The 284,899-nt window shown below is 52.7% G+C and overlaps 1 protein-coding gene and 1 long non-coding RNA gene across 2 annotated transcripts; both read left to right on the forward strand.

The window, feature by feature from the left end:
* The first annotated feature begins 6,552 nt into the window (after positions 1 to 6,552).
* Positions 6,553 to 204,547, forward strand: LOC139277449 (transcription factor HIVEP3-like). The gene is made up of 6 exons (XM_070895920.1): positions 6,553 to 6,725; positions 135,458 to 135,588; positions 137,564 to 137,733; positions 176,509 to 176,607; positions 193,677 to 194,344; positions 204,332 to 204,547. Exons 2-6 carry the CDS (start codon positions 135,473 to 135,475, stop codon positions 204,449 to 204,451), a joined length of 1,173 nt encoding a protein of 390 aa, XP_070752021.1. The 5' UTR covers positions 6,553 to 6,725; positions 135,458 to 135,472; the 3' UTR covers positions 204,452 to 204,547.
* Positions 148,070 to 158,390, forward strand: LOC139276991 (uncharacterized). Its single transcript, XR_011596007.1, has 4 exons — positions 148,070 to 148,268; positions 156,645 to 156,921; positions 157,756 to 157,914; positions 158,134 to 158,390. It is a non-coding gene; the product is annotated as an uncharacterized lncRNA (long non-coding RNA).
* Positions 204,548 to 284,899: the final 80,352 nt, after the last annotated feature.

Consider the following 284,899-nt stretch of genomic DNA (forward strand, 5'->3'; position numbering starts at 1 on the left):
TTTAGACTTTCAAAAGGCCTTTGACAAGCTCCCACATAAGAGATTGGTGTGCAAAATCAAAGCACATGGTATTGGTGGTAATGTACTGGCGTGGATAGAGAATTGGTTGGCAGACAGGAAGCAGAGAGTCAGGATAAATGGGTCCTTTTTGGAATGGGAGCCAGTGACTAGTGGGGTGCCGTAGGGCTCAGTGCTGGGACCCCAGCTCTCTACAATATCCATTCATGATTTGGATGAAGGAATTGAGTGTAATAACTCCAAGTTTGCAGATGACACTAAACTGGGTGGCGGTGAGAGCTGTGAGGAGGACGCTAAGATGCTGCAGAGTGATTTGGACAGGTTAGATGACTGGGCAAATGCAGTATAATATGGATAAATGTGAGGTTGTCCACTTTGGGGGCAAAAACACGAAGGCAGAATATTATCTGAATGGCGGCAGATTTGGAAAAGGGGAGTGCAACGAGACCTGCGTGTCATGGTTCATCAGTCACTGAAAGTTGGCATGCAGCTACAGCAGGTGGTGAAGAAGGCAAATGGCATGTTGGCCTTCATAGCGAGGGGATTTGAGTATAGGAGGAGCAGGGAGGTCTTACTGCAGTTGTACAGGGCCTTGGTGAGGCCTCACCTGGAATATTGTGTTCAGTTTTGGTCTCCTAATCTGAGGAAGGACGTTCTTGGTATTGAGGGAGTGCAGCGAAGGTTCACCAGACTGATTCCAGGGATGGCTGGACTGACATATGAGGAGAGACTGGATCAACTGGGCCTTTATTCACTGGAGTTTAGAAGGATGAGAGGGGATCTTATAGAAACGTATAAGATTCTAATGAGACGGGACAGGTTAGATGCAGGAAGAATGTTCCCGATGTTGGGGAAGTCCAGAACTAGGGGACAGTCTTAGGATAAGAGGTAGGCCATTTAGGACTGAGATGAGGAGAAACTTTTCACTCAGAGAGTTGTTAACCTGTGGAATTCCCTGCCGCAGAGAGTTGTTGATGCCAATTCATTGGATATATTCAAGAGGGAGTTAGATATGGCCCTTACGGCTAAAGGGATCAAGGAATATGGAGAGAAAGCAGGAAAGGGGTACTGAGGGAATGATCAGCCATGATCTTATTGAATGATGGTGCAGGCTCGAAGGGCTGAATGGCCTACTCCTGCACCTATTTTCTATGTTTCTATGTTTCTATATCCCTCCAATCCGTCTCCTTCAGGTATTTATCCAATTCCCTTGTGAAGGCTGCTATTGGCTCTATATCCAGCAGCCTATCAGGCCGTGAATTCCAGACCCTAACCACTCGTTGTGTAGAAGGTTTTACCTCCTGCCGCCTCTGGCTCATTTGCTAATCCCCTTAAATCTGTGCCCTCTGGTTACCCACCCTTCAGCTGTTGGAAACAGTATCTCCATATTTACTCGATCTAAACCCTTCATGATTTTAAACACTTCCATTAAATCTCCTCTTGGCCTTCTCTGCTGCATAACCTGTTTCTCCAGTCTGACCATGTAACTATAATCTCTCATCCCTGGAACCATTCTGGTAAATCTATTCTGTACCCTCTCCAAAGCCTTCACGTCTTTCCTAAAGTGTGGTGCTGTAGGACGATGTTTTTTTTCCCGGATTCATTTGTCGCGGGCAAGAACAATTAGTTAACACCACCGGCTATTCCTCATCATCGACTCTGAAAAATAATGACAAAACACCAATAATTATAATTCCCACTGTGCGAGGCAGTATTTACTGAGTCTGATCAACCTGTTATCAACATTAACCTATCAGTCTGTACCTGGAGCTACTATGCGACGTTATAGTTACCAGTTACTCAGTTCCTTGCGTGCTCACGATCATCCCAGTGGTCCGCTGATGTGCCGTAATGTGCGTCTTCTGATGACTGACCGGGCTACCCTTCCTCGACGGGAGCCATGTTCCCACTGGTCTTTGCTGAGTGGCTACCTCATTTTCCCTGTGCACTCACCATCAACCCCATGATCTGATGGGCTTATGGAGCACAACATCTGATGACTGACTGTGTCACCTTGCTCTCACAACTGTAGTTCCTCGTCAGCCGTGTGTTTTAACCCCGCCTTATCTCAGGCTTTGTTTCTATGGTTACCTGTCACGCATTAAAATCCTTCCTTTGATCCATCGATGATTTATCTACTTTGTGAGCATGCATTTAGCACCTCACAGCCTGGCCTATTGTCAAGTCTAGCTCTATCATGGATCTCACTGTGTTCAGTATCGCTGATTACAATTCGACAAAGGTTTAGTCAATATTGGTGTTTACATTTCTACAAATGGTTAGTATCGTTTCCATTGTGTTTGGGTTTCTCTACAGATTAACATTATGCATATTAAACAGGAGTCTCCCAGGTTCTCACATCTTACAGGAAGTCAATATTTACAGCTTTCGTGTTTAACCATTTTACTGTGGCCATAATATGGTAAAATTCTTCATTAAGATGGAGAGCGACATAGTTAATTCAGAGACTAGGGTCCTGAACTTAAAGAAAAGAAACTTTGATGGTGTGAGATGTGATTTGGCTGGGATAGACTGGCAAATGATACTTAAAGGATTGACGGCAGACATTTAAAGATCACATTGATGAATTACAACTATTGTACATCCCTGTCTGGCATAAAATAAAACAGGAAAAGTGGTTCAACCGTGGTTAACAAGGGAAATTAGGGATAGTGTTAAATCCAAGGAAGAGGCTTTTATAAATTGGCCAGAAAAAACAGCAAATCTGAGGACTGGGAGAAATTTAGAATTCAGCAGAGGAGGACAAAGGGTTTAATTAGGAGGGGGAAAATAGAGTATGAGAGTAAGCTTGCAGGGAACATAAAAACTGACTGCAAAAGCTCCTAAAGATATGTGAAGAGAAAAAGATTAGTGAAGACAAATGTAGGTCCCTTGCAGTCAGAATCAAGTGAATTCATAATGGGGAACAAGGAAATAGCAGACCAATTGAACAAATACTTTGATTCTGTCTTCACTAAGGAAGACACGAATAACCTCCCGAAAATACTAGGGGACCGAGGATCTAGCGAGAAGGAGGAACTGAAGGAAATCCTTATTAGTCAGGAAATGGTGTTAGGGAAACTGATGGAACTGAAGGCCGATAAATCCCCAGGCCTGATAGTCTGCATCCCAGAGTACTTAAGGAAGTTGCCCTAAAAATAGTAGATGCATTGGTGGTCATTTTCCAACATTCTATAGACTCTGGTTCAGTTCCTATGGATTGGAGGGTAGCTAATGTAACCCCACTTTTTAAAAAAGGAGGGAGAGAGAAAACAGAGAATTATAGACTGGTTAGCCTGACATCGGTGGTGGGGGAAATGCTGGAATCAATTATTAAAGATGTAATAGCAGCACATTTGGAAAGCAGTGACAGGATTGGTCCAAGTCAGCATGGACTTATGAAAGGGAAATCATGCTTGACAAATTTTCCAGAGTTTTTTGAGGATGTAACGAGCAGAGTGGACAAGTGGATGTGGTATATTTGGACATTCAAAAGGCTTTTGACAAGGTCCCACACAATAGATTAGTATGCAAAATTAAGGCACATGGTATTGGGGGTAATGTACTGACATGGATAGAGAACTGGTTGGCAGACAGGAAGCAAAGAGCGGGAATAAACGGGTCCGTTTCTGAATGGCAGGCAATGACTAGTGGGGTACCGTAAGGTTCACTGCTGGACCCCCAGCTATTTACAATATACATTAATGATTTGGATGAAGGAATTAAATGTAATATCTTCAAGTTTGCAGATAACACTAAGCTGGGTGGCAGTGTGAGCTGTGAGGAGGATGCTAAGAGGCTGCAGGGTGACTTGGACAGGTTAGATTAGTGGGCAAATGCATGGCAGATGCAGTATAATGTGGATAAATGTGAGGTTATCCACTTTAGTGACAAAAACAGGAAGGCAGCATATTATCTGAATGGTGACATATTAGGAAAAGGGGAGGTGCAACAGGACCTGGGTGTCATGGTTCATCAGTCATTGAAAGTTGGCATGCAGGTACAGCAGGCGGTGAAGAAGGCAAATGGCATGTTGGCCTTCATAGCTAGGGGATTTGAGTACAGGAGCAGGAGGTCTTACTGCAGTTGTACAGGGCCTTGGTGAGGCCTCAACTGGAATATTGTGTTCAGTTTTGGTCTCCTAATCTGAGGAAGGACGTGCTTGCTATTGAGGGAGTGCAGCGAAGGTTCACCAGACTGATTCCCGGGATGGCAGGACAGATATATGAAGAAAGACTGGATCGGCTAGGCTTATACTCACTGGAGTTTAGAAGAATGAGAGGGGATCTCATAGAAACATATAAAATTATGATGGAACTGGACAGGTTAGATGCTGGAAGAATATTTCCAATGTTGGGGAAGTTCAGAACCAGGGGTCATAGTCTAAGGATAAGGGGTAAGCCATATAGGACTGAGATGAGGAGAAACTTCTTCACGCAGAAAATTGTGAACCTGTGGAATTCTCTACCACAGAAAGTTGTCGAGGCCAGTTCGTTGGATATATACAAGAGGGAGTTAGATATGGCCCTCACGGCTAAAGGGATCGAGGGTTATGGAGAGAAAGCAGGAAAGGGATACTGAGGGAATGATCAGCCATGATCTTATTGAATGGTGGTGCAGGATCGAAGGGCCGAATGGCCTACTCCTGCACATTGTTTCTATGTTTCTAGGTTTCGATACAGAATGATTAAAAAGGTTAATCACAGAGTTTGGTTTCCTGGGCCTTACACTGGGTTCCTAAGCCCCACAGTGCCTTGGTTTGGACACAATACTCCAGTATTTATTTAATGCCTTCATTCTCCATAATTAGATTCCTCTGTAGTGGAACTACTCTAACTTCAAAAAAATGTTGACATGGTTATAAAAGACCCTGGGGGCTGAAATTGATCAAATTACTGCCCACTCCGGCCACTGCCCCCACTGCCCCCCACTGCCGCCCACTGCCCCCCACTGCCCACTGCCATTCACTGCCCACTGCCCCCTACTGCCCACTACCCACTGCCCCCACTGTCCCCCACTGCCCACTGCCCCCAACTGCCCACTGCCACCCACTGCCCCCCACTGCCCCCCACTACCCACTGCCCCCACTGTCCCCCACTGCCCCCCACTGTCCACTGCCCCCCACTGCCCACTGCCCCCCACTGTCCCCCACTACCCATTGCCCCCACTGTCCCCCACTGCCCCCCACTGTCCACTGCCCCCCACTGCCCACTGCCCCCCACTGTCCCCCACTACCCACTGCCCCCACTGTCCCCCAGGGTCCACTGCCACCCACTGCCCCCCACTGCCCACTGCCATCCACTGCCCACTGCCACCCACTGCCCCCCACTGCCCACTGCCCACTGCCCCCACTGCCCCCCACTGCCCACTGCCACCACTGCCCACTGCCATCCACTGCCCCCACTGCCACCCACTGCCCCCCACTGCCCACTGCCATCTACTTCCCCCACTGCCACCCACTGCCCCCCACTGCCCACTGCCCCCCACTGCCCACTGCCCCCCACTGTCCCCCACTACCCACTGCCCCCACTGTCCCCCACTGTCCACTGCCACCCACTGCCCCCCATTGCCCACTGCCATCCACTGCCCACTGCCACCCACTGCCCCCCACTGCCCACTGCCCCCACTGCCCCCCACTGCCCACTGCCCCCACTGCCCACTGCCATCCACTGCCATCCACTGCCGCCCACTGCCATCCACTCCCCCCACTGCCACCCACTGCCCCCACTGCCCACTGCCCCCACTGCCCACTGCCATCCACTGCCCACTGCCATCCACTGCCCACTGCGTCCCACTGCCCCCCACTGCCACCCACTGCCCCTCACTGCCCCCCACTGCCCACTGCCCCCCACTGCCCACTGCTCCCCACTGCTGCCCACTGCCCCCACTGCCCCCCACTGCCCACTGCCATCCACTGCCCACTGTCCCCCACTGCCCCCACTGCCCCCTGCCATCCACTGCCCACTGCTCCCCACTGCCCACTCCCACCCACTGCACCACACTGCCCCCCACTGCCCACTGCCCCCAATGCCCACTGCCACCCACTGCTCCCCACTGCCCACTGCCATCCACTGCCCACTGCCCCCCACTGCCCACTGCCCCCCACTGCCCCCCACTGCCCACTGCCTCACAATGCCCACTGCCCACTGCCTCACTATGCCCACTGCCCCCCACTGCCCACTGCCATCCACTGCCCACTGTCCCCCACTGCCCCCACTGCCCCCTGCCATCCACTGCCCACTGCTCCCCACTGCCCACTCCCACCCACTGCACCACACTGCCCCCCACTGCCCACTGCCCCCAATGCCCACTGCCACCCACTGCCCCCCACTGCCCACTGCCATCCACTGCCCACTGCCCCCCACTGCCCACTGCCCCCAATGCCCACTGCCACCCACTGCCCCCACTGCCCACTGCCATCCACTGCCCACTGCCCCCCACTGCCCACTGCCACCCACTGCCACCCACTGCCCACTGCCTCACAATGCCCACTGCCCCCACTGCCCCCCACTGCCACCCACTGCTGCCAACATTCCTCTGCTCGATGCGCCCAGTGCCACTTTCGACGTGGCCTGGAATGGGCGGGGGGGGGAGAGCCGACTCCAGCACGCCGAGATAGCGGATTGCTGCGGGCGGGAGTCGGCGGTGAGCCGCTGCGTGGGGGCTGCTCTGTCCTGAATGGTGAGTGTCAAGATCCAGTACAAAAGGTCAGTGGAATGTTTTAAACTTATTTTTGTACAGTTACTTACCTGGATGGGGGTCCCCCGAAGGTCCTCAGATGTTTGGTTTTTTGTTGATGATGATTTTAGTTCCACATCTTCGACCCTCCCTGGGCCCGACATCATCCTCGGCGGCACATGGGCGGCAAGCGCCTCTGCCGCCGAGAATGCGACCTCCCGCCCGCTGCCACCCAGATTGGTGGCGTACGCCGTCCATTTGCCACCAACCGAGCTTCGAGCGACCTCGACGATGAATATTCCGCCAAAAGTACCATCCGGTACCTTGGTAACCATGGGCAGAAGCCTTGGTCAATAATTTCCGTGAACAGCATGTCCTCATACTTTCCATATTACTTTGTAGTCCTTCCACACTTAATTCCAATCACCTCACAACTCCACTTCCAAAACTTCTCGTCATTTTCTTTAGAATTTGAGACTAACTTGGAAATAGGCCGCACTTTACGCAGACTTTTAAATCTCACAATTTACCAGAAAGTTAATTCTGCTGGATGTAGTGCCACTCCCGCCAGGAGACAGAACAATATGTGCCCCTGCGTACCCCAGTGAGAGTCAGTGTGTGTGGGACCCGCACCCGAGTGAGAGTCAGTGTTTGTGGAACTGTACCACAGTGAGAGTCAGTGTGTGTGAGACTGTACCCAAGTGAGAGTCAGTGTGTGTGGGACCCGTACCCCAGTGAGAGTCAGTGAGTGTGGAACTGTACCCCAGTGAGAGTAAGTGTGTGTGGGACCTGTACCCCAGTGAGAGTCAGTGTGTGTGGGACCCGCACCCGAGTGAGAGTCAGTGTTTGTGAGACTGTACCCCACTGAGAGTCAGTGTTTGTGGGACTGTACCCCAGTGAGAGTAAGTGAATGTGGGACCTGTACCACAGTGAGATTCAGTGTGTGTGTGTCCCGTACCCCAATGAGAGTAACTGTGTGTGGGCGTGCATCCCAGTGAGAGTCAGTGTGTGTGCGACCTGTACCCCAGTGAGAGTTAGTTTGTCTGGGACCCGTACCCCAGTGAGAGTCAGTGTGTGTGGAACTGTACCACAGTGAGAGTCAGTGTGTGTGAGACTGTACCCAAGTGAGAGTCAGTGTGTGTGGGACCCGTACCCCAGTGAGAGTCAGTGAGTGTGGAACTGTACCCCAGTGAGAGTAAGTGTGTGTGGGACCTGTACCCCAGTGAGAGTCAGTGTGTGTGGGACACGTATCCCAGTGATAGTCAGTGTGTGTGGGACTATACCCCAGTGAGAGTAACTGTGTGGGACCTGTACCCCAGTATGAGTCAGTGTGTGTTGGACCTGTACCCAAGTGAGAGTAAGTGTGTGTGTGATTATGCCCCAGTGACAGTCAGTGTGTGTGGGACCCGTGGCCCAGTGAGAGTCAGTGTGAATGGGACCAGTACCCCAGTGAGAGTCAGTGTGTGTGGGACTGTACCACAGTGAGAGTCATTGTGTGTGGGACCCATACCCCAGTGAGAGTGAGTGTGTGTTGGACTGTACCACAGTGATAGTCAGTGTGTGTGGGACCTGTACCCCAGCGAGAGTCAGTGTGTGTTGGACCTGTACCCCTTGTGAGAGACAGTGTGTGTGTGATTATGCCCCAGTGAGAGTCAGTGTGTGTGGGACCCGTACCCCAGTGAGAGTCAGTGTGTGTGGGACCCGTACCCCAGTGAGAGTCAGTGTGTGTGGGACACGTACCCCAGAGAGTATTAGTGTGTGTGCGACTCGTACCCCAGTGAGAGTCATTGTGTGTGGGACGTGTACCACAGTGAGAGTCAGTGTGTGTGTGTCCCGTACCCCAGTGACAGTTGCTGTATGTGGGAGCCGTGCCCCAGTGAGATTCAGTGTGTGTGAGACTGTACCCCAGTGAGATTCAGTATGTGTGGGACTGTACCCCAGTGAGATTCAGTGTGTGTGTGTCCCATACCCCAATGAGAGTAACTGTGTGTGGGAGTGCACCCCAGTGAGAGTCAGTGTGTGTTGGACTGTACCCCAGTGAGAGTCAGTGTGTGTATGACTGTACCCCAGTGAGAGTCAGTGTGTGAGGGACCCGTACTCCAGTGAGAGTCAGTGTGTGTGAAACTGTACCCTTGTGAGAGTCAGTGTGATTGGGACCCATACCCGAGTGAGAGTCAGTGTGTGTGAGAATGTATCCTAGTGAGAGTCAGTGTGTGTGTGACTGTATCCCAGTGAGAGTCAGTGAGTGTGGGACCTGTACCCCAGTGAGAGTCCGTGTGTGTGGGACCTGTAACCCAGTGAGAGTCAGTGTGTGTGAGACCTGTACCCCAGTGAGAGTCAGTGTGTGAGGGACCTGTAACCCAGTGAGAGTCAGTGTTTGTGGAACTGTACCCCATTGACAGTAAGTGAATGTGGGACCTGTACCACATTGAGAGTCAGTGTGTGTGTGACTGTACCCCAGTGAGATTCAGTGTGTGCGTGTCCTGTACCCCAATGAGAGGAACTGTGTGTGGGCGTGTAACTGCAGTGAGAGTCAGTGCGAGTGGGACCCATACCCCAGTGAGAGTCAGTGTGTGTGGAACTCTACCCCAGTGAGAGTAAGTGTGTGTGGGACCTGTACCCCAGTGAGAGTCAGTGTGTGTGCCACTGTACCCTAGTGAGAGTCAGTTTGTGTGAGACCCGTACCCCAATGAGAGTCAGTGTGTGTGGGACCTGTACCCCAGTGAGAGTCAGTGTGTGTGGGACCTGTACCCCAGTATGAGTCAGTGTGTGTTGGACCTGTACCCAAGTGAGAGTAATTGTGTGTGTGATTATGCCCCAGTGAGAGTCGGTGTGTGTGGGACCCGTGGCCCAGTGAGAGTCAGTGTGAATGGGACCAGTACCCCAGTGAGAATCAGAGTGTGTGGGACTGTACCACAGTGAGAGTCATTGTGTGTGGGACCCATACCCCAGTGAGAGTGAGTGTGTGTTGGACTGTACCGCAGTGATAGTCAGTGTGTGTGGGACCTGTACCCCAGCGAGAGTCAGTGTGTGTTGGACCTGTACCCCAGTGAGAGTCAGTGTGTGTGTGATTATGCCCCAGTGAGAGTCAGTGTGTGTGGGACCCGTACCCCAGTGAGAGTCAGTGTGTGTGGGACCCGTACCCCAGTGAGAGTCAGTGTGTGTGGGACACGTACCCAGAGAGTATTAGTGTGTGTGCGACTCGTACCACAGTGAGAGTCATTGTGTGTGGGACCTGTACCCCAGTGAGAGTCAGTGTGTGTGGGAACCGTACTCCAGTGACAGGCAGTGTGTGTGGAACCCGTACCCCAGTAGAAGTCAGTGTGTGTGGGATCTGCACCCCAGTAGTAGTCAGTGTGTGTGTGATTGTGCCCCAGTGAGAGTCAGTGTGTGTGAGACTGTACCCCAGTGAGAGTCAGTGTGTGTGGGATTGTACCCCAGTGTGATTCAGTGTGTGTGTGTCCCGTACCCCAGTGACAGTTGCTGTATGTGGGAGCCGTGCCCCAGTGAGATTCAGTGTGTGTGAGACTGTACCCCAGTGAGATTCAGTATGTGTGGGACTGTACCCCAGTGAGATTCAGTGTGTGTGTGTCCCGTACCCCAATGAGAGTAACTGTGTGTGGGAGTGCACACCAGTGAGAGTCAGTGTGTGTTGGACTGTACCCCAGTGAGAGTCAGTGTGTGTGGGACTGTACCCCAGTGAGAGTCGGTGTGTGAGGGACCCATACTCCAGTGAGAGTCAGTGTGTGTGAAACTGTACCCTTGTGAGAGTCAGTGTGATTGGGACACATACCCGAGTGAGAGTCAGTGTGTGTGAGACTGTATCCCAGTGAGAGTCAGTGTGTGTGTGACTGTATCCCAGTGAGAGTCAGTGAGTGTGGGACCTGTACCCCAGTGAGAGTCCGTGTGTGTGGGACCTGTAACCCAGTGAGAGTCAGTGTGTGTGGGACCTGTACCCCAGTGAGAGTCAGTGTGTGTGGGATCTGTACTCCACTGAGAGTCAGTGTTTGTGGGACTGTACCCCATTGAGAGTAAGTGAATGTGGGACCTGTACCACATTGAGAGTCAGTGTGTGTGTGACTGTACCCCAGTGAGATTCAGTGTGTGTGTGTCCTGTACCCCAATGAGAGGAACTGTGTGTGGGCGTGTAATTCCAGTGAGAGTCAGTGCGAGTGGGACCCATACCCCAGTAACAGTTGGTGTGTGTGGGACCCATGGCCCAGTGAGAGTCAGTGTGAATGGGACCCGTACCCCAGTGAGAGTCAGTGTGTATGGGACTGTACCACAGTGAGAGTCAGTGTGTGTGGGAGCTGTACCCCAGCGAGAGTCAGTGTGTGTTGGACCTGTACCCCAGTAAGAGTCAGTGTGTGTGGGACCCGTACCCCAGTGAGAGTCAGTGTGTGTGGGACACGTACCCCAGAGAGTATTAGTGTGTGTGCGACTCTACCCCAATGAGAGTCAGTGACTGTGGGACCTGTACCCCAGTGAGAGTCAGTGTGTGTGAGACTGTACCCCAGTGAGAGTCAGTGTGTGTGGGATTGTATCCCAGTGAGATTCAGTGTGTGTTTGTCCCGTACCCCAGTGATAGTTGATGTATGTGGGAGCTGTGCACCAGTGAGATTCATTGTGTGTGAGACTGTACCCCAGTGAGATTCAGTGTGTGTGGGACTGTACCCCAATGAGAGTAACTGTATGTGGGAGTGCACCCCAGTGAGAGACAGTGTGTGTTGGACTGTACCCCAGTGAGAGTCAGTTTGTGTGCGACTGTACCCCAGTGAGAGTCAGTGTGTGAGGGACCCGTACCCCAGTGAGAGTCAGTGTGTGTCGACCTGTACGCCAGTGAGAGTCAGTGTGTGTGGGCCTCGTACCCTTGTGAGAGTCATTGTGTGTGGGATTGTACCCAAGTGAGAATCAGTGTGTGTGGGACTGTACCCCAGTGAGAGTCACTGTGTGTGGAACTGTACCACAGTGAGAGCCAGTGTGTCTGAGACTGTACCCCAGTGAGAGTCAGTGTGTGTGGGACCCATACCCCAGTGAGAATCAGTGGGTGTGGAACTCTACCCCAGTGAGAGTCAGTGTGTGAGACTGTACCCCTGTGAGATTCAGTGTGTGTGGTCCCTTATCCTAGTGAGAGTCAGTGTGTGTGCGACCTATACCCGAGTAATAGCCAGTGTGTGTGTGATTGTGCCCCAGTGAGAGTCAGTGTCTGTGGGACCTGTACCCCAGTAAGAGTCAGTGTGTGTGTGACGCGTACGCCAGCGAGAGTCAGTGTGTGTCGGACACGTACCCCAGAGAGAGTCAGTGTGTCTGGGACCCGTACCCAGTGAGAGTCAATGTGTGTGGTCCCTTATCCTAGTGAGAGTCAGTGTGTGTGTGATTGTGCCCCAGTGAGAGTCAGTGTGTGTGTCCCGTACCCCACTGAGAATAACTGTGTGTGGGAGTGCACCCCAGTGAGAGTCAGTGTGTGTTGGACTGTACCCCAGTGAGAGTAAGTGTGTGTGGAACTGTACCCCAGTGAGAGTCAGTGTGTATGGGTCCTGTACCCCAGTGAGAGTCAGTGTGTGTGGGACACACACCCCAGTGAGAGTCAGTGTGTATGGGTACTGTACTCCAGTGAGAGTCAGTGTGTGTGGGACACATACCCCAGTGAGAGTCAGTGTGCGTGGGACCCGTACCCCAATGAGAATCAGTGTCTGTGGAACTGTACACCAGTGAGAGTCAGTGTGTGTGTGATTGTGCCCCAGTGAGAGTCAGTGTGTGTGGGACCTGTACCCCAGTAAGAGTCAGTGTGTGTGCGACCTGTACCCCAGTGAGAGTTAGTTTGTCTGGGACCCGTACCCCAGTGAGAGTCAGTGTGTGTGGAACTGTACCACAGTGAGAGTCAGTGTGTGTGAGACTGTACCCCAGTGAGAGTCAGTGTGTGTGGGACCCGTACCCCAGTGAGAGTCAGTGAGTGTGGAACTGTACCCCAGTGAGAGTAAGTGTGTGTGGGACCTGTACCCCAGTGAGAGTCAGTGTGTGTGGGACACGTATCCCAGTGATAGTCAGTGTGTGTGGGACTATACCCCAGTGAGAGTAACTGTGTGGGACCTGTACCCCAGTATGAGTCAGTGTGTGTTGGACCTGTACCCAAGTGAGAGTAAGTGTGTGTGTGATTATGCCCCAGTGACAGTCAGTGTGTGTGGGACCCGTGGCCCAGTGAGAGTCAGTGTGAATGGGACCAGTACCCCAGTGAGAGTCAGTGTGTGTGGGACTGTACCACAGTGAGAGTCATTGTGTGTGGGACCCATACCCCAGTGAGAGTGAGTGTGTGTTGGACTGTACCACAGTGATAGTCAGTGTGTGTGGGACCTGTACCCCAGCGAGAGTCAGTGTGTGTTGGACCTGTACCCCTTGTGAGAGACAGTGTGTGTGTGATTATGCCCCAGTGAGAGTCAGTGTGTGTGGGACCCGTACCCCAGTGAGAGTCAGTGTGTGTGGGACCCGTACCCCAGTGAGAGTCAGTGTGTGTGGGACACGTACCCCAGAGAGTATTAGTGTGTGTGCGACTCGTACCCCAGTGAGAGTCATTGTGTGTGGGACGTGTACCACAGTGAGAGTCAGTGTGTGTGTGTCCCGTACCCCAGTGACAGTTGCTGTATGTGGGAGCCGTGCCCCAGTGAGATTCAGTGTGTGTGAGACTGTACCCCAGTGAGATTCAGTATGTGTGGGACTGTACCCCAGTGAGATTCAGTGTGTGTGTGTCCCATACCCCAATGAGAGTAACTGTGTGTGGGAGTGCACCCCAGTGAGAGTCAGTGTGTGTTGGACTGTACCCCAGTGAGAGTCAGTATGTGTATGACTGTACCCCAGTGAGAGTCAGTGTGTGAGGGACCCGTACTCCAGTGAGAGTCAGTGTGTGTGAAACTGTACCCTTGTGAGAGTCAGTGTGATTGGGACCCATACCCGAGTGAGAGTCAGTGTGTGTGAGAATGTATCCTAGTGAGAGTCAGTGTGTGTGTGACTGTATCCCAGTGAGAGTCAGTGAGTGTGGGACCTGTACCCCAGTGAGAGTCCGTGTGTGTGGGACCTGTAACCCAGTGAGAGTCAGTGTGTGTGAGACCTGTACCCCAGTGAGAGTCAGTGTGTGAGGGACCTGTAACCCAGTGAGAGTCAGTGTTTGTGGAACTGTACCCCATTGACAGTAAGTGAATGTGGGACCTGTACCACATTGAGAGTCAGTGTGTGTGTGACTGTACCCCAGTGAGATTCAGTGTGTGCGTGTCCTGTACCCCAATGAGAGGAACTGTGTGTGGGCGTGTAACTGCAGTGAGAGTCAGTGCGAGTGGGACCCATACCCCAGTGAGAGTCAGTGTGTGTGGAACTCTACCCCAGTGAGAGTAAGTGTGTGTGGGACCTGTACCCCAGTGAGAGTCAGTGTGTGTGCCACTGTACCCTAGTGAGAGTCAGTTTGTGTGAGACCCGTACTCCAATGAGAGTCAGTGTGTGTGGGACCTGTACCCCAGTGTGAGTCAGTGTGTGTGGGACCTGTACCCCAGTATGAGTCAGTGTGTGTTGGACCTGTACCCAAGTGAGAGTAATTGTGTGTGTGATTATGCCCCAGTGAGAGTCAGTGTGTGTGGAACCCGTACCCCAGTGACAGTCGGTGTGTGTGGGACCCGTGGCCCAGTGAGAGTCAGTGTGAATGGGACCAGTACCCCAGTGAGAATCAGAGTGTGTGGGACTGTACCACAGTGAGAGTCATTGTGTGTGGGACCCATACCCCAGTGAGAGTGAGTGTGTGTTGGACTGTACCACAGTGATAGTCAGTGTGTGTGGGACCTGTACCCCAGCGAGAGTCAGTGTGTGTTGGACCTGTACCCCAGTGAGAGTCAGTGTGTGTGTGATTATGCCCCAGTGAGAGTCAGTGTGTGTGGGACCCGTACCCCAGTGAGAGTCAGTGTGTGTGGGACCCGTACCCCAGTGAGAGTCAGTGTGTGTGGGACACGTACCCAGAGAGTATTAGTGTGTGTGCGACTCGTACCCCAGTGAGAGTCATTGTGTGTGGGACCTGTACCCCAGTGAGAGTCAGTGTGTGTGGGAACCGTACTCCAGTGACAGGCAGTGTGTGTGGAACCCGTACCCCAGTAGAAGTCAGTGTGTGTGGGATCTGCACCCCAGTAGTAGTCAGTGTGTGTGTGATTGTGCCCCAGTGAGAGTCAGTGTGTGTGAGACTGTACCCCAGTGAGAGTCAGTGTGTGTGGGATTGTACCCCAGTGTGATTCAGTGTGTGTGTGTCCCGTACCCCAGTGACAGTTGCTGTATGTGGGAGCCGTGCCCCAGTGAGATTCAGTGTGTGTGAGACTGTACCCCAGTGAGATTCAGTATGTGTGGGACTGTACCCCAGTGAGATTCAGTGTGTGTGTGTCCCGTACCCCAATGAGAGTAACTGTGTGTGGGAGTGCACACCAGTGAGAGTCAGTGTGTGTTGGACTGTACCCCAGTGAGAGTCAGTGTGTGTGGGACTGTACCCCAGTGAGAGTCGGTGTGTGAGGGACCCATACTCCAGTGAGAGTCAGTGTGTGTGAAACTGTACCCTTGTGAGAGTCAGTGTGATTGGGACACATACCCGAGTGAGAGTCAGTGTGTGTGAGACTGTATCCCAGTGAGAGTCAGTGTGTGTGTGACTGTATCCCAGTGAGAGTCAGTGAGTGTGGGACCTGTACCCCAGTGAGAGTCCGTGTGTGTGGGACCTGTAACCCAGTGAGAGTCAGTGTGTGTGGGACCTGTACCCCAGTGAGAGTCAGTGTGTGTGGGATCTGTACCACAGTGAGAGTCAGTGTGTGTGGGACCTGTACCCCACTGAGAGTCAGTGTGTGTGTGACTGTACCCCAGTGAGAGTCAGTGTGTGTGAGACCTGTACCCCAGTGAGAGTCAGTGTGTGAGGGACCTGTACTCCACTGAGAGTCAGTGTTTGTGGGACTGTACCCCATTGAGAGTAAGTGAATGTGGGACCTGTACCACATTGAGAGTCAGTGTGTGTGTGACTGTACCCCAGTGAGATTCAGTGTGTGTGTGTCCTGTACCCCAATGAGAGGAACTGTGTGTGGGCGTGTAATTCCAGTGAGAGTCAGTGCGAGTGGGACCCATACCCCAGTAACAGTTGGTGTGTGTGGGACCCATGGCCCAGTGAGAGTCAGTGTGAATGGGACCCGTACCCCAGTGAGAGTCAGTGTGTATGGGACTGTACCACAGTGAGAGTCAGTGTGTGTGGGAGCTGTACCCCAGCGAGAGTCAGTGTGTGTTGGACCTGTACCCCAGTAAGAGTCAGTGTGTGTGGGACCCGTACCCCAGTGAGAGTCAGTGTGTGTGGGACACGTACCCCAGAGAGTATTAGTGTGTGTGCGACTCTACCCCAATGAGAGTCAGTGACTGTGGGACCTGTACCCCAGTGAGAGTCAGTGTGTGTGAGACTGTACCCCAGTGAGAGTCAGTGTGTGTGGGATTGTATCCCAGTGAGATTCAGTGTGTGTTTGTCCCGTACCCCAGTGATAGTTGATGTATGTGGGAGCTGTGCACCAGTGAGATTCATTGTGTGTGAGACTGTACCCCAGTGAGATTCAGTGTGTGTGGGACTGTACCCCAATGAGAGTAACTGTATGTGGGAGTGCACCCCAGTGAGAGACAGTGTGTGTTGGACTGTACCCCAGTGAGAGTCAGTTTGTGTGCGACTGTACCCCAGTGAGAGTCAGTGTGTGAGGGACCCGTACCCCAGTGAGAGTCAGTGTGTGTCGACCTGTACGCCAGTGAGAGTCAGTGTGTGTGGGCCTCGTACCCTTGTGAGAGTCATTGTGTGTGGGATTGTACCCAAGTGAGAATCAGTGTGTGTGGGACTGTACCCCAGTGAGAGTCACTGTGTGTGGAACTGTACCACAGTGAGAGCCAGTGTGTCTGAGACTGTACCCCAGTGAGAGTCAGTGTGTGTGGGACCCATACCCCAGTGAGAATCAGTGGGTGTGGAACTCTACCCCAGTGAGAGTCAGTGTGTGAGACTGTACCCCTGTGAGATTCAGTGTGTGTGGTCCCTTATCCTAGTGAGAGTCAGTGTGTGTGCGACCTATACCCGAGTAATAGCCAGTGTGTGTGTGATTGTGCCCCAGTGAGAGTCAGTGTCTGTGGGACCTGTACCCCAGTAAGAGTCAGTGTGTGTGTGACGCGTACGCCAGCGAGAGTCAGTGTGTGTCGGACACGTACCCCAGAGAGAATCAGTGTGTCTGGGACCCGTACCCAGTGAGAGTCAATGTGTGTGGTCCCTTATCCTAGTGAGAGTCAGTGTGTGTGTGATTGTGCCCCAGTGAGAGTCAGTGTGTGTGTCCCGTACCCCACTGAGAATAACTGTGTGTGGGAGTGCACCCCAGTGAGAGTCAGTGTGTGTTGGACTGTACCCCAGTGAGAGTAAGTGTGTGTGGAACTGTACCCCAGTGAGAGTCAGTGTGTATGGGTCCTGTACCCCAGTGAGAGTCAGTGTGTGTGGGACACACACCCCAGTGAGAGTCAGTGTGTATGGGTACTGTACTCCAGTGAGAGTCAGTGTGTGTGGGACACATACCCCAGTGAGAGTCAGTGTGCGTGGGACCCGTACCCCAATGAGAATCAGTGTCTGTGGAACTGTACACCAGTGAGAGTCAGTGTGTGTGTGATTGTGCCCCAGTGAGAGTAAGTGTCTGTGGGACCTGTACCCCAGTAAGAGTCAGTGTGTATGTGACGCGTACGCCAGCGAAAGTCAGTGTGTGTGGGACACCTACCCCAGTGAGAGTCAGTGTGTGTGGTCCCGTACCCGAGTGAGAGTTAGTGTGTGTGAGACTGTACCCCAGTGAGAGTCAGTGTGTGTGGGACCTGTACCCCAGTGAGAGTCAGTGTGTGTGAGACTGTACCCCAGTGAGAGTCAGTGTGTGTGGGACTGTACCCCAGTGAGATTCTGTGTGTGTGTGTCCCGTACCCCACTGAGAGTAACTGTGTGTGGGAGTGCACCCCAGTGAGAGTCAGTGTGTGTTGGACTGTACCCCAGTGAGAGTCAGTGTGTGTGGAACTGTACCCCAGTGAGAGTCATTGTGTGTGGAACCTGTACCCCAGTGAGAGTCAGTGTGTGAGGGACCCATACTCCAGTGAGAGTCAATGGGTGTGAAACTTTACCCAAGTGAGAGTCAGTGTGTGTTGGACTGTACCCCAGTGAGAGTCAGTGTGTGTGGAACTGTACCCCAGTGAGAGTCATTGTGTGTGGAACTGTACCACAGTGAGAGTTAGTGTGTGTGAGAATGTAACCCAGTGAGAGTCAGTGTGTATGGGACCCGTACCCCAGTGAGAGTCAGTGTGTGTGGAACTGTACCCCAGTGAGAGTAAGTGTGTGTGGGACCTGTACCCCAGTGAGAGTCAGTGTGTGTGGGAACTGTACTCCAGTGAGAGTCATTGTGTGTGGAACCCGTACCCCAGTAGAAGTCAGTGTGTGTGGGATCTGTACCCCAGTAGTAGTCAGTGTGTGTGTGATTGTGCCCCAGTGAGAGTCAGTGTGTGTAAGACTGTAACCCAGTGAGAGTCAGTGTGTGTGGGACTGTACCCTAGTGAGATTCAGTGTGTATGTGTCCCATACCCCAATGAGAGTAACTGTTTGTGGGAGTGCACACCAGTGAGAGTCAGTGTGTGTGTGACTGTACCCTTGTGAGAGTCAGTGTGATTGGGACCCGTACCCCAGTGAGTGTCAATGTGTGTGGGACTGTATCCCAGTGAGAGTCACTGTGTGTGTGACTGTGCCCCAGTGAGAGTCAGTGTGTGTGGGACCTGTACCCAACTGAGAGTCAGTGTTTGTGGGACTGTACCCCAGTGAGAGTAAGTGAATGTGGGACCGGTACCACAGTGAGAGTCAGTGTGTGTGTGACTGTACCCCAGTGAGATTCAGTGTGTGTGTGTCCTGTACCCCAATGAGAGTAACTGTGTGTGGGCGTGTAATCCCAGTGAGAGTCAGTGTGTGTGGGACCTGTACCCCAGTGAGAGTCAGTGTGTGTGGGACGTGTACCACAGTGAGAATCAGTGTGTGTGGGACCTGTACTCCAGTGAGAGTCAGTGTGTATGGGACCCGTACCCCAGTGAGAGTCAGTGTGTGTGGAACTGTACCCCAGTGAGAGTAACTGTGTGGGACACGTACCCCAGTATGAGTCAGTGTGTGTTGGACCTGTACCCAAGTGAGAGTAAGTGTGCGTGTGATTATGCCCCAGTGAGAGTCAGTGTGTGTGGTACCCATACCCCAGTGAGAGTGAGTGTGTGTGGGACCTGTACCCAAGCGAGAGTCAGTGCGTGTTGGACCTGTACCCCAGTAAGAGTCAGTGTGTGTTGGATCCGTACACCACTGAGAGTAAGTGTGTGTGTGATTATGCCCCAGTGAGAGTCAGTGTGTGTGGGACCCGTAACCCAGTGAGAGTCAGTGTGTGTGGGATCCGTAACCCAGTGAGAGTCAGTGTGTGTGGGACACGTATCCCAGAGAGTATTAGTGTGTGTGCGACTCGTACCCCAGTGAGATTCATTGTCTGTGGGAACTGTACCCCAGTGAGAGTCAGTGTGTGTGGGAACCGTACTCCAATGAGAGTCATTGTGTGTGGAACCCGTACCCCAGTAGAAGTCAGTGTGTGTGGGATCTGTACCCCAGTAGTAGTCAGTGTGTGTGTGATTGTGCCCCAGTGAGAGTCAGTGTGTGTAAGACTGTAACCCAGTGAGAGTCAGTGTGTGTGGGACTGCACCCTAGTGAGATTCAGTGTGTATGTGTCCCATACCACAATGAGAGTAACTGTTTGTGGGAGTGCACACCAGTGAGATTCAGTGTGTGTGTGACTGTACCCTTGTGAGAGTCAGTGTGATTGGGACCCGTACCCCAGTGAGTGTCAGTGTGTGTGGGACTGTACCCCAGTGAGAGTCAGTGTGTGTGTGACTGTGCCCCAGTGAGAGTCAGTGTGTGTGGGACCTGTACCCAACTGAGAGTCAGTGTTTGTGGGACTGTACCCCAGTGAGAGTAAGTGAATGTGGGACCTGTACCACAGTGAGAGTCAGTGTGTGTGTGACTGTACCCCAGTGAGATTCAGTGTGTGTATGTCCTGTACCCCAATGAGAGTAACTGTGTGTGGGCGTGTAATCCCAGTGAGAGTCAGTGTGTGTGGGACCTGTACCCCAGTGAGAGTCAGTGTGTGTGGGACGTGTACCACAGTGAGAATCAGTGTGTGTGGGACCTGTACCCCAGTGAGAGTCAGTGTGTGTGGGACACGTAAGCCAGTGATAGTCAGTGTGTGTGGGACTATACCCCAGTGAGAGGAACTGTGTGGGAACTGTACACCAGTAAGAGTCAGTGTGTGTTGGACCTGTACCCAAGTGAGAGTAAGTTTGTGTGTGATTATGCCCCAGTGAGAGTCAGTGTGTGTGGAACCCGTACCCCAGTGACAGTCGGTGTGTGTGGGACCAGTGGCCCAGTGAGAGTCAGTGTGAATGGAACCCGAACCCCAGTGAGAGTCAGTGTGAATGGAACCCGAACCCCAGTGAGAGTCAGTGTGTGTGGGATTGCACCACAGTGAGAGTCAGTGTGTGTGGGACCTGTACTCCAGCGAGAGTCAGTGTGTGTTGGACATGTACCCCAGTGAGAGTCAGTGTGTGTGGGACACGTACCCCAGAGAGTATTAGTGTGCGTGCGACTCGTACCCCAATAAGAGTCAGTGTCTGTGGGACCTGTACCCCAGTGAGAGTCAGTGTGTATGGGTCCTGTACCCCAGTGAGAGTCAGTGTGTGTGGGACACAAACCCCAGTGAGAGTCAGTTTGTATGGGTCCTGTGCCCCAGTGAGAGTCAGTGTGTGTGGGACACATACCCCAGTGATAGTCATTGTGTGTTGATTGTGCCCCAGAGAGAGTCAGTGTCTGTGGGACCTGTACCCCATGAAGAGTCAGTGTGTGTGTGACTGTACCACAGTGAGAGTCAGTGTGTGTGCGACTGTACCCCAGTGAGATTCTGTGTGTGTGTGTCCCGTACCCCACTGAGAGTAACTGTGTGTGGGAGTGCACCCCAGTGAGAGTCAGTGTGTGTTGGACTGTACCCCAGTGAGAGTCAGTGTGTGTGGGACTGTACCACAGTGAGAGTCAGTGTGTGTGCGACCTGTACACCAGCGAGAGTCAGTGTTTGTTGGACCTGGACCCCAGTAAGAGTCAGTGTGTGTTGGATCCGTACCCCAGTGAGAGTAAGTGTGTGTGTGATTATGCCCCAGTGAGAGTCAGTGTGTGTGGGACCCGTACCCCAGTGAGAGTCAGTGTGAGTGCGACTCGTACCCCAGTGAGAGTCATTGTGTGTGGGACCTGTACCCCAGTGAGAGTCAGTGTGTGTGGGAACCGTACTCCAGTGAGAGTCAGTGTGTGTGGAACCCGTACCCCAGTAGAAGTCAGTGTGTGTGGGACCTGTACCACAGTAGTAGTCAGTGTGTGTGGGATTGTACCCCAGTGAGATTCAGTGTGTGTGTGTCCCGTACTCCAGTGACAGTTGGTGCATGTTGGATCCGTGCCCAGGTGAGAGTCAGTGTGTGTTGGACTGTACCCTTGTGAGAGTCAGTGTGTGTGTGACTGTACCCCAGTGAGAGTCAGTGTGTATGTGTCACATACCCCAATGAGAGTAACTGTGTGTGGGAGTGCACCCCAGTGAGAGTCAGTGTGTGTTGGACTGTACCCTTGTGAGAGTCAGTGTGTGTGTGACTGTACCCCAGTGAGAGTCAGTGCGTGTGGGACCTGTACCCCAGTGCGAGTCAGTGTGTGTGGAACTGTACCCCAATGAGAGTAAGTGTGTGTGGGACCTGTACCCCAGTGAGAGTCAGTGTGTGTGACACTGTACCCCAGTGAGAGTCAGTTTGTGTGGGACCAGTACCCCAATGAGAGTCAGTGTGTGTGGGACCTGTACCCCAGTGAGAGTCAGTGTGTGTGGGACCTGTACCACAGTAAGAGTCAGTGTGTGTTGGACCTATACACCAGTAAGAGTCAGTGTGTGTTGGACCTGTACCCAAGTGAGAGTAAGTGTGTGTGTGATTATGCCCCAGTGAGAGTCAGTGTGTGTGGAACCCGTACCCCAGTGACAGTCGGTGTGTGTGGGACCCGTGGCCTAGTGAGAGTCAGTGTGAATGGGAACCATACCCCAGTGAGAGTCAGTGTGTGTGGGACGGTACCACAGTGAGAGTCAGTGTGTGTGGGACCTGTACCCCAGCGAGAGTCAGTGTGTGTTGGATCCGTACCACAGTAAGAGTCAGTCAGTGTTGGATCCGTACCCCAGTGAGAGTAAGTGTGTGTGTGATTATGCCCCAGTGAGAGTCAGTGTGTGTGGGACCCGTACCCCAGTGAGAGTCAGTGTGTGTGGGATACGTACCCCAGAGAGTATTAGTGTGTGTGCGACTCGTACCCCAATAAGAGTCAGTATCTGTGGGACCTGTACTCCAGTGAGAGTCAGTGTGTATGGGTCCTGTACCCCAGTGAGAGTCAGTGTGTGTGGGACACATACCCCAGTGAGAGCCAGTGTGTATGGGCCCTGTACCCCAGTGAGAGTCAGTGTGTGTGTGATTGTGCCCCAGTGAGAGTCAGTGTGTGTGGGACTGTACCACAGTGAGAGTCAGTGTGTGTGCGACCTGTACCCCAGCGAGAGTCAGTGTTTGTTGGACCTGTACCCCAGTAAGAGTCAGTGTGTGTTGGATCCGTACCCCAGTGAGAGTAAGTGTGTGTGTGATTATGCCCCAGTGAGAGTCAGTGTGTGTGGGACCCGTACCCCAGTGAGAGTCAGTGTGTGTGGGACCCGTACCCCAGTGAGAGTCAGTGTGCGTGGGACACGTATCCCAGAGAATATTAGTGTGTGTGCGACTCGTACCCCAGTGAGAGTCATTGTGTGTGGGACCTGTACCCCAGTGCGAGTCAGTGTGTGTGGAACTGTACCCCAGTGAGGGTAAGTGTGTGTGGGACCTGTACCCCAGTGAGAGTCAGTGTGTGTGACACTGTACCCCAGTGAGAGTCAGTTTGTGTGGGACCAGTACCCCAATGAGAGTCAGTGTGTGTGGGACCTGTACCCCAGTGAGAGTCAGTGTGTGTGGGACCTGTACTCCAGTGAGAGTCAGTGTGTGTGGGACGTGTACCACAGTGAGAGTCAGTGTGTGTGGGACCTGTACCCCAGTAAGAGTCAGTGTGTGTGGGACTATACCCCAGTGAGAGGAACTGTGTGGGAACTGTACACCAGTAAGAGTCAGTGTGTGTTGGACCTGTACACCAGTAAGAGTCAGTGTGTGTTGGACCTGTACTCAAGTGAGAGTAAGTGTGTGTGTGATTATGCATCAGTGAGAGTCAGTGTGTGTGGAACACATACCTCAGTGACAGTCGGTGTGTGTGGGACCCGTACCCCAGTGAGAGTCAGTGTGTGTGGAACTCTACCACGATAAGAGTCAGTGTGTGTTGGATCCGTACCACAGTGAGAGTCAGTGTGTGTGGGACCTGTACCCCAGCGAGAGTCAGTGTGTGTTGGACCTGTACCCCAGTAAGAGTCAGTGTGAGTTGGATCCGTACCCCAGTGAGAGTAAGTGTGTGTGTGATTATGCCCCAGTGAGGGTCAGTGTGTGTGGGACCCGTAACCCAGTGAGAGTAAGTGTGTGTGTGATTATGCCCCAGTGAGAGTCAGTGTGTGTGGGACCCGTACCTCAGTGAGAGTCAGTGTGTGTGGGACCCGTACCCCAGTGAGATTCAGTGTGTGTGGGACACGTACCCCAGAGAGTATTAGTGTGTGTGCGACTCGTACCCCAGTGAGATTCATTGTGTGTGGGACCTGTACCCCAGTGAGAGTCAGCGTGTGTGGGAACCGTACTCCAGTGAGAGTCAGTGTGTGTGGAACCCATACCCCAGTAGAAGTCAGTGTGGGTGGGACCTGTACCCCAGTAGTAGTCAGTGTGTGTGAGATTGTGCCACAGTGAGAGTCAATGTCTGTGGGACCTGTACCCCAGTAAGAGTCAGTGTGTGTGTGACGCGTACGCCAGCGAGAGTCATTGTGTGTGGGACACGTACCCCAGTGAGAGTCAGTGTGTGTGGTCCCATACCCCAGTGATATTCAGTGTGTGTGTGTCCCGTACCCCTCTGAGAGTAACTGTGTGTGGGACTGCACCCCAGTGAGAGTCAGTGTGTGTTGGACTGTGACCCAGTGAGAGTCAGTGTGTGTGGACCTGTACCCCAGTGAGAGGCAGTGTGTGTGGGACCCGTACCCCAGTGAGAGTCAGTGTGTATGTGACTGTATCCTAGTGAGAGTCAGTGTGTGTGAGACCTGTACCCCAGTGAAAGTCAGTGTGTGTGGGACCTGTACCCCACTGAGAGTCAGTGTTTGTGGGACACATACCCCATGAGAGTCAGTGTGCCTTGGTCCTGTACCCCAGTGAGAGTCAGTGTCTGTGGGACACATACCCCAGTGAGAGTCAGTGTGCGTGGGACCGATACCCCAATGAGAGTCAGTGTGTGTGGGACTGTACCCCAGTGAGATTCAGTGTGTGTGTGTCCCGTACCCCACTGAGAGTAACTGTGTGTGGGAGTGCACCTCAGTGAGAGTCAGTGTGTGTTGGACTGTACCCCAGTGAGAGTCAGTGTGTGTGGAACTGTACCCCAGTGAGAGTCAGTGTGTATGGGTCCTGTACCCCAGTGAGAGTCTGTGTGTGTGGGACACATACCCCAGTGAGAGTCAGTGTGCCTGGGTCCTGTACCACAGTGAGAGTCAGTGTGTGTGGGACACATACCCCAGTGAGAGTCAGTGTGCGCGGGACCCATACTCCAATGAGAGTCAGTGTGTGTGGAAGTGTACCCCAGTGAGAGTCAGTGTGTTTGGAACTGTACCCCAGTGAGAGTCAGTGTGTATGGGTCCTGTACCCCAGTGAGAGTCAGTGTGTGTGGGACACATACCCCAGTGAGAGTCAGTGTGCCTGGGTCCTGCACCCCAGTGAGAGTCAGTGTGTGTGGGACCCATACCCCAGTGAGAGTCAGTGTGTGTGGAACCCGTACCCCAGTAGAAGTCAGTGTGTGTGGGACCTGTACCACAGTAGTAGTCAGTGTGTGTGGGATTGTACCCCAGTGAGATTCAGTGTGTGTGTGTCCCGTACCCCAGTGACAGTTGGTGCATGTGGGACCAGTACCCCAATGAGAGTCAGTGTGTGTGGGACCTGTACCCCAGTGAGAGTCAGTGTGTGTGGGACCTGTACTCCAGTGAGAGTCAGTGTGTGTGGGACGTGTACCACAGTGAGAGTCAGTGTGTGTGGGACCTGTACCCCAGTAAGAGTCAGTGTGTGTGGGACTATACCCCAGTGAGAGGAACTGTGTGGGAACTGTACACCAGTAAGAGTCAGTGTGTGTTGGACCTGTACACCAGTAAGAGTCAGTGTGTGTTGGACCTGTACTCAAGTGAGAGTAAGTGTGTGTGTGATTATGCATCAGTGAGAGTCAGTGTGTGTGGAACACATACCTCATTGACAGTCGGTGTGTGTGGGACCCGTGACCCAGTGAGAGTCAGTGTGAATGGGACCCGTACCCCAGTGAGAGTCAGTGTGTGTTGGACCTGTACCACAGTGAGAGTCAGTGTGTATGGGACCTGTACCCCAGCGAGAGTCAGTGTGTGTTGGACCTGTACCCCAGTAAGAGTCAGTGTGAGTTGGATCCGTACCCCAGTGAGAGTAAGTGTGTGTGTGATTATGCCCCAGTGAGGGTCAGTGTGTGTGGGACCCGTACCCCAGTGAGAGTCAGTGTGTGTGTGACACGTACCCCAATGAGAGTCAGTGTCTGTGGGACCTGTACCCCAGTGAGAGTCAGTGTGTATGGGTCCTGTACCCCAGTGAGAGTCAGTGTGTGTGGGACACATACCCCAGTGTGAGTCAGTGTGTATGTGTCCTGTACCCCAGTGAGAGTCAGTGTGTGTGGGACACATACCCCAGTGATAGTCAGTGTGCCTGGGACTCGTCCCTCAATGAGAGTCAGTGTGTGTGGAACTGTACCCCAGTGAGAGTCAGTGTGTATGTGATTGTGCCCCAGTGAGAGTCAGTGTTTGTGGGACACATACCCCAGTGATAGTCAGTGTGCCTGGGTCCTGTACCCCAGTGAGAGTCAGTGTGTGTGGGACACATACCCCAGTGAGAGTCATTGTGCGTGGGACCGATACCCCAATGAGAGTCAGTGTGTGTGGAACTGTATCCCAGTGAGAGTCAGTGTGTGTGGGACTGTACCCCAGTGAGATTCAGTGTGTGTGTGTCCCGTACCCCACTGAGAGTAACTGTGTGTGGGAGTGCACCCCAGTGAGAGTCAGTGTGTGTTGGACTGTACCCCAGTGAGAGTCAGTGTGTGTGGTCCCGTACCCCAGTGAGAGTCAATGTGTGTGGGACCTGTACCCCAGTGAGAATCAATGTGTGTGTGGGACCTGTACCCCACTGAGAGTCAGTGTTTGTGGGACTGTACCCCAGTGAGAGTAAGTGAATGTGGGACCTGTACCACAGTGAGAGTCAGTGTATGTGTGACTGTACCCCAGTGAGATTCAGTGTGTGTGTGCCCCGTACCCCAATGAGAGTAACTGTGTGTGGGCGTGCATCCCAGTGAGAGTCAGTGCATGTGGGACCTGTACCCCAGTTTGAGTCAGTGTGAATAGGATCCGTACCCCAGTGAGAGTAAGTGTGTGTGGGACTGTACCACAGTGAGAGTCATTGTGTGTGGGACCCATACCCCAGAGAGAGTGAGTGTGTGTTGGACTGTACCACAGTGAGAGTCAGTGTGTTTTGGACCTGTACCCCATCGCGAGTTAGTGTGTGTTGGACCTGTACCCCAGTAAGAGTCAGTGTGTGTTGGATCCGTAACCCAGTGAGAGTAAGTGTGTGTGTGATTATGCCCCAGTGAGAGTCAGTGTGTGTGGGACCCGTACCCCAGTGGGAGTCAGTGTGTGTGGGACCCGTACCCCAGTGAGAGTCAGTGTGTGTGGGACACGTATCCCAGAGATGTATTTGTGTGTGCGACTCGTACCCTAGTGAGAGTCATTGTGTGTGGGACCTGTACCGCAGTGAGAGTCAGTGTTTGTGGGAACCGTACTCCAGTGAGAGTCAGTGTGTGTGGAACCCAGACCCCAGTAGAAGTCAGTGTGTGTGGGAACTGTACCCCAGTAGTCATCAGTGTGTGTGGGATTGTACCCCAGTGAGATTCAGTGTGTGTGTGTGTCCCGTACCCCAGTGACAGTTGGTGCATGTAGGAGCCGTGCCCCAGTGAGAGTCAGTGTGTGTTGGACTGTACCCGTGTGAGAGTCAGTGTGTGTGTGACTGTACTCCAGTGAGAGTCAGTGTGTGTGTGTCCCACATCCCAATGAGAGTAACTGTGTGTGGGACCTGTACCCCAGTGAGAGTCAGTGTGTGTTGTACTGTACCCTTGTGAGAGTCAGTGTGTGTGTGACTGTACCCCAGTGAGAGTCAGTGCGTGTGGGACCTGTACCCCAGTGAGAGTCAGTGTGTGTGACACTGTACCCCGGTGAGAGTCAGTTTGTGTGGGACCCGTACCACAAGGAGAGTCAGTGTGTGTGGGACCTGTACCCCAATGAGAGTCAGTGTGTGTGGGACTTGCACTCCAGTGAGAGTCAGTGTGTGTGGGACGTGTACCACAGTGAGAGTCAGTGTGTGTGGGACCTGTACCCCAGTGAAAGTAAGTGTGTGTGTGATTATGCCCCAGTGAGAGTCAGTGTGTGTGGGACCCGTACCCCAGTGAGAGTCAGTGTGTGTGGGACCCATACCCCAGTGAGAATCAGTGTGTGTGGGACACGTACCCCATTGAATATTAGTGTGTGTGCGACTCGTACCGCAGTGAGAGTCATTGTGTGTGGGAACTCTACCCCAGTAAGAGTCAGTGTGTGTGGGAACCGTACTCCAGTGAGAGTCAGTGTGTGTGGAACCCGTACCCCAGTAGAAGTCAGTGTGTGTGGGACCTGTACCCCAGTAGTAGTCAGTGTGTGTGTGATTGTGCCCCAGTGAGAGTCAGTGTGTGTGAGACTGTACCCCAGGGAGAGTCAGTGTGTGTGGGATTGTACCCCAGTGAGAGTCAGTGTGTGAGGGACCCGTACTCCAGTGAGAGTCAGTGTGTGTAAAACTGTACCCTTGTGAGAGTCAGTGTGTGTGGGACCTGTACCCCAGTGAAAGTAAGTGTGTGTGTGATTATGCCCCACTGAGAGTCAGTGTGTGTGGGACCCGTACCCCAGTGATAGTCAGTGTGTGTGGGACTATACCCCAGTGAGAGTAACTGTGTGGGAACTGTACACCAGTAAGAGTCAATGTGTGTTGGACCTGTACACCAGTAAGAGTCAGTATGTGTTGGACCTGTACCCAAGTGAGAGTAAGTGTGTGTGTGATTATGCCCCAGTGAGAGTCAGTGTGTGTGGGACTGTACCACAGTGAGAGTCAGTGTGTGTGGGATCTGTACCCCAGCGAGAGTCAGTGTTTGTTGGATCTGTACCCCAGTAAGAGTCAGTATGTGTTGGATCCATACCCCAGTGTGAGTAAGTGTGTGTGTGATTATGCCCCAGTGGGAGTCAGTGTGTGTGGGACACATACCCCAGAGAGTATTAGTGTGTGTGCGACTCGTACCCCAATGAGAGTCAGTGTCTGTGGGATTTGTACCCCAGTGAGAGTCAGTGTGTATGGATCCTGTACCCCAGTGAGAGTCAGTGTGTGTGGGACACATACCCCAGTGAGAGCCAGTGTGTATGGTTCCTGTCCCCCAGTGAGAGTCAGTGTGTGTGGGACACATACCCCAGTGATAGTCAGTGTGTGTGTGATTGTGCCCCAGTGTGAGTCAGTGTGTGTGGGACCTGTACCCCAGTAAGAGTCAGTGTGTGTGTGACGCGTACGCCAGCGAGAGTCATTGTGTGTGGGACACGTACCCCAGTGAGAGTCAATGTGTGTGGTCCCTTATACAAGTGAGAGTCAGTGTGTGTGTGATTGTGCCCCAGTGAGAGTCAGTGTGTGTGGGACCTGTACCCCAATGAGAGTCAGTGTGTGTGAGACTGTACGCCAGTGAGAGTCAGTGTGTGTGTGTCCCGTACCCCACTGAGAGTAACTATGTGTGGGAGTGCACCCCAGTGAGAGTCAGTGTGTGAGGGACCCGTACTCCGGTGAGAGTCAATTCGTGTGGAACTGTACCCAAGTGAGAGTCAGCGTGTGTGGGACCTGTACCCCAGTGAGAGGCAGTGTGTGTGGGACCCGTACCCCAGTGAGAGTCAGTGTGTATGTGACTGTATCCCAGTGAGAGTCAGTGTGTGTGGGATCTGTACCCCAGTGAGAGTCAGTGTGTGTTGGACCTGTACACCAGTAAGAGTCAGTGTGTGTTGGACCTGTACCCAAGTGAGAGTAAGTGTGTGTGTGATTATGCCCCAGTGAGAGTCAGTGTGTGTGGAACCCGTACCCCAGTGATAGTCGGTGTGTATGGGACCCGTGGCCCAGTGAGAGTCAGTGTGAATGGGACCCGTACCCCAGTGAGAGTCAGTTTGTGTGGAACTCTACCACAGTGAGAGTCAGTGTGTGTGGGACCTGTACCCCAGCGAGAGTCAGTGTGTGTTGGACCTGTAACCCAGTAAGAGTCAGTGTGTGTTGGATCCGTACCCCAGTGAGAGTCAGTGTGTGTGGGACACGTACCCCAGAGAGTATTAGTGTGTCTGCGACTCGTACCCCAGTGAGAGTCAATGTGTGTGGTCCCTTATCCTAGTGAGAGTCAGTGTGTGTGTGATTCTGCCCCAGTGAGAGTCAGTGTGTGAGGGACCTGTTCCCCAATGAGAGTCAATGTGTGTGAGACAGTACCCCAGTGAGAGTCAGTTTGTGTATGTCCCGTACCCCACTGAGAATAACTGTGTGTGGGAGTTCATCCCAGTGAGAGACAGTGTGTGTTGGACTGTACCCCAGTGAGAGTCAGTGTGTGTGGAACTGTACCCCAGTGAGAGTCAGTGGATATGGGTCCTGTACCCCAGTGAGAGTCAGTGTGTGTGGGACACATACCCCAGTGAGAGTCAGTGTGTGTTGGACTGTACCCCAGTGAGAGTCAGTGTGTGTTGGATCCGTACCCCAGTGAGAGTCAGTGTGTGTGGGACACAAACCCCAGTGAGAGTCAATGTGTGTGGTCCCTTATCCTAGTGAGAGTCAGTGTGTGTGTGATTGTGCCCCAGTGAGAGTCAGTGTGTGTGGGACCTGTACCACAATGAGAGTCAATGTGTGTGAGACAGCACCCCAGTGAGAGTCAGTGTGTGTGCGTCCCATACCCCACTGAGAATAACTGTGTGTGGGAGTGCACCCCAGTGAGACTCAGTGTGTGTTGGACTGTATCCCAGTGAGAGTCAGTGTGTGTGGAACTGTACCCCAGTGAGAGTCAGTGTGTATGGGTCCTGTACCACAGTGAGAGTCAGTGTGTGTGGGACACATACCCCAGTGAGAGTCAGTGTGCCTGGGTCCGGTACCCCAGTGAGAGTCAGTGTGTGTGGGACACATACACCAGTGAGAGTCAGTGTGTGTTGGATCCGTACCCCAGTGAGAGTCAGTGTGTGTGGGACACAAACCCCAGTGAGAGTCAATGTGTGTGGGACCTGTACCCCAATGAGAGTCAGTGTGTGTGGAACTGTACCCCAGTGAGAGTCAGTGTGTGTGGAACTGTACCCAAGTGAGAGTCAGTGTGTATGGTTCCTGTACCCCAGTGAGAGTCAGTGTGCGCGGGACCCATACCCCAATGAGAGTCAGTGTGTGTGGAACTGTACCCCAGTGAGAGTCAGTGTGTGTGTGATTTTACCCCAGTGAGAGTAAGTGTCTGTGGGACCTGTACCTCAGTGAGAGTCAGTGTATGTGGGACCTGTCCCCAAGTGAGAGTCAGTGTGTGTGGGATCTGTACCCCAGTGAGAGTCAGTTTGTGAGGGACCCATACTCCAGTGAGAGTCAATGGGTGTGGAACTGTACCCAAGTGAGAGTCAGAGTGTGTGGGACCTGTACCCCAGTGAGAGGCAGTGTGTGTGGGACCCGTACCCCAGTGAGAGTCAGTGTGTATGTGACTGTATCCCAGTGAGAGTCAGTGTGTGTGAGACCTGTACCCCAGTGAGTGTCAGTGTGTGTGGGACCTGTACCCCACTGAGAGTCAGTGTTTGTGGGACTGTACCCCAGTGAGAGTAAGTGAATGTGGGACCTGTACCACAGTGAGAGTCAGTGTATGTGTGACTGTACCCCAGTGAGATTCAGTGTGTGTGTGTCCCGTACCCCATTGAGAGTAACTGTGTGTGGGCGTGCATCCCAGTGAGAGTCAGTGTGTGTGGGACCCGTACCCTAGTGAGTGTCAGTGTGTGTTGGACTTCACCCCAGTGAGAGTCAGTGTGTGTGGGCCTAGTACCCCAGTGAGAGTCATTGTGTGTGGAACCCATACCCCAGTGAGAGTCAGTGTGTGGGACTGTACCCGAGTGAGACTCAATATGTGAGGGACCCGTACCCCAGTGAGAGTCAGTTTTTGTGGGTCCCGTACACCAGTGAGAGTCAGTGTGTTTGGAACTGTACTACAATGAGAGTCAGTGTGTGTGGGACCCGTACCTCAGTGAAAGTCAGTGTGCGTTGGACTGCAATCCAGTTGAGAGTCAGTGTGTTTGGGACTGTACCACAGTGAGAGTCAGTGTGTGTGGGACCCGTACGTCAGTGAGAGTCAGTGTGTGTGGGACAGTATCCCAGTGAGAGTCTGTGTGTGTTGGACCCGAACCCCAGTGAGAGTCAGTGTGCGTGTGATCTGTACCCCAGTGAGACTCAGTGTATTTGGGATTGTACCCCAGAGAGAATCAGTGTGTGTGGGACCTGTACCCCAGTGAGAGTCAGTGTGTGTGGGACCCGTACCCCACTGAGAGTCCGTGTGTGTGGGGCCCGTACCCCAGTGAGAGACAGTGTGTGTTGGACTGTACCCCAGTGAGAGTCAGTGTGTGTGGAACTGTACCCCAGTGAGAGTCAGTGGATATGGGTCCTGTACCCCAGTGAGAGTCAGTGTGTGTGGGACACATACCCCAGTGAGAGTCAGTGTGTGTTGGACTGTACCCCAGTGAGAGTGAGTGTGTGTTGGATCCGTACCCCAGTGAGAGTCAGTGTGTGTGGGACACAAACCCCAGTGAGAGTCAATGTGTGTGGTCCCTTATCCTAGTGAGAGTCAGTGTGTGTGTGATTGTGCCCCAGTGAGAGTCAGTGTGTGTGGGACCTGTACCACAATGAGAGTCAATGTGTGTGAGACAGCACCCCAGTGAGAGTCAGTGTGTGTGTGTCCCATACCCCACTGAGAATAACTGTGTGTGGGAGTGCACCCCAGTGAGACTCAGTGTGTGTTGGACTGTATCCCAGTGAGAGTCAGTGTGTGTGGAACTGTACCCCAGTGAGAGTCAGTGTGTATGGGTCCTGTACCACAGTGAGAGTCAGTGTGTGTGGGACACATACCCCAGTGAGCGTCAGTGTGCCTGGGTCCGGTACCCCAGTGAGAGTCAGTGTGTGTGGGACACATACACCAGTGAGAGTCAGTGTGTGCGGGACACATACCCCAATGAGAGTCAGTGTGTGTGGAACTGTACCCCAGTGAGAGTCAGTGTGTGTGGAACTGTACCCAAGTGAGAGTCAGTGTGTATGGTTCCTGTACCCCAGTGAGAGTCAGTGTGCGCGGGACCCATACCCCAATGAGAGTCAGTGTGTGTGGAACTGTACCCCAGTGAGAGTCAGTGTGTGTGTGATTTTACCCCAGTGAGAGTAAGTGTCTGTGGGACCTGTACCTCAGTGAGAGTCAGTGTATGTGGGACCTGTCCCCAAGTGAGAGTCAGTGTGTGTGGGATCTGTACCCCAGTGAGAGTCAGTTTGTGAGGGACCCATACTCCAGTGAGAGTCAATGGGTGTGGAACTGTACCCAAGTGAGAGTCAGAGTGTGTGGGACCTGTACCCCAGTGAGAGGCAGTGTGTGTGGGACCCGTACCCCAGTGAGAGTCAGTGTGTATGTGACTGTATCCCAGTGAGAGTCAGTGTGTGTGAGACCTGTACCCCAGTGAGTGTCAGTGTGTGTGGGACCTGTACCCCACTGAGAGTCAGTGTTTGTGGGACTGTACCCCAGTGAGAGTAAGTGAATGTGGGACCTGTACCACAGTGAGAGTCAGTGTATGTGTGACTGTACCCCAGTGAGATTCAGTGTGTGTGTGTCCCGTACCCCATTGAGAGTAACTGTGTGTGGGCGTGCATCCCAGTGAGAGTCAGTGTGTGTGGGACCCGTACCCTAGTGAGTGTCAGTGTGTGTTGGACTTCACCCCAGTGAGAGTCAGTGTGTGTGGGCCTAGTACCCCAGTGAGAGTCATTGTGTGTGGAACCCATACCCCAGTGAGAGTCAGTGTGTGGGACTGTACCCGAGTGAGACTCAATATGTGAGGGACCCGTACCCCAGTGAGAGTCAGTTTTTGTGGGTCCCGTACACCAGTGAGAGTCAGTGTGTTTGGAACTGTACTACAATGAGAGTCAGTGTGTGTGGGACCCGTACCTCAGTGAAAGTCAGTGTGCGTTGGACTGCAATCCAGTTGAGAGTCAGTGTGTTTGGGACTGTACCACAGTGAGAGTCAGTGTGTGTGGGACCCGTACGTCAGTGAGAGTCAGTGTGTGTGGGACAGTATCCCAGTGAGAGTCTGTGTGTGTTGGACCCGAACCCCAGTGAGAGTCAGTGTGCGTGTGATCTGTACCCCAGTGAGACTCAGTGTATTTGGGATTGTACCCCAGAGAGAATCAGTGTGTGTGGGACCTGTACCCCAGTGAGAGTCAGTGTGTGTGGAACTGTACCCCAGTGAGAGTCAGTGGATATGGGTCCTGTACCCCAGTGAGAGTCAGTGTGTGTGGAACTGTACCCCAGTGAGAGTCAGTGGATATGGGTCCTGTACCCCAGTGAGAGTCAGTGTGTGTGGGACACATACCCCAGTGAGAGTCAGTGTGTGTTGGACTGTACCCCAGTGAGAGTGAGTGTGTGTGGGACTCGTATCCCAGTGAGAGTCAGTGTGTGTTGGACTGCACCCCAGTGAGAGTCAGTGTGTGTGGGACCCGTACCCCACTGAGAGTCCGTGTGTGTGGGGCCCGTACCCCAGTGAGAGTCAGTGTGTGTGGGACTGTACCCCAGTGAGAGTCTGTGTGTGTGGAACCCGTACCACAGTGAGAGTCAGTGTGTGTGGGACCCGAACTCAAGTTTGAGCTAGTGTTTTTGGGACCCGTACCCCACTGAGAGTCCGTGTGTGTGGGGCCCGTACCCCAGTGAAAGTCAGTGTGTGTGCAACTGTACCCCAGTGAGAGTCAGGTTTTTTTTGGTACCCGTACCCCAGTGAGAGTCTGTGTGTGTGGATCCCTGACCCCAGTGAGAGTCAGAGATTGGGGAACTGTACCCCAGTGAGAGTCAGTGTGTGTGGGACCTGTACCCCACTGAGAGTCAGTGTTTGTGGGACTGTACCCCAGTGAGAGTAAGTGAATGTGGGACCTGTACCACAGTGAGAGTCAGTGTATGTGTGGCTGTACCCCAGTGAGATTCAGTGTGTGTGTGTCCCGTACCCCATTGAGAGTAACTGTGTGTGGGCGTGCATCCCAGTGAGAGTCAGTGTGTGTGGGACCCGTACCCTAGTGAGTGTCAGTGTGTGTTGGACTTCACCCCAGTGAGAGTCAGTGTGTGTGGGCCTAGTACCCCAGTGAGAGTCATTGTGTGTGGAACCCATACCCCAGTGAGAGTCAGTGTGTGGGACTGTACCCGAGTGAGACTCAATATGTGAGGGACCCGTACCCCAGTGAGAGTCAGTTTTTGTGGGTCCCGTACACCAGTGAGAGTCAGTGTGTTTGGAACTGTACTACAATGAGAGTCAGTGTGTGTGGGACCCGTACCTCAGTGAAAGTCAGTGTGCGTTGGACTGCAATCCAGTTGAGAGTCAGTGTGTTTGGGACTGTACCACAGTGAGAGTCAGTGTGTGTGGGACCCGTACGTCAGTGAGAGTCAGTGTGTGTGGGACAGTATCCCAGTGAGAGTCTGTGTGTGTTGGACCCGAACCCCAGTGAGAGTCAGTGTGCGTGTGATCTGTACCCCAGTGAGACTCAGTGTATTTGGGATTGTACCCCAGAGAGAATCAGTGTGTGTGGGACCTGTACCCCAGTGAGAGTCAGTGTGTGTGGGACCCGTACCCCACTGAGAGTCCGTGTGTGTGGGGCCCGTACCCCAGTGAGAGACAGTGTGTGTTGGACTGTACCCCAGTGAGAGTCAGTGTGTGTGGAACTGTACCCCAGTGAGAGTCAGTGGATATGGGTCCTGTACCCCAGTGAGAGTCAGTGTGTGTGGGACACATACCCCAGTGAGAGTCAGTGTGTGTTGGACTGTACCCCAGTGAGAGTGAGTGTGTGTTGGATCCGTACCCCAGTGAGAGTCAGTGTGTGTGGGACACAAACCCCAGTGAGAGTCAATGTGTGTGGTCCCTTATCCTAGTGAGAGTCAGTGTGTGTGTGATTGTGCCCCAGTGAGAGTCAGTGTGTGTGGGACCTGTACCACAATGAGAGTCAATGTGTGTGAGACAGCACCCCAGTGAGAGTCAGTGTGTGTGTGTCCCATACCCCACTGAGAATAACTGTGTGTGGGAGTGCACCCCAGTGAGACTCAGTGTGTGTTGGACTGTATCCCAGTGAGAGTCAGTGTGTGTGGAACTGTACCCCAGTGAGAGTCAGTGTGTATGGGTCCTGTACCACAGTGAGAGTCAGTGTGTGTGGGACACATACCCCAGTGAGCGTCAGTGTGCCTGGGTCCGGTACCCCAGTGAGAGTCAGTGTATGTGGGACACATACACCAGTGAGAGTCAGTGTGTGCGGGACACATACCCCAATGAGAGTCAGTGTGTGTGGAACTGTACCCCAGTGAGAGTCAGTGTGTGTGGAACTGTACCCAAGTGAGAGTCAGTGTGTATGGTTCCTGTACCCCAGTGAGAGTCAGTGTGCGCGGGACCCATACCCCAATGAGAGTCAGTGTGTGTGGAACTGTACCCCAGTGAGAGTCAGTGTGTGTGTGATTTTACCCCAGTGAGAGTAAGTGTCTGTGGGACCTGTACCTCAGTGAGAGTCAGTGTATGTGGGACCTGTCCCCAAGTGAGAGTCAGTGTGTGTGGGATCTGTACCCCAGTGAGAGTCAGTTTGTGAGGGACCCATACTCCAGTGAGAGTCAATGGGTGTGGAACTGTACCCAAGTGAGAGTCAGAGTGTGTGGGACCTGTACCCCAGTGAGAGGCAGTGTGTGTGGGACCCGTACCCCAGTGAGAGTCAGTGTGTATGTGACTGTATCCCAGTGAGAGTCAGTGTGTGTGAGACCTGTACCCCAGTGAGTGTCAGTGTGTGTGGGACCTGTACCCCACTGAGAGTCAGTGTTTGTGGGACTGTACCCCAGTGAGAGTAAGTGAATGTGGGACCTGTACCACAGTGAGAGTCAGTGTATGTGTGACTGTACCCCAGTGAGATTCAGTGTGTGTGTGTCCCGTACCCCATTGAGAGTAACTGTGTGTGGGCGTGCATCCCAGTGAGAGTCAGTGTGTGTGGGACCCGTACCCTAGTGAGTGTCAGTGTGTGTTGGACTTCACCCCAGTGAGAGTCAGTGTGTGTGGGCCTAGTACCCCAGTGAGAGTCATTGTGTGTGGAACCCATACCCCAGTGAGAGTCAGTGTGTGGGACTGTACCCGAGTGAGACTCAATATGTGAGGGACCCGTACCCCAGTGAGAGTCAGTTTTTGTGGGTCCCGTACACCAGTGAGAGTCAGTGTGTTTGGAACTGTACTACAATGAGAGTCAGTGTGTGTGGGACCCGTACCTCAGTGAAAGTCAGTGTGCGTTGGACTGCAATCCAGTTGAGAGTCAGTGTGTTTGGGACTGTACCACAGTGAGAGTCAGTGTGTGTGGGACCCGTACGTCAGTGAGAGTCAGTGTGTGTGGGACAGTATCCCAGTGAGAGTCTGTGTGTGTTGGACCCGAACCCCAGTGAGAGTCAGTGTGCGTGTGATCTGTACCCCAGTGAGACTCAGTGTATTTGGGATTGTACCCCAGAGAGAATCAGTGTGTGTGGGACCTGTACCCCAGTGAGAGTCAGTGTGTGTGGAACTGTACCCCAGTGAGAGTCAGTGGATATGGGTCCTGTACCCCAGTGAGAGTCAGTGTGTGTGGAACTGTACCCCAGTGAGAGTCAGTGGATATGGGTCCTGTACCCCAGTGAGAGTCAGTGTGTGTGGGACACATACCCCAGTGAGAGTCAGTGTGTGTTGGACTGTACCCCAGTGAGAGTGAGTGTGTGTGGGACTCGTATCCCAGTGAGAGTCAGTGTGTGTTGGACTGCACCCCAGTGAGAGTCAGTGTGTGTGGGACCCGTACCCCACTGAGAGTCCGTGTGTGTGGGGCCCGTACCCCAGTGAGAGTCAGTGTGTGTGGGACTGTACCCCAGTGAGAGTCTGTGTGTGTGGAACCCGTACCACAGTGAGAGTCAGTGTGTGTGGGACCCGAACTCAAGTTTGAGCTAGTGTTTTTGGGACCCGTACCCCACTGAGAGTCCGTGTGTGTGGGGCCCGTACCCCAGTGAAAGTCAGTGTGTGTGCAACTGTACCCCAGTGAGAGTCAGGTTTTTTTTGGTACCCGTACCCCAGTGAGAGTCTGTGTGTGTGGATCCCTGACCCCAGTGAGAGTCAGAGATTGGGGAACTGTACCCCAGTGAGAGTCAGTGTGTGTGGGACCCGTACCACAGTGAGGGTCACTGTGTGTGGGACCTGTACCCCAGTGAGAGTCAGTGTGTGTGGGACTGTACCCGAGTGAGAATTAGTTTGTGTGGGAACCGTACCCCAGTGAGAGTCAGTGTGTTTGGGAATGTACCCCAGTGAAAGTGAGTGTGTTTGGGACTGTACCCCAGTGAGAGTCAGTTTGTGTGGGACCCGTACCCCAGTGAGAGTCAGTGTGTGTGGGACCTGTACCCCAGTGAGAGTCAGTGTGTGTGGGACCTGTACCCCAAAGAGATTCAGTGAGTGTGGGACCCATACCCCAGAGAGAGTCAGTGTGTTTGGGACCTGTACGCAAATGAAAGTCAGCATGTATTGGACTGCACTCCAGTTGAGAATCAGTGTGTGTGGGACCCGTACCCGAGTGTGAGGCCGTAAATGTGGAAACCGTACCTCAGTGAGAGTCAGTGTGTGTGGGACTGTACCCCAGTGAGTGTCATTGTATGTGGGACCCGTACCACAGTGAGAGTCCATGTATGTGGGACCCGTACCACATGGAAAGTCAGTGTTTTTTGGGACTGTACCCCAGTGAGTGTCAGTGAGTTTGGGACTGTACCCCAGTGAGAGTCAGTGTGAGTGGGACCTGTACCCCAGTGAGAGTCAGTGTGTGTGGGACCCGTACCCCAGTGAAAGTCAGAGTGCGTTGGACTGCACCCCAGTTGAGAGTCAGTGTATTTGGGACTGTACCACAGTGAGAGTCAGTGTGTGTGGGACCCTTAACCCAATGAGAGTCAGTGTGTGTGGGACCCGTAACCCAATGAGAGTCTGTGTGTGTGGGACCCGTACCTCAGTGAGAGTCAGAGTGCGTTGGACTGCAACCCAGTTGAGAGTCAGTGTGTTTGGGACTGTACCACAGTGAGAGTCAGTGTGTGTGGGACCCGTACATCAGTGAGAGTCAGTGTGTGTGGGACCCGTAACCCAATGAGAGTCTGTGTGTGTGGTACCTGTACCTCAGTGAGAGTCAGTGTATGTGCGACCCGTACCCCAGTGAGAGTCAGTGTGTGTGGGACAGTATCCCAGTGAGAGTCTGTGTGTGTTGGACCCGTACCCCAGTGAGATTCAGTGTGTGTGTGACCTGTACCCCAGTGAGACTCAGTGTATTTGGGACTGTAACCCAGAGAGAATCAGTGTGTGTGGGACCGGTACCCCAGTGAAAGTCAGTGCGCGTTGGACTGCAACCCAGTTGAGAGTCGGTGTGTGTGGGACCCGAACCCCAGTGAGAGTCAGTGTGCGTGTGACCTGTACTCCAGTGAGACTCAGTGTATTTGGGACTGTACCCCAGAGAGAATCAGTGTGTGTGGGACCTGTACCCCAGTGAGAGTCAGTGTGTGTGGGACCCGTACCCCAGTGAGAGTCCGTGTGTGTGGGACCCGTACCCCAGTGAGAGTCAGTGTGTGTGGGACTGTACCCCAGTGAGAGTCTGTGTGTGTGGAACCCGTACCACAGTGAGAGTCAGTGTGTGTGGGACCCGAACCCCAGTTTGAGTCAGTGTTTTTGGGACCCGTACCCCAGTGAGATTCTGTGTGTGTGGGACCCATACCCAAATGAGAGTCAGTGTGTGTGGGACCTGTACCCCAGTGAGTGTCAGTCTGCGTGGGACCTGTACCCCAGTGAGACTCAATGTGTTTGTGACTGTACCCCAGTGAGAGTCAGTGTGTTTGTGACTGTACCCCAGTGAGAGCCAGTGTGTGTGGGCCTAGCACCCCAGTGAGAGTCATTGTGTGTGGAACCCGTACCCCAGTGAGAGTCAGTGTGTGGGACTGTACCCGAGTGAGACTCAATATGTGAGGACCCTTACCCCAGTGAGAGTCAGTTTATGTGTGTCCCGTACACCAGTGAGAGTCAGTGTGTCTGGGACGTGTACTCCAATGAGAGTCAGTGTGTCTGGGACGCGTACCCCAATGAGAGTCAGTGTGTCTGGGACGCGTACCCCAGTGAGAGTCAGTGTGTGTGGGCCTGTACCCCAGTGAGAGTCAAAACGTAAGGGACCCATACCCCAGTGAGAGGCAGTGTGTGTGGGTCCCGTACCCCAGTGAGAGTCAGTATGATTGTGACTGTACCCCAATGAGAGTCTGCATTTGTGGGTCCCGTAGCCCACTGAGACTCAGTGTGTTTGGAATGTACCCCAGAGAGAATCAGTGTGTGTGGGACCTGTACCCCAGTGAGAGTCAGTGTGTGTGGGACTCGTACCCCAGTGAGAGTCAGTGTGTGTTGGACTGCACCCCAGTTGAGAGTCAGTGTGTGTGGGACTCGTACCCCAGTGAGAGTCAGTGTGTTTGGGACTGTACCCCAGTGAGAGTCAGTTTGTTTGGGACCTGTACCCCAGTGAGAGTCAGTGTGTGTTGGAACCGGACCCCAGTGAGAGTCATTGTTTGTGGGACCCGTACCCCAGTGAGAGTCAGAGAGTGTGGGACTCGTACCCCAGTGAGTGCCAGTGTGTTTGGGACTGTACCCCAGTGAGAGTCAAAACGTAAGGGACCCGTACCCCAGTGAGAGTCAGTGTGTGTGAGTCCCGTACCCCAGTGAGAGTAAGTGTGTGTGGGAACCATACCCCAGTGAGAGTCAGTGTATGGGGGACTCGTACCTCAGTGAGATTCAATCTGTTTGGGACTGTACCCCAGTGAGAGTCAGTGTGCGTGCGTCCCATACCCCAGTGAGAGTAAGAGTGTCTAGGACCCGTATTCCTGTGAGAGTCAGTGTGTGTGGGACCCGAACCTCAGTGAGAGTCAGTGTATGTTGTACGGCACCCCAATGAGAGTCAGTGTGTGTGGGACCCCTACCCCAGTGAGAGTCAGTGTGTGTGTGACCCGAACCCCAGTGAGAGTCAGTGTGTGTGGGACCTGTACTCCAGTGAGAGTCAGTGTGTGTGGGACCCGTACCCCAGTGAGAGTCAGTGTGCGTGGGACCTGTACCCCAGTAAGAGTCAGTGTGTGTGGGACCCGTACCCCAGTGAGAGTCAGTGTGTGTGGGACCCGTACCCTAGTGAGTGTCAGTGTGTGTTGGACTGCACCCCAGTGAGAGTCAGTGTGTGTGGGCCTCGTACCCCAGTGAGAGTCATTGTGTGTGGAACCCGTACGCCAGTGAGAGTCAGTATGTAGGACTGTACCCGAGTGAGACTCAATATGTGAGGGACCCGTACCCCAGTGAGAGTCAGTTTTTGTGGGTCCCGTACACCAGTGAGAGTCAGTGTATTTGGAACTGTACTACAATGAGAGTCAGTGTGTATGGGACCCGTACCCCAGTGAGAGTCAGTCTGTGTGGGACCCGTATCCCAGTAAAAGTCACTGTGTGTTGGACTGCACCCCAGTTGAGAGTCAGTGTGTGTGGGATCCGTCCCCGAGTCAGAGTCCGTGAATGTGGGACCCGTACCTCAGAGAAACTCAGTGTGTTTGGGACTGTACCCCAGTGAGAGTCAGTGTGTGTGGGACCCGTACCACAGTGAGAGTCAGTGTGTGTGGGGCCTGTACCCCAGTGAGAGTAAGTGTGTGTGGGACATGTACCCCAGTGAGAGTCAGTGTGTGTGGGCCTGTACCCCAGTGAGAGTCAAAACGTAAGGGACCCATACCCCAGTGAGAGGCAGCGTGTGTGGGTCCCGTACCCCAGTGAGAGTCAGTATGATTGTGACTGTATCCCAATGAGAGTCTGCATGTGTGGGTCCCGTAGCCCACTGAGTTGTAGTTGAGAGTCGGTGTGTGTGGGACCCGAACCCCAGTGAGAATCAGTGTGTGTGTGACCTGTACCCCAGTGAGACTCAGTGTGTTTGGGACTGTACCCCAGAGAGAGTCAGTGTGTGTGGGACCTGTACCCCAGTGAGAGTCAGTGTGTGTTGGACTGCACCCCAGTTGAGTGTCAGTGTCTGTGGGACCCGTACCCCAGTGAGAGCCCGTGAATGTGGGACCCGTACCCCTGTGAGAATCCGTGTGTATGGGACCCATCCTCCCGTGAGATTCATTGTTGTCGGACCCGTACCACAGTGAGAGTCAGTTTGTGTTCCTCCCATACACCAGTGAGAGTCAGTGTGTTTAGGACTGTACCCCAATGAGAGTCAGTGTGTGTGGGACCCGTACCGCAGTGAGAGTCAGTGTGTGTGGGACCCGTACCCCAGTGAGAGTCAGTGTGTGTGGGACCTGTACCCCAGTGAGAGTCAGTGTGTGTGGGAACTGTACCCCAGTGAAAGTCAGTGTGTGTGGGACCTGTACCCTAGTGAGTGTCAGTGTGTGTTGAACTGTACCGCAGTGAGAGTCAGTGTGTGTGGGCCTAGTACCCCAGTGAGAGTCAGTGTGTGTGGGACTGTACCCGAGTGACACTCACTATGTGAGGGACCCGTACCCCAGTGAGAGTCAGTGTGTTTGGGACTGTACCCCAGTGAGAGTCAGTGTGTGTGGGACCTGTACCCCAGTGAGAGTCAGTGTGTTTGGGACTGTACCCCAGTGAGAGTCAGTGTGTGTTGGAACCGTACCCCAGTGAGAGTCATTGTTTGTGGGACCCGTACCCCAGTGAGAGTCAGAGAGTGTGGGACTCGTGTCCCAGTGAGTGCCAGTGTGTTTGGGACTGTACCCAGTGAGAGTCAAAACGTAAGGGACCCGTACCCCAGTGAGAGTCAGTGTGTGTGAGTCCCACACCCCAGTGAGAGTAAGTATGTGTGGGAACCGTACCCCAGTGAGAGTCATTGTTTGTGGGACTGTACCACAGTGAGAGTCAGTATGATTGGGAATGTACCCCAATGAGAGTCAGTGTGTGGGGGACTCGTACCTCAGTGAGATTCAATCTGTTTGGGACTGTAACCCAGTGAGAGTCAGTGTGTGTGGGACCCGAACCTCAGTGAGAGTCAGTGTATGTTGGACGGCACCCCAATGAGAGTCAGTGTGTGTGGGACCCCTACCCCAGTGAGAGTCAGTGTGTGTGTGACCCAAACCCCAGTGAGAGTCAGTGTGTGTGGGACCCGTACTCCAGTGAGAGTCAGTGTGTGTGGGACCCGTACCCTAGTGAGTGTCAGTGTGTGTTGGACTGCACCCCAGTGAGAGTCAGTGTGTGTGGGCCTAGTACCCCAGTGAGAGTCATTGTGTGTGGAACCCGTACGCCAGTGAGAGTCAGTGTGTAGGACTGTACCCGAGTGAGACTCAATATGTGAGGGACCCGTACCCCAGTGAGAGTCAGTTTTTGTGGGTCCCGTACACCAGTGAGAGTCAGTGTATTTGGAACTGTACTACAATGAGAGTCAGTGTGTATGGGACCCGTACCCCAGTGAGAGTCAGTCTGTGTGGGACCCGTATCCCAGTAAAAGTCACTGTGTGTTGGACTGCACCCCAGTTGAGAGTCAGTGTGTGTGGGATCCGTCCCCGAGTCAGAGTCCGTGAATGTGGGACCCGTACCTCAGTGAGACTCAGTGTGTTTGGGACTGTACCCCAGTGAGAGTCAGTGTGTGTGGGACCCGTACCACAGTGAGAGTCAGTGTGTGTGGGGCCTGTACCCCAGTGGGAGTAAGTGTGTGTGGGACATGTACCCCAGTGAGAGTCAATGTGTGTGGGCCTGTACCCCAGTGAGAGTCAAAACGTAAGGGACCCATACCCAGTGAGAGGCAGTGTGTGTGCGTCCCGTACCCCAGTGAGAGTCAGTATGATTGTGACTGTACCCCAATGAGAGTCTGCATGTGTGGGTCCCGTAGCCCACTGAGACTCAGTGTGTTTGGGACTGTACCCCAGAGAGAATCAGTGTGTGTGGGACCTGTACCCCAGTGAGAGTCAGTGTGTGTTGGACTGCACCCCAGTTGAGAGTCAGTGTGTGTGGGACTCGTACCCCAGTGAGAGTCAGTGTGTTTGGGACTGTACCCCAGTGAGAGTCAGTTTGTTTGGGACCTGTACCCCAGTGAGAGTCAGTGTGTGTTGGAACCGGACCCCATTGAGAGTCATTGTTTGTGGGACCCGTACCCCAGTGAGACTCAGAGAGTGTGGGACTCGTACCCGAGTGAGTGCCAGTGTGTTTGGGACTGTACCCCAGTGAGAGTCAAAACGTAAGGGACCCGTACCCCAGTGAGAGTCAGTGTGTGTGGGACCCGAACCTCAGTGAGAGTCAGTGTATGTTGGACGGCACCCCAATGAGAGTCAGTGTGTGTGGGACCCCTACCCCAGTGAGAATCAGTGTGTGTGTGACTGTACCCCAATGAGAGTCTGCATGTGTGGGTCCCGTAGCCCACTGAGGTGTGTGTTGGACTGCACCCCAGTTGAGAGTCGGTGTGTGTGGGACCCGAACCCCAGTGAGAATCAGTGTGTGTGTGACCTGTACCCCAGTGAGACTCAGTGTGTTTGGGACTGTACCCCAGAGAGAATCAGTGTGTGTGGGACCTGTACCCCAGTGAGAGTCAGTGTGTGTTGGACTGCACCCCAGTTGAGTGTCAGTGTCTGTGGGACCCGTACCCCAGTGAGAGCCCGTGAATGTGGGACCCGTACCCCTGTGAGAGTCCGTGTGTATGGGACCCAATCCCCCGTGGGATTCACTGTTGTCGGACCCGTACCACAGTGAGAGTCAGTGTGTGTGGGACCCGTACCCCAGTGAGAGTCAGTTTGTGTGGGTCACGTACCCCAGTGAGAGTCAGTGTGTGTGGGCCTAGTACCCCAGTGAGAGTCATTGTGTGTGGGACCCGTACCTCAGTAAGAGTCAGTTTGTGTTCCTCCCATACACCAGTGAGAGTCAGTGTGTTTAGGACTGTACCCCAATGAGAGTCAGTGTGTGTGGGACCTGTACCCCAGTCAGAGTCAGTGTGTGTGGGACCTGTACTCCAGTGAGAGTCAGTGTGTGTGGGACCCATACCCCAGTGAGAGTCAGTGTGCGTGGGACCTGTACCCCAGTAAGAGTCAGTGTGTGTGGGACCCGTACCCCAGTGAGAGTCAGTGTGTGTGGGACCCGTACCCTAGTGAGTGTCAGTGTTTGTTGGACTGCACCCCAGTGAGAGTCAGTGTGTGTGGGCCTAGTACCCCAGTGAGAGTCATTGTGTGTGGAACCCGTACGCCAGTGAGAGTCAGTGTGTAGGACTGTACCCGAGTGAGACTCAATATGTGAGGGACCCGTACCCCGTGAGAGTCAGTTTTTGTGGGGCCTGTACCCCAGTGAGAGTAAGTGTGCGTGGGACATGTACCCCAGTGAGAGTCAGTGTGTGTGGGCCTGTACCCCAGTGAGAGTCAAAACGTAAGGGACCCATACCCCAGTGAGAGGCAGTGTGTGTGGGTCCCGTACCCCAGTGAGAGTCAGTGTGTGTGGGGCCTGTACCCCAGTGAGAGTAAGTGTGTTTGGGACATTTGCCCCAGTGAGAGTCAGTGTGTGTGGGCCTGTACCCCAGTGAGAGTCAAAACGTAAGGGACCCATACCCCAGTTGAGAGTCGGTGTGTATGGGACCCGAACCCCAGTGAGAGTCAGCGTGTGTGTGTGACCTGTACCCCAGTGAGAGTCAGTGTGTGTGGGACTGTACCCTAGTGAGAGTCCGTGAATGTGGGACCTGTACCTCAGTGAGACTCAGTGTGTTTGGGACTGTACCCCAGTGAGAGTCATTGTATGTGGGACCCGTACCACAGTGAGAGTCCGTGTATGTGGGACCCGTACTACATGGAGAGTCAGTGTGTTTGGGACTGTACCCCAATGATAGTCAGTGTGTGTCTGTGGCCTGTACCAAAGTGAGAGTCAGTGTGTGTGGGACCTGTACCCCAGTGAGAGTCAGTGAGTTTGGGACTATACCCCAGTGAGAGTCAGTGTGGGTGGGACCTGTACCCCAGTGAGAGTCAGTGTGTGTGTGACCCGTACCCCAGTGAGAGACAGTGTGTGTGGGACCCGTACCCCAATGAGAGTCTGTGTGTGTGGGACCCGCACCTCAGTGAGAGTCAGTGTATGTGGGACCCGTACCCCAGTGAGAGTCAGTGTGTGTGGGACCCGTACCCCAGTGAGAGTCAGTGTGTGTGGGACTGTACCCCAGGGATAGTCAGTGTGTGTGGGACCCATACCCCAGTGTGAGTCAGTGTGTGTGGGACTGTACCCCAGTGAGAGTACGTGTGTGTGGGACCCGTACCCCAGTGAGAGTCAGTGTGTGTGGGACTGTATGCCAGTTAGAGTCTGTGTGTGTGGAACCCGTACCCCAGTGAGTGTCATTGTGTGTGGGACCCGTACCCCAGTTTGAGTCAGTGTTTTTGGGACCCGTACCCCAGTGAGAGTCTGTGTGTGTGGGACCCGTACCCCAATGAGAGTCAGTGTGTGTGGGCCTCGTACCCCAGTGAGAGTCATTGTGTGGGGGACTGTACCCGACTGAGACTCAATATGTGAGGACCCTTACCCCAGTGAGAGTCAGTTTATGTGCGACCCGTACACAGTGAGAGTCAGTGTATTTGGGAGTGTACCCCAATGAGAGTCAGTGTGTCTGGGACGCGTACCCCAGTGAGAGTCAGTGTGTGTGGGACACGTACTACAGTGAGAGTCAGTTTGTGTGGGACCCGTACACCAGTGACAGTCTGTGTGCATGGGACCCGTACCCCAGTGAGAGTCATTGTGTGTGGGACCTGTAGCCCAGTGAGAGTCAGTGTGTGTGGGACTGTACCTCAGTGAGAGACAATATGTGAGGGACCAGTACCGCAGTGAAAGTCAGTGTGTTTGTGACTGTAACCCAATGAGAGTCAGTGTATGAGGGATTGTACACCAGTGAGAGTCAGTGTGTGTGGGCCCCGTACCCCAGTGAGAGTCAGTGTGTGGGATCCGTACCGCAGTGAGAGTCAGTGTGTGTGGGACCCGCACCCCAGTGAGAGTCAGTGTCAATGGGACTGTACCCCAGTGAAAGTCAGTGTGTGTGGGACCCGTATCACAGTGAGGGTCACTGTGTGTGGGAGCTGTACCCCAGTGAGAGTCAGTGTGTTGGGACAGTACCCCAATGAGAGTCAGTGTGTGTGACTGTACCCCAATGAGAGTCACTATGTGAGGGACCCGTACCCCAGTGAGAGTCAGTGTGTGTGGGCCCCGTACCCCAGTGAGAGTCAGTGTGTGGGATCCGTACCGCAGTGAGAGTCAGTGTGTGTGGGACCCGCACACCAGTGAGAGTCAGTGTCAATGGGACTGTACCCCAGTGAAAGTCAGTGTGTGTGGGACCCGTACCACAGTGAGGGTCACTGTGTGTGGGAGCTGTACCCCAGTGAGAGTCAGTGTGTTTGGGACAGTACCCCAATGAGAGTCAGTGTGTGTGGGACTGTACCCCAATGAGAGTCAGTGTGTGTGGGACCCGTAACCCAGTGAGAGTCAGTGTGTGTGGGACCCGTACCCCAGTGAGAGTCAGTGTTTGTTGGAACCGTACCCCATTGAGAGTCAGTGTGTGTGGAACCTGAGACAATATGTGAGGGACCAGTACCGCAGTGAAAGTCAGTGTGTGTGGGTTCCGGACCCCAGTGAGCGTCAGCGTGTTTGGGACTGTACCCAAGTGCAAGTCTGCGTATGTGAGTCCCTTACCCCACTGAGAGTCAGTGTGTGTGGGACCTGTACCCCAGTGAGAGTCAGTGTGTGTGGTACCCGTACCCCAGTGAGAGTCACTGTGTGTGGGACCCGTACCCCAGTGAGAGTCAGTATGCGTGGGACCTGTACCCCAGTGAGAGTCAGTGTGTGTGGGACCTGTACCCCAGTGAGAGTCAGTGTGTGTGGGACCCGTACCCTAGTGAGAGTCATTGTGTGTGGAACCCGTACGCCAGTGAGAGTCTGTGTGTGGGACCGTACCCGAGTGAGACTCAATATGTGAGGGACCCGTACCCCAGTGAGAGTCAGTTTTTGTGGGTCCCGTACACCAGTGAGAGTCAGTGTGTTTGGAACTGTACTACAATGAGAGTCAGTGTGCGTGGGACCCGTACCCCAGTGAGAGTCAGTCTGTGTGGGACCCGTATCCCAGTAAAAGTCAGTGTGTGTTGGACTGCACCCCAGTTGAGAGTCAGTGTGCGTGGGATCCGTCCCCGAGTGAGAGTCCGTGAATGTGGGACCCGTACCTCAGTGAGACTCAGTGTGTTTGGGACTGTACCACAGTGAGAGTCAGTGTGTGTGGGACCCGTACCACAGTAAGAGTCTGTGTGTGTGGGCGACCCGTACCCTAGTGAGAGTCAGTGTGTGTGTGTGACCTGTACCCCAGTGAGAGTCAGTGTGTGTGGGACCTGTACCCCAGTGAGAGTCAATGTGTGTGGGGCCTGTACCCCAGTGAGAGTAAGTGTGTGTGGGACATGTACCCCAGTGAGAGTCAATGTGTGTGGGCCTGTACCCCAGTGAGAGTCAAAACGTAAGGGACCCATACCCCAGTGAGAGGCAGTGTGTGTGGGTCCCGTACCCCAGTGAGAGTCAGTATGATTGTGACTGTACCCCAATGAGAGTCTGCATGTGTGGGTCCCGTAGCCCACTGAGACTCAGTGTGTTTGGGACTGTACCCCAGAGAGAATCAGTGTGTGTGGGACCTGTACCCCAGTGAGAGTCAGTGTGTGTGGGACTCGTACCCCAGTGAGAGTCAGTGTGTGTTGGACTGCACCCCAGTTGAGAGTCAGTGTGTGTGGGACTCGTACCCCAGTGAGAGTCAGTGTGTTTGGGACTGTACCCCAGTGAGAGTCAGTTTGTTTGGGACCTGTACCCCAGTGAGAGTCAGTGTGTGTTGGAACCGGACCCCAGTGAGAGTCATTGTTTGTGGGACCCGTACCCCAGTGAGAGTCAGAGAGTGTGGGACTCGTACCCCAGTGAGTGCCAGTGTGTTTGGGACTGTACCCCAGTGAGAGTCAAAACGTAAGGGACCCGTACCCCAGTGAGAGTCAGTGTGTGTGAGTCCCGTACCCCAGTGAGAGTAAGTGTGTGTGGGAACCATACCCCAGTGAGAGTCAGTGTGTGGGGGACTCGTACTTCAGTGAGATTCAATCTGTTTGGGACTGTACCCCAGTGAGAGTCAGTGTGCGTGCGTCCCATACCCCAGTGAGATTCAGTGTGTGTGGGTCCCGTACCCCAGTGAGAGTCAGTGTGTGTGGGACTGTAACCCAGTGAGAGTCAGTGTGTGTGGGACTGTACCCCAGTGAGAGTCACTGTGTGTGGGACTGTACCCCAGTGAGAGTCAGTGTGTGAGGGACCCGTACCCCAGTGAGAATCAGTGTGTTTGGGACTGTAACCCAGTGAGAGTCAGGGTGTGAGGGACCCGTACCCCAGTGAGAGTCAGTGTGTTTGGGACTGTAACCCAGTGAGAGTCAGTGTGTGGGACCCGAACCCCAATGAGCGTAAGAGTGTCTAGGACCCGTATTCCTGTGAGAGTCAGTGTGTGTGGGACCCGAACCTCAGTGAGAGTCAGTGTATGTTGGACGGCACCCCAATGAGAGTCAGTGTGTGTGGGACCCCTACCCCAGTGAGAGTCAGTGTGTGTGTGACCCGAACCCCAGTGAGAGTCAGTGTGTGTGGGACCTGTACTCCAGTGAGAGTCAGTGTGTGTGGGACCCGTACCCCAGTGAGAGTCAGTGTGCGTGGGACCTGTACCCCAGTAAAAGTCAGTGTGTGTGGGACCCGTACCCCAGTGAGAGTCAGTGTGTGTGGGACCCGTACCCTAGTGAGTGTCAGTGTGTGTTGGACTGCACCCCAGTGAGAGTCAGTGTGTGTGGGCCTAGTACCCCAGTGAGAGTCATTGTGTGTGGAACCCGTACGCCAGTGAGAGTCAGTGTGTAGGACTGTACCCGAGTGAGACTCAATATGTGAGGGACCCGTACCCCAATGAGAGTCAGTTTTTGTGGGTCCCGTACACCAGTGAGAGTCAGTGTATTTGGAACTGTACTACAATGAGAGTCAGTGTGTATGGGACCCGTACCCCAGTGAGAGTCAGTCTGTGTGGGACCCGTATCCCAGTAAAAGTCACTGTTTGTTGGACTGCACCCCAGTTGAGAGTCAGTGTGTGTGGGATCCGTACCCGAGTCAGAGTCCGTGAATGTGGGACCCGTACCTCAGTGAGACTCAGTGTGTTTCGGACTGTACCCCAATGAGAGTCAGTGTGTGTGGGACCCGTACCACAGTGAGAGTCAGTGTGTGTGGGGCCTGTACCCCAGTGAGAGTAAGTGTGTGTGGGACATGTACCCCAGTGAGAGTCAGTGTGTGTGGGCCTGTACCCCAGTGAGAGTCAAAACGTAAGGGACCCATACCCCAGTGAGAGGCAGTGTGTGTGGGTCCCGTACCCCAGTGAGAGTCAGTATGATTGTGACTGTATCCCAATGAGAGTCTGCATGTGTGGGTCCCGTAGCCCACTGAGATTCAGTGTGTGTTGGACTGCACCCCAGTTGAGAGTCTGTGTGTGTGGGACCCGAACCCCAGTGAGAATCAGTGTGTGTGTGACCTGTACCCCAGTGAGACTCAGTGTGTTTGGGACTGTACCCCAGAGAGAATCAGTGTGTGTGGGAGCTGTACCCCAGTGAGAGTCAGTGTGTGTTGGACTGCACCCCAGTTGAGTGTCAGTGTCTGTGGGACCCGTACCCCAGTGAGAGCCCGTGAATGTGGGACCCGTACCCCTGTGAGAATCCGTGTATATGGGACCCATCCTCCCGTGAGATTCATTGTTGTCGGACCCGTACCACAGTGAGAGTCAGTGTGTGTGGGACCCGTACCCCAGTGAGAGTCAGTTTGTGTGGGTCACGTACCCCAGTGAGAGTCAGTGTGTGTGGGCCTAGTACCCCAGTGAGAGTCATTGTGTGTGGGACCCGTACCTCAGTGAGAGTCAGTTTGTGTTCCTCCCATACACCAGTGAGAGTCAGTGTGTTTAGGACTGTACCCCAATGAGAGTCAGTGTGTGTGGGACCCGTACCGCAGTAAGAGTCAGTGTGTGTGGGACCCGTACCCCAGTGAGAGTCAGTGTGTGTGGGACCTGTACCCCAGTGAGAGTCAGTGTGTGTGGGACCTGTACCCCAGTGAAAGTCAGTGTGTGTGGGACCTGTACCCTAGTGAGTGTCAGTGTGTGTTGAACTGTACCGCAGTGAGAGTCAGTGTGTGTGGGCCTAGTACCCCAGTGAGAGTCAGTGTGTGTGGGACTGTACCCGAGTGACACTCACTATGTGAGGGACCCGTACCCCAGTGAGAGTCAGTGTGTTTGGGACTGTACCCCAGTGAGAGTCAGTGTGTGTGGGACCTGTACCCCAGTGAGAGTCAGTGTGTTTGGGACTGTACCCCAGTGAGAGTCAGTGTGTGTTGGAACCGTACCCCAGTGAGAGTCATTGTTTGTGGGACCCGTACCCCAGTGAGAGTCCAGAGAGTGTGGGACTCGTGTCCCAGTGAGTGCCAGTGTGTTTGGGACTGTACCCCAGTGAGAGTCAAAACGTAAGGGACCCGTACCCCAGTGAGAGTCAGTGTGTGTGAGTCCCGTACCCCAGTGAGAGTAAGTATGTGTGGGAACCATACCCCAGTGAGAGTCATTGTTTGTGGGACTGTACCACAGTGAGAGTCAGTATGATTGGGAATGTACCCCAATGAGAGTCAGTGTGTGGGGGATTCGTACCTCAGTGAGATTCAATCTGTTTGGGACTGTACCCCAGTGAGAGTCAGTGTGTGTGTGTCCCATACCCCAGTGAGAGTCAGTGTGTGTGGGACCCGAACCTCAGTGAGAGTCAGTGTATGTTGGACGGCACCCCAATGAGAGTCAGTGTGTGTGGGACCCCTACCCCAGTGAGAGTCAGTGTGTGTGTGACCCGAACCACAGTGAGAGTCAGTGTGTGTGGGACCCGTACCCCAGTGAGAGTCAGTGTGTGTGGGACCCGTACCCTAGTGAGTGTCAGTGTGTGTTGGACTGCACCCCAGTGAGAGTCAGTGTGTGTGGGCCTAGTACCCCAGTGAGAGTCATTGTGTGTGGAACTGTACTACAATGAGAGTCAGTGTGTATGGGACCCGTACCCCAGTGAGAGTCAGTCTGTGTGGGACCCGTATCCCAGTAAAAGTCACTGTGTGTTGGACTGCACCCCAGTTGCGAGTCAGTGTGTGTGGGATCCGTCCCCGAGTCAGAGTCCGTGAATGTGGGACCCGTACCTCAGTGAGACTCAGTGTGTTTGGGACTGTACCCCAGTGAGAGTCAGTGTGTGTGGGACCCGTACCACAGTGAGAGTCAGTGTGTGTGGGGCCTGTACCCAAGTGAGAGTAAGTGTGTGTGGGACATGTACCCCAGTGAGAGTCAGTGTGTGTGGGCCTGTACCCCAGTGAGAGTCAAAACGTAAGGGACCCATACCCCAGTGAGAGGCAGTGTGTGTGGGTCCCGTACCCCAGTGAGAGTCAGTATGATTGTGACTGTACCCCAATGAGAGTCTGCATGTGTGGGTCCCGTAGCCCACTGAGATTCAGTGTGTGTTGGACTGCACCCCAGTTGAGAGTCGGTGTGTGTGGGACCCGAACCCCAGTGAGAATCAGTGTGTGTGTGACCTGTACCCCAGTGAGACTCAGTTTGTTTGGGACTGTACCCCAGAGAGAATCAGTGTGTGTGGGACCTGTACCCCAGTGAGAGTCAGTGTGTGTTGGACTGCACTCCAGTTGAATGTCAGTGTCTGTGGGACCCGTACCCCAGTGAGAGCCCGTGAATGTGGGACCCGTACCCCTGTGAGAGTCCATGTGTATGGGACCCAATCTCCCGTGGGATTCACTGTTGTCGGACCCGTACCACAGTGAGAGTCAGTGTGTGTGGGACCCGTACCCCAGTGAGAGTCAGTTTGTGTGGGTCACGTACCCCAGTGACAGTCAGTGTGTGTGGGCCTAGTACCCCAGTGAGAGTCATTGTGTGTGGGACCCGTACCTCAGTGAGAGTCAGTTTGTGTTCCTCCCATACACCAGTGAGAGTCAGTGTGTTTAGGACTGTACCCCAATGAGAGTCAGTGTGTGTGGGACCTGTACCCCAGTGAGAGTCAGTGTGTGTGGGACCTGTACTCCAGTGAGAGTCAGTGTGTGTGGGACCCATACCCCAGTGAGAGTCAGTGTGCGTGGGACCTGTACCCCAGTAAGAGTCAGTGTGTGTGGGACCCGTACCCCAGTGAGAGTCAGTGTGTGTGGGACCCGTACCGTAGTGAGTGTCAGTGTTTGTTGGACTGCACCCCAGTGAGAGTCAGTGTGTGTGGGTCAAGTACCCCAGTGAGAGTCATTGTGTGTGGAACCCGTACGCCAGTGAGAGTCAGTGTGTAGGACTGTACCCGAGTGAGACTCAATATGTGAGGGACCCGTACCCCAGTGAGAGTCAGTTTTTGTGGGGCCTGTACCCCAGTGAGAGTAAGTGTGTGTGGGACATGTACCCCAGTGAGAGTCAGTGTGTGGGGGCCTGTACCCCAGTGAGAGTCAAAACGTAAGGGACCCATACCCCAGTGAGAGGCAGTGTGTGTGGGTCCCGTACCCCAGTGAGAGTCAGTGTGTGTGGGGCCTGTACCCCAGTGAGAGTCATTGTGTGTGGGACCCGTACCTCAGTGAGAGTCAGTTTGTGTTCCTCCCATACACCAGTGAGAGTCAGTGTGTTTAGGACTGTACCCCAATGAGAGTCAGTGTGTGTGGGACCCGTACCGCAGTGAGAGTCAGTGTGTGTGGGACCCGTACCCCAGTGAGAGTCAGTGTGTGTGGGACCTGTACCCCAGTGAGAGTCAGTGTGTGTGGGACCTGTACTCCAGTGAGAGTCAGTGTGTGTGGGACCCATACCCCAGTGAGAGTCAGTGTGCGTGGGACCTGTACCCCAGTAAGAGTCAGTGTGTGTGGGTCCCGTACCCCAGTGAGAGTCAGTGTGTGTGGGACCCGTACCCTAGTGAGTGTCAGTGTGTGTTGGACTGCACCCCAGTGAGAGTCAGTGTGTGTGGGTCTAGTACCCCAGTGAGAGTCATTGTGTGTGGAACCCGTACGCCAGTGAGAGTCAGTGTGTAGGACTCTACCCGAGTGAGACTCAATATGTGAGGGACCCGTACCCCAGTGAGAGTCAGTTTTTGTGGGGCCTGTACCCCAGTGAGAGTAAGTGTGTGTGGGACATGTACCCCAGTGAGAGTCAGTGTGTATGGGCCTGTACCCCAGTGAGAGTCAAAACGTAAGGGACCCATACCCCAGTGAGAGGCAGTGTGTGTGGGTCCCGTACCCCAGTGAGAGTCAGTGTGTGTGGGGCCTGTACCCCAGTGAGAGTAAGTGTGTTTGGGACATTTGCCCCAGTGAGAGTCAGTGTGTGTGGGCCTGTACCCCAGTGAGAGTCAAAACGTAAGGGACCCATACCCCAGTTGAGAGTCGGTGTGTATGGGACCCGAACCCCAGTGAGAGTCAGCGTGTGTGTGTGACCTGTACCCCAGTGAGAGTCAGTGTGTGTGGGACTGTACCCTAGTGAGAGTCCGTGAATGTGGGACCTGTACCTCAGTGAGACTCAGTGTGTTTGGGACTGTACCCCAGTGAGAGTCATTGTATGTGGGACCCGTACCCCTGTGAGAGTCCATGTGTATGGGACCCAATCTCCCGTGGGATTCACTGTTGTCGGACCCGTACCACAGTGAGAGTCAGTGTGTGTGGGACCCGTACCCCAGTGAGAGTCAGTTTGTGTGGGTCACGTACCCCAGTGACAGTCAGTGTGTGTGGGCCTAGTACCCCAGTGAGAGTCATTGTGTGTGGGACCCGTACCTCAGTGAGAGTCAGTTTGTGTTCCTCCCATACACCAGTGAGAGTCAGTGTGTTTAGGACTGTACCCCAATGAGAGTCAGTGTGTGTGGGACCTGTACCCCAGTGAGAGTCAGTGTGTGTGGGACCTGTACTCCAGTGAGAGTCAGTGTGTGTGGGACCCATACCCCAGTGAGAGTCAGTGTGCGTGGGACCTGTACCCCAGTAAGAGTCAGTGTGTGTGGGACCCGTACCCCAGTGAGAGTCAGTGTGTGTGGGACCCGTACCGTAGTGAGTGTCAGTGTTTGTTGGACTGCACCCCAGTGAGAGTCAGTGTGTGTGGGTCAAGTACCCCAGTGAGAGTCATTGTGTGTGGAACCCGTACGCCAGTGAGAGTCAGTGTGTAGGACTGTACCCGAGTGAGACTCAATATGTGAGGGACCCGTACCCCAGTGAGAGTCAGTTTTTGTGGGGCCTGTACCCCAGTGAGAGTAAGTGTGTGTGGGACATGTACCCCAGTGAGAGTCAGTGTGTGGGGGCCTGTACCCCAGTGAGAGTCAAAACGTAAGGGACCCATACCCCAGTGAGAGGCAGTGTGTGTGGGTCCCGTACCCCAGTGAGAGTCAGTGTGTGTGGGGCCTGTACCCCAGTGAGAGTCATTGTGTGTGGGACCCGTACCTCAGTGAGAGTCAGTTTGTGTTCCTCCCATACACCAGTGAGAGTCAGTGTGTTTAGGACTGTACCCCAATGAGAGTCAGTGTGTGTGGGACCCGTACCGCAGTGAGAGTCAGTGTGTGTGGGACCCGTACCCCAGTGAGAGTCAGTGTGTGTGGGACCTGTACCCCAGTGAGAGTCAGTGTGTGTGGGACCTGTACTCCAGTGAGAGTCAGTGTGTGTGGGACCCATACCCCAGTGAGAGTCAGTGTGCGTGGGACCTGTACCCCAGTAAGAGTCAGTGTGTGTGGGTCCCGTACCCCAGTGAGAGTCAGTGTGTGTGGGACCCGTACCCTAGTGAGTGTCAGTGTGTGTTGGACTGCACCCCAGTGAGAGTCAGTGTGTGTGGGTCTAGTACCCCAGTGAGAGTCATTGTGTGTGGAACCCGTACGCCAGTGAGAGTCAGTGTGTAGGACTCTACCCGAGTGAGACTCAATATGTGAGGGACCCGTACCCCAGTGAGAGTCAGTTTTTGTGGGGCCTGTACCCCAGTGAGAGTAAGTGTGTGTGGGACATGTACCCCAGTGAGAGTCAGTGTGTATGGGCCTGTACCCCAGTGAGAGTCAAAACGTAAGGGACCCATACCCCAGTGAGAGGCAGTGTGTGTGGGTCCCGTACCCCAGTGAGAGTCAGTGTGTGTGGGGCCTGTACCCCAGTGAGAGTAAGTGTGTTTGGGACATTTGCCCCAGTGAGAGTCAGTGTGTGTGGGCCTGTACCCCAGTGAGAGTCAAAACGTAAGGGACCCATACCCCAGTTGAGAGTCGGTGTGTATGGGACCCGAACCCCAGTGAGAGTCAGCGTGTGTGTGTGACCTGTACCCCAGTGAGAGTCAGTGTGTGTGGGACTGTACCCTAGTGAGAGTCCGTGAATGTGGGACCTGTACCTCAGTGAGACTCAGTGTGTTTGGGACTGTACCCCAGTGAGAGTCATTGTATGTGGGACCCGTACCACAGTGAGAGTCCGTGTATGTGGGACCCGTACTACATGGAGAGTCAGTGTGTTTGGGACTGTACCCCAGTGAGAGTCAGTGTGGGTGGGACCTGTACCCCAGTGAGAGTCAGTGTGTGTGTGACCCGTACCCCAGTGAGAGTCAGTGTGTGTGGGACCCGTACCCCAATGAGAGTCTGTGTGTGTGGGACCCGTACCTCAGTGAGAGTCAGTGTATGTGGGACCCGTACCCCAGTGAGAGTCAGTGTGTGTGGGACCCGTACCCCAGTGAGAGTCAGTGTGTGTGGGACTGTACCCCAGGGATAGTCAGTGTGTGTGGGACCCATACCCCAGTGTGAGTCAGTGTGTGTGGGACCCGTACCCTAGTGAGTGTCAGTGTGTGTTGGACTGCACCCCAGTGAGAGTCAGTGTGTGTGGGCCTAGTACCCCAGTGAGAGTCATTGTGTGTGGAACCCGTACGCCAGTGAGAGTCAGTGTGTAGGACTGTACCCGAGTGAGACTCAATATGTGAGGGACCCGTACCCCAGTGAGAGTCAGTTTTTGTGGGTCCCGTACACCAGTGAGAGTCAGTGTATTTGGAACTGTACTACAATGAGAGTCAGTGTGTATGGGACCCGTACCCCAGTGAGAGTCAGTCTGTGTGGGACCCGTATCCCAGTAAAAGTCACTGTGTGTTGGACTGCACCCCAGTTGAGAGTCAGTGTGTGTGGGACCCGTACCGTAGTGAGTGTCAGTGTTTGTTGGACTGCACCCCAGTGAGAGTCAGTGTGTGTGGGTCAAGTACCCCAGTGAGAGTCATTGTGTGTGGAACCCGTACGCCAGTGAGAGTCAGTGTGTAGGACTGTACCCGAGTGAGACTCAATATGTGAGGGACCCGTACCCCAGTGAGAGTCAGTTTTTGTGGGGCCTGTACCCCAGTGAGAGTAAGTGTGTGTGGGACATGTACCCCAGTGAGAGTCAGTGTGTGGGGGCCTGTACCCCAGTGAGAGTCAAAACGTAAGGGACCCATACCCCAGTGAGAGGCAGTGTGTGTGGGTCCCGTACCCCAGTGAGAGTCAGTGTGTGTGGGGCCTGTACCCCAGTGAGAGTCATTGTGTGTGGGACCCGTACCTCAGTGAGAGTCAGTTTGTGTTCCTCCCATACACCAGTGAGAGTCAGTGTGTTTAGGACTGTACCCCAATGAGAGTCAGTGTGTGTGGGACCCGTACCGCAGTGAGAGTCAGTGTGTGTGGGACCCGTACCCCAGTGAGAGTCAGTGTGTGTGGGACCTGTACCCCAGTGAGAGTCAGTGTGTGTGGGACCTGTACTCCAGTGAGAGTCAGTGTGTGTGGGACCCATACCCCAGTGAGAGTCAGTGTGCGTGGGACCTGTACCCCAGTAAGAGTCAGTGTGTGTGGGTCCCGTACCCCAGTGAGAGTCAGTGTGTGTGGGACCCGTACCCTAGTGAGTGTCAGTGTGTGTTGGACTGCACCCCAGTGAGAGTCAGTGTGTGTGGGTCTAGTACCCCAGTGAGAGTCATTGTGTGTGGAACCCGTACGCCAGTGAGAGTCAGTGTGTAGGACTCTACCCGAGTGAGACTCAATATGTGAGGGACCCGTACCCCAGTGAGAGTCAGTTTTTGTGGGGCCTGTACCCCAGTGAGAGTAAGTGTGTGTGGGACATGTACCCCAGTGAGAGTCAGTGTGTATGGGCCTGTACCCCAGTGAGAGTCAAAACGTAAGGGACCCATACCCCAGTGAGAGGCAGTGTGTGTGGGTCCCGTACCCCAGTGAGAGTCAGTGTGTGTGGGGCCTGTACCCCAGTGAGAGTAAGTGTGTTTGGGACATTTGCCCCAGTGAGAGTCAGTGTGTGTGGGCCTGTACCCCAGTGAGAGTCAAAACGTAAGGGACCCATACCCCAGTTGAGAGTCGGTGTGTATGGGACCCGAACCCCAGTGAGAGTCAGCGTGTGTGTGTGACCTGTACCCCAGTGAGAGTCAGTGTGTGTGGGACTGTACCCTAGTGAGAGTCCGTGAATGTGGGACCTGTACCTCAGTGAGACTCAGTGTGTTTGGGACTGTACCCCAGTGAGAGTCATTGTATGTGGGACCCGTACCCCTGTGAGAGTCCATGTGTATGGGACCCAATCTCCCGTGGGATTCACTGTTGTCGGACCCGTACCACAGTGAGAGTCAGTGTGTGTGGGACCCGTACCCCAGTGAGAGTCAGTTTGTGTGGGTCACGTACCCCAGTGACAGTCAGTGTGTGTGGGCCTAGTACCCCAGTGAGAGTCATTGTGTGTGGGACCCGTACCTCAGTGAGAGTCAGTTTGTGTTCCTCCCATACACCAGTGAGAGTCAGTGTGTTTAGGACTGTACCCCAATGAGAGTCAGTGTGTGTGGGACCTGTACCCCAGTGAGAGTCAGTGTGTGTGGGACCTGTACTCCAGTGAGAGTCAGTGTGTGTGGGACCCATACCCCAGTGAGAGTCAGTGTGCGTGGGACCTGTACCCCAGTAAGAGTCAGTGTGTGTGGGACCCGTACCCCAGTGAGAGTCAGTGTGTGTGGGACCCGTACCGTAGTGAGTGTCAGTGTTTGTTGGACTGCACCCCAGTGAGAGTCAGTGTGTGTGGGTCAAGTACCCCAGTGAGAGTCATTGTGTGTGGAACCCGTACGCCAGTGAGAGTCAGTGTGTAGGACTGTACCCGAGTGAGACTCAATATGTGAGGGACCCGTACCCCAGTGAGAGTCAGTTTTTGTGGGGCCTGTACCCCAGTGAGAGTAAGTGTGTGTGGGACATGTACCCCAGTGAGAGTCAGTGTGTGGGGGCCTGTACCCCAGTGAGAGTCAAAACGTAAGGGACCCATACCCCAGTGAGAGGCAGTGTGTGTGGGTCCCGTACCCCAGTGAGAGTCAGTGTGTGTGGGGCCTGTACCCCAGTGAGAGTCATTGTGTGTGGGACCCGTACCTCAGTGAGAGTCAGTTTGTGTTCCTCCCATACACCAGTGAGAGTCAGTGTGTTTAGGACTGTACCCCAATGAGAGTCAGTGTGTGTGGGACCCGTACCGCAGTGAGAGTCAGTGTGTGTGGGACCCGTACCCCAGTGAGAGTCAGTGTGTGTGGGACCTGTACCCCAGTGAGAGTCAGTGTGTGTGGGACCTGTACTCCAGTGAGAGTCAGTGTGTGTGGGACCCATACCCCAGTGAGAGTCAGTGTGCGTGGGACCTGTACCCCAGTAAAAGTCAGTGTGTGTGGGTCCCGTACCCCAGTGAGAGTCAGTGTGTGTGGGACCCGTACCCTAGTGAGTGTCAGTGTGTGTTGGACTGCACCCCAGTGAGAGTCAGTGTGTGTGGGTCTAGTACCCCAGTGAGAGTCATTGTGTGTGGAACCCGTACGCCAGTGAGAGTCAGTGTGTAGGACTCTACCCGAGTGAGACTCAATATGTGAGGGACCCGTACCCCAGTGAGAGTCAGTTTTTGTGGGGCCTGTACCCCAGTGAGAGTAAGTGTGTGTGGGACATGTACCCCAGTGAGAGTCAGTGTGTATGGGCCTGTACCCCAGTGAGAGTCAAAACGTAAGGGACCCATACCCCAGTGAGAGGCAGTGTGTGTGGGTCCCGTACCCCAGTGAGAGTCAGTGTGTGTGGGGCCTGTACCCCAGTGAGAGTAAGTGTGTTTGGGACATTTGCCCCAGTGAGAGTCAGTGTGTGTGGGCCTGTACCCCAGTGAGAGTCAAAACGTAAGGGACCCATACCCCAGTTGAGAGTCGGTGTGTATGGGACCCGAACCCCAGTGAGAGTCAGCGTGTGTGTGTGACCTGTACCCCAGTGAGAGTCAGTGTGTGTGGGACTGTACCCTAGTGAGAGTCCGTGAATGTGGGACCTGTACCTCAGTGAGACTCAGTGTGTTTGGGACTGTACCCCAGTGAGAGTCATTGTATGTGGGACCCGTACCACAGTGAGAGTCCGTGTATGTGGGACCCGTACTACATGGAGAGTCAGTGTGTTTGGGACTGTACCCCAGTGAGAGTCAGTGTGGGTGGGACCTGTACCCCAGTGAGAGTCAGTGTGTGTGTGACCCGTACCCCAGTGAGAGTCAGTGTGTGTGGGACCCGTACCCCAATGAGAGTCTGTGTGTGTGGGACCCGTACCTCAGTGAGAGTCAGTGTATGTGGGACCCGTACCCCAGTGAGAGTCAGTGTGTGTGGGACCCGTACCCCAGTGAGAGTCAGTGTGTGTGGGACTGTACCCCAGGGATAGTCAGTGTGTGTGGGACCCATACCCCAGTGTGAGTCAGTGTGTGTGGGACCCGTACCCTAGTGAGTGTCAGTGTGTGTTGGACTGCACCCCAGTGAGAGTCAGTGTGTGTGGGCCTAGTACCCCAGTGAGAGTCATTGTGTGTGGAACCCGTACGCCAGTGAGAGTCAGTGTGTAGGACTGTACCCGAGTGAGACTCAATATGTGAGGGACCCGTACCCCAGTGAGAGTCAGTTTTTGTGGGTCCCGTACACCAGTGAGAGTCAGTGTATTTGGAACTGTACTACAATGAGAGTCAGTGTGTATGGGACCCGTACCCCAGTGAGAGTCAGTCTGTGTGGGACCCGTATCCCAGTAAAAGTCACTGTGTGTTGGACTGCACCCCAGTTGAGAGTCAGTGTGTGTGGGATCCGTCCCCGAGTCAGAGTCCGTGAATGTGGGACCCGTACCTCAGTGAGACTCAGTGTGTTTGGGACTGTACCCCAGTGAGAGTCAGTGTGTGTGGGACCCGTACCACAGTGAGAGTCAGTGTGTGTGGGGCCTGTACCCCAGTGGGAGTAAGTGTGTGTGGGACATGTACCCCAGTGAGAGTCAATGTGTGTGGGCCTGTACCCCAGTGAGAGTCAAAACGTAAGGGACCCATACCCAGTGAGAGGCAGTGTGTGTGCGTCCCGTACCCCAGTGAGAGTCAGTATGATTGTGACTGTACCCCAATGCGAGTCTGCATGTGTGGGTCCCGTAGCCCACTGAGACTCAGTGTGTTTGGGACTGTACCCCAGAGAGAATCAGTGTGTGTGGGACCTGTACCCCAGTGAGAGTCAGTGTGTGTTGGACTGCACCCCAGTTGAGAGTCAGTGTGTGTGGGACTCGTACCCCAGTGAGAGTCAGTGTGTTTGGGACTGTACCCCAGTGAGAGTCAGTTTGTTTGGGACCTGTACCCCAGTGAGAGTCAGTGTGTGTTGGAACCGGACCCCATTGAGAGTCATTGTTTGTGGGACCCGTACCCCAGTGAGACTCAGAGAGTGTGGGACTCGTACCCGAGTGAGTGCCAGTGTGTTTGGGACTGTACCCCAGTGAGAGTCAAAACGTAAGGGACCCGTACCCCAGTGAGAGTCAGTGTGTGTGGGACCCGAACCTCAGTGAGAGTCAGTGTATGTTGGACGGCACCCCAATGAGAGTCAGTGTGTGTGGGACCCCTACCCCAGTGAGAATCAGTGTGTGTGTGACTGTACCCCAATGAGAGTCTGCATGTGTGGGTCCCGTAGCCCACTGAGGTGTGTGTTGGACTGCACCCCAGTTGAGAGTCGGTGTGTGTGGGACCCGAACCCCAGTGAGAATCAGTGTGTGTGTGACCTGTACCCCAGTGAGACTCAGTGTGTTTGGGACTGTACCCCAGAGAGAATCAGTGTGTGTGGGACCTGTACCCCAGTGAGAGTCAGTGTGTGTTGGACTGCACCCCAGTTGAGTGTCAGTGTCTGTGGGACCCGTACCCCAGTGAGAGCCCGTGAATGTGGGACCCGTACCCCTGTGAGAGTCCGTGTGTATGGGACCCAATCCCCCGTGGGATTCACTGTTGTCGGACCCGTACCACAGTGAGAGTCAGTGTGTGTGGGACCCGTACCCCAGTGAGAGTCAGTTTGTGTGGGTCACGTACCCCAGTGAGAGTCAGTGTGTGTGGGCCTAGTACCCCAGTGAGAGTCATTGTGTGTGGGACCCGTACCTCAGTAAGAGTCAGTTTGTGTTCCTCCCATACACCAGTGAGAGTCAGTGTGTTTAGGACTGTACCCCAATGAGAGTCAGTGTGTGTGGGACCTGTACCCCAGTCAGAGTCAGTGTGTGTGGGACCTGTACTCCAGTGAGAGTCAGTGTGTGTGGGACCCATACCCCAGTGAGAGTCAGTGTGCGTGGGACCTGTACCCCAGTAAGAGTCAGTGTGTGTGGGACCCGTACCCCAGTGAGAGTCAGTGTGTGTGGGACCCGTACCCTAGTGAGTGTCAGTGTTTGTTGGACTGCACCCCAGTGAGAGTCAGTGTGTGTGGGCCTAGTACCCCAGTGAGAGTCATTGTGTGTGGAACCCGTACGCCAGTGAGAGTCAGTGTGTAGGACTCTACCCGAGTGAGACTCAATATGTGAGGGACCCGTACCCCGTGAGAGTCAGTTTTTGTGGGGCCTGTACCCCAGTGAGAGTAAGTGTGCGTGGGACATGTACCCCAGTGAGAGTCAGTGTGTGTGGGCCTGTACCCCAGTGAGAGTCAAAACGTAAGGGACCCATACCCCAGTGAGAGGCAGTGTGTGTGGGTCCCGTACCCCAGTGAGAGTCAGTGTGTGTGGGGCCTGTACCCCAGTGAGAGTAAGTGTGTTTGGGACATTTGCCCCAGTGAGAGTCAGTGTGTGTGGGCCTGTACCCCAGTGAGAGTCAAAACGTAAGGGACCCATACCCCAGTTGAGAGTCGGTGTGTATGGGACCCGAACCCCAGTGAGAGTCAGCGTGTGTGTGTGACCTGTACCCCAGTGAGAGTCAGTGTGTGTGGGACTGTACCCTAGTGAGAGTCCGTGAATGTGGGACCTGTACCTCAGTGAGACTCAGTGTGTTTGGGACTGTACCCCAGTGAGAGTCATTGTATGTGGGACCCGTACCACAGTGAGAGTCCGTGTATGTGGGACCCGTACTACATGGAGAGTCAGTGTGTTTGGGACTGTACCCCAATGATAGTCAGTGTGTGTCTGTGGCCTGTACCAAAGTGAGAGTCAGTGTGTGTGGGACCTGTACCCCAGTGAGAGTCAGTGAGTTTGGGACTATACCCCAGTGAGAGTCAGTGTGGGTGGGACCTGTACCCCAGTGAGAGTCAGTGTGTGTGTGACCCGTACCCCAGTGAGAGACAGTGTGTGTGGGACCCGTACCCCAATGAGAGTCTGTGTGTGTGGGACCCGCACCTCAGTGAGAGTCAGTGTATGTGGGACCCGTACCCCAGTGAGAGTCAGTGTGTGTGGGACCCGTACCCCAGTGAGAGTCAGTGTGTGTGGGACTGTACCCCAGGGATAGTCAGTGTGTGTGGGACCCATACCCCAGTGTGAGTCAGTGTGTGTGGGACTGTACCCCAGTGAGAGTACGTGTGTGTGGGACCCGTACCCCAGTGAGAGTCAGTGTGTGTGGGACTGTATGCCAGTTAGAGTCTGTGTGTGTGGAACCCGTACCCCAGTGAGTGTCATTGTGTGTGGGACCCGTACCCCAGTTTGAGTCAGTGTTTTTGGGACCCGTACCCCAGTGAGAGTCTGTGTGTGTGGGACCCGTACCCCAATGAGAGTCAGTGTGTGTGGGCCTCGTACCCCAGTGAGAGTCATTGTGTGGGGGACTGTACCCGACTGAGACTCAATATGTGAGGACCCTTACCCCAGTGAGAGTCAGTTTATGTGCGACCCGTACACAGTGAGAGTCAGTGTATTTGGGAGTGTACCCCAATGAGAGTCAGTGTGTCTGGGACGCGTACCCCAGTGAGAGTCAGTGTGTGTGGGACACGTACTACAGTGAGAGTCAGTTTGTGTGGGACCCGTACACCAGTGACAGTCTGTGTGCATGGGACCCGTACCCCAGTGAGAGTCATTGTGTGTGGGACCCGTAGCCCAGTGAGAGTCAGTGTGTGTGGGACTGTACCTCAGTGAGAGACAATATGTGAGGGACCAGTGCCGCAGTGAAAGTCAGTGTGTTTGTGACTGTAACCCAATGAGAGTCAGTGTATGAGGGATTGTACACCAGTGAGAGTCAGTGTGTGTGGGCCCCGTACCCCAGTGAGAGTCAGTGTGTGGGATCCGTACCGCAGTGAGAGTCAGTGTGTGTGGGACCCGCACCCCAGTGAGAGTCAGTGTCAATGGGACTGTACCCCAGTGAAAGTCAGTGTGTGTGGGACCCGTATCACAGTGAGGGTCACTGTGTGTGGGAGCTGTACCCCAGTGAGAGTCAGTGTGTTGGGACAGTACCCCAATGAGAGTCAGTGTGTGTGACTGTACCCCAATGAGAGTCACTATGTGAGGGACCCGTACCCCAGTGAGAGTCAGTGTGTGTGGGCCCCGTACCCCAGTGAGAGTCAGTGTGTGGGATCCGTACCGCAGTGAGAGTCAGTGTGTGTGGGACCCGCACACCAGTGAGAGTCAGTGTCAATGGGACTGTACCCCAGTGAAAGTCAGTGTGTGTGGGACCCGTACCACAGTGAGGGTCACTGTGTGTGGGAGCTGTACCCCAGTGAGAGTCAGTGTGTTTGGGACAGTACCCCAATGAGAGTCAGTGTGTGTGGGACTGTACCCCAATGAGAGTCAGTGTGTGTGGGACCCGTAACCCAGTGAGAGTCAGTGTGTGTGGGACCCGTACCCCAGTGAGAGTCAGTGTTTGTTGGAACCGTACCCCATTGAGAGTCAGTGTGTGTGGAACCTGAGACAATATGTGAGGGACCAGTACCGCAGTGAAAGTCAGTGTGTGTGGGTTCCGGACCCCAGTGAGCGTCAGCGTGTTTGGGACTGTACCCAAGTGCAAGTCTGCGTATGTGAGTCCCTTACCCCACTGAGAGTCAGTGTGTGTGGGACCTGTACCCCAGTGAGAGTCAGTGTGTGTGGTACCCGTACCCCAGTGAGAGTCACTGTGTGTGGGACCCGTACCCCAGTGAGAGTCAGTATGCGTGGGACCTGTACCCCAGTGAGAGTCAGTGTGTGTGGGACCTGTACCCCAGTGAGAGTCAGTGTGTGTGGGACCCGTACCCTAGTGAGAGTCATTGTGTGTGGAACCCGTACGCCAGTGAGAGTCTGTGTGTGGGACCGTACCCGAGTGAGACTCAATATGTGAGGGACCCGTACCCCAGTGAGAGTCAGTTTTTGTGGGTCCCGTACACCAGTGAGAGTCAGTGTGTTTGGAACTGTACTACAATGAGAGTCAGTGTGCGTGGGACCCGTACCCCAGTGAGAGTCAGTCTGTGTGGGACCCGTATCCCAGTAAAAGTCAGTGTGTGTTGGACTGCACCCCAGTTGAGAGTCAGTGTGCGTGGGATCCGTCCCCGAGTGAGAGTCCGTGAATGTGGGACCCGTACCTCAGTGAGACTCAGTGTGTTTGGGACTGTACCACAGTGAGAGTCAGTGTGTGTGGGACCCGTACCACAGTAAGAGTCTGTGTGTGTGGGCGACCCGTACCCTAGTGAGAGTCAGTGTGTGTGTGTGACCTGTACCCCAGTGAGAGTCAGTGTGTGTGGGACCTGTACCCCAGTGAGAGTCAATGTGTGTGGGGCCTGTACCCCAGTGAGAGTAAGTGTGTGTGGGACATGTACCCCAGTGAGAGTCAATGTGTGTGGGCCTGTACCCCAGTGAGAGTCAAAACGTAAGGGACCCATACCCCAGTGAGAGGCAGTGTGTGTGGGTCCCGTACCCCAGTGAGAGTCAGTATGATTGTGACTGTACCCCAATGAGAGTCTGCATGTGTGGGTCCCGTAGCCCACTGAGACTCAGTGTGTTTGGGACTGTACCCCAGAGAGAATCAGTGTGTGTGGGACCTGTACCCCAGTGAGAGTCAGTGTGTGTGGGACTCGTACCCCAGTGAGAGTCAGTGTGTGTTGGACTGCACCCCAGTTGAGAGTCAGTGTGTGTGGGACTCGTACCCCAGTGAGAGTCAGTGTGTTTGGGACTGTACCCCAGTGAGAGTCAGTTTGTTTGGGACCTGTACCCCAGTGAGAGTCAGTGTGTGTTGGAACCGGACCCCAGTGAGAGTCATTGTTTGTGGGACCCGTACCCCAGTGAGAGTCAGAGAGTGTGGGACTCGTACCCCAGTGAGTGCCAGTGTGTTTGGGACTGTACCCCAGTGAGAGTCAAAACGTAAGGGACCCGTACCCCAGTGAGAGTCAGTGTGTGTGAGTCCCGTACCCCAGTGAGAGTAAGTGTGTGTGGGAACCATACCCCAGTGAGAGTCAGTGTGTGGGGGACTCGTACTTCAGTGAGATTCAATCTGTTTGGGACTGTACCCCAGTGAGAGTCAGTGTGCGTGCGTCCCATACCCCAGTGAGATTCAGTGTGTGTGGGTCCCGTACCCCAGTGAGAGTCAGTGTGTGTGGGACTGTAACCCAGTGAGAGTCAGTGTGTGTGGGACTGTACCCCAGTGAGAGTCACTGTGTGTGGGACTGTACCCCAGTGAGAGTCAGTGTGTGAGGGACCCGTACCCCAGTGAGAATCAGTGTGTTTGGGACTGTAACCCAGTGAGAGTCAGGGTGTGAGGGACCCGTACCCCAGTGAGAGTCAGTGTGTTTGGGACTGTAACCCAGTGAGAGTCAGTGTGTGGGACCCGAACCCCAATGAGCGTAAGAGTGTCTAGGACCCGTATTCCTGTGAGAGTCAGTGTGTGTGGGACCCGAACCTCAGTGAGAGTCAGTGTATGTTGGACGGCACCCCAATGAGAGTCAGTGTGTGTGGGACCCCTACCCCAGTGAGAGTCAGTGTGTGTGTGACCCGAACCCCAGTGAGAGTCAGTGTGTGTGGGACCTGTACTCCAGTGAGAGTCAGTGTGTGTGGGACCCGTACCCCAGTGAGAGTCAGTGTGCGTGGGACCTGTACCCCAGTAAAAGTCAGTGTGTGTGGGACCCGTACCCCAGTGAGAGTCAGTGTGTGTGGGACCCGTACCCTAGTGAGTGTCAGTGTGTGTTGGACTGCACCCCAGTGAGAGTCAGTGTGTGTGGGCCTAGTACCCCAGTGAGAGTCATTGTGTGTGGAACCCGTACGCCAGTGAGAGTCAGTGTGTAGGACTGTACCCGAGTGAGACTCAATATGTGAGGGACCCGTACCCCAATGAGAGTCAGTTTTTGTGGGTCCCGTACACCAGTGAGAGTCAGTGTATTTGGAACTGTACTACAATGAGAGTCAGTGTGTATGGGACCCGTACCCCAGTGAGAGTCAGTCTGTGTGGGACCCGTATCCCAGTAAAAGTCACTGTTTGTTGGACTGCACCCCAGTTGAGAGTCAGTGTGTGTGGGATCCGTACCCGAGTCAGAGTCCGTGAATGTGGGACCCGTACCTCAGTGAGACTCAGTGTGTTTCGGACTGTACCCCAATGAGAGTCAGTGTGTGTGGGACCCGTACCACAGTGAGAGTCAGTGTGTGTGGGGCCTGTACCCCAGTGAGAGTAAGTGTGTGTGGGACATGTACCCCAGTGAGAGTCAGTGTGTGTGGGCCTGTACCCCAGTGAGAGTCAAAACGTAAGGGACCCATACCCCAGTGAGAGGCAGTGTGTGTGGGTCCCGTACCCCAGTGAGAGTCAGTATGATTGTGACTGTATCCCAATGAGAGTCTGCATGTGTGGGTCCCGTAGCCCACTGAGATTCAGTGTGTGTTGGACTGCACCCCAGTTGAGAGTCTGTGTGTGTGGGACCCGAACCCCAGTGAGAATCAGTGTGTGTGTGACCTGTACCCCAGTGAGACTCAGTGTGTTTGGGACTGTACCCCAGAGAGAATCAGTGTGTGTGGGAGCTGTACCCCAGTGAGAGTCAGTGTGTGTTGGACTGCACCCCAGTTGAGTGTCAGTGTCTGTGGGACCCGTACCCCAGTGAGAGCCCGTGAATGTGGGACCCGTACCCCTGTGAGAATCCGTGTATATGGGACCCATCCTCCCGTGAGATTCATTGTTGTCGGACCCGTACCACAGTGAGAGTCAGTGTGTGTGGGACCCGTACCCCAGTGAGAGTCAGTTTGTGTGGGTCACGTACCCCAGTGAGAGTCAGTGTGTGTGGGCCTAGTACCCCAGTGAGAGTCATTGTGTGTGGGACCCGTACCTCAGTGAGAGTCAGTTTGTGTTCCTCCCATACACCAGTGAGAGTCAGTGTGTTTAGGACTGTACCCCAATGAGAGTCAGTGTGTGTGGGACCCGTACCGCAGTAAGAGTCAGTGTGTGTGGGACCCGTACCCCAGTGAGAGTCAGTGTGTGTGGGACCTGTACCCCAGTGAGAGTCAGTGTGTGTGGGACCTGTACCCCAGTGAAAGTCAGTGTGTGTGGGACCTGTACCCTAGTGAGTGTCAGTGTGTGTTGAACTGTACCGCAGTGAGAGTCAGTGTGTGTGGGCCTAGTACCCCAGTGAGAGTCAGTGTGTGTGGGACTGTACCCGAGTGACACTCACTATGTGAGGGACCCGTACCCCAGTGAGAGTCAGTGTGTTTGGGACTGTACCCCAGTGAGAGTCAGTGTGTGTGGGACTGTACCCGAGTGACACTCACTATGTGAGGGACCCGTACCCCAGTGAGAGTCAGTGTGTTTGGGACTGTACCCCAGTGAGAGTCAGTGTGTGTGGGACCTGTACCCCAGTGAGAGTCAGTGTGTTTGGGACTGTACCCCAGTGAGAGTCAGTGTGTGTTGGAACCGTACCCCAGTGAGAGTCATTGTTTGTGGGACCCGTACCCCAGTGAGAGTCCAGAGAGTGTGGGACTCGTGTCCCAGTGAGTGCCAGTGTGTTTGGGACTGTACCCCAGTGAGAGTCAAAACGTAAGGGACCCGTACCCCAGTGAGAGTCAGTGTGTGTGAGTCCCGTACCCCAGTGAGAGTAAGTATGTGTGGGAACCATACCCCAGTGAGAGTCATTGTTTGTGGGACTGTACCACAGTGAGAGTCAGTATGATTGGGAATGTACCCCAATGAGAGTCAGTGTGTGGGGGATTCGTACCTCAGTGAGATTCAATCTGTTTGGGACTGTACCCCAGTGAGAGTCAGTGTGTGTGTGTCCCATACCCCAGTGAGAGTCAGTGTGTGTGGGACCCGAACCTCAGTGAGAGTCAGTGTATGTTGGACGGCACCCCAATGAGAGTCAGTGTGTGTGGGACCCCTACCCCAGTGAGAGTCAGTGTGTGTGTGACCCGAACCCCAGTGAGAGTCAGTGTGTGTGGGACCCGTACCCCAGTGAGAGTCAGTGTGTGTGGGACCCGTACCCTAGTGAGTGTCAGTGTGTGTTGGACTGCACCCCAGTGAGAGTCAGTGTGTGTGGGCCTAGTACCCCAGTGAGAGTCATTGTGTGTGGAACTGTACTACAATGAGAGTCAGTGTGTATGGGACCCGTACCCCAGTGAGAGTCAGTCTGTGTGGGACCCGTATCCCAGTAAAAGTCACTGTGTGTTGGACTGCACCCCAGTTGCGAGTCAGTGTGTGTGGGATCCGTCCCCGAGTCAGAGTCCGTGAATGTGGGACCCGTACCTCAGTGAGACTCAGTGTGTTTGGGACTGTACCCCAGTGAGAGTCAGTGTGTGTGGGACCCGTACCACAGTGAGAGTCAGTGTGTGTGGGGCCTGTACCCAAGTGAGAGTAAGTGTGTGTGGGACATGTACCCCAGTGAGAGTCAGTGTGTGTGGGCCTGTACCCCAGTGAGAGTCAAAACGTAAGGGACCCATACCCCAGTGAGAGGCAGTGTGTGTGGGTCCCGTACCCCAGTGAGAGTCAGTATGATTGTGACTGTACCCCAATGAGAGTCTGCATGTGTGGGTCCCGTAGCCCACTGAGATTCAGTGTGTGTTGGACTGCACCCCAGTTGAGAGTCGGTGTGTGTGGGACCCGAACCCCAGTGAGAATCAGTGTGTGTGTGACCTGTACCCCAGTGAGACTCAGTTTGTTTGGGACTGTACCCCAGAGAGAATCAGTGTGTGTGGGACCTGTACCCCAGTGAGAGTCAGTGTGTGTTGGACTGCACTCCAGTTGAATGTCAGTGTCTGTGGGACCCGTACCCCAGTGAGAGCCCGTGAATGTGGGACCCGTACCCCTGTGAGAGTCCATGTGTATGGGACCCAATCTCCCGTGGGATTCACTGTTGTCGGACCCGTACCACAGTGAGAGTCAGTGTGTGTGGGACCCGTACCCCAGTGAGAGTCAGTTTGTGTGGGTCACGTACCCCAGTGACAGTCAGTGTGTGTGGGCCTAGTACCCCAGTGAGAGTCATTGTGTGTGGGACCCGTACCTCAGTGAGAGTCAGTTTGTGTTCCTCCCATACACCAGTGAGAGTCAGTGTGTTTAGGACTGTACCCCAATGAGAGTCAGTGTGTGTGGGACCTGTACCCCAGTGAGAGTCAGTGTGTGTGGGACCTGTACTCCAGTGAGAGTCAGTGTGTGTGGGACCCATACCCCAGTGAGAGTCAGTGTGCGTGGGACCTGTACCCCAGTAAGAGTCAGTGTGTGTGGGACCCGTACCCCAGTGAGAGTCAGTGTGTGTGGGACCCGTACCGTAGTGAGTGTCAGTGTTTGTTGGACTGCACCCCAGTGAGAGTCAGTGTGTGTGGGTCAAGTACCCCAGTGAGAGTCATTGTGTGTGGAACCCGTACGCCAGTGAGAGTCAGTGTGTAGGACTGTACCCGAGTGAGACTCAATATGTGAGGGACCCGTACCCCAGTGAGAGTCAGTTTTTGTGGGGCCTGTACCCCAGTGAGAGTAAGTGTGTGTGGGACATGTACCCCAGTGAGAGTCAGTGTGTGGGGGCCTGTACCCCAGTGAGAGTCAAAACGTAAGGGACCCATACCCCAGTGAGAGGCAGTGTGTGTGGGTCCCGTACCCCAGTGAGAGTCAGTGTGTGTGGGGCCTGTACCCCAGTGAGAGTCATTGTGTGTGGGACCCGTACCTCAGTGAGAGTCAGTTTGTGTTCCTCCCATACACCAGTGAGAGTCAGTGTGTTTAGGACTGTACCCCAATGAGAGTCAGTGTGTGTGGGACCCGTACCGCAGTGAGAGTCAGTGTGTGTGGGACCCGTACCCCAGTGAGAGTCAGTGTGTGTGGGACCTGTACCCCAGTGAGAGTCAGTGTGTGTGGGACCTGTACTCCAGTGAGAGTCAGTGTGTGTGGGACCCATACCCCAGTGAGAGTCAGTGTGCGTGGGACCTGTACCCCAGTAAGAGTCAGTGTGTGTGGGTCCCGTACCCCAGTGAGAGTCAGTGTGTGTGGGACCCGTACCCTAGTGAGTGTCAGTGTGTGTTGGACTGCACCCCAGTGAGAGTCAGTGTGTGTGGGTCTAGTACCCCAGTGAGAGTCATTGTGTGTGGAACCCGTACGCCAGTGAGAGTCAGTGTGTAGGACTCTACCCGAGTGAGACTCAATATGTGAGGGACCCGTACCCCAGTGAGAGTCAGTTTTTGTGGGGCCTGTACCCCAGTGAGAGTAAGTGTGTGTGGGACATGTACCCCAGTGAGAGTCAGTGTGTATGGGCCTGTACCCCAGTGAGAGTCAAAACGTAAGGGACCCATACCCCAGTGAGAGGCAGTGTGTGTGGGTCCCGTACCCCAGTGAGAGTCAGTGTGTGTGGGGCCTGTACCCCAGTGAGAGTAAGTGTGTTTGGGACATTTGCCCCAGTGAGAGTCAGTGTGTGTGGGCCTGTACCCCAGTGAGAGTCAAAACGTAAGGGACCCATACCCCAGTTGAGAGTCGGTGTGTATGGGACCCGAACCCCAGTGAGAGTCAGCGTGTGTGTGTGACCTGTACCCCAGTGAGAGTCAGTGTGTGTGGGACTGTACCCTAGTGAGAGTCCGTGAATGTGGGACCTGTACCTCAGTGAGACTCAGTGTGTTTGGGACTGTACCCCAGTGAGAGTCATTGTATGTGGGACCCGTACCCCTGTGAGAGTCCATGTGTATGGGACCCAATCTCCCGTGGGATTCACTGTTGTCGGACCCGTACCACAGTGAGAGTCAGTGTGTGTGGGACCCGTACCCCAGTGAGAGTCAGTTTGTGTGGGTCACGTACCCCAGTGACAGTCAGTGTGTGTGGGCCTAGTACCCCAGTGAGAGTCATTGTGTGTGGGACCCGTACCTCAGTGAGAGTCAGTTTGTGTTCCTCCCATACACCAGTGAGAGTCAGTGTGTTTAGGACTGTACCCCAATGAGAGTCAGTGTGTGTGGGACCTGTACCCCAGTGAGAGTCAGTGTGTGTGGGACCTGTACTCCAGTGAGAGTCAGTGTGTGTGGGACCCATACCCCAGTGAGAGTCAGTGTGCGTGGGACCTGTACCCCAGTAAGAGTCAGTGTGTGTGGGACCCGTACCCCAGTGAGAGTCAGTGTGTGTGGGACCCGTACCGTAGTGAGTGTCAGTGTTTGTTGGACTGCACCCCAGTGAGAGTCAGTGTGTGTGGGTCAAGTACCCCAGTGAGAGTCATTGTGTGTGGAACCCGTACGCCAGTGAGAGTCAGTGTGTAGGACTGTACCCGAGTGAGACTCAATATGTGAGGGACCCGTACCCCAGTGAGAGTCAGTTTTTGTGGGGCCTGTACCCCAGTGAGAGTAAGTGTGTGTGGGACATGTACCCCAGTGAGAGTCAGTGTGTGGGGGCCTGTACCCCAGTGAGAGTCAAAACGTAAGGGACCCATACCCCAGTGAGAGGCAGTGTGTGTGGGTCCCGTACCCCAGTGAGAGTCAGTGTGTGTGGGGCCTGTACCCCAGTGAGAGTCATTGTGTGTGGGACCCGTACCTCAGTGAGAGTCAGTTTGTGTTCCTCCCATACACCAGTGAGAGTCAGTGTGTTTAGGACTGTACCCCAATGAGAGTCAGTGTGTGTGGGACCCGTACCGCAGTGAGAGTCAGTGTGTGTGGGACCCGTACCCCAGTGAGAGTCAGTGTGTGTGGGACCTGTACCCCAGTGAGAGTCAGTGTGTGTGGGACCTGTACTCCAGTGAGAGTCAGTGTGTGTGGGACCCATACCCCAGTGAGAGTCAGTGTGCGTGGGACCTGTACCCCAGTAAGAGTCAGTGTGTGTGGGTCCCGTACCCCAGTGAGAGTCAGTGTGTGTGGGACCCGTACCCTAGTGAGTGTCAGTGTGTGTTGGACTGCACCCCAGTGAGAGTCAATGTGTGTGGGTCTAGTACCCCAGTGAGAGTCATTGTGTGTGGAACCCGTACGCCAGTGAGAGTCAGTGTGTAGGACTCTACCCGAGTGAGACTCAATATGTGAGGGACCCGTACCCCAGTGAGAGTCAGTTTTTGTGGGGCCTGTACCCCAGTGAGAGTAAGTGTGTGTGGGACATGTACCCCAGTGAGAGTCAGTGTGTATGGGCCTGTACCCCAGTGAGAGTCAAAACGTAAGGGACCCATACCCCAGTGAGAGGCAGTGTGTGTGGGTCCCGTACCCCAGTGAGAGTCAGTGTGTGTGGGGCCTGTACCCCAGTGAGAGTAAGTGTGTTTGGGACATTTGCCCCAGTGAGAGTCAGTGTGTGTGGGCCTGTACCCCAGTGAGAGTCAAAACGTAAGGGACCCATACCCCAGTTGAGAGTCGGTGTGTATGGGACCCGAACCCCAGTGAGAGTCAGCGTGTGTGTGTGACCTGTACCCCAGTGAGAGTCAGTGTGTGTGGGACTGTACCCTAGTGAGAGTCCGTGAATGTGGGACCTGTACCTCAGTGAGACTCAGTGTGTTTGGGACTGTACCCCAGTGAGAGTCATTGTATGTGGGACCCGTACCACAGTGAGAGTCCGTGTATGTGGGACCCGTACTACATGGAGAGTCAGTGTGTTTGGGACTGTACCCCAGTGAGAGTCAGTGTGGGTGGGACCTGTACCCCAGTGAGAGTCAGTGTGTGTGTGACCCGTACCCCAGTGAGAGTCAGTGTGTGTGGGACCCGTACCCCAATGAGAGTCTGTGTGTGTGGGACCCGTACCTCAGTGAGAGTCAGTGTATGTGGGACCCGTACCCCAGTGAGAGTCAGTGTGTGTGGGACCCGTACCCCAGTGAGAGTCAGTGTGTGTGGGACTGTACCCCAGGGATAGTCAGTGTGTGTGGGACCCATACCCCAGTGTGAGTCAGTGTGTGTGGGACTGTACCCCAGGGAGAGTACGTGTGTGTGGGACCCGTACCCCAGTGAGAGTCAGTGTGTGTGGGACTGTACGCCAGTTAGAGTCTGTGTGTGTGGAACCCGTACCCCAGTGAGTGTCATTGTGTGTGGGACCCGTACCCCAGTTTGAGTCAGTGTTTTTGGGACCCGTACCCCAGTGAGAGTCTGTGTGTGTGGGACCCGTACCCCAAAGAGAGTCAGTGTGTGTGGGCCTCGTACCCCAGTGAGAGTCAGAGTGTGTGAGACTCGTATGCCAGTGAGAGTCATTGTGTGGGGGACTGTACCCGACTGAGACTCAATATGTGAGGACCCTTACCCCAGTGAGAGTCAGTTTATGTGCGTCCCGTACACAGTGAGAGTCAGTTTGTGTGGGACCCGTACACCAGTGACAGTCTGTGTGCATGGGACCCGTACCCCAGTGAGAGTCATTGTGTGTGGGACCCGTAGCCCAGTGAGAGTCAGTGTGTGTGGGACTGTACCTCAGTGAGAGACAATATGTGAGGGACCAGTACCGCAGTGAAAGTCAGTGTGTTTGTGACTGTAACCCAATGAGAGTCAGTGTGTGATGGATTGAACACCAGTGAGAGTCAGTGTGTGTGGGCCCCGTACCCCAGTGAGATTCAGTGTGTGGGATCCGTACCGCAGTGAGAGTCAGTGTGTGTGGGCCCCGTACCCCAGTGAGAGTCAGTGTGTGGGATCCGTACCGCAGTGAGAGTCAGTGTGTGTGGGACCCGCACACCAGTGAGAGTCAGTGTCAATGGGACTGTACCCCAGTGAAAGTCAGTGTGTGTGGGACCCGTACCACAGTGAGGGTCACTGTGTGTGGGAGCTGTACCCCAGTGAGAGTCAGTGTGTTTGGGACAGTACCCCAATGAGAGTCAGTGTGTGTGGGACTGTACCCCAATGAGAGTCACTATGTGAGGGACCCGTACCCCAGTGAGTGTCAGTGTGTGTGGGACCCGTACCCCAGTGAAAGTCAGTGTGCGTTGGACTGCACCCCAGTTGAGTGTCAGTGTGTGTGGGATCCGTACCCGAGTGAGAGTCCATGAATGTGGGACCCGTACCTCAGTGAGGGTCACTGTGTGTGGGACTGTACCCGAGTGAGAGTCAGTGTGTGTGGGACCATACCCCAGTGAGAGTCAGTGTGTGTGGGACTGTACCCCAATGAGAGTCAGTGTGTGTGGGACCATAACCCAGTGAGAGTCAGTGTGTGTGGGACCCGTACCCCAGTGAGAGTCAGTGTTTGTTGGAACCGTACCCCATTGAGAGTCAGTGTGTGTGGAACCTGAGACAATATGTGAGGGACCAGTACCGCAGTGAAAGTCAGTGTGTGTGGGTTCCGGACCCCAGTGAGCGTCAGCGTGTTTGGGACTGTACCCAAGTGCAAGTCTGCGTATGTGAGTCCCTTACCCCACTGAGAGTCAGTGTGTGTGGGACCCGAACCTCAGTGAGAGTCAGTGTATGTTGGACGGCACCCCAATGAGAATCAGTGTGTGTGGGACCCCTACCCCAGTGAGCTCAGTGTGTGTGGGACCTGTACCCCAGTGAGAGTCAGTGTGTGTGGTACCCGTACCCCAGTGAGAGTCACTGTGTGTGGGACCCGTACCCCAGTGAGAGTCAGTATGCGTGGGACCTGTACCCCAGTGAGAGTCAGTGTGTGTGGGACCCGTACCCCAGTGAGAGTCATTGTGTGTGGGACCCGTACCCTAGTGAGAGTCATTGTGTGTGGAACCCGTACGCCAGTGAGAGTCTGTGTGTGGGACCGTACCCGAGTGAGACTCAATATGTGAGGGACCCGTACCCCAGTGACAGTCAGTTTTTGTGGGTCCCGTACACCAGTGAGAGTCAGTGTGTTTGGAACTGTACTACAATGAGAGTCAGTGTGCGTGGGACCCGTACCCCAGTGAGAGTCAGTCTGTGTGGGACCCGTATCCCAGTAAAAGTCAGTGTGTGTTGGACTGCACCCCAGTTGAGAGTCAGTGTGCGTGGGATCCGTCCCCGAGTGAGAGTCCGTGAATGTGGGACCCGTACCTCAGTGAGACTCAGTGTGTTTGGGACTGTACCACAGTGAGAGTCAGTGTGTGTGGGACCCGTACCACAGTAAGAGTCTGTGTGTGTGGGCGACCCGTACCCTAGTGAGAGTCAGTGTGTGTGTGTGACCTGTACCCCAGTGAGAGTCAGTGTGTGTGGGACCTGTACCCCAGTGAGAGTCAGTGTGTGTGGGGCCTGTACCCCAGTGAGAGTAAGTGTGTGTGGGACATGTACCCCAGTGAGAGTCAATGTGTGTGGGCCTGTACCCCAGTGAGAGTCAAAACGTAAGGGACCCATACCCCAGTGAGAGGCAGTGTGTGTGGGTCCCGTACCCCAGTGAGAGTCAGTATGATTGTGACTGTACCCCAATGAGAGTCTGCATGTGTGGGTCCCGTAGCCCACTGAGACTCAGTGTGTTTGGGACTGTACCCCAGAGAGAATCAGTGTGTGTGGGCCTGTACCCCAGTGAGAGTCAAAACGTAAGGGACCCATACCCCAGTGAGAGGCAGTGTGTGTGGGACTCGTATCCCAGTGAGAGTCAGTGTGTGTTGGACTGCACCCCAGTTGAGAGTCAGTGTGTGTGGGACTCGTACCCCAGTGAGAGTCAGTGTGTTTGGGACTGTACCCCAGTGAGAGTCAGTTTGTTTGGGACCTGTACCCCAGTGAGAGTCAGTGTGTGTTGGAACCGGACCCCAGTGAGAGTCATTGTTTGTGGGACCCGTACCCCAGTGAGAGTCAGAGAGTGTGGGACTCGTACCCCAGTGAGTGCCAGTGTGTTTGGGACTGTACCCCAGTGAGAGTCAAAACGTAAGGGACCCGTACCCCAGTGAGAGTCAGTGTGTGGGGGACTCGTACCTCAGTGAGATTCAATCTGTTTGGGACTGTACCCCAGTGAGAGTCAGTGTGCGTGCGTTCCATACCCCAGTGAGAGTCAGTGTGTGTGGGTCCCGTACCCCAGTGAGAGTCAGTGTGTGTGGGACTGTAACCCAGTGAGAGTCAGTGTGTGTGGGACTGTACCCCAGTGAGAGTCACTGTGTGTGGGACTGTACCCCAGTGAGAGTCAGTGTGTGAGGGACCCGTACCCCAGTGAGAATCAGTGTGTTTGGGACTGTAACCCAGTGAGAGTCAGGGTGTGAGGGACCCGTACCCCAGTGAGAGTCAGTGTGTTTGGGACTGTAATCCAGTGAGAGTCAGTGTGTGGGACCCGAACCCCAATGAGCGTAAGAGTGTCTAGGACCCGTATTCCTGTGAGAGTCAGTGTGTGTGGGACCCGAACCTCAGTGAGAGTCAGTGTATGTTGGACGGCACCCCAATGAGAGTCAGTGTGTGTGGGACCCCTACCCCAGTGAGAGTCAGTGTGTGTGTGACCCGAACCCCAGTGAGAGTCAGTGTGTGTGGGACCTGTACTCCAGTGAGAGTCAGTGTGTGTGGGACCCGTACCCCAGTGAGAGTCAGTGTGCGTGGGACCTGTACCCCAGTAAGAGTCAGTGTGTGTGGGACCCGTACCCCAGTGAGAGTCAGTGTGTGTGGGACCCGTACCCTAGTGAGTGTCAGTGTGTGTTGGACTGCACCCCAGTGAGAGTCAGTGTGTGTGGGTCTAGTACCCCAGTGAGAGTCATTGTGTGTGGAACCCGTACGCCAGTGAGAGTCAGTGTGTAGGACTGTACCCGAGTGAGACTCAATATGTGAGGGACCCGTACCCCAGTGAGAGTCAGTTTTTGTGGGGCCTGTACCCCAGTGAGAGTAAGTGTGTGTGGGACATGTACCCCAGTGAGAGTCAGTGTGTGTGGGCCTGTACCCCAGTGAGAGTCAAAACGTAAGGGACCCATACCCCAGTGAGAGGCAGTGTGTGTGGGTCCCGTACCCCAGTGAGAGTCAGTGTGTGTGGGGCCTGTACCCCAGTGAGAGTAAGTGTGTTTGGGACATTTGCCCCAGTGAGAGTCAGTGTGTGTGGGCCTGTACCCCAGTGAGAGTCAAAACGTAAGGGACCCATACCCCAGTCGAGAGTCGGTGTGTATGGGACCCGAACCCCAGTGAGAGTCAGCGTGTGTGTGTGACCTGTACCCCAGTGTGAGTCAGTGTGTGTGGGACTGTACCCTAGTGAGAGTCCGTGAATGTGGGACCTGTACCTCAGTGAGACTCAGTGTGTTTGGGACTGTACCCCAGTGAGAGTCATTGTATGTGGGACCCGTACCACAGTGAGAGTCCGTGTATGTGGGACCCGTACTACATGGAGAGTCAGTGTGTTTGGGACTGTACCCCAATGATAGTCAGTGTGTGTCTGTGGCCTGTACAAAAGTGAGAGTCAGTGTGTGTGGGACCTGTACCCCAGTGAGAGTCAGTGAGTTTGGGACTATACCCCAGTGAGAGTCAGTGTGGGTGGGACCTGTACCCCAGTGAGAGTCAGTGTGTGTGTGACCCGTACCCCAGTGAGAGTCAGTGTGTGTGGGACCCGTACCCCAATGAGAGTCTGTGTGTGTGGGACCCGTACCTCAGTGAGAGTCAGTGTATGTGGGACCCGTACCCCAGTGAGAGTCAGTGTGTGTGGGACCCGTACCCCAGTGAGAGTCAGTGTGTGTGGGACTGTACCCCAGGGATAGTCAGTGTGTGTGGGACCCATACCCCAGTGTGAGTCAGTGTGTGTGGGACCCGTACCCCAGTTTGAGTCAGTGTTTTTGGGACCCGTACCCCAGTGAGAGTCTGTGTGTGTGGGACCCGTACCCCAATGAGAGTCAGTGTGTGTGGGCCTCGTACCCCAGTGAGAGTCAGAGTGTGTGAGACTCGTATGCCAGTGAGAGTCATTGTGTGGGGGACTGTACCCGACTGAGATTCAATATGTGAGGACCCTTACCCCAGTGAGAGTCAGTTTATGTGCGTCCCGTACACAGTGAGAGTCAGTGTATTTGGGAGTGTACCCCAATGAGAGTCAGTGTGTCTGGGACGCGTACCCCAGTGAGAGTCAGTGTGTGTGGGACACGTACTACAGTGAGAGTCAGTTTGTGTGGGACCCGTACACCAGTGACAGTCTGTGTGCATGGGACCCGTACCCCAGTGAGAGTCATTGTGTGTGGGACCCGTAGCCCAGTGAGAGTCAGTGTGTGTGGGACTGTACCTCAGTGAGAGACAATATGTGAGGGACCAGTACCGCAGTGAAAGTCAGTGTGTTTGTGACTATAACCCAATGAGAGTCAGTGTGTGAGGGATTGTACACCAGTGAGAGTCAGTGTGTGTGGGCCCCGTACCCCAGTGAGAGTCAGTGTGTGGGATCCGTACCGCAGTGAGAGTCAGTGTGTGTGGGACCCGCATCCCAGTGAGAGTCAGTGTCAATGGGACTGTACCCCAGTGAAAGTCAGTGTGTGTGGGACCCGTATCACAGTGAGGGTCACTGTGTGTGGGAGCTGTACCCCAGTGAGAGTCAGTGTGTTGGGACAGTACCCCAATGAGAGTCAGTGTGTGTGGGACTGTACCCCAATGAGAGTCACTATGTGAGGGACCCGTACCCCAGTGAGAGTCAGTGTGTGTGGGCCCCGTACCCCAGTGAGAGTCAGTGTGTGGGATCCGTACCGCAGTGAGAGTCAGTGTGTGTGGGACCCGCACACCAGTGAGAGTCAGTGTCAATGGGACTGTACCCCAGTGAAAGTCAGTGTGTGTGGGACCCGTACCACAGTGAGGGTCACTGTGTGTGGGAGCTGTACCCCAGTGAGAGTCAGTGTGTTTGGGACAGTACCCCAATGAGAGTCAGTGTGTGTGGGACTGTACCCCAATGAGAGTCACTATGTGAGGGACCCGTACCCCAGTGAGTGTCAGTGTGTGTGGGACCCGTACCCCAGTGAAAGTCAGAGTGCATTGGACTGCACCCCAGTTGAGTGTCAGTGTGTGTGGGATCCGTACCCGAGTGAGAGTCCATGAATGTGGGACCCGTACCTCAGTGAGGGTCACTGTGTGTGGGACTGTACCCGAGTGAGAGTCAGTGTGTGTGGGACCATACCCCAGTGAGAGTCAGTGTGTGTGGGACTGTACCCCAATGAGAGTCAGTGTGTGTGGGACCATAACCCAGTGAGAGTCAGTGTGTGTGGGACCCGTACCCCAGTGAGAGTCAGTGTTTGTTGGAACCGTACCCCATTGAGAGTCAGTGTGTGTGGAACCTGAGACAATATGTGAGGGACCAGTACCGCAGTGAAAGTCAGTGTGTGTGGGTTCCGGACCCCAGTGAGCGTCAGCGTGTTTGGGACTGTACCCAAGTGCAAGTCTGCGTATGTGAGTCCCTTACCCCACTGAGAGTCAGTGTGTGTGGGACCCGAACCTCAGTGAGAGTCAGTGTATGTTGGACGGCACCCCAATGAGAATCAGTGTGTGTGGGACCCCTACCCCAGTGAGCTCAGTGTGTGTGGGACCTGTACCCCAGTGAGAGTCAGTGTGTGTGGTACCCGTACCCCAGTGAGAGTCACTGTGTGTGGGACCCGTACCCCAGTGAGAGTCAGTATGCGTGGGACCTGTACCCCAGTGAGAGTCAGTGTGTGTGGGACCCATACCCTAGTGAGAGTCATTGTGTGTGGAACCCGTACGCCAGTGAGAGTCTGTGTGTGGGACCGTACCCGAGTGAGACTCAATATGTGAGGGACCCGTACCCCAGTGAGAGTCAGTTTTTGTGGGTCCCGTACACCAGTGAGAGTCAGTGTGTTTGGAACTGTACTACAATGAGAGTCAGTGTGCGTGGGACCCGTACCCCAGTGAGAGTCAGTCTGTGTGGGACCCGTATCCCAGTAAAAGTCAGTGTGTGTTGGACTGCACCCCAGTTGAGAGTCAGTGTGCGTGGGATCCGTCCCCGAGTGAGAGTCCGTGAATGTGGGACCCGTACCTCAGTGAGACTCAGTGTGTTTGGGACTGTACCACAGTGAGAGTCAGTGTGTGTGGGACCCGTACCACAGTAAGAGTCTGTGTGTGTGGGCGACCCGTACCCTAGTGAGAGTCAGTGTGTGTGGGACCTGTACCCCAGTGAGAGTCAGTGTGTGTGGGGCCTGTACCCCAGTGAGAGTAAGTGTGTGTGGGACATGTACCCCAGTGAGAGTCAATGTGTGTGGGCCTGTACCCCAGTGAGAGTCAAAACGTAAGGGACCCATACCCCAGTGAGAGGCAGTGTGTGTGGGTCCCGTACCCCAGTGAGAGTCAGTATGATTGTGACTGTACCCCAATGAGAGTCTGCATGTGTGGGTCCCGTAGCCCACTGAGACTCAGTGTGTTTGGGACTGTACCCCAGAGAGAATCAGTGTGTGTGGGACCTGTACCCCAGTGAGAGTCAGTGTGTGTGGGACTCGTACCCCAGTGAGAGTCAGTGTGTGTTGGACTGCACCCCAGTTGAGAGTCAGTGTGTGTGGGACTCGTACCCCAGTGAGAGTCAGTGTGTTTGGGACTGTACCCCAGTGAGAGTCAGTTTGTTTGGGACCTGTACCCCAGTGAGAGTCAGTGTGTGTTGGAACCGGACCCCAGTGAGAGTCATTGTTTGTGGGACCCGTACCCCAGTGAGAGTCAGAGAGTGTGGGACTCGTACCCCAGTGAGTGCCAGTGTGTTTGGGACTGTACCCCAGTGAGAGTCAAAACGTAAGGGACCCGTACCTCAGTGAGAGTCAGTGTGTGTGAGTCCCGTACCCCAGTGAGAGTAAGTGTGTGTGGGAACCATACCCCAGTGAGAGTCAGTGTGTGGGGGACTCGTACCTCAGTGAGATTCAATCTGTTTGGGACTGTACCCCAGTGAGAACAGTGTGCGTGCGTCCCATACCCCAGTGAGATTCAGTGTGTGTGGGTCCCGTACCCCAGTGAGAGTCAGTGTGTGTGGGACTGTAACCCAGTGAGAGTCAGTGTGTGTGGGACTGTACCCCAGTGAGAGTCACTGTGTGTGGGACTGTACCCCAGTGAGAGTCAGTGTGTGAGGGACCCGTACCCCAGTGAGAATCAGTGTGTTTGGGACTGTAACCCAGTGAGAGTCAGGGTGTGAGGGACCCGTACCCCAGTGAGAGTCAGTGTGTTTGGGACTGTAACCCAGTGAGAGTCAGTGTGTGGGACCCGAACCCCAATGAGCGTAAGAGTGTCTAGGACCCGTATTCCTGTGAGAGTCAGTGTGTGTGGGACCCGAACCTCAGTGAGAGTCAGTGTATGTTGGACGGCACCCCAATGAGGGTCAGTGTGTGTGGGACCCCTACCCCAGTGAGAGTCAGTGTGTGTGTGACCCGAACCCCAGTGAGAGTCAGTGTGTGTGGGACCTGTACTCCAGTGAGAGTCAGTGTGTGTGGGACCCGTACCCCAGTGAGAGTCAGTGTGCGTGGGACCTGTACCCCAGTAAGAGTCAGTGTGTGTGGGACCCGTACCCCAGTGAGAGTCAGTGTGTGTGGGACCCGTACCCTAGTGAGTGTCAGTGTGTGTTGGACTGCACCCCAGTGAGAGTCAGTGTGTGTGGGCCTAGTACCCCAGTGAGAGTCATTGTGTGTGGAACCCGTACGCCAGTGAGAGTCAGTGTGTAGGACTGTACCCGAGTGAGACTCAATATGTGAGGGACCCGTACCCCAGTGAGAGTCAGTCTGTGTGGGACCCGTATCCCAGTAAAAGTCACTGTTTGTTGGACTGCACCCCAGTTGAGAGTCAGTGTGTGTGGGATCCGTACCCGAGTCAGAGTCCGTGAATGTGGGACCCGTACCTCAGTGAGACTCCGTGTGTTTCGGACTGTACCCCAATGAGAGTCAGTGTGTGTGGGACCCGCACCACAGTGAGAGTCAGTGTGTGTGGGGCCTGTACCCCAGTGAGAGTAAGTGTGTGTGGGACATGTACCCCAGTGAGAGTCAGTGTGTGTGGGCCTGTACCCCAGTGAGAGTCAAAACGTAAGGGACCCATACCCCAGTGAGAGGCAGTGTGTGTGGGTCCCGTACCCCAGTGAGAGTCAGTATGATTGTGACTGTATCCCAATGAGAGTCTGCATGTGTGGGTCCCGTAGCCCACTGAGATTCAGTGTGTGTTGGACTGCACCCCAGTTGAGAGTCTGTGTGTGTGGGACCCGAACCCCAGTGAGAATCAGTGTGTGTGTGACCTGTACCCCAGTGAGACTCAGTGTGTTTGGGACTGTACCCCAGAGAGAATCAGTGTGTGTGGGAGCTGTACCACAGTGAGAGTCAGTGTGTGTTGGACTGCACCCCAGTTGAGTGTCAGTGTCTGTGGGACACGTACCCCAGTGAGAGCCCGTGAATGTGGGACCCGTACCCCTGTGAGAATCCGTGTATATGGGACCCATCCTCCCGTGAGATTCATTGTTGTCGGACCCGTACCACAGTGAGAGTCAGTGTGTGTGGGACCCGTACCCCAGTGAGAGTCAGTTTGTGTGGGTCACGTACCCCAGTGAGAGTCAGTGTGTGTGGGCCTAGTACCCCAGTGAGAGTCATTGTGTGTGGGACCCGTACCTCAGTGAGAGTCAGTTTGTGTTCCTCCCATACACCAGTGAGAGTCAGTGTGTTTAGGACTGTACCCCAATGAGAGTCAGTGTGTGTGGGACCCGTACCGCAGTAAGAGTCAGTGTGTGTGGGACCCGTACCCCAGTGAGAGTCAGTGTGTGTGGGACCTGTACCCCAGTGAGAGTCAGTGTGTGTGGGACCTGTACCCCAGTGAAAGTCAGTGTGTGTGGGACCTGTACCCTAGTGAGTGTCAGTGTGTGTTGAACTGTACCGCAGTGAGAGTCAGTGTGTGTGGGCCTAGTACCCCAGTGAGAGTCAGTGTGTGTGGGACTGTACCCGAGTGACACTCACTATGTGAGGGACCCGTACCCCAGTGAGAGTCAGTGTGTTTGGGACTGTACCCCAGTGAGAGTCAGTGTGTGTGGGACTGTACCCGAGTGACACTCACTATGTGAGGGACCCGTACCCCAGTGAGAGTCAGTGTGTTTGGGACTGTACCCCAGTGAGAGTCAGTGTGTGTGGGACCTGTACCCCAGTGAGAGTCAGTGTGTTTGGGACTGTACCCCAGTGAGAGTCAGTGTGTGTTGGAACCGTACCCCAGTGAGAGTCATTGTTTGTGGGACCCGTACCCCAGTGAGAGTCAGAGAGTGTGGGACTCGTGTCCCAGTGAGTGCCAGTGTGTTTGGGACTGTACCCCAGTGAGAGTCAAAACTTAAGGGACCCGTACCCCAGTGAGAGTCAGTGTGTGTGGGACCTGTACTCCAGTGAGAGTCAGTGTGTGTGGGACCCGTACCCCAGTGAGAGTCAGTGTGCGTGGGACCTGTACCCCAGTAAGAGTCAGTGTGTGTGGGACCCGTACCCCAGTGAGAGTCAGTGTGCGTGGGACCTGTACCCCAGTAAGAGTCAGTGTGTGTGTGACCCGAACCCCAGTGAGAGTCAGTGTGTGTGGGACCTGTACTCCAGTGAGAGTCAGTGTGTGTGGGACCCGTACCCCAGTGAGAGTCAGTGTGCGTGGGACCTGTACCCCAGTAAGAGTCAGTGTGTGTGGGACCCGTACCCCAGTGAGAGTCAGTGTGTGTGGGACCCGTACCCTAGTGAGTGTCAGTGTGTGTTGGACTGCACCCCAGTGAGAGTCAGTGTGTGTGGGCCTAGTACCCCAGTGAGAGTCATTGTGTGTGGAACCCGTACGCCAGTGAGAGTCAGTGTGTAGGACTGTACCCGAGTGAGACTCAATATGTGAGGGACCCGTACCCCAGTGAGAGTCAGTTTTTGTGGGTCCCGTACACCAGTGAGAGTCAGTGTATTTGGAACTGTACTACAATGAGAGTCAGTGTGTATGGGACCCGTACCCCAGTGAGAGTCAGTCTGTGTGGGACCCGTATCCCAGTAAAAGTCACTGTTTGTTGGACTGCACCCCAGTTGAGAGTCAGTGTGTGTGGGATCCGTACCCGAGTCAGAGTCCGTGAATGTGGGACCCGTACCTCAGTGAGACTCCGTGTGTTTCGGACTGTACCCCAATGAGAGTCAGTGTGTGTGGGACCCGCACCACAGTGAGAGTCAGTGTGTGTGGGGCCTGTACCCCAGTGAGAGTAAGTGTGTGTGGGACATGTACCCCAGTGAGAGTCAGTGTGTGTGGGCCTGTACCCCAGTGAGAGTCAAAACGTAAGGGACCCATACCCCAGTGAGAGGCAGTGTGTGTGGGTCCCGTACCCCAGTGAGAGTCAGTATGATTGTGACTGTATCCCAATGAGAGTCTGCATGTGTGGGTCCCGTAGCCCACTGAGATTCAGTGTGTGTTGGACTGCACCCCAGTTGAGAGTCTGTGTGTGTGGGACCCGAACCCCAGTGAGAATCAGTGTGTGTGTGACCTGTACCCCAGTGAGACTCAGTGTGTTTGGGACTGTACCCCAGAGAGAATCAGTGTGTGTGGGAGCTGTACCCCAGTGAGAGTCAGTGTGTGTTGGACTGCACCCCAGTTGAGTGTCAGTGTCTGTGGGACCCGTACCCCAGTGAGAGCCCGTGAATGTGGGACCCGTACCCCTGTGAGAATCCGTGTATATGGGACCCATCCTCCCGTGAGATTCATTGTTGTCGGACCCGTACCACAGTGAGAGTCAGTGTGTGTGGGACCCGTACCCCAGTGAGAGTCAGTTTGTGTGGGTCACGTACCCCAGTGAGAGTCAGTGTGTGTGGGCCTAGTACCCCAGTGAGAGTCATTGTGTGTGGGACCCGTACCTCAGTGAGAGTCAGTTTGTGTTCCTCCCATACACCAGTGAGAGTCAGTGTGTTTAGGACTGTACCCCAATGAGAGTCAGTGTGTGTGGGACCCGTACCGCAGTAAGAGTCAGTGTGTGTGGGACCCGTACCCCAGTGAGAGTCAGTGTGTGTGGGACCTGTACCCCAGTGAGAGTCAGTGTGTGTGGGACCTGTACCCCAGTGAGAGTCAGTGTGTGTGGGACCTGTACCCCAGTGAAAGTCAGTGTGTGTGGGACCTGTACCCTAGTGAGTGTCAGTGTGTGTTGAACTGTACCGCAGTGAGAGTCAGTGTGTGTGGGCCTAGTACCCCAGTGAGAGTCAGTGTGTGTGGGACTGTACCCGAGTGACACTCACTATGTGAGGGACCCGTACCCCAGTGAGAGTCAGTGTGTTTGGGACTGTACCCCAGTGAGAGTCAGTGTGTGTGGGACCTGTACCCCAGTGAGAGTCAGTGTGTTTGGGACTGTACCCCAGTGAGAGTCAGTGTGTGTTGGAACCGTACCCCAGTGAGAGTCATTGTTTGTGGGACCCGTACCCCAGTGAGAGTCAGAGAGTGTGGGACTCGTGTCCCAGTGAGTGCCAGTGTGTTTGGGACTGTACCCCAGTGAGAGTCAAAACGTAAGGGACCCGTACCCCAGTGAGAGTCAGTGTGTGTGAGTCCCGTACCCCAGTGAGAGTAAGTATGTGTGGGAACCATACCCCAGTGAGAGTCATTGTTTGTGGGACTGTACCACAGTGAGAGTCAGTATGATTGGGAATGTACCCCAATGAGAGTCAGTGTGTGGGGGACTCGTACCTCAGTGAGATTCAATCTGTTTGGGACTGTACCCCAGTGAGAGTCAGTGTGTGTGTGTCCCATACCCCAGTGAGAGTCAGTGTGTGTGGGACCCGAACCTCAGTGAGAGTCAGTGTATGTTGGACGGCACCCCTATGAGAGTCAGTGTGTGTGGGACCCCTACCCCAGTGAGAGTCAGTGTGTGTGTGACCCGAACCCCAGTGAGAGTCAGTGTGTGTGGGACCCGTACCCCAGTGAGAGTCAGTGTGTGTGGGACCCGTACCCTAGTGAGTGTCAGTGTGTGTTGGACTGCACCCCAGTGAGAGTCAGTGTGTGTGGGCCTCGTACCCCAGTGAGAGTCATTGTGTGTGGAACCCGTACGCCAGTGAGAGTCAGTGTGTAGGACTGTACCCGAGTGAGACTCAATATGTGAGGGACCCATACCCCAGTGAGAGTCAGTTTTTGTGGGTCCCGTACACCAGTGAGAGTCAGTGTATTTGGAACTGTACTACAATGAGAGTCAGTGTGTATGGGACCCGTACCCCAGTGAGAGTCAGTCTGTGTGGGACCCGTATCCCAGTAAAAGTCACTGTGTGTTGGACTGCACCCCAGTTGAGAGTCAGTGTGTGTGGGATCCGTCCCCGAGTCAGAGTCCGTGAATGTGGGACCCGTACCTCAGAGAAACTCAGTGTGTTTGGGACTGTACCCCAGTGAGAGTCAGTGTGTGTGGGACCCGTACCACAGCGAGAGTCAGTGTGTGTGGGGCCTGTACCCAAGTGAGAGTAAGTGTGTGTGGACATGTACCCCAGTGAGAGTCAGTGTGTGTGGGCCTGTACCCCAGTGAGAGTCAAAACGTAAGGGACCCATACCCCAGTGAGAGGCAGTGTGTGTGGGTCCCGTACCCCAGTGAGAATCAGTATGATTGTGACTGTACCCCAATGAGAGTCTGCATGTGTGGGTCCCGTAGCCCACTGAGATTCAGTGTGTGTTGGACTGCACCCCAGTTGAGAGTCGGTGTGTGTGGGACCCGAACCCCAGTGAGAATCAGTGTGTGTGTGACCTGTACCCCAGTGAGACTCAGTGTGTTTGGGACTGTACCCCAGAGAGAATCAGTGTGTGTGGGACCTGTACCCCAGTGAGAGTCAGTGTGTGTTGAACTGCACCCCAGTTGAGTGTCAGTGTCTGTGGGACCCGTACCCCAGTGAGAGCCCGTGAATGTGGGACCCGTACCCCTGTGAGAGTCCATGTGTATGGGACCCAATCTCCCGTGGGATTCACTGTTGTCGGACCCGTACCCCAGTGAGAGTCATTGTGTGTGGGACCCGTACCTCAGTGAGAGTCAGTTTGTGTTCCTCCCATACACCAGTGAGAGTCAGTGTGTTTAGGACTGTACCCCAATGAGAGTCAGTGTGTGTGGGACCTGTACCCCAGTGAGAGTCAGTGTGTGTGGGACCTGTACTCCAGTGAGAGTCAGTGTGTGTGGGACCCATACCCCAGTGAGAGTCAGTGTGCGTGGGACCTGTACCCCAGTAAGAGTCAGTGTGTGTGGGACCCGTACCCCAGTGAGAGTCAGTGTGTGTGGGACCCGTACCCTAGTGAGTGTCAGTGTTTGTTGGACTGCACCCCAGTGAGAGTCAGTGTGTGTGGGCCTAGTACCCCAGTGAGAGTCATTGTGTGTGGAACCCATACGCCAGTGAGAGTCAGTGTGTAGGACTGTACCCGAGTGAGACTCAATATGTGAGGGACCCGTACCCCAGTGAGAGTCAGTTTTTGTGGGGCCTGTACCCCAGTGAGAGTAAGTGTGTGTGGGACATGTACCCCAGTGAGAGTCAGTGTGTGTGGGCCTGTACCCCAGTGAGAGTCAAAACGTAAGGGACCCATACCCCAGTGAGAGGCAGTGTGTGTGGGTCCCGTACCCCAGTGAGAGTCAGTGTGTGTGGGGCCTGTACCCCAGTGAGAGTCATTGTGTGTGGGACCCGTACCTCAGTGAGAGTCAGTTTGTGTTCCTCCCATACACCAGTGAGAGTCAGTGTGTTTAGGACTGTACCCCAATGAGAGTCAGTGTGTGTGGGACCCGTACCGCAGTGAGAGTCAGTGTGTGTGGGACCCCTACCCCAGTGAGAGTCAGTGTGTGTGGGACCTGTACCCCAGTGAGAGTCAGTGTGTGTGGGACCTGTACTCCAGTGAGAGTCAGTGTGTGTGGGATCCATACCCCAGTGAGAGTCAGTGTGTGTGGGTCCCGTACCCCAGTGAGAGTCAGTGTGTGTGGGGCCTGTACCCCAGTGAGAGTCATTGTGTGTGGGACCCGTACCTCAGTGAGAGTCAGTTTGTGTTCCTCCCATACACCAGTGAGAGTCAGTGTGTTTAGGACTGTACCCCAATGAGAGTCAGTGTGTGTGGGACCCGTACCGCAGTGAGAGTCAGTGTGTGTGGGACCCCTACCCCAGTGAGAGTCAGTGTGTGTGGGACCTGTACCCCAGTGAGAGTCAGTGTGTGTGGGACCTGTACTCCAGTGAGAGTCAGTGTGTGTGGGATCCATACCCCAGTGAGAGTCAGTGTGCGTGGGACCTGTACCCCAGTGAGAGTCATTGTGTGTGGAACCCATACGCCAGTGAGAGTCAGTGTGTAGGACTGTACCCGAGTGAGACTCAATATGTGAGGGACCCGTACCCCAGTGAGAGTCAGTTTTTGTGGGGCCTGTACCCCAGTGAGAGTAAGTGTGTGTGGGACATGTACCCCAGTGAGAGTCAGTGTGTGTGGGCCTGTACCCCAGTGAGAGTCAAAACGTAAGGGACCCATACCCCAGTGAGAGGCAGTGTGTGTGGGTCCCGTACCCCAGTGAGAGTCAGTGTGTGTGGGGCCTGTACCCCAGTGAGAGTAAGTGTGTTTGGGACATTTGCCCCAGTGAGAGTCAGTGTGTGTGGGCCTGTACCCCAGTGAGAGTCAAAACGTAAGGGACCCATACCCCAGTCGAGAGTCGGTGTGTATGGGACCCGAACCCCAGTGAGAGTCAGCGTGTGTGTGTGACCTGTACCCCAGTGTGAGTCAGTGTGTGTGGGACTGTACCCTAGTGAGAGTCCGTGAATGTGGGACCTGTACCTCAGTGAGACTCAGTGTGTTTGGGACTGTACCCCAGTGAGAGTCATTGTATGTGGGACCCGTACTACAGTGAGAGTCCGTGTATGTGGGACCCGTACTACATGGAGAGTCAGTGTGTTTGGGACTGTACCCCAATGATAGTCAGTGTGTGTCTGTGGCCTGTACAAAAGTGAGAGTCAGTGTGTGTGGGACCTGTACCCCAGTGAGAGTCAGTGAGTTTGGGACTATACCCCAGTGAGAGTCAGTGTGGGTGGGACCTGTACCCCAGTGAGAGTCAGTGTGTGTGTGACCCGTACCCCAGTGAGAGTCAGTGTGTGTGGGACCCGTACCCCAATGAGAGTCTGTGTGTGTGGGACCCGTACCTCAGTGAGAGTCAGTGTATGTGGGACCCGTACCCCAGTGAGAGTCAGTGTGTGTGGGACCCGTACCCCAGTGAGAGTCAGTGTGTGTGGGACTGTACCCCAGGGATAGTCAGTGTGTGTGGGACCCATACCCCAGTGTGAGTCAGTGTGTGTGGGACCCGTACCCCAGTTTGAGTCAGTGTTTTTGGGACCCGTACCCCAGTGAGAGTCTGTGTGTGTGGGACCCGTACCCCAATGAGAGTCAGTGTGTGTGGGCCTCGTACCCCAGTGAGAGTCAGAGTGTGTGAGACTCGTATGCCAGTGAGAGTCATTGTGTGGGGGACTGTACCCGACTGAGACTCAATATGTGAGGACCCTTACCCCAGTGAGAGTCAGTTTATGTGCGTCCCGTACACAGTGAGAGTCAGTGTATTTGGGAGTGTACCCCAATGAGAGTCAGTGTGTCTGGGACGCGTACCCCAGTGAGAGTCAGTTTGTGTGGGACCCGTACACCAGTGACAGTCTGTGTGCATGGGACCCGTACCCCAGTGAGAGTCATTGTGTGTGGGACCCGTAGCCCAGTGAGAGTCAGTGTGTGTGGGACTGTACCTCAGTGAGAGACAATATGTGAGGGACCAGTACCGCAGTGAAAGTCAGTGTGTTTGTGACTATAACCCAATGAGAGTCAGTGTGTGAGGGATTGTACACCAGTGAGAGTCAGTGTGTGTGGGCCCCGTACCCCAGTGAGAGTCAGTGTGTGGGATCCGTACCGCAGTGAGAGTCAGTGTGTGTGGGACCCGCATCCCAGTGAGAGTCAGTGTCAATGGGACTGTACCCCAGTGAAAGTCAGTGTGTGTGGGACCCGTATCACAGTGAGGGTCACTGTGTGTGGGAGCTGTACCCCAGTGAGAGTCAGTGTGTTGGGACAGTACCCCAATGAGAGTCAGTGTGTGTGGGACTGTACCCCAATGAGAGTCACTATGTGAGGGACCCGTACCCCAGTGAGAGTCAGTGTGTGTGGGCCCCGTACCCCAGTGAGAGTCAGTGTGTGGGATCCGTACCGCAGTGAGAGTCAGTGTGTGTGGGACCCGCACACCAGTGAGAGTCAGTGTCAATGGGACTGTACCCCAGTGAAAGTCAGTGTGTGTGGGACCCGTACCACAGTGAGGGTCACTGTGTGTGGGAGCTGTACCCCAGTGAGAGTCAGTGTGTTTGGGACAGTACCCCAATGAGAGTCAGTGTGTGTGGGACTGTACCCCAATGAGAGTCACTATGTGAGGGACCCGTACCCCAGTGAGTGTCAGTGTGTGTGGGACCCGTACCCCAGTGAAAGTCAGAGTGCATTGGACTGCACCCCAGTTGAGTGTCAGTGTGTGTGGGATCCGTACCCGAGTGAGAGTCCATGAATGTGGGACCCGTACCTCAGTGAGGGTCACTGTGTGTGGGACTGTACCCGAGTGAGAGTCAGTGTGTGTGGGACCATACCCCAGTGAGAGTCAGTGTGTGTGGGACTGTACCCCAATGAGAGTCAGTGTGTGTGGGACCATAACCCAGTGAGAGTCAGTGTGTGTGGGACCCGTACCCCAGTGAGAGTCAGTGTTTGTTGGAACCGTACCCCATTGAGAGTCAGTGTGTGTGGAACCTGAGACAATATGTGAGGGACCAGTACCGCAGTGAAAGTCAGTGTGTGTGGGTTCCGGACCCCAGTGAGCGTCAGCGTGTTTGGGACTGTACCCAAGTGCAAGTCTGCGTATGTGAGTCCCTTACCCCACTGAGAGTCAGTGTGTGTGGGACCCGAACCTCAGTGAGAGTCAGTGTATGTTGGACGGCACCCCAATGAGAATCAGTGTGTGTGGGACCCCTACCCCAGTGAGCTCAGTGTGTGTGGGACCTGTACCCCAGTGAGAGTCAGTGTGTGTGGTACCCGTACCCCAGTGAGAGTCACTGTGTGTGGGACCCGTACCCCAGTGAGAGTCAGTATGCGTGGGACCTGTACCCCAGTGAGAGTCAGTGTGTGTGGGACCCATACCCTAGTGAGAGTCATTGTGTGTGGAACCCGTACGCCAGTGAGAGTCTGTGTGTGGGACCGTACCCGAGTGAGACTCAATATGTGAGGGACCCGTACCCCAGTGAGAGTCAGTTTTTGTGGGTCCCGTACACCAGTGAGAGTCAGTGTGTTTGGAACTGTACTACAATGAGAGTCAGTGTGCGTGGGACCCGTACCCCAGTGAGAGTCAGTCTGTGTGGGACCCGTATCCCAGTAAAAGTCAGTGTGTGTTGGACTGCACCCCAGTTGAGAGTCAGTGTGCGTGGGATCCGTCCCCGAGTGAGAGTCCGTGAATGTGGGACCCGTACCTCAGTGAGACTCAGTGTGTTTGGGACTGTACCACAGTGAGAGTCAGTGTGTGTGGGACCCGTACCACAGTAAGAGTCTGTGTGTGTGGGCGACCCGTACCCTAGTGAGAGTCAGTGTGTGTGGGACCTGTACCCCAGTGAGAGTCAGTGTGTGTGGGGCCTGTACCCCAGTGAGAGTAAGTGTGTGTGGGACATGTACCCCAGTGAGAGTCAATGTGTGTGGGCCTGTACCCCAGTGAGAGTCAAAACGTAAGGGACCCATACCCCAGTGAGAGGCAGTGTGTGTGGGTCCCGTACCCCAGTGAGAGTCAGTATGATTGTGACTGTACCCCAATGAGAGTCTGCATGTGTGGGTCCCGTAGCCCACTGAGACTCAGTGTGTTTGGGACTGTACCCCAGAGAGAATCAGTGTGTGTGGGACCTGTACCCCAGTGAGAGTCAGTGTGTGTGGGACTCGTACCCCAGTGAGAGTCAGTGTGTGTTGGACTGCACCCCAGTTGAGAGTCAGTGTGTGTGGGACTCGTACCCCAGTGAGAGTCAGTGTGTTTGGGACTGTACCCCAGTGAGAGTCAGTTTGTTTGGGACCTGTACCCCAGTGAGAGTCAGTGTGTGTTGGAACCGGACCCCAGTGAGAGTCATTGTTTGTGGGACCCGTACCCCAGTGAGAGTCAGAGAGTGTGGGACTCGTACCCCAGTGAGTGCCAGTGTGTTTGGGACTGTACCCCAGTGAGAGTCAAAACGTAAGGGACCCGTACCTCAGTGAGAGTCAGTGTGTGTGAGTCCCGTACCCCAGTGAGAGTAAGTGTGTGTGGGAACCATACCCCAGTGAGAGTCAGTGTGTGGGGGACTCGTACCTCAGTGAGATTCAATCTGTTTGGGACTGTACCCCAGTGAGAACAGTGTGCGTGCGTCCCATACCCCAGTGAGATTCAGTGTGTGTGGGTCCCGTACCCCAGTGAGAGTCAGTGTGTGTGGGACTGTAACCCAGTGAGAGTCAGTGTGTGTGGGACCTGTACCCCAGTGAGAGTCAGTGTGTGTGGGACCTGTACTCCAGTGAGAGTCAGTGTGTGTGGGATCCATACCCCAGTGAGAGTCAGTGTGTGTGGGTCCCGTACCCCAGTGAGAGTCAGTGTGTGTGGGGCCTGTACCCCAGTGAGAGTCATTGTGTGTGGGACCCGTACCTCAGTGAGAGTCAGTTTGTGTTCCTCCCATACACCAGTGAGAGTCAGTGTGTTTAGGACTGTACCCCAATGAGAGTCAGTGTGTGTGGGACCCGTACCGCAGTGAGAGTCAGTGTGTGTGGGACCCCTACCCCAGTGAGAGTCAGTGTGTGTGGGACCTGTACCCCAGTGAGAGTCAGTGTGTGTGGGACCTGTACTCCAGTGAGAGTCAGTGTGTGTGGGATCCATACCCCAGTGAGAGTCAGTGTGCGTGGGACCTGTACCCCAGTGAGAGTCATTGTGTGTGGAACCCATACGCCAGTGAGAGTCAGTGTGTAGGACTGTACCCGAGTGAGACTCAATATGTGAGGGACCCGTACCCCAGTGAGAGTCAGTTTTTGTGGGGCCTGTACCCCAGTGAGAGTAAGTGTGTGTGGGACATGTACCCCAGTGAGAGTCAGTGTGTGTGGGCCTGTACCCCAGTGAGAGTCAAAACGTAAGGGACCCATACCCCAGTGAGAGGCAGTGTGTGTGGGTCCCGTACCCCAGTGAGAGTCAGTGTGTGTGGGGCCTGTACCCCAGTGAGAGTAAGTGTGTTTGGGACATTTGCCCCAGTGAGAGTCAGTGTGTGTGGGCCTGTACCCCAGTGAGAGTCAAAACGTAAGGGACCCATACCCCAGTCGAGAGTCGGTGTGTATGGGACCCGAACCCCAGTGAGAGTCAGCGTGTGTGTGTGACCTGTACCCCAGTGTGAGTCAGTGTGTGTGGGACTGTACCCTAGTGAGAGTCCGTGAATGTGGGACCTGTACCTCAGTGAGACTCAGTGTGTTTGGGACTGTACCCCAGTGAGAGTCATTGTATGTGGGACCCGTACTACAGTGAGAGTCCGTGTATGTGGGACCCGTACTACATGGAGAGTCAGTGTGTTTGGGACTGTACCCCAATGATAGTCAGTGTGTGTCTGTGGCCTGTACAAAAGTGAGAGTCAGTGTGTGTGGGACCTGTACCCCAGTGAGAGTCAGTGAGTTTGGGACTATACCCCAGTGAGAGTCAGTGTGGGTGGGACCTGTACCCCAGTGAGAGTCAGTGTGTGTGTGACCCGTACCCCAGTGAGAGTCAGTGTGTGTGGGACCCGTACCCCAATGAGAGTCTGTGTGTGTGGGACCCGTACCTCAGTGAGAGTCAGTGTATGTGGGACCCGTACCCCAGTGAGAGTCAGTGTGTGTGGGACCCGTACCCCAGTGAGAGTCAGTGTGTGTGGGACTGTACCCCAGGGATAGTCAGTGTGTGTGGGACCCATACCCCAGTGTGAGTCAGTGTGTGTGGGACCCGTACCCCAGTTTGAGTCAGTGTTTTTGGGACCCGTACCCCAGTGAGAGTCTGTGTGTGTGGGACCCGTACCCCAATGAGAGTCAGTGTGTGTGGGCCTCGTACCCCAGTGAGAGTCAGAGTGTGTGAGACTCGTATGCCAGTGAGAGTCATTGTGTGGGGGACTGTACCCGACTGAGACTCAATATGTGAGGACCCTTACCCCAGTGAGAGTCAGTTTATGTGCGTCCCGTACACAGTGAGAGTCAGTGTATTTGGGAGTGTACCCCAATGAGAGTCAGTGTGTCTGGGACGCGTACCCCAGTGAGAGTCAGTTTGTGTGGGACCCGTACACCAGTGACAGTCTGTGTGCATGGGACCCGTACCCCAGTGAGAGTCATTGTGTGTGGGACCCGTAGCCCAGTGAGAGTCAGTGTGTGTGGGACTGTACCTCAGTGAGAGACAATATGTGAGGGACCAGTACCGCAGTGAAAGTCAGTGTGTTTGTGACTATAACCCAATGAGAGTCAGTGTGTGAGGGATTGTACACCAGTGAGAGTCAGTGTGTGTGGGCCCCGTACCCCAGTGAGAGTCAGTGTGTGGGATCCGTACCGCAGTGAGAGTCAGTGTGTGTGGGACCCGCATCCCAGTGAGAGTCAGTGTCAATGGGACTGTACCCCAGTGAAAGTCAGTGTGTGTGGGACCCGTATCACAGTGAGGGTCACTGTGTGTGGGAGCTGTACCCCAGTGAGAGTCAGTGTGTTGGGACAGTACCCCAATGAGAGTCAGTGTGTGTGGGACTGTACCCCAATGAGAGTCACTATGTGAGGGACCCGTACCCCAGTGAGAGTCAGTGTGTGTGGGCCCCGTACCCCAGTGAGAGTCAGTGTGTGGGATCCGTACCGCAGTGAGAGTCAGTGTGTGTGGGACCCGCACACCAGTGAGAGTCAGTGTCAATGGGACTGTACCCCAGTGAAAGTCAGTGTGTGTGGGACCCGTACCACAGTGAGGGTCACTGTGTGTGGGAGCTGTACCCCAGTGAGAGTCAGTGTGTTTGGGACAGTACCCCAATGAGAGTCAGTGTGTGTGGGACTGTACCCCAATGAGAGTCACTATGTGAGGGACCCGTACCCCAGTGAGTGTCAGTGTGTGTGGGACCCGTACCCCAGTGAAAGTCAGAGTGCATTGGACTGCACCCCAGTTGAGTGTCAGTGTGTGTGGGATCCGTACCCGAGTGAGAGTCCATGAATGTGGGACCCGTACCTCAGTGAGGGTCACTGTGTGTGGGACTGTACCCGAGTGAGAGTCAGTGTGTGTGGGACCATACCCCAGTGAGAGTCAGTGTGTGTGGGACTGTACCCCAATGAGAGTCAGTGTGTGTGGGACCATAACCCAGTGAGAGTCAGTGTGTGTGGGACCCGTACCCCAGTGAGAGTCAGTGTTTGTTGGAACCGTACCCCATTGAGAGTCAGTGTGTGTGGAACCTGAGACAATATGTGAGGGACCAGTACCGCAGTGAAAGTCAGTGTGTGTGGGTTCCGGACCCCAGTGAGCGTCAGCGTGTTTGGGACTGTACCCAAGTGCAAGTCTGCGTATGTGAGTCCCTTACCCCACTGAGAGTCAGTGTGTGTGGGACCCGAACCTCAGTGAGAGTCAGTGTATGTTGGACGGCACCCCAATGAGAATCAGTGTGTGTGGGACCCCTACCCCAGTGAGCTCAGTGTGTGTGGGACCTGTACCCCAGTGAGAGTCAGTGTGTGTGGTACCCGTACCCCAGTGAGAGTCACTGTGTGTGGGACCCGTACCCCAGTGAGAGTCAGTATGCGTGGGACCTGTACCCCAGTGAGAGTCAGTGTGTGTGGGACCCATACCCTAGTGAGAGTCATTGTGTGTGGAACCCGTACGCCAGTGAGAGTCTGTGTGTGGGACCGTACCCGAGTGAGACTCAATATGTGAGGGACCCGTACCCCAGTGAGAGTCAGTTTTTGTGGGTCCCGTACACCAGTGAGAGTCAGTGTGTTTGGAACTGTACTACAATGAGAGTCAGTGTGCGTGGGACCCGTACCCCAGTGAGAGTCAGTCTGTGTGGGACCCGTATCCCAGTAAAAGTCAGTGTGTGTTGGACTGCACCCCAGTTGAGAGTCAGTGTGCGTGGGATCCGTCCCCGAGTGAGAGTCCGTGAATGTGGGACCCGTACCTCAGTGAGACTCAGTGTGTTTGGGACTGTACCACAGTGAGAGTCAGTGTGTGTGGGACCCGTACCACAGTAAGAGTCTGTGTGTGTGGGCGACCCGTACCCTAGTGAGAGTCAGTGTGTGTGGGACCTGTACCCCAGTGAGAGTCAGTGTGTGTGGGGCCTGTACCCCAGTGAGAGTAAGTGTGTGTGGGACATGTACCCCAGTGAGAGTCAATGTGTGTGGGCCTGTACCCCAGTGAGAGTCAAAACGTAAGGGACCCATACCCCAGTGAGAGGCAGTGTGTGTGGGTCCCGTACCCCAGTGAGAGTCAGTATGATTGTGACTGTACCCCAATGAGAGTCTGCATGTGTGGGTCCCGTAGCCCACTGAGACTCAGTGTGTTTGGGACTGTACCCCAGAGAGAATCAGTGTGTGTGGGACCTGTACCCCAGTGAGAGTCAGTGTGTGTGGGACTCGTACCCCAGTGAGAGTCAGTGTGTGTTGGACTGCACCCCAGTTGAGAGTCAGTGTGTGTGGGACTCGTACCCCAGTGAGAGTCAGTGTGTTTGGGACTGTACCCCAGTGAGAGTCAGTTTGTTTGGGACCTGTACCCCAGTGAGAGTCAGTGTGTGTTGGAACCGGACCCCAGTGAGAGTCATTGTTTGTGGGACCCGTACCCCAGTGAGAGTCAGAGAGTGTGGGACTCGTACCCCAGTGAGTGCCAGTGTGTTTGGGACTGTACCCCAGTGAGAGTCAAAACGTAAGGGACCCGTACCTCAGTGAGAGTCAGTGTGTGTGAGTCCCGTACCCCAGTGAGAGTAAGTGTGTGTGGGAACCATACCCCAGTGAGAGTCAGTGTGTGGGGGACTCGTACCTCAGTGAGATTCAATCTGTTTGGGACTGTACCCCAGTGAGAACAGTGTGCGTGCGTCCCATACCCCAGTGAGATTCAGTGTGTGTGGGTCCCGTACCCCAGTGAGAGTCAGTGTGTGTGGGACTGTAACCCAGTGAGAGTCAGTGTGTGTGGGACTGTACCCCAGTGAGAGTCACTGTGTGTGGGACTGTACCCCAGTGAGAGTCAGTGTGTGAGGGACCCGTACCCCAGTGAGAATCAGTGTGTTTGGGACTGTAACCCAGTGAGAGTCAGGGTGTGAGGGACCCGTACCCCAGTGAGAGTCAGTGTGTTTGGGACTGTAACCCAGTGAGAGTCAGTGTGTGGGACCCGAACCCCAATGAGCGTAAGAGTGTCTAGGACCCGTATTCCTGTGAGAGTCAGTGTGTGTGGGACCCGAACCTCAGTGAGAGTCAGTGTATGTTGGACGGCACCCCAATGAGGGTCAGTGTGTGTGGGACCCCTACCCCAGTGAGAGTCAGTGTGTGTGTGACCCGAACCCCAGTGAGAGTCAGTGTGTGTGGGACCTGTACTCCAGTGAGAGTCAGTGTGTGTGGGACCCGTACCCCAGTGAGAGTCAGTGTGCGTGGGACCTGTACCCCAGTAAGAGTCAGTGTGTGTGGGACCCGTACCCCAGTGAGAGTCAGTGTGTGTGGGACCCGTACCCTAGTGAGTGTCAGTGTGTGTTGGACTGTACCCCAGTGAGAGTCACTGTGTGTGGGACTGTACCCCAGTGAGAGTCATTGTGTGTGGAACCCGTACGCCAGTGAGAGTCAGTGTGTAGGACTGTACCCGAGTGAGACTCAATATGTGAGGGACCCGTACCCCAGTGAGAGTCAGTCTGTGTGGGACCCGTATCCCAGTAAAAGTCACTGTTTGTTGGACTGCACCCCAGTTGAGAGTCAGTGTGTGTGGGATCCGTACCCGAGTCAGAGTCCGTGAATGTGGGACCCGTACCTCAGTGAGACTCCGTGTGTTTCGGACTGTACCCCAATGAGAGTCAGTGTGTGTGGGACCCGCACCACAGTGAGAGTCAGTGTGTGTGGGGCCTGTACCCCAGTGAGAGTAAGTGTGTGTGGGACATGTACCCCAGTGAGAGTCAGTGTGTGTGGGCCTGTACCCCAGTGAGAGTCAAAACGTAAGGGACCCATACCCCAGTGAGAGGCAGTGTGTGTGGGTCCCGTACCCCAGTGAGAGTCAGTATGATTGTGACTGTATCCCAATGAGAGTCTGCATGTGTGGGTCCCGTAGCCCACTGAGATTCAGTGTGTGTTGGACTGCACCCCAGTTGAGAGTCTGTGTGTGTGGGACCCGAACCCCAGTGAGAATCAGTGTGTGTGTGACCTGTACCCCAGTGAGACTCAGTGTGTTTGGGACTGTACCCCAGAGAGAATCAGTGTGTGTGGGAGCTGTACCACAGTGAGAGTCAGTGTGTGTTGGACTGCACCCCAGTTGAGTGTCAGTGTCTGTGGGACACGTACCCCAGTGAGAGCCCGTGAATGTGGGACCCGTACCCCTGTGAGAATCCGTGTATATGGGACCCATCCTCCCGTGAGATTCATTGTTGTCGGACCCGTACCACAGTGAGAGTCAGTGTGTGTGGGACCCGTACCCCAGTGAGAGTCAGTTTGTGTGGGTCACGTACCCCAGTGAGAGTCAGTGTGTGTGGGCCTAGTACCCCAGTGAGAGTCATTGTGTGTGGGACCCGTACCTCAGTGATAGTCAGTTTGTGTTCCTCCCATACACCAGTGAGAGTCAGTGTGTTTAGGACTGTACCCCAATGAGAGTCAGTGTGTGTGGGACCCGTACCGCAGTAAGAGTCAGTGTGTGTGGGACCCGTACCCCAGTGAGAGTCAGTGTGTGTGGGACCTGTACCCCAGTGAGAGTCAGTGTGTGTGGGACCTGTACCCCAGTGAAAGTCAGTGTGTGTGGGACCTGTACCCTAGTGAGTGTCAGTGTGTGTTGAACTGTACCGCAGTGAGAGTCAGTGTGTGTGGGCCTAGTACCCCAGTGAGAGTCAGTGTGTGTGGGACTGTACCCGAGTGACACTCACTATGTGAGGGACCCGTACCCCAGTGAGAGTCAGTGTGTTTGGGACTGTACCCCAGTGAGAGTCAGTGTGTGTGGGACTGTACCCGAGTGACACTCACTATGTGAGGGACCCGTACCCCAGTGAGAGTCAGTGTGTTTGGGACTGTACCCCAGTGAGAGTCAGTGTGTGTGGGACCTGTACCCCAGTGAGAGTCAGTGTGTTTGGGACTGTACCCCAGTGAGAGTCAGTGTGTGTTGGAACCGTACCCCAGTGAGAGTCATTGTTTGTGGGACCCGTACCCCAGTGAGAGTCAGAGAGTGTGGGACTCGTGTCCCAGTGAGTGCCAGTGTGTTTGGGACTGTACCCCAGTGAGAGTCAAAACTTAAGGGACCCGTACCCCAGTGAGAGTCAGTGTGTGTGGGACCTGTACTCCAGTGAGAGTCAGTGTGTGTGGGACCCGTACCCCAGTGAGAGTCAGTGTGCGTGGGACCTGTACCCCAGTAAGAGTCAGTGTGTGTGGGACCCGTACCCCAGTGAGAGTCAGTGTGCGTGGGACCTGTACCCCAGTAAGAGTCAGTGTGTGTGTGACCCGAACCCCAGTGAGAGTCAGTGTGTGTGGGACCTGTACTCCAGTGAGAGTCAGTGTGTGTGGGACCCGTACCCCAGTGAGAGTCAGTGTGCGTGGGACCTGTACCCCAGTAAGAGTCAGTGTGTGTGGGACCCGTACCCCAGTGAGAGTCAGTGTGTGTGGGACCCGTACCCTAGTGAGTGTCAGTGTGTGTTGGACTGCACCCCAGTGAGAGTCAGTGTGTGTGGGCCTAGTACCCCAGTGAGAGTCATTGTGTGTGGAACCCGTACGCCAGTGAGAGTCAGTGTGTAGGACTGTACCCGAGTGAGACTCAATATGTGAGGGACCCGTACCCCAGTGAGAGTCAGTTTTTGTGGGTCCCGTACACCAGTGAGAGTCAGTGTATTTGGAACTGTACTACAATGAGAGTCAGTGTGTATGGGACCCGTACCCCAGTGAGAGTCAGTCTGTGTGGGACCCGTATCCCAGTAAAAGTCACTGTTTGTTGGACTGCACCCCAGTTGAGAGTCAGTGTGTGTGGGATCCGTACCCGAGTCAGAGTCCGTGAATGTGGGACCCGTACCTCAGTGAGACTCCGTGTGTTTCGGACTGTACCCCAATGAGAGTCAGTGTGTGTGGGACCCGCACCACAGTGAGAGTCAGTGTGTGTGGGGCCTGTACCCCAGTGAGAGTAAGTGTGTGTGGGACATGTACCCCAGTGAGAGTCAGTGTGTGTGGGCCTGTACCCCAGTGAGAGTCAAAACGTAAGGGACCCATACCCCAGTGAGAGGCAGTGTGTGTGGGTCCCGTACCCCAGTGAGAGTCAGTATGATTGTGACTGTATCCCAATGAGAGTCTGCATGTGTGGGTCCCGTAGCCCACTGAGATTCAGTGTGTGTTGGACTGCACCCCAGTTGAGAGTCTGTGTGTGTGGGACCCGAACCCCAGTGAGAATCAGTGTGTGTGTGACCTGTACCCCAGTGAGACTCAGTGTGTTTGGGACTGTACCCCAGAGAGAATCAGTGTGTGTGGGAGCTGTACCCCAGTGAGAGTCAGTGTGTGTTGGACTGCACCCCAGTTGAGTGTCAGTGTCTGTGGGACCCGTACCCCAGTGAGAGCCCGTGAATGTGGGACCCGTACCCCTGTGAGAATCCGTGTATATGGGACCCATCCTCCCGTGAGATTCATTGTTGTCGGACCCGTACCACAGTGAGAGTCAGTGTGTGTGGGACCCGTACCCCAGTGAGAGTCAGTTTGTGTGGGTCACGTACCCCAGTGAGAGTCAGTGTGTGTGGGCCTAGTACCCCAGTGAGAGTCATTGTGTGTGGGACCCGTACCTCAGTGAGAGTCAGTTTGTGTTCCTCCCATACACCAGTGAGAGTCAGTGTGTTTAGGACTGTACCCCAATGAGAGTCAGTGTGTGTGGGACCCGTACCGCAGTAAGAGTCAGTGTGTGTGGGACCCGTACCCCAGTGAGAGTCAGTGTGTGTGGGACCTGTACCCCAGTGAGAGTCAGTGTGTGTGGGACCTGTACCCCAGTGAGAGTCAGTGTGTGTGGGACCTGTACCCCAGTGAAAGTCAGTGTGTGTGGGACCTGTACCCTAGTGAGTGTCAGTGTGTGTTGAACTGTACCGCAGTGAGAGTCAGTGTGTGTGGGCCTAGTACCCCAGTGAGAGTCAGTGTGTGTGGGACTGTACCCGAGTGACACTCACTATGTGAGGGACCCGTACCCCAGTGAGAGTCAGTGTGTTTGGGACTGTACCCCAGTGAGAGTCAGTGTGTGTGGGACCTGTACCCCAGTGAGAGTCAGTGTGTTTGGGACTGTACCCCAGTGAGAGTCAGTGTGTGTTGGAACCGTACCCCAGTGAGAGTCATTGTTTGTGGGACCCGTACCCCAGTGAGAGTCAGAGAGTGTGGGACTCGTGTCCCAGTGAGTGCCAGTGTGTTTGGGACTGTACCCCAGTGAGAGTCAAAACGTAAGGGACCCGTACCCCAGTGAGAGTCAGTGTGTGTGAGTCCCGTACCCCAGTGAGAGTCAGTATGTGTGGGAACCATACCCCAGTGAGAGTCATTGTTTGTGGGACTGTACCACAGTGAGAGTCAGTATGATTGGGAATGTACCCCAATGAGAGTCAGTGTGTGGGGGACTCGTACCTCAGTGAGATTCAATCTGTTTGGGACTGTACCCCAGTGAGAGTCAGTGTGTGTGTGTCCCATACCCCAGTGAGAGTCAGTGTGTGTGGGACCCGAACCTCAGTGAGAGTCAGTGTATGTTGGACGGCACCCCTATGAGAGTCAGTGTGTGTGGGACCCCTACCCCAGTGAGAGTCAGTGTGTGTGTGACCCGAACCCCAGTGAGAGTCAGTGTGTGTGGGACCCGTACCCCAGTGAGAGTCAGTGTGTGTGGGACCCGTACCCTAGTGAGTGTCAGTGTGTGTTGGACTGCACCCCAGTGAGAGTCAGTGTGTGTGGGCCTCGTACCCCAGTGAGAGTCATTGTGTGTGGAACCCGTACGCCAGTGAGAGTCAGTGTGTAGGACTGTACCCGAGTGAGACTCAATATGTGAGGGACCCGTACCCCAGTGAGAGTCAGTTTTTGTGGGTCCCGTACACCAGTGAGAGTCAGTGTATTTGGAACTGTACTACAATGAGAGTCAGTGTGTATGGGACCCGTACCCCAGTGAGAGTCAGTCTGTGTGGGACCCGTATCCCAGTAAAAGTCACTGTGTGTTGGACTGCACCCCAGTTGAGAGTCAGTGTGTGTGGGATCCGTCCCCGAGTCAGAGTCCGTGAATGTGGGACCCGTACCTCAGAGAAACTCAGTGTGTTTGGGACTGTACCCCAGTGAGAGTCAGTGTGTGTGGGACCCGTACCACAGTGAGAGTCAGTGTGTGTGGGGCCTGTACCCAAGTGAGAGTAAGTGTGTGTGGACATGTACCCCAGTGAGAGTCAGTGTGTGTGGGCCTGTACCTCAGTGAGAGTCAGTTTGTGTTCCTCCCATACACCAGTGAGAGTCAGTGTGTTTAGGACTGTACCCCAATGAGAGTCAGTGTGTGTGGGACCCGTACCGCAGTGAGAGTCAGTGTGTGTGGGACCCCTACCCCAGTGAGAGTCAGTGTGTGTGGGACCTGTACCCCAGTGAGAGTCAGTGTGTGTTGAACTGCACCCCAGTTGAGTGTCAGTGTCTGTGGGACCCGTACCCCAGTGAGAGCCCGTGAATGTGGGACCCGTACCCCTGTGAGAGTCCATGTGTATGGGACCCAATCTCCCGTGGGATTCACTGTTGTCGGACCCGTACCCCAGTGAGAGTCATTGTGTGTGGGACCCGTACCTCAGTGAGAGTCAGTTTGTGTTCCTCCCATACACCAGTGAGAGTCAGTGTGTTTAGGACTGTACCCCAATGAGAGTCAGTGTGTGTGGGACCTGTACCCCAGTGAGAGTCAGTGTGTGTGGGACCTGTACTCCAGTGAGAGTCAGTGTGTGTGGGACCCATACCCCAGTGAGAGTCAGTGTGCGTGGGACCTGTACCCCAGTAAGAGTCAGTGTGTGTGGGACCCGTACCCCAGTGAGAGTCAGTGTGTGTGGGACCCGTACCCTAGTGAGTGTCAGTGTTTGTTGGACTGCACCCCAGTGAGAGTCAGTGTGTGTGGGCCTAGTACCCCAGTGAGAGTCATTGTGTGTGGAACCCATACGCCAGTGAGAGTCAGTGTGTAGGACTGTACCCGAGTGAGACTCAATATGTGAGGGACCCGTACCCCAGTGAGAGTCAGTTTTTGTGGGGCCTGTACCCCAGTGAGAGTAAGTGTGTGTGGGACATGTACCCCAGTGAGAGTCAGTGTGTGTGGGCCAGTACCCCAGTGAGAGTCAAAACGTAAGGGACCCATACCCCAGTGAGAGGCAGTGTGTGTGGGTCCCGTACCCCAGTGAGAGTCAGTGTGTGTGGGGCCTGTACCCCAGTGAGAGTCATTGTGTGTTGGACCCGTACCTCAGTGAGAGTCAGTTTGTGTTCCTCCCATACACCAGTGAGAGTCAGTGTGTTTAGGACTGTACCCCAATGAGAGTCAGTGTGTGTGGGACCCGTACCGCAGTGAGAGTCAGTGTGTGTGGGACCCCTACCCCAGTGAGAGTCAGTGTGTGTGGGACCTGTACCCCAGTGAGAGTCAGTGTGTGTGGGACCTGTACTCCAGTGAGAGTCAGTGTGTGTGGGATCCATACCCCAGTGAGAGTCAGTGTGTGTGGGTCCCGTACCCCAGTGAGAGTCAGTGTGTGTGGGGCCTGTACCCCAGTGAGAGTCATTGTGTGTGGGACCCGTACCTCAGTGAGAGTCAGTTTGTGTTCCTCCCATACACCAGTGAGAGTCAGTGTGTTTAGGACTGTACCCCAATGAGAGTCAGTGTGTGTGGGACCCGTACCGCAGTGAGAGTCAGTGTGTGTGGGACCCCTACCCCAGTGAGAGTCAGTGTGTGTGGGACCTGTACCCCAGTGAGAGTCAGTGTGTGTGGGACCTGTACTCCAGTGAGAGTCAGTGTGTGTGGGATCCATACCCCAGTGAGAGTCAGTGTGCGTGGGACCTGTACCCCAGTGAGAGTCATTGTGTGTGGAACCCATACGCCAGTGAGAGTCAGTGTGTAGGACTGTACCCGAGTGAGACTCAATATGTGAGGGACCCGTACCCCAGTGAGAGTCAGTTTTTGTGGGGCCTGTACCCCAGTGAGAGTAAGTGTGTGTGGGACATGTACCCCAGTGAGAGTCAGTGTGTGTGGGCCTGTACCCCAGTGAGAGTCAAAACGTAAGGGACCCATACCCCAGTGAGAGGCAGTGTGTGTGGGTCCCGTACCCCAGTGAGAGTCAGTGTGTGTGGGGCCTGTACCCCAGTGAGAGTAAGTGTGTTTGGGACATTTGCCCCAGTGAGAGTCAGTGTGTGTGGGCCTGTACCCCAGTGAGAGTCAAAACGTAAGGGACCCATACCCCAGTCGAGAGTCGGTGTGTATGGGACCCGAACCCCAGTGAGAGTCAGCGTGTGTGTGTGACCTGTACCCCAGTGTGAGTCAGTGTGTGTGGGACTGTACCCTAGTGAGAGTCCGTGAATGTGGGACCTGTACCTCAGTGAGACTCAGTGTGTTTGGGACTGTACCCCAGTGAGAGTCATTGTATGTGGGACCCGTACTACAGTGAGAGTCCGTGTATGTGGGACCCGTACTACATGGAGAGTCAGTGTGTTTGGGACTGTACCCCAATGATAGTCAGTGTGTGTCTGTGGCCTGTACAAAAGTGAGAGTCAGTGTGTGTGGGACCTGTACCCCAGTGAGAGTCAGTGAGTTTGGGACTATACCCCAGTGAGAGTCAGTGTGGGTGGGACCTGTACCCCAGTGAGAGTCAGTGTGTGTGTGACCCGTACCCCAGTGAGAGTCAGTGTGTGTGGGACCCGTACCCCAATGAGAGTCTGTGTGTGTGGGACCCGTACCTCAGTGAGAGTCAGTGTATGTGGGACCCGTACCCCAGTGAGAGTCAGTGTGTGTGGGACCCGTACCCCAGTGAGAGTCAGTGTGTGTGGGACTGTACCCCAGGGATAGTCAGTGTGTGTGGGACCCATACCCCAGTGTGAGTCAGTGTGTGTGGGACCCGTACCCCAGTTTGAGTCAGTGTTTTTGGGACCCGTACCCCAGTGAGAGTCTGTGTGTGTGGGACCCGTACCCCAATGAGAGTCAGTGTGTGTGGGCCTCGTACCCCAGTGAGAGTCAGAGTGTGTGAGACTCGTATGCCAGTGAGAGTCATTGTGTGGGGGACTGTACCCGACTGAGACTCAATATGTGAGGACCCTTACCCCAGTGAGAGTCAGTTTATGTGCGTCCCGTACACAGTGAGAGTCAGTGTATTTGGGAGTGTACCCCAATGAGAGTCAGTGTGTCTGGGACGCGTACCCCAGTGAGAGTCAGTGTGTGTGGGACACGTACTACAGTGAGAGTCAGTTTGTGTGGGACCCGTACACCAGTGACAGTCTGTGTGCATGGGACCCGTACCCCAGTGAGAGTCATTGTGTGTGGGACCCGTAGCCCAGTGAGAGTCAGTGTGTGTGGGACTGTACCTCAGTGAGAGACAATATGTGAGGGACCAGTACCGCAGTGAAAGTCAGTGTGTTTGTGACTGTAACCCAATGAGAGTCAGTGTGTGAGCGATTGTACACCAGTGAGAGTCAGTGTGTGTGGGTCCCGTACCCCAGTGAGAGTCAGTGTGTGGGATCCGTACCGCAGTGAGAGTCAGTGTGTGTGGGACCCGCACCCCAGTGAGAGTCAGTGTCAATGGGACTGTACCCCAGTGAAAGTCAGTGTGTGTGGGACCCGTACCACAGTGAGGGTCACTGTGTGTGGGAGCTGTACCCCAGTGAGAGTCAGTGTGTTGGGACAGTACCCCAATGAGAGTCAGTGTGTGTGGGACTGTACCCCAATGAGAGTCACTATGTGAGGGACCCGTACCCCAGTGAGAGTCAGTGTGTGTGGGCCCCGTACCCCAGTGAGAGTCAGTGTGTTGGGACAGTACCCCAATGAGAGTCAGTGTGTGTGGGACTGTACCCCAATGAGAGTCACTATGTGAGGGACCCGTACCCCAGTGAGTGTCAGTGTGTGTGGGACCCGTACCCCAGTGAAAGTCAGAGTGCATTGGACTGCACCCCAGTTGAGTGTCAGTGTGTGTGGGATCCGTACCCGAGTGAGAGTCCATGAATGTGGGACCCGTACCTCAGTGAGGGTCACTGTGTGTGGGACTGTACCCGAGTGAGAGTCAGTGTGTGTGGGACCATACCCCAGTGAGAGTCAGTGTGTGTGGGACTGTACCCCAATGAGAGTCAGTGTGTGTGGGACCATAACCCAGTGAGAGTCAGTGTGTGTGGGACCCGTACCCCAGTGAGAGTCAGTGTTTGTTGGAACCGTACCCCATTGAGAGTCAGTGTGTGTGGAACCTGAGACAATATGTGAGGGACCAGTACCGCAGTGAAAGTCAGTGTGTGTGGGTTCCGGACCCCAGTGAGCGTCAGCGTGTTTGGGACTGTACCCAAGTGCAAGTCTGCGTATGTGAGTCCCTTACCCCACTGAGAGTCAGTGTGTGTGGGACCCGAACCTCAGTGAGAGTCAGTGTATGTTGGACGGCACCCCAATGAGAATCAGTGTGTGTGGGACCCCTACCCCAGTGAGCTCAGTGTGTGTGGGACCTGTACCCCAGTGAGAGTCAGTGTGTGTGGTACCCGTACCCCAGTGAGAGTCACTGTGTGTGGGACCCGTACCCCAGTGAGAGTCAGTATGCGTGGGACCTGTACCCCAGTGAGAGTCAGTGTGTGTGGGACCCATACCCTAGTGAGAGTCATTGTGTGTGGAACCCGTACGCCAGTGAGAGTCTGTGTGTGGGACCGTACCCGAGTGAGACTCAATATGTGAGGGACCCGTACCCCAGTGAGAGTCAGTTTTTGTGGGTCCCGTACACCAGTGAGAGTCAGTGTGTTTGGAACTGTACTACAATGAGAGTCAGTGTGCGTGGGACCCGTACCCCAGTGAGAGTCAGTCTGTGTGGGACCCGTATCCCAGTAAAAGTCAGTGTGTGTTGGACTGCACCCCAGTTGAGAGTCAGTGTGCGTGGGATCCGTCCCCGAGTGAGAGTCCGTGAATGTGGGACCCGTACCTCAGTGAGACTCAATGTGTTTGGGACTGTACCACAGTGAGAGTCAGTGTGTGTGGGACCCGTACCACAGTAAGAGTCTGTGTGTGTGGGCGACCCGTACCCTAGTGAGAGTCAGTGTGTGTGGGACCTGTACCCCAGTGAGAGTCAGTGTGTGTGGGGCCTGTACCCCAGTGAGAGTAAGTGTGTGTGGGACATGTACCCCAGTGAGAGTCAATGTGTGTGGGCCTGTACCCCAGTGAGAGTCAAAACGTAAGGGACCCATACCCCAGTGAGAGGCAGTGTGTGTGGGTCCCGTACCCCAGTGAGAGTCAGTATGATTGTGACTGTACCCCAATGAGAGTCTGCATGTGTGGGTCCCGTAGCCCACTGAGACTCAGTGTGTTTGGGACTGTACCCCAGAGAGAATCAGTGTGTGTGGGACCTGTACCCCAGTGAGAGTCAGTGTGTGTGGGACTCGTACCCCAGTGAGAGTCAGTGTGTGTTGGACTGCACCCCAGTTGAGAGTCAGTGTGTGTGGGACTCGTACCCCAGTGAGAGTCAGTGTGTTTGGGACTGTACCCCAGTGAGAGTCAGTTTGTTTGGGACCTGTACCCCAGTGAGAGTCAGTGTGTGTTGGAACCGGACCCCAGTGAGAGTCATTGTTTGTGGGACCCGTACCCCAGTGAGAGTCAGAGAGTGTGGGACTCGTACCCCAGTGAGTGCCAGTGTGTTTGGGACTGTACCCCAGTGAGAGTCAAAACGTAAGGGACCCGTACCCCAGTGAGAGTCAGTGTGTGTGAGTCCCGTACCCCAGTGAGAGTAAGTGTGTGTGGGAACCATACCCCAGTGAGAGTCAGTGTGTGGGGGACTCGTACCTCAGTGAGATTCAATCTGTTTGGGACTGTACCCCAGTGAGAACAGTGTGCGTGCGTCCCATACCCCAGTGAGATTCAGTGTGTGTGGGTCCCGTACCCCAGTGAGAGTCAGTGTGTGTGGGACTGTAACCCAGTGAGAGTCAGTGTGTGTGGGACTGTACCCCAGTGAGAGTCACTGTGTGTGGGACTGTACCCCAGTGAGAGTCAGTGTGTGAGGGACCCGTACCCCAGTGAGAATCAGTGTGTTTGGGACTGTAACCCAGTGAGAGTCAGGGTGTGAGGGACCCGTACCCCAGTGAGAGTCAGTGTGTTTGGGACTGTAACCCAGTGAGAGTCAGTGTGTGGGACCCGAACCCCAATGAGCGTAAGAGTGTCTAGGACCCGTATTCCTGTGAGAGTCAGTGTGTGTGGGACCCGAACCTCAGTGAGAGTCAGTGTATGTTGGACGGCACCCCAATGAGGGTCAGTGTGTGTGGGACCCCTACCCCAGTGAGAGTCAGTGTGTGTGTGACCCGAACCCCAGTGAGAGTCAGTGTGTGTGGGACCTGTACTCCAGTGAGAGTCAGTGTGTGTGGGACCCGTACCCCAGTGAGAGTCAGTGTGCGTGGGACCTGTACCCCAGTAAGAGTCAGTGTGTGTGGGACCCGTACCCCAGTGAGAGTCAGTGTGTGTGGGACCCGTACCCTAGTGAGTGTCAGTGTGTGTTGGACTGCACCCCAGTGAGAGTCAGTGTGTGTGGGCCTAGTACCCCAGTGAGAGTCATTGTGTGTGGAACCCGTACGCCAGTGAGAGTCAGTGTGTAGGACTGTACCCGAGTGAGACTCAATATGTGAGGGACCCGTACCCCAGTGAGAGTCAGTTTTTGTGGGTCCCGTACACCAGTGAGAGTCAGTGTATTTGGAACTGTACTACAATGAGAGTCAGTGTGTATGGGACCCGTACCCCAGTGAGAGTCAGTCTGTGTGGGACCCGTATCCCAGTAAAAGTCACTGTTTGTTGGACTGCACCCCAGTTGAGAGTCAGTGTGTGTGGGATCCGTACCCGAGTCAGAGTCCGTGAATGTGGGACCCGTACCTCAGTGAGACTCCGTGTGTTTCGGACTGTACCCCAATGAGAGTCAGTGTGTGTGGGACCCGCACCACAGTGAGAGTCAGTGTGTGTGGGGCCTGTACCCCAGTGAGAGTAAGTGTGTGTGGGACATGTACCCCAGTGAGAGTCAGTGTGTGTGGGCCTGTACCCCAGTGAGAGTCAAAACGTAAGGGACCCATACCCCAGTGAGAGGCAGTGTGTGTGGGTCCCGTACCCCAGTGAGAGTCAGTATGATTGTGACTGTATCCCAATGAGAGTCTGCATGTGTGGGTCCCGTAGCCCACTGAGATTCAGTGTGTGTTGGACTGCACCCCAGTTGAGAGTCTGTGTGTGTGGGACCCGAACCCCAGTGAGAATCAGTGTGTGTGTGACCTGTACCCCAGTGAGACTCAGTGTGTTTGGGACTGTACCCCAGAGAGAATCAGTGTGTGTGGGAGCTGTACCCCAGTGAGAGTCAGTGTGTGTTGGACTGCACCCCAGTTGAGTGTCAGTGTCTGTGGGACCCGTACCCCAGTGAGAGCCCGTGAATGTGGGACCCGTACCCCTGTGAGAATCCGTGTATATGGGACCCATCCTCCCGTGAGATTCATTGTTGTCGGACCCGTACCACAGTGAGAGTCAGTGTGTGTGGGACCCGTACCCCAGTGAGAGTCAGTTTGTGTGGGTCACGTACCCCAGTGAGAGTCAGTGTGTGTGGGCCTAGTACCCCAGTGAGAGTCATTGTGTGTGGGACCCGTACCTCAGTGAGAGTCAGTTTGTGTTCCTCCCATACACCAGTGAGAGTCAGTGTGTTTAGGACTGTACCCCAATGAGAGTCAGTGTGTGTGGGACCCGTACCGCAGTAAGAGTCAGTGTGTGTGGGACCCGTACCCCAGTGAGAGTCAGTGTGTGTGGGACCTGTACCCCAGTGAGAGTCAGTGTGTGTGGGACCTGTACCCCAGTGAGAGTCAGTGTGTGTGGGACCTGTACCCCAGTGAAAGTCAGTGTGTGTGGGACCTGTACCCTAGTGAGTGTCAGTGTGTGTTGAACTGTACCGCAGTGAGAGTCAGTGTGTGTGGGCCTAGTACCCCAGTGAGAGTCAGTGTGTGTGGGACTGTACCCGAGTGACACTCACTATGTGAGGGACCCGTACCCCAGTGAGAGTCAGTGTGTTTGGGACTGTACCCCAGTGAGAGTCAGTGTGTGTGGGACCTGTACCCCAGTGAGAGTCAGTGTGTTTGGGACTGTACCCCAGTGAGAGTCAGTGTGTGTTGGAACCGTACCCCAGTGAGAGTCATTGTTTGTGGGACCCGTACCCCAGTGAGAGTCAGAGAGTGTGGGACTCGTGTCCCAGTGAGTGCCAGTGTGTTTGGGACTGTACCCCAGTGAGAGTCAAAACGTAAGGGACCCGTACCCCAGTGAGAGTCAGTGTGTGTGAGTCCCGTACCCCAGTGAGAGTCAGTATGTGTGGGAACCATACCCCAGTGAGAGTCATTGTTTGTGGGACTGTACCACAGTGAGAGTCAGTATGATTGGGAATGTACCCCAATGAGAGTCAGTGTGTGGGGGACTCGTACCTCAGTGAGATTCAATCTGTTTGGGACTGTACCCCAGTGAGAGTCAGTGTGTGTGTGTCCCATACCCCAGTGAGAGTCAGTGTGTGTGGGACCCGAACCTCAGTGAGAGTCAGTGTATGTTGGACGGCACCCCTATGAGAGTCAGTGTGTGTGGGACCCCTACCCCAGTGAGAGTCAGTGTGTGTGTGACCCGAACCCCAGTGAGAGTCAGTGTGTGTGGGACCCGTACCCCAGTGAGAGTCAGTGTGTGTGGGACCCGTACCCTAGTGAGTGTCAGTGTGTGTTGGACTGCACCCCAGTGAGAGTCAGTGTGTGTGGGCCTCGTACCCCAGTGAGAGTCATTGTGTGTGGAACCCGTACGCCAGTGAGAGTCAGTGTGTAGGACTGTACCCGAGTGAGACTCAATATGTGAGGGACCCGTACCCCAGTGAGAGTCAGTTTTTGTGGGTCCCGTACACCAGTGAGAGTCAGTGTATTTGGAACTGTACTACAATGAGAGTCAGTGTGTATGGGACCCGTACCCCAGTGAGAGTCAGTCTGTGTGGGACCCGTATCCCAGTAAAAGTCACTGTGTGTTGGACTGCACCCCAGTTGAGAGTCAGTGTGTGTGGGATCCGTCCCCGAGTCAGAGTCCGTGAATGTGGGACCCGTACCTCAGAGAAACTCAGTGTGTTTGGGACTGTACCCCAGTGAGAGTCAGTGTGTGTGGGACCCGTACCACAGTGAGAGTCAGTGTGTGTGGGGCCTGTACCCAAGTGAGAGTAAGTGTGTGTGGACATGTACCCCAGTGAGAGTCAGTGTGTGTGGGCCTGTACCTCAGTGAGAGTCAGTTTGTGTTCCTCCCATACACCAGTGAGAGTCAGTGTGTTTAGGACTGTACCCCAATGAGAGTCAGTGTGTGTGGGACCCGTACCGCAGTGAGAGTCAGTGTGTGTGGGACCCCTACCCCAGTGAGAGTCAGTGTGTGTGGGACCTGTACCCCAGTGAGAGTCAGTGTGTGTTGAACTGCACCCCAGTTGAGTGTCAGTGTCTGTGGGACCCGTACCCCAGTGAGAGCCCGTGAATGTGGGACCCGTACCCCTGTGAGAGTCCATGTGTATGGGACCCAATCTCCCGTGGGATTCACTGTTGTCGGACCCGTACCCCAGTGAGAGTCATTGTGTGTGGGACCCGTACCTCAGTGAGAGTCAGTTTGTGTTCCTCCCATACACCAGTGAGAGTCAGTGTGTTTAGGACTGTACCCCAATGAGAGTCAGTGTGTGTGGGACCTGTACCCCAGTGAGAGTCAGTGTGTGTGGGACCTGTACTCCAGTGAGAGTCAGTGTGTGTGGGACCCATACCCCAGTGAGAGTCAGTGTGCGTGGGACCTGTACCCCAGTAAGAGTCAGTGTGTGTGGGACCCGTACCCCAGTGAGAGTCAGTGTGTGTGGGACCCGTACCCTAGTGAGTGTCAGTGTTTGTTGGACTGCACCCCAGTGAGAGTCAGTGTGTGTGGGCCTAGTACCCCAGTGAGAGTCATTGTGTGTGGAACCCATACGCCAGTGAGAGTCAGTGTGTAGGACTGTACCCGAGTGAGACTCAATATGTGAGGGACCCGTACCCCAGTGAGAGTCAGTTTTTGTGGGGCCTGTACCCCAGTGAGAGTAAGTGTGTGTGGGACATGTACCCCAGTGAGAGTCAGTGTGTGTGGGCCAGTACCCCAGTGAGAGTCAAAACGTAAGGGACCCATACCCCAGTGAGAGGCAGTGTGTGTGGGTCCCGTACCCCAGTGAGAGTCAGTGTGTGTGGGGCCTGTACCCCAGTGAGAGTCATTGTGTGTTGGACCCGTACCTCAGTGAGAGTCAGTTTGTGTTCCTCCCATACACCAGTGAGAGTCAGTGTGTTTAGGACTGTACCCCAATGAGAGTCAGTGTGTGTGGGACCCGTACCGCAGTGAGAGTCAGTGTGTGTGGGACCCCTACCCCAGTGAGAGTCAGTGTGTGTGGGACCTGTACCCCAGTGAGAGTCAGTGTGTGTGGGACCTGTACTCCAGTGAGAGTCAGTGTGTGTGGGATCCATACCCCAGTGAGAGTCAGTGTGTGTGGGTCCCGTACCCCAGTGAGAGTCAGTGTGTGTGGGGCCTGTACCCCAGTGAGAGTCATTGTGTGTGGGACCCGTACCTCAGTGAGAGTCAGTTTGTGTTCCTCCCATACACCAGTGAGAGTCAGTGTGTTTAGGACTGTACCCCAATGAGAGTCAGTGTGTGTGGGACCCGTACCGCAGTGAGAGTCAGTGTGTGTGGGACCCCTACCCCAGTGAGAGTCAGTGTGTGTGGGACCTGTACCCCAGTGAGAGTCAGTGTGTGTGGGACCTGTACTCCAGTGAGAGTCAGTGTGTGTGGGATCCATACCCCAGTGAGAGTCAGTGTGCGTGGGACCTGTACCCCAGTGAGAGTCATTGTGTGTGGAACCCATACGCCAGTGAGAGTCAGTGTGTAGGACTGTACCCGAGTGAGACTCAATATGTGAGGGACCCGTACCCCAGTGAGAGTCAGTTTTTGTGGGGCCTGTACCCCAGTGAGAGTAAGTGTGTGTGGGACATGTACCCCAGTGAGAGTCAGTGTGTGTGGGCCTGTACCCCAGTGAGAGTCAAAACGTAAGGGACCCATACCCCAGTGAGAGGCAGTGTGTGTGGGTCCCGTACCCCAGTGAGAGTCAGTGTGTGTGGGGCCTGTACCCCAGTGAGAGTAAGTGTGTTTGGGACATTTGCCCCAGTGAGAGTCAGTGTGTGTGGGCCTGTACCCCAGTGAGAGTCAAAACGTAAGGGACCCATACCCCAGTCGAGAGTCGGTGTGTATGGGACCCGAACCCCAGTGAGAGTCAGCGTGTGTGTGTGACCTGTACCCCAGTGTGAGTCAGTGTGTGTGGGACTGTACCCTAGTGAGAGTCCGTGAATGTGGGACCTGTACCTCAGTGAGACTCAGTGTGTTTGGGACTGTACCCCAGTGAGAGTCATTGTATGTGGGACCCGTACTACAGTGAGAGTCCGTGTATGTGGGACCCGTACTACATGGAGAGTCAGTGTGTTTGGGACTGTACCCCAATGATAGTCAGTGTGTGTCTGTGGCCTGTACAAAAGTGAGAGTCAGTGTGTGTGGGACCTGTACCCCAGTGAGAGTCAGTGAGTTTGGGACTATACCCCAGTGAGAGTCAGTGTGGGTGGGACCTGTACCCCAGTGAGAGTCAGTGTGTGTGTGACCCGTACCCCAGTGAGAGTCAGTGTGTGTGGGACCCGTACCCCAATGAGAGTCTGTGTGTGTGGGACCCGTACCTCAGTGAGAGTCAGTGTATGTGGGACCCGTACCCCAGTGAGAGTCAGTGTGTGTGGGACCCGTACCCCAGTGAGAGTCAGTGTGTGTGGGACTGTACCCCAGGGATAGTCAGTGTGTGTGGGACCCATACCCCAGTGTGAGTCAGTGTGTGTGGGACCCGTACCCCAGTTTGAGTCAGTGTTTTTGGGACCCGTACCCCAGTGAGAGTCTGTGTGTGTGGGACCCGTACCCCAATGAGAGTCAGTGTGTGTGGGCCTCGTACCCCAGTGAGAGTCAGAGTGTGTGAGACTCGTATGCCAGTGAGAGTCATTGTGTGGGGGACTGTACCCGACTGAGACTCAATATGTGAGGACCCTTACCCCAGTGAGAGTCAGTTTATGTGCGTCCCGTACACAGTGAGAGTCAGTGTATTTGGGAGTGTACCCCAATGAGAGTCAGTGTGTCTGGGACGCGTACCCCAGTGAGAGTCAGTGTGTGTGGGACACGTACTACAGTGAGAGTCAGTTTGTGTGGGACCCGTACACCAGTGACAGTCTGTGTGCATGGGACCCGTACCCCAGTGAGAGTCATTGTGTGTGGGACCCGTAGCCCAGTGAGAGTCAGTGTGTGTGGGACTGTACCTCAGTGAGAGACAATATGTGAGGGACCAGTACCGCAGTGAAAGTCAGTGTGTTTGTGACTGTAACCCAATGAGAGTCAGTGTGTGAGCGATTGTACACCAGTGAGAGTCAGTGTGTGTGGGTCCCGTACCCCAGTGAGAGTCAGTGTGTGGGATCCGTACCGCAGTGAGAGTCAGTGTGTGTGGGACCCGCACCCCAGTGAGAGTCAGTGTCAATGGGACTGTACCCCAGTGAAAGTCAGTGTGTGTGGGACCCGTACCACAGTGAGGGTCACTGTGTGTGGGAGCTGTACCCCAGTGAGAGTCAGTGTGTTGGGACAGTACCCCAATGAGAGTCAGTGTGTGTGGGACTGTACCCCAATGAGAGTCACTATGTGAGGGACCCGTACCCCAGTGAGAGTCAGTGTGTGTGGGCCCCGTACCCCAGTGAGAGTCAGTGTGTTGGGACAGTACCCCAATGAGAGTCAGTGTGTGTGGGACTGTACCCCAATGAGAGTCACTATGTGAGGGACCCGTACCCCAGTGAGTGTCAGTGTGTGTGGGACCCGTACCCCAGTGAAAGTCAGAGTGCATTGGACTGCACCCCAGTTGAGTGTCAGTGTGTGTGGGATCCGTACCCGAGTGAGAGTCCATGAATGTGGGACCCGTACCTCAGTGAGGGTCACTGTGTGTGGGACTGTACCCGAGTGAGAGTCAGTGTGTGTGGGACCATACCCCAGTGAGAGTCAGTGTGTGTGGGACTGTACCCCAATGAGAGTCAGTGTGTGTGGGACCATAACCCAGTGAGAGTCAGTGTGTGTGGGACCCGTACCCCAGTGAGAGTCAGTGTTTGTTGGAACCGTACCCCATTGAGAGTCAGTGTGTGTGGAACCTGAGACAATATGTGAGGGACCAGTACCGCAGTGAAAGTCAGTGTGTGTGGGTTCCGGACCCCAGTGAGCGTCAGCGTGTTTGGGACTGTACCCAAGTGCAAGTCTGCGTATGTGAGTCCCTTACCCCACTGAGAGTCAGTGTGTGTGGGACCCGAACCTCAGTGAGAGTCAGTGTATGTTGGACGGCACCCCAATGAGAATCAGTGTGTGTGGGACCCCTACCCCAGTGAGCTCAGTGTGTGTGGGACCTGTACCCCAGTGAGAGTCAGTGTGTGTGGTACCCGTACCCCAGTGAGAGTCACTGTGTGTGGGACCCGTACCCCAGTGAGAGTCAGTATGCGTGGGACCTGTACCCCAGTGAGAGTCAGTGTGTGTGGGACCCATACCCTAGTGAGAGTCATTGTGTGTGGAACCCGTACGCCAGTGAGAGTCTGTGTGTGGGACCGTACCCGAGTGAGACTCAATATGTGAGGGACCCGTACCCCAGTGAGAGTCAGTTTTTGTGGGTCCCGTACACCAGTGAGAGTCAGTGTGTTTGGAACTGTACTACAATGAGAGTCAGTGTGCGTGGGACCCGTACCCCAGTGAGAGTCAGTCTGTGTGGGACCCGTATCCCAGTAAAAGTCAGTGTGTGTTGGACTGCACCCCAGTTGAGAGTCAGTGTGCGTGGGATCCGTCCCCGAGTGAGAGTCCGTGAATGTGGGACCCGTACCTCAGTGAGACTCAATGTGTTTGGGACTGTACCACAGTGAGAGTCAGTGTGTGTGGGACCCGTACCACAGTAAGAGTCTGTGTGTGTGGGCGACCCGTACCCTAGTGAGAGTCAGTGTGTGTGGGACCTGTACCCCAGTGAGAGTCAGTGTGTGTGGGGCCTGTACCCCAGTGAGAGTAAGTGTGTGTGGGACATGTACCCCAGTGAGAGTCAATGTGTGTGGGCCTGTACCCCAGTGAGAGTCAAAACGTAAGGGACCCATACCCCAGTGAGAGGCAGTGTGTGTGGGTCCCGTACCCCAGTGAGAGTCAGTATGATTGTGACTGTACCCCAATGAGAGTCTGCATGTGTGGGTCCCGTAGCCCACTGAGACTCAGTGTGTTTGGGACTGTACCCCAGAGAGAATCAGTGTGTGTGGGACCTGTACCCCAGTGAGAGTCAGTGTGTGTGGGACTCGTACCCCAGTGAGAGTCAGTGTGTGTTGGACTGCACCCCAGTTGAGAGTCAGTGTGTGTGGGACTCGTACCCCAGTGAGAGTCAGTGTGTTTGGGACTGTACCCCAGTGAGAGTCAGTTTGTTTGGGACCTGTACCCCAGTGAGAGTCAGTGTGTGTTGGAACCGGACCCCAGTGAGAGTCATTGTTTGTGGGACCCGTACCCCAGTGAGAGTCAGAGAGTGTGGGACTCGTACCCCAGTGAGTGCCAGTGTGTTTGGGACTGTACCCCAGTGAGAGTCAAAACGTAAGGGACCCGTACCCCAGTGAGAGTCAGTGTGTGTGAGTCCCGTACCCCAGTGAGAGTAAGTGTGTGTGGGAACCATACCCCAGTGAGAGTCAGTGTGTGGGGGACTCGTACCTCAGTGAGATTCAATCTGTTTGGGACTGTACCCCAGTGAGAACAGTGTGCGTGCGTCCCATACCCCAGTGAGATTCAGTGTGTGTGGGTCCCGTACCCCAGTGAGAGTCAGTGTGTGTGGGACTGTAACCCAGTGAGAGTCAGTGTGTGTGGGACTGTACCCCAGTGAGAGTCACTGTGTGTGGGACTGTACCCCAGTGAGAGTCAGTGTGTGAGGGACCCGTACCCCAGTGAGAATCAGTGTGTTTGGGACTGTAACCCAGTGAGAGTCAGGGTGTGAGGGACCCGTACCCCAGTGAGAGTCAGTGTGTTTGGGACTGTAACCCAGTGAGAGTCAGTGTGTGGGACCCGAACCCCAATGAGCGTAAGAGTGTCTAGGACCCGTATTCCTGTGAGAGTCAGTGTGTGTGGGACCCGAACCTCAGTGAGAGTCAGTGTATGTTGGACGGCACCCCAATGAGGGTCAGTGTGTGTGGGACCCCTACCCCAGTGAGAGTCAGTGTGTGTGTGACCCGAACCCCAGTGAGAGTCAGTGTGTGTGGGACCTGTACTCCAGTGAGAGTCAGTGTGTGTGGGACCCGTACCCCAGTGAGAGTCAGTGTGCGTGGGACCTGTACCCCAGTAAGAGTCAGTGTGTGTGGGACCCGTACCCCAGTGAGAGTCAGTGTGTGTGGGACCCGTACCCTAGTGAGTGTCAGTGTGTGTTGGACTGCACCCCAGTGAGAGTCAGTGTGTGTGGGCCTAGTACCCCAGTGAGAGTCATTGTGTGTGGAACCCGTACGCCAGTGAGAGTCAGTGTGTAGGACTGTACCCGAGTGAGACTCAATATGTGAGGGACCCGTACCCCAGTGAGAGTCAGTTTTTGTGGGTCCCGTACACCAGTGAGAGTCAGTGTATTTGGAACTGTACTACAATGAGAGTCAGTGTGTATGGGACCCGTACCCCAGTGAGAGTCAGTCTGTGTGGGACCCGTATCCCAGTAAAAGTCACTGTTTGTTGGACTGCACCCCAGTTGAGAGTCAGTGTGTGTGGGATCCGTACCCGAGTCAGAGTCCGTGAATGTGGGACCCGTACCTCAGTGAGACTCCGTGTGTTTCGGACTGTACCCCAATGAGAGTCAGTGTGTGTGGGACCCGCACCACAGTGAGAGTCAGTGTGTGTGGGGCCTGTACCCCAGTGAGAGTAAGTGTGTGTGGGACATGTACCCCAGTGAGAGTCAGTGTGTGTGGGCCTGTACCCCAGTGAGAGTCAAAACGTAAGGGACCCATACCCCAGTGAGAGGCAGTGTGTGTGGGTCCCGTACCCCAGTGAGAGTCAGTATGATTGTGACTGTATCCCAATGAGAGTCTGCATGTGTGGGTCCCGTAGCCCACTGAGATTCAGTGTGTGTTGGACTGCACCCCAGTTGAGAGTCTGTGTGTGTGGGACCCGAACCCCAGTGAGAATCAGTGTGTGTGTGACCTGTACCCCAGTGAGACTCAGTGTGTTTGGGACTGTACCCCAGAGAGAATCAGTGTGTGTGGGAGCTGTACCCCAGTGAGAGTCAGTGTGTGTTGGACTGCACCCCAGTTGAGTGTCAGTGTCTGTGGGACCCGTACCCCAGTGAGAGCCCGTGAATGTGGGACCCGTACCCCTGTGAGAATCCGTGTATATGGGACCCATCCTCCCGTGAGATTCATTGTTGTCGGACCCGTACCACAGTGAGAGTCAGTGTGTGTGGGACCCGTACCCCAGTGAGAGTCAGTTTGTGTGGGTCACGTACCCCAGTGAGAGTCAGTGTGTGTGGGCCTAGTACCCCAGTGAGAGTCATTGTGTGTGGGACCCGTACCTCAGTGAGAGTCAGTTTGTGTTCCTCCCATACACCAGTGAGAGTCAGTGTGTTTAGGACTGTACCCCAATGAGAGTCAGTGTGTGTGGGACCCGTACCGCAGTAAGAGTCAGTGTGTGTGGGACCCGTACCCCAGTGAGAGTCAGTGTGTGTGGGACCTGTACCCCAGTGAGAGTCAGTGTGTGTGGGACCTGTACCCCAGTGAGAGTCAGTGTGTGTGGGACCTGTACCCCAGTGAAAGTCAGTGTGTGTGGGACCTGTACCCTAGTGAGTGTCAGTGTGTGTTGAACTGTACCGCAGTGAGAGTCAGTGTGTGTGGGCCTAGTACCCCAGTGAGAGTCAGTGTGTGTGGGACTGTACCCGAGTGACACTCACTATGTGAGGGACCCGTACCCCAGTGAGAGTCAGTGTGTTTGGGACTGTACCCCAGTGAGAGTCAGTGTGTGTGGGACCTGTACCCCAGTGAGAGTCAGTGTGTTTGGGACTGTACCCCAGTGAGAGTCAGTGTGTGTTGGAACCGTACCCCAGTGAGAGTCATTGTTTGTGGGACCCGTACCCCAGTGAGAGTCAGAGAGTGTGGGACTCGTGTCCCAGTGAGTGCCAGTGTGTTTGGGACTGTACCCCAGTGAGAGTCAAAACGTAAGGGACCCGTACCCCAGTGAGAGTCAGTGTGTGTGAGTCCCGTACCCCAGTGAGAGTAAGTATGTGTGGGAACCATACCCCAGTGAGAGTCATTGTTTGTGGGACTGTACCACAGTGAGAGTCAGTATGATTGGGAATGTACCCCAATGAGAGTCAGTGTGTGGGGGACTCGTACCTCAGTGAGATTCAATCTGTTTGGGACTGTACCCCAGTGAGAGTCAGTGTGTGTGTGTCCCATACCCCAGTGAGAGTCAGTGTGTGTGGGACCCGAACCTCAGTGAGAGTCAGTGTATGTTGGACGGCACCCCTATGAGAGTCAGTGTGTGTGGGACCCCTACCCCAGTGAGAGTCAGTGTGTGTGTGACCCGAACCCCAGTGAGAGTCAGTGTGTGTGGGACCCGTACCCCAGTGAGAGTCAGTGTGTGTGGGACCCGTACCCTAGTGAGTGTCAGTGTGTGTTGGACTGCACCCCAGTGAGAGTCAGTGTGTGTGGGCCTCGTACCCCAGTGAGAGTCATTGTGTGTGGAACCCGTACGCCAGTGAGAGTCAGTGTGTAGGACTGTACCCGAGTGAGACTCAATATGTGAGGGACCCGTACCCCAGTGAGAGTCAGTTTTTGTGGGTCCCGTACACCAGTGAGAGTCAGTGTATTTGGAACTGTACTACAATGAGAGTCAGTGTGTATGGGACCCGTACCCCAGTGAGAGTCAGTCTGTGTGGGACCCGTATCCCAGTAAAAGTCACTGTGTGTTGGACTGCACCCCAGTTGAGAGTCAGTGTGTGTGGGATCCGTCCCCGAGTCAGAGTCCGTGAATGTGGGACCCGTACCTCAGTGAGACTCAGTGTGTTTGGGACTGTACCCCAGTGAGAGTCAGTGTGTGTGGGACCCGTACCACAGTGAGAGTCAGTGTGTGTGGGGCCTGTACCCAAGTGAGAGTAAGTGTGTGTGGACATGTACCCCAGTGAGAGTCAGTGTGTGTGGGCCTGTACCCCAGTGAGAGTCAAAACGTAAGGGACCCATACCCCAGTGAGAGGCAGTGTGTGTGGGTCCCGTACCCCAGTGAGAGTCAGTATGATTGTGACTGTACCCCAATGAGAGTCTGCATGTGTGGGTCCCGTAGCCCACTGAGATTCAGTGTGTGTTGGACTGCACCCCAGTTGAGAGTCGGTGTGTGTGGGACCCGAACCCCAGTGAGAATCAGTGTGTGTGTGACCTGTACCCCAGTGAGACTCAGTGTGTTTGGGACTGTACCCCAGAGAGAATCAGTGTGTGTGGGACCTGTACCCCAGTGAGAGTCAGTGTGTGTTGGACTGCACCCCAGTTGAGTGTCAGTGTCTGTGGGACCCGTACCCCAGTGAGAGCCCGTGAATGTGGGACCCGTACCCCTGTGAGAGTCCATGTGTATGGGACCCAATCTCCCGTGGGATTCACTGTTGTCGGACCCGTACCCCAGTGAGAGTCATTGTGTGTGGGACCCGTACCTCAGTGAGAGTCAGTTTGTGTTCCTCCCATACACCAGTGAGAGTCAGTGTGTTTAGGACTGTACCCCAATGAGAGTCAGTGTGTGTGGGACCTGTACCCCAGTGAGAGTCAGTGTGTGTGGGACCTGTACTCCAGTGAGAGTCAGTGTGTGTGGGACCCATACCCCAGTGAGAGTCAGTGTGCGTGGGACCTGTACCCCAGTAAGAGTCAGTGTGTGTGGGACCCGTACCCCAGTGAGAGTCAGTGTGTGTGGGACCCGTACCCTAGTGAGTGTCAGTGTTTGTTGGACTGCACCCCAGTGAGAGTCAGTGTGTGTGGGCCTAGTACCCCAGTGAGAGTCATTGTGTGTGGAACCCATACGCCAGTGAGAGTCAGTGTGTAGGACTGTACCCGAGTGAGACTCAATATGTGAGGGACCCGTACCCCAGTGAGAGTCAGTTTTTGTGGGGCCTGTACCCCAGTGAGAGTCATTGTGTGTGGGCCTGTACCCCAGTGAGAGTCAAAACGTAAGGGACCCATACCCCAGTGAGAGGCAGTGTGTGTGGGTCCCGTACCCCAGTGAGAGTCAGTGTGTGTGGGGCCTGTACCCCAGTGAGAGTCATTGTGTGTGGGACCCGTACCTCAGTGAGAGTCAGTTTGTGTTCCTCCCATACACCAGTGAGAGTCAGTGTGTTTAGGACTGTACCCCAATGAGAGTCAGTGTGTGTGGGACCCGTACCGCAGTGAGAGTCAGTGTGTGTGGGACCCCTACCCCAGTGAGAGTCAGTGTGTGTGGGACCTGTACCCCAGTGAGAGTCAGTGTGTGTGGGACCTGTACTCCAGTGAGAGTCAGTGTGTGTGGGATCCATACCCCAGTGAGAGTCAGTGTGCGTGGGAACTGTACCCCAGTAAGAGTCAGTGTGTGTGGGTCCCGTACCCCAGTGAGAGTCAGTGTGTGTGGGACCCGTACCCTAGTGAGTGTCAGTGTGTGTTGGACTGCATCCCAGTGAGAGTCAGTGTGTGTGGGCCTAGTACCCCAGTGAGAGTCATTGTGTGTGGAACCCGTACGCCAGTGAGAGTCAGTGTGTAGGACTGTACCCGAGTGAGACTCAATATGTGAGGGACCCGTACCCCAGTGAGAGTCAGTTTTTGTGGGTCCCGTACACCAGTGAGAGTCAGTGTATTTGGAACTGTACTACAATGAGAGTCAGTGTGTATGGGACCCGTACCCCAGTGAGAGTCAGTCTGTGTGGGACCCATATCCCAGTAAAAGTCACTGTGTGTTGGACTGCACCCCAGTTGAGAGTCAGTGTGTGTGGGATCCGTCCCCGAGTCAGAGTCCGTGAATGTGGGACCCGTACCTCAGTGAGACTCAGTGTGTTTGGGACTGTACCCCAGTGAGAGTCAGTGTGTGTGGGACCCGTACCACAGTGAGAGTCAGTGTGTGTGGGGCCTGTACCCCAGTGAGAGTAAGTGTGTGTGGACATGTACCCCAGTGAGAGTCAGTGTGTGTGGGCCTGTACCCCAGTGAGAGTCAAAACGTAAGGGACCCATACCCCAGTGAGAGGCAGTGTGTGTGGGTCCCGTACCCCAGTGAGAGTCAGTATGATTGTGACTGTACCCCAATGAGAGTCTGCATGTGTGGGTCCCGTAGCCCACTGAGATTCAGTGTGTGTTGGACTGCACCCCAGTTGAGAGTCGGTGTGTGTGGGACCCGAACCCCAGTGAGAATCAGTGTGTGTGTGACCTGTACCCCAGTGAGACTCAGTGTGTTTGGGTCTGTACCCCAGAGAGAATCAGTGTGTGTGGGACCTGTACCCCAGTGAGAGTCAGTGTGTGTTGGACTGCACCCCAGTTGAGTGTCAGTGTCTGTGGGACCCGTACCCCAGTGAGAGCCCGTGAATGTGGGACCCGTACCCCTGTGAGAGTCCGTCTGTGTGGGACCCATCCCCCAGTGAGATTCATTGTTGTCGGACCCGTACCACAGTGAGAGTCAGTGTGTGTGGGACCCGTACCCCAGTGAGAGTCAGTTTGTGTGGGTCACGTACTCCAGTGAGAGTCAGTGTGTGTGGGCCTAGTACCCCAGTGAGAGTCATTGTGTGTGGGACCCGTACCTCAGTGAGAGTCAGTTTGTGTTCCTCCCATACACCAGTGAGAGTCTGTGTGTTTAGGACTGTACCCCAATGAGAGTCAGTGTGTGTGGGACCCGTACCCCAGTGAGAGTCAGTGTGTGTGGGAACTGTACCCCAGTGAGAGTCAGTGTGTGTGGGACCTGTACCCCAGTGAAAGTCAGTGTGTGTGGGACCCGTACCCTAGTGAGTGTCAGTGTGTGTTGAACTGTACCGCAGTGAGAGTCAGTGTGTGTGGGCCTAGTACCCCAGTGAGAGTCAGTGTGTGTGGGACTGTACCCGAGTGACACTCACTATGTGAGGGACCCGTACCCCAGTGAGAGTCAGTGTGTTTGGGACTGTACCCCAGTGAGAGTCAGTGTGTGTTGGAACCGTACCCCAGTGAGAGTCATTGTTTGTGGGACCCGTACCCCAGTGAGAGTCAGAGAGTGTGGGACTCGTACCCCAGTGAGTGCCAGTGTGCTTGGGACTGTACCCCAGTGAGAGTCAAAACGTAAGACACCCGTACCCCAGTGAGAGTCAGTGTGTGTGAGTCCCGTACCCCAGTGAGAGTAAGTATGTGTGGGAACCGTACCCCAGTGAGAGTAATTGTTTGTGGGACTGTACCACAGTGAGGGTCAGTATGATTGGGAATGTACCCCAATGAGAGTCAGTGTGTGGGGGACTCCTACCTCAGTGAGCTTCAATCTGTTTGGGACTGTACCCCAGTGAGAGTCAGTGTGTGTGTGTCCCATACCCCAGTGAGAGTCAGTGTGTGTGGGTCCCGTACCCCAGAGAGAGTCAGTGTGTGTGGGACTGTAACCCAGTGAGAGTCAGTGTGTGTGGGACTGTACCCCAGTGAGAGTCACTGTGTGTGGGACTGTACCCCAGTGAGAGTCAGTGTGTGAGGGACCCGTACCCCAGTGAGAATCAGTGTGTTTGGGACTGTAACCCAGTGAGAGTCAGGGTGTGAGGGACCCGTACCCCAGTGAGAGTCAGTGTGTTTGGGACTGTAACCCAGTGAGAGTCAGTGTGTGTGGGACCCGTACTGTCATTTATGTAACGTTCATGTAACTGTAACCTTCATAACAACACTGCAATGCTGTGTACACCTAAGAAATGCACTCCTTGACCACCGGGGGTGAACTTGTGGGAGACACTCCTCACCTGCTCATCCAGGTATATAAAATGAGGTCCCACGCAGGGTCATCACTTCTTGGTCCTGTGATTAAAGGTTCAGGTCACAGAGTGACCTAGTCTGCAGAATGTTCCTCGTGTGAATTTATAGTAGTGTGTAAGGACACTACATTTGGCGACGAGAAACGGGAATCTACGACTCACGAGAATGGCACCAGTAGCACAGATTAAAGGTACTGTGTTGGTGAGGACTGGGACAATTTCGTTGAGAGGCTCCAGCAGAGCTTTTTGACAAAGGACTGGCTGGGAGAGGCAGTGGCTGACAAGCGAAGGGCGCATCTACTGACTAGCTGTGGACCTAAGATGTACGCGTTGATGAAAGACCTGCTTGCACCCGTGAAGCCGGCGGACAAAACCTTTGAAGAGCTCAGCAAACTGATCGGTGAGCACCTCAAACCGCGAGCAGTATACACATGGCCCCACACCGATTCTATACGCACCGACATCGGGAAGGACAGAGCATACCGGACTTCGTTGCGGAACTGTGACGCTTGGCCAGCCTCTGTAAGTTCACAGACGCCTGCAGGGGGGAGATGTTACGGGATTTCTTCATTGAGGACATTGGTCATGCCGGGATTTTCAGAAGGCTAATTGAGACCAAGGACTTGACCTTGGAAGCGGCGGCGTTGATGGCTCAGACCTTCATGGAGGGGGAGGAGGAAACCAAGATGATATGCGTGTGCAACTCTGCTTCCAATGTGGCGATGGAGCAGGGAGTTAACATTGTAAACGCGACTCAGAACCCCGCAGCAGGCAAGGGCAATTCGACACAACCCAGGCAGTAACAGACTCTAGAATGAGTCCTCAACAGAGACAATGGCAGGTTACATAGAAACATAGAAACATAGAAACATAGAAAATAGGTGCAGGAGTAGGCCATTCGGCCCTTCGAGCCTGCACCACCATTCAATGAGTTCATGGCTGAACATGCAACTTCAGTACCCCATTCCTGCTTTCTCGCCATACCCCTTGATCCCCCTAGTAGTAAGGACTTCATCTAACTCCTTTTTGAATATATTTAGTGAATTGGCCTCAACAACTTTCTGTGGTAGAGAATTCCACAGGTTCACCACTCTCTGGGTGAAGAAGTTTCTCCTCATCTCGGTCCTAAATGGCTTACCCCTTATCCTTAGACTGTGACCCCTGGTTCTGGACTTCCCCAACACTGGGAACATTCTTCCTGCATCTAACCTGTCTAAACCCGTCAGAATTTTAAACGTTTCTATGAGGTCCCCTCTAATTCCTCTGAACTCCAGTGAATACAAGCCCAGTTGATCCAGTCTTTCTTGATAGGTCAGTCCCACCATCCCGGGAACGGACATTTATGCCATCACGGTGGACAATGCGTCCCGGGATAGAGCCATTGACACCCATTAACAGAATGCTCAAGAATAATCAAAGAGACAATCAGAAAGGAATGCCTGGTAACAGCCCTTTTGTTCACAACAATCTCAGCTCATGCTGGAGGTGCAGGGGCAGACATGCTGCAAAAACCTGCAGGTTTCAACAATTTATCTATAGAAATTGTAACTTCAGTGGACATTTAGCCAGAATGTGCAGGAAGCCCGCAGCGAGGCTGATTTACGAGGCAGATGAACCAGAAGAGGGGTCTGCGAGGCAGATTGATGCTTGGGACAAAGCAATGGACGCTGAAGTTCAGCGGGTTCATGTGGCAAACATCCATAGCTCATATCCAAAAAAATAGGTGCAGGAGTAGGCCATTCGGCCCTTCGAGCCTGCACCACCATTCAATGAGTTCATGGCTGAACATGCAACTTCAGTACCCCATTCCTGTTTTCTCGCCATACCCCTTGATCCCCCTAGTAGTAAGGACTTCATCTAACTCCTTTTTGAATATATTTAGTGAATTGGCCTCAACAACTTTCTGTGGTAGAGAATTCCATAGGTTCACCACTCTCTGGGTGAAGAAGTTTCTCCTCATCTCGGTCCTAAATGGCTTACCCCTTATCCTTAGACTGTGACCCCTGGTTCTGGACTTCCCCAACACTGGGAACATTCTTGATGATGATGATGAAAGTACTATTAAATGGCATCCCGGTACGCCTGGAGCTGGACACAGGGGCCAGCCAGTCACTCATGAGTGTCCAACAATTCGAGAAACTATGGCCACTCAGCGCTACCAGACCCAAACTAGAACACATTGACATGCAATTACGGACGTACACCAAAGAGATCATCCCAGTGCTAGGCAGTGCAATGTTGGTGGTCACACATAATGGATCAGAGAACTGGCTGCCACTCTGGATTGTCCCGGGTAATAGTCCCGTGCTTTTGGAGAGGAGCTGGCTAGCCAAGATGAACTGGAAATGGGGGGATGTGCACGCCATTTCATCTGTGGAGCGAATTTCATGCTCACAGGTCCTACAGAAATTTGAGTCACTATTTCAACCTGGTGTCGGGACTTTCAAAGGTACCAAAGTAGTGATACGCATCACCCCGGATGCCAGACCATTGCACCACAAAGCCAGAGCTGTGCTGTATGTGATGCGGGAGAAAATTGAGAGTGAGTTGGACAGATTGCTAAGAGAGGGCATAATTTTGCCCGTTGAATTCAGCGACTGGGCAAGCCCCATCGTCCCTGTCCTAAAAACGGATGGCTCGGTCAGAATCTCTGGCGACTACAAGGCCACTATCAACCGAGTGTCACTACAAGACCAATACCCGCTTTCGAGAGCGGAGGATCTTTTTGCCACACTGGCAGGCATCAAGCTGTTCACCAAGTTGGACCTCACTTCGGCCTACATGACCCAGGAACTGGCCGAAGAATCCAAGCTACTGACCACCATCACCACGCACAAGGGGCTGTTTGTCTACAACAGGTGTCCATTTTGCATTCGTTCAGCGGCCGCTATCTTCCAGAGGAACATGGAAAGCCTGCTCAAATCCATCCCCGGAACAATCGTATTTCAGGACGACATCCTTATCATGGGTCGAGACACTGAGGAACACCTCCACAACCTGGAGGAGGTGCTATGCCGACTGGACCAGGTAGGCCTGCGATTAAAGAAGTCCAAGTGTGTGTTTTTGGCCCCAGAGGTCGAGTTTTGGGCAGGAGAGTTGCCGCAGACGTGATCCGGCCCACCGAATCCAAAACGGAGGCAATTCGTTGTGCGCCCAGGTCCGGCAACACATCGGAGTTGCGTTCATTTCTGGGACTCTTGAACTATTTCGGGAACTTTCTGCCGAACTTAAGCACATTGTTGGAGCCGCTACACATGCTCCTGCATAAGGGTTGTGATTGGTTTTCGGGGGACTGTCAGGAACGGGCTTTCAATCGGGCGCGGAACCTACTTTGTTCTAATAAGCTGTTAACTCTGTACAACCCCTGTAAGAAATTGGTTTTGACATGTGATGCATCATCCTATGGGGTTGGGTGTGTGTTGCAGCAGGGTAATGATGAGGGCCAACTGCAACCTGTGGCTTATGCCTGCAGGTCGCTCTCCCAAGCAGAAAGGGATGGTTGAAAAGGAAGCACTCGCATGTGTCTACGGGGTGAAAAAGATGCACCTTTTTGGCAGAAGGTTCGAGTTAGAAATGGACCACAAGCCGTTAACATCCCTGTTGTCAGACAGCAAGGCTGTCAATGCCAATGCGTCAGCTCGCATTCAGCGATGGGCTCTCACGCTGGCTGCGTATGACTACACCATACGGCACCAGCCAGGCACCGAAAATTGCGCTGACGCGCTCAGCAGGCTTCCACTGGCCACCACCGAGGGGGCAGCGGAGCAAATCGCTGAGATGGTCATGGCTGTCGATGCCTTTGACAGTGCAGGCTCCCCCATCACAACCCGCCAGATCAAAATCTGGACCAACAGAGATCCCCTCCTATCTCTGATTAAGAAATGTGTCCTGACTGCTGATTGGGTGCCCGCACATGGAGCATGCCCCGAGGAGGTCAGACCGTTTCACAGACGGATGGATGAGCTCTCCATCCAAGCTAGCTGCCTACTATGGGGCAGCCGGGTAGTTATGCCCCAGAAGGGAAGGGAAGCATTCATCAGGGAACTCCTCAGCGAGCACCCAGGCATCGTGCTGATGAAGGCCATTGCCCGGTCACATGTATGGTGGCCTGGAATTAACTCAGACCTGGAACACTGTGTTCGCAGGTGCACAAGATGTGCCCAGCTGGGCAATGCCCCCAGGGATACCCCATTCAGCCCGTGGCCCTGGCCCACCAGGCCATGGTCACGTATTCACGTAGACTACGCGCGCCCGTTCATGGGAAAAATGTTCCTCATTGTTGTTGATGCGTACTCGAAATGGATCGAGTGCATCATATTGAATTCGTGCACGACATCCACCACAGTGGAGAGTCTGCGTGCGGTCTTTGCGAACCACGGCTTGCCGGACATCCTGGTTAGTGATAACGGTCTGTGTTTCACGAGCTATGAATTCCGGAAGTTTATGTCGGGTAATGGCATCAAACATGCCAGGACGGCACCGTTCAAGCCGGCTTCCAATGGCCAGGTGGAACATGCGGTCCAAATCATAAAGCAAGGCATGCTCCGGATTCAAGGACCCTCCCTTCAATGCCGCCTATCGCGCCGCCTGCTGGCCTATAGGTCCCGACCACACTCGCTCACGTGAGTCCCACCAGCGGAACTACTCATGAAACATACACTTAAAACTCGGCTGTCCCTCATTCATCCAGTCCTGTCCGACATTGTTGAGGACAAGCGCCAGTCCCAAAATGTGTGCCACGACCGTAACTCAAAGGGGAGATGGATAGAAATCGATGACTCTGTATTTGTTCTTAATCATGCTGTTGGGCCCAAGTGGCTCGAGGGTACTGTAATTGGCAAAGAGTGGAATAGTGGTCAGACTCAACAATGGGCAGATATGCCGCAAGCATCTGGACCAAGTAAAAAAAAGGTTCAGCATGGACAATGAGGAACCTGAGGAACATCATCCCATTTCCAATTTAGTTTTGCCAGCCAGCTTCTCCCCAACAGTGCTGGGAGATCTCCGGGGACAATCCACAGGGAAGTCAGTTCACTGTCCCTTTGTGTGTGACAGAGAGCATGACGCTGCCAAGGACTGGGACGATTTCTTTGGTATAGGTCCTTAGTTTGGTGTCGATCCTTGTGAATTTTGGTCTGTTGCTTTTGTGCGACCACAACTGTTCAACTTGTTGGACGCTCATGAGAGATTGACTAGCTCCCGTGTCCAGTTCCATGTTGACGGATATCCCGTTGAGTAGGACCCTCATCATTATTGGAGACGTCTTGTTGTAAGAACAGTGGACATTGATCGTGTTAACCGCTGTACCTCGGCGTCCTGGGCACTGTCTCCACCGTCTTCTGGTCCGCTTTCTGACCCTTCCAATTCGTATACCAGCCGAGCTGCTGTTTTGCTGCACATGCGAGCCAGATGCCCTGTATTGTTGCAGTTTTTGCAAACAGCATGCTGAAATCGACACCCCTTTGTTGAGTGCCTTCCCCCACATCTCCAGCACAGACCGCTTCCAGTGTTTCCGAAGGATGAGCTGTGTCTGGCTGATCGTTCTTGAGCTTCTCTCAGTCTGTAGTTGATTGCTCGCATTGTGGGTTGATGAGGTGTGAACGGCCGCTCCTGTGGCCCTTGATGGCTTCTGGCGCCACTGCCTGCTGTTGAAGGCCTGCTCTCCTGCCTTTGTCTGTGTGTGGGGGTAGCGGCTCGTTTCACGCTGTGAACCCCTTGTTTCGATGTTTCGTTAGTTGTCGTACCCGCAGTATAGATCAACCTCGTTTCTTCTTCTCCTGCCAGGAATGTCTGTGCAACCAGTGCTGCTGCCTCTAGGGTCAAGTTCTTGGTCTCTATAAGCTTTCAGAATATGCCTGCATGGCCTATTCCTTCAATAAAAAAGTCTCTCAGTACTTCTCTCCTTAGTTCATTGGAGAACTCACATAAACTAGCCAGCCTCCGAAGTTCTGCCACAAAGTCGGGTCTACTCTGGCCCACACAGCGTCTGTAGTTGTAGAACCTGTGTCTGGCCATGTGTAGGCTGCTCACTGGCTTCAGGTGGTCTCTCACCAGTGTGCTCAATTCTTCAAACGACTTGCTTGCTGGTTTCTCGGGTGCCAGCAGGTCCTTCATTAAGGCGTATGTTTTCGAGCCACAGCTGGTCAAGAGATGGGCTCTTCTCTTGTCTGCCTTATCGTCGCCCAGCCAGTCTTTGGTTACAAAGCTTTGCTGAAGCCTTTCTATAAAGTCCTCCCAATTGTCTCCAGCATTGTATTTCTCATCTGAGCTGTTGGTAGCCATTCTGTGGATTCTGTGATCCCGTAACTCGTCGCCACTGTAAAGTCCTGACCCTGCAGTGCAGACTCACACGAGGCACATGCTGAAGTCAAGGTCACTCTGGACCTGCACCTTTATTTCACAGCTCTCGAGTGCCACACTTGCCTGAGACCTGCCTTTATATACCTGTGTGGAACAGGTATGCAGTGTCTCCTGCAAGTGCACCCCTGGTGATAAAGTATGCTTGTGGTTACAGGTCATATCTAGTTACAGTCATGTATAGCATGGTAAGATACAGTTATATACAGTAGTGTGAAATATATGACAGTTAGGCTCCAAGCGGTAATGAAAATGAGGAATTGTGTCATCGGGAACGAGCATTGAAGTAGGTGTCTTGCAGCCATTAAAGAGGAGAGCCACTGGAGTCTGCACATCAGCTCCCCGTGACTCGTGCAGTGGTGGCATTTCAAATTCAGATAGAGGGTGAGAAAGTTGGATCTCAAATCAGTGTCCTAATCTTAAATAAAGGCGATTACAGAGGTATGAAGGCAGAGTTGGCTAATGTGGACTGGGAAAATAGATTAAAGTGTGAGACGGTTGATAAGCAGAGGCAGACATTTAAGGAGATATTTCATAACTCTCAGCAAAGTATATTCCAGTGAGAAGGAAAGACTTTAAGAGAAGGATGAACCATCCGTGGCTAACTCAGGAAGTAAAGGATGTATCAAATTGAAAACAAAGGCATACAATGTTGCCAAGATTAGTGGGAGGCCAGAGGATTGGGAAATTTTTAGAATCAGCAAAGGATGACTAAAAAAAAATAGACAGAGAAGATAGATTATGAGAGTAAACTAATAAGAAAAAGAAAAACAGACAGTAAGAGCTTCTACAGGTATATAAAAAGGAAGAGAGTGGCTAAAGTAAACGTTGGTCCCTTAGAGAATGAGACTGGGGAATTAATAATGGGAAACAGGGAAATGGCAGAGACTTTGAACAAATATTTTGTTTCTGTCTTCACGGTAGAAGACACTAAAAGCATCCCAATAATTGATAATCAAGGGGCTATTGAGGGGAGGGGAACTTAAAACGATCACTATCACTAGAGAAAAAGTACTTGGCAAACTAATGGGACTAAAGGTGGACAAGTCCCCTGGACCTGACGGCCTGCATCCTAGGGTCTTAAGAGAAGTGGCTGCAGAGATAGTGAATGCATTGTTTCTAATCTACCAAAATTCCCTGGATTCTGGGGAGGTCCCAGCGGATTGGAAAACCGCAAATGTAAAGCCCTTATTTAAAAAAGGTCGACAAAAAGCAGGAAACTATAGACCAGTTAGCCTAACATCTGTCATTGGGAAAATGCTGGAGTCCATCAGTAGCAGGACATTCAATCAAGCAGAGTCAGCATGGTTTTATGAAAGTGAAATCATGTTTGACAAATTTGCTGGAGTTCTTTGAGGATGTAACAAGCAGGGTGGATAAAGGGGAACCAGTGGATGTGGTGCATTTGGATTTCCAGAAGGCAGTCGATAAGGTGCCACATAAGAGGTTCAAAACCCAGGTCGCTGTTTGGAGCATGGGGAGGAACATCGGCAGGGCCCAGAGTGCAATCACGTCCTTCCTATAATACAGCGACCAGAATCTAGAACTAGGGGGCATAGTTTAAGAATAAGGGATCGCCTATTTAAAACTGAGATGAGGAGGAATTTCTTCTCTCAGAGGATCTGTGGATCTGTGGAATTCTCTGCCCCAGAGAGCTGTGGAGGCTGGGTCATTGAATATATTTAAGGCAGAGATAGACAGATTTTTGAGCGATAAGGGAGTAAAGGGTTATGGGGAGCGGGCAGGGAAGTGGAGCTGAGTCCATGATTCGATCAGCCATGATCATATTGAATGGCGGCGCAGGCTCGAGGGGCTAAATGGCCGACTCCTGCTCCTATTTCTGATGTTGTAATGGGTGCAGGACGGCGATATGCTGTGGATGACGGCCCGCATCCTTTATCACTGGCTGCAGATACATCCTTCTCTCTCTGGCACGCATAAATCACTTGTGGAACAATGTACTGAGGCCTATCCCTGTAGATGGTGCCCGCCAGCTGACAGCCCTGGCACTGTTGGCACAAGGTGGTAAGGGGAGGTGCTGAGCAGCAGAATTTCTCCCCACATTTACTCTTATACTCAAATCCTCCTGTAATAAAGACCAACATACCATTTGCTTTCTTAATTGCCTGCTCTACCTGCATGTTAACTTTCAGTGATTCGTGAACAAGGACACCCAGGTCCCTCTGTACACCAACATTTCCCAACCCCTCACCGTTTAAAAAATACTCTACTATTGTAATTTTCCTACCAAAGTGGATAACTTTACATTTTTCCACATTATATTCCATTTGCCATGTTCTTGCCCACTCACTTAGCCTGTCTATATCCCCTTGAAGTCTCTTTGCATCCTCCTCACAACTTACATTCCCACCTAGTTTTGTATCGTCAGCAAACTTGGATATATTACATTTGGTCCCCTCATCCAAATCATTGATATAGATTGTGAATAGCTCGGGGCCCAAGCACCGATGCTTGTGGTACCCCACTGGTTACAGCCTGCCAACCTGAAAATGACCCGTTTATTCCTACTCTCTGTTTTCTGTCCATTAGCCAATCCTCAATCCATGCCAGTATATTATTCCCAAACCCATAAGCCCTCATTTTGTGTAATAACCTCTTGTGTGACACTTTGTCGAATGCTTTTTGAAAATCCAAATACACCACATCCACTGGTTCCCCCTTATCTACCGGCTAATTACAACCTGAAAACATTCTAACAGATTTGTCAAACACAATTTCCCTTTCATAAATCCGTGTTGACTCTGCCCAATCCTAATAATATTTTCTAAGTGCCCTGTTAGCATGTCCCTAATAATAAATTCTAGCTTTAACCCTACTACTGATGTCAGGCTAACTGTTCTATCATTCCCTGTTTCCTCCCTCCCTCCTTTCTTGAATAGCCGGGTTATGCTCTCCCACTGCAACATGCTCCACTTGCTCCTCTGATCCCTTCTGTTTGTGAACTATGCTTTACTCTCGTGCTATTTGTCTTTCCCAGTCCTCTGTGCACCTTGTTTCCCCTCTCTAATGCTTTATCCTGATGCCCCTGTTAAATGAGTTCAATCCCTCCCCCACAGCATTCGTTAACCTTGCCGCTAGAACATTGGCCCCGGCTTTGTTGAGGTGCAATCCTTCCACCTTGAACAGGTCCCTCCACCCCAGGGCTGGTCTCAATGAAGGATTATGAACCCCTCCCTCCTGCACCATCTCTCCAGCCATGCATTAACCTGCCTTATCCGACTATTTCTACACTCACTAGCACGTGGCATTAGATTACTACCTCTGAGGTTCTGCTCTCTCATTTCCTCACAAGCTCCTGAAAGTCCGACTGCGGCACCTCAACCCCTTTCCTTTCTAAGTCATTGGTTCCTGCATGGACCACGACTTCTGACTGTTGTCCTCCCCGCCACCACCCCCTCCAAAATATTCTGCACCCTCTCAGTGATATCCTTTACCCTGGCACCAGGGAGGCAACTCACCATACGGACTTCCATCGCCGGTGGCAGAAACACCGGTCTGTCCCCCTGACTATCGAAGCCCCACTGTGCAGCCACTTGCCCAAGGTGCCGTGCATGTGCTCCCGAGATATCCTCAACCTGACTGGGCTTCAGCACTGAAAGCCGGTTTGTGCTTGGCCACACTCCCTGAGGAATCCTGCACTGCCTGCCCCACCCTGCCCTGCTTGATGGCCTCCCGCTCACTACCCTCCTGAACTCTCTGTAGCTGCGGGGTGACCACCTGCACTCCAGCAAATGACCAGCCTCCCAGCTGCCCTGCAGTGACTCCAGATGCCCAGAGCAGGGGTTGGTGAACTGGAAGCCCCTCCTGCACACCAGGTTATCTGGGACACGGGAAGCGTCCATTGCTCAGGAATCGCAGGCAACAGGTCTTGGCTGTCCCAGTATTTTGCTTTAAAAAAATCCTTTCGACCGAATGAATGACTCTGATTATTTATGTACTCACTGTTGGCCCTTGGGGTTGAAAGCCTTTAGCACCTCCTTCCCTCTTGCAACCAAGTTCTACTTTCACTAAATTCCCACTGCCGCTGGGCATGGCAGACACTGGCAACACACACACTGATGCCCCTTCCTTGTGTTGGCAGGTTGAGAAGCTGCAGATGGCAGTGCCGTCTCATTGCAAACAGAGGCGGTTCCCCAGAGCACTGATCGCTGCCAAGGAGAGGAGGAGGCCCAGCAGGAGCAAGCTCAGATACTCCAGCGGCTCGGCTCGGGGGTGAGTGTGCACACGTGTGTTTGCAGCGATGGCTCGAGCTGACCTGATATGTGGAGTGCTGGCGGGATTGGTCCTTGCTGTAGCTGTTTTGCCCGGTCTGATTGGTGTCATAGAATCATAGAAATTTACAGCACGGAAGGAGGCCATTTCGGCCCATCGTGTCCATGCCGGCCTAATCCCACTTTCCAGCTCATGGTCCGTAGTCCTGCAGATTACGGCACTTCAAGCAGCGAGTTCCAGACCCCCACCACCCTCTGGGTGAAGAAATTTCCCCTCAAATCCCCTCTAAACCTCCCCCTAATTATTGTAAATCTATGGTTGTTGACCCCTCTGTCAAGGAAAACAGGTCCTTCCTATCCACTCTATCCAGGCCCCTCATCATTTTATACACCTCAATCAGGTCTCCCCTCAGCTTCCTTTGTTCCAAAGAAAACAGACCCAGCATCTCCAATCTTTTCTCATAGCCAAAATTCTCCAGTCCAGGCAACATTCTTATAAATCTCCGCTGCACCCTTTCCAGTGCAATCACATTGTTCCTGTAATGTGGTGACCAGAACTGCACGCAGTACTCCAGCTGTGGCCTAACCAGTGTTTTATACAGTTCAAATATAACCTCCTTGCTCTTGTATTCCATGCCTTGAATAATAAAGGCAAGTATTCCATATGCCTTCTTAACCACCTTATCTACCTGGCCTGCTACCTTCAGGGATCTTTGGACATGCACTCCAAGGTCCCTTTGTTCCTCTACATTTCTCAGTGTCCTACCATTTAATGTGTAATCCCTTGCCTTGTTAGACCTACCCAGATGAATTACCTCACACTTATCCGGATTAAATTCCATTTGCCACTGTTCTGCCCACCTGACCAGTACATTGATATCTTCCTGCAGTCCGCAGCTTTCTTCTTCATTATCAACCACACGGCCGATTTTAGTATCATCTGCAAACTTCTTAATCATACTCCCGACATTCAAATCCCAGTCATTGATATATACCACAAAAAGCAAGGGACCCAGCACTGAGCCCTGCAGAACCCCACTGGAAACATCCTTCCAGTCACAAAAACACCCATCATCCATTACCCTTTGCTTCCTGCCTCTGAGCCAATTTTAGATCCAACTTGTCACTTTGCCCTGGATCCCATGGGCTTTTACTTTTGTGACCAGTCTGCCATGTGGGACCTTATCTAAAGCTTTGCTAAAATCCATATACACTACATCATACCCACTGCCCTCAACGACCCTCCTGGTTACCTCCCGAAAAATTCAATCAAGTTAGTCAGACATGACCTTCCCTTAACAAATCCATGCTGACTGTCCATGATTAATCTGTGTCTTTCCAAATGTAGATTTATCCTGTGCCTCAGGATTTTTCAATCATTTTCCCATTACTGAGGTTAGGCCGACTGGCCTGTAATTACTCAGTCTCTCCCTTTCTCACTTTTTAAACAAAGGTGCAACATTAGCAGTCCTCCAGTCCTCTGGCACCACACCTGAAGCCAGAGGGAGGATTGGAAAATGATGGTCAGAGCCTCTGCTATTTCCTCTTTTGCTTCTCTTAACAGTCTGGGATACATTTAATCCGGGCCTGGGGACTTAGCCACTTTCAAAGCTGCTAAGCCCCTTAATAGTTCCTCTCTCACTATGTTTATCTTGCAATATATTTCGCACTCCTCCTCCCTCTTTGCAAAGTCTGCATCGCCCTTCACTTTTGTGACAACAGATGCAGGGGTGTCAGTGCATTGGTGGGGCTGGGATCACACAGACAGGCCCTGAGCCCAGCCAGCTCTGGGAGGACAGCCCAGGCAGAGTATGGCTGTGCAACTGACCCACTGGTGAGAAACAGCAATGCTCAGTGAGGGTGACACATTACAATCATCTGAGCTCACTGTGCACCTAGTGAAGCAGGTAATGTTAATTCGCTGACTGTTTTCTCGCTAGTTCTGTAAAGCTTAACATTTACAAACCTCTTTCTAGGCACAGAGTGGATGAGTTGTACACGAGAGGTTGTGGCCGAGGCAAACACATGTGCAAGGAGTGTGGAATCTGTTGTAAGAAACCTAGCACCCTGAAGATGCACCTACAGACTCACATCAACGTCCGGCCCTATCACTGCAAGCTTTGTGAGCGCTCCTTCAAAACCAAAGGTGGGCACTACCACAAACAGGCTCTGACAGCGTTCCACATACAAGCAAACATCTCCATTATACATTGTTACATTTAGAATAACTCCACAAGACTGTACGTCTTAAGCTCAAACTGTTGTGACCTTGGTCTCTTTATTGTAACTCCAGAGTGAGGAGGCAGCATGGTAGTCTGCCTTTTATACCTGCTTGCCCAGAGTGTGCAGGTGACCTTTGGGTCTCCCACAGGTGTGCCCCCTGGTGGCAAGTCTTAAACATTGGTAATGTTTACATACATAACATCATTCCCCCCCCGCAAAGTCTTATGTACAAGTTATTTACAAGTTGAGGCGATCCGGGGCTCTGCTTTCCCGGGTTGATCGCCTGAGTTGAAGTCCTGAGATGGGTGAGTCGGTCGGATCATTGCTGCATTGCAGTGTGGCTGGTCTGATCAGACTGTCGGGCATGGTGGGTTCATCCTCGTGGTTGACCGCGAGGTCGATTAATGGTTGGGTGTGCATGGGTGGATCAATGATGGTAATGTCTTCTTCAAACTGCTCTTGGTTGTCAGTGAACCACAGTTTGGTCTGATCCAAATGCTTTCTGCACATTTATCCATTCACAAGTTTGACAACAAACACTCTAGTTCCCTCCTTGGCTAACACAGTGCCAGCAACCCATTTGGGACCATGACCATTATTAAGAACAAACACAGGGTCATTAACTTCAATGTCGCGTGATTCAGCCGCACGTTCGTGGTACATGTTATGCCAGTGACGCCGGGTTTCTACATGATCATTGAGATCCGGGTAGATTAAAGAGAGTCTGGTTTTGAGTGCTCTCTTCATTACCAATTCTGCAGGGGGAACCCCAGTAAGCGAGTAGGGTCGCGTGCGGTAGCTGAGCAGAATCCAAGATAACCGGGTCTGCAAGGAACCATCCGTCACACGCTTCAAGCTCTGCTTGATGGTTTGGACTGCCTGTTCCACTTGACCATTGGATGCGGGCTTAAATGGCGCAGACCTGACATGCTTGATGCCATTGCAGGTCATGAACTCGTTGAATTCCGAGCTGGTGAAGCATGTCCATTGTCACTAACAAGGAGGTCGGGCAAACCATGGGTGGTGAACATGGCCCGGAGGCTTTCAATGGTGGCAGTGGACGTACATGACGACATTCAATCCATTTAGAGTAAGCGTCAACTGCTACTAGGAACATCTTTCCTAGAAAAGGGCCAGCAAAATCTACGTGGACCCTTGTCCACGGTTTGGAGGGCCATGACTACAGACTCAGTGGGGCCTCCCTTGGTGCGTTGCTCAACTGTGAGCACGTGTTAAGCATGATTCCAATTCCGAGTCAATGCCGGGCCACCAAACGTACTACCTGGCGATAGCCTTCATCATGACCATGCCTGGGTGGGTACTGTGAAGGCCGCATATAAACGTTTCCCTGCTGTTTTTGGAAACATTACACGATTCCCCCATAGGAGGCAGTCTGAATAGATGGACATTTCGTCCTTGTGTCGGTGGAACGGCTTAATTTCGTCTTGCATTTCCCCTGGGACCGCTGACCAGCTCCCATTAAGGATGCAGCTTTTTACTAGTGAGAGCACAGGGTCCTGGCTAGTCCAGGTCCTGATCTGGCGAGCCATGACAGGTGACTCCTCGCTCTCAAAAGCATCCATTACAAGAAGCAAGTCTGCGGGTTGCGCCATTTCCACCTCGGTGGTGGACAGTGGTAGCCGACTGAGGGCGTCAGCACAGTTCTCAGTGCCTGGTCTGTGGCGGATTACATAGTCACACGCAGATAACGTTAGTGCCCATCTTTGGATGCGGGACGAAGCATTGGTGTTAATATCTTTGCTTTCTGAGAACAGCGAAATGAGCGGTTTGTGGTCGCTTTCGAGCTCAAACCGGAGTCCAAATAGATATTGGTGCATCTTCTTAACCCCGTATATGCATGCTAATGCTTTTTTCTCAACCATACTGTCGGCTCTTTCAGCCTTAGATAAGCTTCTTGACGCACATGCAACCGGTTACAGTTTGCCCGACACATTGGTTTGCTGTAACACACAACTGACCCCGTACGAAGATGCATCATAAGCTAGTACTAAACATTTACATGGGTCATACAATACAAGTAACTTGTTAGAACATAGCAGGTTTTCTGGCCTTGTTAAAGGCTGTCTCTTGAGATTTACCCCAAACTCAGTCATCACCCTTGCGTAGCAATAAATGCAATGGTTCCAGCAAAGTGCTCAACCCCGGTAGGAAGTTACCAAAATAGTTGAGGAGTCCCAGGAATGAACGCAGCTCCGTCACATTCTGTGGTCTGGGTGCATTCTTGATGGCCTCCGTCTTGGAGTCCGTGGGTCTGATGTCGTCCGCCGCAATCTTTCTCCCCAGAAATTCGACCTCTGGTGCCACTTGGAGCATTTCAGCCTGAGTCCCACTCTGTCCAGTTGCTTGAGAACCTCTTCCAGGTTGTACAAGTGTTCGGTGGTGTTGCGGCCAGTGATCAAGATTTTGTCTTGGAACACCACTGTGCGCGGAACTGATTTGAGCAGACTCTCCATCTTCCAATGGAAGATGGCCATTGCCGAGTGAATCCCAAAGGGGCATCTGGGTATATGAACAGTCCTCTGTGCATGTTGATGCACGTCAATTTTTTCGAAGGCTCAGCCAGCTTCTGTGTCATGTAAGCAGAGGTTTGATCCAGTTTGGTGAATGACTTCCCCCTTGCTAGTGCTGCAAACAGGTCATCTACTTTGGGTAGTGGGTACTGGTCCTGTCACGAGACTCAGTTGATCGTTACCTTGTAGTCGCCGCAAATTCTGACCGTCCCATCTTGCTTCAACACCAGCACAATTGGACTGGCCCACTCGTTGAACTCATCTGGCAATATGATCCCCTCTCGTTGAAGTCTGTCCAGCTCGATCTCGACTTTCTCTCACATCATATATGGGACTGCTTGGGCCTTGTGATGCACTTTGGCGCCTGTGAAGTTACCGATGACTGGCTCAAATAACGTCGGGAATTTGTTTAGCACTTGGGCGCATGAAGCATCATCCTCCGAAGACAGTGCTTTGATGTCGTCCCAGTTCCATCAGATCTTTCCGAGCCAGCTTCTGCCGATCAACGTTGGGCCATCGCCTGGTACAATCCATAGTGGTAAATCATGCACAGCTCCATTGTACGATATGAGCATGCCACACTGGTATGAGCTCCTTGGTGTAAGTGCGCAGCTTGGTGTAGATCGGGCTTAGTTTTGGCGTTGTGCCTTGTTGCCCCTCAGTTTCTCAAAAGCCTTCTGGCTCATAATTGACTGACTCGCCCCTGTGTCCAATTTCATGGAAACTGGAATGCTGTTTAAATTTGACTTTTAACATTATCGGAGGGCTTTTGGTGGTGAAGGTGTGTACCCCATTAATTTCCTCTTCAGCCTCGGGTTGAGTTGCCTCTCTTACTTGTTCAGCGTGATCCGCGCCGGATCAGTCATCTTCTGCCGACTTTGCCACGTGGTGAGTCGCAGCATGTCTGCACATTCGCTGGAGGTGCCCCATTGTTCCACAGCCCATGCATACGTTGTGCTTGAATAGACATTGATGGGCTCAATGATTACCCCCGCAGCGCCAACATGGTGTTAATGGATTCGCATTCACGCTCCATGGCGGACTCTGAGTCATCATCTATAGATATGTGAAGAGAAAAAGATTAGTGAAGACAAACGTAGGTCCCTTGCAGTCAGACTCAGGTGAATTTATAATGGGGAACAAAGAAATGGCAGACCAATTGAACAAATACTTTGCTTTTGTCTTCACGAAGGAAGATGCAAATAACCTTCCGGATGTACTAGGGGACCGAGGGTCTAGTGAGATGGAGGAACTGAAGGATATCCTTATTAGGCGGGAAATTGTGTTGGGGAAATTGATGGGATTGAAGGCTGATAAATCCCTGGGGCCTGATTGTCTGCATCACAGAATACTTAAGGAAGTGGTCCTAGAAATAGTGGATCATTTTCCAACAGTCTATCAACTCGGGATCAGTTCCTATGGACTGGAGGGTAACTAATGTAACATCACTTTTTTAAAAAAGGAGGGAGAGAGAAAACGAGTAATTATGGACCGGTTAGCCTGACATCAGTAGTAGGGAAAATGTTGTAATCAATTATTAAGGATGAAATAGCAGCGCATTTGGAAAGCAGTGACAGGATCGGTCCAAGTCAGCATGGATTTATGAAGGGCAAATCATGCTTGACAAATCTTCTGGAAATTTTTGAGGATGTAACTAGTAGAGTGGACAAGGGAGAACCAGTGGATGTGGTGTATTTGGACTTTCAAAAGGCCCTTGACAAGGTCCCACACAAGAGATTGGTATGCAAAATCAAAGCACATTGTATTGGGGCAATGTACTGGCGTGGATAGAGAACTGGTTGGCAGACAGGAAGCAGAGAGTCGGGACAAACGGGTCCTTTTCGGAATGGGAGGCAGTGACTAGTGGTGTGCTGCAGGGCTCAGTGTTGGGACCCCAGCTCTTTACAATATACATTAATGATTTGGATGAAGGAATTGAATGTAATATCTCCAAGTTTGCAGATGACACTAAACTGGGTGGCAGTGTGAGCTGTGAGGAGGATGCTAAGAGGTTGCAGGGTGACTTGGACAGGTTAGGTGAGTGAGCAAATGCATGGCTGATGCAGTATAATGTGGATAAATGTGAGGTTATCCACTTTGGTGGCAAAAACACGAAGGCAGAATATTATCTGAATGGCGGCAGATTAGGAAAAGGGGAGGTGCAACGAGACCTGGGTGTCATGGTTCATCAGTCATTGAAAGTTGACATGCAGGTACAGCAGGCGGTGAAGAAGGCAAATGGCATGCTGGCCTTCATAGCTAGGGGATTTGAGTACAGGAGCAGGGACGTCTCACTGCAGTTGTACAGAGCCTTGGTGAGGCCTCACCTGGAATATTGTGTTCAGTTTTGGTCTCCTAATCTGAGGAAGGACGTTCTTGCTATGGAGGGAGTGCAGCGAAGGTTCACCCGACTGATTCCAGGGATGGCAGGACTGACAAAAGAGGAGAGACTGGATCAACTGGGCCTTTATACACTGGAGTTTAGAACGATGAGAGGGGATCTCATAGAAACGTATAAGATTCTGACGGGACGGGACAGGTTAGATGCAGGAAGAATGTTCCCGATGTTGGGGAAGTCCAGAACCAGGGGACACAATCTTAGGATAAGGGGTAGGCCATTTAGGACTGAGATGAGGAGAAACTTCTTCACTCAGAGAGTTGGTAACCTGTGGAATTCCCTGCCGAAGAGAGTTGTTGATGCCAGTTCATTGGATATATTCAAGAGGGAGTTAGATATGGCCCTTACGGCTAAAGGGATCAAGAGGTATGGAGAGAAAGCAGGAAAGGGGTACTGAGGTGAATGATCAGCCATGATCTTATTAAATGGTGGTGCAGGCTCGAAGGGCCGAATGGCCTATTCCTGCACCTATTTTCTATGTTTCTATGTTTTTATCCTAGGTCTGGCCTCTGCAGGTGTGTAGGCCCCTCCATGTACAGTTCTGCCTGTTGAAGGCGTTATTTTATGCACAGTGCGGTGAGTTCCGATGCTGCAATGATATCTGTTTAGTGTTATCGTTCGTGGACATAAAAGCCTGGGCTATCGTGATGGCCTTGCTCAAATCTAGGGATTCGGCAGACAGCAGTTTGCGATGAATGACCTCGTGGCCGATTCCAGGCATGAAAAGGTCCCGCAATACTTCCCCCAAAAATCCAGCAAATATGCACGGTCCCGCAAGGCGTCTTAGGTCGACGACATAGCTCACCATGTCCTGGCCCTCGGAGCGGTAGTGCGTATAAAAGCGATACCTGGCCATCAAGATGCTCTCTCGTGAGGCGCGAGTCCGGGGTCGGAGGCCTATAAAAGGCCCAGCGGCAGCGAGAGGCGGCGGCAGTTGGTGAGGCGCGAGTCCGGGGTCGGAGGCCTATAAAAGGCCCAGCGGCAGCGAGAGGCGTACTTGTGCAGCTACAGGGAGAAGGCAAAAAAGAAGTAGAAAGAGACAGAAAGGTGATGTCACAGCCAAGTGATTGGCTGGTGATTGGTGAGTAGTTTTTCTTTTTTCTCTTCTATAACAGTGAGTAAACTTTAGCATTGTTGTTGCCTATCTAAGGGTTAAATCATGACAGGACAGCTCGGTCGCGTGTTATGCTCCTCCTGTACCATGTGGGAACTCAGGGACGACTCCAGTGTTCCTGACGACTACGTGTGCGGGAAGTGTATCCAGCTCCAGCTCCTGACGGACCGCGTTGCGGAGTTGGAGCTGAAGGTGGATTCACTCTGGAGCATCCACGATGCTGAGAATGACATGAGTAACACGTGTAGCGAGTTGGTCTTACCGCAGGTGAAGGGTCCACAGCCAGATAGGGAATGGAAGACCAGCAGGAAGAACAGTGCAAGGAAGGTAGTGCAGGGGCCCCCTGTGGTCATCCCCCTGCAAAACAGATACACTGCTTTGAGTACTGTTGAGGGGGATGACTCATCAGGGGAGGGCAGCAGCAGCCAAGTTCATGGCACCGTGGGTGGCTCTGTTGAACAGGAGGGGAGGAAAAAGAGTGGGAGAGCGATAGTGATAGGGGATTCAATTGTAAGGGGAATAGATAGGCGTTTCTGCAGTCGCAACCGAGACTCCAGGATGGTATGTTGCCTCCCTGGTGCAAGGGTCAAGGATGTCTCTGAGTGGGTGCAGGACATTCTAAAAAAGGAGGGAGAACAGCCAGTTGTCGTGGTGCACATTGGTACCAATGACATAGGTAAAAAAAAGGGATGAGGTCCTACGAAACGAATTTAAGGAGCTAGGAGCTAAATTAAAAAGTAGGACCTCAAAAGTAGTAATCTCGGGATTGCTACCAGTGCCACGTGCTAGTCAGAGTAGGAATCGCAGGATAGCGCAGATGAATACATGGCTTGAGCAGTGGTGCAGCAGGGAGGGATTCAAATTCCTGGGGCATTGGAACCAGTTCTGGGGGAGGTGGGACCAGTACAAAGCGGATGATCTGCACTTGGGCAGGACCGGAACCAATGCCCTACGGGGAGTGTTTGCTAGTGCTGTTGGGGAGGAGTTAAACTAATATGGCAGGGGGATGGGAATCAATGCAGGGAGACAGAGGGAAACAAAAAGGAGACAAAAGCAAAAGACAGAAAGGAGATGAGGAAAAGTGGAGGGCAGAGAAACCCAAGACAAAAAACAAAAAGGGCCACTGTACAGCAAAATTCTAAAAGCAAAAAGGGTGTTAAAAAAACAAGCCTGAAGGCTTTGTGTCTTAATGCAAGGAGTATCCGTAATAAGGTGGATGAATTAACTGTGCAAATAGATGTTAACAAATATGATGTGATTGGGATTACGGAGACGTGGCTCCAGGATGATCAGGGCTGGGAACTCAACATCCAGGGGTATTCAACATTCAGGAAGGATAGAATAAAAGGAAAAGGAGGTGGGGTAGCATTGCTGGTTAAAGAAGACATTAATGCAATAGTTAGAATGGACATTAGCTTGGATGATGTGGAATCTATATGGGTAGAACTGCAGAACACCAAAGGGCAAAAAACGCTAGTCGGAGTTGTGTACAGACCTCCAAACAGTAGTAGTAATGTTGGGGAGGGCATCAAACAGGAAATTAGGGGTGCATACAATAAGGGTGCAGCAGTTATAATGGGTGACTTTAATATGCACATAGATTGGGCTAACCAAACTGGAAGCAATACGGTGAAGGAGGATTTCCTGGAGTGCATAACGGATGGTTTTCTAGACCAATATGTCGAGGAACCAACTAGAGGGGAGGCCATCTTAGACTGGGTGTTGTGTAATGAGAGAGGATTAATTAGCAATACCGTTGTGCGAGGCCCCTTGGGGAAGAGTGACCATAATATGGTGGAATTCTGCATTAGGATGGAGAATGAAACAATTAATTCAGAGACCATGGTCCAGAACTTAAAGAAGGGTAACTTTGAAGGTATGAGGCGTGAATTGGCTAGGATAGATTGGCGAATGATACTTAAGGGGTTGACTGTGGATGGACAATGGCAAACATTTAGAGACCGCATGGATGAACTACAACAATTGTACATTCCTGTCTGTCGTAAAAATAAAAAAGGGAAGGTGGATCAACCGTGGCTATCAAGGGAAATCAGGGATAGTATTAAAGCCAAGGAAGTGGCATACAAATTGGCCAGAAATAGCAGTGAACCTGGAGACTGGGAGAAATCTAGAACTCAGCAGAGGAGGACAAAGGGTTTGATTAGGGCAGGGAAAATGGAGTACGAGAAGAAGCTTGCAGGGAACATTAAGACAGATTGCAAAAGTTTCTATAGATATGTAAAGAGAAAAAGGTTAGTAAAGACAAATGTAGGTCCTCTGCTTTCAGAATCAGGGGAAGTCTTTACGGGGAACAAAGAAATGGCGGACCAATTGAACAAGTACTTTGGTTCGGTATTCACTAAGGAGGACACTAACAACCTTCCGGATATAAAAGGGGTCAGAGGGTCTAGTAAGGAGGAGGAACTGAGGTAAATACTTATTAGTCGGGAAATTGTGTTGAGGAAATTAATGGGATTGAAGGCCTATAAATCTCCAGGGCCTGATGTATCTTAAGGAGGTGTACCCAGAGTACTTAAGGAGGTGGCCTTGGAAATAGCGGATGCATTGACAGTCATTTTCCAACATTCCATTGACTCTGGATCAGTTCCTATCGAGTGGAGGGTAGCCAATGTAACCCCACTTTTTAAAAAAGGAGGGAGAGAGAAAACAGGGAATTATAGACCGGTAAGCCTGACATCGATCGTGGGTAAGATGATGGAATCAATTATTAAGGATGTCATAGCATCGCATTTGGAAAGAGGTGACATGATAGGTCCAAGTCAACATGGATTTGTGAAAGGGAAATCATGCTTGACAAATCTTCTAGAATTTTTTGAGGATGTTTCCAGTAAAGTGGACAAAGGGGAACCAGTTGATGTGGTATATTTGGACTTTCAGAAGGCTTTCGACAAGGTCCCACACAAAAGATTAATGTGCAAAGTTAAAGCATATGGGATTGGGGGTAGTGTGCTGACATGGATTGAGAACTGGTTGTCAGACAGGAAGCAAAGAGTAGGAGTAAATGGGGACTTTTCAGAATGGCAGGCGGTGACTAGTGGGGTACCACAAGGTTCTGTGCTGGGGCCCCAGCTGTTTACACTGTACATTAATGATTTAGATGAGGGGATTAAAGGTAGTATCTCCAAATTTGCGGATGACACTAAGTTAGGTGGCAGTGTGAGCTGCGAGGAGGATGATATGAGGCTGCAGAGCGACTTGGATAGGTTAGGTGAGTGGGCAAATGAATGGCAGATGAAGTATAATGTGGATAAATGTGAGGTTATCCACTTTGGTGGTAAAAACAGAGAGACAGACTATTATCTGAATGGTGACAGATTAGGAAAAGGGGAGGTGCAACTAAACCTAGGTGTCATGGTACATCAGTCATTGAAGGTTGGCATGCAGGTACAGCAGGCGGTTAAGAAAGCAAATGGCATGTTGGCCTTCATAGCGAAGGGATTTGAGTACAGGGGCAGGGAGGTGTTGCTACAGTTGTACAGAGCCTTGGTGAGGCCACACCTGGAGTATTGTGTACAGTTTTGGTCTCCTAACCTGAGGAAGGACATTCTTGCTATTGAGGGAGTGCAGCGAAGGTTCACCAGACTGATTCCTGGGATGGCGGGACTGACCTATCAAGAAAGACTGGATCAACTGGGCTTGTATTCACTGGAGTTCAGAAGAATGAGAGGGGACCTCATAGAAACGTTTAAAATTCTGATGGGTTTAGACAGGTTAGATGGAGGAAGAATGTTCCCAATGTTGGGGAAGTCCAGAACCAGGGGTCACAGTCTAAGGATAAGGGGTAAGCCATTTAGGACCGAGATGAGGAGGAACTTCTTCACCCAGAGAGTGGTGAACCTGTGGAATTCTCTACCACAGAAAGTTGTTGAGCCAATTCATTAAATATATTTAAAAAACTGTTAGATGTAGTCCTTACTACTAGGGGGATCAAGGGGTATGGTGAGAAAGCAGGAATGGGGTACTGAAGTTGCATGTTCAGCCATGAACTCATTGAATGGCGGTGCAGGCTAGAAGGGCCGAATGGCCTACTTCTGCACCTATTTTCTATGTTTCTAGGTTTCTTTCCTTCTGCTTGAGGTAGTCCTGAACCACCGTGCACAGCTCTTGATATGTGGCTCCGTTGGTTTCGTCGGTGCTAGCAGATTTTTGATGAGGCCATATATCGTGGACCCGCTAACAGTGAGGAGAATCGCCCTGCGCTCGATCGCGGTTTCTGTCTTTTCCAGCTCGTTGGCCACGAAGTACTGGTCAAGATGCTCAACGAAGGCTTCCCAATCACCATCCTCAACAAATCTCTCAAGAATACCAACGGCAGCCATAACTGCGTGAAAGTCCGTGATCTGTTACTCGTCGCCGTTTGTTACATTTAGAATAACTCCACAAGACTGTATACTGTAAGCTCAAACTGTTGTGACCTTGGTCTCTTTATTGTAACTCCAGAGTGAGGAGGCAGCATGGTAGACTGCATTTTATACCTGCTTGCCCGGGGTGTGCAGGTGACCCTTGGGTCTCCAACAGGTGCGCCCCATGGTGGAAAGTCATACACAATGATAGTGATTACATTCATAACATAAACCACCAGAAGGCAGCTTCATAAGGCACTTAGACTGTAAAACCCTGAGCCTGAGGGGAGAGAGAGAGAGTCCAGGGAGAGGGGTGGGGGGGGGGGGAAGAGAGAGAGAGATAGAGGGAGAGAGAGAGATAGAGATAGAGAGAGAGAGAGAGAGCCTGCGGAGAGAGAGCGAGAAAGAGTGAGAGGGAGAGAGAGGCAGCGATCCCGGGGAGAGAGAGAGAGAGAAAGCGAGAGAGAGAGAGCGAGCGCCCAGGGAGAGAGCGAGAGAGTACCAGGAGAAAGAAAGAGAGTGAGAGAGGGGGCATAAAGAGAGAGAGGGGGGGAGAGAGCCCAGAGAGAACGAGAGAGTTAGCCGGAGAGAGAGAGAGAGCGCCCAGCAAGAGAGATAGAGAGAGAGAGAGAGAGAGAGCGTCGGGAGTGAGATAGAGAGAGAGAAAATGTTAGAGCCCGGCGTGATATATTCTTTACAACATCACAAACATACACATACAAAATGGCTCTACAGGAACTTGTCAGGTGACCTAGTCACTTGATGCTTTTATTGTATAAAGTGTAATGGCTACATTAGCACAGTAGTCCACTCGGTGGAGCAGCAGTCCACTAGGTGGAGCTCTATATTACACCTCCCTCCTTATTGAAGAAGTAATCATCATACATAACTTGAATAGTTATATGCAACAAAAGATAGGGACTTATTTTGCCATATTTGCAAATCAAATTTAACCACTGGTTTTCTGTTTCGAAGAAGACACCTTCGCTCTCGAACAGAACTTTCCAAACGGTGTCGAACTTAAACTCATTCTAGGTTGAGCCTGAGGAGAATTTTTCTCCAAGGGTAGCCCTTGATTTATCTTTGGACTCTCTACAACTTCAGACTGTTTGTCTGTCTGACTCAGATTCAGACTTAAATCCCTGACTATCTCTTGAACTTGTTTGTAGTACATCTGATGTAGGATTTGCTACTGGTACTCTACTTGTAACAAGATTATCTGACTCATCAGAAATAATCAAATCAGCTCAACTTTCAACTCATTCCACATCTGTAGATAAAATATGATTAATGTGAACAAACCTAACCTTTCCATGATCAAACATCTTGACCAAATATGTGCGACATATCTTCACCACTCTTCCTGGTAACCACTTTAACCATTTATGATGATGTTTCTTCACTCTCACCTTATGATTCAATTTCACACTTCTCTCTCTTACTTTATCTCTATCATGATTCTCTTTCTGTCTTAATTGTTTCTTCTACTGATTGTGCCAAGTTCGGCTTTAACAATAAGAACCTGGGTCGTGGCTGTCATTCTCTGGTTGGCAACCAGTAACCAGTGGGGTGCCGCAGGGATCAGTGCTGAGACCCCAACTATATACAATCTATATTAACGATTTGGAAGAAGGGACTGAATGTAACGTAGCCAAGTTTGCTGATGATACAAAGATGGGAGGAAAAGCAATGTGTGAGAAGGACACAAAAAATCTGCAAAAGGACATAGTGAGTGAGTGGGCAAAAATTTGGCAGATGGAGTATAATGTTGGAAAGTGTGAGGTCATGCACTTTGGCAGAAAAAAATCAAAGAGCAAGTTATTATTTAAATGGAGAAAGATTGCAAAGTGCTGCAGTACAGCAGGATCTGGGGGTGTTTGTGCATGAAACACTAAAGGATAGTATGCAGGTACAGCAAGTGATCAGGAAGGCCAATGGTATCTTGGCCTTTATTGCAAAGGGGATGGAGTATAAAAGCAGGGAAGTCTTGCTGCAGCTATATAAGGTATTGGTGAGGCCACACCTGGAATACTGTGTGCAGTTTTGGTTTCCATATTTACGAAAGGATATACTTGCTTTGGAGGCAGTTCAGAGAAGGTTCACTAGGTTGATTCCAGGGATGAGGGGGTTGACTTATGAGGAAAGGTTGAGTAGGTTGGGCCTCTACTCATTGGAATTCAGAAGAATGAGAGGTGATCTTATTGAAACGTATAAGATTGTGAGGGGGCTTGACAAGGTGGATGCAGAGAGAATGTTTCCACTGTTGGCGGAGACTAGAACTAGATCTCCTAATAATTTGGACCTGAACTTATTTGGGAGAACTACTCTTGCACCCCACATGATACAATCTTTATCCACCGATAATTCACTCCTACGAACGAAGTATGGATGAATATCTTCCTCTGATACCTGATCCTAGAATAAGGGGCCGCCCATTTAAAACTGAGATTAGGAGAAATTTCTTCTCTCAGAGGGTTGTAAATCTGTGGAATTCGCTGCCTCAGAGAGCTGTGGAAGCTGGGACATTGAATAAATTTAAGACAGAAATAGACAGTTTCTTAAACGATAAGGGGTAATTGAGAGCGGACGGGGAAGTGGAGCTGAGTCCATGATCAGATCAGCCATGATCTTATTGAATGGCGGAGCAGGCTAGAGGGGCCGTGTGGCCTACTCCTGTTCCTATTTCTTATGTTCTTATGTTTTTATTTGAAAAGCAACTCTGCTGGTGTTCTATCAGTAGCTGTATGAGGAGTATTACGATAAGTAATTAGAAAGTTTGCTTGTTTGTGATCCAATGACAACTGCTGTTTCTTTGGATTTGGATCCAACATTTGCTTGATGAGGGCATGTTTCTACTGTGCGCTCTGCACAGAGCAGGATGGTATGGTGGAACCTTGGTATGTTTCACATCATTTCTGCTCATGAACTGTGCAAATTCTTCTGAACAAAACTGCAGCCCATTACACAATTTCTTTTGGGAGGCCAAATGAAGAAAATAACCTTCGCAAATTGTCTAGTGTTTTACGTTATTTTACACATTGGAAACACCTTGACCCACTTAGAATGGCTAGCTATCACAATGAACAATTGTTGTCCTTCTAGCTCAGCAAAATCAATATGTAGCCTTTGCCACACTCTGGGAGGCCATTTCCATGGCTGTAATGGTACTGATGGTAGTTTCTTGCTTACCGCTTACCAATTGACATGTTGTATACTGACTAATGATGTACTCTATATCTTTATCTAAACCTGGCCACCATAAGTAACTGAATGCAAAACTCTTGGTCAAGCATATTCCCAGGTGCTGGTCAGGAAGATCTCCTAATAATTTGGACCTGAACTTATTTGGGAGATCTACTCTTGCACCCCACATGATACGATCTTTATCCACCAATAATTCATTACTACGAACGAAGTATGGATGAATATCTTCCTCTGATACCTGTTTTGGCCAGCCATTTGTGATGCAATCATACACATTTCACATAACTGGGTCACGTTTGGTTGCTTTCCTAATCTCTTCAGCTGTGACTGGCAAGTCATTAATGTATGAAAAATAGAACACTTCTTCCCTATTGGGTATAACTTGTGATGGGGATGGCAACCTGGACATAGCATCAGCATTATCATCTGACTTAGGTACAACAACAATGGGGGTAGCCCAATTACTTGGATCTACCTTAGAGATAATGTTCTCAGTTTCTTGTCTTTTGAGTTCTTCCTCAACTTTCTCCTTGAGTGCGTATGGTACGGGACGTGGTTTGCGGTAAACTGGTCTTGTGTCCTTCTGCACTCTGACATGCACCTTGGTTCAAATTGCCTGTTTCACAGAACACCTTTGGATACTGCTACGTTATCCTTTGGTGCAAATCTTGTTTCAACACGAAAAATCTGATTCCAATCCAGTTTCAGAGGTCCCAACCAATTTCTGCCTATCAAGGCAGGCTTGTCTCCTGACACTACTAAGAGAGGCAAGCTCTGAAACTGATCCTTGTATTTCACTGGTATGATGATACGCCCTACAACAGGGATTTGCTCTCCTGAGTAGCCTCGCAGATCTATCTTCGATTTCTCCAGTGGAAAATCATGTAACTTGTCGAGATATAGCAATGCCCCAGTGTCAATTTCCAGGGGTATCCTGGTTCCTGCAACATCTACTTGTGCGACAATACTTCACAAATCGTTGTTAGATACCCTCGTGCTCCTGATGACGTCTATCTCCAAAACCTCCTCATCCTGTTGCTTCTCTTCAATGTGATGTAGTGTCTGGGGATTTCTACTTACAGCCTTGAAAGTTGGTTTACTCTTCAGTCTGCACGCCTTCGCAAGATGCCCAGTTTTCCTGCAGAGGAAACACTCTGCCTTCACATATAGACAACTTTGAGTAATGTGTTGTCCCAGGCACTGATAGCATGACTTCAATGCTCTGTTACCTTGGCCAGTTGCTGAGGCCTTGGGGCCCAACTGCCTTTTAACCTGCAGGCGATTCACCTCGGTTGTCTGACGACTAGAAATGGTGCAAAATTCTCGGGAATATTGGTCGGCCATGTCCATCGACATAGTTGTCTGACAAACTAAATCAAAAGTCAAGTTAGGGGTTGTCAACAACTTTCTTCTGATCGCTTCATTTTTCATCCCACAAACAAAGCAGACACGCAATGCTCGGTCCTGAAAGTTTCCTACGTGACAGTGAGTGGATCGTTTTTTTAAAGCTACACTGATACCCTTATCATTCGATTGATTTTGTTCCAAAACGATAACTTTCAGCAATTTCCAGGGGCTCAGTACTGTAATGCTGTTCTAACTTGGTTAGAATTTCCGTCAGGGGTGAGTTCTTCGGCTTTATTTTTCAGCACATTTTTCAGGGGTTCATGCACCTCGGGGCCTGCTTCTGTCACGAAAATAGTCCGTTTTCTTTCTAACACCACCCGGTTACGGTTTCCATCATCGCAGACTTTGCCAATACTATTTGAGCTGAAAAAATTTCTAGTCACTCCACATACGCTCCAACAGTCTCTCGGTCACGATGGGATGCCCCCAAGCACCCCATTATTCCCAGAGGCGCCGACATCTGGACGCTTCGGTTCAACCAAGTGTGCGTGTGAGGGAGGGGTGAGGGAGGTTTGACGGAGATGTGAGGGAGGGGTGAGGGAGGTGTGAGGGAGGTGTGAGGGAGAATTGAGGTTGGTTTGACGGAGGTGTGAGAGAGGTTTGAGGTGTGAGAGAGGGCTGAGCGAGGTTAGATGGAGGGGTGCGGAAAGTGTGAGGGAGGTGTGAGGGAGGTGTGGGGGGGAGGGAGGTGTGAGGGAGAAGTGAGGGAGGGGTGAGGGAGGTGTGAGTGAGTTGTGATCGAGGTGTGAGGGAGGGGTGAGGGAGGGGTGAGGGTTGTTTAAGGTGTGAGGGAGGGGTGAGGGAGGGCTGAGGGAGGTTTAAGGTGTGAGGGAGGGGTGAGGGAGTTGTGACGGAGGGGTGAGGGAGGTTTGAGGGAGGGGTGAGGGAGGTTTGATTGAGGTGTGAGGGAGGGATGAGGGAGGGCTGTGGGAGGTGTGAGGGAGGTGTGAGGGAAGTTTGAGGGAGTTTTAAGGGAGGGGTGAGGGAGGTTTGAGGGAGGTGTGAGGGAGGGGTGAGGGTGGGGTGAGGGAGGGGTGAGGAAGGTGTGAGGGAGGGGTGAGAGAGATTTGTGTGAGGTGTGAGGGAGGGGTGAGGGAGGTTTAATGGAGGGGTGAGGGAGGTGTGATGGAGGGGTGAGGGAGGGTGAGGGAGGTGTGAGGAAGGTTTGAGGTGTGAGGGAGGGGTGAGGGAGGTGTGAGGGAGGCATGAGTGAGGTGTGAGGGAGGGGTGAGGAAGGGGTGAGGGAGGTGTGAGGGAGGTTTGACAGAGCTGTGAGGGAGGGGTGACGGAGGTATGAGGGAGGGGTGAGGAAGGTGTGAAGGAGGTGTGAGGGAGGTGTGAGGAAGGTTTGAGGTGTGAGGGAGGAGTGAGGGAGGATTGAGGGAGGGGTGAGGGAGGTTTGAGGGAGGTTTGAGGGAGGTGTGAGGGAGGGGTGAGGTGTGAGGGAGGGGTGAGGGAGGGGCGACGGAGGGGAGAGGGAGGTGTGAGTGAGTTGTGAGGGAGGGATGAGGGAGCGGTGAGTGAGGTGTGAGGAAGGGGGGAGGGAGGTGTGAGTGAGTTGTGAGGGAGGTGTGAGGGAGGTGTGAGGGAGGGGTGAGGTGTGAGGGAGGGGTGAGGGAGGGGTGAGGGAGGTGTGAGGAAGGGGAAGGGAGGTGTGAGTGAGTTTTGAGGGAGGTGTGAGGGAGGAGTGATGGAGGGGTGAGGTGTGAGGGAGGGGTGAGGGAGGGGTGAGGGAGTTGTGAGGGAGGGATGAGGGAGGTGTGAGGGAGTTGTGAGGGAGGAATGAGGGAGGTGTGAGTGAGTTGTGAGGGAGGTGTGAGGGAGGGATGAGGGAGGTGTGAGGGAGGGGTGAGGTGTGAGGGAGGTGTGAGGGAGGTTTAAAGTGTGAGAGAGGGGTGAGAGAGGTGTGAGGGAGGTGTGAGGGAGGTTTGAAGTGTGAGGGAGGGGTGGAGGGAGGGCTGAGAGAGGTTTAAGGTGTGAGGGAGGTGTGAGGTAGGGGTGAGGAAGGTGTGAGGGAGGGGTGAGGGAGGTATGAGGGAGGGGTGAGGGAGTTTTAAGGTGTGAGGAAGGGCTGAAGGAGGGGGGAGGGAGTTGTGAGGGATGGGTGAGGGGGGTGAGGGAGGTTTAAGGTGTGAGGGAGGGGTGAGGGAGGTGTGAGGGAGGGGTGAGGGATGTGTGAGGGAGGGGTGAGGGAGGGGTGAGGGAGGTTTACGGTGTGAGGGAGAGGCGAGGGAGGTGTGAGCGAGGGGTGAGGGAGGTATGAGGGAGAGGTGAGGGAGGGTGCGGGAAGGGCGAGGGAGGTGTGAGGAAGAGGTGAGGGAGGGGTGAGGGAGTGGCGAGGGAGGGGGAGGAGGTGTGAGTGAGTTGTGAGGGAATTGTGCGGGAGGGGTGAGGGAGGTTTAAGGTTTGAGGGAGGGATGAGGGAGTTGTGACGGAGGGGTGAGGGAGGTTTGAGGGAGGGGTGAGGGAGGTTTGATTGAGGTGTGAGGGAGGGCTGTGGGAGGTGTGAGGGAGGGGTGCGGGAAGTTTGAGGGAGTTTTAAGGGAGGGGTGAGGGAGGTGTGAGGGAGGGATGAGGGTGGGGTGAGGGAGGGGTGAGGAAGGTGAGAGGGAGGGGTGAGAGAGATTTGTGTGAGGTGTGAGGGAGGGGTGAGGGAGAGTTGAGGGAGGTTTGACGGAGGTGTGAGGGAGGGGTGAGGGAGGTTTGATGGAGGGGTGAGGGAGGGGTGAGGGAGGGGTGAGGGAGGGGTGAGGAAGGTTTGAGGTGTGAGGGAGGGGTGAGGGAGGTGTGAGGAAGGCATGAGTGAGGTGTGAGGGAGGGGTGAGGGAGATTTGAGGGAGGTGTGAGGGAGGTTTGACGGAGCTGTGAGAGAGGTGTGAGGGAGGGGTGAGGAAGGTGTGAAGGAGGTGTGAGAGAGGGGTGAGGGAGGTGTGAGGAAGGTTTGAGGTGTGAGGGAGGGGTGAGGGAGGTTTAAGGTGTGAGGGAGGGGCAAGAGAGATGTGAGGGAGGGTTGAGGGAGGTGTGAGGGAGAGGTGAGGGAGGGGTGAGGGAGGGGGGAGGAGGTGTGTAGGCCGTCCTGTGTGAAGGCACGTACAGCAGACCAGAGTCAGTCTCTCACAGCGAGACTGCAGCGGGTGCTGAAACATTCCCGGCCCACAGCTCACGGTCTTCAGCTTCTGCTGTCAGCACCTGCCCCTCCCGGCTCGGCCCCAACAGAGATATCATTCTAGGCAATATCACTCTGAGTGTCGTCCCAATGGAAGTGCTGTAACTCAGCCGTGGGCAGTGGGCAGCACACTCGCCTGATTCAGGAGGTTGTAGGCTGAAGTCCCACTCCAGGGACTGGAGCACATAACTCCAGTGCCGTGCTGAGGGAGTGCCGCACTGTCGGAGGTGCTGCCTTTCGGATGAGACGTTAAGCCGAGGCCCGTCTGCTCTCTCAGGCGGATGTAAAAGATCCCACGGCACTATTTCAAAGAAGAGCTGGGAGTTCTTCCGGTGTCCTGGCCAATATTTATCCCTCAGTCAACATAACAGCAGATTATCTGCTCATTGTCATGTTGCTGTGTGTGGGAGCTTGCTAATTGGCCGTCGCGTTTGCTACAGTATGGTCCCTGTTTCCACTTGCTGAATGTTGCCCCCGCACATGTTAGCGCACCGAGGCGGAGCTTTTAGTCTGCACTAAAACCTCTCTGGGCATGCACGAAGAAAGAATCTTTCTGGTCTGCATCAGACATATGTAAAGAGCCCTTTGTAATCGGATCATTTTTCCTTTTGTGATTGGATCCTGCTGGCTGGATCTTTCTGCAATTTTAGCATTAAAACCTGTAAAACATGGCTGAGAGAGAAGTGGAATTTGAAGGACAAGGAGAAGGAAGGAACGTTTGATTTCTCCCACACAAAGTGGTATCCCTGGTAGATATCATTGAGAGGAAATGGGATCTGCTGGTAACTTGGGGAAACGGAAAAAAGTAACAGCTGCTACAATGGCTCAACATTGGGACGATGTTGCTGTAGACAACAATGCAGTAACCATCACCCGGAGAATCGGCGGGCAGTGAATAAGTGTCAGGACCTAGGACAGTTAATTAAAGTAAGTATGCACTGCAATTACATTTGTAAATGTGTGTGTGGGTGTTTGTGAGTGTGTGAGTGTATGTGAGTGTGTGTGTGTATTAGTGTGTGTGTGTGTGAGTGTGTTTATTAGTGTGTATGTGAGTGTGTGTGGGTGTGAATGTGTGTGTGTGAGTGTGTGTGTGTGAGAGTGAGTGTGAGTGTGTATGTGTGTGAGTCTGTATGTGAGTTTGTGTATTAGTGTGTGTGTGAGTGTGTAAGTGAGTGTGTGTGTGTACGTGAGTGTGTGTATGTGTGTGTGTGTGTGTGTGTGTGTGTGAGTGTGTATGTGTGTGTGTATGTGTGTGAGTGTGTGTGTGTGAGTGTGTGTGTGTGTATGTCAGTGTGTATGTGTGTGTGTGTGTGTGTGAGTGTGTATGTGTGTGTGTGTGTGTGAGTGTGTGTGTATGAGTGTGTGTGTATGTGAGTGTGTGTGTGTGAGTATGTGTGTGTGTGTGTGAGTGTGTGTGTGTGTGTGAGTGTGTATGTCAGTGTGCATGTGTGTGTGTGAGTGTGTATGTCAGTGTGTATGTGTGTGTGTGTTAGTGTGTATGTCAGTGTGTGTGTGTGTGTGTGTGTGAGTGTGTGTATGAGTGTGTATGTCAGTGTGTGTGCGTGTGTGTGTATGTGAGTGTGTGTGTGTGTGAGTGTGTGTGTGTGTGTATGTGAGTGTGTATGTCAGTGTGCATGTGTGTGTGTGTGTGTGAGTGTGTATGTCAGTGTGTATGTGTGTGTATGTGTTAGTGTGTATGTGTGTGTTTGGCCACCACACAAAAGGACCCTCTCTTAAAATGTTCTATTTTCATCTTTGCAGTTGTAGAATGCAAAGATTAGGAACCACAGGAATCGCACTGGTGGAGGTCCACCAAGTAAGCTGTAATTGAGACAGCTGGACCAGAGGATCTGTGATCTGATTAAAGTTCACCGGAGAAGACCCACCAGTTGGATGTTGGGCCCAGGTGAAAGGGACCAGGTAAGCTCTGTAATTTTCTCTGTGGGTTGGCTAAATACTGCCTGGGCTCGCTGGGCTTTAATGGATGTTTTCAATCAGCTAAGCTTCGGTTTGTTCAATGTGCTATCATCGTGGTCTTTGAAAAGACCCTGCCCCTGCACTGCATGAGCCACCTACCTATGTCTCCCTGCCACCTCCCCTGCTGCTAAACAAACATCTCTGCTCTGTTATGTTTTACAGGGGCAGTGCGTCAGGAAGAGCCAGAAGTTGATCCAGAAGGACCAGCAGAAGGACCAGCAGAGGACCAGCAGAAGAGAGTCCAGAATTGTTTGCTGATTTTGAGGCGGATGATCTGGATGAAGATCCCCACTGATCCAATGGTCATGTTGGACCTGCAGTCGGTGGAGCCATGGAGCAGGATGCGGGTCCCAGTGTGGTCCAGCAACACACACCTGTGAGACGGATGGCCAATAGGGTCAAGGAGCAAAGCGCAGGTGGGAGACGGTGAAGGAGGGTGGGAAAGATAGCTGAACCATAAGCGCTGATAGACATGGTACAGCTCATTGGGATGAATGGGGAGAGTATGCAGCTAACCATCATCATCATAGGCAGTCCCTCGGAATCGAGGAAGACTTGCTTTCACTCTAAAAATGAGCCCTTAGGTGGAGGAACAGTCCAATACGGGAACCACAGCCCCTGTCACAGGTGGGACAGAGTCATTGAGGTAAAGGGAGGGTGGGACTGGTTTGCCGCACGCTCTTTCCGCTGCCTGCGCTTGATTTCTGCATGCTCTCGGCGATGAGACTCGAGGTGCTCCAGGTCGCTCCTGCACACCATGGGTGAGGTGAGGGTAATTGCGAGACTGTCAGGAGGAGTAGGACCACCACTGGTGGGGCAGATTGGGGAGGAAATGGCTGATGCACTTGATGCACTGACGGGGCAGCTGATGGGGAAATGTCTGAATATGTGACAGACGTTGAGAGAGCTGCTGCAATAAGGGAACACACCCAGGTTGTCATTCAACAACACCAAATGGCGGTATCAACTGCTGCCATTCAAACCATCCCCAGACCACCCTCAGAGACTGTGCCACAGCGTGATCCACAGCTTGAACAAGAAGACCAAGACCCACCCAGGCCTTCCAGAAAGGTGTCGACTAGGTCTGCCCCTGTCCAACCCCACCAACAAAAAACAAAAAAGTATAACCGGGGGGCCAAGGAAGTCTGCTGCACCAACAGACAGGGTGAAGGGTAGAGACACCAGGGCAGGCAAGGGAGGGGCACCAGGGTGGGCACGGGGGGCACCAGGGCGGGCACAGAGGGCACCAAGGCGGGCAAGGGAGGGGCACCAGGGCGGGCACAGAGGGCACCAGGGCAGGCAAGGGAGGGGCACCAGGGTGGGCACGGGGGCACCAGGGCGGGCAAGGGGGCACTACACGCTCATGGTCGTGGAATAGGGGGAGGAGAGATATTTGTATCTTGCTGTTTTGTTTTGTTGATTGAAAAGTTTGATACAATAACGTTTTGTTAATTGAAAATGTTAAAGTTTGTGAGAAGTTTAAAGTTTGATACATGTTAATTAAAAATTTTAAAGTTTGATATTTCTTCATTGAAAAGTCAAAAGTTTGATACAAAATGTTTTATTAAAGTTAAGTACAAATGTCCAAATGTTTAATAAACCTATTTTTTTCATTTAGCTAGAATCAGTGCATTATTTTGTGAATTTAACCAACAGTATATATTCGACCAACATAAACCAACACATTATTAAAATTGCAAACAGATGTAAACAGTCAACATGGTGCGACACTATAATTAAACGTGCCGCTGTTTAGCCTTCAGGCAGAAAAACTTTCACGGATTAGCCACTGACGCAAGTCTTTAGCAATGGCTAGAGGTCCCCTTGGTCGCCCCACCCTCCTCCATCGTCGTCCTGAGGCTCGAGGTGGCTCCTCCTCCTGCTGCTGGTCCTCCTCCTCCTCCTCATCAGCCTCCTCCGAATCCTCGTCCCTCCTTCTCCCCTCAGGAGGATCTTCAATGTCTAGTACCTGTCCCCTCATGATGGCCAAGTTGTGCAGTACGCAGCACAGGACAGTGAACTGAGCGATGTGGTGAGGGGAGTATTACAGGTAGCCTCCAGAGTGATCCAGGCATCGGAAAGGCTGCTTTAAAATGCCAATTGCCCACTCTACGATGGTCCGTGTGGTTATGTGCGACATGTTGTACTGACGCTCTGGCTCAGTGCAGTGATTGTGTAGGGGGGATCATAAGCCAGGCAAACCCGTAACCTTTGTCCCCGAGTGACCAGCTCTGCCCTTCTGGCAGCTCGTGAAACATCGCAGATATAATGCTCTCTCGTGGCATGAAAGCATCATGGATGTTCACGGGATATTTGGCATCCACTGCCACGATCCGCTGCAGATCGTCGCACACCAGCTGCACATTAAGGGAGTGGATCCCATTCCTGTTGTGGTAAACTTTGGAATCTTGCAAAGGGTGCTCTCCAGGTGATGTGGGTACAGTACCCTGGGGAAGCCAGTAATTCTGGAGAACCCTACAGCCCTGTCTCTCATCGCCTGCGTGGTTATAGGGAAAGTGATGAACTGGTCCCTTTTGGCATATGGTGCAGCAGTCACCTGGCGAATGCAGAAATGGGTGGCGTGCTGCGAGATCAAGCATACGTCCCCAATCGAAGCTTGAAATGATCCTGTAGTATAGAAGGCAAGTGCCGCTGTTACCTTTACTTCTACAGGTAGGGCGGTCCTCCTTCCACTTCTTGCCGTATGTCTGCCCTGATTAGTTGGCAGATCTCAGTGAGGACCTCCTTTCTGAATCGCAGCCTGCGAACGCAGTCTGCCTCACTCAGTTGCAGGTATGACGCCTCTTCCTGTAGACTCGCTGAGGGCAAGGCCTCCTTCCCATCAATCTGTCTCCCCAATATTGGCATCAAATTATTCCTCGCCTCTGCATGCCAGGTATGGCCTGCGCCCTTATCACATCAGGCATGCTAAAAATTGCACCCATTATTGTTGTTATTATGCAGATAAATATTTAAATCATTGACACATCTACTCTGTGTTTCGCTCCACAAGGCTGGGTGAGGCTCTCGATCGGACCAGCCCTGACCTGCGCATGCGTTTGTTTGTTGGTTTGTACAGTGATTCTCTTGGGTCACCTGTGACAAATGCTGATTGCTGCTGTGCCTGTGCACAAAGCGTCCTATTTTGGAGGCTGACCGAGCTCCAGGCACGGGTCGACCTGCCCTGCCCGGCCAGTACTCCCCGACCCGGGCCTGGAGCCCGGCCAGTACTCCCCCGACCCGGGCCTGCAACCTGAGGGTCCAGTACTCCCCGACCCGGGCCTGGAGCCAGAGGGGCCAGTACTCCCCCGACCCGGACCTGGAGCCTGAGGGGCCATTACTCCCCCGACCCGAACCTGGAGCCTGAGGGGCCAGTACTCCCCCGACCCGGGCCTGGAGCCTGAGGGGCCAGTACTCCCCCGACCCGGGCCTGGAGCCTGAGGGGCCAGCACTCCCCGACCCGAGCCTGGAGCCTGAGGGGCCAGTACTCCCCTGACCCGGGCCTGGAGCCTGAGGGGCCAGTACTCCCCCGACCCGGGCCTGGAGCCCGGCCAGTACTCCCCCAACCCGGGCCTGGAGCCCACGGGCCCAGTACTCCCCCAACCCGGGCCTGGAGCCCGGCCAGTACTCCCCGACCCGGGCCTGGAGCCTGAGGGGCCAGCACTCCCCTGACCGGGCCTGGAGCCCACGGGGTCAGAACTCCCCCGACCCGGGCCTGGAGCCTGACCAGTACTCCCCGGCCCAGGCCTGGAGCCTGAGGGGCCAGTACTCTCCCGACCTGGGCCTGGAGCCCATGGGGTCAGCACTTCCCCGGACCGGGCCTGGAGCCTGAGGGGCCAGTACTCCCCTGACCCGGGCCTGGAGCCCACGGGGTAAGTACTCCCCCGACCCGGGTCTGGAGCCTGACCAGTACTCCCCGGCCCGGGCCTGGAGCCTGAGGGGACAGTACTCTCCCGAACCGGGCCTGGAGCCCATGGGGTCAGCACTTCCCCGACCCGGGCCTGGAGCCCATGTGGCCAGTACTCCCCCGACCCATGCCTGGAGCCCATGGGGCCAGTACTCCCCCAACCTGGGCCTGGAGCCCATGGGGCCAGTACTCCCTGACTCGGGCCTGGAGCCTGAGGGGCCAGGACTCCCTGACCTGGGCCTGGAGCCACGGGGCCAGTACTCCCCCGACCCGGGCCTGGAGCCCGGCCAGTACTCCCCCGACCCGGGGATGGAGCCTGAGGGGTCAGTACTCCCCGACCCGGGCCTGGAGCCCTGCCAGCACTCCCCCGACCCGGACCTGGAGCCTGAGGGGCCAGTACTCCCCCGACCCGGGCCTGGAGCCTGAGGGGCCAGTACTCCCCGACCCGGGCCTGGAGCCTGAGGGGCCAGTACTCCCTGACCCGGGCCTGGAGCCCGGCCAGTACTCCCCGACCCGGGCCTGGAGCCTGAGGGGCCAGGACTCCCTGACCTGGGCCTGGAGCCTGAGGGGCCAGTACTCCCCCGACCCGGGCCTGGAGCCCGTGGGGCCAGTACTCCCCGACCCGGGCCTGGAGCCTGAGGGGCCAGTACTCCCCCGACCCGGGCCTGGAGCCTGAGGGGCCAGTACTCCCCCGACCCGGGCCTGGAGCCTGAGGGGCCAGCACTCCCCAACCCGGGCCTGGAGCCTGAGGGGCCAGTACTCCCCCGACCCGGGCCTGGAGCCTGAGGGGCCAGTACTCCCCCGACCCGGGCCTGGAGCCTGAGGGGTCAGTACTCCCCGACCCGGGCCTGGAGCCCGGCCAGCACTCCCCGACCCGGGCCTGGAGCCTGAGGGGCCAGTACTCCCCGACCCGGGCCTGGAGCCCGGCCAGTACTCCCCGACCCGAGCCTGGAGCCTGAGGGGCCAGTACTCCCCCAACCCGGGCCTGGAGCTTGAGGAGCCAGTACTCCCCCAACCTGGGCCTGGAGCCTGAGGGGTCAGTATTCCCCGACCCGGGTCTGGAGCCTGCGGGGTCAGCACTCCCCCGACCCGGGCCTGGAACCCGGCCAGTACTCACCCGACCCGGGCCTGGAGCTCGGCCAGTACTCCCCCGACCCGGGCCTGGAGCCTGCGGGGTCAGTACTCCCCCGACCCGGGCCTGGAGCCCGGCCAGTACTCCCCGACCCGGGCCTGGAGCCTGAGGGGCCAGTACAACCCCGACCCGGGCCTGGAGCCTGAGGGGCCAGTACTCCCCGACCCGGGCCTGGAGCCAACGGGGCCAGTACTGCCCCGACCCGAGCCTGGAGCCTGAGGGGCCAGCACTCCCCGACCCGAGCCTGGAGCCCGTGGGGCCAGCACTCCCCGACCCGAGCCTGGAGCCCGTGGGGCCAGCACTCCCCGACCTGAGTCTGGAGCCTGAGGGGCCAGCAATCCCCCGACCCGAGCCTGGAGCCCGGCCAGCACTCCCCCGACTCGGCCTGGAGCCCACGGGGCCAGTACTCCCCGACCCGGGCCTGGAGCCTGAGGGGCCAGTATTCCCCCGACCCGGGCCTGGAGCCTGAGGGGCCAGTACTCCCCCGACCCAGGCCTGGAGCCCGGCCAGTACTCCCCCGACCCGGGCCTGGAGCCCACGGGGCCAGTACTCCCCCGACCCGGGCCTGGAGCCCGGCCAATACTCCCCCGACCCGGGCCTGGAGCCTGAGGGGCCAGTACTCCCCGACCCGGGCCTGGAGCCCACGGGGCCAGTACTCCCCGGCCCGGGCCTGGAGCCCACGGGGCCAGTACTGCCCCGACCCGGGCCTGGAGCCTGAGGGGCCAGCACTCCCCGACCCGAGCCTGGAGCCCGTGGGGCCAGCACTCCCCGACCTGAGCCTGGAGCCTGAGGGGCCAGCACTCCCCCGACCCGGGCCTGGAGCCCGGCCAGTACTCCCCCGACCCGGGCCTGGAGCCCACGGGGCCAGTACTCCCCTGACCCGGGCCTGGAACCCGGCCAGTACTCCCCGACCCGGGCCTGGAGCCCACGGGGCAAGTACTGCCCCGACCCGGGCCTGGAGCCCATGGGGCCAGTACTCCCCGACCCGAGCCTGGAGCCCGTGGGGCCAGCACTCCCCGACCCGAGCCTGGAGCCTGAGGGGCCAGCACTCCCCCGACCCGGGCCTGGAGCCCACGGGGCCAGTACAGCCCCGACCCGGGCCTGGAGCCTGAGGGGCCAGTACTCCCCGACCCGGGCCTGGTGCCCACGGGGCCAGTACTCCCCGACCCGAGCCTGGAGCCTGAGGGGCCAGCACTCCCCCGACCCGGGCTTGGAGCCCACGGGGCCAGTACTCCCCGACCCAGGCCTGGAGCCTGAGGGGCCAGTACTCCCCCAACCCGGGCCTGGAGCCTGAGGGGCCAGTACTCCCCCGACCCGGGCCTGGAGCCTGAGGGGCCAGCACTCCCCGACCCGGGCCTGGAGCCTGAGGGGCCAGTACTCCCCCGACCCGGGCCTGGAGCCTGAGGGGCCAGTACTCCCCCGAACCGGGCCTGGAGCCTGAGGGGTCAGTACTCCCCGACCCGGGCCTGGAGCCCGGCCAGCACTCCCCGACCCGGGCCTGGAGCCTGAGGGGCCAGTACTCCCCGACCCGGGCCTGGAGCCCGGCCAGTACTCCCCGACCCAAGCCTGGAGCCTGAGGGGCCAGTACTCCCCCAACCCGGGCCTGGAGCTTGAGGAGCCAGTACTCCCCCAACCTGGGCCTGGAGCCTGAGGGGTCAGTATTCCCCGACCCGGGTCTGGAGCCTGCGGGGTCAGCACTCCCCCGACCCGGGCCTGGAACCCGGCCAGTACTCACCCGACCCGGGCCTGGAGCTCGGCCAGTACTCCCCCGACCCGGGCCTGGAGCCTGCGGGGTCAGTACTCCCCCGACCCGGGCCTGGAGCCCGGCCAGTACTCCCCGACCCGGGCCTGGAGCCTGAGGGGCCAGTACAACCCCGACCCGGGCCTGGAGCCTGAGGGGCCAGTACTCCCCGACCCGGGCCTGGAGCCAACGGGGCCAGTACTGCCCCGACCCAGGCCTGGAGCCCACGGGGCCAGTACTCCCCGACCCGAGCCAGGAGCCCGTGGGGCCAGCACTCCCCGACCCGAGCCTGGAGCCTGAGGGGCCAGCACTCCCCGACCCGAGCCTGGAGCCCGTGGGGCCAGCACTCCCCGACCCGAGCCTGGAGCCCGTGGGGCCAGCACTCCCCGACCTGAGTCTGGAGCCTGAGGGGCCAGCAATCCCCCGACCCGAGCCTGGAGCCCGGCCAGCACTCCCCCGACTCGGCCTGGAGCCCACGGGGCCAGTACTCCCCGACCCGGGCCTGGAGCCTGAGGGGCCAGTATTCCCCCGACCCGGGCCTGGAGCCTGAGGGGCCAGTACTCCCCCGACCCGGGCCTGGAGCCCGGCCAGTACTCCCCCGACCCGGGCCTGGAGCCCACGGGGCCAGTACTCCCCCGACCCGGGCCTGGAGACCGGCCAATACTCCCCCGACCCGGGCCTGGAGCCTGAGGGGCCAGTACTCCCCGACCCGGGCCTGGAGCCCACGGGGCCAGTACTCCCCGACCCGGGCCTGGAGCCCACGGGGCCAGTACTCCCCCGACCCGGGCCTGGAGCCTGAGGGGCCAGCACTCCCCGACCCGAGCCTGGAGCCTGAGGGGCCAGTACTCCCCTGACCCGGGCCTGGAGCCTGAGGGGCCAGTACTCCCCCGACCCGGGCCTGGAGCCCGGCCAGTACTCCCCCAACCCGGGCCTGGAGCCCACGGGCCCAGTACTCCCCCAACCCGGGCCTGGAGCCCGGCCAGTACTCCCCGACCCGGGCCTGGAGCCTGAGGGGCCAGCACTCCCCTGACCGGGCCTGGAGCCCACGGGGTCAGAACTCCCCCGACCCGGGCCTGGAGCCTGACCAGTACTCCCCGGCCCAGGCCTGGAGCCTGAGGGGCCAGTACTCTCCCGACCTGGGCCTGGAGCCCATGGGGTCAGCACTTCCCCGGCCCGGGCCTGGAGCCTGAGGGGCCAGTACTCCCCTGACCCGGGCCTGGAGCCCACGGGGTAAGTACTCCCCCGACCCGGGTCTGGAGCCTGACCAGTACTCCCCGGCCCGGGCCTGGAGCCTGAGGGGACAGTACTCTCCCGAACCGGGCCTGGAGCCCATGGGGTCAGCACTTCCCCGACCCGGGCCTGGAGCCCATGTGGCCAGTACTCCCCCGACCCATGCCTGGAGCCCATGGGGCCAGTACTCCCTGACTCGGGCCTGGAGCCTGAGGGGCCAGGACTCCCTGACCTGGGCCTGGAGCCACGGGGCCAGTACTCCCCCGACCCGGGCCTGGAGCCCGGCCAGTACTCCCCCGACCCGGGGATGGAGCCTGAGGGGTCAGTACTCCCCGACCCGGGCCTGGAGCCCTGCCAGCACTCCCCCGACCCGGACCTGGAGCCTGAGGGGCCAGTACTCCCCCGACCCGGGCCTGGAGCCTGAGGGGCCAGTACTCCCCGACCCGGGCCTGGAGCCTGAGGGGCCAGTACTCCCTGACCCGGGCCTGGAGCCCGGCCAGTACTCCCCGACCCGGGCCTGGAGCCTGAGGGGCCAGGACTCCCTGACCTGGGCCTGGAGCCTGAGGGGCCAGTACTCCCCCGACCCGGGCCTGGAGCCCATGGGGCCAGTACTCCCCGACCCGGGCCTGGAGCCTGAGGGGCCAGTACTCCCCCGACCCGGGCCTGGAGCCTGAGGGGCCAGTACTCCCCCGACCCGGGCCTGGAGCCTGAGGGGCCAGCACTCCCCGACCTGGGCCTGGAGCCTGAGGGGCCAGTACTCCCCCGACCCGGGCCTGGAGCCTGAGGGGCCAGTACTCCCCCGACCCGGGCCTGGAGCCTGAGGGGTCAGTACTCCCCGACCCGGGCCTGGAGCCCGGCCAGCACTCCCCGACCCGGGCCTGGAGCCTGAGGGGCCAGTACTCCCCGACCCGGGCCTGGAGCCCGGCCAGTACTCCCCGACCCGAGCCTGGAGCCTGAGGGGCCAGTACTCCCCCAACCCGGGCCTGGAGCTTGAGGAGCCAGTACTCCCGCAACCTGGGCCTGGAGCCTGAGGGGTCAGTATTCCCCGACCCGGGTCTGGAGCCTGCGGGGTCAGCACTCCCCCGACCCGGGCCTGGAACCCGGCCAGTACTCACCCGACCCGGGCCTGGAGCTCGGCCAGTACTCCCCCGACCCGGGCCTGGAGCCTGCGGGGTCAGTACTCCCCCGACCCGGGCCTGGAGCCCGGCCAGTACTCCCCGACCCGGGCCTGGAGCCAACGGGGCCAGTACTGCCCCGACCCAGGCCTGGAGCCCACGGGGCCAGTACTCCCCGACCCGAGCCAGGAGCCCGTGGGGCCAGCACTCCCCAACCCGAGCCTGGAGCCTGAGGGGCCAGCACTCCCCGACCCGAGCCTGGAGCCCGTGGGGCCAGCACTCCCCGACCCGAGCCTGGAGCCCGTGGGGCCAGCACTCCCCGACCTGAGTCTGGAGCCTGAGGGGCCAGCAATCCCCCGACCCGAGCCTGGAGCCCGGCCAGCACTCCCCCGACTCGGCCTGGAGCCCACGGGGCCAGTACTCCCCGACCTGGGCCTGGAGCCTGAGGGGCCAGTATTCCCCCGACCCGGGCCTGGAGCCTGAGGGGCCAGTACTCCCCCGACCCGGGCCTGGAGCCTGGCCAGTACTCCCCCGACCCGGGCCTGGAGCCCACGGGGCCAGTACTCCCCCGACCCGGGCCTGGAGCCCGGCCAATACTCCCCCGACCCGGGCCTGGAGCCTGAGGGGCCAGTACTCCCCGACCCGGGCCTGGAGCCCACGGGGCCAGTACTGCCCCGACCCGGGCCTGGAGCCTGAGGGGCCAGCACTCCCCGACCCGAGCCTGGAGCCCGTGGGGCCAGCACTCCCCGACCTGAGCCTGGAGCCTGAGGGGCCAGCACTCCCCCGACCCGGGCCTGGAGCCCGGCCAGTACTCCCCTGACCCGGGCCTGGAGCCCACGGGGCCAGTACTCCCCTGACCCAGGCCTGGAACCCGGCCAGTACTCCCCGACCCGGGCCTGGAGCCCACGGGGCCAGTACTGCCCCGACCCGGGCCTGGAGCCCATGGGGCCAGTACTCCCCGACCCGAGCCTGGAGCCCGTGGGGCCAGCACTCCCCGACCCGAGCCTGGAGCCTGAGGGGCCAGCACTCCCCCGACCCGGGCCTGGAGCCCACGGGGCCAGTACAACCCCGACCCGGGCCTGGAGCCTGAGGGGCCAGTACTCCCCGACCCGGGCCTGGTGCCCACGGGGCCAGTACTCCCCGACCCGAGCCTGGAGCCTGAGGGGCCAGCACTCCCCCGACCCGGGCTTGGAGCCCACGGGGCCAGTACTCCCCGACCCGGGCCTGGAGCCTGAGGGGCCAGTACTCCCCCAACCCGGGCCTGGAGCCTGAGGGGCCAGTACTCCCCCGACCCGGGCCTGGAGCCTGAGGGGCCAGCACTCCCCGACCCGGGCCTGGAGCCTGAGGGGCCAGTACTCCCCCGACCCGGGCCTGGAGCCTGAGGGGCCAGTACTCCCCCGACCCGGGCCTGGAGCCTGAGGGGTCAGTACTCCCCGACCCGGGCCTGGAGCCCGGCCAGCACTCCCCGACCCGGGCCTGGAGCCTGAGGGGCCAGTACTCCCCGACCCGGGCCTGGAGCCCGGCCAGTACTCCCCGACCCGAGCCTGGAGCCTGAGGGGCCAGTACTCCCCCAACCCGGGCCTGGAGCTTGAGGAGCCAGTACTCCCCCAACCTGGGCCTGGAGCCTGAGGGGTCAGTATTCCCCGACCCGGGTCTGGAGCCTGCGGGGTCAGCACTCCCCCGACCCGGGCCTGGAACCCGGCCAGTACTCACCCGACCCGGGCCTGGAGCTCGGCCAGTACTCCCCCGACCCGGGCCTGGAGCCTGCGGGGTCAGTACTCCCCCGACCCGGGCCTGGAGCCCGGCCAGTACTCCCCAACCCAGGCCTGAAGCCTGAGGGGCCAGTACAACCCCGACCCGGGCCTAGAGCCTGAGGGGCCAGTACTCCCCGACCCGGGCCTGGAGCCAACGGGGCCAGTACTGCCCCGACCCAGGCCTGGAGCCCACGGGGCCAGTACTCCCCGACCCGAGCCTGGAGCCCGTGGGGCCAGCACTCCCCGATCCGAGCCTGGAGCCTGAGGGGCCAGCACTCCCCGACCCGAGCCTGGAGCCCGTGGGGCCAGCACTCCCCGACCCGAGCCTGGAGCCCGTGGGGCCAGCACTCCCCGACCTGAGTCTGGAGCCTGAGGGGCCAGCAATCCCCCGACCCGAGCCTGGAGCCCGGCCAGCACTCCCCCGACTCGGCCTGGAGCCCACGGGGCCAGTACTCCCCGACCCGGGCCTGGAGCCTGAGGGGCCAGTATTCCCCCGACCCGGGCCTGGAGCCTGAGGGGCCAGTACTCCCCCGACCCGGGCCTGGAGCCCGGCCAGTACTCCCCCGACCCGGGCCTGGAGCCCACGGGGCCAGTACTCCCCCGACCCGGGCCTGGAGACCGGCCAATACTCCCCCGACCCCGGCCTGGAGCCTGAGGGGCCAGTACTCCCCGCCCAGGGCCTGGAGCCCACGGGGCCAGTACTCCCCGACCCGGGCCTGGAGCCCACGGGGCCAGTACTGCCCCGACCCGGGCCTGGAGCCTGAGGGGCCAGCACTCCCCGACCCGAGCCTGGAGCCCGTGGGGCCAGCACTCCCCGACCTGAGCCTGGAGCCTGAGGGGCCAGCACTCCCCCGACCCGGGCCTGGAGCCCGGCCAGTACTCCCCCGACCCGGGCCTGGAGCCTGAGGGGCCAGTACTCCCCGACCCGGGCCTGGTGCCCACGGGGCCAGTACTGCCCCGACCCGGGCCTGGAGCCCACGGGGCCAGTACTCCCCGACCCGAGACTGGAGCCCGTGGGGCCAGCACTCCCCGACCTGAGCCTGGAGCCTGAGGGGCCAGCAATTCCCCGACCCGAGCCTGGAGCCCGGCCAGCACTCCCCCGACCCGGGCCTAGAGCCCACGGGGCCAGTACTGCCCCGACCCGGGCCTGGAGCCTGAGGGGCCAGTACTCCCCGACCCGGGCCTGGTGCCCACGGGGCCAGTACTGCCCCGACCCGGGCCTGGAGCCCACGGGGCCAGCACTCCCCGACCCGAGCCTGGAGCCTGAGGGGCCAACACTCCCCGACCCGAGCCTGGAGCCCGTGGGGCCAGCACTCCCCGACCTGAGTCTGGAGCCTGAGGGGCCAGCAATCCCCTGACCCGAGCCTGGAGCCCGGCCAGCATTCCCCCGACCCGGGCCTGGAGCCCACGGGGCCAGTACTCCCCAACCCGGGCCTGGAGACTGAGGGGCCAGTACTCCCCCGACCTGGGCCTGGAGCCTGAGGGGCCAGTACTCCCCCGACCCGGGCCTGGAGCCCGGCCAGCATTCCCCCGACCCGGGCCTGGAGCCCACGGGGCCAGTACTCCCCAACCCGGGCCTGGAGACTGAGGGGCCAGTACTCCCCCGACCTGGGCCTGGAGCCTGAGGGGCCAGTACTCCCCCGACCCGGGCCTGGAGCCTGAGGGGCCAGTACTCCCCCGACCCGGGCCTGGAGCCTGAGGGGTCAGTACTCCCCGACCCGGGCCTGGAGCCCGGCCAGCACTCCCCGACCCGGGCCTGGAGCCTGAGGGGCCAGTACTCCCCGACCCGGGCCTGGAGCCCGGCCAGTACTCCCCGACCCGAGCCTGGAGCCTGAGGGGCCAGTACTCCCCCAACCCGGGCCTGGAGCTTGAGGAGCCAGTACTCCCGCAACCTGGGCCTGGAGCCTGAGGGGTCAGTATTCCCCGACCCGGGTCTGGAGCCTGCGGGGTCAGCACTCCCCCGACCCGGGCCTGGAACCCGGCCAGTACTCACCCGACCCGGGCCTGGAGCTCGGCCAGTACTCCCCCGACCCGGGCCTGGAGCCTGCGGGGTCAGTACTCCCCCGACCCGGGCCTGGAGCCCGGCCAGTACTCCCCGACCCGGGCCTGGAGCCAACGGGGCCAGTACTGCCCCGACCCAGGCCTGGAGCCCACGGGGCCAGTACTCCCCGACCCGAGCCAGGAGCCCGTGGGGCCAGCACTCCCCAACCCGAGCCTGGAGCCTGAGGGGCCAGCACTCCCCGACCCGAGCCTGGAGCCCGTGGGGCCAGCACTCCCCGACCCGAGCCTGGAGCCCGTGGGGCCAGCACTCCCCGACCTGAGTCTGGAGCCTGAGGGGCCAGCAATCCCCCGACCCGAGCCTGGAGCCCGGCCAGCACTCCCCCGACTCGGCCTGGAGCCCACGGGGCCAGTACTCCCCGACCTGGGCCTGGAGCCTGAGGGGCCAGTATTCCCCCGACCCGGGCCTGGAGCCTGAGGGGCCAGTACTCCCCCGACCCGGGCCTGGAGCCTGGCCAGTACTCCCCCGACCCGGGCCTGGAGCCCACGGGGCCAGTACTCCCCCGACCCGGGCCTGGAGCCCGGCCAATACTCCCCCGACCCGGGCCTGGAGCCTGAGGGGCCAGTACTCCCCGACCCGGGCCTGGAGCCCACGGGGCCAGTACTGCCCCGACCCGGGCCTGGAGCCTGAGGGGCCAGCACTCCCCGACCCGAGCCTGGAGCCCGTGGGGCCAGCACTCCCCGACCTGAGCCTGGAGCCTGAGGGGCCAGCACTCCCCCGACCCGGGCCTGGAGCCCGGCCAGTACTCCCCTGACCCGGGCCTGGAGCCCACGGGGCCAGTACTCCCCTGACCCAGGCCTGGAACCCGGCCAGTACTCCCCGACCCGGGCCTGGAGCCCACGGGGCCAGTACTGCCCCGACCCGGGCCTGGAGCCCATGGGGCCAGTACTCCCCGACCCGAGCCTGGAGCCCGTGGGGCCAGCACTCCCCGACCCGAGCCTGGAGCCTGAGGGGCCAGCACTCCCCCGACCCGGGCCTGGAGCCCACGGGGCCAGTACAACCCCGACCCGGGCCTGGAGCCTGAGGGGCCAGTACTCCCCGACCCGGGCCTGGTGCCCACGGGGCCAGTACTCCCCGACCCGAGCCTGGAGCCTGAGGGGCCAGCACTCCCCCGACCCGGGCTTGGAGCCCACGGGGCCAGTACTCCCCGACCCGGGCCTGGAGCCTGAGGGGCCAGTACTCCCCCAACCCGGGCCTGGAGCCTGAGGGGCCAGTACTCCCCCGACCCGGGCCTGGAGCCTGAGGGGCCAGCACTCCCCGACCCGGGCCTGGAGCCTGAGGGGCCAGTACTCCCCCGACCCGGGCCTGGAGCCTGAGGGGCCAGTACTCCCCCGACCCGGGCCTGGAGCCTGAGGGGTCAGTACTCCCCGACCCGGGCCTGGAGCCCGGCCAGCACTCCCCGACCCGGGCCTGGAGCCTGAGGGGCCAGTACTCCCCGACCCGGGCCTGGAGCCCGGCCAGTACTCCCCGACCCGAGCCTGGAGCCTGAGGGGCCAGTACTCCCCCAACCCGGGCCTGGAGCTTGAGGAGCCAGTACTCCCCCAACCTGGGCCTGGAGCCTGAGGGGTCAGTATTCCCCGACCCGGGTCTGGAGCCTGCGGGGTCAGCACTCCCCCGACCCGGGCCTGGAACCCGGCCAGTACTCACCCGACCCGGGCCTGGAGCTCGGCCAGTACTCCCCCGACCCGGGCCTGGAGCCTGCGGGGTCAGTACTCCCCCGACCCGGGCCTGGAGCCCGGCCAGTACTCCCCAACCCAGGCCTGAAGCCTGAGGGGCCAGTACAACCCCGACCCGGGCCTAGAGCCTGAGGGGCCAGTACTCCCCGACCCGGGCCTGGAGCCAACGGGGCCAGTACTGCCCCGACCCAGGCCTGGAGCCCACGGGGCCAGTACTCCCCGACCCGAGCCTGGAGCCCGTGGGGCCAGCACTCCCCGATCCGAGCCTGGAGCCTGAGGGGCCAGCACTCCCCGACCCGAGCCTGGAGCCCGTGGGGCCAGCACTCCCCGACCCGAGCCTGGAGCCCGTGGGGCCAGCACTCCCCGACCTGAGTCTGGAGCCTGAGGGGCCAGCAATCCCCCGACCCGAGCCTGGAGCCCGGCCAGCACTCCCCCGACTCGGCCTGGAGCCCACGGGGCCAGTACTCCCCGACCCGGGCCTGGAGCCTGAGGGGCCAGTATTCCCCCGACCCGGGCCTGGAGCCTGAGGGGCCAGTACTCCCCCGACCCGGGCCTGGAGCCCGGCCAGTACTCCCCCGACCCGGGCCTGGAGCCCACGGGGCCAGTACTCCCCCGACCCGGGCCTGGAGACCGGCCAATACTCCCCCGACCCCGGCCTGGAGCCTGAGGGGCCAGTACTCCCCGCCCAGGGCCTGGAGCCCACGGGGCCAGTACTCCCCGACCCGGGCCTGGAGCCCACGGGGCCAGTACTGCCCCGACCCGGGCCTGGAGCCTGAGGGGCCAGCACTCCCCGACCCGAGCCTGGAGCCCGTGGGGCCAGCACTCCCCGACCTGAGCCTGGAGCCTGAGGGGCCAGCACTCCCCCGACCCGGGCCTGGAGCCCGGCCAGTACTCCCCCGACCCGGGCCTGGAGCCTGAGGGGCCAGTACTCCCCGACCCGGGCCTGGTGCCCACGGGGCCAGTACTGCCCCGACCCGGGCCTGGAGCCCACGGGGCCAGTACTCCCCGACCCGAGACTGGAGCCCGTGGGGCCAGCACTCCCCGACCTGAGCCTGGAGCCTGAGGGGCCAGCAATTCCCCGACCCGAGCCTGGAGCCCGGCCAGCACTCCCCCGACCCGGGCCTAGAGCCCACGGGGCCAGTACTGCCCCGACCCGGGCCTGGAGCCTGAGGGGCCAGTACTCCCCGACCCGGGCCTGGTGCCCACGGGGCCAGTACTGCCCCGACCCGGGCCTGGAGCCCACGGGGCCAGCACTCCCCGACCCGAGCCTGGAGCCTGAGGGGCCAACACTCCCCGACCCGAGCCTGGAGCCCGTGGGGCCAGCACTCCCCGACCTGAGTCTGGAGCCTGAGGGGCCAGCAATCCCCTGACCCGAGCCTGGAGCCCGGCCAGCATTCCCCCGACCCGGGCCTGGAGCCCACGGGGCCAGTACTCCCCAACCCGGGCCTGGAGACTGAGGGGCCAGTACTCCCCCGACCTGGGCCTGGAGCCTGAGGGGCCAGTACTCCCCCGACCCGGGCCTGGAGCCCGGCCAGTACTCCCCCGACCCGGGCCTGGAGCCCACGGGGCCAGTACTCCCCCGACCCGGGCCTGGAGCCCGGCCAGTACTCCCCGACCCGGGCCTGGAGCCTGAGGGGCCAGTACTCCCCTGACCCGGGCCTGGAGCCCACGGGGTCAGTACTCCCCCGACCTGGGCCTGGAGCCTGACCAGTACTCCCCGACCCGGGCCTGGAGCCTGAGGGGCCAGTACTCTCCCGACCTGGGCCTGGAGCCCATGGGGTCAGCACTTCCCCGGCCCGGACCTGGAGCCTGAGGGGCCAGTACTCCCCTGACCCGGGCCTGCAGCCCATGGGGTAAGTACTCCCCCGACCCGGGCCTGGAGCCTGACCAGTACTCCCCGGCCCGGGCCTGGAGCCTGAGGGGCCAGCACTTCCCCGACCCGGGCCTGGAGCCCATGGGGCCAGTACTCCCCCGACCCATGCCTGGAGCCCATGGGGCCAGTACTCACCTAACCTGGGCCTGGAGCCCATGGGGCCAGTACTCGCTGACTCAGGCCTGGAACCTGAGGGGCCAGGACTCCCTGACCTGGGCCTGGAGCCTTAGGGGCCAGTACTCCCCCGACCCGGGCCTGGAGCCCGGCCAGTACTCCCCCGACCCGGGGCTGGAGCCTGAGGGGTCAGTACTCCCCGACCCGGGCCTGGAGCCCGGCCAGCACTCCCCCGACCCGGACCTGGAGCCTGAGGGGCCAGTACTCCCCCGACCCGGGCCTGGAGCCTGAGGGGCAAGTACTCCCCCGACCCGGGCCTGGAGCCTGAGGGGTCAGTACTCCCCGACCCGGGCCTGGAGCCCGGCCAGCACTCCCCGTCCCGGGCCTGGAGCCTGAGGGGCCAGTATTCCCCCGACCCGGGCCTGGAGCCTGAGGGGCCAGTACTCCCCGACCCGGGCCTGGAGCCCGGCCAGTACTCCCCGACCCGGGCCTGGAGCCTGAGGGGCCAGTACTCCCCGACCCGGGCCTGGACCCCGGCCAGTACTCCCCGACCCGGGCCTGGAGCCTGAGGGGCCAGTACTCCCCCAACCCAGGCCTGGAGCTTGAGGGGTCAGTACTCCCCCAACCCGGGCCTGGAGCCTGAGGGGTCAGTATTCCCCGACCCGGGCCTGGAGCCTGCGAGGTCAGCACTCCCCCGTCCCGGGCCTGGAGCCCGGCCAGTACTCACCCGACCCGGGCCTGGAGCTCGGCCAGTACTCCCCCGACCCGGGCCTGGAGCCTGCGGGGTCAGTACTCCCCCGACCCGGGCCTGGAGCCCGGCCAGTACTCCCCGACCCGGGCCTGGAGCCTGAGGGGCCAGCACTCCCTGACCCGGGCCTGGAGCCCACGGGCCAGTACTCCCCCGACCCGGGCCTGGAGCCTGGCCAGTACTCCCCGACCCGGGCCTGGAGCCTGAGGGGTCAGTACTCCCCCGACCCGGGCCTGGAGCCTGAGGGGCCAGTACTCCCCCGACCCAGGCCTGGAGCCTGAGGGGCCAGTACTCCCCCGACCCGGCCCTGGAGCCCACGGGCCAGTACTCCCACGACCCGGGCCTGGAGCCTGAGTGGCCAGTACTCCCCCGACCCGGCCCTGGAGCCTGAGTGGTCAGTACTCCCCCGACCCGGGCCTGGAGCCCGGCCAGTACTCCCCGACCCGGGCCTGGAGCCTGAGGGGCCAGCACTCCCCCGACCCGGGCCTGGAGCCCACGGGCCAGCACTCCCCGACCCAGGCCTGGAGCCCACGGGGCCAGCACTCCCCGACCCGGGCCTGGAGCCTGCGAGGTCAGGAACCATTGTGTCGGGCCGGACAGTCACGATTTGGGTGAAAAAGAACCAAGCCACACAGTTCCCTCCGAAATAATTACACATTTATTTTTTACACTTTCTCGCTCCAAAAACTTGGAAATTACTTTCCGAGTTATTCTCAGCATACGGTCAAAAGAAAATCATGCATTTGTATTTTTTTTCTTTTGCCTGGCCCCAATATCCTTTTGTGCGCTGTGCCGATTTCCTTAAGTTCACAGAAAGGGTTGTTGGCAGTGTGCGCCGCACTGAATAAATCGTGGACGGCCAAAATCGCCTAACTGCGGAAAAACCGCGTCCGAGCCTGGTCTCACTCGTGTCTGCGCCAAAACATTTTAAGCTGGAGCACATGGTCAGCACCAGCGTACAAACGTTGGCAAAAATTGGAAACGGATGCTTTTACGCCAAAAAACGGCACACAATCGTAGCGAGAATAGGGGCCAACAGCAGTGGCCACACTCCATAAATATTTAATTGGCTGTAAAGCGGTTTGAGATGTCTGGTGGTCGTGAAAGGCGCTATATAAATGCAAGTCTTTATGTGCCTTTGGATACAAAACAAGACATTAACCTGATAACTGTATGTTATTCTTTCAGGGAACCTTACAAAGCACATCAAGTCCAAGATACACAGAACACAGCATGTGGAACCACAGGCCTGCACTGGTTCAGTGGGGCAGGACCCAGCTGATGAAGGTACACTCTGTGCTGACAGATTTCGGAAGTGATGAGAAGGGTTAGTTTGTGGTGTGTGGGTGCAGAGCTCGACAGAGCACACCTGCCTCTCATCCCTCACATAGCCCACAGACTCCATTCCCACTGCCTGCCTTGTCTGCGTGAGGTTGCAAAGTTGGTGTCAGCTGAAAGTGAAATGGACAAGTCTGAGCCACAGCTCTGTGCTTACTGGGAAACCGAAGAGGGATCCTAGCCATCACAATCAGAGAGCTCACAGTGTAGGTTTGGGCGGCAACCCCACAGCATAAGACCCTGGTGTCTAAATGAACGGCGGCATTGATGGGGCAAAGGGAAGCGAAGGATGAACAAGAGGCCAGTCCAAGATGCTCATGAAACATCCCCGGCCGTTACTGCGGTAGCAGGGCCCATCACCAACTGGAACTCCCTCTTCTCCGCCCAGGCCCTGCCCTTTCCCCATATCCTGTTACATTCTGCCTTCCCAATCCTTATCCAACTCCTTTGTAAATGTTCTAGTCCCTGCCTCAGCTGCCCCATGGTAAACATTTCTTGCTCTACTACCCCTCTGTGTGAAAACATTGCTTCTAACTCTCCCTCCATCTCTCGGTGATAACCCTCAGTTTGTGTGCCCTGTTTATCCGTTCACCACCCAGCCCACACAAGCCCACACTATTTACACTCACACAGCCACTCACAATTGTGCAAACCTCTAAGAAACCTCCTTCTCTGCTCAAATCTTCTTCAATCTGCTCAAACCCCCTTAACCATTGCTCAAACACCAATGTGTGAGGGTCAGGGGTCAGTGTGTGAGGGTCAAGGGTCAGTGTGAGCCGGAGTCAGGGGTCAGTGTGTGAGCCGGGGTCAGGGGTCAGTGTGTGAGCTGGGGTCAGGGGTCAGTGTGTGAGGGTCAGGGGTCAGTGTGTGAGCCGGGGTCAGGGGTCAGTGTGTGAACCGGGGTCAGTGTGTGAGCCGGGATCAGGGGTCAGTGTGTGAGCTGGGGTCAGGACGTTCTGTGCAAGGTCACACTTATACCTGTTTTTGGGATGTGAGTTGATAGGTTATTGTGGGTGTAGCTCCATGAGACTGAGGAGCAGTTTGGAGCGTGAAGCTGGAGCTGTGGACAAATCAAATAAAGCTGGCCACTGCAGCAGCAGAATCAACAACGCAGAGGTCGGGAGCGGTGAGGTCCAGAGGTCAGGAGCGGCAAGGTCCGGAGGTCGGGAGCGGTGAGGTCCAGAGGTCGGGAGCGGAGGGGAGCGAAGGTCAGAAGCGGCCGAGGTCCCGAGATCGGAAGCGGAGAGGTTCAGAAGTCGAGAGCGTCGAGGTCCGGAGATCGGAAGCGGAGAGGAGAGGACGGATGAGTCACGGAGTAACGGAGAGGTCGGAGCCCAGAGGTGGAGCAGTGTGGACATGACCAAGGGAAGAAGCAGCATGGGCCGACAGCGAGGCTGTGAGATCGTGAGGCTCACATTGCATACTGTGAACTCCCCGTAGAGAGAGATTCTGTGAGAAGGAGAAAGGAAGGAGAACAGTAGGAGTATGTTTGAGTTTGTGTGTATGTATTGGCACATGCTACGGAGTCATCTTGGATCCCCTTGTCCCTGGAACAAGACCTTGCTCCGTCAAGCCCTTGTGGTGGCTGGTGTGCAATGGCCACCCCAAGTAAAAAGAATTCAGGCACAGGCATCTTCGACCGTTTAAAATGAGTTCATCAGTCACCTGAGTGTTATGTCTGTAATGCACTTGTGAATGACTCCACGAGGCAATGTGTTGTACTCAAACTGTAGAGACCTTGGTCCTTTATTTGTAACTCCAGAGTGAGGCACAAGCATGGTGGGCAGCCTTTTATACTGGGCCCTGCACACCTAATGCAGGTGACCCTCAGGTCTCCCACCACATTGTCCTCTGGTGGACAGCCTCTACCACAGGGGCAGGAAACCCCAGTCTCCACCAGTTGCACCCGCTAGTGTTGCCAGCATAATATATACACAGTGTAAACCTTATTGATAGTACATCAGGTAACAAGTCTCCATCTTATACAACTGTACAGTGACTACACAGAGAGTATATCTATAGTCTGCATATATAACATCACTCTCCCCCAAGTCCTTTGTGCCAATTACCTTTGCACTATGTGCTCTGGTTTCGCTCTCCCCAGACTTAAGTGCCAATAGCCCTTGCATCTTGTCTGTGCTTTGGCTTGGCTCTCTCCCTGTTAACCCCCAAGTCCCTTTTGCCACAACGTTGGGTAGTGGTTACCAGTTTGGAGGGTTTGATGATGCAGTGGAGGTTCCAGTGGGTTCTGGGTGTGAACCATGTGTGTGTCCATGGCTACATACATCCATTTCCCCCCTCCCCGCCCCCCACAGCGAGATCATACAGCTGGCCCGTTACATTAACATACAGGATCAGGCACAGTGCAAGTACAAAGCAAGGAAGTTACAGTTTGTATTGGTTCAGTGACTTACATTCGATATGTTTTACGTTTGTGCGCCAGGATTGGGTAGATTGTATTCATGGTTCAGTCATGGTAAGTACTGAGGTAGCAGTACAGGTATGCGAGGAGGCAGATTCCAGAGCAACCGGATGGAGCCCTGATAGTGGCGCTGCGCCCCCTGTTAGCGGGGTGGGCTTGGCTCGCTCACCTAGCCAGGACTCAGGGCCTTTCCCGTAGCCTAGTGGTGGGCAGAGCCACAGATGTGTGTGGCCTCCCTGTCCTCCTTTGAGGGCTGCAGAATCTTCTGCCTGCTCTCTAACGGTGTTGGGAACCTGACTGTTGCACGTCCCGTTTGGGGAACTCGTTGGTTCTGACCTTTCGCTCCCGGACATGACCGAGGTAGTGACTGGGTCTGGGGGCTGCACCGTCTCCACCCGGTGGGTAACGGTGACCGACTGGGTGTATTGGCGCCATTTTCATTTCCAGGTCCGTGGCGAATACTGCCATCGGGTGCCTGCAGCGTGGGATAGACCTGGGGCAGGGTATCAGGATCAGTGCCTTCACTCTCCTGAGGTCGCTGGCCTATAACTTGTGGGGGACACCTGGGGCAGGGCATCAGGATCACTGCCTTCACCCTCCCGAATTCGCTCGCTTGCTACTTTTGGGGACAATCTATTCCCGACATCTCGCAACAACATTTTGTTCACAATTTTAATCGGTTTTCATTGATTGCCATGCATACAATGGCTCTTTAAGTTCAGTTGGTTGCAGGTCTCCTTTAAGAGAACCCTGCTGGCTTTACCCCAATCAAATCCTTTGTTAGACATCACGTGTTGGTCCCTCAGCGTTGCACCTCGTGATATGGCCGTGGCCATCTTTCTTTTCAGCCACGCTGCACCTCGCTGCAGCAGGGACGCCATCTTGCCTCTGTCCTCGAGGTCGACTACCTTGATCCTTCTCTCCCGCGATTCTGCCACAAAAGCTGGAAGAGTGCCTGTGAATTCGATCTTCCTCCCCAGGAGTCCTGCCACTGGAGCCGGGAAGGTACTTTTAGGTCGTTCTGGTCATTGCCACACAGTCATGATGGACGGTCTGTGCCTCAGGTGCTGAGCTGGTCTGTTCTCTGGTGCCTGGCCCAAGCGAAGGTGAGGTTTTGCTCTGCTCTGAGCATGGGGGACATCGATTGCTGGAGTGAAGAGGTCTTCCCATTTCCACTGGATCTTCCCCATCCATCTTCTTCCATACCGTTGGACCATCACCTGCAACAATCCACAGAGGTAACTTGTGCACCATGCCATTATGGATTACACTTATATCCACACTACCAAGGACTGGGATCAGCTCCTTGGTGTAGGTGTGCAACTTTTTCTGTACTGAAACCAGCTCAGGTCGTTTTTCGTTCCATAGCCTCTCAAAGGCATCTTGGCTCATCACTGACTGGCTCGCTCCCGTGTCCACTTCCATGAAGACTGGAACGCCGTTTATCTTGACTTCCATCTTCACTGGAGGACAATCGGTGGTGCAGGTATACACTCCATATACTTCTTCTTAGGGCTGAGTTGCCTCTCTGGCCAAATCATCATACCCCTCACTATATTCAAAGTCATCTACCGACTCCTCTGCTAGACGGTGAGTCGGCAGATAATAGCTTGTGAAGAAGGCCCTCGTGGCCAATTCCCATAACAAAGGTGTCTCGCAATGCTTCGTTGAGGTGCGTGCCAAAAGCACATGGTGCCGCAAGTCTCCTGAGGCTGGCAGCATATTTTGCAATCTCCTGGCCCTCAGGTCTGCGGTGAGTGTAGAATCTGTGCCTGGCCGTGAGGATGCTCTGTTTTGGTTTTAGTCAGTCGCAAATTAGTTCAGTCAGCTCATCGTATGTCTTATCCTTGTCCTTCGTGAGTGCCAGCAAGTCCCTGACGAGGCGGTAGACCTCGGGCCTACAACTGGTCAGCAGTATAGCCTTGCACTTCTCCGCCAATGTGTCCATCTCCCCTGCCAGGTCGTTTGCCACGAAATATTGCTTGAGCCTTTCCGTGAAGGCATCCCAATCATTACCCTCTGCGAAGTCTTTTAATGTGCCAAAGGTATCCATAATTGCGTGAAAGTCCATATTGTCGTCACCAGTTGTTATGTCTGCAATGCACTTGTGAATGACTCCATGAGGCAATGCATTGTACTCAAACTGTCGTGACCTTGGTCCTTTATTTGTAACTCCATAGTGAGGCACAAGCATGGTGGGCAGCCTTTTATACTGGGCCCTGCACACCTAATGCAGGTGACCCTCAGGTCTCCCACCACAGTGTCCTCTGGTGGACAGCCTCTGCTACAGGGGCAGGAAACCCCGGTCTCCATCAGTTGCACCCTCTAGTGTTGCCAGCATAGTATATACATAGTGTAAATCTTATTGATAGTACATCAGGGAAGAAGTGTCCATCTTATGCAACTATACAGTGACTACACAGAGAATATATCTATAGTCTGCGTATATAACATCACTCTCCCCCAAGTCCTTTGTGCCAATTACCTTTGCACTATGTGCTCTTGTTTAGCTCTCCCCAGACTTAAGTGCCAATAGCCCTTGCATCTTGGTTGTGCTTTGGCTTGGCTCTCCCCCTGTTAACCTCCAAGTCCCTTTTGCCACAACGTTAGGTAGTGGTTACCAGTTTGGAGGGTTCGATGATGCAGTGGAGGTTCCAGTGGGTTCTGGGTGTGATCCATGTGTGTGTCCATGGTTACATACATCCATTTCCACCCCCCACCCCCTGTAAGGGGTGGTTTTCAGGGGGTCAGCTTTCCCTTCTGACCTTATATGAGCGGTTCCGAATCGCTCCCACATCCTTGGTTCTAGACACTGGAATTATGAAGGGACTATGACAGACTTGGACAGACAATCGGTTTCAAGGTAGGAAGCAGGTATGGCTTTATTGTGTTTAAAAAGAAGTAAAAGACACACCTTTAATAACACACACAGACCAATACACACTGAAGGGTACAACACATTGAATAAAATGTCAAATTACAGCCTGTGGGGAAAAGAATACAGCTTAAACTCTAAATGGGGTAAAGAGGAGAATGCAGATACATTTACACAAGTTATCCCAGCCTCCCCCCCACTCCCAATTCCCCTAACTAACTAAATTATAGCTCTGGGGGTTCAGGGGCTATGCTCACCAATCGCTTTAGACAGTTGCCGGTGAATCACGGTTTCGGGGTTCGCTGCACTTGGCCTTCTAGGCGAGCCGTACCCCGGACGGAGGAGAGGACTTCGGACTGCGTAGTCTTCGGTTGGGGTGCATCCGTTGATGTACTAAGTTGCGTTTTGGATGTATGGGGTAAGTACCCACTTTCTTTGGTTAGGAATAGTTTTAGTTAGTCCCTTTTGGTAATTTCTCCCCCGTTGGGTTGTTCAGAAGTAGATTGTAGAGTGGTCGTCAATTTTGTTGCTGACAACCTTCCGTTTTGTGGGCCTCGTGCTCGGTCAGTTCCTGATCAGTTCTGGTAGTTTCCTTCACTATTCCATTCCTTCACTGTAGAGCAAGCAGGCCGCTTGTGTCTGTCTGTGTTCCTTTCAAGTCTGTGCTCTGCTCCGTCTGTACTCTGCTAGAGTCTGTGCGAGTTACAGTCTGTGTTCTGCTAGTCTTTCCTTGTAAAACTGGGGGATAGATATATCCCCCAAAAAAAGGCTCCGTTATCTCCCATCAAATGTCTTGGGCTCTGTTTAAACTGTTCTGTCCATTGATTTTCAAATGTCTCCTTTGTCAGCAGTAACTCGATTAGGGTATGAGAATGTGCTATCACTGGGTTTGCATTGTTTTAGGATTGTCCATTTTTCTGACCATGATTTCCATTGTGCTTGATTAGGTAATTCGATTATCTCTTGGGGGTGAATAGTCTGGGATCCTTAATACACGAATTTGCTTCAGACGTTGGCCCCACCTCCTGTATTTGGTAACTCTTTTTTCGCAGCCAAAATGTTGTAGAATCTTAAAATTGATATGCTCCTTCCCATAGATATTTAGGGGATCTCAAGCTTCTGTAATTTAGATCCATTTTGAATTCCCTTTCCTATGAGTCCAAACACTGGGGGGGGGGGGTGGGGGGGATCTCCATGAATGCATCCCCTTTTATCCCCCGCAGGCTTCGTCTGCCCCTTTAAACTCATTTTAAAAGCCCAGAAAGGGATTCTTCTCCTCTGCAGGGGAAAGGTACCTGGAATCTTCGCGAGATATTGGTAAATTCTACATTCCCCCCTGTGATACCATATCACTTATGGTATCATTCTTCGAGGTGAGCAAAGTTCCTGACTCCCAAGAGATAACCTTCCCTGTGAATTAGCTAGACTAATACCCAAAATGCATTACACTTATGCAACATCACCATAGATGCACACTTTTCCCTTTACAGTCACAAACTTTTTACATTTATACCCTCCCAGCTTGGAGGAGGTTCAATCACTACAATTGCATTTCAGCACAGTTACATTTCATTTCAGTTACATTATATCCACCAGCATATAAGCAACGTACAACCACATTACAGAAGGAAAAAACCTAGATTAAAATTAAACAACATCAATTGGTCTCCTGAGGTTTGTCCATCACCCGGTAATGTCTGGATCCTGCCCTTGAGAACTGCTCTCAGGCTGGCTGACACACAAGACAAACTCAAAATAATCACCTAAACATTACTGCAACATTACCCTCAATTCTAAACTAAACCTTAAAATGTAAAATGGTGCAGTCAGCTGCCTTAAACTAAAATTAGAGCTATGTACAACCACCACCCGTCTCCGGGTGGCCTGGTTAGTCCCTGTCAGGCCCATGCTTTGTGCGGCCTGATAGCCGCCTGGATGCTAGGGTTTCCCAGAGCCGGTGAGCTGGAGACCCTTGTCTCTGGGACAGCTCGTTGCTACTGCTCCTGTGAGACCCTCACCGCTGGAGGCGGCTGGCTGGTGGTCCCTACCCTGAGCGGCCTGTGTACTTCTGACCTTCGACCTTTCCTGTCGGGCTGCCTTGGGTAGAATCGCTGAGGCTCAGATGCTGGTGACCACGGTATTTTTGGCCGTGGTGTACGGAGCGTCCTTCTCAGGGCTTGAGGTGTTCAAACAGGTTCCTGACAAACCGGTCCCAGTTCACCTCTCTGAGCTGACCTTCTGTGAGCACCGGGGCTAGGACATGGGTGGGGGTCCGCATGATCCGGCCAGTCATGAGCTCGTATGGGGAATACCCGGTGCTCTTTGACTGGCTGGCTCTGATCCCCATTAGGACCAACGGTAAGACCTCCACCCACTTTTGGGGTGAGTCTCCCGTTTCCTTCCGCAGCCTTTCTTTAATGGTGCGGTTTAAATGCTCCACAATACCCGATGACTGTGGATTGTGGGCAACGTGCCATTTCCCCTCAATGCCGAGCACCTTAAGGGTTGACTGCATTACCTGCCCGGTGAAATGGCTCCCCTGGTCCGACTCCACATACTGTGGGAGTCCCCACCGGGAGAACACTTCCCTCACTAGAATCTTAGCTGTCCCTAGTGCGGTGGCTGTTCGGCAGGGGAAGGCTTCAACCCATTTTGAGAACACGTCCACCAGGACTAGGCAGTATTTGTAGCCTCCCTGGGCAGTGGGTAGGGGCCCGATGTAGTCAATTTGGATTGACTGCCATGGTCCCTCTACCCTCCTGACGTGTCCTAGGGACATCTTCCTTTTCTGGGGGTCAGGGTTGTTCGCAGCACACACCAGGCAGTTCGCACAGAACTCGCGGACGTCCTCCCTGAGTCCCGGCCACCATCCTGCCTGTTCCACCCGTTGCCAGGTGGTCTCAGGCCCGGGGTGTCCCGCTCCTGGACCCTCATGGGCCAGTTTTAGGAATTCCCTCTGGTGCTGCTGCAGCACGACCCATTGTCCCTCTTTAAACAGCATGCCTTCCTTAACGGTAATGGCTGCTGTGCCGTACGGACCTTCTACTCTCTCTCCTCTGGCTAGCGCATTCAGGACTGCTTTCAGGGCTGGGTCCTGTGCCTGAACTGTTTTTAAGTCCTGGGCCAAAGCTATCCCTGTACTCTCTGCTGCCCTGTTCTTATTCTGGACCGCTGCTATGCGGCCGGTGTCATAGGGGTCCCAGAACTTTCCCGTGCGGGCACCTTCTTTGGTCAGTTTGTCAGCCTGTTGGTTTCCCTCTGCACCGGGTTCGGTTTTTGAATGGGCCTTCACCTTATGTATGTAGACCTTTCCCTCTTTCCCCCACCGCTGTCATGATTTTCTCCAGCAGGGGCTTGATTGCCAGGGGTCTCCCGTCAGCGGACGTGTATCCGCGACAGGACCAGATAGCCAGGTACTCCGTACATGAATTGCAGGTGAACATACTGTCCGAGCAAATCGTGTATGGGGTAGGGAATTCCTCGGGGTGGGTCACCACGTACATTACGGCGGACAGTTCTGCATGCTGGGCACTCATGGTGCTCGGGAGCTTGATTGCCAGGGCAATACCTGCCCTTGGGTCATAGACTCCACACCCAGTGAGTCGTTCGCCAGCAGATACCGTGCTGGACCCGTCCACGTAGATGTCGCGGCCTGTAGGGTGTAACCCAGCCCGAGGACCAATGTTTACCTCCCATACCCCTTCTATGGAGCACCTGTGGGCTTTTCCTGGGTAGATTAGGTTGGCTGTGAGCCTTGGCTCGCGGGGGCCTTCTACTGCTCACCGTCCCCTCCTTAATCCTCCCATCTAGGAGCATCTGAGTAGGTGTGTGGTGGGTTAGGAGTGTTAGAGGAGACCCTCCCGTGAAGATCAAGGATCTTTTCACTGCCCAATGTGTGGCTAGGAGATGTCTCTCACAGTTGGAGTACCCCTTCTCCACATCTGTGAGGATTCTGGAGGAGTAAACCACCGGCCTCAGCTGGCTGTGCTGCTCTTGAAGCAGCACTGAGCTCAAACTGTCCCCGCTGGCTGCCACCTCCAGGAAAAACTCCTTTCCTACATCTATCGTTCCTAAGGCTGGCGCGGTCTGGAAGTCCTTCTTGAGCTGATTAAATGCTGCCTCGCAACCCTCATCCCAGTACCACTCTACACCCTTGTGCAGGAGCCTGAGCAGAGGGGCTGCAGTGGCAGCATAATCCTCAATGAAGTCTCTGTAGTATCCGGTGAGCCCTAGAAAGGATCTTACCCCTGTCACTGTGCTGGGGGCTGGTAACTCCTGTACTGCCTCCCTTCTAGCCTTGTCTATGGCCCTTTCCCCAGCGCGCACAGTCAGCCCCAAGAATTTGACTTCCTTCAGGCCGATCTGTGCCTTCTTGGGGTTTACTTTAAACCCTTCTTCTTTTAGCAGCTCCAGCAGCTCAGCCAGCAGTGGGCCATGCTCCTCCCGCTGATCAGTGAACAGGAGCAGGTCATCCACATACTGCACCAACTGCTGGGGTCTGCTAAAGCCCTTTAAACAGTTCGCCATACATTGGTGAAAAATGCTGGGACTATTGTGGAAGCCTTGGGGAAGACAGTTCCACGTGTATTGTTGGCCCTTAAAGGTAAAGGCGAACTTGTACTGGTCCTCCCGTTTTAAAGGAATGGATCAGAACCCATTTGAAATGTCCAGCATCGTGAAAGTGGTCACAGATGCTGGAATACTCCCTATGAGATCCGCTACGGCTGCTACAGTAGGTACACAGGCAGGGATATTCTTATTTAGTACTCGATAGTCCACGGTGGCCCTCCATGAGTTGTCCGGTTTCTTAACCGGCCACAGTGGAGAGTTCACATGGGTTGCTATCGGTCTTAACACCCCTTGCTCTACCAGTGATCCCAGCGCCGTTGTCAGGTCTGCCTCTGCCTCCCTGGGGAAGTTATATTGCTTTTGTGGTCGAGTCATGGGGTCCCCTTCTATACTAACTTCCACCCCCGTTACCCTACCACAGTCATGTTTGTGGGTGGCGAATGCTGCAAGGTGTGCCCGTACATATGCCTGGTACTCCACTGAGATGTTACTGACCAGTAATTCCAAGTCATAACCCTCCTTTGGCTTCACAGTAGACAATGTTCCCTTGGCCCCTTTTCCTGGGATCACCGCCACCTCACCTTCCCTGTCAGTCACTATGGCTCCCCATAGACAGTGGTTCCTAAGATCCACTAGGATCTGGTGGCCAATGATAAAATCAGCCCCCGGGATCCCTTTTCCCTTCTGCTCCCATTTCATCAGGACACACTTCCATTTGGTTTTGAGTGTCCCTAACTGAATGGTGAGCGGGATGGAAAACGAACCAGTTTGCTCATTGCCTGTGAACCCCACTAGACTGTACGGGACCCCGTTCGATAGAGGTGAGGTAGCTGGGTTATCTGCATATACAAGGGTGCTGGAAGCACCAGTATCTAGCAGGTAGGTCCCTTTCACTTTCTCCACCTCCATCGTAACGCACGGTCTCTTCCAGGCATTGTATTCTAGGGAACACAGGTACATAGACTGTGCTGGCTTTAGTCATGCATCTGGGTGGGTTGGAGCAAAGGGTTTTACCATACCGGCTACTGCACCAGTTGCGATAGCTACTGCTCCCTGTCCGTTTATGAGTGTCTGTAGGGTGGCTACGAGTGTTTCATATGAGTCGGGTGTTCCTGCCCCGGCCTTACAGGCTGGGGCTGAAGTGGCCTTTCCCTTAGTCTCTTTCCATGGGTTCCTACAGTCCTTCCTCCAGTGCCCACTTTTCCCACACCCAAAACACTCGCCCCCTTTGTGTGGAGGGTTCTCACCTTCCTGATGCCACTCTCTCTTGCCTTGGCTGGGTTTAATCTCATTGACCCTCCCTTTAGAGGAGGGCTCCTCTGTTCCTCTACCATTCCGGTAAGCCAGTGTCAACTGTCTGACCACTGTCTCCTCGGTGGTTCTGGGATCTCTTGGATCGAACCAGACCTCGGCTTTTGCCTTTACTCCAGGTAAGCTGTTTGCCATCAGGCTGCGAAGCCAGTGAGCCAGCTCGTTAGGGTTCAGGTGGGCCCGGTCAAGAGCCCCACAACCTGTCGGCGAAAGCCTGTGGAGTCTCCCCATAGAGCTGCACTGTTTTCTCCACTCGGGAGAAAGGACTCCCGTCGTTCATACCCATGGCGTCTAGAACCTCCTCCTTAACTGTAGCGTACGTGTTTCGCCCCTTTCTGCTATCTGCAGAGAGGGAATGGCACAGCTTGGTGTCTAGCGAGAAGAGCAACAGCTTAGCCTGCTCCGAATCGTCGTACCTGTTAATATCCCCTGTGTGTTCCACTTCCAGGAAGTGTACAGAGGGATCCCCCTGTTGGGTGAGCTTACTTAGGTGGCCTATCATAGCCCTCAGTTTTTGGGTGTTGTGGGGGACAACGAAGTTGCTTTCTAGGGGTCCTGCTGCCGCATTGGCATCAGGCGGGCCAAACTTCTGCTGCCGGACCGGGTGCATTGGCCCTTGTTCCGGCCCTTCTTGTATTGGTTCACCCTCTTCCCCCTGCTGCCAAGCCGAGTTAAAACTCGGGGCTGCCGGTGTTGGTAGTTCGCAATCCTTGCCTGCCCCGCACTCTGGCTGACACTCCTGCTGCCCCGGGCCATTCCTGGGAGCTGCAGGCGGTGACTGAGGGGTTTCTCCTTGCCCAACCAGATGTTCCTGGGCTAAACCCGGGTTTATCAGGCACACCATGACTTTAGCCCGGGATAGAGCAAGATTCAAGCTTTGGATCTGCTGCTGGCAGGGGCCATGGTCTCCTGCCTCAAATTCCCTGGTACTGGCTACCTTATAGGCTACCTGAATGTCTCTCACCCTCTCCCCGTACTCTTTAACTTGCTTGACGAGGCAGGAATTCTCTTCCCGCAATGCCCGTTCGCTATTCTTGGCTTCAATAATCTGACACTGTAAAAGGTCCATTGGGTTTTGTGCCTTTCTTTAGTGAGCTCTCTACTTTCCTTTAACTGTCCCACCTCTGTCTACAGCCTTTCCCCGACTGTGGCCCTTGCGCTGGACCTCTCTTCTGCCTGTCTCAATACTTCCTTTAATTTCTCATTCTCCTCATCTAGAAGCCGGATCTGTTGCTGAAGGCAAGTTAGCCAAATGGCCTTCTCTATCGACTTTTTATGGTCCTTGCTCTCTGTCCATTGAGCTGCAGCATCTTCTGGACGCTCAGCATACAATAGATCGAGTACCCACTCCTTAGCCACATTTACCCTCTTAAACACATACGAGAAAATCCCCTCTTCCATTTTGCTTCGTTTCCTGAAACCAGTCTCTCTCTTATCACGTCCCTTGTACCAGTGTCCCATCGGGGTCGCCATGTGTAAGGGGTGGTTTGCAGGGGGTCAGCTTTCCCTTCTGACCTTATATGAGCGGTTCCGAATCGCTTCCACACCCTTGGTTCTAGACACTGGAATTATGAAGGGACTATGACAGACTTGGACAGACAATCGGTTTCAAGGTAGGAAGCAGGTATGGCTTTACTGTGTTTAAAAAGAAGTAAAAGGCACACCTTTAATAACATACACAGACCAATACACACTGAAGGGTACAACACATTGAATAAAATGTCAAATTACAGCCTGTGGGGAAAAGAATACAGCTTAAACTCTAAATGGGGTAAAGAGGAGAATGCAGATACATTTACACAAGTTATCCCAGCCTCCCCAAAACTCCCAATTCCGCTAACTAACTAAGTTATAGCTCTGGGGGTTCAGGGGCTATGCTCACCAATCCCTTTAGACAGTTGCCGGTGAATCACGGTTTCGAGGTTCACTGCACTTGGCCTTCTAGGCGAGCCGTACCCCGGACGGAGGAGAGGACTTCGGACTGTGTAGTCTTCTGTTGGGGTGCGTCCGTTGATGCGGTAAGTTGCGTTTTGGATGTATGGGGTAAGTACCCACTTTCTTTGGTTAGGAATAGTTTTAGTTAGTCCCTTTTGATAATTTCTCCCCCCGTTGGGTTGTTCAGAAGTAGATTGTAGAGTGGTCGTTTCGTGGGCCTCGTGCTCGGTCAGTTCCTGATCAGTTCTGGTAGTTTCCTTCACTATTCCATTTCTTCACTGTAGAGCAAGCAGGCCGCTTGTGTCTGTCTGTGTTCCTTTCAAGTCTGTGCTCTGCTCCGTCTGTACTCTGCTAGAGTCTGTGCAAGTTACAATCTGTGTTCTGCTAGTCTTTCCTTGTAAAACTGAGGGATAGATATATCCCCCAAAAAAAGCTCCGTTATCTCCCATCAAATCTCTTGGGCTCTGTTTAAACTGTTCTGTCCATTGATTTTCAAATGTCTCCTTTGTCAGCAGTAACTCGATTAGGGTGTGAGAATGTGCTATCACTGGTTTTGCATTGTTTTAGGACTGTCCAGTTTTTCTGACCATGATTTCCATTGTGCTTGATTGGGTAATTCAATTATCTCTTCGGGGGTGAATAGCCTGGGGTCTTTAATACACGAATTTGCTTCAGACGTTGGCCCCACCTCCTGTATTTGGTAACTCTTTTTTCGCAGCCTAAATGTTGTAGAATCTTAAAATTGATATGCTCCTTCCCATAGATATTTAGGGGATCTCAAGCTTCTGTAATTTAGATCCATTTTGAATTCCCTTTCCTATGAGTCCAAACACTGGGGGGTGGGGGGGATCTCCATGAATGCATCCCCTTTTATCCCCCGCAGGCTTCGTCTGCCCCTTTAAACTCATTTTAAAAGCCCAGAAAGGGATTCTTCTCCTCTGCAGGGGAAAGGTACCTGGAATCTTTGCGAGATATTGGTAAATTCTACAACCCCCACATCCCCACAGTGAGATCATACTGCAGGCCCATTACATTAACATACAGGATCAGGCACAGTGCAAGTACAAAGCAAGGAAGTTACAGTTTGTATTGGTTTAGTGACTTACATTCGATATGTGTTACGGTCGTGCGCCAGGATTGGGTAGATTGCATTCATGGTTCAGTCATGGTAAGTACTGAGGTAGCAGTACAGGTATGCGAGGAGGCAGGTTCCAGAGCAACTGGATGGGGTCCTAGTTGTCTGATAGTGGCGCTGCGCCCCCTGCTAGCGGGGTGGGCTTGGCTCGCTCACCTAGCCAGGACTCAGGGCCTTTCCCGTTGCCTAGTGGTGGGCAGAGCCACAGATGTGTGTGGCCTCCCTGTCCTCCTTTGAGGGCTGCAGAATCTTCTGCCTGCTCTCTAACGGTGTTGGGAACCTGACTGTTCCACGTCCCGTTTGGGGAACTCGTTGGTTCTGACCTTTCGCTCCCGGACATGGCCGAGGTAGCGACTGGGTCTGGGGGCTGAACTGTCTCCACCCGGGGGGTGGGTAACGGTGACCGACTGCCAGGTCCGTGTCGAATAGTGCCATCGGGTGCCTGCAGCGTGGGATAGACCTGGGGCAGGGTATCAGGATCAGTGCCTTCACTCTCCTGAGGTCACTGGTCTATAACTTGTGGGAACACCTGGGGCAGGGTATCAGGATCAGTGCCTTCACTCTCCTGAGGTCACTGGTCTATAACTTGTGGGAACACCTGGGGCAGGGTATCAGGATCAGTGCCTTCACTCTCCTGAGGTCACTGGTCTATAACTTGTGGGAACACCTGGGGCAGGGTATCAGGATCAGTGCCTTCACTCTCCTGAGGTCACTGGTCTATAACTTGTGGGGACACCTGGGGCAGGGCATCAGGATCACTGCCTTCACCCTCCCGAATTCGCTCACTTGCTACTTTTGGGGACAATCTATTCCCGACATCTCGCAACAACATTTTGTTCACAATTTTAATCGGTTTGTTACATTGATTGCCATGCATACAATGGCTCTTTAAGTTCAGTTGGTTGCAGGTCTCCTTTAAGAGAACCCTGCTGGCTTTACCCCAATCAAATCCTTTGTTAGACATCACATGTTGGTCCCTCAGCGTTGCACCTCGTGATATGGCCGTGGCCATCTTTCTTTTCAGCCACGCTGCACCTCGCTGCAGCAGGGACGCCATCTTGCCTCTGTCCTCGAGGTCGACTACCTTGATCCTTCTCTCCCGCGATTCTGCCACAAAAGCTGGAAGAGTGCCTGTGAATTTGATCTTCCTCCCCAGGAGTCCTGCCACTGGAGCCGTGAAGGTACTTTTAGGTCGTTCCGGTCGGATCATTGCCACACAGTCATGATGAAAGGTCTGTGCCTCAGGTGCTGAGCTGGTCTGTTCTCTGGTGCCTGGCCCAAGCGAAGGTGAGGTTTTGCTCTGCCTCTGAGCATGGGGGACATCGATTGCTGGAGTGAAGAGGTTTTCCCATTTCCACTGGAACTTCCCCATTCACCTTCTTCCAAGTAGCGTTGGACCATCACCTGCAACAATCCACAGAGGTAACTTGTGCACCACGCCATTATGGATTACACTTATATCCACACTACCAAGGACTGGGATGAGCTCTTGGTGTAGGTGTGCAACTTTTCCTGTACTGAAACCAGCTCAGATCATTTTTCATTCCATAGCCTCTCAAAGGCATCCTGGCTCATCACTGACTGGCTCGGTCCCATGTCCACTTCCATGAAGACTGGAACGCCGTTTATCTCAACTTCCATCTTCACTGGAGGACAATCGGTGGTGCAGGTATACACTCCACACACTTCCTCCTGGGGCTGAGTTGCCTCTCTGGCCAAATTATCATACTCCCGGCTGGATTCAAAGTTATCTACCAACTCCTCTGCTAGACGGTGAGTCGGCAGATAATAGCATGAACGAGGCCCTCGTGGCCAATTCCCATAACGAAGGTGTCTCGCAATGCTTCGTTGAGGTGTATGCTGAAATCACACAGTGCCACAAGTCTCCTGAGGTTGGCAGCATATTTTGCAATCTCCTGGCCCTCAGGTCTGCGATGAGTGTAGAATCTGTGCCTGGCCGTGAGGATGCTCTGTTTTGGTTTTAGTTGGTCGCGAATTAGTTCAGTCAGCTCATCGTATGCCTTATCCTTGGCCTTCGCGGGTGCCAGCAAGTCCCTGACGAGGCGGTAGACCTCGCACCTACAACTGGTTAGCAGTATAGCCTTGCACTTCTCCGCCAATGTGTCCGTCTCCCCTGCCAGGTCGTTTGCCACGAAATATTGCTCAAGCCATTCTGTGAAGGCATCCCAATTATCACTCTCTGCAAAGTCTTTTAGTGTGCCAAAGGTATCCATAATCGCATGAAAGTCCATATTCTCGTCGCCAGTTGTTATGTCTGTAATGCACTTGTGAATGACTCCATGAGGCAATGTGTTGTACTCAAACTGTAGAGACCTTGGCCCTTTATTCGTAACTCCAGAGTGAGGCACAAGCATGGTGGGCAGCCTTTTATACTGGGCCCTGCACACTTAATGCAGGTGACTCTGAGGTCTCCCACTGCAGTGCCCTCTGGTGGACAGCCTCTGCTAAAGGGGTAGGAAACCCCGGTCTCCACCAGTTGCACCCTCTAGTGATGCCAGCATTGTGTATACACAGTGTAAACCTTATTGATAGTACATCAGGTAACAAGTCTCCATCTTATGCAACTATACAGTGACTACACAGAGAGTATGTCTATAGTCTGCGTATATAACACAGAGTAATCATTTTTAGTGTGGAAGCAAGTCATGCTCGACCCCACGGGGCTGCCAATGATGATGATGAGCTCAGGGCACATCACAGAACCTGTTTGATTGCTGACCAATGCCTCTGATTTTAATCCTTTTCTTTAGATGGAGGACAGAGTTTGAAAGAGGAAGAGCAGCTGTTAAAGAGGCTCCACACACAGGCTGCGTCTCGCCCCACCCAACTGCACGCCCAGCTCTTCGACCAAAACACTCCCCTTTCCACTGGTGGCTTTGCCGTTTATCAGCCAGGAGAGTCTGTGCCGACCTTGCCAGCCTCCAGCAGCTCAGCGACCATGGTCTCCGCACCTCCAGGGACACAAAGTCCCACCTCCGCTGTAACCTGGGCACTGCCAGTCTCTGAGGCTTCAGATTTGTCCCTCTGCTCTCAGCTCCCTGTCTGCTCATTCCCATCAATCGCAGCCCTGTCTCCGCTGCACAGCTTCTCGATGGCCAGGAGCAGTATGGACACTGCCTGTGTGTGGCCAGTCATTCCTTGGGCCACAGTGCCCCAACAATCAGACACTGAGGCCTTGCCTCAGCTCCAAACCTCGCCTGCCTCTTATATTGCAAACTTACAAGTTCCAGAGACACCACGCTCAGTAACTATGGCAACTATTGTCGTCCCGTCATCTGGTACCTGTGCATCTCCAACTGCTGCCACAGCAAGGCCAGGTTCTGCGGGAACACAACGAAGGCCCAGTGAAGCAGTCACACATCTACAGGGGCTACAGGCAACAGCAGCTGCTCAGAGCCAGGCTTCACAGGCGATAGAGGTGAGTCCACGCATGGTGTTCACCAATAGTGCCGGCAGCGGTCATTGCACATCCCCTCAGTCACAAGGCCGTGGCTTTAAGTCCAGAGACTTGAGCCTATAATCCAGGCTAACATTCCATGGCAGTGCAGAGGGAGCATTGCACTGTCGGAGGGGCAGTACTGAGGGAGCCCTGCAATTTTGGAGGGGCAGTACTGAGGGAGCACTGCACTGTAGGAGGGGCAGTACTGAGGGAGCCCTGCACTGTTGGAGGGGCAGTACTGAGGGAGCACTGCACTGTCGGAGGGGCAGTACTGAGGGAGTGCCGCACTATCGGAGGGGCAGTACTGAGGGAGCGCTGCACTGTCGGAGGGGCAGCACTGAGGGAACGCTGCACTGTCGGAGGTGCCGTCTTTCGCATGAGACATTAAACTGCCCTCTCAGGTGGATGTAAAAGATCATATTACACTATTGGAAGAAGAGCTGGGGAGTTCTCCGCAGTGACCTGGACAATATTCGTCCCTCGACCATAGAATCATAGACTAGTACAGCACAGAAGGAGGCCATTCGGCCCATTGAATCTTCACCGGCTCTTTTGAAGACCCATCCTGTCAGTCCCACCCCCGCTCTTCCCCATGTCCCTCCAATCCGTCTCCTTCAGGTATTTATCCAATTCCCTTTTGAAAATTCAGGCAATGAATTCCAGATCACAACAACTAGCTGCGTTAACACCGTCGGGGGGCAGTACTGATGGAGCACTGTCGGAGGGGCAGCACTGAGGTGAAACTGCCTGTCCCGGTGAGGCCGTTGTCTGCCTGAAATTGGCAGCTCCAGGGCAGTGTGGCCTGGCCGCCTATTCTCCGTGGAGGGGCCGCCATTCTGTAAATTGCCATTCCTCAGGATTGGAGCGGTGTCCGGGACCGCTCCGCCCGTTATCCCACCGTGGCGTGCACGTACCAACCCTTAACCAACCGGCACCGACCCCTCACCGACCGGCACCGACCCCTCACCGACCAGCGTAGACCCCTCACCGACCGGCGCCGACCCCTCACCGACCGGCACCGACCCTCCACCGACCGGCACCAACCCTTAACCAACCGGCACCGACCCCTCACCGACCGGCACCGACCCCTCACCGACCAGCGTAGACCCCTCACCGACCGGCGCCGACCCCTCACCGACCGGCACCGACCCTCCACCGACCGGCACCGACCCTCCACCGACCGGCACCGACCCCTCACCGACCGGCACCGACCCCTCACCGACCGGCACCGACCCTCCACCGACCGGCACCGACCCTCCACCGACCGGCACCGACCCTCCACCGACCGGCACCGACCCCTCACCGACCGGCACCGACCCCTCACCGACCGGCACCGACCCCTCACCGACCGGCACCGACCCCTCACCGACCGGCACCGACCCTCCATCGACCGGCAGCGACCCCTCACCGACCGGCACCGACCCCTCACCGACCGGCACCGACCCCTCACCGACCGGCACCGACCCTCCACCGACCGGCAGCGACCCCTCACCGACCGGCACCGACCCTTCACCTACCGGCACCGACCCCTCACCGACCGGCACCAACCCCTCACTGACCGGCACCGAACCCTCACCGACTGGCACCGACCCCTCACCGACCGGCACCGACCCTTCACCGACCGGCACCGACCCCTCACCGACCGGCACCGACCCCTCACCGACCGGCAGCGACCCCTCACCGACCGGCACTGACCCTTCACATACCGGCACCGACCCCTCACCGACCGGCACCGACCCCTCACTGACCGGCACCGAACCCTCACCGACCGGCGCCGACCCCTCACCGACCGGCACCGACCCTTCACCGACCGGCACCGAACCCTCACCGACCGGCACCGACCCCTCACCGACCGGCACCGACCCTCCACCGACCGGCACCGAACCCTCACCGACCGGCACCGACCCTCCACCGACCGGCACCGACCCCTCACCGACCAGCGTAGACCCCTCACCGACCGGCACCGACCCTTCACATACCGGCACCGACCCCTCACCGACCGGCACCGACCCCTCACCGATCGGCACCGACCCTTCACATACCGGCACCGACCCCTCACCGACCGGCACCGACCCCTCACCGACCGGCACCGACCCTTCACCGACCGGCACCGACCCCTCACCGACCGGCACCGACCCTTCACCGACCGGCACCGACCCCTCACTGACCGGCACCGAACCCTCACCGACCGGCACCGACCCGTCACCGACCGGCACCGACCCCTCACCGACCGGCACCGACCCCTCACTGACCGGCACCGACCCCTCACCGACCGGCACCGACCCCTCACCGACCGGCACCGACCCTTCACCGACCGGCACCGACCCCTCACCGACCGGCACCGACCCCTCACCGACCGGCACCGACCCTTCACCGACCGTCGCCGACCGCTCACCGACCGGCACTGAGCCCTTCCTGAAATTGTCCTGCAGGAACAGTGCTGCCGGCCGCTGCCACTGATGGCATTTGCCGCCGGTGGCCTCCTTGTTTGTCGGCGGCGCGGCACGTCTATGTCACGCTGACATCATTAGCGCGCCGCAGATGCGTGGTCGGAACGGCCGACCTGCTGCAAGGGACCCCTCATCCCACAATTCATGCGCAGAGAAACAGTTCAAAAAATAGAAGGTGCACCTCGTTTGGGTCAGAGGTGAGTCATCGCTCCCTCATCACCCCCTCATCGCCCCCTCATCACCCCCTCATCGCCCCCTCATCACCCCCTCATCGCCCCCTCATCACCCCCTCATCGCCCCCTCATCATCCCCTCATCACCCCCTCATCGCCCCCTCATCACCCCCTCATCGCCCCCTCATCGCCCCCTCATCATCCCCTCATCGCCCCCTCATCACCCCCTCATCACCCCCCTCATCTCCCCCTTATCACCCCCCCTCATCACCCCCCTCATCGCCCCCTCATCAGCCCCTCATCACCCCCTCATTGCCCCCTCATCACCCCCCTCATCTCCCCCTTATCACCCCCCCTCATCACCCCCCTCATCACCCCCCTCATCGCCCCCTCATCTCCCCCTCATCACCCCCCCCATCGCCCCCTCATCACCCCCCTCATCACCCCCCTCATCGCCCCCTCATCAACCCCCTCATCGTCCCCTCATCACCCCCCCTCATCGCTCCCTCATCGCCCCCTCATCACCCCCCTCATAACCTCCTCATCACCCCCCTCATTACCCCCCTCATCGCCCCTTCATCGTCCCCACCTAGTTCTTTTGCTAACTTCCTTAAACCAGCATCACTGAAATCAGATTATCTAGTCATGATCTCATTGCTGTGTGTGGGAGCTTGCAGTGCACCAATTGGCTGCCACGTTTCCCACATTTAAACAGTGACTACATTCCAAAAAAGTCCTTCCTTGGCTGTAAACGGCTTCGGGACATTCTCCAGCCACCTCCCCTAACCCCACTGCCCGAGAACCCCTCCCCAGCATGTTCCCAGCCCCTCCCCCAGACACCCTGGATGCTGCTAATTTACCAAAACCGCTCCCCCACCCGAATCCAGCCGGTGAGACAATTGGCCGATTAGCTGAGAAGGCGCTGAGCATTGCCGGGAGATGGATGGACCTGTTACTGCTGGGCTCCGGCACAATGATACGCAGCATTGTCAGCAGTGTAGCTGGAAGCACCACATTACAGAGCGATAGCAACAGATAGTGAATGGGTAAATCTGTGCCAAATGGATTTGAATGGCAGTAAATATGAGGTCATCCACTTTGGACCTAAAAAAGAGGAGAACATAGGACTCGCTAGGGGGCTGAAATTGATCAGCTCACCGCCCACTGCCACCAACATTCCTCTGCAACTTCCTCCCAGTGAGGAGGGGGTATGTAGGGGAGGGGGTATGTGAGGGGGTATATAGGGAACGGTGGTATATAGGGGAGGGGGGAATGTAGGGGAGGGTGGGTATGTAGGGAGAGGGTGGTATGTAGGGAAGGGGGTATGTAGGGAGCGGGGGTAGGTAGGGGAGGGAGGTATGTAGGGGAGGGGGCTATGTAGGGAAGGGGGCTATATAGGGAGCGGGGTATGTAGGGAGGGGGTACGTGAGGAGAGGGATATGTAGGGAAGAAGGTATGTAGGGAGCGGGTATGTAGGGGAGGGGGTATGTAGGGAGAGGGGGTAGGTAGGGGAGGGAGGTATGTAGGGGAGGGGGCTATGTAGGGGAGGGGGTAGGTAGAGGAGGGAGGTATGTAGGGGAGGGGGCTATATAGGGAGCGGAGTAAATAGGGGAGGGGGGTATGTAGGGGAGAGGGGTATGTAGGAAAGTGGGGTGTAGGGGGAGGGGGTATGTAGAGAGAGGGGGTTAGGTAGGGAGAGGGGGTATGTAGGGGGGTATGTAGGGGAGGGGGTTATGTGGGGAGGGTATATAGGGGAGGGTGGTATATAGGGGAGGGGGGAATGTAGGGTACGGAGAGGGTGTATGTAGGGGAGGGTGGGCATGTAGGGGAGGGTGGGTATGTAGGGGAGGGGGGTATGTAGGTGAGGGGGTATGTAGGGGAGGGGGTAATATAGGGAGAGGGAGGTATGTCGGGAGAGGGGGGACATGTAGGGGGAGGGGGTTATGCTGGGGGAGGGGACGAGGTGTAGAGGAGGGTGATGTAGGGGGGAGTTTGTAGGGGAGGTGTAGGGAGGGGGGGAGTGTATGGTGAGATGGTGTAGGGCGAGGGGGTGTGGGGAGAGGTGTGTGTAGGGGGAGGGTGTGTAGGGAGAGCGGGGTGTAGCGGGAGGGGGGTGTAGAGGAAGGGCTGAAGGGGTAGGGGGTGTAGGGAGAGCCAGGTGTAGGGGAGAGGGGTGTAGGGGAGGGGGGTGTAGCGGAGATGGTGACAGGGGAGGGGGTGAAGGGGAAGGAGTGTGTAGGGATGGAGGTTTGGGGGGAGCGGGTGTGGGGAGGGGGAGTGTAGGGGGAGGGGGGTGTGGAGCTATGGACGGGATGTCCGGGTATCAGGGTTTCCCTGCGTGCTGTGCAGTTTTACCTCCATAGTGTGCAACTTTGGGCCCTGACAAGTTCCACGCCCAGAGGTCAGCCTGATTGGCTGGCTTGGCTTCCTGTCGGGAAGGGAGCACTCCGCAGGGCAGGATGGCCTGACCCCCGGCCCAGGGGAGAGGGGCTGTATATGGGGTTGTGACCCCAGGTCTCGGGGGGGAGGGGCTGTGTATGGGGAGTCTGACCCCAGGGGGAGGGGCTGTGTATGGGGCTCTGACCCCAGGGGGAGGGGCTGTGTATGGCGAGTCTGACCCCCAACCCCGGGGAGAGGGGCTGTGTATGGGAGTCTGACACCAGCCCCACGGGGGGGGCGGCGGGGGATGGGGGGTGGGGCTGTGTATGGGGTTTGACCCCTGACCCTCAATGGGGGGAGGGGCTGTGTATGGGTGCCTGACCCCCGACCCCGGGGGGGAGGGGCTGTGTATGGGTGTCTGACCCGGGTGGGGGGGGGGGGCAGGCCTGTGTATGGGGTCTGACCCCTGACCCCCGTGGGGGAGGGGCTGTGTATGGGTGCCTGACCCGGGGGGGGTGGGGGCAGGGCTGTGTATGGGGTCTGACCCCTGACCCCTGTGGGGGCGGGGCTGTGTATGGGGGTTCTGACCCCGGCGGAGCTTGGGGTACTGGGAGATGCACTCCTGCCCCTCCTGATCCACAAGCAATGCAGTGAAGGCACTTACCTTCTCCCCGAAGCCATCCTCACATCCTTCAGATGCCGGGTTTCCCAAGGCCTGGGAAACCCAGCCAGCCACTGTAAAACATTCAAAGCAGGTTAAATCAGAGACTGCCAACCCCATTAAAATATTGACATTGCCATCCGGCGCCCTGGGAACGGGTTGTCTGCCCGCCCCATGTCCTGCCCACTTGTTAAACCCGCAGGTTACTGGGTGGACACAGCTTCCTGACGCGGCTGGAATTTGTGCCCATTTAACAGCCCACCTCCACCCACTCCCACCTGCTCACCTATCTTACACCTCCCCCACCCCACCCCATGTCACCATTGAAAGTGGGTGAAGGAGAGGGGTGACGTGATGGACAGGAGGATACATGGAGTTCAGATACAGTTCGTGTGAAGACTGGCTGGGCAAACAAACGTTTTTCCATGGTGTGATTTCTATGTAATTCCTCTGCTCAAGCTGCACTGCACTGAATCCGGGAGTGAAGCAGATCAGGATTGGAAGGTTTTCATTCCCAACACTAACCTCAGTGAGCACACAAATCCAGCAGGGAAACTAACCCGGCCTACGCAGCGAGTTGTTTCCATCTGGAACGCGCTGCCTGAAAGGGAGCTGGTTCCAGAGTAACTTTCAAAGGGCAATTGGAGAAATAAAATGGACAGGCCTACGTGGAACGAGCAGGGGGCAGTGGGACTAACTGGTGCATCTTTCAAAGGGTAGCACAGACCTGTAAATTACCTCCTTCTGTACTGTCTCATTCTATGATTCTCGGACAGACCCCTACCCAACGAGTAACAATCACCAAGCACTCAACCATGGTAAACTCACTCTCCTCATGTTCAGCAAGCTCCGCCAGTAACGCCTCCCCACAGTGTCCTGTGTTACTGACTGTAACTTGACTAATATTGATCCATCTCACTCACAAATGTGTCTAACATATGGCCCCGGACTGTAACACACAGGAATGGGCTTCCCGTGCAGAGCACAGTTGCTGATTCTGACGCAGAGCGCTTGTATTTTTTCCCCTTGAGTTTCCCTTTTTTTATTCATTAACAATATGTGGGTGTCACTGGCAAGGTCGGCATTTATTGCCCATCCCTAATTGCCCCTTGAGAATGTGGTGGTGAGCCACCTTCTTGAACCTCTGCAGTCCGTGTGGTGAAGGTGCTCCCACAGTGCTGTTAGGGAGGGAGTTCCAGGATTGTGACCCAGCGACGATGAAGGAACGGCGATATATTTCCATGTCAGGATGGTGTGTGACTCGGAGAGGAACGTGGAGGTGGTGGTGTTCCCATGCGCCTGCTGCCCTGGTCCTTTTAGGGGGTAGAGGTCGTGGGTTTGGGAGGTGCTGCCGAAGAAGCCTTGGCGAGTTGCTGCAGTGCATCTTGTAGATGGTACACACTGCAGCCAGGGGGCGCCGGTGGTGGAGGGAGTGAATGTTGAAGGTGGTGGATGGGGTGTCGATCAAGCGGCTGCTTTGTCCTGGATGGTGTTGAGCTTCTTGAGTGTTGTTGGAGCTGCCCTCATCCAGGCAAGTGGAGAGTATTCCATCACACTCCTGACTTGTGCCTTGTAGATGGTGGAAAGGCTTTGGGGAGTCAGGAGGTGAGACACTTGCTGCAGAATACCCAGCCTCTGACCTGCTCTCATTGCCACAGTATTTAAGTGGCTGGTCCAGTTAAGTTTCTGGTCAATGATGACCCCCAGAATGTTGATGGTGGGGGATTCAGCGATGGCCATGCTGTTGAATGTAAAGGGGCTGTGGTTAGACTCTCGCTTGTTGGAGATGGTCATTGCCTGGCACTTGTGTGGCATGAATGTTACTTGCCACTTATCAGCCCAAGCCTGAATGTTGTCCAGGTCTTACTGCGTGCGGGTATGGACTGTTCCATTATCCCAGGAGTTGTGAATGGAACAGAACACTGTGCGATCATCAGCGAACATCCCCACTTCTGACCTTATGATGGAGGGAAGGTCATTGATGAAGCAGCTGAAGATGGTTGGGCCCAGGACACTGTCCTGAGGAACTCCTGCAGCGATGTCCTGGGGCTGTGATGATTGACCTCGAACCACCACAACCATCTTCCTTTGTGCTAGGTATGACTCCAGCCAGTGGAGAGTTTTCCCCCTGATTCCCATTGACTTCAGTTTTACTAGGGCTCCTTGATGCCACACTCGGTCAAATGCTGCCTTGATGTCGAGGGCAGTCACTCTCACCTCACCTCTGGAATTCAGCTCTTTTGTCCATGTTTGGACCAAGGCTGTAATGAGGTCTGGAGCCGAGTGGTCCTGGCAGAACCCAAACTGAGCATTGGTGAGCAGATTATTGGTGAGTAAGTGCCGCTTGATAGCACTGTCGACAACATCTTCCATCACTTTGTTGATGATTGAGAGTAGACTGATGGGGCGGTCATTGGCCGGTTTGGATTGTCCTCCTTTTTGTGGACAGGACATACCTGGGCAGTTTTCCACATTGTGGGGTAGATGCCAGTGTTGTAGCTGTACTGGAACAGCTTGGCTAGAGACGCGGCTAGTTCTGGAGCACAAGTCTTCAGCACGACAGCCAGGATGTTGTCGGGGCCCATAGCCTTTGCTGTATCCACTTGGCACTTCTGGCTGAAGATGGTTGCAAACGCTTCAGCCTCGTCTTTTGCACTCAAGTGCTGTGCTCCGCCATCATTGAGGATGGGGATATTCATGGAGCCTCCTCCTCCCGTTAGTTGTTTAAGGGTCCACCACCATTCACGACTGGATGTGGCAGGACTGCAGAGCTTTGATCTGATCCATTGATTGTGGGATCGCTTAGCTCTGTCTATAGCATGCTGCTTCCGCTGTTTAACATGCATGTAGTCCTGTGTTGCAGCTTCCCCAGGTTGGCACTTCATTTTTAGGTACGCCTGGTGCTGCTCCTGGCATGCTCTTCTACACTCCTCATTGAACCAGGGTTGGTCCCCGGGCTTGATGGTAATGGTAGAGTGAGGGATATGCCGGGCCATGAGATTACAGATTGTGGTGGAATACAATTCTGCTGCTGCTGATGGCCCACAGTGCCTCATGGATGCCCACTTCTGAGCTGCTAGATCTGTTCTGAATCTATCCTATTTAGCACGATGGTAGTGTCACACAACACGATGGAGGGTGTCCTCAGTGTGAAGACAGGACTTTGTCTCCACAATGACTGTGCGGTGATCAATGCTACCAATGCTGTCATGGAGAGATGCCTCTGCGACAGGTAGATTGGTGAGGACGAGGTCAAGTAGGTTTTTCCCTCGTGTTGGTTCTCTCACCACCTGCTGCAGGCCCAGTCTGGCAGCTATGTCCTTCAGGACTCGGCCAGCTCAGTCAGTCGTGGTGCTACCGAGACACTCTTGGTGATGGACATTGAAGTCCCCCACCCAGAGTACATTCTGTGTCCTTGCTACCCTCAGTGCTTCTTCCAAGTGGTGTTCACCATGGAGGAGTACTGATTCATCAGCTGAGGGAGGGCGGTAGGTGGTAATCAGCAGCAGGTTTACTTGCCCATGTTTGACCTGAAGCCATGAGACTTCATGGGGTCCGGAGTCAATGTTGAGGACTCCCAGGGCCACTCCCACCCGACTGTATACCATTGTGTTGCCACCCCTGGTGGATCTGTCCTGCCGGTGGGACAGGACATACCCAGGGCTGGTGAGGGAGGAGTCTGGGACATTGGCTGAAAGGTATGATTCTGTGAGTATGACTATGTCGGGCTGTTGCTTGACCAGTCTGTGGGACAGCTCTCCCAATTTTGGCACAAGTCCCCAGATGTTGGTGAGGAGGACTTTGCCGGGTCGCCTGCGCTGGGAGTGCTGTTGTCGTGTCTGTACCCGGTGCCGAGGTCCGACCAGTTTTATTCTTATAGTTTTCTGTAGAGGTTTGTTGCAATGGAGTGTCTCGCTGGGCCATTTCAGAGGGCAGTTCAGAGTCAACCACATTGCTGTGGGTCTGGAGTCACATATAGGCCAGACCGGGTAAGGACGGGTTTTTCCTACAATCCGGTAGTTTTATGGTCACCACTACTGACGCTAGCTTTTTATTCCAGATTTATTTAATTGAATTTAAATTCCCCAGCTGCCCATGGTGGGATTTGAACTCATGTCTCTGGATCATTCGGTCCAGGGTTTGGATTACTAGACCAGTAACATAACCACTATATTACCGTTCCCAGAAATATATATTCGAGACTCTAACACACAGTGTGCAATTAAGATATAGTATGAACTGTATGACTGTGAGCTGTGATGGGGTTCTATAAATTTCTGTACTATTGTTGTATTCCCAGCCAGTCCTTGTGTCGCTGTGTCCAGGAGCACTGCACCCTGCCGTGGAGGCTGGAACTGTCCGATTACTGTTGTTGCAGAGTGATCCTTCTGCTTACAGCTGTCAGCTGCCGATCTGTGGACTAAAGGTCAAGGGAACGCCCAGCTCAGAGACTCCACAGCCTAGCGTTTACCTCCTGCCTCCCGGGCTCTCCTCTACGCTACTTCGCTGGTCGTTCACAGTACCTGCTGTACCCGCAGTACCCGTTATACCTGCAGTACCCGTGGTACCGGCTGTACCCACTGTACCCACTGTACCCGCAGTACCCACTGTACCCGCAGTACCGGCTGTACCCGCAGTACCCACTGTGCCCACTGTACCCACTGTACCCACAGTATCCACAGTACCCGCTGTACCTGCTGTACCAGTGGTACCGGCTGTGCCCGCAGTACCCACAGTACCCACTGTACCCACTGTACCTGCAGTACCCACTGTACCTGCTGTACCCACTGTACCCACTGTACCCGCAGTACACACTGTACCCTCTGTACCCATTGTACCCACTGTACCCGCAGTACCTACAGTACCCACTGTATCCGCAGTACCCACTGTACCCACTGTAGCCACTGTAGCCACTGTACCCGCAGTACTCGCAGTACCCACAGTACCCACTGTACCCGCAGTACTCGCAGTACCCACAGTACCCACTGTACCCGCAGTACTCGCAGTACCCACAGTACCCACTGTACCCGCAGTACCCACTGTACCCACTGTACCCGCAGTACCCGCAGTACCCATTATACCCACTGTACCCGCAGTACCTGCAGTACCCACTATACCCACTGTACCCGCAGTACCCGCAGTACCCACTGTACCCGCAGTACCCACTGTACCCACTGTACCCGCAGTACTCGCAGTACCCACAGTACCCACTATACCCACTGTACCCGCAGTACCCGCAGTACCCGCAGTACCCGCAGTACCCACTATACCCACTGTACCCGCAGTACCCGCAGTACCCACTATACCCACTGTACCCGCAGTACCCACTGTACCCGCAGTACCCGTAGTACCTGCAGTACCCACTATACCCACTGTACCCGCAGTACCCGCAGTACCCACTGTATCCGCAGTACCCACTGTACCCGCAGTACCCGCAGTACACACTATACCCACTGTACCCGCAGTACCCGCAGTACCCACTATACCCACTGTACCCACAGTACCCGCAGTACCCACTGTACCCGCAGTACCCACTGTACCCGCAGTACCCGCAGTACCCACTATACCCACTGTACCCGCAGTACCCGCAGTACCCACTGTACCCACTGTACCCGCAGTACCCACTGTACCCGCAGTACCCGCAGTACCCACTATACCCACAGTACCCACTGTACCCGCAGTACCCACTGTACCCACAGTACCCACTGTACCCGCAGTACCCACTATACCCACTGTACCCACTGTACCCGCAGTACCCACTGTACCCACAGTACCCACTGTACCCGCTGTACCTACTGTATCCACTGTACCCACAGTACCCACTGTACCCGCAGTACCCACTGTACCCGCTGTACCTGCAGTACCCACTGTACCCGCAGTACCCGCAGTACCCACTATACCCACTGTACCCGCAGTACCCGCAGTACCCACTGTACCCACTGTACCCGCTGTACCTACTGTATCCACTGTACCTGCAGTACCCACTGTACCCACTGTACCCGCAGTACCCGCTGTACTTACTGTACCTACTGTACCCACTGTACCCACAGTACCCACTGTACCAGCTGTACCCACTGTACCCGCAGTACCCACTGTACCCACTGTACCCACAGTACCAACTGTACCCGCTGTACTCACTGTACCCACTGTACCCGCAGTGCCCACTGTACCCACAGTGTCCGCAGTGCCCACAATGATTATTAGTTTTCCGGAGCTTGCCGTTGGTGTTGCTGAAGGTCAGGATTGTTTGTTTAGAGAGACGCTTGCTGCAGAGAATACTTGGCGAGCAAACCGCACGGGCCCTGATCACACAATGCTGGACACCGGTAACTCAGACAGCAACGAGCCTCCTGCTCTACATACTGCTGCAACATTTAAACATTCAGAATCTTTGGAGACTGAAATGCTGAAATTCCTTCAGCAAACAAGCTTCCTGACCCATCACCCCAGTCAGTCTGGCCTTCTGACCCCATCTGCCTGTGGGCCATCCATCTCTGAGGATGGGGCCAGGATTAAATACAAGAATTCCCAGTGGATTGATGGGAAGAGCAATGAGGGGATTTGTGAAGCCCAGGTTCTCCCCAATGCTGCATTTCCAAACAGGCGGAGGAGGGTCAGATCTCTGGAACTAACAAGGAGACAGCAGCGAGTGCAGAATGAGGACAGCAGCAGTGATGAAGACAGACTCGTCATCGCGACCGAATGGATATGAGAGAAATGAACCGCCAAACCGGCTCAGGGCAGGTACAGCACGGGTTAGATACAGAGTAAAGTTCCCTCTACACTATCCCATCAAACACTCCCAGGGCAGATACAGCACGGGTTAGATACAGAGTAAAGCTCCCTCTACACTGTCCCATCAAACACTCCCAGGGCAGGTACAGCACGGGTTAGACACAGAGTAAAGTTCCCTCTACACTATCCCATCAAACACTCCCAGGGCAGGAACAGCACGGGTTAGATACAGAGTAAAGTTCCCTCTACACTGTCCCATCAAACACTCCCAGGGCAGGAACAGCACGGGTTAGATACAGAGTAAAGTTCCCTCTACACTGTCCCATCAAACACTCCCAGGGCAGGAACAGCACGGGTTAGATACAGAGTAAAGTTCCCTCTACACTGTCCCATCAAACACTCCCAGGGCAGGAACAGCACGGGTTAGATACAGAGTAAAGCTCCCTCTACACTGTCCCATAAAACATTCCCAGGGCAGGTACAGCACGGGTTAGATACAGAGTAAAGCTCCGTCTACACTGTCCCATCAAACATTCCCAGGGCAGGTACAGCACGGGTTAGATACAGAGTAAAGCTCCCTCTACACTGTCCCATCAAACATTCCCAGGGCAGGTACAGCACGGGTTAGATACAGAGGTAAGGCTGTTGACAAGACAGAACAGGTGATGACCACGGCCCCACCAAGTCTGAAGCGTTGCTTCACCCTTTCCAAATGCTAATGTCAACCTTGTTGCAGGAGTGGAAAACCCTTTTGCTATGTGGATAGACACGAACCTCCCCATCAAAACACTTTGTGTGATATTGGCTGAACATTGAACAGAAGGAGGATATTTCCTTGTGTGATAATGGACTATTCACTGACCCAGGTTGGGGAGGTGATCAAAAGGTACATCAAAGGGGGGATTGCGCCATTCATTGTTACGGGCAGGTTCTTTGTGTTATAAAAACTGTGTGTTTTGGATCAAACCTCAGCAACTTACAAGGAAATTGCAGGTGGAGTTGGTCAACCACACATATGGAAACCTGCTCCTCTGAATGACTGCTGGGGTGAATGGTGTTTGAAACTAAAGAGAGTTACTGGTTGATGTGCAATGACGGTTGTTATCCGGCATATAATAAACAGTTAAAAGAATACTGAGCCGTGAGCCTTGACCATTTTATCCCAGCGGATGGGTTCAGGTCGGATTCTGGAATTAGAGGAAAGAGAAAGGCGCGGGTTAGCCTACCGACAGAAATGGCGCTGGAACAAGGACCTGATAGGGGAACAATTGAAGATAGGGTAGAGCAGTATGTGGATAAGAAATAACCGTTGAGAGAGGGATGGGTGCGAGTCGTTGTGACTGCGTGCGATTCTCTTACAGCAGCTGCAGAACGGGGGGAAACTCCCATGGCCAAGAAAATCAAAATGGGGTGTTGGCATGTCAGAAAAAAACACAACAGTTAGCGCAGGAACAGCAGCGACATGAAGAAAGGTTGCAGGAAAAGGATGCAGTAACAGGAAGATTGAGGAATGAATTGTCGGAGGCTGGACAGGAGCGAGAAGGAGAGAGGAAAAGGATGGAGACAAGGGGCAGCTACCTAGAAGTACAAGAAGTTGATTTGCAACACCACTGCGGGCATCAGCGAGAAGAAGTGGATAGTGAACGGAAGGAAAAGAGTCGAGTGTCTCAGGAGTCTGGAGACGTAATGGCAGCGTTCCGGGGGGTGTGAGGGCAGCACAGGGAACTCGAAACATGTGCTGATCATTCAACGTGCCAGGAAGAGATTGAACCACTCCTGCAGAGACAGAGAGGTATAGTGTGTCCAGGCAGGGGTCATGGAGGGAGGGAATGCATTAGACACATGGTGGAAAAAGGCAGAAAAGGAAATTGTGGAAGATGAAGAGAAAGGGCAAGGAGTAATGTGTCGGTACGGCACACAGAAACAATACCGGTGGCGGTGAATTATGATGAAGCTTATATTCCCTCACAATTAAGGGAAGCAGCACAGGTGTTAGGAAACCTCAGACTGGTCGGAGCTAAAGAGCAATATTTACAATGTCCGTGTGTGAATCAAGGGGATGAGAGTAAAGCTCGGAAAGAAGAAGTTAGTTCCAGCAACAACTGCCACGAGAAACAGGGAAGGATAATGAGGATGTGAAAGTTGCCATTAGGGTGGTGCACAAACAGGTCGTGCATATATTACAGGGTCAGCAGCACCATGCGCAATGCAAAAGACAGGTTAAAAGCAAGACCAATTAAAGGCAGGGTGCAATTAAAAATATATTAGGAAAGCAAAGAGAGAGCATGAAAGCATGTTGACAAATAAAATCAGGGAAAACCCAAAGATGTTTTATAAATACATCAAGAGCAAGAGGATAACTAGAGAAAGAGTGGGGCCTATTAGAGACCATAAACAAAATTTGTGTGTGGAGGTGGAAGACGTGAGTGTGATTCTTAATCAATACTTTTCATCTGTTTTCACAAAAGCGAGGGGCGATGCAGACTTTGCAATGATAGAGGAGGAGTATGAAATATTAGACGAGATAAACATAGTGAGAGAGGAGGTATTGAGGGGCTTAGCAGCTTTGAAAGTGGATAAATCCCCAGGCCCGGATGAAATGTATCCCAGGCTGTTAAGAGAATCAAAAGAGAAAATAGCAGAGGCTCTGACCATCATTTTCCAAACCCCTCTGGCTGCTAATGTTGCACCTTTGTTTAAAAAGGGAGAAAGGGATAGACCAAGTAATTACAGGCCAGTCAGCCTAACCTCAGTCTTGGGAAAATGATTGGAAACAATCCTGAGGGCCAGGATAAATCTTCATTTGGAAAAACACGGATTAATCAAGGACGGTCAGCATGGATTTGTTAAGGGAAGGTCGTGTCTGACTAACTTGATTGAATTTTTCGGGAGGTAACCAGGAGGGTCGATGAGGGCAGTGGATATGATGTAGTGTATATGGATTTTAGCAAGGCTTTTGATAAGGTCCCACATGGCAGACTGGTCACAAAGGTTAAAGCCCATGGGATCCAGGGCAAAGTGGCAAGTTGGATCTAAAATTGGCTCAGAGGCAGGAAGCAAAGGGTAATGGTCGATGAATGTTTTTGTGACTGGAAGGATGTTTCCAGTGGGGTTCTGCAGGGCTCAGTACTGGGTCCCTTGCTTTTTGTGGTATATATCAATGACTTGGACTTAATGTTGGGGTATGATTAAGAAGTTTGCAGATGACACTAAAATCGGCCGTGTAGTTGATAATGAAGAAGAAAGCTGCAGACTGCAGGAAGATATCAATGTACTGGTCAGGTGGGCAGAACAGTGGCAAATGGAATTTAATCTGGATCAGTGTGAGGTAATGCATTTGGGAAGTCTAACAAGGCAAGGGAATACACATTAAATGGTACAGCACTGAAAAGTGTAGAGGACCTTGGAGTGCAGGTCCACAAATCGCTGAAGGTAGCAGGCCAAGCAGATAAGGTGGTTCAGAAGGCAAACGGAATACTTGCCTTTATTAGCCAAGGCATAGAACACAAGAGCAAGGAGGTTTTACTTGAACTGTATAAAACACTGGTTAGGCCGCAGCTGGAATACTGTGTGCAGTTCTGGTCACCACATTACAGGAACGATGTGATTACATTGGAAAGGGTGTAGAGGAGATTTACAAGAATGTTGCCTGGACTGGAGAATTTTGATGGTGAGGAAAGATTGGAGATACTGGGTCTGTTTTCTTTAGCTGAGGGGAGACCTGATTGAGGTGCATAAAATTATGAGGGGCCTGGATAGAGTGGATAGGAAGGACCTGTTTCCCTTGGCAGAGGGGTCAACAAACAGTGGGCATAGATTTAAAGTAATGGGGGAGATATAGAGCAGATATGAGGGGAAATTTCTTTACCTAGGGTGTGATGGGGGTCCAGAATTAACTGCCTGAAAGGGTAGAGGCAGAAACCCTCCAGCATTTAAAAGATACTTGGATGTGCACTTAAAGTGCCGTAACCTGCAGGGACCTAGAGTTGGAAAGTGGGATTGGTCTGAATAGCTCTTGATCGGCCGGCGTGGATATGATGGGCCAAAATGGACTCCTTCTGTGCTGTAAATTTCTATGATTCTCTGACCCTATGAACAATAAGGGCTTCCGAGAAACATTGTCTCTGCCATGACCTCATTGTCTGGGAAGCTACGAAGGCTATTAAGAACATAAGAACATAAGAAATAGGAGCAGGAGTAGGCCATTCGGCCCCTCGAGCTTGCTCCGCCATTCAATAAGATCATGGCTGATCCGATCATGGACTCAGCTTCACTTCCCTGCCCGCTCCCCATAACCCCTTATTGCTTTATCGATCAAAAATCTGTCTATCTTGGCCTTAAATATATTCAATGTCCCACTTTCCACAGCTCTCTGAGGCAGCGAATTCCACAGATTTACAACCCTCTGAGAGAAGAAATTTCTCCTCATCTCAGTTTTAAATGGGTGGCCCATTATTCGAAGATGATGCCCTCTAGTTCTAGTCTCCCCCATCAGTGGAAACATCCTCTCTGCATCCACCGTGTCAAGCCCCCTCATAATCTTATACGTTTCGATAAGATCACCTCTCATTCTTCTGAATTCCAATGAGTAGAGGCCGAAGCTACTCAACCTTTTCTCATAAGTCAACCCCATCATCTCCGGAATCAACCTAGTGAACCTTCTCTGAACTTCCTCCAAAGCAAATATATCCTTTCGTAATATGGAAACCAAAACTGCATGCAGTATTCCAGGTGTGGCCTCACCAATACCCTGTATAACTGTAGCAAAACTTCCCTGCTTTTATACTCCATCCCCTTTGCAATAAAGGTCAAGATACCAATGGCCTTGCTGTACCTGCATACTATCCTTTTGTGTTTCATGCACAAATACCTCCAGGTCCCACTGCACTGCAGCACTTTGCAATCTTTCTCCATTTAAATAATAACTTGCTCTTTGATTTTTTTTCTGCCAAAGTGCATGCCCTTACATTTTCCAACATTATACTCCATCTGCCAAATTTTTGCCCACTCACTTAGCCTATCTATGTCCTTTTGCAGATTTTTTGTGCCCTCCTCACACGTTGCTTTTCCTCCCATCTTTGTATCATCAGCAAACTTGGCTACGTTACACTCAGTCCCTTCTTCCAAGTAGTTAATATAGATTGTAAATAGTTGGGGTCCCAGCACTGATCCCTGCAGCACCCCTCTAGTTACTGGTTGCCAACCAGACAATGAACCATGTATCCTGACTCTCTGTTCTCTGTTAGTTAGCCAATCCTCTATCCATGCTAATATATTACCCCCAATGGCGTGAAATTTTATCTTGTGCAGTAACCTTTTATGTGGCACCTTGTCAAATGCCTTCTGGAAATCCATATACACCACATCCACTGGTTCCCCTTTATCCACCCTGTTCGTTACATCCTCAAAGAACTCCAGCAAATTTGTCAAACATGACTTCCCCTTCATAAATCCATGACTCTGCCTGACCAAATTTTGCTTTTTCAAATGTCCTGCTATTGCTTCTTTAATAATGGACTCCAACATTTTCCCAACCACAGATGTTAGGCTAACTGGTCTACAGTTTCCTGCTTTTTGTCTGCCTCCTTTTTTAAATCGGGGCATTACATTTGCAGTTTTCCAATCTGCTGGGACCTCCCCAGAATCCAGGGAACTTTGGTAAATTACAACCAATGCATCCATTATCCCTGCCGCTACTTCTCTTAAGACCCTTGGATGCAAGCCATCAGGTCCAGGGGATTAATCTGCCTTTAGTCTTACTGAGTACCATCTCCTGAGTGATTGTGATTGTGTTAAGTTCCTCCCCCTCTATAGCCCCTTACACTATTGACTTTGGGGCGGGGGAGGGGGGGAATGTTGTTATATATGTAAACTTGTATTTACTCTTTACAGCCACCAGAGGGCTCATCCCCTGGAGTCCCAATGGATCCCATAATCCCTTGGGAGCACAGGTATTTAAGGAGACTTCACAGGTTGGAGAGGCACTCTGGAGACCTGCAATAAAAGACTAAGGTCACACTTTACTTTGAGCTCACAGTTTTCAGTCTGACTCTTTCTCCATATACTACAATTACATTTAAGGAAATATTTCACAACTCTCAAGAAAAATATATTCCAGTGAGGAGGAAAGGGTGTAAGAGAAAATATAGCCATTCGTGGCTAACTAAAGAAATAAAGGACGGTCTCGGAATATTGTTAGTGTCCTCTACCGTAAAGACTGATACAAAATATTTGTTCAGAGTTTCTGCCATCTCCATGTTCCCCATTACTAATTCCACGGTTTCGTCCTCTAAGGGACCAACATTTACTTTAGCCACTCTTTTCCTTTTTATATACCTATAGAAACTCTTGCTGTCTGGTTTTATATTTTGTGCTAGTTTACTTTCATAGTCTATCTTCCCTTTCTTAATCATTTTTTTAGTCATTCTTTGCTGGCTTTTAAAAACTTCCCAATCTTCTGTCCTCCCGCTAGTTTTGACCACTTTGTATGCCCTTGTTTTTAATTGGATACCGTCCTTTATTTCTTTAGTTAGCCACGAATGGCTATATTTTCTCTTACATCCTTTCCTCCTCACGGGAATATATTTTTCTTGAGAGTTGTGAAATATCTCCTTAAATGTAATTGTAGTATATGGAGAAAGAGTCAGACTGAAAACTGTGAGCTCAAAGTAAAGTGTGACCTTAGTCTTTTATTGCAGGTCTCCAGAGTGTCTCTCCAACCTGTGAAGTCTCCTTAAATACCTGTGCTCCCAAGGGATTATGGGATCCATTGGGACTCCAGGGGATGAGCCCTCTGGTGGTTGTAAAGAGTAAATACAAGTTTACATATATAACAACATCCCCCCCCCCCCCGCCCCAAAGTCAATAGTGTAACTATTTACAATGTGAGTCGATCTGGGGCCCTTCTTGCCCTGGTTGATCATCTCGGTGTGAAAGCTGGTGTTGTTGAATCATTTGTTGGGCCCTCACTGGGCTGCTATACAGCTGGCCTTGCTGGGCTACCTGGTGTGTTGGGCCCTGCAGGGCTGCTGTGGATGATGAGTTCTGCTTTGTGGTCAATCGTAGTGCCGGTTACCACTGGTGTTTGTGTTGGGGGATCAAAAAAGGTAGGGTCCAAGGTGGGATGCTCAGGATAGTCCGTGAATCTGAGTTTGATTTGGTCCAAGTGTTTCCGGTGAATGAGTCCATTTGAAAGTTTGACCCGAAACACCCTGCTCCCCTCTTTGGCCACGGCAGTGCCAGGAAGCCACTTGGGACCTTGTCCATAATTCAATTCAAATACAGGATCATTGATTTCAATATCGCGTGACATATTTGCGCTATCATGGTATGCACTTTGTTGAAACCGCCTGCTCTCTACCAGTTCATGTAGATCAGGGTGAACTAACGAGAGCCTTGACATAAGTGCTCTTTTCAGGAGCAGTTCAGCAGGTGGGATCCCAGTGAGTGAGTGGGGTCTCGTGCGGTAGCTAAGCAGGACTCGGGATAGGCAAGTCTGCAGTGAGCCTTCAGTTACCCTCTTCAAGCCTTGCTTGATGGTTTGCACTGCTCTCTCTGCCTGACCATTGGACTCTGGTTTAAACGGGGCAGATGTGACATGTTTGATCCCGTTATGGGTCATAGAAACATACATAGAAACATAGAAAATAGGTGCAGGAGTAGGCCATTCGGCCCTTTGAGCCTGCATCGCCATTCAATGAGTTCATGGCTGAACATGTAGCTTCAGTACCCCATTCCTGCTTTCTCGCCAAACCCCTTGATTCCCCCTAGTAGTAAGGACTACATCTAACTCCTTTTTGAATATATTTAGTGAATTGGCCTCAACAACTTTCTTTTGTAGAGAATTCCACAGGTTCACCACTCTCTGGGTGAAGAAATTTCTCCTCATCTCGGTCCTAAATGGCTTTCCCCTTATCCTTAGACTGTGTCATGAATTCTTCAAACTCAGCACTGGTAAAACATGGCCCGTTATCGCTCACCAGGACATCGGATAGCCTGTGTGTGGCAAACATGGCCCGCAGGCTTTCAATAGTGGCAGCGGACGTGCTAGCCGACATTATCTCACATTCAATCCACTTGGAGTACGCGTCTACAACCACAAGGAACGTTTTACCCAAGAACAAGCCTGCATAGTCGACGTGTACCATGGTTTGGAGGGCCAAGACCATAAACTTAGCGGCGTCTCCCTGGGTGCATTGCTTAACTGCGAGCATATATTACATCTGTGAACGCAGGACTCTTAAGTCCGCATCAATACTGGCCCACCACGCGTGGGATCTGGCTATCGCTTTCATCATTACGATGCCTGAGTGGGTACTGTGGAGGTCATTGATGAAGGTGTCTCTGCCCTTCTTGGGGATCACTACTCGATTGCCCCACAGAAGGCAGTCTGCCTGTATAGACATTTTATCTTTGCGCCGCTGGAACGGCTTTATCTCTTCCTGCATTTCCACTGGGACACAGGACCAGCTCCCGTGAAGCACACAGCTTTTGACGAGAGATAATAAGAGATTCTGGCTTGTTCAGGTTTTGATCTGCCGGGCAGTGACAGGTGATTGCTCACTCTCAAATGCTTTCATGACCATGACTAGATCTGAGGGCTGCGCCATTTCCAACCCCGTGGTGGGCAATGGCAGCCTACTGAGAGCATCGGCGCAGTTTTCTGTGCCTGGCCTGTGGCGGATGGCGTAGTTGTATGCGGACAACGTGAGCACCCATCTCTGGATGCGGCCAATGCATTGGTATTTATCCCTTTACTCTCGGAGAACAGGGATATAAGTGGCTTATGGTCAGTTTCCAATTCGAATTTTAGCCCAAACAGATATTGATGCATTTTCTTTACCCCATAGACACATGCTAACAATTCTTTCTCAATCATGCTGTAGGCTCTCTCAGCCTTAAAAAGACTCCTGGATGCATAAGCAACCGGTTGCAGTTTTCCAAAATCATTAGCTTGTTGCAATACACACCCGACGCCATATGAGGGTGCATCACATGCTAGTACCAAACACTTACATGGATCATACAACACAAGCAATTTGTTTGGGAGCATAACAATTTTCTCGCTTTTACAAAGGCATTTTCTTGGCTTTTACCCCAAACCCATTCGCCCCCTTTTCATAGTAAGACATGTAATGGTTCTAGCAGTGTGCTGAGACCCGGTGAGAAGTTACCAAAGTAGTTCAAGAGTCCCAGAAACGACCGCAGCTCCGTCACGTTCTGTGGCCTCGGTGCGTTCTCGATTGCCTCCATCTTGGCATTGGTGGGCCTGATGCTGTCCACCGCAATCCTCCTTCCCAAAAACTCCACTTCAGGCGCCAGGAAACCGCACTTCGAGCCCCACGCGGTTGAGTCGACTAAGAACCTCCTCCAGGTTCTGCAAATGCTCGACTGTGTCCCAACCTGTGACCAAGATGTCGTCCTGGAAGACCACGGTGTGTGGGACCGACTTCAGTAAACTTTCCATGTTTCTCTGGAATATCGTCGCCTCCGATCGGATTCTAAACGGGCATCTGTTATAAATAAAAAGACCTTTGTGCGTGTTGATGCAGATGAGGGCCTTCGATAATTCCTCCAGTTCCTGCGTCATGTAGGCTGAAGTAAGCTCCAGCTTCGTGAACATCTTTCCTCCCGCCAGTGTTACAAAGAGATCGTCGGCCTTTGGTCGTGGGTATTGGTCCTGCAGGGAGAAACGATTGATAGTTACTTTGTAATCACATGGTGCCATCTCCCTTGAGGACTGGGACAATAGAACTGGCCCACTTGCTGAACTCGATCGGTGAAATGATGCCCTCTCTTTGCAGCCGGTCTAGTTCGATCTCTACCCTTTCTCTCATCATGTATGGTACTGCTCTCACCTTGTGATGGATGAATCACACCCCCGGAATTAGGTGGATCTGCACATTTGCTCCTTGGAATTTCCCGATACCTGGTTCGAACAGCGAAGGAAATTTGTTTAAGACCTGGGCACACTAAGTGTCATCAGCGGGAGATAGCGCTCAAACATCATTCCAGTTCCAGCGTATCTTTCCCAGCCAGCTCCTGCCAAGCAGCGTGGGACCATCGCCCAGTACCACCCAGAGTGGTAGCTTGTGCACCGCTCCATCGTAGGAGACCTTTACGGTAGCACTACCGATTACAGGAATCAGTTCTTTCGTGTAAGTTCTTAGTCTCCTGCGAACTGGAGTTAAGACTAGTCTTGAGGCCTTGTTGCACCACAACCCTTTAGAAGTCATTTTGCCTATGATGGACTGGCTCACGCCCATGTCCAGCTCCATTGACACCGGGAGTCCATTTAGTTCAACATTCAGCATTATCGGGGGACAATTTGTGATGAATGTGTGTACCCCATGTACCTCTGCCTCCTCGATCTGAGGCTCTGGTTCATCATGATCCTCTGTGGATCTGTCCTCCTCTGCAACATGGTGGTTTGCAGGTTTAACAGGCTTTGCAGCTCGCCTGCACACTCGTTGGAGGTGTCCTATTATTCCACAGCCCTTGCAAACGTACTCTTTGAATCAGCATGAATGGAAACGATGATCACCCCCGCAACGCCAACAAGGTGTTAATGGCCTTGCATTCATCACCCTTGATGGTGGACTCTGAGACATCTGCAGCCGTGTAGCTGCAGGTATGTGTGACCTGCCCTGTATGTTACGATTTGAAAACATCACTTTGTTCACAGTACTTGTAGCAACACTTGTGTGCTGAGAGATTTGCTTAGTATTGTCACTGGTGGCAATGAACGCCTGGGCTATCGCTATGGCCTTACTCCAGGTTGGGATCTCTACAGTCAAAAGTTTGTGAAGTATGGTTTCGTGGTCAATGCCAAGTACAAAAAAGTCTCTGAGCATGTGCTCCAACTGTCCTTAAAATTCACAATGTCCTGCAAGGCGTCTTAGCTTGGCGACATAACTCGCCACTTCCTGGTCTTCAGACCTTTTGTCGGTGTAGAACCGGTACCTCGCCATCAGAACGCTTTCCTTTGGGTTCAAATGCTCTCGAACCAGTGTGCACAAATCGTTGTATGATTTTTCCGTGGGTTTTGCTGGAGTGAGCAGATTCTTCATGAGGCCATACGTTGGTGCCCCACAGACGATGAGGAGGATCGCCCTTCGTTTGGCAGCGCTCTCTTCCCCATCTAGCTCATTGGCCACGAAGTATTGGTTGAGTTGTTGCACAAAAGTTTCCCAAGCATCTCCCTCCGAAAATATCTCCAGGATGCCCACTGTTCTCTGCATCTTTGGGTTGGCTATCTGTATCTCATCGCCAGTTGTTGTGTATGGAGAAAGAGTCAGACGGAACACTGTGAGCTCAAAGTAAAGTGTGACCTTAGTCTTTTATTGCATGTCTCCAGAGTGCCTCTCCAATCTGTGAAGCCTCCTTAAATACCTGTGCTTCCAAGGGATTATGGGATCCCTTGGGACTCCAGGGGATGAGCCTCTGGTGGCTGTACAGAGTAAATACAAGTTTACATATATAACAGTCATCATCATAGGCAGTCCCTCGAAATCGAGGAAGACTTGCTTCCACTCATAAAATGAGTTCTTTGGTGGCTAAACAGTCCAACATGAGAGTCACAGACTCTGTCACAGGTGGGACAGATATTCGTCAGGGAAAGTGGGGAGCGGTGGTGTGGCACTAGTTTACCACACGCTCCTTCCGCTGCCTGCGTCTGACCTCATCACACTCGCAGCGCAGAGATTCGAAGAGCTCAGTGCCCTCCCAGATGCACTTTCTCCACCTCGGGTGGTCTTCGGCCAGGGTCTCCCAGGTGTCAGTGGTGATGTCGCAGTTCACCAGGGAGGCTTTGAGCGTGTCCTTGTAACATTTCTGCTGCCCACTTTTGGCTCGTTTGCCATGAAGGAGCACCACGTAGAGCACTTGCTTAGGGAGTCTCGTGGATGGCATGCGAACTAAGTGGCCTGCCCAGCGAAGCTGATCGAGTGTGGTTAGTGCTTCAATGCTGGGGATGTTGACCTGGGCAAGGACACTGATGTTGGTGTGTCTGTCCTCCCAGGGGATTTGCAGGATCTTGCGGAGATATCGTTAGTGATTTATCTCCAGTAACTTGTCTTCTGTACGTCGTCCATGCTTCTGATCCATACAGGAGGGCGGGTATTACTACAGCCCTTTAGACCATGAGCTTGGTGGTAGATTTGAGGGCCTGGTCTTTGAACACTCTTTTCCTCAGGCGGCCGAAGGCTGCACTGGCGCACTGGAGATGGTGTTGAATCTCCGCATCAATGTCTGCCTTTGTTGATAAGAGGCTCCCGAGGTATGGGAAGTGGTCCAGGTTGTCGAGGGCCGCGCTGTGAATCTAGATGTTTGGAGGGCAGTGCTGTGCGGTGAGGACAGGCTGGTGGAGGACCTTTGTCTTACGGATGTTAAGCGTAAAGCCCATGCTTTCAAAAGCCTCGGTGAATACATCGACTATATCCTGGAGTTCAGCCTCTGAATGTGCGCAGACGCAGGCATCGTCCACGTACTGTAGCTCAACGACAGAGGTTGGGGTGATCTTGGACCTGGCCTGGAGGCGGTGTAGGTTAAACAGCTTCCCATTGGTTCTGTAGTTTAGTTCCACTCCAGCGGGGAGCTTGTTGACTGTGAGGTGGAGCATGGCAGTGAGGAAGATTGAGAAGAGGGTTGGGGCGATGACACAGCCCGGTCCGGGCAGATGGTGAACTGTTCCTACCACTAGCTGTCTGTCCGATCGGGGTTAAAAACAGCAATTTGTTCGGAAGTTTCCGTTTTTGTGCCGAGAGAAATAAAACACAAGATTTGTTCAGTGAACGGGATCTTAAAAAACTAAATGCTGGAGTGTATGTAGTTTGTGTGAAAATGTGTTTCAAGTGTGGCAGTTTCCCTGATTGTTTTGACTATGATTTACGGAGCTATGAAAAAAGAAAAGATTTGGCCTTGAAGTCACAGTTGCCAGTACTGTGTTTAAATCCTTAAATTACACCACTGTTCATCAACCATTCTACACTTTAATCTATTTTCCCAGTCCACTTCACCCAATTCTGCCCTCATACCTTCATAGTCTCCTTTATTTAAGCTTAGTACGCTGGTTACAGATCCAACTTTCTCACCCTCCATCTGAATTTGAAATTCAACCATGCTATGATCACTCATTCCTAGGGGATCCTTTACTAGGAGATTGTTTATTAATCCTGTCTCATTACACAGGACCAGATCTAAGATAGCCTGCCCCGTGGTTGGTTCCATTATATACTGCTCAAGGAACCCATCCCTTATGCACTCTATGAACTCCTCCTCAAGGCTACCCTGACCAATTTGATTTGTCCAATCAATGTGGAGGTTAAAATCACCCATGATTATTGCCCTTTTTACAAGCCCCCACTATTTCCTGGTTTATGCTCCGACCAACAGAGTTGCTACTGCTAGAGGCCTATAGACTATGCCCACCAGTGACTTTCCCCTTATTGTTCCTTATCTTCACCCAAACTGTTTCAACATCCTGATCATTTGAGCCAATATCGTTTCTTACTATTGCAGTGATTCCATCCTTTATCAATAGAGCTACCCCACCCCCTTTTCCTTTCTGTCTGTCCTTCTGGATTGTCAAGTACTCCTGAATATTTAATTCCCAGTCCTGGTCACCTTGCAACCATGTCTCTGTAATGGCTACCAGATCATACCCATTTGTCTCAATTTGTGCCGTCAACTCATCTCTTTTGTTACAAGTGCTTCGTGCATTTAGACAAAGTGCCTTTAAGTTTGTTTTTTTACCCTTTTTTCCTGCTTGTTTCCTCTCTCCTTCAAACTCACTTTCTTTATTTTTTGCTTTCTAATTCCAGCTTTACTCCCTTCCATACTGAATCTATTCTCAGGTTCCCTTCCCCGTGCCAAGCTAGTTTAAACCCTCCCCAGCAGCACTAGAAAACCCCCCCGCCAGGATATTGGTCCTGGCTCAGTTGAGGTGCAACCCATCTGGCTTGTACAGGTTTTAAATGGGCGGCCCCTTAGTCTGAGACTATGGGCCAGACTTTCCATAAAGGCCCTCAATGCCTGATTGTCCGCTGAGAAGGATCGTTAATGCTCAGCGAAAAAAATGGCCGAGAATTTCCATTTTGAGGTTAAAGGTGTGTGGAACGGATCGCCCAGCGATAAAAGTCGGTGAAAAAAGTCAGCGTTGCAGACTCATTCTCGGTAAGTGGAGAGTTAGACAAATGGGCGGTCGTTAGCGGAATGGACCGGAAGTAGAAAAATTTAGGCCAAGGCTGTGGTTGGGCCGACCGAGGGAGGAAACCTAAATAAAACATTATCATTATAAAAAGTACCCACATACTACGCATTCCCGAGACAGTTTTAAGCCTAATGGCCGCGGTAAAATTTGAAATAAATAATTAAATAACCTTTAACTGACCTTTTTTTGCAGGGCCCCCCTTACCGCCCTGTTTAAGCAGCACTTACAGGACGGGTCTCTTGGTGGTTTGGACGCCGGCAGCTGAGCCCAAACTTACGCCCTGGTGGTTACTCTCAGCGTTGCACGCGGGCGGTCTGGTCCCAGCGGGCGACTTCTGATGTGGGCAATACCAAGGAAAAGACTTGCGTGCAAACTCTCGCCGGGCAAAAAAAAACAGCTGTAACGCCGAGAAAATCGGCGACAATGAAGCCGGAAGTCTGGCCTTATATCTGCTTCCTTTAAAAAAGGAGGCAGACAAAAAACAAGAAACTATAGTCCAGTTAGCCTGACATCTGTGGTTGGGAAAGGTTGGAGTCCATTATTAAAGAAGCAGTAGCAGGACATTTGGAAAAGCAAAATTTGGTCAGGCAGAGTCAGCATGGATTTATGAAGGGGAAGTCATGTTTGACAAATTTGCTGGAGTTCTTTGAGGATGTAATGAACAGTGTGGATAAAGGGGAACCAGTGGATGTGGTGTATATGGATTTCCAGAAGGCATTTGACAAGGTGCCACATAAAAGGTTACTGCACAAGATAAAATTTCACGGCGTTGGGGGTAATATATTAGCATGGATAGAGGATTGGCTAACGAACAGAAAACAGAGAGTCGGGATAAATGGGTCAAGGTCCCACACAAGAGATTAATGTGCAAAGTTAAAGCACATGGGATTGGGGGTAGTGTGCTGACGTGGTTTGAGAACTGGTTGGCAGACAGGAAGCAAAGAGTAGGAGTAAATGGGTACTTTTCAGAATGGCAGGCAGTGACTAGTGTGGTACCGCAAGGTTCTGTGCTGGGGCCCCAGCTGTTTACATTGTACATTAATGATTTAGACGAGGGGATTAAATGTAGTATCTCCAAATTTGCGGATGACACTAAGTTGGGTGGCAGTGTGAGCTGCGAGGAGGATGCTATGAGGTTGCAGAGTGACTTGGATAGGTTAGGTGAGTGGGCAAATGCATGGCAGATGAAGTATAATGTGGATAAATGTGAGGTTATTCACTTTGGTGGTAAAAACAGAGAGACAGACTATTATCTGAATGGTGACAGATTAGGAAAAGGGGAGGTGCAACGAGACCTGGGTGTCATGTCATTGAAGATTGGCATGCAGGTACAGCAGGCGGTTAAGAAAGCAAATGGCATGTTGGCCTTCATAGCGAGGGGATTTGAGTACAGGGGCAGGGAGGGGTTACTACAGTTGTACAGGGTCTTGGTGAGGCCACACCTGGAGTATTGTGTACAGTTTTGGTCGACTAACTTGAGGAAGGACATTCTTGCTATTGAGGGAGTGCAGCGAAGGTTCACCAGACTGATTCCTGGGATGGCGGGACTGACCTATCAAGAAAGACTGGATCAACTGGGCTTGTATTCACTAGAGTTCAGAAGAATGAAAGGGGATCTCATAGAAACGTTTAAAATACTGACGGGTTTAGACAGGTTAGATGCAGAAAGAATGTTCCCAATGTTGGGGAAGTCCAGAACCAGGGGTCACAGTCTAAGGATAAGGGGTAAGCCATTTAGGACTGAGATGAGGAGAAAATTCTTCACCCAGAGAGTGGTGAACCTGTGGAATTCTCAACCACAGAAAGTTGTTGAGGCAAATTCACTAAATATATTCAAAAAGGAGCCTTACTACTAGAGGGATCAAGGGGTATGGCGAGAAAACAGGAATGGGGTACTGAAGTTGAGTGTTCAGCCATGAACTCATTGAATGGCGGTGCAGGTTCGAAGGGCCGAATGGCTGATTCCTGCACCTATTTTCTATATTTCTATGTTTCGATGTCATTCCCAGCTTGGCAATCAGTAACTAGTGGGGTGCCGCAGGGATCAGTGCTGCGACCTCAACTATTTACAATCTATATTAACGACTTGGATGAAAGGACCGAGTGTAATGTAACCAAGTTTGCTGACGATACAAAGATGGGAGGAAAAATAATGTGTTAGGAGGATACAAAAAATCTGTAAAAGGACATAGACAGGCTAAGTGAGTGGGCAAAAATTTGGTAGATGGAGTATAATGTTGGAAAGTGTGAGGTCATGCACTTTGAATGTTGGAAAGTGTGAGGTCATGCACTTTGGCAGAAGAAAATCAAAGAGCAAGTTATTATTTAAATGGAGAAAAATTGCAAAGTTCTGCAGTACAGCAGGACCTGGGGGTACTTGTGCATGAAACACAAAAGGTTATTGTGCAGGTACAGCAAGTGATCAGGAAGGCCAATGGAATCTTGACCTTTATTGCAAAGAGGATGGAGTATAAAAACAAGGAAGTCTTGCTGCAGTTATACAGGGTATTGGTGAGGCCACATCTGGAATACTGCGTGCAGTTTTGGTTTCCATATTTACACAAGGATGTTCTTGCTTTGGAGGCAGTTCAGAGAAGGTTCACTAGGTGGATTCCGGAGATGAGGGGGTTGACTTATGAGGAAAGGTTGAGGAGGTTGGGCCTCTACTCATTGGAATTCAGAAGAATGAGAGGTGCATACAAGGTTATGAGGGGGCTTGACAAGGTGGATGCAGAGAGAATGTTTCCACTGATAGGGGAGACTAGAACTAGAGGGCATATTCTTAGAATAAGGGGCCGCACATTTAAAACTGAGATGAGGAGAAATTTCTTCTCTCAGAGGGTTGTAAATCTGTGGAATTCGCTCCCTCAGAGAGCTGTGGAAACCGGGACATTGAATAAATTTAAGACAGAGATAGACAGTGTTAAGTCCTGACTCTAATGTACACGAGACACATGCTGAAGTCAAGGTCACTCAGGATCTGCACCTTTAATTCCAGCTCTCCAGTGCTGCACTTGCCTGAGACCTCTCTTTATATAGCTCAGTGGGACAGGTATGGAGTGTCTCCTGCAAGTGCACCCCTGGTGGTAAGGTATGCTTATTGTTACAGGTCATATCCAGTTACAGTCATGTATAGCATGGTAAGATACAGTTATATACAGTAATGTGAGATACATGACATCACCCTCCCCCAAGATCTATTGCCTTTATAGATTCAGTCTCTCAGGTGGTCTGCGCTCTCGCGTGGAGCGTCTTAGTTGTGATTCAGTTGTTTGCCTTGGTGCCTGTTTTTCATTCGTTGTGATTGCTGGTATCTCGCCTGGGCTGTCTGTTTCGTTCGGTGTGATTACTGGTATCTCGCCTGGGCTGTCCGTTGAGACTGCCCTTTCCTCAGGTTGTTCCACCTGTCTGTCCACCAGATGTGGTGTGAGTTCCACATTGTAGTCTGCCTCTGGTGCTTCAGTATTATCAGTGAATCTACTTTTTACTTGGTCTACATGCGTCCGGCATGTTTGGCCATTGTCCATTTGTACAACCAGTAGCCTGTTTCCCTCTTTGTCTGTTACTGTCCCTGCAAGCCATTTGGGACTCCGGCCATAGTTTAGCACAAACACTTTGTCCCCTATCTCATTCCACCTCCCCCTCGAATTTCGGTCATGGTACTCAGTTAGCTTTTGACGCTTAGCCTCAACAATTTCATGTATGTCTGGGAGGATTAACGAGAGTTTGGTCTTTAAGGTTCGTTTCATCAATAGTTGCGCGGGGGGAACCCCAGTCAACGAATGCGGACGAGATCTGTATGCCAGCAGCATTCGCGACAGGCGGCTCTGCAGCATGGGACCTTGGATTCTGAGCATGCCTTGTTTAATGATCTGCACTGCTCGATCCGCCTGGCCATTGGAAGGTGCCGTCTTAACGTGATTTATACCATGGTCGACTATAAAATCGTGAAATTCTGCGCTGGTGAAGCACGGACCATTATCACTGATCAATATGTCAAGAATGCCATGCATTGCATTCACATTACTGTATATAACTGTATCTTACCATGCTATACATGACTGTAACTGGATATGACCTGTAACAATAAGCATACCTTACCACCAGGGGTGCACTTGCAGGAGACACTCCATACCTGTCCCACTGTGGTATATAAAGGGAGGTCTCAGGCAAGTGCAGCACTGGAGAGCTGGAATTAAAGGTGCAGGTCCTGAGTGACCTTGACTTCAGCATGTGTCTCGTGTAAGTCAGTACATTAGAGTCAGGACTTAACAGTGGCGACGAGGATGGGATCGGCCGTTCATGTGGCCCTTGATTTTGATGGCTTCTGGCACTACTGTCTGCTGTTGAAGGCCTGCTCTCCTGCCTTTGTCTGTGTGTGGGGGTTGTGGTTTGTTTCACAATGTGAACCCCTTGTTCCGATGCCTCGTTGGTTGTCGTACCCGAAGTATCGATCAGCCTCGTTTCTTCTTCGCCTGCCAAGAACGTCTGTGCGACCAGTGCTGCTGCCTCTAGAGTCAAGTTCTTAGTCTCTATAAGCTTTTGGAATATGCCTACGTGGCCTATTCCTTCAATAAAAAAGTCTCTCAGTACTTCTCTCCTTAGTTCATCGGAGAACTCACATGAACTAGCCAGCCTCCGAAGTTCCGCCACAAAGTTGGGTATGCTCTGGCCCACACAGCGTCTGTAGTTGTAGAACCTGTGTCTGGCCATGTGTAGGCTGCTCACTGGCTTCAGGTGGTCTCTCACCAGTGTGCTCAACTCCTCAAACGACTTGCTTGCTGGTTTCTCGGGTGCCAGCAGGTCTTTCATTAAAGCGTATGTTTTCGAGCCACAGCTGGTCAAGAGATGGGCTCTTCTCTTGTCTGCCTTATCGTCGCCCAGCCAGTCTTTGGTCACAAAGCTTTGCTGGAGCCTTTCTATAAAGTCATCCCAATTGTCTCCCGCATTGAATTTCTCATCTGAGCCATTGGTCGCCATTCTGTGGATTCTGTGATCCCGTAACTCGTCGCCACTGTTAAGTCCTGACTCTAATGTACTGACTTACATGAGGCACATGCTGAAATCAAGGTCACTCAGGATCTGCACCTTTAATTCCAGCTCTCCGGTGCTGCACTTGCCTGAGACCTCCCTTTATATACCACAGTGGAACAGGTATGGAGTGTCTCCTGCAAGTGCACCCCTGGTGGTAAGGTATGCTTATTGTTACAGGTCATATCCAGTTACAGTCATGTATAGCATGGTAAGACACAGTTGTATACAGTAATGTGAGATACATGACAGACAGTTTCTTAATCGATAAGGGGATAAGGGGTTATGGGGAGTGGGCAGGGAAGTGGACCTGAGTCCATGATCAGATCAGCCATGATTGTATTAAATGGCGGAGCAGGCTCAAGGGGTCGTATGACCTACTCCTGCTCCTATTTCTTATGGTCGTATGTTCTTATGTCCCCTAGTTTTAGTTTCCCCTATGAGTGAAAACATCCTCTCTGCATCCACCTTGTTGAGCCCCCTCATTATCTTATATGTTTTGATAAGATCACTTCTCATTCTTCTGAACTCCAATGAGTAGAGGCCCAACCTACTCAACCTTTCCTCATAAGTCAACCCCCTCATCTAGTGAACCTTCTCTGAACAGCCTCCAATGCAAGTATATCCTTCCTTAAATACAGAGACCAAAACTGCACGCAGCACTTCAGGTGTGGTCTCACCAATACCCTGTACAGCTGTAGCAGGACTTCTCTGCTTTTATACTCTAACCCCCTTGCAATAAAGGCCAACATTCCATTTGCCTTCCTGATCACTTGCTGTACCTGCATACTAACTTTTTGTGTTTCATGCATAAGGACCCCCAGGTCTCTCTGTACTGCAGCACTTGGCAATTTTTCTTCTTTTAAATTATAATTTGCTTTTCTACTTTTTCTGCCAAAGTGGATAATCTCACATTTTCCCACATTATACTCCATCTGCCAAATTTTTGCCCATTCATTTAGCTTGTCTTTTTCCCTTTGCAGATTTTTTGTGTCCTCCTCACAATTTGCTTTCCCACCCATCTTTGTATAATCAGAAAACTTAGTTACATTTCACTCAGTACCTTCATCAAAGACATTAATATAGATTGTATATAGTTGGGGCCCCAACATTGATCCATGCTGCACCCCATTAATCACTGTTTGCGAACTGGAAAATGACCCATTTATCCTGATTCTCTGTTCTCTGTTAGTTAACCAGTTGTCTATCCATGTGAATATATTACCCCCAACCCCGTGAACTTTTATCTTGTGCAGTAACCTTTTATGTGGCACCTCATTGAATGCTTTCTGGAAATCCAAATACACCACATCCACTGGTTCCCCCTTATCCAACCTGCTCGTTACATCCTCAAAGAACACCAGAAAATTTGTCAAACGTGATTTCCCTTTCATAAAACCATGCTGACTCTGCTTGATTGAATCATGCTTTTCCAAATGTCCTGCTATTGCTTCCTTAATAATGGACTCCAGCATTTTCCCAACGACAGATGTTAGGCTAACTGGTCTATAGTTTCCTGCTTTTTGTCTGCCTCCTTTTTCAAATAGGGGCGTTACATTTGCAGTTTTCCAATCTGCTGGGACTGCCCCAGAATCCAGGGAATTTTGATTACAACCAATGCATCCACTATCCCTGCAGCCACTTCTTTTAAGAACCTAGGATGTAAGGCATCAGGTCCAGGGGACTTGTCCACCTTTAGTCCCATTATTTTACCGAGTACTACTTCTTTAGTGATAGTGATTGTATTAAGTTCCTCCCTCCCTATAGCCCCTTGATTATACACTATTGGGATGTTGTTTTTAGTATCTTCTACCATGAAGTCCGACACAAAATATTTGTTCAACGTCTCTGCCATTTCCCTGTTCCCCATTATTAATTCCCCAGTCTCATAGAAACATAGAAACATAGAAACATAGAAATTAGGTGCAGGAGCAGGCCATTCGGCCCTTTGAGCCTGCACCACCATTCAATACGATCATGGCTGATCATTCAACCTCAGTACCCCTTTCCTGCTTTTTCTCCACACCCCTTGATCCCTTTGGCCGTAAGGGCCTCTTTGGGACCAACATTTCCTTTAGCCACTCTTTTCCTTTTCATGCACCTGTACTATCTGTTTTTATATTTCGTACTAGTCTACTTTCATAAACTATCTTCCCTCTCTTTATTATTTTTTTAGTCATTCTTTGCTGGCTTTTAAAAGTTTCCCAATCCTCTGGCCTCCCACGAGACATAGCCACATTGTATGCCCTTGCTTTCAATTTGATACCCTCCCTTATTTCATTCGTTAGCCACGGATGGTTATCCCTTTTCTTACAGTCTTTCCTTCTCATTGGGATATATTTTTGTTGCGATTTATAAATATCTCCTTAAATGTCTTCCACTGCTCATCAACTGTCCCATACTTTAATCTATTTTCCCAGTCCACTTTAGCCAACACTGCCCTCATACCTTTGTAGTCTCCTTTATTTAAGCTTAGGCCATTGGTTTGAGATCCAAATTTCTCACCCTCCAACTGAATTTGAAATTCAACCATGTTATGGTCACTCATTCCTAGAGGATCTTTTACTAGGAGATCGTTTATTAATCCTGTCTCATTACACAGTACCAGATCTAAGATAGCCTGCTCCCTGGTTGGTTCCGCAACGTACTGTTCAAGGAAACTATCCCGGATACACTCTATGAACTCTTCCTCAAGGCTAACCTGGCCAATTTGCTGTGTCCAATCAATATGAAGGTTAAAATCACCCATGATTATTGCATTCCTTTTTTACAAACCTCCATTATTTCCTGATTTATACTCCGTCCAACAGTGTAACTACTGTTAGGGGGCCTATAGACTACGCCCACCAGCAACTTTTTCCCCTTATTATTCCTTATCTCCACCCAAACTGATTCAACATCTTGATCTTCTTAGCCAATATCGTTTCTCACTAACACACTGATTCCTATCCTTTATTAACAGAGCTACCCCATTTCCTTTTCCTTTCTGTCTGTCCTTCCGAATTGTCAAAGTAGTTCCCAGCCTTGGTCACCTTGCAACCACGTTTCTGTAATGGCAATGAGATCATACCCATTTGTATCTATTTGTGCCGTTAACTCATCTATTTTGTTACGAATTCAGATAAAGAGCTTTGAGATTTTTTTTTACCATTTTCCTGCTTTTGTTTAAAAGACAAAAAAAGAAGCTTGAAAGTGAAACCAACACTTAAGCTGCCAGACTTTGTGCTGAGAGAAAAGTTTGCTGTGGTGGCTGTTTGAGAATTCATTGTGTGAAAGTCTGTCTTTGTGCGAAAAGGTGTCTTTTACGTTTATTTTAGCTCCACCCACTTTTCTGTGCCAAAGCTAAAGCGGTTTAACCCTTTGTGTGCTGTTAAGTTTGTTAATTAAAATGTGTGGTTTTGTTTTAAATCAATTCTAATTGTAACAAAGCACTGCCTTCTTAATTTGGTTACTAAAGATTCCTTGAAATTATAAATTGGAGTTTTTGAGGTGATTAACCAATTAAAACCAGACTTTCATTGTGGCAACAGTGAAATTCTGGTTATTTTAAATTGTGTGAGTGTCTCTCTTTCGGGATGTGAGGCTTTCACAGTGTGAGGTTTTCACATTAGGAAAAAGAGGAACGACAGGGGAACACCTGGAACCCTAAGGGGCGTCGCATACCGTGGCCCATGCAAAGAATTCACGGAGATCCAATTAGTCTAGCGGCGAACCCAATGTTTTGGGAGGATTTACGTGAAATACGCTGGCTGGCACAGCATCAAAATCTCTTCAAATAGTCATGAATGCCAAGGGCACGCATGTAACGTCTGTAAAGGAATAAGTTACTTTTTTTAACCAATCTGCGTAGCCTGGATAGTGTAATAGGGGCCAACACAGAGCGAACCTTTGTTTATTTTATTTTACCGAGAGAAAGGGAAAAGGAGGAAGAGGTTGGAATGGTGTGGTGTGAAAGTGTGAGTTCTGAAACAGATTGGTGTCATTGGGGAAAGAGCTGAAGCTGAAACACTCTGTATGTCCTTGTGACAGTAATAACAGCTCTGAAACAGGGGCAGTGGGGTGCAAGGGTAATTTAGCCTTGGTAAATGTGATAGATGTAAAGGAAGAGAGACAAATTTGTGTAAAATGCAGTTTTGAGCCACCCGCAGATGGTAACAAGTGCACAATACCTAAATTACGTAATGCCACAGATGTAATACTGCTCACACCTGCACCGGGAAAACCTGGAATGGAAAGATTAAGTGTAGAACTGGCTGTATCTGTAAGATTGTACAAAACCAATCGTTCTGTGAGTGACGGTGTAGTCTACTGTTAGCCCAATTGGAATAAGCGATGCGAAGGCCGATGTTACAGTAAGCATAGTGCGTTTGGGAATAATGGAGCAGGAAAGAGTGCGAGTAAAAAAGAAATAACCCATCAAACTATAACTATATATCAGTTAAAAACGGCACCAACGAATACAGGGGTAGGAATATTGAAATTCTCTCTGATAACTCCAAACATCACGGATATCCTCTGTTTAGAGTAGAAAACATTGGACATGTTTTGTATGGAACCCAAACAGTGACAGAGCACTGAGACAGTGGTCCTGATGTAGCCCATAATGCCTCCGTGGATGGAGCAGGTTGATGGATTCCCACAGACCTGGGTGGGATTTCAGCAAGTGAGAGAGACAATAATTTGTCCCTATAGACTACATGACCATGAAGGATCAGCATGTGGATTCTCAGGGAAGAGGGCAAATTGTACCATGCAATCCACATCAGGAGGACACGGAGATGTTAACTCTGCTTATAGAGGGAATGGAATGTATTGTCTAGCCGCGACTGTAAAATGTTTTATTTCTGGAAATAATTTGACATGCCCAGTTATACAACCAACCTTTTGTATTGAGCCTGCTCATGTGGTATTGATAGGATATAGGATCCCACAACCCTTACACTGAGGAAAGGAAACTGATATCGATGTATCAGACACACTCTCTAATTTGGAAGAAGTTATTAGTAAGTTTGGATATGATATACATTGAACCCAAAGGTCAGGCTAAAATAACTAAATTACTGAATGATTTTAATGTAACCCAGCATGCATTGTGGGAATTAAAACAAAGACAAAATGAAGTGGGGAATGATACAAAACATTAAATTGTCCCATGGTGGAAACACCATGGAATTGTGGAATGGCAGTTGAGATAAATCCTTGGATAAGAATCGTGCCTCGTGTGCTGGTCATAATCCAATTGATCATTGTGATCTATTTGCCATGTCTGGTGATGGAGGAGAAAAGACGGCGGAAGAAGAAGAGACAGCAAAAGTTAATGTGTCAGGTCTTGGCCCAGCAAGAACAGGAGAAGCTGGTTTGAAAGTGACCATTTTCCTGAGCAGTCAGTACATCAGTCACTTGGGGGTGGACTCCTGCGTGGGGATGGGTTTAGTGGTGAGAGAGGAGAGGGGGAATGTTTTAATGGTGCGAGAGGAGGTGTAGATTGGTTTAATGGTGTGAGAGGAGAGTGGGATGGGTTTAACGGTGAGAGAGGAGATCGCAAACTAATTCCACTGCCCCGCTCTCTCCCCATAGCCCTATGCCAATCCCATACTAATCCCACTGCCTCACTCTCTCCCCACAGCCGTGTATCAATCCAAAACTAATCCCACTGCCCCAATCTCTCCTCTTGCCCTCTATCAATCCTAAAACAATCCCACTGCCCCAATCTCTCCCAATAGTCATATATTAATGCCAAACTAATCCCACTGCCCTGCTTTCTCTATCCATAGACCTGCATCAACCTCAAACTAATTTCATTGCCCCAGTCTCTTCCCACAGTCCTGTATCAATCCCAAACTAATCGCATTGTCTTGCTCTCTCCCCATGGCCCTGTATCAATCCCAATCTAATTCCTGTGCCCCACTCTCACACCTTACCCTGTATCAATCCCAAACTAATCCCATTGTGCTGCTCTCTCCCCATAGCCTTCTATCAATCCCAAACTAATCCCACTGCTCCGCTCTCTCTCCATAGCCCTGTATCAATCCCAAACTAATCCCACTGACCTGCTCACTCCCTATAGCCCTGTATCAATCCCAAACTAATCCCACTGCCCCACTCACTCCCTATAGCCCTGTATCAATCCCAAACTAATACCACTGCCTCGCTCTTCTCCCACAGCCATGTAACAATCCCAAATTAATTTCACTCCCCCACTCTTACACATAGTCATGCATCTATCCCAAACTAATCCCACTTGCCCACTAACTCCCCATAGCCCTGTATCAATCTCAAACCAGTCCTACTGCCGCGCTTTCTCCCAATGACCCTGTATCCATCCCAAATTAATCACACTGTGCCACTCTCTCCCAATAACCCTGTATTAATCCCAATCTAATCCCACTGCCCCACTCTCTCCCTATAGCCCTATATATCCTAAATTAATCCCACAGCCCATCTCTATCTCCACAGTCCTTCATTAATCCCAAACTAATACTGCTGCCCCTTCCTCACACCACAGCCCTGTTTAAATCCCAAACGAATCCCACTGCCCCATACTCTCTCCATATCCTGCATCAATCTCAAACTAATTCCACTGCCCCAACCTCCCCATAGCCCTACATCAATCCCAAACTAATCCCACTGCCCCGCTCCCATTGCCCCGCTCCCCCCCATCCCGCCCAAGCCCTGTATCAATCCCAAACTAATCGCATTGCCCTGCTCTCTCCCTAAGGTCTGTATCATTCCCAAATGAATCCCACTGCCCCACACCCTCCCCTAGCCCTGTATCAATACCAAACTACGCACCACCCTGCTCTCTCCCCATAGCCCTGTATCAATCCCAAACTAATCCCACTGCCCTGCTCTCCCCCCATAGACCTGCATTAATCCCAAACCAATCCCACTGTGTCACTCTCTACCAATTAACCCTGCATCACTCACAAACTAATCCCACTGCCTCACTCTCTCCCAATAGCCCTGTGCCAATCCCAAACCAATCCCACTGTCCCACTCTCTCCCAATAGTCCTATATCAATCTCAAACTAATCCCATTGCCCCACTCTCTCCCCACAGCCCTGTATCAATCCCAATCTAATTCCACTGCCCCACTCTCGCCTCTAGCCCTGTATCTAATCCTAACTAATCCTACTGCCTGATTCTCTCCCCGAGCCCTGCATCAATCCCCCAAAAATCCCACTGCCCCACTCTCTTCCAATAGCCCTGTAACAATCCGAAGCTAATCACACTGCCTCACTCTCTCTCAATAGGCCTGTATCAATCCCAAACCAGTCCCACTTCCACATTCTCCACCCTAGTCCGACATCAATCTCAAACCAATCCCACTGCCCTGCTCTCTCTCCATAGCCGTGTATCAATCCCAAACTAATTCCACTGCTGCACTCTCTCCCCTTGCCCTGCTTCAGTCCCAAACTAATCACACCGCCCCATTCTCTCTCCATAGCTCTGTATCAATCCCAAACTAATCACACCGTCCCACTCTCGCCCCATAGCACTATAAAAATCCCAAACCAGTCCCACTTCCCCACACACTCTCCATAGACCTGTATCAATCCCAATCTAACTCCAGTGCCCCACTCTCACATCTAACCCTGTATCAATAGAAACATAGAAACATAGAAAATAGGTGCAGGAGTAAGCCATTCGGCCCTTCGAGCCTGCACCACCATTCAATAAGATCACGGCTGATCATTCCCTCAGTACCCCTTTCCTGCTTTCTCTCCATACCCCTTGATCCCTTTAGCCATAAGGACCATATCTAACTCCCTCTTGAATATATCCAATGAACTGGCATCAACAACTCTCTGCGGCAGGGAATTCCACAGGTGAACAACTCTCAGTGAAGAAGTTTCTCCTCATCTCAGTCCTAAATGGCCTAACCCTTATCCTAAGACTGTGTCCCCTGGTTCTGGACTTCCCCAACATCGGGAACATTCTACCCGGATCTAACCAGTCCGATCCCATCAGAATCTTATAAGTTTCTATGAGATCCCCTCTCATCCTTCTAAACTCCTATGTATAAAGACCCAGTTGATCCAGCCTCTCCTCATATGTCAGTCCAGCCAACCCGAGAATCAGTCTGGTGAACCTTCGCTGCACTCCCTCAATAGCAAGAACATCCTTCCTCAGATTAGGAGACCAAAACTGAACACAATATTCCAGGTGAGGCATCACCAAGGCTTCCCTGCTCCTATACTCAAATCCCCTAGCTATGAAGGCCAACATACCATTTGCCTTCTTCACCGCCTGCTGCACCTGTATGCCAACTTTCAATGACTGATGAACCATGACACTGAGGTTTCATTGCACCTCCCCTTTTCCTAATCTGCCGCCATTCAGATAATATTCTGTCTTCGTATTTTTGCCCCCAAAGTGGATAACCTCACATTTATCCACATTATACTGCATCTGCCATGCATTAGCCCACTCACCTAACCTCTCCAAGTCACCCTTCTTGAGTGTTGTTGGAGCTGCACTCACCCAGGCAAGTGGAGAGTATTCCATCACACTCTGACTTGTGTCTTGTAGATGGTGGAAAGGCTTTGGGGAGTCAGGAGGTGAGACACTCGCTGCAGAATACTCAGCCTCTGACCTGCTCTTGTTGTCACAGTATTTATGTGGCTGGTCCAGTTAAGTTTCTGGTCAATGGTGACCCCCAGGATGTTGATGGTGGGGGATTCGGCGATGGTAATGTCGTTGAATGTCAAGGGGCAGTGGTTAGACTCTCGCTTGTTGGAGATGGTCATTGCCTGGCACTTGTGTGGCGCGAATGTTACTTGCCACTTATCAGCCCAAGCCTGAATGTTGTCCAGGTCTTGCTGCATGCGGGTATGGACTGCTCCATTATCTGAGGAGTTGCGAATGGAACTGAACTCTGTGCAGTCATCAGCGAACATCCCCACTTCTGACCTTATGATGGAGGGAAGGTCATTGATGAAACAGCTGAAGATGGTTGGGCCGAGGACACTGCCCTGGGTCCTGAGGGTTTATGTGCTGGTGTCATGAGGATAACTTCCCTGGGTTCTGAGGGTATCCCCATCTGGGACTGAGCATATCTGCCCTGAGCGATGGATTCTCTCCATTGTGGTCTGTGTATCACTCATGGGGGCTGAGGTTATCTTCCACGTGTCTCTTAAGAATATCTCCCTTGCGGACCTGTATATATCTCCCCAGGGTACTGGATATATCTCCCCAGGGTGCTGTATATATCTTCTCATGGTGCTGCATATATCTCCCCAGGGTGCAGGTTATATCTCCCCAAGGTATGGGATATATCTTCCCAGGGTGCGGGCTATATCTCCCCCGGGTGCTGCATATATCTCCCCAGGGTGCTGGATATATCTCCCCAGGGTGCTGGATATATCTCTCCAGGGTGCTGGATATATCTCTCGAGGGCGCTGACGATATCTCCCCAATGTGCTGGATTTATCACCCCTGGGTGCTGGATATATAAGAACATAAGAATTAGGAGCAGCAGTAGGCCATTCGGCCCCTCGAGCCTGCTCCGCCATTCAATAAGATAATGGCTGATCTTGTACCTTAACTCCACTTTCCTGCACTGTCCCCATATCCTTTGATTCCCTTAATATCCAAAAATCTATCGATCTCTGTCTTAAATATACTCAAAGACTGAGCCTCCATAGCCCTCTGGGGTAGAGAATTTCAGAGATTCATCGCCCTCTGAGTGAAGAAGTTTCTCCTCATCTCAGTCCGAACTAGCTGACCCCTTATCCTGAGACTGAACCCTGATCAGAGCCAGAGACACCACCCTCCCTGTATCTACCCTGACTAGCCCTGTAAGAATTGTGTATGTTTCAATGAAATCACCTCTCATTCTTCTAAACTCTCGAGAATATCAGCCCAGTCTGCTCAATCTCTCCTCATAGGACAACCCCCCCCCATCCCAGGAATCATAGAAACATAGAAATTTACAGCGCGGAAGGAGGCCATTTCGGTCCATCGTGTCCACGCCGGCCGACAAAGAGCCACATGGCCCTCGGCCAACAGCCCTGAAGGTTACATATAAACCTATGAACAATGTAAAGAGCACCCAGCCCAACCAGTCCGCCCCACACAACTGCGACACCCCCTGCACCGAATCATTCTACACTCCACCCCAACCGGAGCCATGTGATCTCCTGGGAGAGGCAAAAAAACAGATAAAACCCAGGCCAATTGGGGGAAAAAATCTGGGAAAATTCCTCTCCGACCCATCCAGGCGATCGAAACTAGTCCAGGAGATCACCCTGGCTGTATTCAATTCCCTTCAGTACATACCATCGTATCTGCACCAGCCAACAAGAGGTTATCCAGTCTAATCCCACTTACCAGCTCGAGGTCCGTAACCCTGCACATCACGGCATTACAAGTGCCCATTCAAGCACCTTTTAAATGTGGTGAGGGTACTACACTTCCAGGTAGTGAGTTCCAGACCCCCACAACGCTCTGCATGAATAATCTTCCCCTCAAATCCCCTCTGAACCTTCCACCGACCACCTTAAAACTATGCCCCCTCGTAATTGACCCCTCTACCAAGGGAAATAGGCCCTTACTATCCACTATATACAGGCCCCTCAAAATTTTATACAACTCAATGAGGTCCCTGTTATGTTTGTAAACATTGTAACTGTGTAAGACTTGCCACCAGAGGACGCAACTGTTGGAGGCCCAAGGGTCACCTGCACACCTCGTGCAAGGGAGTATAGAAGGTTGTCTGTCATGCTGCTTAGGAACTCTGGAGTTGTATTAACGAGACTAAGGTCACATCAGTTTTAGCTCACAGTACTCAGTCTTGGTGTTCTTCCATACTTAACAATTAGCGACGAGTAACAGATTACGCACTATCACGTGGTCATGGCTGCCGTTGGTATTTTAGTGAGATTTGTAGAGGGTGATGATCGGGAAGCCTTCGTTGAGCATCTCGACCAGTACTTCGTGGCCAACGAGCTGGATGGGGACGATAAAGCGATTAAGCGCGGGGCGATTCTCCTCACCGTGTGTGGGTCCACAATATACGGCCACATCAAGAATCTGCTAGCACCGGAGAAACCAGTGGAGAAGACAGATACAGAGTTGTGTACGCTGGTTCAGAACCATTTCAAGCTGAAGGAGAGCGTCTTAATGACCAGGTATCGCTTCCACATGCACCACCGCTCCGAGGGCCAGGACGTGGTGAGTTATGCCGCGGACCTGAGACGCCTTGCGGGAACTTGCGAATTTGCGCGATTTTTGGGAGAAATGCTGCGGGACTTTTTTGTGCTTGGCATCGGCCACGAGGTCATTCTTTGCAAGCTGCTGTCTGCCGAATCCCTAGACCTGAGGAAGGCCATCACGATAGCCCAGGCATTCATATCCACGAGCGATAATACCAGACAGATATCTTCCCAGCATCGAAGCTCACCGGCAAGTACTGTGCATAAAATAACGTCGCTAGCAGGCAGAACTGCATATGGCAGGACCTACACGTCTGCATCTGCAAGACCTAGGATGACTTAGAGTCCGCCATCGGGCGTGAATGTAAATCCATTAGCACCATGTTGGCGCTGCAGGGTTAATTATCGAGCCCATCAATGTCGATTCAAGCACTACGTGTGCAAAGGCTACGAAACAATGGGGCACCTCCAGCGAATGTGCAAGAGTGCTGCGACTCACCATGTGGCAGAGTCGGCAGAGGCTGATCGATCCGGCGCGGATCACGCAGAACAAACAAGAGAGGCAACTCAACCCAAGGAAGAAGGGTATGGGGTACACACCTTCACCACCAAGAGCCAGCTTATTATGCTGAAAGTCAAATTGAACGGTATTCCGGTATCAATGGAGTTGGACACGGGGGCGAGTCAGTCAATTATGAGTCAGAAGGCTTTTGAGAAACTGTGGGGAAACAAGGCATAAAGGCCCAAACTGAGCCCGATTCAGACAAAGCTGCGCACCTACACTAAAGAGCCCATACCAGTCATTAGCAGTGTGGCAGTTAAGGTATCGTAAGATGGAGCTGTGCATGATTTATCACTGTGGATTGTAACAGGCGATGGCCCAACGCTGTTCGGCAGAAGCTGGCTGGGAAAGATTCGATGGAACTGGGACGACATCAAAGCACTATCTTCAGTGGATGATGCCTCGTGCGCCCAAGTGCTGAGCAAGTTTCCGTCGCTATTTGAACCAGGCATCGGCAACTTCACAGGCGCCAAGGTCAAGATCCATCCAATCCCCCATGCAAGGCCCGTTCATCACAAGGCTCGAGAGGTTCCATATATGATGAGGGAGACAGACTTCAACGAGAGAGAGTCATATCGCCAGTCGGGTTCAACAAGTGGGCCAGTCCTATTGTTCAGGTGTTGAAAAGCGATGGCACGGTGAAGTTGTTCACCAAGTTAGACCTAACCTCCGCCTACATGACACGGGAGTTAGCTGAATCTTCAAAAAGATTGACGTGCATCAACACGCACAAAGGACTGTTTATATATCACACCTGCCCTTCTGGGATTATCTCGGCTCCTGCCAACTTCCAGAGGAACATGGAGAGTCTGCTGAAATCAGTTCGCGCACAGTTGTGTTTCAAGACAACATCCTGATCACCGGTCGTGACACCACCAAACACCTGCACAACCTTGAAACATAGAAATATAGAAACATAGAAAATAGGTGCAGGAGTAGGCCATTCGGCCCTTCGAGCCTGCACCACCATTCAATAAGATCATGGCTGATCATTCACCTCAGTACCCCTTTCCTGCTTTCTCTCCATTCCCCTTGATCCCTGTAAGGGCCATATTCAATTCCCACTTGAACATATCTAACGAACTGGCATCAACAACTCTCTGCGGAAGAGAATTCCACAGGTTAACAACTCTCTGAGTGAAGTAGTTTCTCCTCATCTCGGTCCTAAATGGCCTACCCCTTATCCTTAGACTGTGACCCTGGTTCTGGACTCCTCCAACATCGGGAACATTCTTCCTGCACCTAACCTGTCCAGTCCTGTCAGAATCTTATATGTTTCTATGAGATCCCCTCTCATTCTTCTAAACTCCAGTGAATACAGATACAGTCTATCCAGTCTCTCCTCATATGTCAGTCCTGCCATCCCGGGAATCAGTCTGGTGAACCTTCGCTGCACTCCCTCAATAGCAAGAATGTCCTTCCTCAGATTAGGAGACCAAAACTGAACATAATATGAGGTCTTACCAAGGCCCTGTACAGCTGCAATATGAGGTCTTACCAAGGCCCTGTCCCTACTCCTATACTCAAATCCCCGAGCTATGAAGGCCAACACACCATTTGCCTTCTTCACCACCTGCTGTCCCTGCATGCCAACTTTCAATGACTGATGAACCATGACACCCAGGTCTCGTTGCACCTCCCCTTTTACAAATCTTCCGCCATTCAGATAATATTCTTCCTTCATGTTTTTGCCACCAAAGTGGATAACCTCACATTTATCCACATTATACTGCATCTGCCATGGATTGGCCCACTCACCTAACCTGTCCTATGCACCTTGCGGCCTCTTAGCGTCCTCCTCACAGCTCACACAGCCACCCAGTTTATTGTCATCTGCAAACTTGGAGATATTACACTCAATTCCTTCATCCAAATTATTAATGTATATTGTAAATAGCTGGGGTCCCAGCACTGAGCCCTGCAGCACTCCACTAGGCACTACCTGCCATTCTGAAAAGGACCCATTTATCCCGACTCTCTGCTTCCTGTCTGCCAACCAGTTCTCTATCCATGTCAATACATTACCCCCAATACCATGTGCTTTAATTTTGCACACCAATCTCTTGTGTGGGAACTTGTCAAAAGCTTTTTGAAAGTCCAAATACACCACATCCATGAGTTCTCCCTTGTCCACTCTACTAGTTACATCCTCAAAAAATTCTAGAAGAGTTGTCAAGAATGATTTCCCTTTCATAATTCCATGCTGACTTGGACTGATCCCATCACTGCTTTCCAAATGTGCTGCTATTTCATCTTTAATAACTGATTCCAACATTTTCCCCGCTACTGATGTCAGGCTAACCGGTCTATAATTCTCCATTTTCATTCTCTCTCCTTTCTTAAAAAGTGGTGTTACATTAGCTAACCTCCAGTCCATAGGAACTGAGCCAGAGTCGATAGGCTGTTGGAAAATGATCACCAATGCATCCACTATTTCTAGGGCCACTTCCTTAAGTACTCTGCGATGCAGACTATCAGGCCCTGTAAGAGGTTCCAAGTAGACTAGACAGAGTGGGACTCAGGCTGAAATGCTCCAAGTGTGTTTTCCTGATGCCAGAGGTTGAATTTTTGGGGAGAAGGATTGTGGCAGACGGCATCAGACCCATGGACTCAAAGACAGAGCTATCAAGAATGATGGAGCTGCGTTTGATCCTGGGACTCCTCAACTATTTTGGTAACTTTCTACCCGGGTTAAGCACTTTGCTGGAACCCTTGCACATGTTGCTACATAAGGGTGACGACTGGGTTTGGGGTAAATCTCAAGAGACAGCCCTTGAGAAGGCCAGAAACCTACTTTGTTCCAATAAGTTACTTGTACTGTAAACGATGAATGCTAGCTTATGATACATCATTGTACGGGGTCACCTGTGTGTTACAGCAAACTAACGTATCGGACAAACTTCAACCGATTGCATACGCGTCTAGACGTCTATCTAAGGCTAAAAGAGCCTACAGTGTGGTCAAGAAAGAGATGTTAGCAAGTATATATGGGGCTAAGAAAATGCACCTAAACCTATTTGGACTTCGGTTTGAGCTTGAAACCAACCACAAACCGCTCACTTTGCTGTTTTCAGAAAGCAAAGGTATAAACACCAATGCTTCATCCCACATCCAAAGATGGGCACTAACATTGTCCGCCTATGATTATGTTACCTGCCACAGACCAGGTACGGAGAACTGTGCTGATGCCCTCAGTCGGCTACCATTGCCCACTACTGGGGTGGAAATGGCACAGTCCGCAGACTTGCTTCTGGTCATGGATGCTTTTGAGAGCGAGGGTTCACCCGTCACTGCTTGCCAGATCAGGACCTGGACCAGCCAGGATCCTGTTCTATCACTTGTAAAAAGTTGTGTCCTCAAGGGGAGCTGGTCACGGGGAAGCCATTTCACTGATGCAAAGATGAAAAGTCCATCCAGTCGGATTATCTTTTATGGGGTAATCACGTGGTTTGGCCAAAAAAGGCAGGGAAACGTTCATACGCGACCGACACAGTACCCACCCAGGCATAGTCATGATGACGGCTACAGCCAGGTCGCATGTTTGGTGGCCCGACATTGACTCGGACTTAGAGTCATGCGTACACCAGTGCAACATGTGCTCACAACTGAGCAATGCAGCAAGGGAGGTTCCATTGAGTCTGTGGTCATGGCCCTCCAAACCGTGGTCCAGGATCCGCGTGGATTTTGCTGGCCCCTTTCTTAGAAAGATATTTTTAGTTGTAGTGGACGCTTACTCTAAATGGATTGAATGCATAATCATATCATCCAGCACATCCACTGCCACCATTGAAAGCCTCCGGGCTATGTTCGCCACCCATGGCTTGTCCGACGTCTTCATCAGTGACAATGGACCGTGTTTCACCAGCTCGGAATTCAACGAGTTTATGACCCACAATGGCATCAAGCATGTCAGGTCTGCCCGTTTAAGCCCGCATCCAACGGTCAAGTGGAACGGGTAGTCCAAACTATCAAGCAGAGCTTGAAACACGTGACGGAAGGCTCCTTGCAGACATGCTTATCTCGGGTTCTGCTCAGCTACCGGACGCAATCCCACTCGCTCACTGGGGTTCCCCCTGTAGAATTGTTAATCAAGTGAGCACTCAAAACCAGGCTCTCCCTAGTCCACCTGGATCTAAATGATCACGTGGAAACCCGGCGTCACCAGAAAAACATGTACCACGATAGTGCAGCTATATCGCGTGAAATTGATGTTATCGACTCTGTGTTTGTCCTGAATTACAGTCATGGTCCAAAATGGGTCACTGGCACTGTCTTGGCCAAGGAGGGAAATGGAATGTTTATAGTCAAACTGTTGAATGGACAAACGTGCAGAAAGCATTTGGATCACCGACAACCAGGAACAACTTGAAGAGGGCATCACCATCATCGATCCACCAACACACACCCAACCAGCAATCGACCTCACCGTCAATCAAGAGGATCAACCCACATTCCCAACAGCCATGCCTCAGTGCAGCAATGGTGCAGAAAAGGAGGTGGGGTAGCGTTGCTGGTTAAAGAGGAAATTAACGCAATAGTAAGGAAGGAAATTAGCTTGGATGATGTGGAATCTGTATGGGTGGAGCTGCGGGATACCAAGGGGCAGAAAACGCTGATGGGAGTTGTGTACAGGCCACCAAACAGTAGAAGTGAGGTTGGGGACAGCATCAAACAAGAAATTAGGGAGGCGTGCAATAAAGGTACAGCAGTTATCATGGGCGACTTTAATCTATATATAGATTGGGCTAACCAAACTGGTAGCAATACGGTGGAGGAGGATTTCCTGGAGTGTATTAGGGATGGTTTTCTAGACCAATATGTCGAGGAACCAACTAGAGGGCTGGCCATCCTAGACTGGGTGATGTGTACTGAGAAAGAACTAATTAGCAATCTTGTTGTGCGAGGCCCCTTGGGGAAGATTAACCATAATATTGTAGAATTCTTTATTAAGATGCAGAGTGACACAGTTAATTCAGGGACTAGGGTCCTGAACTTAAGGAAAGGTAACTTCGATGGTATGAGACGTGAATTGGCTAGAATAGACTGGTAAATGCTACTTAAAGGGTTGATGGTGGATAGGCAATGGCAAACATTTAAGGATCACATGGATGAGCTTCAACAATTGTACATCCCTGTTTGGAATAAAAATAAAACGGGGAAAGTGGCTCAACCGTAGCTAACAAGGGAAATTAAGGATAGTGTTAAATCCAAGGAAGAGGCATATAAATTGCCCAGAAATAGCAGCAACCCTGAGGACTGGAGAAATTTAGAATTCAGCAGAGGAGGACAAAGGGTTCAATTAGGAGGGGGAAAAGAGAGTATGAGAGGAAGCATGCCGGGAACATAAAAACTGACTGCAAAAGCTTCTATAGATATGTGAAGAGAAAAAGATTAGTGAAGACAAACGTAGGTCCCTTGCAGTCAGATTTAGGTGAATTTATAATGGGGAACAAAGAAATGGCAGACCAGTTGAACAAATACTTTGGTTCTGTCTTCACGAAGGAAGACACAAATAACCTTCCGGAAGTACTAGGGGATCGAGAGAAGTGAGAAGGAGGAACTGAAGGATATCCTCATTCGGCGGGAAATTGATGGGATTGAAGGTCAATAAATCCTCGGGGCCTGATAGTCTGCATCCCAGAGTACTTAAGGAAGTATCCCTAGAAATAATGGATGCATTGGTGATCATTTTCCAACAGTCTATCAACTCTGGATCAGTTCCTATGGACTGGAGGGTAGCTAATGTAACACCACTTTCTAAAAAAGGAGGAAGAGCGAAAACAGGTAATTATAGACCGGTTAACCTGACATCAGTAGCGGGGAAAATGTTGGAATCAATTATTAAATATGAAATAGCAGCGCATTTGGAAACCAGTGACAGGATAGGTCCAAGTCAGCATGGATTTATGAAAGGGAAATCCTGCTTGACAAATCTTCTGGAATTTTTTGAGGATGTAACTAGTAGAGTGGACAAGGGAGAACCAGTGGATGTGGTGTATTTGGACTTTCAAAAGGCTTTTGACAAGGTCCCACACAAGAGATTGGTGTGCAAAATCAAAGCACATGGTATTGGAGGTAATGTACTGACGTGGATAGAGAACTGATTGGCAGACAGGAAGCAGAGAGTCGGGATGAACGGGTCCTTTTCAGAATGGCAAGCAGTGACTAGTGGGGTGCCACAGGGCTCAGTGCTGGGAGCCCAGATCTTTACAATTTACATTAACGATTTAGATGAAGGAATTGAGTGTAATATCTCCAAATTTGCAGATGACACTAAACTGGGTTGCGGTGTGAGCTGTGAGCAGGACACTAAGAGGCCGCAGGGTGACTTGGACAGGTTAGGTGAGTGGACAAATGCATGGCAGATACAGTATAATGTGGATAAATGTGAGGTTATCCACTTTGGGGGCAAAAACACGAAGGCAGAATATTATCTGAATGGCGGCAGATTAGGAAAAGGGGAGGTGCAACGAGACCTGGGTGTCATGGTTCATCAGTCATTGAAAGTTGGCATGCAGGTACAGCAGGTGGTGAAGAAGGCAAATGGTATGTTGGCCTTCATAGCTAGGGGATTTGAGTATAAGAGCAGGGATGTCTTACTGCAGTTGTACAGGGCCTTGGTGAGGCCTCACCTGGAATATTGTGTTCAGTTTTGGTCTCCTAATCTGAGGAAGGATGTTCTTGCTATTGAGGGAGTGCAGCGAAGGTTCACCAGGCTGATTCCCGGGATGGCGGGACTGACATATGAAGAGAGAATGGATCAACTGGGCCTTTATTCACTGGAGTTTAGAAGGATGAGAGGGGATCTCATGGAAACTTATAAGATTCGGACAGGACTGGACAAGTTAGATGCGGGAAGAATGTTCCCGATGATGGGGAAGTCCAGAACCAGGGGACACAGTCTTAGGATAAGGGGTAGGCCATTTAGGACTGAGATGAGGAGAAACTTCTTCACTCAGAGAGTTGTTAACCTGTGGAATTCCCTACCGCAGAGAATTGTTGATGCCAGTTCATTTGATATATTCAAGAGGGAGTTAGATATGGCCCTTACGGCTAAAGGGATCAAGGAGTATGGAGAGAAAGCAGGAAAGGGGTACTGAGGTGAATGATCAGCCATGATCTTATTGAATGGTGGTGCAGGCTCGAAGGGCTGAATGGCCTACTCCTGCATCTATTTTCTATGTTTCTCTGTTTATAAGGCGCTGTACATATCTCTCCAGTGTGCAGGATATATCTCCCCAGGCTTCTGGATATATCTTACATGGGTGCTGTAGAAATCTCCCCGGGGACTCTATATATCTCCCCACGGTGCTGTAAAGATCTCCTCTGTGGTCGGGATATATCTCCCCAGGGTGCAGGGTATATCTCCACAGGGTGCAGTATATATCTCCGCAGCTTCCTCTATATATCTCCCCAGGGAGCAGGATATATCTCCCCGGGATGCGGGATATATCTCCCCAGGGTGCGGTATATATCTCCGCAGCTTCCTCTATATATCTCCCCAGGGTGCGGGATATATCTCCCCGGGATGCGGGATATATCTCCCCAGGGTGCAGTATATATCTTCCCGCGGTGCGGGATATATCTCCCCAGGGTGCGGTATATTTCTTCCCGGGGTGCGGGATATATCTCCCCTGGGTGCGTGATGTATCTCTCCAGATTGCAGGATATATCTCCCCGGGGTGCGGGATAAATCTCCCCAGGGTGCAGTATATATCTCCCCGGGGTGCGGGATATATCTCCCCGGGGTGCGTGATATTTCTCCCCGGGGTGCGGAATATATCTCCCCGGGGTGCGGGATATATCTCCCCGTGGTGCTGTATATATCTCCCCGGGGTGCGGGATATATCTCCCCAGGGTGCGGGATATATCTCCCCGGGGTGCGGGATATTTCTCCCCGGTGTGCGGGATATATCTCCCCGGGGTGCGGGATATATATCCCCAGGGTGCGGTATATATCTCCCCTGGGTGCGGTATATATTTCCCTGGGGTGTGGGATATATCTCACCAGGGTACGGTATATATTTCACCAGGGTGCGGTATATATCTCCCCGGGGTGCGGGATATTTCTCCCCGGGGTGCAGTATATATCTCCCCAGGGTGCGGTATATATCTCCCCAGGGTGCGGGATATATCTGATATATCTCCCCGGGGTGTGGGATATTTCTCCCCGGGGTGCAGGATATACCTGATATATCTCCCTGGGGTGCGGGATATTTCTCCCCGGGGTGTGGGATATATCTCCCCGGGGTGCGGTATATATCTACCTATGGTGTGGGATATTTCTCCCCGGGGTGCGGGATATATCTGAAATATCTCCCCAGGGTGCGGTATATAGCTCCCCGGGGTGCGGGATATTTCTCCCCGAGGTGCGGGATATATCTGATATATCTCCCCGGGGTGTGGGATATTTCTCCCCGGGGTGCAGGATATATCTGATATATCTCCCCGGGGTGCGGGATATTTCTCCCCGGGGTGCGGGATATATCTCCCCGGGGTGCGGTATATATCTCCCTAGCGCGTGGGATATTTCTCCCCGGGGTGCGGGATATATCTGAAATATCTACCCAGGGTGCGGTATATATCTTCCCAGGGTGCGGGATATATCTCCCCGGGGTGCGGGATATTTCTCCCCAGGGTGCGGGATATATCTCCCCAGTGTGCAGTATATATCTCCCCGGGGTGCGGGATATATCTCCCCGGGGTGCGGGATATTTCTCCCCGGGGTGTGGGATATATCTGATATATCTCCCCGGGGTGTGGGATATTTCTCCCCGGGGTGCGGGACATTTCTCCCCGGGGTGCGGGATATATCTCCCCAGGGTGCGGGATATATCTCCCCAGGGTGCGGGATATTTCTCCCCGGGGTGCGGGATATTTCTCCCCGGGGTGCGGGATATATCTGATATATCTCCCCGGGTTGCGGGATATATCTCCCTGGGTGCGGTATATATCTCCCCTGGGTGCAGGATATATCTCCCCAGGGTGCGGGATATATCTGATATTTCTCCCCGGTGTACGGGATATTTCTCCCCGGGGTGCGGAATATATCTCCCGGGGTGCGGTATATATCTCCCCGGTGTGTGGGATATTTCTCCCCGGGGTGCGGGATATATCTGAAATATCTCCCCAGGGTGCGGTATATATCTCCCCGGGGTGTGGGATATTTCTCCCCGGGGTGCGGGACATTTCTCCCCGGGGTGCGGGATATATCTCCCTGGGGTGCGGGATATTTCTCCCCGGGGTGCGGGATATTTCTCCCCGGGGTGCGGGATATATCTGATATATCTTCCCGGGGTGCGGGATATATCTCCCCAGGATGCGGTATATATCTCCCCAGGGTGCGGGATATTTCTCCCCGGGGTGCGGTATATATCTCTCCAGGTTGCAGTATATATCTCCCCAGGGTGCGGGATATATCTCCCCGGGGTGCGGAATATTTCTCCCCGGGGTGCGGGATATATCTCCCCGGTGTGCGGGATATATCTCCCTAGCGCGTGGAATATTTCTCCCCGGGGTGCGGGATATATCTGAAATATCTACCCAGGGTGCGGTATATATCTCCCCGGGGTGCGGGATATTTCTCCCCGGGGTGCGGGATATATCTGATATATCTCCCCAGGGTGCGGTATATATCTTCCCAGGGTGCGGGATATATCTCCCCGGGGTGCGGGATATTTCTCCCCGGGGTGCGGGATATATCTCCCCAGTGTGCAGTATATATCTCCCCGGGGTGCGGGATATATCTCCCCGGGGTGCGGGATATTTCTCCCCGGGGTGTGGGATATATCTGATATATCTCCCCGGGGTGTGGGATACTTCTCCCCGGGGTGCGGGATATATCTGATATTTCTCCCCGGGGTACGGGATATTTCACCCCGGGGTGCGGAATATATCTCCCGGGGTGCGGTATATATCTCCCCGGGGTGTGGGATATTTCTCCCCGGGGTGCGGGACATTTCTCCCCGGGGTGCGGGATATATCTCCCCAGGGTGCGGGATATATCTCCCCAGGGTGCGGGATATTTCTCCCCGGGGTGCGGGATATTTCTCCCCGGGGTGCGGGATATATCTGATATATCTCCCCGGGTTGCGGGATATATCTCCCTGGGTGCGGTATATATCTCCCCTGGGTGCAGGATATATCTCCCCAGGGTGCGGGATATATCTGATATTTCTCCCCGGTGTACGGGATATTTCTCCCCGGGGTGCGGAATATATCTCCCGGGGTGCGGTATATATCTCCCCGGTGTGTGGGATATTTCTCCCCGGGGTGCGGGATATATCTGAAATATCTCCCCAGGGTGCGGTATATATCTCCCCGGGGTGTGGGATATTTCTCCCCGGGGTGCGGGACATTTCTCCCCGGGGTGCGGGATATATCTCCCTGGGGTGCGGGATATTTCTCCCCGGGGTGCGGGATATTTCTCCCCGGGGTGCGGGATATATCTGATATATCTTCCCGGGGTGCGGGATATATCTCCCCAGGATGCGGTATATATCTCCCCAGGGTGCGGGATATTTCTCCCCGGGGTGCGGTATATATCTCTCCAGGTTGCAGTATATATCTCCCCAGGGTGCGGGATATATCTCCCCGGGGTGCGGAATATTTCTCCCCGGGGTGCGGGATATATCTCCCCGGTGTGCGGGATATATCTCCCCAGGGTGCGGGATATATATCCCCGGGTTGCGGGATATATCTGATATATCTTCCCGTGGTGCGGGATATATCTCCCCGGGGTGCGGGATATTTCTCCCCGGGGTGCTGGATATATCTCTCCGGGGTGGGGGCGGCCCGGGAGATGTGGGAGGCGCTGCTGAACCCAGCTGTGTATAAAGCGGCGGGGAGCGTCCGTGAGCCGACAAACAGGGCGTGGGTGCGGAACTGTTGGGGATACCGTGTCCGCGATACTCCGGGATATAGAGACTGGGACACTCAGGGATATTCTGGAAACAGTCGGGGACACATACAGCAGCGTTCGTACTTTCCATCGATGTGGGTCTTTGTGTCGCTGCTACTGATCGGCGGTCTGCCGAATGCAGGTAATAATGAGAGAGAGTGAGAGAGGTTAATGGTGAGAGAAAGTGAGTGAGGGAGGGTGATAGTGAGAGAGAGAGAGAGAGTGAGGGAGGGAGGGTGATAGTGAGTGAGAGAGCGAGAGAGAGAATAATAGTGAGAGAGAGAGTGAGTGAGGGAGTGTCACAGTGAGAGAGAGTGAGTGAGGGTAATAGTGAGGGAGTGAGAGAGTGTAATAGTGAAAGAGAATGAGGGAGGGGGAGTAATAGTGTGAGAGAATAATAGGGAGAGAGAGAGAGAGAGAGTAATACTGAGAGAGAGAGTGAGGGAGGGTAATAGTGTGGGAGTGTAATAGTGAGGGAGGGTAATAGTGAAAGAGTGAGTGAGGGAGGGTAATAGTGTGGGAGTGTAATAGTGAGGGAGGGTAATAGTAAATGAGTGAGGGAGTGTCACAGTGAGAGAGAGTGAGTGAGGGAAATAGTGAGGGAGTAAGAGAGCGTAATAGTGAGAGTGAGGGAGAGTAATAGTGTGAGAGAATAATAGGGAGTGAGGGAGGTTAATAGTGAGGGAGGTTAATGGTGAGAGAGTGAGGGAGGTTAATGGTGAGAGAGAGTGTGAGAGAGTGTGAGAGTGAGAGAGTGAGAGAGGGTAATAAAGGAGAGTGAGAGAATGAGGGAGAGTTCAGCCATGAACTCATTGAATGGTGCTGCAAGCATGAAGGGCCGAATGGCCTACTCCTGCACCTATTTCCTATGTTTCTATGTTTCCATGTAATACTGAGCGAGTGTAATAGTGAAAGAGAGTGAGGGAGGGTAATAGTGAGGGAGGGTAATAGTGAGAGAGAATTAGTGAGGGAAATAGTGAGAGTGAGGGAGGGTAATAGTGAAAGAGAGTGAGTGAGGGAAATAGTGTGAGAGAGGGTAATAGTGAGAAAGAGGGAGGGTAATAGTGTGAGAGAGAGAGAGAGAGAGAGAGAGAGAGAGTGAGGGAGGGTAATAGTGAGAGAGAATAATGGGGAAAGTGTAATAGTGAGAGAGTGAGGGAGGTTAATGGTGAGAGTGAGGGAGGGTAATAGTGAGGGAGGGTAATAGTGAGAGAGAGGGTGAGGGAGGGTAATAGTGAGAGAGAGGGTGAGGGAGGGTAATAGTGAGTGAGGGAGGGTAATAGAGAGTGAGAGAATGAGGGAGAGTTCAGCCATGAACTCATTGAATGGCGGTGCAGGCACGAAGGGCCGAATGGCCTACTCCTGCACCTATTTCCTATGTTTCTATGTTTCCATGTAATAGTGAGAGAGAGTGAGAGGGTAATAGTGAGAGTGTGAGGGAGGGTAATAGTGAGGGAGGGTAATAGTGAGGGAGGGTAATAGTGAGGGTGAGGGAAATAGTGAGAGAGAGTGAGGGAGGGTAATGGTGTGAGAGAGTGACGTAGAGAGAGAGAGAGAGAGAGGATAATAGTGAGAGTGAGAGAGGGTAATAGCGAAAGAGAGTGAGGGAAGGTAATAGTGAGAGTGAGTGAGGGAAATAGTGAGAGAGAATGAAGGTTAATGGTGAGAGAGTGAGAGGGTAATAGTGAGAGAGAGTGAGAGATGGTAATAGTGAGAGAGTGAGGGAGGGTAATAGTGAGGGATGATAATAGTGAGAGAGTGTAGATGGGTAATAGTGAGAGAGGTTGAGGGTGAGAGAGGTTGAGGGTGCACTATTACACTCCCTCGCATTCACTACTAGCCTCTCACACTATTACCCTCTCTCACACTCTCTCATTATCACTCTTAACCTCTCTCACTCTTAACGTCTCTCACTATTACCCTCTCTCACTCTCATCTCACTGAGAGTGAGAGAGGGTAATAGTGAGGGAGGGTTCAGCCATGAACTCATTGAATGGCGGTGCAGGCTCGAAGGGCCTACTCCTGCACCCATTTTCTATGTTTCTATGTAATATTGAGTGAGGAGGGTAATAGTAAGATAGGGTAATAGTGAGGGAGGGTAATAGTGAGGGAGATTGAGGGAGGGTAATAGTGAGAGAGAGGTTAATAGTGTGAGAGAGGGTATTAGTGAGGGTGGGTAATAGTGAGAGAGATTGAGGGAGGGTAATAGTGAGAGAGTGAGGAAGATAATAGTGAGAGAGAGTGAGATAGTGTAATATTGAGAGAGAGCGAGGGATGGTAATAGAGTGAGAGAGAGACGTAGAGTAAGAGTGGGAGAGAGAGAAGGTAATAGTGAGAAAGAGTGAATGAGAGTAATAGTGAGAGAGGGTAATAGTGGGAGAGATTAGTAGCGAGTGTGAGTGAGCTAGGGTAATAGTGAGGGAAGGTAATAATTTGAGAGAGGGTGATGGTGAGAGACGGTGAGGGAGAGTAATCGTGAGAGACGGTGAGGGAGAGTTACGGAGAAAGAGAGTGAGGTAGGGTAATAGTGAGAGCGAGTGAGTGAGGGAAATAGTGAGCGAGAGAGAGGATAATAATGAGAGTGAGGGAGGCTAATAGTGAGAGAGTGAGTGAGGGAAATAGTGGGAGGATAACAGTGAGAGTGAGGGAGGGTAATAGTGAGAGTGAGTGAGGGAAGGTAATAGTGAGAGTGAGGGAGGGTAATAGAGAGTGAGAGAATAAGGGAGAGTTCAGCCATAAACTCATTGAATGGCGGTGCAGTCACGAAGGGCCGAATGGCCTACTCCTGCACCTATTTCCTATGTTTCTATGTTTCCATGTAATAGTGAGAGAGTGAGGGAGGGTAATAGTGAGAGAGAGTGAGGGAGGGTAATAGTGAGGGAGGGTAATAGTGAGAGAGAGTGAGGGAGGGTAATAGTGAGGGAGGGTAATAGTGAGAGTGAGATAGGATAATAGTGAGGGAGGGTACTAGTGTGAGAGAGTGAGGGACGGTAGTAGTGAAGGAGGATAATAGTGAGTGAGGGTAATAGTGAGGGAGAGTAAGGGAGGGTAATAGTGTGAGAGGGGGTAATAGTGAGAGAGGGTAATAGTGAGAGAGGGTAATAGTGAGAGAGGGTAATAGTGAGAAAGGGAAAGAGTGAATGAGAGTAATATGAGAGAGAGTGAGGGAGGGTAATAGTGAGACTGTGAGAGAGGGTAATAGTGTGAGAGGGAGTGAGAGAGGGTAATAGTGGGAGAGATTACTAGCGAATGCGAGTGAGGTAGGGTCATAGTGAGAGTGGGTAATAGTGAGGGAGGGTAATAGTGAGAGGGGGTAATAATGAGAGTGAGGGAGGGTAATAGAGGAGTGAGTAAGGAAGGGTAATAGTGAGATAGAGTGACGGAGGGTATTAGTGAGTGAGAGAGAGTAATAGTGAGACATGAGACAGGGTGATAGTGAGAGACTAATATTGAGCGTGTAGGCGAGTAATAGTGTGAGAGATGGAGAAAGAGAGGATAATAGTGTGAGAGAGGGAGAGAGGGTAATAGTGAGAGAGAGTGAGGGTGGGTAATAGTGAGAGTGAGGGTGGGTAATAGTGAATGAGGTTAATGGTGAGAGAGAGAGAGAGAGGGAGTAATAGTGAGAGAGAGTGAGGGGAGATAATAGTGAGAGGAAGTGATGGAGGGTAATAGTGATGGAGGGTAATAGTGAGATAGGGTAATATTGAGAGAGTGAGGGACGGTAATAGTGAGAGAGAGATTGAGGGATGGTAATAGAGAGAGAGAGTGAGAGAAGGTAATGGTGAGCGAGAGTGTGAGAGGATAATAGTGAGAGATGGATGGTAATAGTGAGAGAGAGTGTTAGAGAGAATAATAGTGAGAGAGGTTAAGAGTGAGAGAGGGTAATAGTGAGAAAGAGTGAACGAGAGTAATAGAGAGAGTGAGGAAGGGTAATAGCGAGAGAGTGTGAGAGAGGGTAATAGTGGGAGAGATTAGTAGCGAATGCGAGTGTGGTAGGGTAATAGTGAGAGAGTAAATGAGGGTAATAGTAAGAGAGAGCGAGAGAGTGTTATAGTGAGGGAGAGTAATAGTGAGAGAGATTGAGATAGTTTAATAGTGAGTGAGTGAGGGTAACAGTGAGAGAGAGTGTGATAGGATAATAGTGAGAGAGAGTGTGATAGGATAATAGTGAGAGAGAGTGTGATAGGATAATAGTGAGAGAGAGTGAGGGAGGGTAATAGTGAGAGAGAATGAGGTAGATTAAGAGAGAGAGAGAGAGAGAATAGTGAGCGGGAGTGTGAGAGTAATAGTGAGGGAGGGTAATAGTGAGAGAGGGAGGGAGGGTAATAGTGCGAGAGAGTGAGGGAGGGTAATAGTGAGGGAGGGTAATAGTGAGAGTGAGTGAGGGATGGTAATAGTGAGAGTGAGTGAGGGATGGTAATAGTGAGAGAGAGAGAGTTAGAGAGGGTAATAGTGAGAGAGGTTAAGAGTGAGAGAGGGTAATAGTGAGAAAGAGTGAACGAGAGTAATAGAGAGAGTGAGGAAGGGTAATAGCGAGAGAGTGTGAGAGAGGGTAATAGTGGGAGAGATTAGTAGCGAATGCGAGTGTGGTAGGGTAATAGTGAGAGAGGGTAATAGTGAGAAGTAAATGAGGGTAATAGTAAGAGAGAGTGTTATAGTGAGAGAGAGTGAGGGAGAGTAATAGTGAGAGAGATTGAGATAGTTTAATAGTGAGGGTAATAGTGAGTGAGGGTAATAGTGAGTGAGTGAGGGTAATAGTGAGAGAGAATGAGGTAGATTAAGAGAGAGAGAGAGAGAATAGTGAGCGGGAATGTGAGAGTAATAGTGAGGGAGGGTAATAGTGAGAGAGGGAGGGAGGGTAATAGTGAGGTAGAGTAATAGTGAGAGATAGTGAGGGAGGGTAATAGTGAGGGAGGGTAATAGTGAGAGTGAGTGAGGGATGGTAATAGTGAGAGTGAGTGAGGGATGGTAATAGTGAGAGAGAGAGAGAGTTAGAGAGGGTAATAGTGAGAGAGGGTAATAGTGAGAGAGTGAATGAGGGTAATAGTAAGAGAGAGCGAGAGAGTGTAATAGTGAGCGGGAGAACGATAGTGAGAGCGTGAGGGAGGGTAATAGAGAGTGAGAGAGGGTAATAGTGAGAGAGGGTAATAGTGAGAGAGGGTGTGAGAGGGTAATAGTGAGAGAGGGCAATAGTGAGAGAGGGTAATAGTGAGAGAGGGTGTGAGAGGATAATAGTGAGAGAGAGGGAGGGTAATAGAGAGAGTGAGGTAGTAATAGTGTGAGAGAGAGAGAGAGAGAGAGTGAGTGAGGGTAATAGTGAGAGAGAGTGAGTGAGTGAGAGAGGGTAATAGTGAGAGGGAGTGTGAGAGAGTAATAGTGACAGAAGGTAATAGTGAGAGTGATGGAGGGTAAGAGTGAGAGAGAGTGAGGTAGATTAATAGTGAGAGTGAGATAGGGTAATAGTGTGAAAGGGATTGGGAAAGGGTAATAGTGGGAGAGATTAGTAGCGAGTGTGAGTGAGGTAGAGTAATAGTGAGGGAGGGAAATAATGAGAGAGAGTGAGAGAGTGTGATAGTCACGGTGAGGGCGAGTAATAGTGAGGGATGGTGAGGGAGAGTAATGGAGAAAGAGAGTGAGGTAGGGTAATAGTGAGGGAGGGTAATAGCGAGAGGGTAATACTGAGAGAGGGAGGGTAATAGCGAGAGAGTGAGGTAGGGTAATAGTGAGAAAGAGTGATGGAGGGTACTAGTGTGAGTGAGGGAGGGTAATAGTGAGTGAGTGAAGGTAATAGTAAGAGAGAGTGAGAGAGTAATAGTGAAAGGGAGTGGGAGAGAATAATAATGAGGTAGAGAGTGATGGTGGATAATAGTGAGAGAGCGTGAGTGAGGGTAATAGTTAGTGAGAGTGAGGGAGGGTAATAGTGAGAGAGATTGAGGGAGGGTAATAGTGAGAGAGTGTGAGGGAGGGTAATAGAGAAAGAGAGAGAGAATGGGTAATCGTGATTGAGTGAGGGTAATAGTGTGAGTGAGGGTAATAGTGTGAGTGAGGGTAATAGTGAGAAAGAGTGAGGAAGATAATAGTGAGAGAGAGTGAGAGCGTAATGAGAGAGAGCGAGGGACGGTAATGGTGTGAGAGAGAGACGTAGAGTAAGAGTGGGAAAGAGAGAAGGTAATAGTGAGAAAGAGTGAATGAGAGTAATAGTGAGAGAGAGTGAGGAAGGGTAATAGTGAGAGTGTGAGAGAGGGTAATAGTGGGAGAGATTAGTAGCGAGTGAGTGAGCTAGGGTAATAGTGAGGGAAGGTAATGAGAGAGGGTGATAGTGAGAGACGGTGAGGGAGAGTAATCGTGAGAGACGGTGAGAGAGAGTTACGGAGCAAGAGAGTGAGGTAGGGTAATAGTGAGAGAGTGAGATAGGGTAATATTGAGAGAGCGTGAGGGACGGTAATCGTGAGAGAGAGAGGGGGTAATTGTTAGAGAGAATAATAGTAAAAGAGGTTAAGAGTGAGAGAGGGTAACAGTGAGAAAGAGTGAATGAGTAATAGTGAGAGAGAGAGAGAGGGAGGGTAATAGCGAGAGAGGGAGGGTAATAGTGAGAGATAGTGAGGGAGGGTAATAGTGAGAGAGTGAGGAAGGGTAATCGTGTGAGAGAGAGTTAGAGAGGGTAATAGTGAGAGAGAGTGTTAGAGAGAATAATAGTGAGCGAGGTTAAGAGTGAGAGAGGGTAATAGTGAGTAATAGTGAGAGCGAGGAAGGGTAATAGCGAGAGTGTGAGAGAGGGTAATAGTGGGAGAGATTAGTAGCGAGTGCGAGTGTGGTAGGTTAATTGTGAGAGGGTAATAGTGAGAGAGTAAATGAGGGTAATAGTAAGAGAGAGCGAGAGAGTGTAATAGTGAGAGAGAGAACGATAGTGAGAGAGGGTAATAGTGAGAGAGGGTAATAGTGAGAGAGGGTAATAGTGAGAGAGGGTAATAGTGAGAGAGGGTAATAGTGAGAGAGAGGGAGGGTAATAGTGAAGGAGGGTAATAGTGAGAGAGTGAGGAAGGGTATAGTGAGAGAGAATGAGGGGGAGGAATAGTGAGGGGGAGGAATAGTGAGGGGGAGACGTAGAGTAAGAGAGTGAGAAAGTTAGAGAGGGTAATAGTGATAGAGAGTGAGAGATGGTGAGGGAGAGTAATGGAGAGAGTAAGGGAGGGTAATAGTGAGAGAGAGTGAGGGAGGGTAATAGTGAGAGAGAGTGAGGTAGATTAATAGAGAGAGTGAGGTAGATTAATAGTGAGAGTGAGATAGGGTAATAGTGTGAGAGGGATTGGGAAAGGGTAATAGTGGGAGAGATTAGTAGCGAGTGTGAGTGAGGTAAAGTAATAGTGAGGGAGGGAAATAATGAGAGAGTGAGAGTGTGATAGTGACAGGCGGTGAGGGAGAGTAATAGTGAGAGATGGTGAGGGAGAGTAATGGAGAAAGAGAGTGAGGTAGGTTAATAGTGAGAGAGCGAGGGAGGGTAATAGCGAGAGGGTAATACTGAGAGTGAGGGAGGGTAATAGTGAGTGAGGGTAATAGTAAGAGAGAGTAAGAGGGTAATAGTGAAAGGGAGTGAGAGAGAGTAATAATGAGGGTAATAGAGAGTGATGGTGGATAATAGTGAGAGAGCGTGAGGGAGGGTAATAGTGAGTGAGAGAGGGTAATAGTGAGAGGGAGTGAGTGAGGGTAATAGAGAGTGAGGAAGATAATAGTGAGAGAGCGTATATTGAGAGAGAGCGAGGGACGGTAATGGTGTGAGAGAGAGACTAAGAGTGGGAGAGAGAGAAGGTAATAGAGAAAAGGTGAGTCAGGGAAATAGTGAGAGAGTGAGGGAGGGTAATAGTGAGAGTGAGATAGGGTAATATTGAGAGAGCGTGAGGGACGGTAATAGTGAGAGAGAGGGGGTAATTGTTAGAGAGAATAATAGTAAAAGAGGTTAAGAGAGAGAGGGTAACAGTGAGAGAGTGAATGAGAGTAATAGTGAGAGAGAGTGAGGGAGGGTAATAGTGAGAGAGGGTGGGTAATAGTGAGAGATAGTGAGGGAGGATAATAGTGAGTGAGTGAGGAAGGGTAATCGTGTGAGCGAGTGATTTAGAGTAAGAATGAGAGAGAGAGTTAGAGAGGTTAATCGTGAGAGAGAGAGTTAGAGAGGGTAATAGTGAGAAAGAGTGAACGAGAGTAATAGTGAGAGAGAGTGAGGAAGGGTAATAGCGAGAGAGGGTAATAGTGGGAGAGAGTGAGGTAGATTAATAGTGAGAGTGAGAGAGAGAGAGAGGGAATAGTGAGGGGGAGTGTGAGAGAGTAATAGTGACAGAAGGTAATACTGAGAGTGAGGGAGGGTAATAGTGAGAGAGAGTGAGGTAGATTAATAGTGAGAGTGAGATAGGGTAATAGTGTGAGAGGGATTGGGAAAGGGTAATAGTGGGAGAGATTAGTAGCGAGTGTGAGTGAGGTAGAGTAATAGTGAGGGAGGGAAATAATGAGAGTGAGAGTGTGTGATAGTGACAGACGGTGAGGGAGAGTAATAGTGAGAGATGGTGAGGTAGGTTAATGGAGAAAGAGAGTGAGGTAGGGTAATAGTGAGAGAGAGTGAGGGAGGGTAATAGTAGAGAGTGATGGTGGATAATAGTGAGAGAGCGTGAGTGAGTGTAATAGTTAGTGAGGGAGGGTAATAGTGAGAGAGAGTGAGAGAGGGTAATCGTGAGAGAGAGAGAGAGGGTAATAGTGAGAGAGAGCGAGGGATGGTAATAGTGAGGGAGGGTAATAGTGAGGGAGTGAGTGTAATAGTAAGCGAGCGTGAGAGAGTGCAATAGTGAGAGAGAGTGAGGTAGGGTACTAGATAGAGAGTGATGGAGGGCAATAAAGAGAGAGAGAGAATTGAGGGAGGATACGAGTGAGGGAGAGTACTAGAGAGAGTGAGAGAGGGTGATAGTGAAATAGTATAATAGTGAGGGAGGGTAATAGTGAGAGAGAATGAGTGAAGGTAATAATGAGTGAGTGAGGGTGAGTGCGAGAGAGTGAGTGAGGGTAATAATGAGAGGGAGGGTAATAGTGAGGGAGAGGGCATAATAGTGAGAGGAGGTAATAGCGAGAGTGGGTAAAAGTGAGTGAGTAATAACGAGCGAGAACGAGGGTTGGTTAGTGAGAATGAGTGAGTTTAATAGTGAGAGAGTGAGGGAGGGTAATAGTGAGAGAGAGTGAGAGGGTAATAGTGAGAGAGAGTGAGAGGGTAATAGTGAGAGAGAGTGAGAGGGTAATAGTGAGAGAGAGTGAGTGAGGGAAATAGTGAGAGAGAGTGAGAGAGGATAACAATGAGAGTGAGAAAGTGAGGGAGGGTAATAGGGAGGGAAATAGTGAGAGAGAGGAAGAGAGGGTAATAGTGAGTGAGGGAGGGTAATATTGAGAAAGAGTGAGGGAGGTTAATGGTGAGAGAGTGAGATAGGGTAATAGTGAGGGAGGGTAATAGTGAGCAAGAGAGAGATAGGGTAATAGTGAGTGAGGAAGGGTAATAGTGAGAGAGAGTAATAGTAAGTGAGTGAGAGAGGGTAATAGTGAGAGAGAGTGAGGGAGGGTAATAGTGAGGGAGGGTAATAGAGAGTGAGAGAGGGTAATAGTGAAAGAGAGTGAGGGAAAGTAATAGCGAGAGAGAGTGAGAGAGGGTAATAGTGTGTGAGAGTGAGAGAGGGTAATAGTGAGAGAGAGAAAGAGAGTGAGGGAGGCTAATAATGAGAGAGCGTAATAGTGAGAGAATGAGTGTGTAATAGTGAGAGAGAGGGAGAGAGTGTAATAGTGAGAGAGAATGAGTGTGTAATATTGAGAGAGAGAGAGAGAGTGAGGGAGGGTAATAGTGAGAGAGATAAGGAAGGGTAATAGTGATTGAGTGAGAGTAGATAATAGTGAGAGAGAGGGTGAGAGGGTAATAGTGAGGGAGTGAGGGAGGGTAATAGTGAGTGAGGGAGGGTAATAGTGAGTAAGAGAAGTTAATAGTGAGTGAGAGAGGGTAATAGTGAGAGGGAGTGAGAGTAATAGTGACAGGGTAATAGTGAGCGAAGATAAGAGTGAGGGAGGGTAATAGTGAGAGAGTGAGGGAGGGTAATAGTGAGAGAGTGAGGAAGAGAGGGTAATAGTGTGAGAGAGCAATAGATAGAGTATAAGTGAGAGGTTAAGAGTGAGAGGGTAATAGTGAGAAAGAGTGAACGAGAGTAATAGTGAGAGAGAGTGAGGAAGTGTAATAGCAAGAGAGTGTGAGAGAGGGTAATAGTGGGTGAGATTAGTAGTGAGTCTGGTAGGGTAATAGTGAGAGAGGGTAATAGTGAGAGAGTGAATGAGGGCAATAGTAAGAGAGAGTGAGATAGTCTAATAGTGAGAGAGAGAACGATAGTGAGAGAGAGTGAGGGATGGTAATAGTGCGAGAGAGTGAGGTAGAGTAATCGTGAGAGAGAGGGTAATAGTGAGAGAGTGAATGAGAGTAATAGTGAGAGAGGGTAATAGTGTGAGAGGGAGTGGGAAAGGGTAATAGTGAGAGAGATTAGTAGCGAGTGAGGTAGAGTAATAGTGAGGAAGGGAAATAATGATGGTGAGAGAGGGTGATGGTGAGAGAGGGTGATGGTGAGAGAGGGTGATGGTGAGAGAGGGTGATGGTGAGAGAGGGTGATGGTGAGAGAGGGTGATGGTGAGAGAGGGTGATGGTGAGAGAGGGTGATGGTGAGAGAGGGTGATGGTGAGAGAGGGTGATGGTGAGAGAGGGTGATGGTGAGAGAGGGTGATGGTGAGAGAGGGTGATGGTGAGTAATGGAGAGGGTGATGGTGAGTAATGGAGAGAGTGAGGGTGAGTGAGGGTAATAGGGAGAGAGTGAGGGAGGGTAATAGTGTGAGAGGGAGGGTAATAGTGTGAGAGGGAGGGTAATAGTGTGAGAGAGTGAGGGAGGGTAATAGTGTGAGAGTGAGGGAGGGTAATAGTGTGAGAGAGTGAGGGAGGGTAATAGTGTGAGAGAGTGAGGGAGGGTAATAGTGTGAGAGAGTGAGGGAGGGTAATAGTGTGAGAGTGAGAAAGGGTAATAGTGAGAGAGTATTGGAGGGTAATAGTGAGAGAGTGAGAGAGGGTAATAGTGAGAGAGAGTGCGAGAGGATAATAATGAGTGAGGGAGGGTAATAGTGAGAGAGAGAGAGAGAGAGAGATAGGGTAATAGTGAGAGAGTGTGAGAGATTAGTAGCGAGTGTGAGTGAGGGAGGGTCATAGTGAGGGAGGGTAATAGTGTGTGAGAGTGAGGGAGGGTAATAGTGTGTGAGAGTGAGGGAGGGCAATAGTGTGAGAGTGAGGGAGGGTAATAGTGTGAGAGAGTATTGGAGGGTAATAGTGAGAGAGAGTGTGGGAGGGTAATAGTGAGAGAGAGTGAGAGAGGGTAATAGTGAGTGAGGGATGGTAATAGTGCGAGAGGATAATAATAGTGAGAGAGAGTGAGTGAGGATAATAGTGAGAGTGAGGGAGGGTAATAGTGAGAGAGAGAGAGAGAGAGAGATAGGGTAATAGTGAGAGAGTGTGAGAGAGGGTAATAGTGTGAGAGATTAGTAGCGAGTGTGAGTGAGGGAGGGTCATAGTGAGGGAGGGTAATAGTGTGTGAGAGTGAGGGAGGGCAATAGTGTGAGAGTATTGGAGGGTAATAGTGAGAGAGTGTGGGAGGGTAATAGTGAGAGAGGGTAATAGTGAGTGAGGGATGGTAATAGTGAGAGAGAGTGCGAGTGGATAATAATAGTGAGAGAGAGTGAGTGAGGATAATAGTGAGAGAGAGTGAGGGAGGGTAATAGTGAGAGAGAGATAGGGTAATAGTGAGAGAGTGTGACAGAGGGTAATAGTGTGAGAGATTAGTAGCGAGTGTGAGTGAGGGAGGGTCATAGTGAGGGAGGGTAATAATGAGAGAGAGTGAGAGAGGGTGATAGTGACAGCGAGAGAGAGGGTAATCGTGAGGGAGGGTAAAAGTGAGAGAATTATAGTGAGAGAGAGTGAGGAAGGGTAATAGTGAGAGAGGGTAATAGTGAGAGGGTAATAGTGAGTGAGTGAGGGACGGTAAGAGTGAGAGAGGGTAATAGTGAGAGAGAGTGAGTGAGGATAATAGTGTGAGAGAGGGTAATAGTGAGTGAGGGTAATAGTGAGTGAGGGCAGGTAATAGAGAAAGAGTGAGAGAGCGTAATAGTGAGAGAGAGAGAGAGAGAGAGTGTGAGGGTAATAGTGAGAGAGAGTGAGTAAGGGTAATATTGAGAGAGAGTGAATGATGGTAATAGTGAGGGAGGGTAATTGTCAGAGTATAATAGTGAGAGAATGAGGGAGTGTAATAGTGAGAGGGTAATAGTGATTGAGTCAGGGCGGGTAATAATGAGAGGAAGCGAGGGAGGGTAATAGTGAGAGAGTGAGGAAGGGTAATCGTGTGAGCGAGTGATTTAGAGTAAGAATGAGAGAGAGAGAGTTAGAGAGGGTAATCGTGAGAGAGAGAGTTAGAGAGGGTAATAGTGAGAAAGAGTGAACGAGAGTAATAGTGAGAGAGAGTGAGGAAGGGTAATAGCGAGAGAGGGTAATAGTGGGAGAGAGTGAGGTAGATTAATAGTGAGAGAGAGAGAGAGGGAATAGTGAGGGGGAGTGTGAGAGAGTAATAGTGACAGAAGGTAATACTGAGAGTGAGGGAGGGTAATAGTGAGAGAGAGTGAGGTAGATTAATAGTGAGAGTGAGATAGGGTAATAGTGTGAGAGGGATTGGGAAAGGGTAATAGTGGGAGAGATTAGTAGCGAGTGTGAGTGAGGTAGAGTAATAGTGAGGGAGGGAAATAATGAGTGAGAGTGTGTGATAGTGACAGACGGTGAGGGAGAGTAATAGTGAGAGATGGTGAGGTAGGGTAATGGAGAAAGAGAGTGAGGTAGGGTAATAGTGAGAGAGAGTGAGGGAGGGTAATAGTAGAGAGTGATGGTGGATAATAGTGAGAGAGCGTGAGTGAGTGTAATAGTTAGTGAAGGAGGGTAATAGTGAGAGAGAGAGAGAGAGAGAGGGTAATCGTGAGAGAGAGAGAGAGGGTAATAGTGAGAGAGAGCGAGGGATGGTAATAGTGAGGGAGGGTAATAGTGAGGGAGTGAGTGTAATAGTAAGAGAGCGTGAGAGAGTGCAATAGTGAGAGAGAGTGAGGTAGGGTACTAGATAGAGAGTGATGGAGGGCAATAAAGAGATAGAGAATTGAGGGAGGATACGAGTGAGGGAGAGTACTAGAGAGAGTGAGAGAGGGTGATAGTGAAATAGTACAATAGTGAGAGTGAGGGAGGGTAATAGTGAGAGAGAATGAGTGAAGGTAATAATGAGTGAGTGAGGGTGAGTAATAGTGAGAGCGAGTGCGAGAGAGTAAGTGAGGGTAATAATGAGAGGGAGGGTAATAGTGAGGGAGAGGGCATAATAGTGAGAGGAGGTAATAGCGAGAGTGGGTAAAAGTGAGTGAGCGTAATAACGAGCGAGAGCGAGGGTTGGTTAGTGAGAATGAGTGAGTTTAATAGCGAGAGAGGTTGAGGGAGGGTAATAGTGAGAGAGAGTGAGGGAGGGTAATAGTGAGAGAGTGAGGGAGGGTAATAGTGAGAGAGAGTGAGAGGGTAATAGTGAGAGTGAGAGAGAGTGAGTGAGGGAAATAGTGAGAGAGAGTGAGAGAGGATAACAATGAGAGTGAGGGAGGGTAATAGGGAGGGAAATAGTGAGAGAGAGGAAGAGAGGGTAATAGTGAGGGAGGGTAATATTGAGAGAGAGTGAGGGAGGTTAATGGTGAGAGAGTGAGATAGGGTAATAGTGAGGGAGGGTAATAGTGAGCAAGAGAGAGATAGGGTAATAGTGAGAGAGAGTAATAGTAAGTGAGTGAGAGAGGGTATTAGTGAGAGGGAGTGAGTGAGGATAATAGTTAGTGAGGGAGGGTAATAGCAAGAGAGAGTGAGAGAGGGTAATAGTGTGTGAGAGTGAGAGAGGGTAATAGTGAGAGAGAAAGAGAGTGAGGGAGGCTAATAATGAGAGAGCGTAATAGTGAGAGAATGAGTGTGTAATAGTGAGAGAGAGGGAGAGAGGGTAATAGTGAGAGAGAGAGTGAGAGAGTGTAATAGTGAGAGAGAATGAGTGTGTAATATTGAGAGAGAGAGAGAGAGTGAGGGAGGATAATAGTGAGAGAGATGAGGAAGGGTAATAGTGATTGAGTGAGAGTAGATAATAGTGAGAGAGAGGGAGAGAGGGTAATAGTGAGGGAGTGAGGGAGGGTAATAGTGAGTGAGGGAGGGTAATAGTGAGTAAGAGAAGTTAATAGTGAGTGAGAGAGTAATAGTGAGAGGGAGTGAGAGTAATAGTGACAGGGTAATAGTGAGCGAAGATAAGAGTGAGGGAGGGTAATAGTGAGAGAGTGAGGGAGGGTAATAGTGAGAGAGTGAGGAAGAGAGGGTAATAGTGTGAGAGAGCAATAGATAGAGTATAAGTGAGAGGTTAAGAGTGAGAGGGTAATAGTGAGAAAGAGTGAACGAGAGTAATAGTGAGAGAGAGTGAGGAAGTGTAATAGCAAGAGAGTGTGAGAGAGGGTAATAGTGGGTGAGATTAGTAGTGAGTCTGGTAGGGTAATAGTGAGAGAGGGTAATAGTGAGAGAGTGAATGAGGGCAATAGTAAGAGAGAGTGAGATAGTCTAATAGTGAGAGAGAGAACGATAGTGAGAGAGAGTGAGGGATGGTAATAGTGCGAGAGAGTGAGGTAGAGTAATAGTGAGAGAGTGAATGAGAGTAATAGTGAGAGAGGGTAATAGTGTGAGAGGGAGTGGGAAAGGGTAATAGTGAGAGAGATTAGTAGCGAGTGCGAGTGAGGTAGAGTAATAGTGAGGAAGGGAAATAATGAGAGTGAGAGAGGGTGATGGTGAGAGAGGGTGATGGTGAGTAATGGAGAGAGTGAGGGTGAGTAATGGAGAGAGTGATGGAGGGTAATAGTGTGAGAGTGAGGGAGGGTAATAGTGTGAGAGTGAGGGAGGGTAATAGTGTGAGAGAGTGAGGGAGGGTACTGGTGTGAGAGAGTGAGGGAGGGTAATAGTGTGAGAGGGAGGGTAATAGTGTGAGAGAGTGAGCGAGGGTAATAGTGTGAGAGAGTGAGGGAGGGTAATAGTGTGAGAGTGAGGGAGGGTAATAGTGTGAGAGTGAGGGAGGGTAATAGTGTGAGAGAGTGAGGGAGGGTACTGGTGTGAGAGAGTGAGGGAGGGTAATAGTGTGAGAGGGAGGGTAATAGTGTGAGAGAGTGAGCGAGGGTAATAGTGTGAGAGAGTGAGGGAGGGTAATAGTGAGAGTGAGGGAGGGTAATAGTGAGAGCGAGTGAGAAAGGGTAATAGTGTGAGAGAGTGAGGGAGGGTAATAGTGTGAGAGAGTGAGGGAGGGTAATAGTGTGAGAGTGAGGGAGGGTAATAGTGAGAGTGAGGGAGGGTAATAGTGTGAGAGTGAGGGAGGGTAATAGTGTGAGAGGGAGGGTAATAGTGTGAGAGAGTGAGCGAGGGTAATAGTGTGAGAGAGTGAGGGAGGGTAATAGTGTGAGAGAGTGAGGGAGGGTAATAGTGTGAGAGTGAGGGAGGGTAATAGTGAGAGTGAGGGAGGGTAATAGTGAGAGCGAGTGAGAAAGGGTAATAGTGAGAGAGTATTGGAGGGTAATAGTGAGAGAGTGAGAGAGGGTAATAGTGAGTGAGGGATGGTAATAGTGAGAGAGAATGCGAGAGGATAATAATGAGTGAGGGAGGGTAATAGTGAGAGAGAGAGAGAGAGAGATAGGGTAATAGTGAGAGAGGGTAATAGTGTGAGAGATTAGTAGCGAGTGTGAGTGAGGGAGGGTCATAGTGAGGGAGGGTAATAGTGTGTGAGAGTGAGGGAGGGCAATAGTGTGAGAGTGAGGGAGGGTAATAGTGAGAGAGAGTATTGGAGGGTAATAGTGAGAGAGAGTGTGGGAGGGTAATAGTGAAAGAGAGTGAGAGAGGGTAATAGTGAGTGAGGGATGGTAATAGTGAGAGAGAGTGCGAGAGGATAATAATAGTGAGAGAGAGTGAGTGAGGATAATAGTGAGAGTGAGGGAGGGTAATAGTGAGAGAGAGAGAGATAGGGTAATAGTGAGAGAGTGTGAGCGAGGGTAATAGTGTGAGAGATTAGTAGCGAGTGTGAGTGAGGGAGGGTCATAGTGAGGGAGGGTAATAGTGTGTGAGAGTGAGGGAGGGCAATAGTGTGAGAGTGAGGGAGGGTAATAGTGTGAGAGAGTATTGGAGGGTAATAGTGAGAGAGTGTGGGAGGGTAATAGTGAGAGAGGGTAATAGTGAGTGAGGGATGGTAATAGTGAGAGTGCGAGAGGATAATAATAGTGAGAGAGAGTGAGTGAGGATAATAGTGAGAGAGAGTGAGGGAGGGTAATAGTGAGAGAGAGATAGGGTAATAGTGAGAGAGTGTGAGAGAGGGTAATAGTGTGAGAGATTAGTAGCGAGTGTGAGTGAGGGAGGGTCATAGTGAGGGAGGGTAATAATGAGAGTGAGAGAGGGTGATAGTGACAGCGAGAGAGAGGGTAATCGTGAGGGAGGGTAAAAGTGAGAGAATTATAGTGAGAGAGAGTGAGGAAGGGTAATAGTGAGAGAGGGTAATAGTGAGAGGGTAATAGTGAGTGAGTGAGGGACGGTAAGAGTGAGGGACGGTAAGAGTAGAGAGGGTAATAGTGAGAGAGAGTGAGTGAGGATAATAGTGTGAGAGAGGGTAATAGTGAGTGAGGGTAATAGTGAGTGAGGGCAGGTAATAGAGAAAGAGTGAGAGAGCGTAATAGTGAGAGAGAGAGAGTGTGAGGGTAATAGTGAGAGAGAGTGAGTAAGGGTAATATTGAGAGAGAGTGAATGATGGTAATAGTGAGGGAGGGTAATTGTCAGAGTATAATAGTGAGAGAATGAGGGAGTGTAATAGTGAGAGAGGGTAATAGTGATTGAGTCAGGGCGGGTAATAATGAGAGGAAGCGAGGGAGGGTAATAGGGAGAGACAGTGAGGGAGTGTAATAGTGGAAGAGAGTGACGGAGGGTAATAGTGAGAGAGACTGAGGGAGCGTAATAGTGAGAGAGAGTGAGGGAGGGTAATAGTGAGAGAGTGTGGGAGGGTAATAGTGAGAGGGTAATAGTGAGAGAGTGAGTGAGGGTAATAGTGAGTGAGGGTAATAGTGAGTGAGGGTAATAGTGAGAGAGGGTAATAGTGAGTGAGGGTAATAGTGAGTGAGGGCAGGTAATAGAGAAAGAGTGAGAAAGGGTAATAGTGAGACAGAGTGAGAGAGCGTAATAGTGAGAGAGAGAGAGAGAGAGAGAGAGTGTGTGAGGGTAATAGTGAGAGAGAGTGAGTAAGGGTAATATTGAGAGAGAGTGAATGATGGTAATAGTGAGGGAGAGTGAGAGAGGGTAATTGTCAGTGTAATAGTGAGAGAATGAGGGAGTGTAATCGTGAGAGGGTAATAGTGATTGAGTCAGGGCGGGTAATAATGAGAGGAAGCAAGGGAGGGTAATAGGGAGAGACAGTGAGGGAGTGTAATAGTGGAAGAGAGTGAGGGAGGGTAATAGTGAGAGAGAGTGAGGGAGGGTAATAGTGAGAGAGAGTGAGGGAGGGTAATAGTGAGAGAGAGTGACGGAGGGTAATAGTGAGAGAGACTGAGGGAGGGTAATAGTGAGAGAGTGTGGGAGGGTAATAGTGAGATTGAGAGAGGGTAATGAGTGAGGGATGGTAATAGTGAGAGAGAGTGCGAGAGGATAATAATGAGAGAGAGTGAGTGAGGATAATAGTGAGAGAGAGAGAGATAGGGTAATAGTGTGAGAGATTAGTAGTGAGTGTGAGTGAGGTAGGGTCATAGTGAGGGAGGGTAATAATGAGGGAGGGTAATAATGAGAGTGAGCGAGGGTGATAGTGACAGCGAGAGAGAGGGTAATCGTGAGGGAGGGTAAAAGTGAGAGAGAATTATAGTGAGAGAGAGTGAGGAAGGGTAATAGTGAGAGGGTGAGGGAGGGTAATAGGGAGGGAGGGTAATAGTGAGAGAGAGTAATAGTGAGAGAGTGAGGGATGGTAAGAGTGAGAGAGGGTAATATTGAGAGAGAGTGTGGGAGGGTAATGAGAGAGTGAGAGAGGATAATAGTGAGAGAGAGTGAGAGGGTAATAGTGAGTGAGGGCAGGTAATAGAGACAGAGTGAGAAAGGGTAATAGTGAGACAGAGTGAGAGAGAGAGTGAGTGAGGGTAATAGTGAGAGAGGGTAATACTGAGAGAGTGAATGATGGTAATAGTGAGGGAGGGTAAGAGTGAGAGAGGGTAATTGTCAGAGTGTAATAGTGAGAGAATGAGGGAGTGTAATAGTGAGAGAGAGTGAGAGAGGGTAATAGTGATTGAGTCAGGGTGGGTAATAATGAGAGGAAGCGAGGGAGGGTAATAGTGAGAGAGAGTGACGGAGGGTAATAGTGAGAGAGAGTGAGGAAGCGTAATAGTGAGAGAGTGAGAGAGGGTAATAGGGAGAGAGACTGAGGGAGGATAATAGTGGGAGCGAATGATGGAGATTAATAGTGAGAGAGTGAGTGAGGGTAATAATGAGACAGATCGAGAGAGGTTAATAGTGTGAGAGTGAGAGGGAGGGCAATAGTGAGAGAGAGTGAGGGTGGGTAATAATGAGATAGGGTAATAGTGAGAGAGAAAGAGAGGGTAATAGTGAAAGGGAGTAATAGTGAAGGGAGTAATAGTGAGAGAGAGAGTGAGTAATAGTGAGAGAGTGATAGGGAGGGTAATAGTGAGATATAGTAAGGGAGGGTAATAGTGAGGGAGGATAATAGTGAGAGAGTGAAGGAGGGTAATAGTGAGAGTGAGGGAAGGTAATAGTGAGAGAGAGTGAGGGAGGGTAATAGTGAGAGAGCGAGAGAGGGTAATATGAGAGAGAGAGTTAGAGGGTAATAGTGAGACAGGTTAAGAGTGAGGGAGGGTAATAGTGAGAGTGAGGGAGGGTAATAGTGAGAGAGAGTGAGGGAGGGTAATAGTGAGCGAGAGTGAGGGAGGGTAATAGTGTGAGGGAGGGTAATAATGAGAGTGAGGGAGGGTACTAGTGAGAGAGGGTACTAGTGAGAGAGGATAATAGTGAGGGAGGGTAAAATTGAGAGAGAAAGAGAGAGAGGGTAATATGAGAGAGAGAGTTGGAGAGGGTAATAGTGAGACAGGTTAAGAGTGAGAGAGGGTAATAGTGAGAAAGATTGCGGGAGAGTAATAGAGAGCGAGGAGGGTAATAGTGAAAAAGAGTGAATGAGAGTAATAGTGAGAGAGAGTGAGGGAGGGAATAGTGAGAGGTGTGAGAGAGGGTAATGGTGAGAGAGGGTAATAGTGAGAGAATTAGTAGCGAGTGCGAGTGAGGTAGGGTAATAGTGAGGGAGGGTAATAATGTGAGAGAGTATGATAGTGAGAGAGAGAGAGAGGGAGGGTAATCGTGAGGGAGGATGATAGTGAGAGGGAGGGTAATAGTGAGAGAGAGGGAGGGAAGGTAATAGTGGGAGAGTGTGAGGGAGAGTGATAGTGAGTGAGGGAGAGTAATAGTGAGAGAGAGTTAGTGAGGGTAATAGTGAGGTAAGGTAATATTTAGAGAAAGTGAGGGAGGGTAATAGTGAGAGAGTGACGGAGGGTCATGGTGAGAGTGTGAGGGGGGATAATAGTGAGAGAGGGTAATAGCCAGAGAGAGTGAAGGAGGGTAATAGTGAGAGAGTGATGGAGGGTAATAGTGAGAGAGAGTGAGGTAGGGTAACAGTAAGGGAGAGTGGTAATCGTGAGAGAGAGTGATGGAGGGTAATAGTGAGAGAGAGTGAGTGATGGCAATAGTGAGGGAGGGTAATAGGGAGAGATTGTGAGGGAGGGTAATAGGGAGAGATTGTGAGGGAGGGTAATAGGGAGAGATAGTGAGGGAGTGCAATAGTGGAAGAGAGTGAGGGAGGGTACTAGTGAGAGAACGTGAGAGGGTAATAGTGAGAGAGAGAGTGAGGGAAGGTAATAGTGATTGAGTGAGAGTGTAATAGTGAGGTAGAGGGAGGGTAACGGAGAGAGAGTGTGGGAGGTAATAGTGGGAGAGAGTGATGGAGGGTAATAGTGGGAGAGAGTGATGGAGGGTAATAGTGGGAGAGAGTGAGGGAGGGCAAAAGTGAGAGTGAGTGCGTGTAATAGTGAGAGGGAGTGAGGGATGGCAATAGTGAGAGAGAATGAGGGCGGGTGAAACGTGATAAAGATTAATAATGAATGCGTGTGAGGGAGGGCAATCGTGAGTGGGAGTGAGGGAGGGAGAGTGAGAGTGAGAGAGGGTAATAATGAGAGGGAGGTTAATAGTGAGAGAGAGTGAGGGAGGGTAATAGTGAGTGAGGGAGGGTAATAGTGAGCGAGTGAGGGAGGGTAATTGTGAGAGAGAGAGTGAGAGGGTAATAGTGAGAGAGAGTGAGGAAGTATAATAGTGTGAGAGAGGGTAATAATGAGAGGGAGTGAAAGAGGGTGATAGTGAGTGAGGGAGGGTAATAGTGAGAGAAGGTAATAGTGAGACAATGACGGTGGGTAAGAGTGAGAGAGGGTAATAGTGAGAGGGAGTGAAAGAGGGTGATAGTGAGGGAGGGTAATAGTGCGACAGGGAGGGTAGTGGTGAGAGAGTGAGGGAGGGTACTAGTGTGAGAGTGAGTGGGTAATAGCCAGAGAGCAAGGGAGGGTAATAATGAGAGAGTGAGGGAGGCTAATAGTGAGAGAGGATGAGGTAGGGTAACAGTAAGCGAGAGGGAGAGTGGGTTGTAGTGAGAGAGGGTAATCGTGAGAGTGATGGAGGGTAATAGTGTGAGAGAGGGTAATATTGATTGAGTGAGGGAGGGTAATAGTGAGAGAGAGTAAGGGAGTGTAATAGTGAGAGAGAGAGAGTGAGGGAGGGTAATAGTGAGAGAGAGTGAGAGAGGATAATAGTGAGAGTTTGTGAAAGAGGGTTATATAGAGAGATTCCGAGAGGTTAATAGTGAGAGAAAGTGATAGTGGGAGAGAGTGAGAGAGGGTAATAGTGGGAGAGAGTGATGGAGGGTAATAGTGGGAGAGAGTGATGGAGGGTAATAGTGGGAGAGAGTGATGGAGGGTAATAGTGGGAGAGAGTGATGGAGGCTAATAGTGGGAGAGAGTGAGTGAGGGTAATAGTGAGAGAGAGTGAGTGAGGGTAATAGTGAGAGAGAGTGAGGTCGGGTAACAGGAAGAGAGAGGGAGAGTGGGTTTCAGTGAGAGAGAGTGAGAGAGGGCAATCATGAGAGAGAGTGATGGAGAGTAATAGTGAGCGATAGTAATAGTGAGGGATGGTAATAGTGAGAGAGAGAGGCAGGGTAATAGTCAGAAGGTGTAATCGTGAGAGAATGAGGGCATGCAATAGTGAGAGAGAGTGAGAGACGGTAATAGTGAGAGGGAGTGAGGGAGGGTAATAGGGAGAGAGAGTAAGGGAGTGTAATAGTGGAAGAGAGTGAGGGAGGGTAATAGTGAGAGAGGGTGAGAGAAGACAATAGTGGGAGAGAGTGAGTGAGGGTAGTAGTGAGAAAGAGAATGAGGGTAAGTAATAGTGAGAGAGACCGAGGGAGCATAATAGTGAGAGAGAGAGGGAGGGTAATAGTGAGAGAGAGTGAGGGAGGGTAATAGTGAGAGTGAGTGAAAGAGGGTAATATAGACAGAGTCAGAGAGGGTAATAGAGAGAGTGAGGGAGAGTAATAGTGATTGAGTGAGAGAGGGTAATTGTGAGAGGGAGTTGGGGAGAGAGAGTGAGGGAGGGTAATAGTGAGAGAGTCTGAGCAAGTGTAATGGTGAGAGTGAGGGAGGGTAAAACTGAGAGAGAGTGAGGGAAGGTAATAATAAGTGATTGAGGGTGAGAGCGAGTGATGGTAATAATGAGAGAGCGAGTGATGGTAATAATGAGAGAGAGAGTGAGGATAATAGTGAGAGAGCGTAATTGTGAAAGTTGTAATAGTGAGAGTGAGTAATAGTGAGGGAGAGTAATAGAGAGAGAGAGCGAGGGATGGTCAGAGTGAGAGAGTTTAATAGTGAGGGAGGTTGGGAGAGGGTAATAGTGAGAGAGTGGGAGGGTATTACTGAGAGGGAGTGGGAGAGGGTGATAGTGAGAGAGAGTGAGGAAGGCTTATAGTGAGGGAGTGTAATAGTGAGAGAGAGGGTAACAGTGAGAGAGAGTTGGAGAGGGTAATAGTGAGAGAGGGTAATAATGAGACATAGAAACAGAGAAAATAGGTGCAGGATTAGGCCATTCGGCCCTTCGAGCCGGCACCACCATTCAATAAGATCATGGCTGATCATTCCCTCACTACCCCTTTCCTGCTTTCTCTCCATATCCCTTGATCCATTTAGCCGTAAGAGCCATATCCAATTCCCTCATGAATATATCCAATAAACTGGCATCAACAACTCTCTGAGGAAGGGAATTCCACAGGTTAACAACTCGCTGAGTGAAGAAGTTTCTCCTCACCTCAGTCCTAAATGGCCTACCCCTTATCCTTAGACTACGTCCCCTGGTTCTGGACTTCCCCAACATCGGGAACATTCTTCCTCCATCTAACCTGTCCAGTCCCGTCAGAATTTTATATGTTTCGATGAGATCCCCTCTCATCCTTCTAAACTCCAGTGAATACAGGCCCAGTCAATCCAGTCTCTCCTCATATGTCAGTCCTGCCATCCCAGGAATCAGTCTGGTGAACCTCCGCTGCACTCCCTCAATAGTAAGAATGTCCTTCCTCAGATTAGGAGACCAAAACTGAACACAATATTCCAGGTGAGGCCTCACCAAGGCCCTCTACAACTGCAGGGAGGTATAGACCTCCCTGCTCCTATACTCAAATCCCCTCGCTATGAAGGCCAACATGCCATTTGCCGCCTTCACCGCCTGCTGTACCTGCATGCCAACTTTCAATGACTGATGTACCATGACACCCAGGTCTCGTTGCACTTCCCCTTTTCCTAATCTGCTGCCATTCAGATTTCCCTTTCATAAATCCATGCTGACTTGGACCGATCCCGTCACTACTTTCCAAAGGTGCTCTTGTTTCATCTTTAATAATTGATTCCAGCATTTCCCTCACTACTGATGTCAGGCTAACCGGTCTATAGTTACCTGTTTTCTCTCTCCCTCCGTTCTTAAAAAGTGGTGTTACATTAGCTACCTTCCAGTCCATAGGAACCGATCCAGAGTCGATAGTCTGTTGGAAAATGATCACCAATGCATCCACTATTTCTGGGCCACTTCCTTAAGTATTCTGGGTTGCAGACTATCAGGCCCCGTGGATTTATCGGCCTTCAATCCCATCAATTTCCCTAATACAATTTCCCGCCGAATAAGGATTTCCTTCAGTTCCTCCTTCTCACTAGACCCTCGGTCCCCTAGTATTTCCGGAAGGTTATTTGTGTCTTCCTTCATGAAGACATAACCAAAGTATTTGTTGAACTGGTCCACCATTTCTTTGTTCCCCATTATAAATTCACCTGAATCTGACTGCAAGGGACCTACGTTTGTTTTCACTAATCTTTTTCTCTTCACATATCTATAGAAGCTTTTGCAGTCAGTTTTTATGTTCCCAGCAAGCTTCCTCTCATACTCTATTTTCCCCCTCCTAATTAAACCCTTTGTCCTCCTCTGATGTATTACAAAATTCTCCCAGTCCTCAGGTTTGCTGCTTTTTCTGGCCAATTTATATGCCTCTTCCTTGGATTTAACACTATCCTTAATTTCCCTTGTTAGCCATGGTTGAGCCACCTCCCCCGTTTTATTTTTACTCCAGGCAGGGATGTAAAATTGTTGAAGTTCATCCATGTGATCTTTAAATGTTTGCCATTGCCTATCCACTGTCAACCCTTTAAGTATCACTCGCCAGTCTATTCTAGCCAATTCACGTCTCATACCATCAAAGTTACCTTTCCTTAAGTTCAGGACCCGAATCTCTGAATTAACTGTGTCACTCTCCAACTTAATAAAGAATTCTATCATATTATGGTCACTCTTCCCCAAGGGACCTCGTATAACAAGATTGCTAATTAGTCCTTTCTCAGTGCACATCACCCAGTCTAGGATGGCCAGCTCTCGAGTTGGTTCCTCGACATATTGATCTAGAAAACCATCCCTAATACACTCCAGGAAATCCTCCTCCACCGCATTGCTACCAGCTTGGTTAGCCCAATCAATATGTAGATTAAAGTCGCCCATGATAACTGCTGTACCTTTATTGCATGCATCCCTAAGTTTTTGTTTGATGCTGTCCCCAACCTCACTACTACAGTTTGGTGGTCTGTGCACAACTCCCACTAGCCTTTTCTGTCCTTTGGTATTCCGTAGCTCCACCCATACAGATTCCACATCATCCAAGCTAATGTCCTTCCTTGCTATTGCATTAATTTCCTCTTTAACCAACAACCCGTAGGAGTAAATGGGTACTTTTCAGAATGGCAGGCAGTGACTAGTGGGGTTCTGTGCTGGGGCCCCAGCTGTTTACATTGTACATTAATGATTTAGACGAGGGGATTAAATGTAGTATCTCCAAATTTGCAGATTATACTAAGTTGGGTGGCAGTGTGAGCTGCGAGGAGGATGCTATGAGGCTGCAGAGTGACTTGGATAGGTTAGGTGAGTGGGCAAATGCATGGCAGATGAAGTTAAATGTGTGGTTATCCACTTTGGTTGTAAAAACAGAGAGACAGACTATTATCTGAATGGTGACAGATTAGGAAAAGGGAGGTGGAACGAGCCCTGGGTGTCATGGTACATCAGTCATTGAAGGTTGGCATGCAGGTACAGCAGGCGGTTAAGAAAGCAAATGGCATGTTGGCCTTCATAGCGAGGGGATTTGAGTACAGGGGCAGGGAGGTGTTACTACAGTTGTACAGGGCCTTGGTGAGGCCACACCTGGAGTATTGTGTACAGTTTTGGTCTCCTAACTTGAGAAAGGACATTCTTGCTATTGAGGGAGTGCAGCGAAGGTTCACCAGACTGATTACCGAGATGGCGGGACTGACATATCAAGAAAGACTGGATCAACTGGGCTTGTATTCACTGGAGTTCAGAAGAATGAGAGGTGATCTGATAGAAATGTTTAAAATTCGGACGGGTTTGGACAGGTTAGATGCAGGAAGAATGTTCCCAATGTTGGGGAAGTCCAGAACCAGGGGTCACAGTCTAAGGATAAGGGGTAAGCCATTTAGGACTGAGATGAGGAGAAACTTCTTCACTCAGAGTGGTGAACCTGTGGAATTCTCTACCACAGAAAGTTGTTGAGGCCAATTCACTAAATATATTCAAAAAGGAGTTAGATGAGGTCCTTACTACTAGGGGGATCAAGGGGTATGGCGAGAAAGCAGGAAGGGGGTACTGAAGTTGCATGTCCAGCCATGAACTCATTGAATGGCGGTGCAGGCTCGAAAGGCCGAATGGCCTACTCCTGCACTTTTTTTCTGTTTCTATGTTACGTCATCCCACCTCCTTTTCCTTTCTGTCTATCCTTCATAAATGTTGAATACCCCTGGATGTTGAGTTCCCAGGCTTGGTCACCCTGGAGCCATGTCTCCATGATGCCAATTATATCATATCCGTTAACTGCTATCTGTGCAGTTAATTCGTCCACCTTATTCCGAATACTCCTCGCATTGAGGCACAGAGCCTTCAGGCTTGTCTTTTTAACACCCTTTGCCCCTTTAGAATTTTGCTGTAATGTGGCCCTTTTTACTTTTTGCCTTGGGTTTCTCTGCCCTCCACTTTTACTTTTCCTCTTTGTATCTTTTGCTTCTGCCCCCAATCTACTTCCCTCTGTCTCCCTGAATAGGTTCTCATTCCCCTGCCATATTACTTTGACCCCTCCCCAACAGCACTAACAAACACTCCACCTCGGACATTGGCTCCGGTCCTGCCCAGGTGCAGACTGTCCGGTTTGTACTGGTCCCACCTCCCCCAGAACCGGTTCCAATGCCCCAGGAATTTGAATCCACCCCCCCTTCTGCACCACTCCTCAAGCCATGTATTCATCTGAGCTATCCTGCAATTCCTACTCTGACTAGCACGTGGCACTGGTAACAATCCTGAGATTAATATTTTTGAGGTCCTACTTTTTAATTTAGCTCCTAGCTCCCTAAATTCGTCTTGTAGAACCTCATCATATTTTTTACCTATATCGTTGGTACCTATATGCACCACGACAACTGGCTGTTCACCCTCCCTCTTCAAAATGTCCTGCACCCACTCCAAGACATCCATGACCCTTGCACCAGAGAGGCAACATACCATCCTGGAGTCTTGCTTGCAGCCACAGTAATGCCTATCTATTCCCCTTACAATAGAATCCCCTACCACTATAGCTCTCCCACACTTTTTCCTGCCCTCCTGTGCAGCAGAGCCACCCACGGTGCCATGAACTTGGCTGCTGCTGCTCACCCCTGATGAGTCATCCCCCTCAACAGTACCCAAAGCGGTGTATCTGTTTTGCAGGGGGATGACCGCAGTGGACCCCTGCACTACCTTCCTTCCACTGTTCTCCCTGTTGGTCACCCATCCCCTATCTGGCTGTGTACCCTTTACCTGCGGTGTGGCCAACTCACTAAATGTAATATTCATGAAATCCTCAGCATCGCAGATGGTCCAGAGTGAATCCACCCGCAGCTCCAGTGCCGCAATGCGGTCTGTCAGGTGCTGCAGGCGGATACACTTTCCGCACATGTAGTCGTCAGGGACACTGGAAGCGTCCCTGACTTCCCACATAGCACAGAAGGAGCATAACATGTGTCTGAGCTCTCCTGCCATGACTTAACCCTTAGATTAACTAAATTTGGCAACAACAATGCTAAATGTTACTTACTGATAAAGGAAAGAAAAACAAACACTACTCACCAATCACCAGCCAATCACTTACCCCCTTGGCTGTGATGTCACGCTTCTAATTCTTTCTACTTTTTTGCCTTCTCTCCCTGCTGCAGCTGGCCTCTTGTAGGCCTCCCGATTCGATGCTGCTCCACCTCCTCGATCTCCCACTCCCCGACTGCGACTGATGGGCCTCTTGTAGGGAGAGAGGGAGAGAGGGAGAGAGGGAGAGAGGGTAATAGTGAGAGAGAGTGAGAGAGAGAGAGGGTAATAGTGAGAGAGTGAGGGAGAGTAATAGTGAGAGAGAATGATGGAGAATAATAGTGAGAGAGTGAAGGAGGGTAATAGAGAGAGTGTGATAGTGAGAGAGAGTAGGAGAGGGTAATAGTGAGAGAGAATGAGGGAGGGTAATAGTGAGAGAGTGAGGGAGGGTAATAGTGAGAGAGAATGATGGAGAGTAATAGTGAGAGAGTGAGGGAGGGTAATAGTAAGAGAGAGTGAGAGAGAGTGAGGGAGGTTAGTAGTGAGAGAGTGAGACTGTATCCCGGGACAGAGTGTCTGAGTGACAGAGGTATGTGAGCAGAGTTGGCTAATGTAAACTGGGAAAATACATTAAAGTATAAGAAAAAAGGATCGTAAGAAATAGGAACAGGAGAAGGCCATACGGCCCCTCGAGCCTGCTCCGCCATTTAATAAGATCATGGCTGATCCAATTATGGACTCAGGTCCACTTCCCTGCCCGCTCCCTATAATCCCTTATTCCCTTATCGGTTAACAAACTGTCTATTTCTGTCTTAAATTTATTCAATGACCCAGCTTCCACAACTCTCTGAGGCAGCGAATTCTACAGATTTACAACCCTTTAAGAGAAGAAATTTCTCCTCATCTCAGTTTTAAATGGGTGGCCCCTTATTCTAAGATTTTGCCCTCTAGTCCTAGTCTCCCACATCAGTGGAAACATCCTCTCTGCATTCAGCTTGTCAAGCCCCCTCATAATCTTATACGTTTCGATAAGATCACCTCTCATTCTTCTGAATTCCAATGAGTAGAGGCCCAACCTACTCAACCTTTCCTCATAAGTCAACCCCCTCATCTCCGGAATCAACCTAGTGAACCTTCTCTGAACTGCCTCCAAAGCAAGTATATCCTTTTGTGAATATGGAAACCAAAACTGCACACAGTATTCCAGGTGTGGCCTCACCAATACCCTGTATAACTGTAGCAAAACTTCCCTGCTTTTGTACTACATCCCCTTTGCAATAAAGGCAAAGATTCCATTGGCCTTCCTGATCACTTGCTGTACCTGCATACTATCCTTTTGTGTTTCATGCACAAGTACCCCCAGGTCCTGCTGTACTGCAGCATTTTGCAACCTTTCTCCATTTAAATAATAACTTGCTCTTTGATTTTTTCTGCCAAAGTGTATGACCTCATACTTTCCACATTATACTCCATCTGCCAAATTTTTGCCCACTCACTTAGCCTGTCTATGTCCTTTTGCAGGTTTTTTGTGTCCTCCTCACACATTGCTTTTCCTCCCATCTTTGTATCATCAGCAAACTTGGCTATGTTACACTCGGTCCCTTCTTCCAAGTCGTTTATATAGATTGTAAATAGTTGGGGTCCCAGCACTGATCCCTGCAGCACCCCTCTAATTACTGTTTGCCCAACCGAGAATGAACCATTTATCCCAACTTTCTGTTTTTTGTCAGTTAGCTAATCCTCTATCCATGCTAATATATTATCCCCGACCCCGTGAACTTTTATCTTGTGCAGTAACCTTTTATGTGGCACCTTGTCAAATACCTTCTGGAAATCCAAATACACCACATCCACTGGTTCCCCTTTATCCACACTGTTTGTTACATCCTCAAAGAATTCCAGCAAATTTGTCAAACATGAATTCCCCTTCATAAATCCATGACTCTGCTTGACCGAATTTTGCTTTTCCAAATGTCCTGCTACTGCTTCTTTAATAATGGACTCTAACCTTTATCAACCACAGATGTTAGGCTAACTGGTCTATCGTTTCCTGCTTTTTATCTGCCTCCTTTTTTAAATAGGGGCGTGTCATTTGCAGTTTTCCAATCTGCTGGGACCTCCCCAGAATCCAGGGAATTTTGGTAAATTATAACCAATGCATCCACAATCCCTGCCGCTACTTCTCTTAAGACTCTTGGATGCAAGCCATCAGGTCCAAGGGATTTATCTGCCTTTAGTCCCATTATCTTACTGAGTACCACCTCCTTAGTGATTGTGATTGTGTTGAGTACCTCCCCCTCTATAGCCCCTAGACTATCCACTGTTGGGATATTGTTTGTGTCCTCTACCGTAAAGACTGATACAAAATATATGTTCAGAGTTTCTGCCGTCTCCATGTTCCCCCATTACTAATTCCCAGGTCTCTGGGATCATTGATGAGCAGTGGCAGACATTTAATGAGATATCTCATAACTCGCAACAAAAATATATCCCAATGAGAAGGAAAGGAGAAGGGATAACTATCCGTGGCTAACTAAGGAAATAAGGGATGGTCTCAAATTGAAAACAAGGGCATATAATGTGGCCATAACTAGTGGGAGGCCAGAGGATTAGAAAACTTTTAAAAGCTAACAAAGAACGACTAAAAAATGATAGAGAGGGAAGATAGATTATGAGAGTAAACTAGCAACTAGCACGAAATATAAAAACAGATAGTAAAAGTTTCTACAGGTACATAAAAAGGAAACGAGTGGCTAAAGTAAATGTTGGTCCCCTAGAGGATGAAACTGGGGAATTATTAATGGGGAACAGGGAAATGGCAGAGATGTTGAATAAATATTTTGTATCGGTCTTTATGGTAGAAGACACTAAATACATCCCAATAGTGGATAATCAAGGGGCTATAGGGAGGGAGGAACATAATACAATCACTATCACTAAAGAAGTAGTAAATAATGGGACTAAAGGCAGACAAGTCCCCTGGACCTGATGGCCTGCATCCTAGGGTCTTAAGAGAAGTGGCTGCAGGGATAGTGGATGCATTGGTTGTAATCTACCAAAATTCCCTGGATTCTGAGGGGTGTCCCAGCAGATTGGAAAAGCATAACTGTAACACCTTTTTTAAAAAAAGGAGGCAGACAAAAAGCAGGAAACTATAGACCAGTTAGCCTAACATCTGTCATTGGGAAAATGCTGGAGTTCATTATTAAGAAAGCAGTATCGGGACATTTGGAAAAGCATCATTCAATCAAGCAGAGCCAGCATGGTTGACAAATTTGCTGGAGTTCTTTCAGGATGTAACGAGCAGGGTGGATAAGGGGGAACCAGTGGATGTGGTGTGTTTGGATTTCCAAAAGGCATTCGATAAGGTGCCACATAAAAAGTGACTGCACAAGATAAAAGTTCATGGGATTGGTGATAATATATTAGCATGGATTGAGGACTGGCTAAGTAACAGAAAACAGAGTCAGGATAAATGGGTCATTTTCTGGTTGGCAAACAGTAACTAGTGGGGTACCACAGGGATCGATGCTGGGGCCTCAACTATTTACAATCTATATTAATGACTTGGACGAAGGGACCAACTGTAATGTTGCCAAGTTTGCTGATGATGCAAAGATGGTGGGGAAAGCAAATTGTGAGGAGGACACAAAATCTGCAGAGGAATATAGACAGGCTTAAGTGAGTGGGCAAAAATCTGGCAGATGGAGTATAATGTGGGAAAATGTGAGGTTATCCACTTTGGTAGAAAGAATAAAAAAGCAAATTATTATTTAAATGGTGATAAATTGCAAAGTGCTACAGTACAGCGGGATCTGGGGGAGACCCTCGTACATGAAACCCACAAAGTTAGTATGCAGGTACAGCAAGTGATAAGGAAGGCAAATGGAATGTTGGCCTTTATTGCAAGGAGTATAAAAGTAGAGAAGTCCTGTTCCAACTGTACAGGGAGTTGGTAAGACCACATCTGGAGTACTGCATACAATTTTGGTCTTATTTAAGGAAGGATATACTTACATTTGAGGCTATTCAGAGAAGGTTCACTAGGTTGATTGCTGAGATGAAGGGGTTGTCTTATGAAGAAAGCTTGAGCAGGTTGGGCCTATACTCATCAGAGTTTTGAAGAATCAGGATGATCTTATTGAAACGTATAAGATTCTAAGGGGGCTGGACTGGGTAGATGCAGGTGCAGGTTTGCAAACTGTAACTAGTGCAGTGCCACAGGGATCAGTGCTGGGGCCTCAACTATTTACAATTTATATTAATGACTTTGGTGAAGGGACTGAGTGTAATGTAGCCACATTTGCTGATGATACAAAGATAGGTGGGAATGCAGGGCTAAAGTGAGTGGGCAAAAATTTGGCAGATGGAGTATAATGTGGGAAAATATGAGATTATCCACTTTGGTAGGAAAAATAAAAAAGCAGATTATTATTTAAATATTGAGAGATTACAAAATGCTGAGGTGCAGAGGGATTTTACATGAAACACAAAAAGGGGGCATGCAAGTACACAAGTAATTAGGAAGGCAAATGGAATGTTTAGATCGAGTGTAAAAGTAGGGAAGTCTCACTACAACAGTACCACACCTGGTGTACAATTTTGGTCTCTGTATTTAAGGAAGGATATACTTGCATTGGAGGCAATTCAGAGAAGGTTCACGAGGTTGATTCTGGAGATGAAGAGGTTGTCTTATGAAGGAAGGTTGAGCAGGTTGGGCTCATTGGAGTTTGGAAGAATGAGAGGTGATCTTATTGAAAGGTATAAGATTCTGAGGGGGCTTGACAGGGTAGATGCAGAGAGGATGTTTCCCCTCGTGGGGGAATCTAGAACTAGGGGGCATAGTTTTAGCATAAAGGCCATCACCTACAAGTTCCCCTGCAAGTTACACACCATCCTGACTGGGAAATATATCGGCCGTTCCTTCATCGTCGCTGGGTCACAATCCTGGAACTCCCTCCCTAACAGCACTGTGGGAGCATCTTCACCACACAGACTGCAGCGGTTCAAGAAGGCGGCTCACCACCACCTTCTCAAGGGGCAATTAGGGATGGGCGATAAATGATGGCCTTGCCAGCAATGCTCACATCACTTGAATGAATTTTTTAAAATGTATATAGCGCAGAGGTATGGGGTATATAGTGAATCACTGTATGGGGAGGGGGAGGTATGGGGTATATAGTAAATCACTGTACAGGGAAGGGGAGGTTTGGGGTATATAGTGAATCACTGTATGGGGAGGTATGGGGTATATAGTGAATCAATGTACAGGGAGGGGGAGGTTTGGGGTATATAGTGAATCAGTGTACAGGGAGGGGGAGGTTTGGGGTATATAGTGAATCACTATGGGGAGGGGGAGGTTTGGGGTATATAGTGAATCACTATGGGGAGGGGGAGGTTTGGGGTATATAGTGAATTACTGTATGGGGAGGGGGAGGTTTGGGGTATATAGTGAATCACTGTACAGGTAGGGGGAGGTTTGGGGTATATAGTGAATCACTGTATGGGGAGGTATGGGGTATATAGTGAATCAGTGTACAGGGAGGGGGAGGTTTGGGGTATATAGTGAATCACTATGGGGAGGGTGAGGTTTGGGGTATATAGTGAATCACTGTACAGGGAGGGGGAGGTTTGGGGTATATAGTGAATCACTGTACAGGGAGGGGGAGGTTTGGGGTATATAGTGAATTACTGTATGGGGAGGGGGAGGTTTGGGGTATATAGTGAATCACTGTACAGGGAGGGGGAGGTATGGGGTATATAGTGAATCACGGTATGGGGTATATAGTGAATCACTGTATGTGGAGGGGGAGGTTTGGGGTATATAGTGAATCACTGTACAGGGAGGGGGAGGTATGGGGTATATAGTGAATCACTGTATGGGGAGGGGGAGGTTTGGGGTATATAGTGAATCACTGTACAGGGAGGGGGAGGTATGGGGTATATAGTGAATCACTGTATGGGGAGTGTGAGGTTTGGGGTATATAGTGAATCACTGTACAGGGAGGGGGAGGTTTGGGGTATATAGTGAATCACTGTATGGGGAGGGGGAGGTATGGGGTATATAGTGAATCATTATGGGGAGGGTGAGGTTTGGGGTATATAGTGAATCACTGTACAGGGAGGGGGAGGTTTGGGGTATATAGTGAATCACTGTATGGGGAGGGGGAGGTATGGGGTATATAGTGAATCACTATGGGGAGGGTGAGGTTTGGGGTATATAGTGAATCACTGTACAGGGAGGGTGAGGTTTGGGGTATATAGTGAATCACTGTACAGGGAGGGGGAGGTTTGGGGTATATAGTGAATCACTGTACAGGGAGGGGGAGGTATAGGGTATATAGTGAATCACTGTATGGGGAGGGGGAGGTTTGGGGTATATAGTGAATCACTGTACAGGGAGGGGGAGGTATGGGGTATATAGTGAATCACTGTATGGGGAGTGTGAGGTTTGGGGTATACAGTGAATCACTGTACAGGGAGGGGGAGGTTTGGGGTATATAGTGAATCACTGTACGGGGAGGGGGATGTTTGGGGTATATAGTGAATCACTGTACAGGGAGGGGGAGGTTTGGGGTATATAGTGAATCACTTACAGGGAGGGGGAGGTTTGGGGTATATAGTGAATCACTCTACAGGGAGGGGGAGGTTTGGGGTATATAGTGAATCACTGTATGGGGAGGGGGAGTTTTGGGGTATATAGTGAATCACTGAACAGGGAGGGGGAGGTTTGGGGTATATAGTGAATCAATGTATGGGGAGAGGGAGGGGTATAAATTAACAGCGAGTAAGATGGTAGTTTCCGAGGGGGCTCCCCTGCTCAAAAAACTCCCACTAGCTCTCGGCAACTTTCCACCCCCCAACCTCCCCCACTCCCGCTGTCTAAACCTCCCCTAACCAATTGACCCTAATAGGGGGTCTAAGCACGTAAACCCAAACACTTACCCCTTACCCTAGTCCTAACCCTGCGAGTCCCACGAGTTCGGGCCATTCGGGCCTATCTCATGCTTCCCACCACATCACACATCGGTGACCTCTGACGACCTCCAGCGACCTCCGATGACCTCCGGCGACCCCCTACGATCTCCGGCAACACCTGGCGACCTCCGACGACTTATTGCGATCCCCGACATCCCCCGGCAACCTCCGACGGTCTCCAGAGGCGACGTCCTCAACCTGGACCTGGCTATCGGGCCTCCACCCCCCCCTCCAGTGGCGATCTGAACACTTCCAGCAATGACAGATGGGCTTCTCCTCCACGACGGAGCCTGGGCCTCCTCGACAACGGCTAGACTCCCGTGGCGACAGATGACCTTCTCCTCAACGGTGACCGGGTCCCCCTCTCCTACGTCAGCAACTGGCCTTCCCTCCTCCTTCAGCGATGACTGGAGCTCTCCTTCCCCACTGGCGACCTGGCCTCTTCTCCGTCTCCAACACGTAGTGAGTTCCATCGCTGTTCCCCACCCCCCTGCCCTCCCAACCTGAACCACGGTGGGCCACTGACCCTCCCAATGCCTGCCCCCAACCAGGCCTCAGACCACCTACCACCAAGGGCGCTACCCAGCGCCGAGCCTGTGGCCAACATCTCGCCGTAGGCAACTAGGCCCATACAGGAGTGCCTCGTCTCCAGCCGTCTTGGACCCCTTTGCCACTGGGCCAAGACCTTGCTCAGCTAAGCCCGTGTGGTAGCCGGTGTGCAATGACCACGTTAAAAGAACTCACACAGGCATCTTCCACTCCGTTAACATGAAGTTCGAGACCTGGAATGTCAGGACCCTCATGGACAACTCCAACAGCAACAGGCTGGAACATCGCACCACCATCGTTGCCCGGAAACGTAGACACTTTGATATCAACATTGCCGCCCTAAGCGAGACCTGGGGAAGGCCAGCTCAAGGAACAAGGTGGAGGTTACACCTTGTTCTGGAAAGGGAAACCAGAGGAAGAACGCCGCCTTCACGGAGTCGGCTTCACCGTCAAAAACGAGCTGGTCGACCGCCTCAAAGACTCCCCCTGCGGGGTTAACGTACGCCTCATGACCCTTCGCCTCACCCTATCCCGGAACCAATGCCCCACAGTCATCAGTGCGTACGCCCCGACACTCGATGCAATGGATAAGGCCAAAGAGGGTTTTTACTCCAACCTCGACACATCCCTGTCCCGCGTCCCCACGGGTGACAAACTGATCTTCCTCGGTGACTTCAATGCCAGGGTCGCCAAGGACACAGCCCTCTGGGGAGGCATGATTGGCAGAGAGGGGGTAGGGAAAGCCAACTCCAGCGGCACCCTACTCCTGACAAAACGTCTAGAGCATGGACTTGTCATCACCAACACCTTGTTCCACCAGAGGGACAAATACAAGGCATCGTGGCAACACCCTCGCTCCAAATACTGGCACCTGCTCGACTATGTCATCATCCGAGCCAGGAATCGCAAGGATGTGCGCATCACCCACGCCATGACAGGAGCCTGACGACTGCTGGACAGACCATTGCCTAATCTGATCAATCATCAATATTAACATAGCCCCAAAGCAGAGGGGACAGCAGAAGCAGTGCCACAAAAAAATCCATGCCGGGGCATTTAAAGACCCAGCTAAGAGAGCCCTCTACAGCCAGCGCCTCACAGCTAACCTGGCGTGCCTTGATGACCCTGAGACGCAGAATGCCCACAGCGCTTGGTCTGCCCTCCAGGCCTCCATAACCAGTGCCTGCAAAGAGACACTCGGTCACTCAACCAGGAAACACCAGGATTGGTTTGATGAGAATGATAAGGAGATCCAAGAGCTAATAGTTCGCAAGTGCAGGACATTTCTGAGCCTTAAACAACAACCCAATGCGGGAGCAGCAAAGCAGCATTACAGATGGCTCAAGGCTGAGGTCCAACAAAAAACCTGTGCCCTAAAGAACAGGTGGTGGATGGAGAAAGCACAGGCGATACAACAACTGGCTGATAACAATGATGTACGAGGATTCTTCATTGCAGTCAAGGCCACCTACGGGTCAAACACCCAAGGCCCCACCCCACTGCTGCCCAAGAACGGGGCAACACTCATCAAGGACACCGAGGCTGTCAGGGCCCGCTGGAAGGAGCACTTCGAGGATCTCCTCAATCGAGACTCTGCCTTTGACTCGAGTGTTCTCGACTCCATCCTGCAGCATGCGATCCGCCACCACCTCAGTGATACCCCATCGGAGCAGGCCGGGGAGCAAAAGGAGCAGCATAGCAGCCTAGCCCAGCAGTCTGCGCGGCCTCTGGCCTGCGAGCACCATTGGAGCAGTGTACCACTCCAGGGAGCAGCACGTGCTGGAGCAGGAGAGCAACGGCAGTGAAAAGGGACGTCGCCAAGGTCCAGGTCGGTGATTGGAGCGTGGGCAGATACAGCAGGA

This window comes from Pristiophorus japonicus, chromosome 12, assembly GCF_044704955.1.
Source record: "Pristiophorus japonicus isolate sPriJap1 chromosome 12, sPriJap1.hap1, whole genome shotgun sequence".
Taxonomy (NCBI): domain Eukaryota; kingdom Metazoa; phylum Chordata; class Chondrichthyes; family Pristiophoridae; genus Pristiophorus; species Pristiophorus japonicus.

Coding starts and splice junctions, on each gene's coding strand:
- LOC139277449 (XM_070895920.1), top strand. CDS start 135,473: ATGGCAGTGCCGTCTCATTGCAAACAGAGGCGGTTCCCCAGAGCACTG. Junction 137,734..176,508: donor GCGCTCCTTCAAAACCAAAG/GTGGGCACTACC, acceptor TTATTCTTTCAG/GGAACCTTACAAAGCACATC. Junction 176,608..193,676: donor GCAGGACCCAGCTGATGAAG/GTACACTCTGTG, acceptor CCTTTTCTTTAG/ATGGAGGACAGAGTTTGAAA.